The sequence below is a fragment of the Passer montanus genome, unplaced genomic scaffold (assembly GCF_014805655.1).
Source record: "Passer montanus isolate IOZ18808 unplaced genomic scaffold, ASM1480565v1 scaffold50, whole genome shotgun sequence".
NCBI classification, from domain to species: domain Eukaryota; kingdom Metazoa; phylum Chordata; class Aves; order Passeriformes; family Passeridae; genus Passer; species Passer montanus.
The window spans coordinates 128,102-416,459 of NW_024369930.1; the positions used below are offsets into that span (position 1 = coordinate 128,102).

Consider the following 288,358-nt stretch of genomic DNA (forward strand, 5'->3'; position numbering starts at 1 on the left):
GGAGTGGATGTGATCAGCCCCAACACACCTGGCATCACTATTGAGATGAGTACGAAGTTCCACCAAATAATGTTCTCTGCAGAAAGCAATTTAGTCCATGTAATTCCTCCTAACTTAGCTCACACACCAAATCAACACAGGCAGAACGTGTAGATTTTAGCTTTCTGATAGTTTACACTGCATTACTTTTCAGATTCCTAACCTGCCACCCTCAAATGGCATGGCCTCTTTGGACATAACCATGTCACCATGGGTCCCTGAGAGTCCTCTAACAAGGCTTGATTTTGCCTGCAAAGTCAAGAGAATCATCATTACTCAAAACCCTCTTGCTACCCAACAGCAGACAAATAGATTTGCTGGGAGAAGATGCCTGTGGATGAATGGCTGAGAAACCCTAATAAGCAGCAGTAAAAGGCTTTGGATGCTGATCCTGCTGTCTGTCCCCAGTTGTCTTGGGAAGATTTACCCTTGCTATTCCTTTCTACTCAAAATAAACATGATAACTGATTTTAATGCAGTGATCATCTCTTTTTATCCTGTATATGGTAGGGAGGAGAATCAGATGATTTATACACTATAAAACCCAAAATTAATATTTCCCCCTTAGTTTAGAAAGCAAAGAAAGAGCTGTCAAATCATGTGGCTATCTCAAAAGCAGAGAAATTCCTCTCTTACAGCTGAATTTCTTGTGATTCACATTCAAGCAAGGCAGATTATATCTCTTAACCTCTCTTTTCCAGGCCTGTAGATAGAAATGGTACAGAAGTACTTTGGGTCTTTTATGTCTAACCTTTGCACAGCTCATATTAAATTGTATGTATTCAAGGAACTGCTCTAGTGTCGAGCCAAGAGCAAGATTTACAGGAAAATTCAACTAAAGTCACAATAAGAGAAAGGATGAACAAAGAAATCACAAATAGAAGGCTTCAAGAGGTTTAAAGTGGATCCAAAGGATGAAGTTTGCTAGAAAAGCAAAATACAGGCACTCTAAACATCTCTAGGGAGAAGAGGCAAAAATACAGCATTGAGGACCAAAGGAGGGAAAGGGATAAATCCCAAATGTTACATCTAGGAGTGGGAATTATGAAAAGGCAGTACAAGCTGATCTTGGCTTTTCTCTATCCAGGAAGCCTTGTTTCCTTGTTTTTCAGGTGTGGGTTTACATCAGAAGGCTACAACTGTGTGATGAAGCTTCACAATTTCATCACACAGCCCAGCACCCCCTGCACCACGTCGCTTCCCCTGTGCTGGGCTCTGGTTTGGAAGCAGCTGGGGCTGAGGGTAGAGCACAAGCCAGCCAGACATGCACCAGTTAACACACCCCAAAGCTGGAGGGTGTGAACCTTATTTAAAGAGGACACTCTCTAGACAGCAGAAAATTATTTAGGGTGGCTCCATTGCACCATGTATAGGTGTCTATATCAGAACTACCTGTAGAGAAAAGACATTCAACTCCTTCTCAAATAGATGATTAAAGCAATGTCTGAGGAAGGCTACCTTCACTTTCAGCCCTGGATGCTGTCAGGTACCCTTTAAAAAAAGGTTTCTGATGTGTTTATAACTTATATTTTAGGGGAGGGTGAATAGTACTCCCAGAGCCCTACAAGCTGAGGGTGACAAAGTTAAATGAGGTGAATCTCAGCATTGGGTTCTTCCATGGGCTACAGGAGAACCTGAGAGAGATCTCACTGGAAATGCCACCTGTTTTTTACAGTGACTGCTTAGCCATCACATCAGCTTTCTCAGCTGGGTTCTCCAGATTATTCCAGGATGGAGTCACGATGGTCCATGAATGATTTGACAGTACAAGTGATATCTAACTAGGTCAGAGGCCTGGGTATAAACATTCTTTTAGTATTGTTATGTATCTTGAATTTCCAAAGAGCTTGAAAATTTTGGAAGTCCAAAAGTAAGACTGTTTGTAGGAGCAAGTGCATATTTTAAGATTTTCTTGAACCACACTCAGTAAAGCACCAGGATGACACAAGGTCTTGAAAGAGTGTTAAGTTTTGTCCCAGATAAAGTATTCCCTCATGGAAGGTACACAGATGACCAGCTTATATGGGAAAATATATAGTTCACAAGAAAAATAAGTCATCAGAGCAGGACATACTGTGGTAGAGCTCAGAGATGGATGTGTTAGCAAACTAAAAGAATGGTACCTCCTGTGGGAAAGCAGTTACTCTTGTAGAGCAATCACAAAATTTAACCACATGGATAGTCAACAATGTTAGAAAATGAGTTTCAGTGAAGAAACACCATGAAATTGCTTTATGTTGGTTTGCTTTTCCAAAAGTTGCAGTGAAATGTGTGTGCAGGCAAGGTTTTCAAGGCAAATTCACCAGAAACAGGCAGAGCAGAAAAGGGTTAATAGCTTCATTTACTGTGTGATGTATTCTCACGAAAGGCACTGTCAGCCTACAGACCTGACTAATCCCAAGTGTGGTTACTAATTGCTGTCATCCAAACAGAAGCTGGCAGCCATTTAATTTTCCCTTTCACTTGGTGTCATTAACATTAGTGACATGTGGCTCTTTCCCTGCCCCAGCTCAGTGGCTACCAGGGAAACCTATGGCTTGGGCTTTGCAAACATAAAAGTCCATGATTAACTTTCAGCATCTTGATGGTGTCAGGAAGAACTGTTTACAGATCTGGATCCTAAATGCTTGCAAGCTGTTGATTTTTTCCTGGGCACAACTTAGAATAGCAGTATAAAGGTACACTTTTACATCTTTACCTTATACCTGGCTGATGCACAATAAAATGCAGAAAATAGGGGAGATGTAGCTTGAAACACATTACACTATAAATTATTACTTTGTTACTTTGCTTTTTTCCTTTCTTTTTCTTTTGTACTTTAACGTAGTTGAGCTGGGCAATTGTTTATAAGTCAGATTGCATAAATCTTCTGAATTGCTTTTATATCTTTTCACTTGACTCAAAATATTAGGTCAAGATTTCAGATACAGATCTCAAAACTGTTTCGCTCTATGCTATCTGTTTTTACTAGATTTAGAACTCCTTTATCTCTGCTGCCTTATATATAGGTGCTACTCTTTTTTGTATGAAAGTTACACAATATGTCTCAAATCCCACACTGCTTTCCTCTTCTTCATTTGTTCATGTCTATCTAAGCTCATTAATTTTTTAAACAGTATACTTGTTATTTTCTGCTGGCCACATGATTATTATGCTCTTCAGAATTTTTGCCATCCTGCTTTCAGGTAAGATCTTCGGGATTTAGTATCACAGGCATTTCAGATCCTGTTCAAATAGCACAGCAAACATAGTGATAATATTGCTTTTAAAGATTGAGTAATTTCTGTGTCATTTGGAAACATAAGTTAAAAACATAATCTCAGATCCTAGTGATTTTTCTTACTAGGAAGACAGCAAGTCCACAGAGGACAGTAGAAAAGCTTTGGTAACATACAGCAAGTCCTGAAGAAGATCATGTAGCCTTTTATTTGTAAATTGACTTAGTCCTACTCTGAGTTTTAAGGTTAAATAATTTAGTGATGCAAAAGGGTGACAGAGCAGCTGACAAAGCACACTCTGCTACTCCCTTTCCTCACCTGTCCCTGTATGGAAGTTCTGCTCACCTGAACGGACTCTGCTGGCTCTGTTTCCTCCTGGAGGCTCCCTGGGAATCCCTGGCAGCAGTAACCCTCTCGGGTTTCCCTCTGGGGTCAGGATGACCCCGAGAGTCCTTTTTTCCCAGCCTGATGGTTGAAGAAAGAGTCGGGAGTCTTTGGGTCTGATTCACAAGGTTGTTTATTGTCTCTTATCTAAAACATTCTTTTTCTGACCCACAGAGATTTGTCTAGCAGGTCAGTCAAGGGCACACTCTGCCTGCCCTTGGGCTGGTGTCAACATTTTATACTGTGAACTACATGTACTTTATTTACCATTATTTTCCAATAACTATCACCTATGTTAGACTGTCTACTTCCATCCTAAACCAATCCAAATGTGCCACCATCACACAGAACATGGAGGCTAGGAAGAAGAAGGAAGAAGGACAGGACAGCACCCAAATCCCTCCACCTTGCATCCTGGACCCCTGTAGTAAAATCCTCAAAATTCCACATTTCACCCTGTGATTAATCCATTATCATTCTACTTAAACTTTTGTGACTTATAATTCTTTATACAAGGTTGCTAATTTAATCCATGGGTTAGGATTGAAATCCCAAGTGTCTTTGGCTTCCTGCCAGGACTCGAGCCATCCAGGGCACCCAGAGGGATGTCCTGGGTTCTGACATAACCCCACACTCCAGACAGTAATTCTGCCAGCACCCTCAGACCTGCTTTCCCACTCTGCATTCTTCCTGCAGGTCAGCACCTGCAGCAAGTGCACTTTTGTGCAGGCTGACCTTGAGTTGCAGCCACAGCTGAGATGGCCACAATACACAGAGTAACACACACAGTTTGAGAAGGCTTTAAGCACCAGCCCATACAGAGTAACACCACACCACTTCAGAAGGCTTCAAACACCTGCTCTTTATTGCTCTTCAGTCCATTCTTTTATACCCTTCATGTTGCATGCACTGCCCCTGTGTGCCCTCTGTCCCCTTTGGCCAGTGCCCCTGGGCACTCCCTGTCCCAGCACCTTCAGTGCTGCTCACCTGCTTTTCACAGCTGCACCCACTGGGGATGAGGCTGGGCCACAGCCCCACTCCCAGTGACCACAAACTCTGTGCCTGCACCCTTGTACCCATTTTCCTTTCTTGAAAGCCATGCTGTAGCCAACCAATATATTTTTTCCCATATACTTTCAGAGTGAGTCCCTTGCTGCATTCCTGGGAGCGCCTGCAGTTCTGTGTGTTTTATTTTAGCAAAGGTGAAGAGAAATGCTGTTCCAGCTGAAATCAGTGCTCCTCAGACACTGGATTTTATCCTGCAGTTAAGGTGAGCAACAAATCCTTGAGACCAACCTTGTGACCTACCCAGTGCAGAAGCACAAAACATAAAGCAGCAGCAGGGTTTCTATCCTGTTTTCCACTTTTTCTGGAAAGGTAATTTGATTTTTTTCATGTAACTGATTACACAAGGTGCTTTGTTTGGCACCCTGGTGAGCAATGGGGCTTTTGATGGAAGCACCATAACCCACTTTCCTTCCTCCAGCTGGAGCTAAAATCAGAGCAAGGCTCTTTACAAGAACAAAGGGAAATTGCAAACCTGTCTCCGTTAGCAGAGCATCACAGAGCTCCTTTCCTGACTGCTCCAGGAAGGGTCTCAAGTGACATAAAATGAGCAAATTGAACAATTTTTGTGTTAGCATACAGTCACAGCAATGACACCAGCCAGGGGTGGACAGAGGGCTTGCATGATGCAAAGATCTGACTCTGCCCTTACACCTGCATCTCTTTTCATGAGGTGAACAAAAGCTGAGTCAAACCTGAATCACAGTGAGCAGGAACCGCAGTAAAAAATTACCAAAAAAGTCACTCCACGAATTGAAAGAAAATTTAAAAAAAAAAAAAAAAGAAGAAAAAGGGCTATGTATTGTAGTGTAAAAAGTGGATCAATAAGGACAGGAACACCTTGTGCTAGCCATGGGAAGCCTTGTGCTGGGGTTTGCTAGTTAGACAAGAGGAGGCAGAAAGGCAGACCCAGGAGGGAGCAGGAAAGTGAGCAGGGCCAACCCCTGAGATGTCAGGGAGGCAGAGGATGATCGGTGCCTGAGGCAGGCACACACTTAAGAACGAGTAGCACACGATTAGGAACGAGTAGCTGGACATTGCTGGGGAACAGGAGACAAAATTCGGAATGAAAGGCAACCACCGAGGGAGAAATGTGCATAATTCTGGGCGATAAGAATAATTTGGGTCAGGCCCTCACGAATAAGCTGCTTTCCCATCGCACTGAGCAGGTCGCTGCCCTGCTCTGGCCGTGACCTGAGCGGTCCAGGGCACATCCTGCTGGTGGGGCACACGGGGCATCCTTGGCGGTCCGAGGAGCAGGGAGGTGGGTGCGGGCACCCCGCGCTGCCATGGACAGGGACAGGGGTGCCAGCAGTCAGGCTGGGGATGCAGGCCAGCATCCCACGGCAGGGCTGTGGGATGGATGCAGGCATTCCATCCCACATCGCCGCTCCCATCCCGGAGCCCATGGCCAGCAGAGGTTCCAGGCGGGGGCTGCTGCCGCCGTGCTCCCCAGCAGGGCCCGGGCTGCCCCCGCCGCGGGGGTTTTGGGGCTGCTGCGATGCAGCCGGAGGATGCTCCGCGCTCCCTTCGCCACGCCGGGGCTGGACCAGCCTCGGCAGCTGCGCCTGCGCTGCCAGCCTTCCTCCCCCTCCCGCTCCTCCTCCTCCCCGCGCCCCGGCCCCTCCTCCGGGCTCTGGCGGTGCCGGTGCCGCCGGCGGGGCCGAGTGTCCGGAGCGCCGGGGTTATGCCCGGCCGCAGGCGCGGCGCAGGGCCAGGGGCAGCCCGCGGCCGGGGCTCGCAGGTGTCCGGCAGGAGCAGGGGCCGGTGATCCCAGCAGCACCCCCGCCCCCGGGAAGGGGAGAGCGGGCGCTCCGCGGCCGGGGAGGAGGAGGAGGAAGATGATGATGATGATGATGCTGCCGAGGATGCTGAGGATGCGGCGGGCCGGAGCGGAGCGGGGGTGCCCGGGCAGCGCCTGGGTGTGCTGCTGGCTGCTGGGCTGGCAGGCGGCCGCCCTGCAGCTGCCGCCCTGCGAAGAGGTGAGATTTTCCGCGTCCTCTCTGGGTTTTCCCCATCCATAAGGGTATGCACCGGCTCGGGAGGAGGGTGGCATCCCCCGGCTGCCCAGAGCTGTCCGGGGGATGGCAGAGGGGTCAGACCCACGGGGAAGGAGCAGGCGGGGGGCGGCTCTGGGGCCGAGCTCCCCCATCACCAGCAGAGCGGCTCCCTCGGCCGTCGGTCGCGATCCGCAGTCCCCACTCCCCTTGCCCAGGGTGATCGCTGCTCCCTTCGGTGCTTGGAAATAGTAGAGTCCCTCTCCAAACGAAGGGGGCTCGGCCGGCCTCGCTGTTTTTCTAATTACCGTGTTGAATCAGCGCAAAGGTGGAGAGTAAGCGAGGGATGGTGTGCGAAGCTGTCCCGCCCGCCCGGTGTCAGCTCGGTGTGTCCCGGGCTGAGCCGTGCGTGTGGCATGGGGAGAGAAACTTTCTGGCTCTCTGCTGCTGTAGGAACCCGAACCTGGAGGGAGTCGGAGTGTTCGGAGCAGGGATGCTCCGCACGGCTCTGCGGGATGCGGGGCAGGGGCGGCCGGACGGGGATGCGCAGCCCCGGGTGGCCCCTGAGGTTTTCCGGGGAAGGGATCTGGGCTTCATGAAGCTGTTTTCCAGGGTTTCCAGCCTCACTCCTACATACAGGGAAATCCTCTCTGCTGCTGTTAAAGAGCAAGTGGTTCTTTCCTGTGTTTTAAACCAGCAGTAGAGGTGAGGAGGCTGGGTGTCACCATCCCAAACAGGTCTAGGTGGCCGGAGCTCTGCTCAGGCAAGCAGAACCTGTAAGTGCATTAACAACAGTCAGTGCCCTTCCTTCTAACCCACTCCTATCCGAGGATGCTCTGGGACCACAGCTTCCCCACTTGTCCTCTTGCAGTTGCACTGTTTAGCAAGAGTGAATTTGTACCTTCTCCGAGTACAAATGAGAATGTACAAATTCTGGGGTGCAGCCAGATGGGAGCACTCGGCTGGTGAAGGGTCTTGATCCATGCTTGGAGGCTACTGCAGTGTGGGACCTCCTCGACTGGGGGTGCAGAAGTTCATGTCTCCTTCCTGTGATGAAAGAGAGCAACTCTGACCTGGGGAATATTCTCTCTTTGCCTATGAAATTTCCTTGTTGTCTTCCAAGTAGCAGAGCTCAGTGCTAGTCTAGCGTGGGAAATCTTGCAGTAGGGAGAGGTGATGTCTGGCAAATCAGTGTCTGTTTTGAGCATGTTTCTCCTAAATGTTGATCATTCTCAGGGCATGTTTTTCCTGAACGTTAGTCATTCTCAGAGAGAGGAGTTTATGCAGCCACCTGCTTTAAATTACCTATCTCCCTTTTCAGCTAGTGAAGGGAAAGGGGTACTTTTAGAGCTGTTTTCATCCTAAAGTCTTTGCATCAAAAAAAATAAACCTCTGCAGATGGTTAAAGGTGAGAGCTGAACATGTGCAGTGGTACCAAAAATGTAGAGCTGTTATTTTGAGCATCTTGCATTGGTGTGCACATTCTCTCTGGAGCCCCACTCCTGTACACCTGCGGATTATTTTGAGCATCTTGCATTGGGGTTTAGGTGTGCACATTCTCTCTGGAGCCCCACTCCTGTACACCTGCGGATCTGGACCTGTGTGCTTTTGCTATCTCTTCAAAGAGGCTAACAATGTTGTTTTACTTGACTTGAGTGCTCTTTGAAGCAGAGACAGCCCTTGCTCACATGGTTAAAAAGCTGTGTGTTGTTTCTGCTGGGGTGTGTGGAGCCATGAAAGTGTGTGTCCCAGGAAATGTAATTACAAACATGTCTGGATGGAGACAGAGGGGAGAAAAAAAAGGGAGCTTACAAAGAACCAGGATAGCAGATGAACTGCTTTACAGAAGGGAAGAACAGAAGTTAATATTTTTGTCTCCAAACATTGCCATTTGCCCTAATTCAGTCCAATTTGAGTGACCTGGGTGTATTGCCATTGATCTGACGAGATTGAGTCTGACTTGGGCAGACTCATATTTTGAGTCCAATTTGAGTGACCTGGGTGTATTGCCAACAACCTGATGAGATTGAATCTGACTTGGGCAGACTCAGACAGGGATGAAGTTGTGCCATAAGAAAGTACAGCCTGTCAGAGGGTATTGCAGTCCTTGAAAGACTTGGTAAACGTCTTTTGTTTTATACCCAAAAGGTCTGAGAAGCACAAGGCTTAATGTACTGACAGGTAGTTCATTTTCAATCTATAGGGGATCCTTCTTTAGCAGCACTTCCCCCACTCCTTCCTTGACAACTTGTTTTTGGTTCCCACACTCATTACAAATACAGATATCTGCTGGTTTGTGGGATTTCTGTGCTGGCACAACATTTGGAGCAGTGGGATCTCTGGCTGTGCCTGAGGCTCTGTGGTGCTCTGATTACATAGATAGTAAAATAATAATGTCTAGCAATGTCACTTTCCAGAAGCCTTTTTGTCATTGACTTCATTTGTCAGGGACTGTAGTAGTTCAGCACACTGGATTTAGGAGGGGTGTGTTTGTGCTGCAAACCAAAGGTACAAGCAGCTTGAATGAGTGCTCCTGTGAGTTTTTGGAGCAAGCTGATACATCCATTAGCTTCTGGCACGGCAGTGTTCAGTCCAGGCTGTGATGGTCATTCATGGTCATTCACTTCGTGAGCCCTCCCTGAGCTCTCCAATGCCAGCAGCAAATTTAAAGGTGATTTGTGCATCTCCAAGAGATGGAGGCAGGCTCAGCTTGGATTGCTGGTACCTCTGGGGTACAGAACCTGGGGAGACCCATTACTGTACCCTGTGCCTCTGGTGGCTTGGCAGCTTGGATTAGGACAGTGGTAGAAGAATAAGTGCTTGGTGAATTCTTTCTGCTATGCCAGTGATGATCAGGGTACTCAAGCAAATATTTCATGTGTTGCATAAATTATGACTTTGAGTGGAATTGATGACACCCATGCTTTTCCCTGCCATTAAATACACATTAAGCTGTTATGTTGGAAATAATGAGATAGTCACGCCAGTCCCCCTGCTGCTGCAGGGACAATGGTTGTTACATTTTATATTCCAGCATTTTGTACTTTTTCTTTTCTGAACTCAACTGAATGGGTCTTCTTCAGCTTCCCCTTAGAGATTCACCCAAATCTGAGCAGATTTTGCTTTTAGGACATTTGATACTTAGCCTAAATGGGTCTTTTCTCATTTCATCTTTCCCTGTGTTGTTTTTTTGCAATAATAATAAAAAAAAATTGAACTCCCTGAGTGACTCTTCTCTTGATTCCCATTCAGCCAAATTGCTTTCAATGAGAGATACAGAGTATCCTGCTGGCAAAGATGTTTTCTTTCATATTCCTGTTCAACTCTCAGTTATTATGCAGATTGAGATGTGCCTTTGACATTGATAATAAATGTGATTCTGATACATTGCATGGTTTACCTGCTGTTTTAGTAGACAGGTAAATTAAAGGGTAATGCTGAATGCTTTCTTTAAGGGAATGTATTTTTGCAGTAGTCTGCTAGAATCCTTATGGAAAAGACAAAAACAATATAAGAAATGTTCTTGGAAAATGAGAGTCTTATAAAATCACTTGAAGGCGAAGGCATCTTAACAATAACGAGGGAGTGTGAAATTGAACTTAGGTCAAGTAAGGGGCATTGTGTGAAATAATGCAAATTCTCATTGTGAGAAAAGGTTAAAAAATTGAGTATGTCTAAGCTAAGTGTGAAGTATTTTAAGTATATTAGTAGGTTAAACCAGGATACTGGGTACTGAGCTAAGCAGTGTGGGAAGCAAGGTGAAATTCTGTCTTTGCATGTAAAGAGTGGAGAGGAGAGGTGTCAGTCCTGGAAAGGTGTCACATAAGCCAGCACGGCTGTCACTGAGTACACGTGGCAGCAGTAACAGGGATGTCTGCTGGCAGGAACCTGGGTGTCTGAAACACTCCTGTGTTGTGAGTGAGCTGGCCCTGCTTGGGAAGAGGTTTGGAGTCATGGCACAAGGCTCCTAGGTGCAGTGCAGGTGCTGCTGGTGGAACAATTTGGGTGGGTGATTAAAAGGAAAAGAAAAGAATAAAACCTGTCAGAGGGGTTGTGTGCCCCATCATTGGTACTCAAGAACCGTGAAAGCTGTGATTGTTCTACAGCTGGTTAATGACCACACAGCAAAGGGTGGGGCTGTCTAGGTAAGGAGGGAGTAACTTAACAGAGCAAGAACAAGAGCATGCGTTAATGCTTGGGACAGAGAATATTAATGAGATGCGAATCTGTGGGATAATGTAGAAATTAAAACGATTTTTGTGCACTTGAAAGGCTAAATGTTTTTGTTATTAAAAGGTAACATTTTTTATTTTTATGTAACCATAAACAACCTTTGGGTTGATCAAATACAACTATTTGATTTCTGAGATTCATTTAGTCTCTGTTGGCTTTAAAATCTTTGAAGGGATTAGCTCATTTAGAAACGAATTCTCCTTCTAAGTCGGTTTCCTTGCTGCCCCTTATTGGTACCCTTGTCCATTTCTCTGAAGCATCTGCATTTGCTATTTTGGCAACAGAGCAGGTGCTACTTATACCAGCTGCTGGGATGATCCAGTGCTGTATTCCCTAATTTCTAACCACCTTGAGACATATTAGACACTTAATCTATGAATGATTCATAGTCAGCAGACGAGGCTGTGGAAAGATTCCTACACAGACCATTTTATTTCTTTCACGTCTTGCTACACTGATTTTGTCTTTGTGGGGGAAAGAGAAATGTACAGCTTCCATTTTCTGTGGTGATGAAGGGTCATAAAGATGAGGAAAGAGGAGTAAAAAACAGGCTACAAAGCTGCTGGCAGTGAAGTTGATGGCATGGAAACACGTGCACAAAAGGTGAGGAGACAGATGCCAAAACACAGGTACCACAGCAGAAAGCACATGAGCAGACCAAGGTGGGGGGAGCACAGGGATATTGGTGAGGTGTCAGAAATGAAAACTTGGGAAGGAAGACAGATGCTGGCATAAAAACTGGATAGTGAGCCATGGTTGTAATGATTCAAGGGTAAGAGAATTAGTCATAGTGGAAACTGCTGTAACAGACCATAAACTCAAAAGAGTAGCAGCCATTAAACCAACACAAGATTGCATTTCTTCCACCATCAAATATCACTGGAGCATTCAGGGTGAGATTTATCATTTATAAAGAAGGCCATGATTTTATTTTCTCTTTTTCTTCATAGGTTGAGGTTGAGTGAGAATGGGAGCTGTGCTGGTATTCCTTACACATCGTGGAGTCAGGACTACCAGCCAGCCAGGGGCCAGGATAGGTTTTTGCAGGGATTTGGGCTGTCAGCTGCCTCATCCAGGCCATGTTTTCCACAGGGTGTTGGTTGGGAAGGCTTTGGCAGTCCTGTGTGTTGCTTTATGCCAGGTGATGACCTGGGTCAGAAATTGGAATCACTTGAAGGGAACCTTTTCCATGAGCGTGACCCTGTGCTCAGGGGAGGTGTTGGCAGAGCTCCCAGTGACTGCAGCGACCCTGGGGCAGAGCCAGGGGCTCTCAGACCTGCAGGGCTCAGGCTGTGGGCAGCAGGGAGATGCCATCACTGCAGGCTTCCATGTGTCATATGGTAGGTTGCTGTCAACACCTGCTGAAGGAAGTAGTAGGCATCAGCTAAGTAGAAATAAAAATATTAGAGAAGAACAGATAATGGTTGGTAGAAAGAAAAGCAGCCTTGAATGCCTCATGCTTGAGATAGGGAAGAAACTGTGTTTGGGAACCGGTCCCACATGTCTCCCAGATGGTGCCAAGGTTTTTCTAGGGGCTGCTGCTGTGAAGGTCCAGTGTTATTATCCAGCATGGCCATATCTTCCCTAACTCTTACACCTACTTGGAAAAGAGTGTCCTGTTCACTAGCCCTTGTTGATACCTTAGGTCTTACCCTGGACCTGAAAATGTGTTTAGATTTTGATTGCTGGTACTGGGAACATTTTGGTTTTCAGTCTTTTGAAAACAGAAACCTCTGGTTTTGAAGGAGAGAAATGGATAAACCCCCCTTTTTGTTTTCTATTTAACAACCATCTTTCAAAGCAAACAAACAAACAAACCCCTTTCAATTACAAAACATTGTCTAAATCTCATAATGACCTTGTTTCACAAGCATTGTGGTACTCTCTTTGATAAACAGTGCCAGACAGTAATCGCTGTGCACTTGGGACATGGGCTCAGAGCTGATTTAAGATGATCTAGGACGACATGTGCAGCTGAGCTGCTGGCTCTGCTGTGTTGGTGCTGATGATCCTGTCACTGTGCTGAGTCAGAACTAATGCTGATTCGGCTGCAAACTCACCTGCAATAATGAAAAAAAAACCTAAAAGAAGCCAAAAAATTAGGGTGAGGGTTTAGCTGGGAGAGTGTCAGAAATGACTCAGTCAGGGTTTAGGTTCTGGGGTGGTAGAAGTGATACAGGTGGCTTTGGGACCTACTCAATGGCACAAATCTGATCTTTTATTTGTAGAACATAAAGTTTTGGTGGGATAGAGCTAGCCTGGATTTACACTGGGATAATGGCAAGGGGATTGTATTTTGTTATGTAGGAAGAAGATGACAGCTGTATGTTAAAGGTGTGAAAGAACTGGATTGTTGCTCTCTGTTGTGCTTTGACTTAAGAGACACAAGTGCTGTCCCTGCAAGGAAAAGTATTTGTTTGCTGCAAGACATGTTTTCAATGAAAAAAATAATAATTCCAGGTGATGGTGTATTCCCAACTGGAAAATTTCTTTGACATTGACTTTTTACTGCTACAAAGAGAATACAAACCAGTCATCCTATTGCTATGGAATTAACCTCTCTTACCTGTTAGTGTTTTGTGGTCAAGAAATACAACACACGACAGAGGTATTGTATTTATGGTGATACTTGAAGACTATTGGAAAGTACCTACAAAAAGTATAGGAACTGTTATCTGGTGGTGAAAATGCTGGGCAGCTCAATTTTTATTTGGTTAGATTTTGTTCCACCTTAGAGGTACAAATATTTTCCAGGCATAATCCACAGGAAAGTGGCTCAGGGTGTTTGGGATTACTTAAAAGGCTATGGCACCTTGCCAAGAACAGGAGCATCAGGAGAAGATATTCCTGCAAACAAGATGAGCAAGTCCATGAGTGTGGGCAGATCCCTGGCCCTCTTCTAGTTAGCAGGGTTGACCCAGTCAAAAGAGCTATTTTATATATGATAATTACCAATGTGGGTTACTAGTGCTAATCTTGTAATCCAATTTGTTGAAAACCCCCTGCTTTAGGGAGAGGGTGAACTTTCCCTCTGAGGGTGGAACTGACCTGAACATGCTTAGAGGTGTTTTTGATGTAATGAGTATGGTCAGAAAATTCAAATGCATTAGATAACCAAGCTAGAGGGAGGAGAGATGGGGAGTGCAAAACCTGGAGATGCCATTAACATAATTGCTGCTGGCTTGATAAAATACAGGACACATTTAATAGTAGAGAAATGAGTGTCTAAATTGATTGTACTGCCGCAGAAAACAGAAGTGTACCAGGTGGTGACTGCTAGCAGCAAACTGAAGGGTACAGGTGATTTAGACCTGAGCTGGTCACTCTTGAAGTGTTAATTTCCCACGGTGTTTCCTGTGGTGCATGAAATCCTTCTGGTTTTGTACTTGCTCTCTGAAGTTTCTTAAAGGAAGGCCTTCACACAGGCTGGTGGTGTTTTGTACACACAAGGGGTGGTGCTGTGTCTTTTGAGCGATGTACAGCAGAAATGGATGGTGGCTGATTTTTCCCAGGCTTTTATATCCATGGCTCCCTCCTGCTGGCAGGTCAACAGTGCTGATCAAATGCTGCTTGTTTCTGCTTAAGCTGCTTTTTATCTGCAGCTCTGTGGCTCCCTGAAGCAAATGAAGAAAAGAAAGATTTCCCAAGACAGTTCTTTTCTTCTCTATTCTGTTTGTTCTTATTTAATCCAATTTTTAAAAAATTCAGACTTCTCTTGAAAGGAAAGCATGAGGGGCTGTAACCAGACTTCTTTATGGCAGGATTCATGCTTGCATGGAGGGACTACAAGCTGATGTTCATCTCAGGGATGCTGGGGCCAGGCTGCACCAAGGAATTGGAGTGGGAAATGAGTCGGCTTATGATGCTGCACCTTCCTCACAAGCACCTGCCCTGCAGACCTGCTGATGAACAGCTTGTCTTGCCTTGAGATGAATGTCAAGTGTCCTGATTAGGAGAGAGGCTGTGCCCTAGAGCTGCTCAGGTAACAGCTGAACCCAGGCCAACTCTCCTCTTCCAGAAGATCTGACAGGATGAATGTCAAATAATGCCTGGTTTTGATGCTGCATATAGGATACACACAGGCTCTGAATTCCCCCCTTTTTTTTTTTTAGCTAGAAGCTCACTGTTCTCTGTGTTAGCCTCTGCACAGTGAGGCAGTAGATCCAGAGGCATTGCTCTATCCTGCACCAAAAGAGCTCATCCTGTTAGTCAAGCCATCCTTTCGGGGATGCACTGACCAGGTATCACAAATAGTTCAACCCTGAGCCCTGAGCTGCTACTGAAATAGCTGTGATCAATGATCACACTCCCATTCACCCCAGCTAAGAGGAGGCACAGTGCCAAAACCAATCAATTCCTGTATCTTTTTGTTTTGCAGTATTTTTAATGGCACTTAAAGCCAACTCTGCTTAAATGTTTGCTGGCTCCTCTGAAAAGTCACTGCTTTGCAGTTCCAGCTTTTAAATTAAAAAAAAAATCTCAAGCAAACCAGCTGGTTTGCTGCATTGCCTATTGTGATACTGACCTGCAAATCTCTTGAACTGCTTTGCTAAACAAGGGAAAGAGATTTCCTTAAAGCCTTGTCATGTGGTCATGCAGGAATCACAGCTTTCATTGAAAAAGGTGGGAGAAAAGAAAAGTTAAGTTGGCTTCTCAGTATTGAAGAGTTGAAACTGTGAAGTTTGAAAATCTGTAAAGTTAAATGACGTGGAGCTAAGCTGCATAGTTTTTTGAGGTCCTGTGGCACTTAAATAGGTTATATGAATTTGATGGGGTGGAAGCAATGATGCCTGACTCAAGGTTTTGGGAGGCTTTATGTGACTTTTACTGAAAGTACAATTTGATTAACAAACTTTGACATTATTTAAATTTAGCATTTACACTGTAGGTAGTCTGATGGGAAGACCCAGTAGTGCCTCACTGGGCACCACACATGCTGGAAACAGGAATAAATTATTGGGGCAATGACCTGCTCTCTAGGCAGTCTATAGCCTGCTGAACAGGACAGACACAAAGAGCTGTGGTCCCTGGGCTGTGAGTGAGCCCCTGGCATGGATTTGCCCATGGCACAGCATGGGACACTGCATAGGAGCTCTGGATCCACAGGAATCCTGCAGTCAGGCAGTAAAGATGAATAGAGGCAGTTTTGCCATGGGATGATATAACTGGGTACTTGTTAGATGTTAGGAAAGCACATAGCACCCTCATTGTTCTTCAGGACAGCTGAAAATCGGTATGAAGAGACCCTGCTCCAGTGATCCATGCATAGTCCAAGCATGAGATCCTGATGGTGTGCAAGTAACACAGGGCAGAACCAGCATTTCTACCATAAAAAGAGCTTACCTTGCTTTTAATTGTACAAGTTGGGCTCCTAGCTTGACCTAAGTATCTGGCAGAGACAATCACCGCTCAAGATTAATATTTATCACCCTGAAAGTGTTTTTTCTGCTGAATGTGCCCATTTTCTTCCACTGACTACAGAGGGATGCTGGTTTTTGCCAGGTAGATGCTCAGCTTTTAGCTCCCTGAAGTGAAATAAGGACCCATCAGTGGAATCAGTCCCCAGTGTGAGTTGCATTAGCTGTTACACAGGCTACAAGGTCACTTTGCAGCCCTCTGTAAGCTGCAGGGGTGAGGGTGCTTTGATAAGCTGGGACATCACAGCAGTGCAGCTAGGTCTCTGCAGTGACCTGATTATACTGGAGAAGGGATCTAAATCTTTGCCTCTGAACTGCTGAATTAGAAGGGAAACACAGCAGGAACACAGTCCTGGTCCTTGGTTCTGGAGAGCTGTTTGTGAGCCAAGAGTTTTTATTGCTTTGCCTTGTAGCAGCTTCCTACCAAAGGTGCATTATCACACAGCAGAGTCCCTTCCTCTACAGGAAATAATTAACATCAGACTAATGCCAGGGTAAATTTCTGTATTATACATGCAGGATATACCTATCATTGTCTGTCTGTCTATCTATCTATCTATCTATCTACCTATCTATCTATCTATCTGTCTCTAGACACACACATTTAAGCTTGCCTATAACAATCAGATGGGCTTGTAATTTGTCAAATGGGCTAGACCTTGTATCTGTGTTTAATTTCCCACTGCAAAAAAAGGTAGCTGCAGGATTTTTGATGGCTTCCCACATGCATGGTTACAGGCTGGCTGCACTGCCCAGGCAGGTAAACCAGCTATGAATGCATTTCTTTCATTGTGTGTGTCCCAGACTGGCTCAAATCTCGTGGGCACGATCAGCAGCAAGGGACAGCTGAGGAGCTGTGCCTGAGCAAAGCCCTGATCTCTCCCTCCTGCCTTTCCCCCAGTCCATGGGCTGATGAGTCACTGCTGATTGATTTGACTGATGCAGCCCTTCTGCTAACACACTACCCTGCCCCTGGAACAGGGTTTAATGGGGCTGGGGACAAAGCTCTGCCTACTGCTGTCACACCAAGCTCATCCCTCACCAGGCCTTGGTTGGATGCAAGAGGGAATCTTGCACCTCTGAGCACTCTCTAGCTGCTAGAAATGCTAACAAATTTGGATTTATAGCTGTCTAAAGTTCCTTAGCCCTGTGGGATAATCTGGACTTCAGAAAAATAGTGCACTGAGCAAGGCTTGGCTAGACCCTGCTGCTGGAGGTCATTTTAACCAGAGTCAGCAGCACAGACACAGAAAAAACTCCAGAAGCTGAATGTAGCTGATGGCCAAGTTAAATCTAAGATGTGTTTTCTCCACTGTTTACTTAGCTCAGGCAGCCTTGGGCTGCTAGTTGCTCCTTGGTTTTATTTATTTATTTATTCTTGCAGTGGAAATGGACTCTGTGGGCTTGGAGACAGCCCTGGAGGGCAATATTGGATGAGGCTTGCTCATAAGTGTACAGTGTTACATATTTTTCTTTGTCAGGCTGTGATTTAAGATATTGCTTTGTTCAATGAACAGGTTTGTTTCACATAAGGCAGTTAAGTACTCACAAAGGGCTGGTCCTATCCTGGGATGAGTGGTTGCAAGTCAGGCAGAAGTTCCCAAGCTAAACCTCCCGAGCATGATGTCCCTCTAGTGTTACAGGTGTCATCAGTCTCTATTTTGTCTTTTTTTTTCCCCCTCAAAATGGAATATTCATAAAAAGATGTATAATTTCCAAGCTTAAATATTGATAAAGATTCAGCTAAAATTTATAAAGAAAAAATGTCTTATTTGCTATGGGGTTGTTTTTTTTTTTTTTTCCTGTTTGAAAATATTCAGCCATCTGGTCAGCAAACAAGTAAAATGCTGAATGATATTGGGAGTAAAACATCCACTGAAAAACAATGAATGGGAGAAGGAAACAGTTCACAGTAGTCTGATGGGTTTTGGTTTTGCAGTGGTTTTTTCCACAGAGAAGACTCCTGGATAAAATTTGTATTTGTCAAATGCAGAACCTGGTAATAATCTTCATATAAGTAAATGCAGCTTTGGCAAAGCCTAAAGTCAATGAAGTTATTTTTATTTTTACTTCCCCGCAAGGATTAATTAGGTTTGGCAAAAGAAGCACGCCTTTCCTTAATTTTCAAAATGCTTACTTTGTAGTGTTACATGTAAATGCAATATTATATATTTGTGTAATATAAGAAGTAATATTGTATAAAGTGTAACAGTATTGCATTTAAGTAAGAAGTAATAAGAAGTAATATTGTATAAAGTGTAACAAAATCCTGTCTATAAACATGTTTGCTGTCAATGTGACCACTTTGGTTAAAATTGTGTGAGTTTTGAGTGCAAATCACTTGTTTTGACACAAAACTGACCAATACTTGTAGCTCCTCCCTTGGGGATTGTATGTATGGGTAGAGGAGACTTTGGATTAGGCTAACATTCCCTTCCACATTGCAGGTTTATTTCACTGATTCTCTCCCTGGCTGTACCTAAAATTCAGCCCCTGAGGAAGTCAAAGTCTGAAGGGGACAAACTGAGCCCAGAAGGGAGCCAGACTCGTCCATCCCTGTGGAGAGAGAGAGGAGCACACCAGGAGCTCATAGATGTGGGTCACTAGGGATGAGGGAATGAGGGATGGGTTTGTCACACCCTGCCCTGGGCAGGCCAAGCACCTCATAGGCATTTTTTCATATAGCAACTATTGTATTTGCAGGAATTTCCGTGGCAGGGAGGAATGATGCATCTGATTTCATGTTCTCAGAAGGCTAATTTATTATTTTATGATACTATATTTTATTAAAGAATACTATACTAAACTATACTAAAAATACAGAAAGGATACTTACAGAATACTAAAAAGATAATAATGAAAACTTGTGACTCTCTGCAGAGTCCTGACACGGCTTGGCACTGATTGGCCAATGAGTGAAAACAACTCACAGCAGAACCCAATGAAACAATCACCTGTGGGTAAACAATCTCCAAAGATATTCCACATGAACAAAACAGAAAAAAAGCAAATGAAATAAGAATTGTTTTCCTTTTTCTCTGAAGCTTTTCAGCTTCCCAGGAGAAAAATCCTGAACAAAGGGGTTTTTCCAGAGAATGTGAATATCACATAGCAACATCTCTCAGGAGAAAGGGAAGTGTGGAGCAAATGCATTTGGTAGGAAATTGTGGAGGAGGTGACAGGACAAAAAAATGATACAAGATCAGACAAGTGAGCATCATCCAGGGTTCCCTCTAATAACTGTGTTGCTCCTTTTTAATAATTTTCTGGTGCCTGCTATGAAAAATTCTTACACCTAATGGAAAGTGATAACCAACAGCAGAGGGACAGGAGTGGAAGCTTTGCAAAATGCTCGTGCATGTGCCTGCTTTTAAGCACATGAATAATTCCTCTGAAGTTTGAAAATGACTGCCTTATTTAAGATAAAGTTGATGTTAAATACCATCCTGGATTAAAGTCAGGGAATTCTGTGTATCACAGAGTCAGTGCTGTGACATAACTGAGATATATCATTGAATTGAAATCTTTTGCCTCTGCTAAATTGAGTATTTTGCTTTAAGTGCAATGTTGGAAAAAAAGTGTATTGATTGCTGTTAAGAATATTTAAATGTTAAGTCAGTTTGGTGCTCATTTCTTGCTCTTTTGTGGGTTTTCATAGAGATATTTCTTCTGTGTACATTCTGCAGATGTTTTAAGACTAATGATGTCCTCATATGCTTGTTAGAATGGAATTTGTGTAGCAGAATGGATAGGATGATGCTGTGGGGCTGCTGCTGAAGGGGAGCTGCAGTGAAATTGGCTGTGTTTATTCCTCAGATGATTAAATCTGGCCATAGTTCAGGTCCTCACAGGATTAAAGTTGGCAACTTGTTAAATATTGTTACCTTTATCCTCCTCTACATGAACCCCCTGGGAGCCCTGTGAGGATGAGGCAGTTTGGTAGCAGTGAGCTGAATCATCAGAGATGCATTTTCCCTGTGGACACTGTAATTGCAGAAGCTGAACCTGGTTCAGAGCCCTGGCTCAGTGAGGAAGCGTCTATACAGAAGGAGAGGCACAAGCTCTTGGATGCACTTGCACATGCCCAAAAAATATTAATATTGAACTAAACTATTCATTCAGGTTGGAGGAGCCTTGTAGATACATAGGCTGTAGTATTTGCTCCATCTGGTTAATTTTTCTCAAGTACATGGATATAATTTCCCCACTGAAGTTAGCAGCTCAGGTCCTCACCTGAGGTAAGTTATTTTGTCCTACTCAGCTGTTTTATATCTGATGTAGTTCTAGTTTGTGAAGTCTACACATCTCAGGAGCGCCCAAAGGGTGGGTTTTCCTGTGTCCTTTATTCTGAGATTATTAAAAGGGACCCCAATTATTGTATTTGCAGGGTGCCCAGATGAAGGAAGGAATGATGAATCTGACTCCATGTTCTCAGAAGGCTAATTTATTATTTTATGATACTATATTATATTGAATAATACTAAACTATACCAAAGAATACAGAAAGGATACTTACAGAAGGCTAAAAAGATAATAATAAAAACTTGTGACTGTCTCCAGAGTCTTGACACAGCTTGGTACTGATTGGCCAATAAGTAAAAACAATTCACATGAAACCAACAAAGCAACCACCTGTCGAATAAACAATCTCCAAACACATTCCAAAGCAGCAAAACACAGAAAAAGCAAATGAGATAATTATTGTTTTCCTTTTTCTTGGAGGCTTCTCAGCTTGCCAGGAGAAAAATCCTGGGCAAAGACATTTTTCAAAAAATACGAATGCCGCACCCAGTTTATAATCTTGTGTTGCATCTGGTAAAGAAAGGCCATGACAAGGCATGAAAAGAAGTGACTTCATTTGGCTGGTGCTGCAGGAAGCAGTGAAATTTGCTACTGCGTTGGTGTTGGTGTTCGGAAGGAGAACAAGGAACAGAAATAAAAAAGGAAGAGTTGTCTTGGGAGATGGAAAACTCAGTGCCCAAGGGAAACCTGGTGAAAGCTTATGCATCTGTTGAGTGGAGACTGCCTGGGTCTGCTGGCTCACCTTGGAGCAGCTGGCTCATCTGCTTGCTGTCCATCTCACCTCATTCAGGCACTGCGTTGGTGTTGGTGTTCAGAAGGAGAACAAGGAGCAGAAATAAAAAAGGAAAAGTCTTGGGAGATGGAAACTTGGTGAAAGCTTATGCATCTGTTGAGTGGAGACTGCCTGGGTCTGCTGGCTCACCTCGGAGCAGCTGGCTCATCTGCTTGCTGTCCATCTCACCTCATTCAGGGATCACTGAATCACAAAATGATTTGGGTTGGAAGGGACCTTAAAGATCGTCTGGTTCCAGCTCTGCCATGAGCAGGGACGCCTTTCATTAGACCAGGCTGCCCAGAGCCCCCTCCCAGCCTGGCCTTATGGCCTTGAATCCTTCACAAACTTAAAGCTCAGCAATTTTTTGCAGTGGCTTAATTAGAGCCACCTGGGGTACTGCAGGTACCTCAGGTAATTGCTTTTTTGGGATTTGCTTCTGAGCTATTAAACAGTTACACCCTGAACCCTTTCTGTGCAGATTGCCTCTGAATAGGCAACAGTCAGCAACATCCGTACTCATAAAACCAGAAGCTTCTCTTTTAATTTATGAGTCTTAAGCCCTGAATAGCTGGAAATAAAACATCAAGGTTGAAAAGGAGGAGGAATGAATAAAATTCAGCATATTAAAAGTTATAATTAGAACTGTGATCAACTTTGATACTGTCAGGCCTGTTTGACTGTAATAACAGAGTCGCTCTGAATAAAAAGCTTCACCATATTAGTGGTGAAACATGAATCTTGTTCTAGGAGAGCATTCTGGCTGGTTGCACAGTGCCAGGGTGTGTGGATCTGAGATACAGCACGTGGGTGGCTTATCTGGTGTCCATATGCACACAGAGTTTGCATAAGGCCTGCTGTATACTTGGTGTTTGGGAATAATAGGCACTAATATTTACTTTCCTGAAGAGAAAAGCTGGGTTTATGTGTATGGAAGTGACCTTGTGCAAACAGTTCTCTGCCAGCCTGCCTGGGTGCTGCTCTGTTTGTGTGGCAGGGAGCAGGGAGGGACACCCAGGGACTGTCCACCCATCCTGCACAGCAGCACTCAGCCCCAGCACTGTGGGGAACACCACTGGTGCCACATTGTCATTGTCCCCTCTGCAGGGCACTTTGCTTTGTGCTCTGACTGACCAAATGACAAAACTTTAGTGAACTTTCTCCTTTATAGTTTTGTAGGTAGAAATTCATTGCAGAGTATTTGTGGGGGAAAATACTATAAAATTACACCTCTACACCTCTTTTTGCCTTTTTTTTATTGCTATAAAATAGTGTATAAGGGATAGATTTCCAGTAGTTAACAAGGCAGCTACTTAAGCCATGCATAGGATGCCTAAATATTGAGAGTTAAAAGGTGTAGCCCATGAATGCTATTTTGATGGGCCTTCATGAGATTGTGAATATTGGCATTAAAGCTGATAGTTTTTTCTTAAGCCTAACCTTTCTGTTAATGCATGATCTTTCAATCTAGGTGACTTCAATAATTTCAGATTTAAGCCCTGAGAACTTGCTTCAGCAAGGGGTTTTAGGGATTGGTCTTCTGGGGTTGTTGTCAAGGTGTGCCCTGTACCACTGTGACCCTGTTCTCCACCACAAACCTGCACTTGCAGTGACCTGAAAACCTCTTGTCACAAACAAGAACAAGTGAAAAAAGTGTTATTTTTAATTTTTTTTTTTTCTGAGTATTGGAATTCCTGCTTTGGAAGAGGGAACCTCAGGAAAATAATTGAAAAGCCTGGACCTCCTGAAAATGCTGATTCTTGCTGTGTGAAAGCAAAGTGATATAAGGCAATGGGGTGAATATCTGTAGGATTGTGTAAAATCACTATATATAGTGAAAGTATCACTGAAAAAGTTTAGCTATGTAGGAAGTTGTGTGCATTTATTAAACTTAAAATATGATTATGTGTGCATTTAAATGTATGTAATAAAAAGAAAATAAGACCCGCAGAAAACAAACCATGATGTATAAATTTTAAATGGTAAGATTTTCATGTAATGAATATTAAAGAAGAGTGTCATGCATAGGTGATAATAAAAGTCATTCCCAGTTTGACAAACTACATTTATTTGGTTGTAAAAGCCTGAGGAAAAATACAAAAACTCATAGAAAGCTTGTTGCAGTTAATGGAAAAATACTCAGTTTGTGGAACTGGATTAAAGCTGTCCAAATATTACTGCTGAGTGACTAAAAGACTAGATGACTGAATAACATTAGAACAATGAAGATAAACTTATGTTTAGCCTTTATGATCACATTCTTTACTTTGGCTTTCAATTTAGCCTGTTTTTGTTTTAGAAAATTTAGAAGCTCACTGAAAAATTATGATTTTCCAATCAGTCTTGTCTAAAACCTGTTTGGGAACCAATAGAGATTTGCAGATGAATTTGTTAGGTTTCAAGACTGAAGGGTTAAAAACCCCATAACCCAAAACCTGATGGCATAAAAGGCATCTTTGGGATTTTTGCTTTGGTTGTGGACTTAACTCCATCCTGTGTAAATGACACTGAAGAATTCCCTGAGAAGAAAGAGTGGTCAATTGGGATGAAACCTCAGTGTTTATGGGGTAATTAGGGTGTGAAGCAAGCTTTCAAAAGAGTATTTGAAAGAGTCAACCCCTTCTGCCTGTTCACAAAGTAATGGTCAAGTTTTCTGTTCAATAAACCCCCAGTTTGAATTCACAAGTGCAGCAGCATGCTGGGTGGTTTTTATTTTACCGAGTTGGGCTTCTCTCAGTGTGTGAAATTGAGTGGAATTCATCTCTCTGAGTGGTGCTTCTCCAGTGGGCAGCACTGCCCTCTTCAACCTGCACCCCACCCTGTCCTGCCTGCACCAGTCCACGTCCACCTCTGCTTGTTGACCACAAAAAAATTTTGTGTTTCCTTTACTGGTGCAAGGGACTTTCACTGGCACACTCCTAGGGAAGACAATGGAGAAGGAGTTTAGTCACAGTGAATTCATCTTCATAGGGGTTAATTTTCAAGAGGGAAGGCTCTGAACTATCTGTTGGTCTCTTTTGATGACTGTAGAGCTTTGTGAGCATGAAAGGCTGTGAGTGCTCAGTGTTACAGTTCAGAGACTGCAGTGACATGCTGCTACCCTGCAGAAAGCCAATGTGCCTCTGACAAGTCTATTACCAGTGAGGTCTGACTGTGGCTTATTGCATTCGACATCTTTTTACAAAGGGTAATTTTAAACAATTTCGAGGAAGAACTGTGGGAAAATGGTTGCAGCAATTTCTTTTCTCCTCGCCAAAGACAATGCTGGTGTTAAAGCAGCTGACCTCCTCCAAAGCAGCTATTATTTATGGGCAGAAGTGTTAAAATCTGGCCTTATAATGAAGTCCAAGGTGGTATTTAGACTGTAAAACCCTTTGAGCGAGGTTCTCTGGATCAGAAAGAGCATGACCCTGGATGGTTTAAGCATTATAACTGAATGAGTGTGTATCAGAAAAACATAGGGTTGCTGCTGAGAATCCTGAAAGGCAGAACAACACATGGGCTAGCAGAACATTAGTTTATCCCAGGAGTTGGAAAGAACAATTGCTAAATGTGTGGTGAAATACTGACAGGTGAGAACTGTATGACATACCTGGTGTCCTGGCAGGAGCAGGGGCTGTAGAGAAAGAAGAAGTGGGGATGGGTGGTGGGAATGGCTCCCTGTTTGTGGTAGTGGGCTGGACATTGTCTGTGCTGTTTTTTGCACCACAAAATTGCTTTTTTAAAAACAGCAAACTAAACTAGACTCTATAAACTAAACTATATTACAAACTAAACTAGATTACATATAATATGGTCTCCTAACTAGGCAGCTTCTTATGTTTTCCTGCTCCTAAAGTTTCTCTGTGTTAATCCAATAAATGCTGCTGGATTACAAGCACTGGTTATCACAGGAAGGGTCATGACAAGCTTGAAGCTTCAAGCTGCAGCTGTGCTGGTTGGAAAGGGCATCTCCCCCCACCCTGGGTGCTGTGCCAAGGATTTTTCCTGTCCAGAGATGTATTGTGCCTCAGGTATCATCACCTCTGAGCCACAAACAAGTTTTGTGCCAGTCCCCCTCGGTCCCTGAGGTTTGGGCAGCCCATCATTCCTTGGCAGTGGTTAAGCAAAGCATGTGAGGCTTTGTGTGTTTGGGGGCTACTGAAAAACCTCACTTGCATGGGGAGATTATAGAATTACAGAATGGTTTGTGTTGGAAAGGACCTTAATGCTTGTCCAGTCCCAACTTCCATCTTTCACTAGACCAGGTTGCTCCAAGCCCCATCCAACCTGCCTTTGAACACTTCCAGTGAAGGAGCATCCACAGCTTCTCTGGGCAACCAGTTCCAGTATCTCATCACCTTCACAGTAAAGAATTTCTTCTTAATATCTAATCTAAACCTGCCCTCTTTCGTTTAAAACCATTTCCCTTTCATCCTGTCATTATGTGCCCTTATGAAAAGCCCCTCTCCACTTTACCTGCAGATCTCCTTTAGGTGGTGGAAGGTGCTGGAAGGTCTCCTCAGACACTTGGAACATTTACCAGACACTTTTCTTGGAATATTCACCATAAAATAGCCCTCTAAGAGGATAGGTAGTAACTTTGTACCTCATTAGGGGATTAATTAGGTGTGCTTTTCAAGATATATTCACAGTCCTGAGGTCTTTGTCTCTAATTATTATAATCTGTTTTGCCTCAAATGTTCACCTCTAGAATTGGGCAGCATTTTCCTGCCTTTTGGGCAATTTGACTGTCAAGGCTGTTATTTTCACTCAGTGTTATGGCCTGATATAATTCCTTGCTCTAATTCTACAAAAGAGAAAAATTGACATCTCAGTTTCTCAGCCTCCTACGCAGGGTAACACAGTGTTTGCCTTTTATTCCCAGAGTAACAGAGCTAGCAGTGGTAAAATCTGGCCCTGTTCTCTGTTACTGGAGAAGTAATAAAAATAAAATTATAGAGGAAATTGTGTTTTTTGGGTTTTTTTTGTTTGTTGCTATGTTGGCTTGAGGGTTGAATGATGTGCTGTTGAAACTGGAGACTTAATGATGGCTCATTCTCTCTCCATTGCTGGATGTTGCCTTTTGAATTAATCTCTAGGTCTTTGAACTAATTATTTTGAGGACATATGAGGATGTGTAAGTGTTGCCTCCCTTCCCCCCATGCTGGCATGGCCTTTGAGGAGGGAAAGGACTTACACAAAGTCGGATATAAATCCTGGCCCTGTCTGAGTAAATTAAGAAGGAGGTGGAATTACTGATAGCAGCGCTCGGCTCCATAATCCGAACAAGAATGAACATTCAGATGAGAAATGCTTTGGATGCTTAGGTGAATCCATAGTGAAGTTTTAATTATGTCCTTTGTGACTAAGCCTAAATTGCTGCCTTAACAGCTTCCCAATCAGTAAGGCTGGATGAAATGGTGTTAAATAATGTGTTTTGCCACTGACATTTCTTTGCAGCAAGACCACTCTGTTAATTTTCCATGAGAAGCACACTGAGCCATTTTCTGCTCTGCTCCAACTCCCTCTGATGCCATCAGGAAGGTGCTTGCCCACGGGAGTGGGAGCTGATTGTGCAATGGGCAGCTGTGGTGGGCACAAGCTGCTGTCATCATTCCAAGAACAGCAGGGTCAGTTGAGACCATCGGATGTCCAGGGGAACCCCAGGCTCCAGTGCAGTCAGGAAAATTGGGATCTGCATCTGCATTTTTTTAATATCAGTGCATGGTTTAGGTTTTGCAGCTATTTGTATTTTCTGACTGTACAGGGTCAGGGATGAGGATGAGACCTGCTTTGCTGCCTGGAAGTCAAACAGCCCCTAACTGTGCCTTGCTTCTGAGTTTTCCATGTTCCCAGCAGTGAGGCATCACCCAGTGTGCTGCAGCCCTTGACCACAGACATAGAGGGACATTAGCAAGCCTGTGTGTGCATGCATGCTCAGATCTGGGAATACCCATTTCTTCTGGAGAAGGGCTTTATCAGAGCATGCTTTTAAGGTATTAGAGATGCAGAGATTTAAGTGGGTGGCCCAGTGATACTCTCAAAGCCACAGAACAGCTCAAGCTGGTGGCAGAAGGAGGATCAGAAGCTATAAGCCTTATTCCCAGTGTTTGCTCTAAACACTAATGAACACTTTTCTTAATTCAAAGCCATAGCCTAAAGTGTGTGTTGTGAAATATCCAGGAGAGTGAAACTTAGGATGCTTATAAGCCAGTTATCTTCAACCCTCCCAGGCATTTAATGCACAGTTCTGACTCACTCTTCTACACCTTGATTACACATTATGAGCAATCAAGGTGGTAAAATTACCTTAATCTCTGATTACAGTTATTTATAACAGTTACTCAGGTTCAGAAAAAAAACATGCAACTATTGTCTAGCTTAGGGTAACTACTAAAACTACCCAGGGCCCAAAGAGTGACTACATTCATTCTTACATGTACATTTTCACTGTACTTACTCATCACAGTGCTCCTCAAGAAGAAAGAAAAAAACCATATAATTAATTAGATGGGATGTTGGAAAAAAGTGGGTGGAAAATTAGTCAGTGACTGTAGTTGTTGTGGTACCCAGATGTTCATGTTATGGACAGGTCTGGTAGTTTCATTTGGATACATACTCATGAGTAATTCCCTGTTCCCTTCTGCCATGCAGATAAGAGCATCTGCACACTCATTTATTATTTATCTGTGAGCAATGTTTTTCTTTTAATTAGAAATGTCAAAGTAAAATGATCTTTTCTGGGATTAGAAATGGCTCTTATACATAAAGGATAATCTGTGCTTGGAAAATATTAATACATTTCAATTTAGTGAACATCATGTTAAAGCTACTGTACTGCACCAGGCTTTGTAGAAGCAGTGTTTTGGAGAAGATGATGAAATTTGATAAAAAGCCCCATTATTTTTAGTCAACCATTCTTTTATATGGTTAATATCATCCCCATATGTTACAAAGCTTTTTGCTGGTGGATGCACATGAAGTGTAACATGTAGGATAAGAAGCACTGCTGTACCACACTTCTGCTCTGCACTTACCCCATTTCACATTTGGTCACTTCTCAGTCTGCTGCCTTGATTGCTCTCTGTAATTAAATTCTCAGCAGCAAATTCAATTTCTGGGCAGCTGTGGCAGTGAACACGCTCCTCCTGTGTCTTCTTGGGTGGTGCAGGGAAAAGCAAGGCAGCACATGCAAAAGCTGTCAGCTGTCTCTAGCAGGAGGAGTTGAGGAGGGAAGTACAGTGAGGGTAAGGGTTAGTCCTGCCAGTCCAGCATGCCTTAATAAAAACACTCTTGAATTCATGGAGAAGGCATCTGTGTTTTTGGGATGTGGTTTCCATTCCCTTTCTCCAGGCAGTGTGGCTCTGGGAGGGTGGGTGCTGTGCATGTTGTATATTCAGGTCCATGGCAGAAGTGCTGGAGCAGGGCGCTGACAAAGGAGATTCTGTTTTCAGTGTTCAATGACACCTGGGCACCAGATCACTCACTCAGATTAACCTGGGCATGCTCAGTCCCACTGTGCTCTAGACAGACCTTTCCACCTGGCTTCCCATTTTTAAATGTGGCTAAAAGGGGACTTCACAGCCTTCGGGTTGCAAGACTTTGCTAAATAACCCGCCTTCATCAGCACTAAATCTTCTAGCCATTTTTAAAAAGGAGCAGCTGTAGGAAGATTAATGTGTTTGAAAGCATCAGTCTATGACAAATGGTGTTTTTTGGTAACTCTGGCTCACGTGGGCAATTTCTCTGGAGTCAGTGGGATGACTTGCTTGAACAGAAGCCATCAGTCACAGCACCTGCAGCCCTAATGAAGTGTGTGGCACTGAAGGAAGGATGCTGCTTCTCAGAGGAAGGCACAGATCCATCCTTCTGAGCAGATGATGCAGGCAATCATCCCTGCTCTGTAGTTTCATCACTTTAGGAAGCATGACTAAAGAAATAGTATCCTTCAAGAATTCCTAGTATGCTTTGAGTCAGGTTGGGTTAGATGCCATTGGGCCAGCAGGAAGAGAGTCTCCACTAGCCTAGAAGCTGTGTGCATTCTTGCCACAGGTAACAATCCCTGCTGAAATAATTTGTAAGCCAGTGATGAGGGCTTTGATGGGTTTGACAGCCTAACTTGGACGACTTCAGCAGTCATAATTTCTTCATCAGGCTAAAAGAATGCAGATAGACTGGGATATTGTGAAACTGTTACCCAAAGGTGTTTGAAAGGAAAACCCTGACTAAGAAAGCCACCCACTTCAAGTGATATTAATGCTTTTAGGTTTTCCCAGATGGCTCCATGTGAAAGTTCTTCGAGTTGCCATGCATTTTCCATGGTGTATAAATTTCTGCCATTCAATTATAGGGTGGGAATGGCAGAAAAAGTTTGCAGCCTGAGTTGTGCTGGTTTTGTAATTTTGTGGGTTTTTTTCTCTCTGGTGATCTGATTCAGTGAACTTTTGATGTGGGGTGTTGCAACATGCACCTCATAGCATCAAAAAGCTGCTTCCCAATGAGCTAGATATGCAGCAAGACTTGGAAATAATAATAACAATAACAATAACAATAACAATAACAATAACAATAACAATATTATTATTATTATTATTATTATTATTATTATTATTATTATTATTATTATTATTAAAAAAATCAAAACCAAACAAACAAAAAAACAACCAACAACAAAAAATCCCACAGAAAACAAATACAAAACAAAAACCAAACAAAAATACCCCCAAAATCTTGAGCAGATCAAAACTAGAACTGATCCACTAATCACCCTAGTGATGATGGAAGTGGTGGTATTATAAAAACAGTGGGGATAAAGATGCCTGCTCTGAGAAAGTTGAACAACCAGGTGAACAGAAAAAGAGTCATTTTTGTCTAGTACAGGAAAAATAGCAAACAGAAATGAAGAATTATACATATTATATAAAATAGGTGATGTTGGGCTAAAATTTATCAAAGAAATGGAGAGAGATTTTAGACTCTTAGAGAAGAGATAATAATGTTTACACTAACTCCATTACTGATAATATCTTAAGTATTTTATGATGAAAGGATACTGACTCATGAAATATCTTTATGGAAAATAATTAGTAGTAAAGAGCTTGTACAATAACTGGAAGGATGATTGGAATCTAGAGAACAAATATTCAATGAATGTATATGAAGAGTTTGGTATGATAATGAGTAACAAAAAATTCTGACAATTAAAAAAAATAATGCTTAGTGTTTCTCTAAAAAAAGACACCCTTGGCTACCACTGGCCTATAAACCTGATTGAAACAGTGTAACAAGTAACAGGGGAGAGGAAATCATTATCTTGCAAATAAAATATCATGGATTTCACTGGAACAAATAATGCCAGACAAATTTCATTGCATTTTTGCCCTTGCTATCGTATTGCACTGAAGTATCCTCATAAAGGAAATTCAGCCTGTGCTTTGAACCCCATCACATTGATAAGTGACCAGAGAACTAAAAGCAAAGCAGTGGCATGTCCAGACAGAGATTCACAGCAGGTAATTTATCCACAGAGCAAAAAGCACTTTCATTTAGCATTTCCTTTGATAAGGGCATGTTTTAACTGTGTAGATGGTACTAAACTGGCAGGCACGGGAAACACTGAGGAAAAAGGAATAATTCATGCCATGGAGATATTTGGTTGCTACACGTGTAACTTAGTGACAAAGCATCCAATAAATTATTTTTACATCCTCACTGTCAGCTTTATTTTTTCTTCAGTATTTTAAGTATACACAAAAAAAAAAGATGCCATGAAGCTCTCCCTTGTTTCTATGCAAGAGAAAGGGTTGGCCATATGCAGTGAATCCACTCCAGAGCAGATTTGCAGTGCTTTGCTCAGAAGGAGACTGAGCCAAATTTGCCCAAATTTGCAATGGTAATCCAGTTCTGTCTTACATCTCCTTTAAGGGCTGTTCCTGGACCTGTAGGCAGCTTTTTGTCCATGTGCATATTTGTTAATTTTAATTTTAAAAGTTCTATCTCTCCTGTAAATACTGAATACAACACACAGCAGGGAATGCAACTCACAGGAGAGAATAGAGATCCTGGTCTCTGATCTATCAGGACTCTACAGATACATGCTTAGTGCTGAGGTTGGCTGGGTATGAAAATACTCAGTATTTTGGATTTAAATGATGGATCCACATGCTGGAATGCTCTACTGTATAGCTGCAGGTGAAATGCTCTCCCAAATGATTCAGTGTCTGCCTGATAGCTAATATCTAGCAATAATTAAAAAAAAAATTACTTTCTAATGACTCTTTAGAGGAGAATTATATTAACCAGTAAAAATTACTTCCAGTGAATAATTAAATATCTGTAGTAAAAATAATCTAAAAGACGTGATTAGTGGAAAGTAGAAACCTGTAAATAGGAAATTCTAAATAGACACAGGGATAAGGGGTGTCAGCATAACAGATGAAATTCAGCATAATGAGAAAGATCAGTTTGGTGACAAAAAGTGCTAGTCTGTCTTGTGGTAGCTTTCCCTGAAGAAATAATAGAAGATACCAGTGATGAAGGGTGTAAATAAACAGCTTATGGAAAAATTCAATTAAAATTCAAATTTGATTCAAACTAAATTCAAATTAAATTCAAAAGTTCAATTCAAATTCAAATAGATTGTAAGTGGTTGTAATGGGAGGGAAAATGTGGCCTCAGTTTTATTCTCCTGTTTATGGCCCCTCAGCAGCACTGAGTTGAAGCTGAGCTGTCTGGAATACCACCAGGATGAGATGAGGACATCTCACTGCTGGCAGGGTGAATGATTTGGCATGTCTGGGGTTGCTGGGGCTAGCTCCTGGACTCTTGGGTCCATCCCTGCATCCTGTGGTGGCAGCAGTGGAGGCTTTCCAAGGTGCTTCTTTTTCACTGGGGAGCAAAGGTGTGGTATAAAAATATTTTCCTGGGAAACTGGGGTAGATTTAGCCTTTTAAAATCAAATACAGGTATCCTGAGTGACAGCACTGATGGAACTGCTGGCTTTAAAAACCCTTGAAAATGCAGGTGAGATGATTACCAAAATAATCTTGACAGCTTCTGCCCCTTTCCCTGCTGCCTTCTCAGAGCATCTTTGTGATCCATGGTGGATCCCAGGAGGCAGCAGCCTGTCCTGGCTGGGATGAGGTGTGCACCCATTTAGGAACAGCTCTGATGGCACCCCATTGCTGCTGAGGCTGCTTGAGGGCTGGAAGCTTTGTCCCCTCCTGATTTTGTCCCCTCCTGATTTGCAGCTCCCAGCAGTGCCTGGAGCCAGAGGGACTTTAATGAGCCTGCCTCTCACAATAGTGGAGACCGAGGGCCAATTACAGGTGGTGTTTGGGTTTCAGGATCATTAAATTAATCAGGAAAATGCAGCCTAGTTCCTGTGAGGATATTGTGTTTTGTAGCTGATGAGACTGTGTTCTACCTGCTGCCTTTGTCCACTGCCCAGAAACAGTGAGAAAAGCTGGGAAAAAAAAAAAAGGGAAAAAAAAATATCCTGCTGGAAAAAGAACCAGCTTAGTGTTCATTATTGTAAGATGAAAACAGCCCTGAATGTGGGATGTTCTATTGACTTCACGTCTTCACGTAACCATGCTGCAATATTATCTGCATGTTTACCATTTACCTGGTTTAGTCTGTGAATGTATAACGTGATAGCTGATAGAATTCTTTCTCATGTATCCCTCTAGTTCCTATTTGGCATCAATGACCTTGCCTACTGCCTCCATCTTAGTTTTATTTCTTCCTTCTCCTTATAATCCTTTAATTTATGTCCTTTCCCTACTAGGCTTGTGCTTCTTCCCCTACTATAGCACAGGCAGGTTTAGAAATGGTTTTATGACCTGAAATAACAAGAGATAAAAAGCCAGCTCGTGCAAGTCATCTGTACATAAAAGACCAATTAACCTTGAGAATCAATCCTGAAGGAAGCTGGGGAAGATTTCTGCCACTCATGAGCTTATGGTGCTTTTTCTTTTCCTCTTTTCTTTGAAATGTGCCATTGGATCAAGCTGTAAAGAAACTCTATTGACTTCAGTGGTGCAAATGAAATTACATTTTGATACTGAGTTTGTCTCAGTAGTTTCCTTTGAAGAATGCATGTTTTAAGAAAAAAGCACTGGGACAAGTTGTAACTTCAGTAAAGATATAACAGGGTGACTTTGGACCAAAGAAATTTCTTTTAATCAAGAGAGTTGTAGAAATCTTTGCAATTTGCATTTTTCACAGCTTGCACTCTGGAGCACAAATTCAGTTCTGTGAAGTTGGATGTAAATGCACGAGGGGTCATTTTAGTGTAGATAGGAGTTATGAAAATAGAGCAAGTTGTTTGTTTAAAGAAAGAGAGCATAGGCAGCAAAGATAAAGACAAATGTTGGCAACCAATTCTGTTATGCTGAAGGATAAGTTGGTAATAATACAGAGATTTAAATGAAAAGTGGCTTCTAGATGTGGGGTGAGACCTTTACATTTATATTGAAGGTATGAAATACATTGGAATCTCTCATTGCTTTCTTGGAGCTTTTTATTCACAGACTTTATTTATTTTTTTTTAATACACAAATGTGCTATATATAGATACCCTTGATTTCAATTAAAAAATGAGTCTTGGTTTAGAGAACACTTCTCACCACTCTAAATAATATCTCATGTCTGACATGATACAAGTTGGGAATTGTATTGAATTTATGATTTTCCCTCTAACTTTTACAAGACTTTATTAATGTCAAGCTAAAGGAAAGGAATTATCATTTGGTTATTGAATCATACTTTGGACTTAAAAAGAGATCATATTAGGGAAATTCAAGGAAGGAAACTCTTACTACTAACAGGAAACTGATAAGAAACCTCCAGTGAAGCCAAGTTGGCGTAGGAGTCTGGAAATTCATAGATATTTGCAAATTGCAATGTGGCAATCCTGAAAAGCATTGAAGTTGTCCTTGAAGTCGATAAGAGATGAGAAAGCTTCTCTCCTCAGCTGAACTCCAGGACAATTTTTAGCTCTGAAGTAAGTATTGTTGGGTTTTTATTTGAAAAAAGTCTGAAATGCAAATCTCCTGAAGGAGGAAGGATTCAAAGTGTGCTGAAGGCAGGGGAAGTTTTTCCTCTGAATTCAGGGGTTTCTTTAACTGCTCTGTGTCCTTCTCTCCCATCCATTTCTCGCTTAGAGCCTGTGCTCTTGCTTCTGTGTTTTAGCTTCTTCACAATGAAAACACAGAGCTGCTCTTTTTATAGTTGGCTTGGCAACAGTGTCATAGGATGCTGCAAGACTAAAATACATTAAAGATATAAGGATGTATAAGCAGCTCCAGTCTCTATTAAACCTCATCCTCAGTCTGTCCTTGATGTCTAGTCATGCTAAAAACACACGTGGCTAAAGGAGTGAGGTTGGGTGACAGACCTGAAGATTTTTATGATTTGGATAACAAAAATACAGTGACATCAGTGAAGGCCACGTTGTTATTAAACTTTTTCACTGGGCATTTTGGAAATAGTGAATGGCAATGGAGCTTTTTCTCATTCTCTTGCTTCAGTTGGGTGATCCCCCTTGGAGCTCATTCCTGCCCCAGAGGGATTTCTTCTGGGGTGAGGTGGGGACAGGTGTGTCTCAGTGGTCTCTTCTAAAATAGTTTTTTTCTGTGTGGAGGATTTTCCTTTTAAAAGAGGTTTTTCCTTCTCTCATTTAACTTCTTTATCCACACTAGATTTCTTGGTTCAGAGTGAGGGTCCTGTCAGCTTTGCTCTGCTCAGTTTAGCCTACTTGGGACTCCAGAAATGTGGCAAATGCAGTCAGACAGAAAAAAATCAAAGTGTGAGCTGTTTCTCCAGCAAAGCAGGGGACTCTTCCAGCCACTTCAGAAACAAATAACATATGTTTTATCTCACAGTTTTTCTGCTGATATCATATTACTTTTTTTTTTTTCTTACCAATTGATGGGAGTACCAAATCCCCAGTGGCAGGAGGATTTGTGGATCAAATCCTAGGTGTCCTTTCAGAGCTTCATTTCTTTAAAGCCTGCAGCTTTATTATTCTGTAGAAGTGAAGACAGTTTGGTGTATTGCATGGTTTGGTCCTGAGTAAGACTTTTTTTGTTCTCCTGCTTGAAACTAGTTGAAAGATAGTTACTGATTTGGTGGATCTGGATGGTGGCCCTGTTCTGAGTCAGTTAAAAGCTGATCTTCTCTGGAACCAGCTGTTTCTTTGCTCAGCAAAACTCAGAAGCACGCTCCAGTTCAACACAGAAGTGAAGCTTCATTTTTAAAACAAAAAATGAAAAAGAAATCTGAAAAAGACAAGGCTGTTAAGAGTTTGTCTACTTGGAGGTTAAAGTATTCTGTAGCATTTGAGTGAAAAAGGGGATCATCTATATATAAAATGATTAGTGAGAATATGTAAGCCATAAAGATTTTTTACAATGGTTCAGTTTGAAAAGTTTACAATAATGTGGTCACTTCCCACAAAATTTCTCAGGAAACTGATGCTTTTCCAGAGAGCAATTTTTCAACCAAACTCCCAGCCAGTTCCTGTCCATAAGTACTGATCTTACTGAGCCAGAGCCTCTGCCATGGTGTGAGGCCAGATGAGGTCCTCCTGGATGAGAAATGTGCCCTGCTGTGGTCTGAAGTGTTTTGGCAGCAGCAGAAACTTTGGGAGATCCTGAGGCCCTGGGAGAGCATCTTCCAGAGACCTGTCATCATTGCATTCCCTGCTTCAGGAGGGGACAGGAGGGGATCTGTACGTGCTGGATGTATTTATGGGGTAAGAAGATGTTCTTTGGGGGTGATCATTTCTCTGGTAAACACTAATCACCTCCTTTCCTAAGTTTAAAACCGGGGGTTTTTTACCTCTAGATTTCCTCCTGCTCCTATTCCCAGAACAATTTATTTTCTGTCTTTTCATGTGTAGCCTCTTAGCTTTAAGCTTACAAATGTCCTGTGTTTGTGCTGAATATAATCTGTTTAATAGAGAATGATTGCCTGAGGCTACAGATCTTAACCAAGCATTAGGCAGATCTAATTCAGCTGTGGTGCTTATTAGCCTGCAAAAGCCAGTTCGTTTTTTTTTTTTATTTTATTTTATTATTTCTCCTTTCCTGGCTACATAAATCTTCAGAGAATCCTTAGTCATGTGTTAAAGCTTGCTTGGCCTGAGGAGTTAATCCTTTCTAAGACAAGCCTTTTCTCCCTCACATGTGTGGGTATTCATGAAAGCTTGGTGTAAATCCAGGACGGTTTTCTTCAGAAACTCATGGCCTTTGCTAAGGAAAGCACATTATTCACCTAAGGAAGAGACCACCAAAGCTGGACTCTAACATTTTCTCATATATCATAATCTTAATTTAGACTAATCTCTGCCTTAACTTTGGACAAGTAAATTGTTTAATTGCTGGAAATTTGTGTCTTTCTCTAAGACAGGGAGCACAGATTCCCCTGCCCAATCTTCCTGCAGCAGCCCCCCAGGCTGAGCTCCAAGGGTTAAGAACTGTTGTGCATTCTGTGATTTTTAGTAGGGTTTGAGATATAAAACAACAAATCTGTGCCTCCCTTTCTTCCTTTCCTAAATTCTGCTTATGATAAATAGTTTTTTAGCTGTTTGGGCTCACATTCATTTCCATGAAGTCATTCTGGTTTAGGGGGAGCCTGTGACTGAACAAGATCATAAAGGAGCCCTTTTTTTCCCCCCTTAGGATGAAAGTGAAATGGGTCTGTGAACTGCAATATTGCATAATGAGATGATTTTAAAGAAAAGAATTATGTATGAGATTGTCTTAGGTAAAAAGAAAACTTGACTTGCATGCCAGTCCTAAAAACCTTCATGCTTTATGACTACTAAATTATATTAGAAATTTTCCTCTCCAAGCCACCTATCTAGGGTTGTACTAAATCCATGATCTCCAGACACAGGCAATTACACTGCAAACACTCCAGTTGTCCTGAAGAGCCTGTGTAGTCCTGCAGTCCTCTGTGACCCCAGTAAAGCCCTGTGGGCACATCTTTCCTTTCAGCTCTGCATGCAGCCTCACAGGTCACCTTCCCCAGGCAGGGAAGATCAGTTAAGCTTGGCTTTCCTAAGCAAGGTATTCTCTGTTTGTTGGTAATTAGCAGCAGAGATTTAGGTGTTTGGCTGCCAGTTCATATTCTGCACTACATGGGGTATCTTCAGATGATTTACCACTGTGGGACCTCTGTTAATGAAATATTTGTGAGGGGAAATATCCTAAATCACCTGAATGGTCAGCTGTGCCTTGCAGGCTGCAGATTTTTCACCACTAACCAAGAAGTGGGAACTTGTTTGGCAATGAGTTTCTCATGGGCAAAAAAAGTCTCTAAAAAGCGGCTTTCCTGCTTCTGTCTACCATCATCTAACATGATGCAGCATATGGTTTGGGTAGCATGTGGTTGTAGAAGAAAAAGGTAATTAGAACTTGATTATGTGCCTGGTAGCATCATCTGCACCATTTTTCCCTCTTTAAAAGCTACTCTAAAAGCAATGGCCCCATGCAAACAGCTGGTGGTCAGCTACATCATTACTATTCCAAAATACTGAGAATTATTCTCTGTTCATGATGTGAGCATGGTGTTTAATGGTCCAGTTACACTCACTTCTGTCTACAAAATTTAGGTCGTGGCTTTTCAGAGTGTTTCTCTGTTTGGGATCACTTGCAGTGAGAGCTGGTGTGCAGCTCCTGGCAGCTGGGGGGCTGCAGGCAGGACCAGCCACTGGTGCTTATAAATTTCTTCTGGGCAGCAGAAGATGAGGAAGGGAATTGTCTGTGTGTCTGCAGTGTGCTGGGTTTCGCAGTTGCACAGCTGTAGTGAATGGTGGAAAGGAAAAGGTGTCAGGATGTGCTTCATTATCCTCCAGAGTGCATTTATCACTGCTCTCAGGCAATGAACAGCATTTTCTCTGTCCTCTCTGTGAGGGATGAGGACATCTCCCACTCTGTTGCACTGGCAGAAGGTTGTTTTTGGTTGCACCTCTGTGATTTGCCCTGTCAGGTTGTGCCTCTTCACCAGGTACCTTAAAGTGCTTCCTGGCTTAAAATGCAAAGATAATCCTGGGATTACACCTTCCTGCTTCACTCCACAGGGCACCCATCACCCACCTTTGCTATCCCATGGCCCTCTGGTCTCCACGAGGAGGACATGACCCCTGCATCCCTCAGAGATTCTGCTTCCTGCCACGGCTTTCACACCCAGCAGCAGCCCTGTTGCTCTGCCAGCATGGGGAAAACATCTCAGAGCTTCTCCTCTGGCCTGGCTTCTGCTGCTTGCTGATGGCCCTGCCCTTCCTCATTTGTGTTTTCATCTGTAAGGGCCAATTAAATCCCTAAAGCCATCATTTGCCTGCCCACGTGACTCCCAAGCACCTTACATTTTGCTGTGTAATAACACAGAGGCCTTGTTTCTTTGAGGCTGTCTCTGTGAATCACTGTAATGTATTTGCACAGTGAAAGGGATTTGGAATTAATGTAGCCTGACTTGTGGCTATTGATTTAGTTCCCCTTTCAGTTTGGCACTCTGTTTTTAACAAAGAAACGCCGGCCAATCAGTTCATATCGTGCTGAATCATTGTTCAGGGGTGTTTTTTATTTTAATATCCTTGGATGGTGGAGTGGTGATAGTGGTGCTCCAGGGGCAACTCAGCCCCAATGAGATCAGCCACTCCTGGGTTTAATTTTGTCCTGATTTACTGCAGCATCACACAGTAAAAAACAAACCAAAAAAACCACCAAACCCAAAAAACAAAACAAAGAAACAAACAAAACAAAACAAAAAGCAAAGCAAACCCCCAAGCTCGGGCAGATGGCCTGTGCTGGTAATCCTTCATCGCAATGGCTCCTGACAGAGCAGCTGTGGCTCACTGCTTCTCAGGGTTTTCCATCAGAGAGAACAGTTTTCCTTCCTGGGATATGAAACTTGGCTGTAGCAGTTTGCTTCACTCGGGCATCTCTCACAGGAAAGGACAACACAGAAGAAGGAATGAACGGGAAGCAACTTCATTCCTGTTGAAACAACCTGCCAGCATGTGACTTTTTGCTTACCACTTCTGTTTATGTATTTTTAAAAATATCTTTCAGCCTTTAAATTGGAAAGCTTTTGTAGAGGCTGGAGGTAAAAGCCTACAGAAACTGTTTTAAGCAAAACAGCTGAAAATGGTCACAGATCTTCACAATAGACTGACATGGAGGCAGTTGTGAGTTAGGGAGTCTGGAGTTGCTCATTGGGGATTTGATTAAGCAGTTAATTCCTGTTCTTTATGGATTCCATGGATGTAAAGGTAATACTTCTGCAGGAAATCCCCAGGATTCTTCACTGGGGGTTTCCTGCAGAACCCCCCAGGTTATTTTCTTCAGGAAACCCCCAGGTTATTTTCTTCAGGAAACCCCCAGAATGCCTCACTGACTTTGCCATCTCTTGTGTTGGATTTTCCAGTGCTGCTGGAGCTGTCAGGTGGGTAGAAAGGCTGTGACTGAGATTTGCTGCCTCTGGTCCTGTGCCTGTCTGTATGCGTGTGAAATACTCAGCCAGTGGTGGAAGATTCATAATTATTTCTCTGTCTCTGTGCCTGGTGGTGCATAGTTGTGTATTGATTTGCTGTAGTTGAGATGAGCAGACAATTACAATGTTTCCTTATGAACATTGAATTATGGCATTAGGCAGCCAGTTGTTTGGTGTATGACAGGTTGTGAATAGATATTATAGGACATTGCAGGGAGATAGGCACAGGGAAGGTAGTGTGTTGGGAAGGCATGGAGTGGCTTTGTCAGGGCTGCTTCATCCCTGGAGTCTCCCTGAGTGCTGCAGGAGACCCTTAATACACATTGACTGGGGTTATCTCTGCATTGGGTGTTACAATTAATTAGTGTTGAGGTTGTCTCCATCTGATGTGATAAAGCTTTGGCTGGGTTCTGTGGGTTGTGCTGTGGTTGTATTCTGAGTCCTGAAAAAATCTGATATCTGCACTATTTCAAATGAGGGGAAATGTCACTGGGTAGGTTGTGTGCCTTTTTATTTCCTTTTTTTTTTGCCTTAGAAGCAAATGTTATCCTGGTTGGGATTTGCAGTCTTCCACATTGAAGAGAATGTTTTCTAGTGCATTTTGACAAGCTCACTTTTAGCTGGAAAGCAGACTATCTCCTGTTGCATGGGTATTTCAGAATAAAATATCCTTTGCTTTTCAGCTGAGCAAACCCCACAACTCAAACTCTTCTCCCTCCTCCCCTCCTTCCTTCCAGCCTTCAGAGTGAATGACTTTGACATCCTGAGTGGTTTCAGCTTAAAGTCTCTCAGGTGGCAGGGACTCCTCTGGGATGACATGTACCATCCTATGGAGGCCCCACCTCTCTCCTTGGATGGTCAGAAGAGACATTTAGACTCTTTTAAATGATGACAGCAAACTTCCAGACTCCTAATTCAGGGCAGATTTGCTACTGTTGAAATAGGTACAGTTTGTGGAGAAAAATGGAAATGTAATTATGCTGTCGCTGTGCTTAATTCTGATTTTCAAAGCCAATTAAAAATATGTTTGGTTGCCACTTCAAAATACAAGCATGTCATGCACCTATATCATCTCTTAATTTCCACTGCTCTTCTTTCAATGTTGAACCTTGCTTAAAACCTCAGAGCTTACAAAGTACACTGTGGTCAGTGGTGGGAGGAGGCTGTGGGAGCCTGTGCCAGCACTAGCCTGAGAAATGCAGAGCTCACAGTATTTGAAAATTAGGTGATCTATATGCACATTGCCTTTCAGTGTATTATTATTCTTTTTTTCTTCTTTTTTTTTTTTTTTGCACCTTGACTACATTAACCTTGTGCTGGCTGCGTGGGGCTGTCTGACACAAGATGGATGGTGTTGGTGGCCTGGCACAGCAGCCCACACGCCCGTGCCTGCTCAGGGGAAGCCTGCTTGCTCAGTGGAGGCACGTTGAGCAGCGCTGCCTGCCTAATTGGCTGGAGAACCCTGCGCCCCTGACTTTGTGTGATGAGCTTTCCTTGGCAAGAAAACAGATGGATTATCGAGAAAGCTTTGCAGAATTGTAAAAGTGGGGCTAAATGTTCCTATTTTGTTGCTTTTTGAAGCTCTGCAGAAGTGCTGTCTGGAATTGCCATGGCGAGGGCTGCTGCAAGATTTCCTCCCACGGCAAAAGCAACTCCCTTCCAGCAGTCCCTCAGGCAGGATCAACACTACAGATTTAGAAAGCTCTTAACAAAGAGTTTGATCCAGTGTTTTGACCCTCAGGAGATCTGCATTTGATCTTCTTGTGTGCCACTTGCCACAGCACTTGGGACATGATTCCAAGCTGTTGAAGAGCTCAGCTGCTGTTGTAACAAGTGCAAAGCTCTTTTGTACCTTTTACAAATAAAGACCTAAATGTGCTGGCTTTTAGCTCCTGGGCAGAATTACATTTAGGATAAGAACACTTGTTTTCACTGAAAGTGTTCAAGACCAGACGGGATGGGGCTTTAAGCAACCTGGTCTAGTGTTTGGCATCCCTGCCCATGGCAGGGAGGTTGGAAGGACATGATTTTTAAGGTCGTTTCCAATCCAAACAATTTTGTGGTTCTGTGTTGGAAAGATGCTCTGAGGATAAAGTCACCAGGGTGCCCAAGCTGTTCTTCAGTTTTCTGTGTCATAAGGAAGCAGATGTAAGTTAAACACTGAATTATCAGATTTTTTATAGACTCTGATTTCAGATCTTAGATCTAGAGCTGAGAAGAGCACTACAGAGCAGATGTGGACATCAGGGCTGTTCTCACCCATTTCACTGGGTGTCACCACTACCTCAGAATTTCAGATTTTCCAGTTAGGGTAGGAATATGAACCCCTGCAGACAGATCCTGCTTTGGACATGAATTTGCAGCAAGCTTAGTGAAGCTGGTTCAGAGCTCATGTGCTGAACTTGCAGAATGCTGGGAAAACTTTTGCTTAATGGAGACTGACTTGAGTAGGGAGTAGTCTTCCCTCATACACTGGCTCCAGCTTTGGGGAGAGGCATAGGTTAGTTCTATTCGTACAATTTCAAATTTGCTTTGAATTTTGCCTTTGGTGCTTTTGGCTGGTTCTTGTAGATTTTGATGTTAGGGTGTGCAACTCCCTCCCCACTGCATGGCAGGGATGTGGAGCCTGATTGTGGATCTGTCTTGGAGCAGTGCAGCAAGCATGAGCCTTCTGTTCTGCAAATCCCTGATTATTTACTTCATTATGCAATGAAACTGCTGATAAACTCAGAGGGAGTCACATGCAAATCCTGCAGCCCCAGGAGCAAATATGACACCTCTTTCAGCTCTGTGTGCACTCGAGCCCAGCAGCCCTTTCCGTGCTCTGTCGTGGCAGTCAGCACGGTCTTGTTTCTATTTCAAGCCTCAATTGATTGAACTTCTGTTTGGCTCCATTTCTCTACGCTACCTGAAAAGGAACTGAGGGAGCAAACAGCTTTCCTGAGCTATTGTTTCTGCCTGGGGCAGCTCCAAACAGCTTGACCGCACCTCGCAGCCGTCCTGAGGGCTGGCCAAGGGAACTGGGACAAGAGGGGAGTCTGGCATCTGCTCCTTGCTGGAAGGATCAGGCTGAGCTGGCTTGGCAAGGACACAAGGAAAATTCTCATTGGAATCTCTGATGTCACGAGAGAGGGAAGAGGGTTGTCATTGCCCCAGGAAAAGGGCTGTAAATTGTGTTTCCTGCTCCACTTGCTGAAGGGTATTTCCATCCAAATCTTTTGTGACCTTTTCCCGTGGGAGTTTTGCATAGAAATAGGAAATAGAAATAATGAAAGGGGAGAAAGTGATTATGTGAAGCTTGTGGAGAAATATTACTGCAGCTGTTTTAGCTGGAGCTGTAGGTCACAGTCCTTAAAGGAAAGGGAAGAGCCTTTGGTTGTTCCTGGTTTGTCATGTGGGTCTGAATGCCTTCATGCTTTGTCCCAAGTTATGTATTGTTCCTCCTGTATTTCTGGGGCCTCTGTATCTGCTCTTCAAAGACCTGCTCTTGTCTCAGGCCAGGTTAGGGTGGTCTGCTGGCAATTGGTCTGATTCAGAGCGGCATGTGCTTTTCCTGAACTGTGATTTTTATCTTACCAGAGCCACAGATTTGTCTCCGGCCACTGAGGTGAAGCACTGAAGCACTCACGGTGCTACGAATGGGCAGCTGCAAAGCCCCCATGATGTGCTTTCCTCTCAGTGTCCATGGGAATATTTTCTGTCCAGCTCTAGATGCTTGTTTCCTTGCTCCTGACAATCCCTTGTGGCTGGTCTGAACCTGTGCAGAGGTTAATTGGAGTGGAGCTTGTGTATTTGCACGTTTGTTGTGGTGCTGCAGAGACAGAGGCTGCAGGAGAGATCACGAGGCTGGAGTAGCTCTGGGTGAGGAGAATAGATTCGTAATCAACAGGAAGGAACAGATGGCTTTGGTTGTAATGCCTGTATTTATATTTGATGTTAATATTCCTCCCAGAGCACCAGCACTTCAGTGATATGTAACACAACTTAAAAGCATCTGGGGAGGGAGGGGATAAAATAAATAGGTTTTTCAAATCCCGTGAGGAAATCCAGACATGGATTTAGCCACAAGATTTCTGTGGGTGTTAGCAAGCAGAGAAGGCAGAAGTTAGCTGCTGTCTTCCTTCAGAGCACTGTGGACATTGCCTTGACGTGGCCTTGCCACAGACCCCGAGGAGCTGTGGTGGGACCCTGGAAGGGAGCAGCATTTGTGACCAGTGCTCCACCTGCAGCAAGATGTTCTCATGAAATGAGCTCTTTCTCAGAGCAGTTTTTGGTTCAAATGTGGGGAAAGACATCAAGCCCTTGTTCTGTCATCTTTGTTATCTGTGTCCTGGTGAGGTCAATCCCATCCTTATGGCATCTTCTCATGCTTGTCCATTTGCTGGGTTCTTGGGTAAACTGGGTAAATCCCATGCTGGGATTTACTGGTGTACTTAGAATTGCAAACTGATTCATTCTGTGAATGCAATTAGTCACCCCCAGCACACAGGTGGGGGATGAAAGTTAATTCTGCAGCACCTAATTAGCTGTCATTGCTGGAAGGGTTCAAGATGTTTTGGTTCTGGGTGTACATTCAGGGGGTCTCATGGAGCAAGGGTCAGGTACCCCAGACTTCACCCACGACCTGTGTGTTACTTTAACAACCTTTTGTCATTCTGTTAAAAGATAAACAAGAAGCTAGAGTCTCCGTGGGTGTAAATCAGTGTGGCTCTGCAGGCAGCAGAGCTGTACCAAATTTTATCAGCCAAGGGGAGATGGAGCTTGTGGGTTAAATGATGACAGAGTTATCCTTGTGTGAGTTGCTATGTGTGCATACAAAAATGCACAAGCAGGTGTGTACATGCCCACACACTCATTAAAGGTGACTGGTTTTTTTATTTGCTTGTATTTAGTGCACCTTGGAGGCTTTACCTAGACAAGAGTCATAAATGAAATGTCATCAGATTGTTAACACATCCCCGACTTGTTAACAAATAATCGCATGATTTACAGTTGAAAAAGCCAGTTGAAAGACACACTGAGTAATATTCCTTCAGGTCCCCTGGCATGTGCATATATTAGAAATCCATGTGATACAAAGCACAGGACAAAAATGATTGATAGCAGGTTACAGTGCTCTTCATTACAATGAATTAATTGATCACGTCTAGCAGATTTTCCTCCCAGCGGAATCACTGGATATTGGACATGTCTCTCTCATTTCTCTTCTATCCTCTCTGTTGGAAACAAGCCAGACAGTTTTATACCATCATTTAAATTTATTTGTGACCTGAGAAAGTTATGTTGCCCTTGAGACAGTTAACTTTTAAACTTTCAGCTAAAAAGTTTGGTGGCATTTTTTGAGTTTGGAGTGTTTTGGAAATACAGGTATAGATATTATAAAAAGTTTTCTGGTAAGGTGGAACTCCTCAATCCAGTCCTGGCAGCACGTCCCACCTGAGTTGAAGTTTTTCCTGATGCTTGGACTGCTCTAATTTGACTGGCATCCTATTCTAAACCAAACATACTCCAAAGATACTAGCCAGCACTCTTTTCCATAGTCCTGAGCAGTGGAAACCAAAAGCCAATGCTTGCAGGGAGTATCCCTTCAGCCTAGGGATGGGTCTTGTGACAGATGATGACAGGGATGTGATGGTAGGAAACTTGAGTGGGAAACTTCTGCTGCTTTCTGTGCCATACTATTTCACTTCTTATTCCCTCTTCCTGGTAGGTGCTTTTGGTGGTTCTTATATGTGGAATGACCTGCCAGAGACTTGTGATAGATGATGACAGGGATGTAATGGTAGAAAACTTGAGTGGGAAACTTCTGCTGCTTTCTGTGCCATACTATTTCACTTCTTATTCCCTCTTCCTGGTAGGTGCTTTTGGTGGTTCTTATATGTGGAATGACCTGCCAGAGATAGAGAACATATTATTAACCTGCTGTTTTTACAAGCTCTGTCCTTGTGTAGGAGAGAAGTATCCTCTTTGTTGCACTTGTGAGTGGCCTATTACAGAGTCTTAAATGTAAAGAAAATAAGTTCTCCAAGCTTTCCATTTCACAGAAGCCACGCAGACAGTGGAAAAAATACTGTGGAATTGCATTAGTAAATTCAAATATGTTTTGTGGTTTTTACCTTTGCCTGTGAATAAGACAGTTATTATATGTTTAAGGACTCAGCTTCTGGATTTCACTCCTGACCTGTCTCAGTATTTGGCATTAGGTAAGACACTATAAAGTGGTTTGGTTCCCAGAATAATTTGTGGAGAAATGTATCATTTCCAGGGGTGCCAAATGAGATTATACTTGAAAGGCAGGTGAGTGAAGACTTCTCTGAGACTCCAAAAGCAAGCCAGCAGCTGATGAAGTAGTAGGACTTAAGCCTCTGGCCCATGATAACCTTCCTGTGCATTGTAAAGGAGACCCAGCCCTGTTTGCCAAAGGATTTGATGTGTCCTGCCATTTTTACAAGGTGCACTTCGCTACATCCATCTCATGCTGTATCTGAGGTGTGTTACACCCTCACTCCCCCATCTCCAAATCACCCAGGTCAAGCTATGGGGGGGATGATGGAGCAGGGTGTGAGGTTTAACCCCTCCTTTCTCCTTTAGGAAAATAATATTTTAGGTCTTGAGATACAATACAAATGTGTATCATCATGGCAGAATTTCTTCTTGATGGCTTTCCTGCAAGTTGCTTTTTGTAAAGTGGGGATAGGAGGTTTTGAAACAGGAATCAGCATTTCACCAAAGATGCAGTTAAAACACAAAGCTTATTCTCTTAACTCTCAATTTTCTATGGTCTGACTGGCATTAAAAAGTCTCTCTTTGATGAAGATTTGTAAGGCTTTGTTGCTAAGAACCAGAATATGCATTTGGAAATTCTATTGAGTGGCTTTGGAGATGTGTATCCCTAGAGACTGTGTTAATTTCCATATTCATTAAAATGTTCTGTGGTGCCTGAGAGACCCAAACCCTTGAATAATAAAGCTGTGGAAGCTGGGAAAGAAGGCATCAAGATCAAGGAGTAGTTTTGCCACCAATTTAATCCAGTCTAAGTCTGTGTGACCAATAGGTCAGTTCTGTTCCTGACTGAAAATGCTTTTCTTTCTCTATCCATCTTTCTGCCTTGGCCATCCATTGCCACTCCTTTCTGTGTCCACAGCAGTGCTGACACAGTATGCAGGGAGCTGTTCTGCTGAAAACTAGGAGAAAAAATGACTTTATGGTGGATCAGGTTCTTTATAGATGTAGTGCTGACACAAGGGAAAAGGAAAATGTGGTTTGGGGCAGACAAACTGCTCAACACTACTTATTAGCTTATTAAGCCATCACTGGATATGCCTCTGCAAATACAGTTTGTTTGGCTGAAAATAATCTTTCTGAGGGTCATTTTGTGCCATCCTGTAAAATTTTCTGCTTGGTATCTCCTTCCCTGAAATTCAGTGGGATTATTTTAAAAAGGAGAAAGGTTTTTGCCTTCTCTGGAGCTTCATTTGCAAGGATGGCAATGACCATTGCCTGTTATTTAAACAACATCAGGGTGATGAGTGCATGAGCTGGTTAACTATGGCTCATCCTGTTGTCCTTTGAAGTGAATGGATATCTTTTACTGACTTAACTGGGCAATAGATAAGGCCCTGGATGAAAGAGACAGTGTTTTACTAGAGGCTACTTGTTTCTGCAGGTTGCAAAAATAAATAATCCCAGATCCTTTCAAAGATGGCTGGGGTTGGGCTGCACATAGCTTTTTTGGTGGAGTTTTATTTAAAAGAAAAATAAATTTCTCATAGTCAAAAGGCTGCTGCCTGACCTGACCTTTTCAGACTGAAAATGGTCCCTGAAAGGAAAAATAAGATAATGATAATAAAAACTCTCCTAGTGATTACTAGACTGCTGCTGAAAGGGATTTGGCAAAGTCTGAAGAAGTGACAGAGTGAGAAAGCACCATCTCTGCTAGAAGATGACAGTCTCTGACTTGACTGGTGCCCTGTGAGGCTGGAGAAATCTCCACTGACTCCAGCCAGAGGGAGGGTGCCTGACAGCCAAGAGAAGAACTGTTCAGAGCACAGCCCTGCAGTTTCTTGCAGCTGATGTTGTGTTATATGGGAATGCACTGTCCTTAAGAAAGTATCTTCAACAAATCATGTAATAAATATAAATGTATAGCAAAGTAAATGTGATTTCTTGGAGGGTTGCAGCCAGCGTTTGGGGCTAGCCATGCTCTCTGAATCTCTTTATATGCTGAAATGGTATCTTTTGGGCTGCACTTTTCAACAAATAAACCCTTCACCCCTTAGAAATTTCTCCCAGCTCTTCTGCTCAGCTCCCTGGCTGATGATATCTGCTTCATTAGCTGCCTGATGAATGGTCTGAGTGCATTAGCATCGTTTTATCGAGCCAATAACTGTGAGCCTCACCCTGCAGAGCTGTCACTGGGAGGTTTCTAAAAGGTTAGGCAAACTTCTGTCAGGAATGGTTTAGGTGTGGGGGGCAAGAACACGGACTAAATGGTTTCTGAAATGCCCTTCTAACTCTGCAATGTCTTAATTTAAAACCCTGCTGTAGTAACAGCGCATGATTTCTATGATAAGCATCTCTGGGAGTTGAGAGGTGACAGGGGCTGCACCAACACATTCTGAATGTCCAGCAGGTGACAGCTGGCTGCATCCTGCTGTAGTAACAGCACGTGATTTCTATGACAAGCATCTCTGGGAGTTGAGAGGTCAGGGGCTGCACCAACACATTCTGAATGTCCAGCAGGTGACAGCTGGCTGCAGCAGGAAGGAGCAGCAAGGACTTGTCCCATCTAACCTCAGGTACTTGTGTGGAAATGAGTCTGTCCAAACTCTGCAGCTGTGGAGGGAGAAATGGATGCAGTTCCTGTGTCCTACTCTGAACATCTGGGATGTGCTGGAACCACCTCCTGGTTGTCTCTCTGGTGAGCTTCATCCCATGCTGCATCAGGTTCACCAAGAGCAAAGGAAGTCCTTTGACCTGGTTAGTGTGAGAGCTCAATGCCTTTTTCATTTCCAGTGGGACACTATACTCATCCAAACACTTTTTTATCAGTTGTTGTTTGTAAACATTGCTAAGGGCTGTCTCTGTCTTCCTCCTGCTGACTGAGCTGCTCATGGCTCTCTGAACTTCACCCATCATTCTGCAGACATCTGTCCACTGTAGGTCACTCTGCTCACTGGCCTAGGACTGGACATTTATTTTAACACGTTTGGGTTAGAATTCTGGTTTACATTTAAATAGGTGATATAAAAACTTAGTAAAATGTCATTTATTCTGATTCCTTGCAAATATTGATGATACATTTTTGCTGAATTCTGGCTTTCATTCAGTAAACCTCTTCAGTTCATCTCTAATTTGCAGATGGCTTTGGCAGTGTTCCAACCTCAGCTTCTGGTGATTGAAACCTGGTGCATGAATTAGATTCAAGATGCAAATAGCCTGATTTTGAGAAAGTCTGAATATATGCAGCTGCCTTGTGAAGTTCTAAGTAATGCAATTAGGTCTGGGATTCTTACTGCCAAAACAGCCTCAAAGGAATTAGGGGTCCAGAAAAGAGAAATGTGGCGGAACACACATAAATGTCTTTAGGAATTTGGGGATTTAGGAATGATTGAAAACCTGGCTCAAATTTTCAGCTGAAAATCACTGATATAAGCAATTTCAAAGGAGATTAAAGAGGAATGTACTCATGTTGGGGAGGTGTAGAGCTGGGCATTAGGTCTGGAGGAGAGATGTGACAGCTCTTCTGACTCAAGGGTCTGTTGCTTCCTCATGGGCTGGGTGATAGGAGCACAAAGGAGCAGCAGGGATATTTGGGATAGAATTACAAATAATGAGCATGGTAAAAGAGGAGGAAGGGCTAGAAGCTCAAAACTAACAAGAAATGGGAACTAGCTTCTCCTTTTCAAAGCCTGAATTAGGAGTGACTGATAAGCAGCCCTTGAAAGCTCTGGAGCAGTCTCAGAGTGTTGAAAGCATTTCCCCTCAGTGTGCTAATGCTGTGGATGCCAGACTTGGGAAACAGCCATGCAGGGAGAATGCCATGTCTCTGCATCTGCTCTTTTTTTGGGTGACATTTCTTGGTGTAGCAGGGAAGTGAAAATGTTGACTCATTTTCATTGAGATTTGTCTGGGGGGAATCACAGCAGTGCTCAGTGAAGTTGGGATCCCTTCTTATGTCTGCCTGTAGCCATTCTTTCCTTAAAACTGGCTTTTATTTCTGAGGAGAGTTGAGGGGTTTTTTTTTTCATAAATACACAACTAATCCCTATTGTACATGTAAATATAGACAGCACAGAGGTCTTTAAAGATTATGGATGCCCCTTTTGGCAAGCAGTATCTTTTAATAGCATTGTGTGCAGTTAATCGGGTTAAGCAAAAGTATCAGTGGAACAAGTCCATGTTCGGGGAAGGAGTAGCAACCTCTTGAGAGTTTTTGGTTAGTAATATTGGCCAGGTAGCATAGAAGAGTTTTTTACTTATTTTTTTCTTTTATTTTCTGTGTTTTTTTTTTCTTTATTGGTTTGGTTTGGGTTTTTTTGGTTTTTTTTTTTTTTTTGTTGTTGTTTTTTTTTTGTTTTTTTTTTGGAGGGGGTTTTTGTGGATTTTTTTTTGTTTGGTTGGTTTTTATTTGACTCAGTAATGTCTGTGGTTGGAAAACAACAGGAGTAGAGCAAACTGTTAAATTGCAGGAGACTTTTGCTATCGTGTTTCATAGCAGATATGGCAAATGCTCTTTGCTCCTGGGCTTCATCCAGTATTTTCTGCCCAGACTGAGGGTTTCAGTGCATTGGGAACTGGTTGTAAGGGCTTGCGCCTTCTCTGCTCTTTGTTTCTAATTAAGTGGAAGGATTATAAGGCATCTCCCATCTATGTGAAAGGCAGGAATGAAGAAATTGGTGCAGAGAAATAGGAAGGGCATGAAGAGGGTGTTGCTCTTTGTCATGGAGAAAGCTCATTCTTTGTCATGGAGAAAGCTCATTGCTACATGGGTTGTCTGGAAGAAAGCTCTCCAGTCAGTGGAGAAGAAAACAATACTTGTAGAGTTTCAGAAATACCCTGAAATAGGCTTTTATTTTAAGACAGAGGATCTGTTCCCTGGAAATGCCTGTGTCAGTCAACTCTTGTGAGATGTCTAGCTCAGATGTAGAGGTCTGGAGACATCTGACATTACATGCACTGGGCCTGGGGAGCTGGGCACGGAGGGACACTTGGTGCCACTTAAAGTGAAGACAGGAATTGTGTGAGATGGGGGCAGTGGGGCTGCAGGGGACACAGGGTGGGACACACCTTGCTGCAGATTGCTCAGCCAGCTCCTGGTGGGCTGGGAGCTGGGGAAGGGCTGCAGGGCAGGAGGTGTGGGTGCCCCAAGGGAGCCAGGAGATCTCAGCTGCAGCTTGGCACAGGATGAGTGCGAGGGTGCCAGGCCCACACCATCAATCCCATATTGATGGGTTTTGAGCATGGGATGCTGGAAACATTCTGTCGTGTTCTCCTCCCCCTGGCAGAGCTGTGACCAGTGCACCATCTCTTTGACGTCATGTGCATGCACAAGGGCTTCTTTTTTGTGCAGGGTGTCCTTCAAAGGGAGCATGTGTAGGTCAGAGAGTTTCTCATTGCAGCTTTGCATGGTGCTGCTGATGTGATTTCACTAATTCCCCAAGAACAATAAAGCAAAATTCAGCACAGGGTAAAGCAAATGCAGATGCCTATTTTTGGTAGTATTTTTCAGGTTACTATTAACCTTTCATTTGGAATTTAATGCTGAGGACTACACATAGATCCTGAGCAGTTTCTTGGAACAGCATCAATTTTCCATTTAGAAAATTGCATTTTTTCCAAGTTTAACCCTGTTTGGGATGTTGTTAATATTTTCCTGAGAGACGCTTTCCAACAGGAACTTTCTCTTTGGGTCTAATATTCAAACCTGTTTTACCAAACCCTAGGAATTATGATCAATAAAATAAGAAATGCTATAGGAAATTATAGTTGAACTGGAGGAGGGACGTATTTAGAAGATGAACGCCAAGTGCAGAAAAGTAATAAAACAGAGTCAGAATTACAGTTAAAATGAAAACAGGCCTGTGGCCAAATGTAAAGTTACTGTATGAGTGGATGATAGTGGGAAAAAATATTGAAAGCAAAGCCAGAGTAGGAGCTGGCAACAGATAACATCTGGCAATGGATTTGCCATGAAATTCACTTCAGAGAACTGGAGGGTGAAGAAATTTTTCTGTCATGGGGTTGAAAGTATACAATCTTTAATGTTCCTTTCAATATAAGCCATTCTGTAAGGAAATCCCAAAATAATGGCATTTTTCCATGAGAAGCAAAGGTGTTGTAAGTGTCCCATGGTGCTGTGCTGGCTCCATGGTCAGCCTTCTATATTTGGGAGTTCAAATTCCTGAGGCAGATTAGAGGCTCTGAGCCCTGTAAGCAGCATTAATGGGCAATTTCCAGTAAACATTCCTGCAAACTTTGCGTGTGATGGAAGCTGTGGGTGCTGCAGCCAAGCTGTGCTTCCAGCTCACAGGGATGGACCTGAGCTGTGCTGGGGGCTGAGGACATCACCAAGGCTGCTGAAGCAGTTTGAGGTGCTGGATCATGTGGCTGAACCACAGGTTCCTGCAGTTACATTCACCCACCATAAGGAGCCAGGCTGGTGAATTTAAAGCTGAAGTTGTGAGCTGCTGCCATGCCTGTGAGGCAGCACAAATGTATTCTGTAATAATACATTCTGTAATAATTCTAATAATTCTGTGTTCTATTTATGGTAATAAAAGATGGATACAGCTTGGCCCTCAATGTTTGCTTCATAGAATCATTGAATCACAGAATGGTTTGTGTTGGGAGGGCACCTTAAAGATCTCATGCCAAACCCTGTTGCCATGGGCAGGGACATCTTCCACTATCCCAGGCTGCTCAAAGACCCATCCAACCTGGCCTCAAACACTTTTATAGATGAGGTATCTACAGTTTCTCTGGGCAATTTTTTTTTTTGCAGGAAGGTTGGAACTAGATGATTTTAATGTTTCAACCTAGACCATTCTGTGGTTCTCTGATTCTATGAGAGTAGCATTGGTAGCTGGCAGAGATTTTTGGAGCTAGGCATGTGTGCACAACCAAAGGCAAAAGTTAATTTGAAGAGTCCTCAATACAGTCACTTACCAGATAAATGCCATGTCCATATGGGTTTTTCAGACACAAAGCTGAGTTGAAAGTCAGATAGAAAAGAAATGAACAAAAACCCCACCCCAACCACTCATCCACAAGGGAACTGAGCATAGTACAGGGAAAAGTAATGGAAAGAGACCACAGAGAACTCTTGTTCTGCTGTACAAACTTTTGAGTCTTGTGGCTCCTCTGAGGACACAGCTGCACACAGGGATGGAGTGATCAGAGTGACATGTGTTGGGTCCATCTCTCCAGGAACCTCACCTGACAGGTTAAAGCCCGAGAGTTTTCCATGGAGGGAATGAAAACTTGACTCATCTGCCTGAATATGGAAGGAGAGCAGAAGCCTTTTATTCTTTATAATTTTTGTTAGTGTCCTGAATTTTGAATCCCTGTTGTTATCCAGCCATTAGAAGGGATGGTTCTGCACTGCATGATGTGTCCCTCACAGCTGCCCCACTTTTGGGAGCTGCTTTGGCTGCAGAGGGATTGCATTGCTGGCTCAACGTCACTGAAGTGTGCTTTGAGAGGGTGGCTATGAGAGCAGCCTGGATTGTTGACACCAAACTGCTCACTTTTATTTTTTAAAAATCTGATATTAAATAGAAAATGGATCTGAAAGGGAGTCAGAGTCAGTGCACTTGAATATCCTTCTCTTTGCTTCACTCCAGTCTTGCGTATTTAGTTTAATAGATACATTTTTTTCTTATGTCATATGAACTAGGAGATGAATCTACTACATTTGTGTATTCTGGTTGCCTTATGGCAGATTTCATACTGAGATGATTCAGGAATATTTTTTAAAGTATTCCTGAAAGATTGCATAATGAGATGAAAAGGGGAAAATACATATTATAATTGAGTATATTTGTAGAGTTTGCAGTGTGTTATATCATATTTTGTCTGTTGATTTGGGTTTGGTTTTTTTGAGACAAATAGTTTTCCTTTCCACTGTGCTGTGAGTTAGAATTCTAAACCATTGATTGAGATGCAAAGATAATTATTCAGCCATGAAAATATTAATTCCGGAGAAATCAGATTATTATTTGCACCTGGATGCAAAATAGCAAAGGCTTTGATGATGTTTAGGTAGAACTTTATTAACATTTGAATATCTCTGGAGAGCTATGGTAACAGTAGGAGAAGTATTAAACTCAGTATTGTTTGTTTTTCTGCAAGCAAATGAGGAGAATTGCAAGGCTTCTCCATGTGAGTCAGCTGAATATTTGCAGGAATTAACTAATCTATATCAGAGCCAGCATGGATCAACCCTTACCCACTGCTCCCCCTTCTTCTGCTCCATCATGTACAATGTCAGTTGCAAGGAAAGGAACAGGAGAAGATTGCCCCCCAAATAATCCCTGTGTGCATAGAGTATCTCCTCCTAGGGCAGCAGAATAAGGGCCTGATGTCTGCAGCCATGGCAGGGAGGCAGGTTTCTGCTGGGATTTGCTGTAGTGAGAGTGAGCTGCAGCAGCTGAAGAACTCTTGTGCTTGTGCCTTGGGCTGCAGACACAGCCACTGCCTCCCCTCCTTGGTTCTTGGCCAGTCCTGCCTGCAGAAGACAGATAAATAGAAAGGAGCCCGCCAGACTTTATGGATCACCACACCAGGCTGCCCCAAAGCTTCTCAAACATCAAGGCTGTGGCTAAATTTTCCTCGTTACCATGCTTTTTGGTGGTGCTTTCGTGGACCAGGAAGGGATGTGCAGTGTTGGAGGTGGGGTTCCCCTGAGGAAATGGAGAGAACTCTGTCCAAATTAACTGGCTCGTTTTCCTCTGTAGCCAGTGGAGAGAAAGAAGTGTTTCTAGGATGTGTTATCTCCTTGTCCCCTCCTTATCCCCTTGTCCCCAGGTGGGCACATGATCAATGTTTTACCTTGATTAACGCAGAGGGAGCTGGAGGTGGCTTTGGCTTTATGGAACCATCTTATGGAGCTTGCCAGGCCATGTCATTTGAACATGGGTCTCTTCCCTCTGAAGAAGGTAATTCACCAATTCTGCCAGTTTCACCCAAACTGGTTGAAAAATGAGATGTTGCTGAGCTTTATTTTAATCATAAACTTCTGGGCTATGAATTTGAAAGCAGAGCCATAAACACAAAACTAAAAATGTAATTAAATGTGAGTCTAGATTCTATGTGGGATATGAATCAGTACTATTAATAAGACAAATAGCTAATATTCTTTCCTAGCTAATGCTAGGAAGTTTCTTACTATTTTTCACTGAGTCTGCCCAGGGCTTATCTCAGCCCCAGAGACAATGGGACTGATCTCCCTTCACACCACAATTTTGCCTTGAGGTACTCCTCAGAGCTGACCCTGGATGACATATTCAGGTATCCCAGTACTGGGGTTATCTGCCCTAATTTGCCTGGCATTCCTCTGAAACTGACAAAGAGGGAAAGGCACTTGCAGGAGGAATCATTCCATCCATTTTACACATCCATATCATGGGATGACTTGTGCTCAAGTATGGCTTGCTCCAGTGATCAAAGACGAAGCCTCCTTGGCTGCTGTAGATCAGATACTGTGATGGACAGAAATTTTCCATCAATCCTGCTCTAAGAGACTGGGAAAAAAAATTCTAGTGGAATCTGCCTCCTTTCTATCAAGTGCTTTTGCAAATCCCACCTTCTGCCCTAGCATTTGTGCAGCACAGCATCTGACGAGAGCCGCGCTGGCTCTGTGGTGATGCAGGGCAATCATCAAAGCTGCACAGGGTGTTGCATGCCAGCCACTTCCTCTCTGCTTTAATTACAACTGAGCTTGCTAATCCCAGTCCTGATTAATGATCTTAATATGCAAATGTTGTGCTGAAACTGAAACTCTTTGTAATTGCTTGCAGACAGATTACCACTTCGAGTACACGGAGTGCGACAGCAGTGGCTCCAGGTGGAGGGTGGCTGTCCCGAACCCGTCAGTGGAGTGCTCTGGACTACCTGACCCCGTGAGAGGGAAGGAATGCAGTATGTTGTGACTTCTCATTTTACACACAGTTACTGGCTTTTTGTGCTGTTTACATCTGTAGGGCTGTCACTGATGTCCCGAGTTTCCCTGAGTTGTCCTTCCCCTCCAGCCCAGCTTTCTGTCTCCTGGAGATGTGGAGCAGGGATTGTCTTTGCAGTGTATTCATGAAAGTCACTGTCTGCTGCAGGTGCCCTTTCATGCTGATTCACAGACAAGGCACATCCCTGACAGCACCCCCTGAAGAGCTGTGGTTGCTTGTCTTGAGCTGCCCTGCTCTCCAGTTCTGCAGCTTTCCGGACATTTACAGCTGTATTGGCCAAAATAGTGACCACCAGTGGTCAAGCTATATTTGCATAGTGTCCACATTCTCATTATTTCCATATTTTAGCTAATTCATAAGCTGAATGCATAAGGAATGGTAAATGTCTTATTTACCTGAGTTATTTTTATGATGAAGCTCCTACATTTTATTTATTTATGCATTTATTTTTTAACAACTTGGAGCATTTTCATATGACTTGATTCTGCATTTTTTTAAATGTTGAAACACTTCTTTGCATCTGGGGGATATAAACAAACTGCTGTTCTGCAAACACATCCCTCACTGTTTTGTAGCTTCCCTGTCTGAATGTTTTTTCCCATCACACTTCCTTGCTCTAGCAATTCTCTCCACAAAAGATCCTAGCAGTAATTTATACCAGGGGGTATAAATTATTGTATCTGACAAACAGGATGAACAATGGCTATGTCTTTTCAGTTCTGTTGCTGCAGATGTCAGATTTACTCACTTCTGACTCTGCTCCTCTAAGGTTTATTTTCATTTCTCTCTGTTCCAGTGTGAGGTACATAAATGTTTTCTGTAGCAGTGTTCATCACTGGAAGGTTTCTGACTGCTTGCAAGCATCATTTGAGAATGTGTCATTCCTGGTATTTGGATTTAGTTTCCAGGGTTTTAAATGTGGAGTCTCTGTATATCCTTAAAATGTGCTTTTTCAATTACAGAAATAGAGACCTGAGAAGCACCTCAGGTGATCCCATAATTCAGTCTCCAGCCCAAATAGCTGTCATTGAAATGACTGTCATTCATGGCTGATGTTTGGCTGGACTGTTTTCAGGTACCTCTTGTGATGAAGAGCCCAGAAGCTCTCCAGATATTTGCTCATATATTTAGCTCTTTTCATTTTCCCTCCTGTTAAAGATTTTTCTGCTGTTGAATCTTCCTTGTAATACTTCAAGCCTATCACTTTTTGCTGCCTGCACTATAAAGGAGCAGATAGTTTTATTTCTTCTGCTGCACAACCACTTTTGGTGTACCCTAGAGGACATAGGTATAACTATTTTTTTGTGACGTACATTATTTCTTCTGAAATCTTGTGATAAATGGTTTAAGTCCAGCAACATTACACTATCCTCAACTTTCTGCTACAGATTTTGACAAATGGTTCACTTCCCTCTTCGTCTTCTATTGTTTGTGCCTGTTTCTGGTCTTAAATCAATTCCAATGAGAATTCAGCTGGTTTATAACAATAGATGAATCTGGCTTTTCAATATCTGGCCCCTGCTAGACAAGGTGAAAACTTTTCCCAGCAGATGGGCTCTGATATTATACACCAAAATGCAGGATTCGGTTAAATACACTGGAAAACTCATCTCCTTGTAGTGTTGCTGTCAAATCCCATGGCAATTCAGCTGGTTTGAGAAGAATCAGATATTTTACTTTTTTTGCTGAGCCCCTCAGATCCCATCTCCCTGGGCTCTTGGAGTTCTATCTTTTTTTCTGTCTGTAGTAAATTAACTGGCACAGGGACTGTCTGGCTATGTTCTGATGGCAAAAGTAATTTTAGGTTTTCTCCTCTCTTAGTCTTTCACCTTTTGCTTAAAGAACAACCAATCTTTCAGCCTGAAAACATGAATCTGTCAACAGCAGTCGTTCACTGTAGGAATGTGTAGGGAACACCTTTCACATTCAGCTTGGTTAACATAGTGGTTTTTGCTGTAAAATATTTTAACCAGCATAGAGTTTGGCTGACAGTCCATTCTCCAGTGGGATAAACTGGGAGAGGCAGCTTTTGAGAAGTGACTGCCCCACAAATCTCTAGAATTTGCACATGGAGATCTGTTGTTGATGATGAGTTGTGTTGAAGATGCTGACAGATATCTCCTTGCTGTCTTGTATTCTCTAAGCTGGTGGCTTCTGTCTCATCTGACAATACAGCAGCTGTACCAAGGACATCTTACACTAAAAACATGAATTTCTGCAGCCTAAGGAAAACAAAAAGTTCTGTATCTGAGGCTTTTACAAGTTGTGTTCTTTGTGGAATGTGTGCAGAGTGAGATTTCTGCTGCAGGCTTGGCCAGGGTCTGCACACAACTCACAATAATGGCTCCTTGAGATGTCCTCCTTCTCTCTTAGGCTTGGTGCTATTTTATCCCATGGTCTATCAAGAAATGCCAGAACTATGCCATATCCTCTGAGCTGAGTCTTTCTGGACATTCTACAAATTTATTCCGATTCTCTCACATCTTGCAGGTCCTACCCTATGCCAGGACATAGGAACTGGGGCTTGTTTTGGCATTTGGTAGAATCCTGGAGTCCCCTTGGGTTTCTCTGTGGTCCTTCAACCTGCAGAATCAGGGCCTACAGTAAAATCACTGTGGGTAGGACAATTTCCAGCTTCCAGTTTCCTCTTTCCAGAGGTCTGCTATCTTCAGAAATTTTGTTCAGCATCTATTAGTCCTGATATACCCTGTGGCCAACTATGTCTCTACTTTTAAGAGAGGGTTGCACTTGTATAGCAGTTGCAGTTGTGAAGCAGCATGAGCTCTTAGGGCTTTTTTGTTATTGTTTCCTTGAGGTTGGTAGAGCCCTCATTTGACACAATGGTATGAGGGAATCTGTATGAGAAAGTGATTTTTTTTTGAACGCATCTGCCATCACTACTGACTTCACAATGTTTGCAGTTGTTTTCATCTGCTCAGAAATGCTGCTGCTTGAGTATATCTGGCACTGATCTTTACTGCTCCCTGAAAAGAGAAGTGATGTGCAGGCTGTCATTAATTTTGAATCCTGAGAATACTGTGCCAACCTCTCCTTCTTCCAAATGCTCAGCAGTCGCTCTCTTTAAATTGTGCCTGAACTAGAAATTTGAAAGATGGCATAACAATATGTTAAATGTCTCCTGCTTTGTAAATATGTCTAGACTGTGGCCTCCAGTGGAGTGGAAAGACACTTGAGATTGCTAAAATTGGGTTAGCTCAGGTGCTTCCCATATCTGGAGCAATTGAACTGTGGCATCAGTGCTCAGTCAGTGTCCTGAGATGTGCTCATTTTCAGGATGTTGTGTTTTACTGCTTTTCATTTCAATGAAACCATTTAAAATTAGGTTGGATGTCTCTGAGCTCTGCTGCATTTTGAAGCACACAGTGACCTGCAAATCACAGCTGACTGTGTCCTGCTGAGCACAGCCTCAGCATTCCCTGAAACTGCTGTAGGCTCCGAAACCTGCCAGGATTCTACCCTGTTTTTGAGGCTTCAGAAACTTCATCAGCACAGCTTACCTGCAGAGAAGACAGTGTGCTCTGAAAAGCAGTCATGGGGTGCATAGTAGACAGGGCTGTCATATTTTGACTGCCTTATGACCTGGTTACTAGGAGAAGGATTTTTATGTTTTTTTCTTTCGATGAGCACAGAGCAGCACAATGATCCACCTTCCCCTCCTGCACCCCTCCTGCCGCCACATCTCTCCCATGTAGGTGGCAGGTGGGAAGGAAGGAGGAGGCTCACATGAGAGATTTTTGTGGTGCTGTAGGAGGTCCTGCTATGCAGTGACCCAGATATGTGAGGGAAGCTGCAGTAGCAGCTCTGCAGTTGCAGCGTGCCCTGTTCTGTATTTCACTCCCCTCTATTTTTATTCTGTTCTCCTTGCTCTATGGGGCTGCAGTCACCACTTTCATCATCACCACTTTCAGACCCTGCAGCCTGTGTTTTCCCATTCAATGTGGTGTGGTACCTCAGTGGTCACCCTGTGGGGCTGGCCACACCTGTGTCCCCTGTGTCACGGCCACACCAGACTGCTTGGGCACCTCTCTCAGGTTTCTGTTTCTTCAGAGCTGAATCACATTTTTAATGCTGCCACATTATGGTTGCAAGGCTTCCTGTGAAGAGATGGATTGAAAGTCCAGAAAGATTTTGGCCAGGGGAAAGGTAATATTTATTATTCCTAGAGCTATTCTGGCTCTCCTGTGCTTCCCATTTAAGGTATCCCCTCTGGGCATCTTCCCAATACTGTTCTGGAGGTCGGGTGCATACATGAAGGGGGGAGTGGCAGACAGAGAGCCTCCTTCAGCAGAATCCAGATCTCTGAGTCACTCCTGACAGTTGGGAACACGCTTTACTAATTTGATCTCCTTCATTTTTAATTACCACAGATCTCGATCTGATCCCTTCATGAGTCTGATAGCAGGAAGGGAGTTTAGCTGATAAGGATCACTGCCATCAGGGCAGTTGCTTGGCTTTTTAAATGGAAAAATATTGATGGCAGTCCAATAAAGGGAGCAGCTTGTTTAGGGCTAAGCCCTTTCCTGCACCCCCTTATGGCTGGGATCTCTGGGAGCCCTTTGTTTTGGTGTGGGGCTGTAGGCAGTGTTTAATAGGGACTTTTTTGGGATTTGGCAGTGGGAGCAGTACTTGGCATGGTGCTCCTGCTGACACTGCACTGCAGTCTGTTTTTGTGGCCACCATCAGGCTCTTCTGCCAGCCTGACCATATGCTGCATGTTTTACACTCCAGAGTCTGAATTTGGAGCCTTCCTTCCTTCCTTCCTTCCTTCCTTCCTTCCTCCCTCCCTCCCTCCCTCCCTCGCACAGCCCAATTACCTGGTTCAGGGTGTGCCCAGGTGCACTGATATTCTCATCTCAGCAGAATTGTTGCCCAAAAAGAGCTTAAAGTTCACATTTTGACCTAATATTCCTTTAAAATATTAACTCTCTTATTCCACAGAATATTAGTTATTTTTTCCCATCCTAGGCAAGAATAGGTTGTACCTTATCTCATAAATGTCTGCTCATTTTGTACTGCTGTGAGCATAATAAAGAAATTATAGTGAAAATAATAGAGCATTTCTAAAGGAGTTGGATTTGCTGTGTTCAAGACGAAAAAGTGCTGATAGGGTCATTATTATAGTCAGCATCAAAATGCCAGTTGTAATCAGGAAGATTTCTTAAGAAAAGAGACCAAAAAAAAGTTGATAATATAGAAGACCTTGATCATATAATTGGAACAGCATGCCCAGGGAGGTGGTGGAATCACCATCCTTGCAAGTGTTGAAAAACCATGTAGATGTGGCACCTGGGGACATGGTTTATTGGTGGAGTTGGCAGTGTTGGGTTAATGGTTGGACCTGATGCTTTTAGGGGTCTTTTCCAACCTTAATGATTCTGTGGCTCTGCTTAGCAAAGTGTATCTTCACCTGGTGCCACTAAGGTGGGAGCAACTTCTTTGAAATCAGAAACATGCTTCAGTTTTGAAGTGAGTTGTGTGAGCCTGCCTGTACCAAATGAGAAATGTGAAAAGCTCCATCAGCTTCAGAAATTAGACTGTCCTCAGTTACAATGGGCTTTAGTGGAGTCTGAGAGCAGAATTTGATCTGATTTATTCTACTGAGCTGTGTTTGTTGTGTATTCTAAGTTGTGTAATCTGCTCCTAGGATACCACAGGAGGAGATTCAGATCTTCCTGCTAATTGCAGACTCAATTAGGCAAAATGACCTTTTAAGGCTGTACACTTTATAACACTTTAGGGCAATTTAAGTAATCAGCAGGAGTTTTAGCATTTTTCTTTCGTAACAGAAAACCTAAGTGAAGGTTTTGAGTTTGGTGTTCTCTAAGTCTTTGGTAAATTGGATATTCCAAGCAGGTAAGAACTGGGCCTGCTCATAAATCCCCTGAAGTCAGTGGGCATCTGCAAATTTTGTGTGCACACACATATTAGTGCAGGGCTGCCATGGAGCAAAGCTGTTCAGCTAGCAGGGGTGTGCACAGCACAGTTGGAGAGTTGCTATTGAAAGGCTGTGATTTAGCAAAGCACTCGAGCAGGTGTTTATTCCTGTTCCTCTTAGAGCTTCCCTGCTAATTTGTGTTCCTGACTCCAGCCAGGTGTGTGAGTCTTATTGATGCTATTAGGCTTATCATCTGAGCTGAAGCTTGATGTTAGACTTCATGGCATTTCCATGTGAGATACCCCGTTTTTACAAGTATTTTTTCCAGAATCTTTACTCTCTGCATGAGCAAAACTGTCTTTGCAGAATGAGTCACATTGTTGGCTTTTTGAAGCAGAGATTCAAAACAAAATAGGTAAATAGTTAAAAAGCTGAAGAAGTTTGCACTGAACCCTCAGAATTTAATTCTCTTCTCTGGGGAAGAGTTACTGGGAACTGCATGTTGATGTGTGTACTGAGTTTATGAGGGGAAAGGTTGGCCTTAGTGTCTTTTGATGAATTCTTCACATTGGTTGTATACACAATGTAATTAAAAAATTAAAAAGAAATTCCTCTGAGTCACTAATTTCCCTTTCAAGAGGGAAGCAGCTGGCAAGACCTTGAGGTTTGTTGTGGCTTGGTAGAGGGATGAGAGGCAAGGACTCTGTGTGTGTGTGTGCAGAGACCATCAAATGGCACTAGAACCACTTCGGTTGATGATCAAAATATGCATATGCCTGGTGGAGTCAGTAGGGGCTGGAGAGCTGCTCACTCACCTCCAGATCTGTTTCCTGCCATCTCCACTGGGATGGCTGTTGAGACCCTGGTAGCAAAAGTGCTTCCTAACCTCATGGTGATCGCTGCATTCCTGCTCTCTACACCACACTGCTGTGAATTGATTATTTCTATTCCAAACCCACACGTTTCAGTGTCCAAATGATGCAATAAAGTGATAATAAGAGTGTTCTATGTGCCAGGCCAGCTGGGGAAAAGAGGTGAACTGAAAAAAGCTTGGCTGTATTTTATTATTTTTTGGATAAAAGAAAAAATTATGTATTATGAAATGCAAAGGTTTTCACAGAAGGTACTCTTCCCCAAGTTATATGAGGTTTCAGTATGATCACATTTCAAGACTAAACAGCCTAGACAGACTTTTTTTTTTTTAATTAAGATTCAGTCTAGTTCCTGGTAACACATTGGGAAATAATGACTGAAGAAAACGAACATCAATTATTCACAGTCTATTGGAGAAGCCTTGCATAAATTATTCACAGAAGACATTCTGAAGCTGGCAAGATTATAGGAAACATTAATAATAAAGCAATGATTTCTTCTCATCCTTTGTCTTCCTCTTTTTTTTCCCTCCTCATTCTGTATTTTGGCTGGTTCTTGGTCCATGTTGTGTGGACCCCAGTGCCCCAGGGTATCACTGAAAAGCCTCCATGTGCTTGTCCCTGGCCACATCTTCCCCTCCAGGCTTGTGGCATGTGTCTGCTGAAAACAGCAGCTGTTCTGGGACACAGCTGCCTGATGCTGCCAACCTCATATTCCCACCTCTGCCCATGGGAGGCTGAGACAATTCATCCCTGACTGCCTGCAGGAGATGGCAGCATATCACCTGAATCCCAGATCGTGGGGCTTTGGATGAACAACACAGGAATGGAGAGGGGAGAGATGGAAAACCAGTGTTTGACATTATCTTTGCTTTGTATTTTCATTGATTTGTGTAGAATTGCTCAATTTCTATACTCTTCTGATGTTGTACAACCTGATAAATCCAGTCCTGTGTCTTTTTCTTTTTTAAAATTCTAATTATTGAGAGCCGGGGAGACATAGAAGAATACACATGAATGTGCACATGTTCAGTGGCAACAGAATAAACAGAAGACCTGAGATGGCTTTATGTATTGTTAAGTAAGAAATGCCTTGAGGAAAAAGTCTGCTGAGAAGATTGATGGAGGTAGAAGTAATGGTCCAAGTGGTGTGGGATGGGAAGCTGGATGAAGAAAGAGGGAAGACTGAATGGCCAGGGCTGCATAAGGGAGGAAAGAAATTGAATATATTATAGTTTGGTGTTGGAGGATGCAGGGTATTGAGACAACTTTGCTTAATCTTCTGGTGAAATCTCAAATATTTTGATCCCTCTCGCAGTGTGGTAGTATCTGAAAGATACTCGACATGAGAAAACACTCCAGAGGAAAGTTTCAGAGCTCAGGAGAACCTGACTAGCCATTTACATGTGAGGATCTACTCGGTTTGTCAGTCTTTGTTCCTGATAATCCTGCCTGATCCCCACCATCAGAGAGTTAAGCAATGTGAGAATGTTATGGTCAGCTAGTAGAAGAGATATTTGCCAACTAATACTGATCCTAGTCCACCAAAATCACCAGGAGGGCCACTGCAGTACCAAAAGACAGAATGGGACCCTGGAGACTTGCAGTCAAAGGGCAAATGAGACAAGCTTATTTATGGTCTGTTTTGCCCTTTGGGGAGCTATTTCCACATCTGGCAAGTGAGTTTAAAGTGCAATCAGATCTGCCAAGTGATGGACTGCAAGCACTCCTTGTAAGTGTTTACACTGTGGGCAGGGCTCCTGCTTCAGGATGCCCCAGTCCTCATGGTGTGGACTCATGGCAGGGCACCACTGATCTTCACTCAGAGTTTAAGAGTAAGGGGTTTAATTAGATTTGTTGGTTTGACCTCACAGACCATTGAAATACACCCAGCTGGGCTGGTGGTGGGGCTGATAATAGGTATTTGGCATGAGCTTTTCTTCCATATGGTATCCAGTTATGGCATGAAACACTTGATAGACAAAGGGTCCATCACATGCCATGACAGATTGTTCCAGCAATCAGTTGTGCCTCCTATTAAAAATCTGTGCGTTATTTCCAATTTGAGTTTGTTTGGGTTCAGCTTCCAGAAGGTAGCTCTTCTTATGCATTTGTCTGCTTGATTAAAAAGTGCAGCAGGATCTTGTGTTTTCTCCCCCTGGAGATGCTTACATATTAATCAAGTTGACTCTCAATCTTCTTGTGATGAACTACGTAGATTAAGCACTTCAGATCCTTTACTGCAGGACATTACCTCTAATTTTAAAACCATTTGAAGTCCTTTTGTTTTGTACTGACCTCATAAATATGCCAGATCACATCTATATGCAGCATTATAACAATCTTCTTCCCTGTAATACACATTTCATCCTACATATCTCTCCCTGCACCTCTAAATTTATCCAGATCTCACTAGTGACTTTTTTGGATGCCTTGACAGTGGAAGCTCTTGATGAATGGTGGGTCTGCTCTCATCCTCAGCTTGCTGCTCTCTGGGATACATTTCAGCCCTCTGCAGGCAGGGCTGGCACTCCCTGCTCTCAGCAGCTTGTCTTTACCTCTGACTCTGCTGAAGCACACTGAGTGGGCTCGGGCTTGGTAACAGTCTCTCCCCTGCTAATCTTCATACCATTCCTTTTCTTTTTGCCTGAAGATCATTGAGAAAAATGACTCATTGAGATCAATGAGAAAAATCAGCCTCAGTCCGGGGCAGGCAGAGCTGCCCCCTTCCTCCCTGCTCAGGGGTGGTTTGTCATTGACAGCCCCATCTGAGGTTCTCAATCCCTTTAAGGGCAGTTTTCAATCCCTTCAAGGTGTCCCCTGCTGGTGTTGTGCAGCACCACCTTTCTTCATCAGAGTGACATGCAAAACTAAGCCAACTGAATTAGGAACCCTCAGTCTGTGACATCCACTCCATCACCTTTATCAAGTGAGTTGTAATCCTTTTACAGAATGAAATGAGGTCTGTTTGGCAAGACTTTTACAGTGGTGGCTATTAGTACTGAATCTCATGTCAATTTTTTATTAAGTGCATATGCTGTCAGGTTTATTGCATGTGTGTAGGAATGTGTGTGGCTGCCTGTGGCAATATCTAGTTAAACAGTATTTTACAGCATCTTTTTGTGGGAAAGACTAGTCGCCTGTACAAACGACAACATTTTTTTTCCCTTCTGTTGTTATTTGGCAAAGCTATAGCTGTGAATCACCAATAATTGTATCAGCTCCAAAGGCAGCAGTGTGTCTCACACCACAGTGTGTCACACTGTTCCTAACTGCCTCTGAAATATTCTTCCAATTTTAAAAATGCCCCTGGTGGGGCAAGTCATGAAATCTTTTCATGCATTTCACAGTGTTGTTCTCAGAAAGAAAGATCACATTCAGTCTTCGCAATGTGCTTTTCTCTGTGTAAGTTGGTGTGTAGCACCCAAACTGATATTTGAGAGGTGTAATAGTAAAGTTTGCAGTTAGAGAGGGACAGAAAACAGTGATGTCCAGTTATTCAGTGGAGACAGTTTCTCTGAAAATTAAGTATCAAATACCTAAACAAATGGACTCTGGGGTCAGGGGTGTTCACAGAATCTTCCTCTAATGTGGAAGACTAATTTTTCCTCTGGATTCTGAAGAGGGAAAGTTTAGTTGAGGACAAATCAGAGCACACTCCTAAAATGCAGAATTTATGTTCCCAAAACTTTGCATCACTCCTTAACTTCCTAAGTTTTGATGCAGCCCTTCTTGTTGGCAGCATCTCATGTGTGTCACCCTCACAAACATGGTGATGCTGCAATAATTCCAGCTGTTTCTGTGGCTTCTGGGAAGTGCTGCATCTGTGCTCAGCTATGTCTTAGTGATATGGAGCAGCCAGAGGAAGGAGAAGCTCCTGGGATGCCCTGGCATGGATCAGCTGTCTGTGCTCTGTCCCTCCTCAAGTGGCTGATCTCCCTATCTCCAGCTGGGATGAACTCTTGAACTGATGCAATTTAGACTAAAGCCAGTTTGCCCTGGCTTTTGGTCACCCCCCTGATGGAAGACTGAATTGTGGGACTCTAGGAGAGGATTCCATCTTCATGCTCACCACACACTGTATTTCCTCCCCACCCTTCTCCAGCTGGAAGGAGACCAAATGTTGCATCTGTTCCAATGTTGAAAGTGGTTCATGTTGCCATTAGCCACATTCAGCCCCAAATTGAACCTGGCAAGCAGCTGGCATGCTCAGAGCCAGTTTGCTTGAAGGAAGATGTGTTTTGATGGGAAAGGCTGCTGCCCTTTAAATACAATTCTTATAAGGAAAGAAGGTAATTCCCCACCTAAATAAGAGAAAGGCTCACCTCTTTCCTGGAAGGTGAGAGATGGATGATGTGTCCTGCACGGCAGCTGGGCTGATCTCCTGTACTGTTTTATTTCTCTCAAATGATCAGTTTGCAAGGGGTTAAAATATATTAGTTCAGCTAGAGTAAAAATCTCTGCTCAGCCTCACTGTGATGGAAGAGGAGGCTCTGCTGCTCTCAGAATCTTCATTATGGCAGTGAATTGCTCACGGTTCTTGACTCCTTAGTTGAATTTCACAATTCTGGAATGGTTAAGCAGCACTCTCAATTTCTTGCTATTTAGCTTTATTTAAAGAAAAAAAAAAGTTGAAACTGTTAAAGAATTCAAAGATGTCATGAGAGAGCTTACTTTTCTGCTTCCCTTCCTGATAGCTTGCCTCTGCATCCTTCAAAAGGAAAAAATAAAGCAAGATTCATTAATAATGCTAAAGCAGTGAGTCAGGACATCTTTATACATCTAAGGTGAAAAGCTGTACAAAGTGTGGTCACAGTTCAGACACACAGGGATGTGTTCACTGCTTTTGCCCAAATCTCTGGAGAAAGCTGTTTCCCAGCCCAGGTGCAGGGAGATCCTGTGGCTTGAGCTGAGGTCACACAGTCAGTCAGGTGTGGTGTTAGCTCTACCTCGTGTGCCACTGCTTATAGTGAACCACTTGCCCTCACTGAGGGTGGATTTTTTGTCTGTCTGTCAGTCTTTCACAGAAATCCATCATGGAAGGATTTCCTTGTTTTTTCCCACACCCATCTCTCCCTGGATCCTGCCCACTTTCTTTCTTGATCCATCACCAGTGAGCAACAGGGTTAGAAATCTGTTGGTTTTGAAGGCCACTGGTTCAAATTCAGAGGATGCTGATATGACCAAGAAGGAAAAATGACCCTTTGGCAGATCATTCCATCAAAATAGACCTTTAATCTGCTTTCCAGTGGCACACATCAAGGACAATTACAGAAAGAAATCCTGCTGGTACTGGGACAGAAAAGGGAGCCAGAACTGTTAGTTGGGTTCAGATGGAGATTTATGTTATGCAGCCATGAGTTAATCAAAGTGCTTACAATAAAGCAAGTTTTTCTGCAGTTTAGATAAACACTGGCACATCTGTGGAACCACATTTTCTGGGACTTCAGCCGACGTCATTGTTTTGGGCCAGTTTCACCACTTTGGCTGCCAGTCTGGTCTCATCCTGCAGTTTCTCAGGCTAATGAGTTTATGTCTGTCAAAGAAAGTGTATGAAAGATCTGACACTGTGCAATGTGGCATGTGTGAAACAGAAGAAAATCCCATCATTTCTTGGGATGTGAGTTGTGTGCATTGCTCTGGATCCTGCTTTGGCTTGGCTGGCGTAGTTAAAAAAACCTGCAAACATTGTAGGAAGTACTATGGGCTGCAGAAAGTGCTCATTTGTTTTCCATTCAGGATGTTCAGTCTCAAAGAGGACAGGATGCAGCACGGTACTGAGGGAAAGTGGGATGGCCTGCCATTGAGTGTCCAGGCAGGAATTACGATTCCTGACACAGGCATGGGGTTCTGTGGGCACACAGGACTTCAGCTGCTGTCCAGGTTTCTGTTTCATAATGGAAATAATCTTCCCTTAGGAGGCAGAGATATGATCAGGGGGAAAAGCAGCATACACCTGTTTGGAGGAAATAATTTTAGAGACATCAGGAAAAAAAAATCACTTTGTGAATATACCTCCTAATTGTACTTCCCTTAATTACACAGATTTTGAATAATGTCTTTGCTGTGCTGACAACCAGTGGTTATTTTCTCAGCATGTTAATGTCACCCTAATCAAAGATCCTCATCTTCTAGTCACAAACCTGTGGGTGATCTTTTCCAAGACCACATGGTCTATCAGGCAAGATGTTTGAGGCTTTGTAGGTGGTTCACGTGAGGAGAAAGACAGGGAGGCCTTTGGATTAGGTCTGCTACTCTCAGCCAAGGTTTGTAGTGTTATATGACTGCCAGCCTGCTGCTGTGTGCCCTCCTTAGCTTAGGTGAGTGAGAAAAGTCTGTTCTGGCTCTCAAGTACTGGTGGTTTTAATTGAGTTCAAGGTGTAACAGCTGGGTGAGCAAGGGTCAGGAGAACTCTATTATAAATCCTCATTTTCACAAATTGCTTTTGGACACAATAGAGATTTTGTTTCTGAAAATCTTTTTTTGCCAATGGAGGCGAGCTGCAAATCAGGAGCTGTCACTGGGGTTTGGTTTCAGTGCTGCCACGTCAGTGAAAACCCAGGTGAATATCTCAATTTTGCAGCTGTTGTTGGTAGTTCTGCTGTTGTGTTCCTGGGACTGGGACATTCTGTTTGGTTCCCTTTAGTGGCAGTTCAATCTTAATTAATTAAATGGCAGAAAGAAAAAAAAGGAAATTAATAAGGATTGATTAATTAATTCCTATGTTGTAAATTATTGTATCCCCAGCTTTCTCCTGTGCCTCTGGTGAGTACCTGGAGATGAAGAACCAGGTGTGCAGCAAATGTGCAGAGGGGACCTACTCCCTGGGCAGCGGGATCAAGTTTGATGAGTGGGATGAGCTGCCAGCAGGATTCTCCAACGTGGCGACTTTCATGGACACGGCGCTGGGCTCATCCAAGGGTAAAGCCGACAGCTGCAACAAGTGAGGAGCTCTGCTTGCACCTGGCCTGGGCAGCTGTGGGTGAACCTGGGACAGCTCAGCAGCACAAAGCTGCTTAATGACTTATTTGAGCTGTGCAGAGGGTAGCCAGCCCTGCTCGTGGCAGACAGGAGTGGCTGGGAGGTGAAATCTGTAGCCTCATCTCTCTGCTGTCAGCATGGTCTCCCTGGGCTCATCAGCAGCTAGTGAGTTTAAGACCAGTCTGGAGCTGCTCTTATTTGTAGCTGGAAAGCTCCAGGGTCATGGTATAGTGAATGTGGCTAAAAGGTCCTTTTATAGCCTGTTTAGAGACCTGTGGTGCTTGCAAAAGGCTGTTTCTGAGTGTAATTGAAGGTATATTGAACCTGTGGATAATAAACCTTTCTTATATAGGCTGAGTCCTAAATTTTTCATACCATGTCCTTTCCCATGCACAGTTTCAGTGAAAAGTATTATATTTTATATTATTCATGTAACATATAAAAATAGCTATAAAATTATATATATATATAAATATATATTTACTGTGTCTGAAAAATAAATGGAGATCCTGTAATAAATTCAAAAATTCACTGCATGCAGTTAGCCGTTTTGGGATTCTGGGGTCTTTATTATGTAACATGTTGTTGTGTAGTAGTGTACAAAAAGTCTCCTCAGTATCTGTGATCTCAGCTGAGGCTTGTTTTGTTTATGTTCATCAGCTCTTCATGGACGCCTCGAGGGAATTACATAGAGTCAAACAGGGATGACTGTACAGTTTCTCTCATCTATGCTGTGCACCTGAAGAAATCCGGCTCTGTCTTCTTTGAATACCAGTATATTGACAACAACATCTTCTTTGAATTTTTTGTAAGGCCTTTTAAATGGTGAATCCAACCTTATATTGTAAGAATTCACCCCAGATCATTAGCAGCAGCTTTCCCCCTTTAAGTTCCCTGCATGCCCATAGTTTGTTATTGCTGAACAATATAAAAAAGTTCTGCTTCTTTTTCTGTCACTTATACTGTCTTGTGGCATTTATTTAATCTTCAAAACTCAGTCTGAACTGATCCTGTCTGCCATGGACTGGGATTTTGCCATTAGGGGTCATGACTGCCCCATTTCGTCCAGCCTTTTGCAAGACAGGTGTTGGTGGTAGATGCTCTTATTTAGGGGTGTCTGACTGGAGAGGTCTTTGAAGGGATTTGACATTTAAAAAGACTTCTTCCAGGTAGTACTATGTGGAAACCTTTAGTTTCAGGTCAGTTTGTGTCCTAGTAATTTAGTAGTTAAGAGGAAAAGAAAAGCAGGAGAAATTCAGGTGACTTTCAGTAGGAATTAGTCTCTGAGGATGTGCCTGTGCTGCAAAATGGAGGGGCTGGGGATCATTGGGAACAGCCTGGCTGGGATTGCACCATGGTGTGCTCAAATTGCTGAAACTCTCTGGTCAGCAGTGACCAGAATGGGGAAGGCAACCCTTCTCTGCCCCCCTGGATGGACTGGCTGCTGTCCAGTGAGCTGGAGGACTCCCAGCACTAGGATTTGCAGTGGGGTGTAAATGCCCCACATTTCTGAGGTGCTTTGGAAGTTTCCACTGTCCTTGTCATGTTGTACCTGCCATTTGGGACATAAAAAAATGTAATGGGAGGGTGACTCAGAGAGGCAGATGACTGGAAATTTTCAGTCTCCTCTGTTACTGCCCTTTTATCTGTCTGACAAGCTCTGTTTCTCATCAGAAAGACACAGCTCATGGCACCTCACAGGAGTGAGAAGTCTTAGCCAGTGTTGGTTAATATCTATTGAAGTTTGGGAAAAAGTGCAAAGTATCCTTGTCTTTAGTAGAGCCAAAAAGGGAAGACAAAAATTACCTGTTGGAGGTACCTTCATGCTGCTACATCAGTGGGATAGATTGCTACTGCACTTGGGTAACAGTGTTATTTAGCCATTTCTGTTTTGTGTTAGACTACTCTGCCTTCTTCATGGGAAGAAAGCAGCAACAATGCTTTCTGCTGTCAGGTGAGTGTGCCAGGATTATGAATCCCAGCTCCAGTTGCTTGACTGACTGGCAGATCTGCTCCTGCAACAGAGCAAATATATAGTCTCTGAGCACTGGCTTTGAAAATGGCTTCTTGGTTATTGCTTTTATCCATATCCCACTCATTCGCCTTCTGTGAATTTATCATCCCCTTTTCAAGAAGCAATGAGTGCTGCAGCCCTTTATAGAAATGCCCATAAATTCCTAGGCAGCCTCAGTATTTCAGGGAAGCCATATTTAAATCTCCTGTAAAAGTCTTTTTTTTTTTCCTCCAGCATGCCTTTGTGCTTCCATATATTTAATAATGACACATTAGCTCTGGAAAGTGGAATTTCAGTGGCAGGGGCAGGTTACTGAGAAATGGTGAGGTGTTTTATCTGCCCTTTCTTGGCTCTGTTTGCATATTGAAGCCCTTTACACTTGATGAGAAGCGGCTATATATTCCTACCTCCTCTTTGCAGGTGGGAACCAAGACAAAAGGGTGCTGTAGCTCAGGTTGCACAAGATAATTAGGGATCTACCTTCTACACAGGTGCTTCTTCATACCTCTTCTCCTTAATGCAGTTGGTCTAGGTGGGAACTGAGTGTATAGATGCTTTGGAGGATGTGGAGTTGCACAACTTATTTCAGATTTGATTTGGAACAACTTTAAGGAGGATCCTTGACTCCAGGTCAAGTGTCTGGAAGTGTTGAAGTGACCTTTCTTCCTGGTGCAATAAAAGCTCAGTATGTGATCTCGTGCCTCAAAGGCACTTCATACTTTATAGGAAGGTATAGGAAGGTATAGGTATAGGAAGAAAGAAGTGCACCAACCTCAGCTGTAAGGAAATGCTTCTGAGCTGCCCGGGACCTGGGCAAAGATAGCCAACCTGCTGCTTCTGTCAAGACAGACTCTCCCTGGCATGTTGCCTCTGCCTTGATAGCTTTACTCTCCTCCCTAGGTCAGGTGGCAGCAGGCCAAAGGCAAAGCATATATTGGCTGCAGAGAAAACACTTTGTATTCCAGCTCTGGCCCATCCACTCCTGCTTCCCCTGTGACTTGGAAGCCTCTGGATTTTAGAGAATTAGGTCTTGGTAGGCTCAGGAGAAGGAGGAAGCAGCAATGCAATATGCTCAGCATCCTTCTCTGCCCATATAGCATGAGGACAAGCCTGAGATCATCTCATCCTGCTCATTTTTAACCATCTGTGTCAGAGGGGGCTGGTGGAGGCACTGTTAAGCTGCAGCAGATGTTGAAAGTTGGGGGTTTATTTTGCCACAAGTAAGGCAACTGTCTAGGTATGTAGACAAGAGGAACAGAGGTGAATCTTAAAATTCCCAGGAACCATTATGCTGACAGAGAGATGCACCTGATTGTAGTCACTGACCTTGTGTTTTTATTAACAGATACAAAATGACCAGTGTAAAGAAATGGAGTCCACAGCAGACAAATGGGTGAAGCTCACAGACAATGGGGAATGGGGCTCTCATTCTGTAAGTGCGTGAAAAGTTCCTTCATTAAGTTTTTTTTCCATTTATAAATGTCTGTAATTTCCTCTGTCCAGATACCAAAAATGGGCAGCTCCTGTGAATGCATTTGAAGAAGCAGAACTTTCCTAGTACTGAGGGGAAAAGTCATGGAGATCCCTAAGGGGCTGATCCCGAAGGAAATTATATAGATGCAAGACTTTGTATTGATTTCCCTGGGATTTGAATTAAGTGTTTCATGAGGTTAAATAGATTTATGCAAATTGCATGCCACAATCACTCTGCGTGATTGTAATTGGAATCTTGTACAGCAGTTGTTTGCTCATGAGAACACAAGATTATTCTCTGTGTCTTGGCAGAACAGTGGGGTGTGTACGTGGAGACAAGCAGGATGGGCATTTCATTCTCAAGTGTGTGCAGAAGAGCTGGACTGCACCCAACTTCTGCTCCATGGGGGCTTGTGTGAAAACCAGCTGGCAGCACCAGGGTGGCTCCTGCAGCAGGGATATGAGCCTGTCCATGCTGGGGGCAGGAGCCCTGTGGCTGGCCCGTGACCCAGCTGGCTGAGTTTGCCCTGTGAGCATCATGTTCACAGGATCATGTGCAGACCAGCTCACCAGATGAGGCCTGGCTTCCACGACACCATCACACCCTTGTCCCCAGAGCCCTATCAGCAAAGGCCCAGCATAGGGGACATTATGCCAGAAGAAAAAGGCTTTTGTGTGCATAGGCAGCAGCACACTCTCTGTTTTCCATGGTGTGCTTTCCCTCCTAGAGGACAAACTGTATTCCTGAGCCAGCTCTGGTTGGAGTGCCTGTTAGGTCAGGTGCAAGACCAGTGCAGGTTACACTGGGAGGCTGGAATGTTGGCTGAGGAGGGATGAGTGGCATGACTGAGAGGTAAATCCAAGGCCAGGGCATTGACTTGGGTAAGCTGAGGGATGCAGGCAGTCTGCATGGGAGATGGTGCCATCTGAACTTGTCATCTGGGGTGTGCAAGTGTTCTCACTGTCTATGGAAGTTGGGGTGGCTGGCTGAAATGTAGACATAGGAGTTGGTGAGGTGATGATGCTGGCTGTCCTGAAGAGCCTTTTATGCAAATGCTGTCAAGGTGTTTCTGTGAGCACAATTTTCCAGGTGCTGCAGTGTCTGCTCTCAGCAGGTGGGTCCTGCTGCACTGGAGCTGGTGGTGGGTACCTCACCTCACCTCGCACAACCTGATGCCTGTTTCAGTATGGTCCCAGCTCTCCTGTTACACGTGATAGCTCAGCTCTCCTTTGCCCCTATGGGCAGCAGATGTTTGGGTGTGGCAGATACAATATGCTGTAATTCCACTTTCCTAAATTTTTCAACTCCTTATCCTGGGTGAACAAAAACTGTGGTCCTGCAGGCCTGCTGTAAATCACATTATCCTGGACCCTTATGCTGGTAGAGTTTGTCCCTTCTCTTGGGTGAAAATATAGCACTTTCAGGCCATTATCCTGTGTTGGCACTAAGCATCTTATGCTGAGCTAGAAGATATGGAACAGTTTTGCAGGCTAGGCAAGGGCTTGGTGAACCTGCTGCTTTTAGTGATGAGAGTGATACAGTAGTTAGGCAAATGAGTTGAAGGCAGAAGGCACCAAAACTGCTGCTGGAGGAGTTTTCCTGCCTTCCTACTGCCCTTTACCTCAGCCATGATGCCACCAACCCACCACCCTTCCACAGGGGGTGTGCAGTCACTTGCTGCACCACGCCATGAAAACAAGTGGGTCAGGGCAGTGAGAAAACAGGTTGTTTTCTGCATCTCATTTGCTATTTGCAGTCAGAAGTGAGCAGGAGGGATGAGACTGCTGCTGGAGATAGCCAGGGTTTGTGCCTGCCTTACTGGTCACGATACTGTTACATGCAGACAGAGCTTGTTTTTTAAAAGCTATAATCAAAACTTGCTTGTGAACTGGATTTTCAAACTCTGGGTCATGTTGAGTTTCTTTATAAAAAGGTATCTCAAGGCTTTAAAAACAAACTGATTGACTATATCAGAACATAAGGCTGGAGATAAAAGCTTCTGAGTGCCAGGGATAATTGGATAAAGACAGGAACAGCTTTTTCCAAATTCTGCTTACAACAAGGTCAGAAACAGCTCTTGGTGTTTTTCCAACTGGGGTGTTGAGAAACATTTTCATAAAGCACATTTTGGCACTCCTCAGATATGTCTGTACAGCATCTGTCTATTGTTTTACATTACCTCTTGACCCACTAAACAGCACAGTAAAAGCTACTAGGATGCAAGAAATTTGAATGGAAGTAGGAAATAAAACAGTGTCTTGGCAAGGGGATGTTTGCTAACTCACATGTGTTGTTGCAGGTAACTCTAAAATCAGGTAGCAATATATTATACTGGAGAACAACAGGGATTCTCATGGGCGCCAAAGTTGTAAAACCAGTTTTAGTGAAGAACATCACAATTGAAGGTAAGTAGAATTTGTCTTTGAGGTTTTATCTCTTTTATCACAGTGTTTGTCAAGTGCTATTTCTACTGCTGTGCCTACCGCAATGAAGTGGCTTTTTTTAACCCCTTGTCCCCTCTCTCCTCCTCTGAAGAGTAGAAACAGAACAGCAAAAGTTCAGTGAGGAAAGGCTGAAAAATTAGTTTATCTGGAAAATGTTGCCATCTGCTGGAGAAGACTGGATTAGCAAATAGAGAAAAATTAATAACCAGGTTTTCTTTATTATAGAATAGAAAGACTGTGGTTATTGGTAAGCCTCTCAACAGGGATAAATTGATATATGTCATAACAGTGACAGTTGAATTTATATTCAAATGATCTGTTTTATATGTAATTGCTCTTTTGGTCCTGGTCTAAGTGTAATAAAACTGGGAGTGTCATATAAGGTTCTTAGATGGGTCAGACTTTAATTGAGGTATAAACATTAAAGACCTAAAAGTCAGCAAAGCCAGTGTCTTAAGTGAGTGGTGAAACTGAGTGTGGTTTTATACTGTTTTATACAGCTGGTTTGCTCTCAGCCATAAGCCCAGGTAAGCAGCAGTTACAGATGGGTCTCTTTCAGTGCTTTATCCAGAATTTTTCTTACAGGAGTTGCGTACACGTCTGAATGCTTCGCGTGCAAGCCCGGTACCTTCAGCGACAAACCAGGTGCATCTGGCTGCCAGGTGTGCCCACGAGACACTTATTCTGAGAAAGGGGCTAAAGAGTGCACCAAGTGTGAAGAAGAAATGTATTATGCAGGTACATAAACCAAGTGGGACAAGCAGAACCAGGAAGGTCGGAGTATGTGCAGTCAGCAGCTGTTCAGATGTGAGCGCGGCTGCATCCAGCAATGAGAGTCTCCAGCTGATATGTAAAGGGGAAATTATTGACTTCCCAAAGTGTGCAGAGGGCACATAGATACGTAATGGGCCACAGTCAAATGTTGTTAGTGTCATCAGTGTTAACATGAAGGGATGGAGACCTTTATGACCAGGAAGGGGATAGTTCTTCTGAAGGATAGAGCAGTCATGCTGTGCCCTCTCCTGGTAATTTGTGTTATAGGATGGCAATGACACGAATTTTCTTCATCACTGCCTTCAGCCTTAACATGTTTTCAGGAGTGTCCTTTCCAAACGCTCTCTCCTGGCCTGCCCCTGCCTCCTGTGGGGTTGGAGAATGGGGTGATCTAGTTGCAAAACCTAGTCCCAAAGTCCTCTGTGTTTCCAGCTATGGTGAGGTGGTGATCTTCAAATGACATGATCTTAATCTATTCTTCATAGTCAAAAGGTCTTCAGAGTTCTTCCTTGTAGTAGTTTTAGAAAATTCTTGAAGAATCAGTTACTGACCATAGCACCTGCTATTACCCATGATTGTAAATGCTTGGGGACCTGTGCCTCTGATCACAGTGGGAATGGAAATATCGCAAAATTGTCTGGCAAGAGAAAAAATTGTAAGGAACTTTCTACAGGATTAGAGTGGTTTTGTTCCTTATCAAGTGAGAAAATATTTCCATGCTTGCTAAACGTACAAATTTTTGTTTGGTGGAATCATAAAGTGGTTTGGCTTGGAAAGGACCTTAGAAATCATCTTGTTTCACCCCCTGTGCCATGGGCAGGGAATTTTCCACTAGACCAGCTTGCTCAAAGCCCTATCCAACCAGGCCTTAACTGTTTCCAGAGATGGGATATTCACAACTTTTCTGGGTGACCTATTCCAGTGTCTCACCATCCTCAGAGTAAAAAACGTCTTCCTAATAATTGTCCCTGCATATACTGATTCAGGGGAACTGGGACCATACTGAAACATGCATCAGTGAATTTCAGTGTGACAGTATAAGCACAGCTAGTATTTCTCCTGTTCCCCTGCTTCATTTCATGGGAAGGCTCATGCTGACACCATTAAGAGCTTGATCTTTCATTTTTGTTTTATAATTTTCTGCTGACTCATTTTAACCTCCAGATTTCAAGCTTGTTATATTTGTTTCCAGAGACCATTTGATAGTTTAATATCCTGTTTCTCACCTTTTCTTTTAGAGGAGGGATCCAGTGCATGCATAGAGCGACCTCCATGCACAAGCAAAGACTTTTTCCAGATACATACCCCATGTGATAAGGAGGGAAAAGTAAGTAGAAGGCTTGATACTATTTTTAAGCTCACTGACCTTATTGCTATCTCTGCATTTGAAAGCAAGCTAGTTCTTTTTAGGAATCCATTGCCCAATTACTTTCCCAATTTTGCTTCCAGTATAGAATCTGTGGCTTTGGGCTTGTCCTTTGCCTGCCCTCTCTGCAGCCTTTATCCCTCTGTCAGTATCTGACAGGTCTGGGTCTGCCTGAGGGATGTGTTTTGGTGAGATGATAAGCTCCTTGCACTTGTGAAGGGTCTGATGGGTCACTAGGCTGCTTCCATACTTCCACACTGCTTGAACACAGGGTGAATTACTGTCCCAGCATAAGCCCATCTCTCTAGTTTTTAATAATCTTTCTGGCATACTTTAAGCTTGTGATGACTGTCCCTGCAGTGCCCAGGCATAATTCAGGTGATACCATGGCCCGGGAGCATTGGATATGACCATCTCTATTTCAGGTGGAGGAGTGTTTGGTATGAAGTGTGTCATGTCCCTTGGTTTTAGCATCAGGGACAGGTTAAACTCTTGCCTGTGGTCAGGTAAAATAATGGTATATAGATAGTCTAGAGTGTTCATGTGTGTCAGCTTAGCTGGTAATGTGCTTGTCCTATGGGATGCCTCAAATCACCTGGGCTCTCAGGACATTGTTTCACCCAAAGACCTTAGATGTACTTGGTCTCATGGAGGGACCTCCTGGTGGAGCAGCCTGGCTTTGTCCTAGCAGTTAAGTGGAATTTTTGGAGGAATTTGGAGAAGAAACTGCTGTTTACTGCTGTAGGAAGCTCACAGAAGTGGACACATGGTCAGGCCTGTTTCATGTCTTTCCCATCTCTCAGATGTAATTGCAAATAGTCAGATTCCCTAACACCTGTATGTTGCTGGCCTAATATTTGCTGGCAGGATTGAGTATTTTGGAGTCTCCTGAGCGGTGAGTTCTAAAATGCAGCTGAGATATCCTATGCTTTGATCATGAAGCATCAGTAAGTTTAGCCCCAGAGCTGTCAGGCTCTGCAACCTGGTCTTGACTCACTGATTTCAGCTCTGTTAACTGTCTCTAATGACTCAAGAAATTAGCAGCAGTGTTCATGGCTAAACCCCCAGGTACAGCTTTAATTGCAGCTTCCTGTGGATTGTTCTGTCACTGCTCTGTGTGGTCCAAGTCTCCCTGACACTGAACAAGTTCCTGTTATTGACCCTTTTCCACTGACCTTTCCCTTTACTAATGGATATCATTAAAATGCAAAGTGGGTTTTTCTGCAGACAGCCTTCACTGTCCAGTTGCAATGACAGCAGCAGGTGTCACAGGCACACAGATACTGGCTGAGTTTTCAGGGTTGGTTTCATTGCTCTGCATGTCTGGAAATTGGTTCAGGTTTGCTGTATTCCACAGCCATCTCTCCATGTGATGCAGCTCAATGGGAGGCCCTGGCTCTGCAGGCCATCTACAGGAGAACAGTGGCTGTAAAGGACCAGCATATTGATCCATGGTTGCTAAAATAAGCCAGGTTTTCACTGAAAATAGATTGTTGTCTCCCTTCTGCTATCTCACTCCATGTGTAGAAGGGACCTCTGGACACTTTTATGCACTTTACTCTTGACTTGTCATCTACCTGCTGATTTAAAAATCCCAAGTTGAATGCTTCAGCCCCAGTCTGAGAAACCCCTCACCACACAGCCACAGGCACTCTCTGACCCTCCTCTCCCTGCTCACATGCAGTAGGATTCCTGTGGCAGGCAGTGTGGGCTCTGGGCAGCCACACAGGTGCTTTGCCAGCTCCTGACCCTTTTTGTTTTAAACACTGTGCACTCTGATGCTGCTGAAGCATTTCTGGGGTGATTCTCCAGAAAATCCTCCAAGTGTTCAGGAGCAGCAAGGTCAGGCTGATCCATAGGAAGAGATGCCACTCTGGCAGCAGGAGCAGTCCCTCAGTGCTTGAGGACCCCGTGCCAGTGACCAGATTTAACCAAAGTAGCCAGACAAGGCCATGGAGAAAAGGCAGGACCAGTGCCAAACTGGGACATTGTGTCCATGGGTCAGCCAGGGTGTGGGTCAGCCAGGGAACATGACCTGGCACAGGCATGGCTGCAACAAAGCACAGGCAGGGATGGAGAGTGAGAGCCTCAGCATCACGGGAACTCCCAGGAGCCAGGGCCCAAACCTGAACTGAGGCTTCTCCCAGGTTATTCTTTGAAACCTTTTCAAGAGGGATCAATACTTCAGGTGCTCTGTGTTACCAGAGGGCTAACCCTGAGTGCAAGAAGCTCAACACCCAGGGTGCTAGGGGGTCTGGATTAAATTCACAAGGTGAAATATCCCTTACCTGAGCCTCCAGCCTCAAAGGTCCCTGATTGCTGGGACCAAAGGGTGGAAGTACCCAGAGTGGGAGCTGTGGACAGGTTAAACTCTTTCCAGTTGGGTTTCTCAGCTGTAGAACTCAGCTGAGTTTGATTTTGAGAGGTAAAACCCTTTCAGAGAGAGACACAAAGTCAGATGACATTTGAAACACAACTGTGTGGGTGATGCATTCCACCCAATGCTTCTCCTGAAGACAGAAACTTGTATCCTCAAAGGAGGGTGATGATGAAGAGGTCACATCATGGCAACACCATGGACTGACTCAAGTTATTGTTCATAAACTGCTCCTTATTGATGACAAGGGATTGGAGGGGCTTGGGGAGAGCTCCTGCATAGTTTTGGCATTTTCTCAATAGGTGAAAAATGGCAGGAGAGAAATTGAGGACTTCTCAAAAAACAGGCCAGTATGAATTAAAAATGCAGAATGTTAACAGATGCCTTCCCAATAAAGGGCTTTTATACAGCAAAAGTAATATTTTCTGTTACTGTGGATAAAATGCAGAGATTACATATCCAGTTAGAATTGTTTATCTGATGTTCCTCAGAACCACTTGCATGGAGAAACTTAGTAATTAAAGAGAAATTAAATTTACTAATTAAATAGGAAATTTATTAATTAAATAGTAACTGTTTTAAGCTTCACATTTTTGTTTTGTCCTTAAAGCCTTATATTTTGGAATCTCCTGTGAACCCAGTCACTTCTGTTGCCTTACCCGCACTTCCCTTTATTGTCCTGTGTGTTCAAGATCTGTTTTTGGCCTCAAATGATGGGAACATCCTAATTTAGTTTATAAGGGGGACCTTCATTGGTGCATCTAGTCCTAAAACTTCATGGTACATCGTGTGAGCTCAGTGTCTTCTCGTTCCAGACTCAGATCATGTACAAGTGGATTGAACCCAAGATCTGCAGAGAGGATCTCCCTGATGCATTGACCCTACCTCCTTCTGGAGAGAGGCAGGACTGTCCACCCTGCAATCCTGGCTTTTACAACAATGCCTCATCTTCCTGTACTCCTTGCCCACCAGGCACATTTTCAGATGGGACACAGGGTAGGAGTCTGCAAAAAATTCTGTGTGTCTCCAAAAGCAGTCATCTGCTTGCATGTGACTTAGTTTAGTGACACATCATCCTAAACCAGTGTTCATTTTGTGTTAAATACTTGTTAAATAACACTGGAGAGCACAATGTGGATATCTGTTGTCTCTCCTGAGTCCTTTCTTATCAGGAATTGCTGCTCTAAGTTGACCTGCTGTGTTCTGGATGCATTTCTTGGCTGATATAAATATACTGAGAATTTTTTAAGGGATTCTGAGAGGGGAATCAGACTTTTCCAGTCAGCAATTCCTCCTCAACCATTCTCCTATCCATGCCAAATTCTTTCCTGCAAAAACCTCATTTTAAGCCCAGTCAGATGAATACCCTGCCAATATTGTCTAGCCTAAACTCTGGCTTGTTCATTCTGAGATGCATTGGCCCAGTGGTCCCCTACAGCATTTTGTGGGAACTCTTGTTTATCAAACTTGCAGCTGAATCTATTAAAGAGTAAGTGTGACTTGAGGGGGGCAGTTGCAGATTACTTAACACGACGTTATGATCTACACTTTACAAAATGCTGGTCTCACTTTCACTCTCCTGGTCCTGATAAGTCTTTGACTGTTTAACTACAAAGAAATAAATTATTTTATTTGCTTATTACTTTCACCAGAGAGTAAAGTGGTGTCTATGTCCTTCAAAGCACTGTTTGACACGTGCCTTGGCTGTGTGATATCCTTTTCTGTCCTCTCACCCTTAGAGTGCAAAGCCTGCCCTGCTGGGACTGAACCAGCTCTTGGGTTTGAGTACAAGTGGTGGAACATCCTGCCAGGAAACATGAAGACATCTTGCTTTAATGTTGGCAACTCCAAGTGTGATGGGATGAATGGTGAGCCCAACTCCCTGAGTCGTGTCCCTGCCTCCTGCACGGGTGCTGTTGTAATGGAGCACCCATCAAAATGGGTGTGCTCCTGCCTGCATGACTCACAGCACATTTCCTGCCTTTCCTTCAGTTGCACCAGGCTTGAAGTTTCGTGTGGGAAGCAATGTCACAGTATCACAAAGGAATAAAAAAATCTCTTGTATACCAGAGGAGGGCAGGAGCTGCAGCCTGTGTGAAGTTCCCTCAGCAAAGACCTATCCCAAACTGGCTTTAATGCATCTACAGATGCACTCATATCCCCATTGAAAAAAGCATTTTTGTCTTGTCCCTTGTTTATCTAATTTTCTGCTTTGTGATAACTGTGCCCATCGAGGTCATGCATAATTCTTTTGGAAAACTCAATTACAGTCTGTAATTTTATTCCTTTAGTGCTCGGAGCTTTCTCTCTGCACATGTGCTAAAATTGCAGCAGAGAGCAGTCACAGCTCGCTGGTGAAAATGATCCTGTTTGGGACTTCTCCAACCTTCTTTGACAGATTTTCCTCAGTCTGATCCACCCTGTCAGACGGATGTAACTCAAGCTTTGAATTATGTGTGTTGAACAGAGGGGAACTGAAGTATGTGCTTAACATTTAACACACAGATTCCCTGATTCATCTGTTTTAAAGCTGAAAGATATTGGATGGATTATCCCCCTTGAGCTGCACAGCACAGATCAGGGAATGTCAATTGCTTTGCTGATTTGAAAGGTGAAAATTGCCCGTAAAATCAGTGGTTCATACAATTGCTAAAATTCTTCATTCAAATCATCATGATATTGTTCTGTAGTTTATATCTTTAAAATACAGTGACATACTGAATTGTTTAAAAATTATGGTAACACAGATTTCTTTTGCCACCCATTTATTGATTTTTTTTTTTCTTTTTCTGTCCTGTGAAGGTTGGGAGGTGGCTGGTGATCACATCCAGAGTGGGGCAGGAGGCTCTGACAATGACTATCTTATCTTGAGCCTGCACATCCCAGGATTTAAGTAAGGAATGGGATATTTTTTCATCTATTTCTCAGTCATTTCTGTCTCTTATACCTCTTTCACACTATCCCAGGGATGATCTGAGTCTTCCTTTCTGAAGTGGAATAATGCAATGAATAAGAGACAAGAGGAATCTTGAATTTTATTTCCATGTCCCCTGTTTGTTCATTGAGGCAGGCAAGCGTGTGGGACCTTGGTTTTTAGCAGTATTTGCTTCAGTCTAAGATGCAGCCAGTTAACTGTCTGGAAACTGAGAAAAGATATTGCTATCCCTCTGTTTCTAAATGATTCCACAGTAACCAGCTAAACCTGCCATGGGGTGGATACTGGAGCCTGCCCTAAAAGCATTTTAGTGAAAAGCAAGTTACTTTGCCCTGTGGCTCTAGGCAGCCTCCACAGTCTGTGCTTCCTTTGGAGGCAGTGGGGAAATGCAGGCACTGCAGGAGAATGGGAATGCCACCACTCCTGCATGCTCAGACAGGCTGAAATACCTGCTTGAAGTGCTTGTGTCTCTGTCAAAAGAGAGAGCTTAGAGAGCTTAGACTCCTAGCTCAGACCAGGTGCTGAATGTTGAGACCAGCAAGGTGTGGAAGATGAACCTCACCCTCCCTCTGCTGTTTTCCAGCTGAGGCAGATGCAATTACATTGGTGTAAATCACTTGATGTATGTAATGTGTTTTAATAATAAGGCTCCCTACCAATATAGTCAAATTTGGGTGTTCATTATAAGTAGGGGCGTGTACAATTAAGAACTCAGACACTTAAAAAATGACCTTGCTGCACCTGGTAATCAGTGCAGAGGCTCCCACCATTCTGCAAGGACAGGTTTTCTGTCACAGGACTTTGATGGCTTCACTGTACAAAAAGGAATTTGAAGGATTGACTGCTGCCTGTCTGGAGAGCACTGTATAAACATTTTGTTCCTTCTCTGTGAAACAGACCTCCAACATCAGTGACGGGAGCAACTGGGTCAGAACTGGGACGGATTACTTTTATTTTTGAGACCATCTGTTCAGCAGATTGTGTGCTGTACTTTATGGCAGTAAGTGAGACCTCTTGCTCCATGACTGGGGACTGAGCCTGGTATTCCACAAGTCACTTTAATACCTCTGCATAGGTGTGGTTAGTTGCACTTGGTTTATTATGATTAAACACAGCATTAGTTTAGTATCTGCAGTGCCCTTGCAGGATGGATTTAATGAATGACCTAGTGAAATTCCTCCAACACGTGAGTTGTGAACCATTCCTGGCTATCTGTATCTACTTTTATTCTAAAAGTAATGATTGGATACTAAGGAGCCAAATTTTCCTCTGTTAAATTGAGTGATGAAATTGTCAGTGTCTCTTGTTCCATTGAGTTAGTGTCTAGTGCCAGTGACAAATGAAGATCTGGGACAGAGGAATGGGAAGAGGGCAGTTTGGAAATTTAGACTTGATCCTATAAGTGACCTGGAGGATCAGTGGAGCAGCAGACAGATGTTTGTTTGAATATCCACTAGCTGAGGAAGACAAATGGATCTGCAATGGCTCCCTTGCCCCTTCCACTGAAAGGGGAAGCTGGTTCTTTTTGGTATTTAGTGGCTCTTTAAAGGAACCTGCTATTAACTTAAAGAGAATTGAGTGGAGATTTGGTGGCAATTTAGAACAGTCTGAAAATTTGTCAGTCGTGCAAAACAAAATAAGTATGTTTGCTTTATTAAACGTTAAATGCAGTTGTGGAGTCCTTTTTATATGCTAATCTCTAGATCATAAAATATTAGTGCTTAGTGTAGTATGACCACACTTTTTTGTTGTTCCTTTTTTTTTTGTTTTTAATTATGCCCATTTTGTAGGATGTTAATCGAAAAAATACCAATGTGGTGGAATCATGGGAAAAAAGTAAAGAAAGACAATCCTACACTCACATCATCTCCAAAAATGCTTCCTTCACATTCACCTGGGCCTTTCAGAGAATAAATGAGGGCCAAGATGTAAGTACTTCTTTATGTGTGGGGCTTTACAAAACAGCTTTCTTTGGACACTCTCTGGTAGAACTCTAGCCCTCTGTTGAAGCTCACAGGTTTCCCATAAGGGATGAGTGGCTCTCACCACAGAGCAGCCCTGGGAGGCAGCTGTGCATAAACCATCCATGAGGAAGGACAGGGCCGTGGATAAGCTGATCCCTGAATCAGGGATGTGGGCGGTGTCCCAGTGCCACGGTGTGGTGACACCAGGGTGGTTTCCTTGGCTCTCGTTCCAGAGCAGGCAGTTCATCAATGACATGGCCAAGATCTACTCCATCACGGTGACCAACGCAGTGGATGGAGTGGCCTCTTCTTGCCGGGCCTGTGCCCTGGGCTCCCAGCAGTCGGGCTCGTCCTGCGTGCCCTGTCCTCCAGGACACTACATCGAGAAGGAGAGCAGCCTGTGCAAGGAGTGTCCAGCCAACACCTTCCTGTCCATCCACCAGGTGTACGGCACGGAGGCCTGCATCCCATGTGGGCCTGGCAGCAAGAGCACCAAGGTACCGAGCCTGAGCTGTTGTGTTGCACTAAATAGTTTAATTAGTTGTTGCTTTGCACTGCGTGATTAGAAATTTGCACAGAGTAGTCTTTATATTGCACTGATTAGCTTATGTTATATCACGTGTTTGTTATCCCTTTCCCCCATCCCATGGCCTTTCCCTCACCCATCTCAGTACCCCCTGGTAGTCCCTCCTGGGTTACCCCTTCCCTTGCCACTCCTCACTGGTGTCTCATTGGCTGTGGACCTCTCCCTCTGTCCCCATTTCCCAGGGTATAAAAGTCCCCTGCCACCAGGGAACGCCCTCTTTCTCCCATGGGTTTGTCCACCTGGTGTGTCTCTTGGAATAAAGGAGAACATTTCCCATGTAGAGAACAGTGCTTCTCAACCTTTTACTTTTGTCTATGAATTATCGTGTGGGCAAGGGTCCATAGCTAGCTGGAGTGGACCTCAACAGCCTGGCAGAAGCCACATTAATTCAGGTGGTACCCAACGTGGGTCACGTTAATTCACTGAGTGTTTCTGGGAGATGGGCAGACAGGGTTTGCTGGGCTGGAAGCTCTCAGGGAGCTGCTTCTAGTGCTTTCCTACAGGCATGTGCCTTGTGAGCACTGGTGTATGGCTATAACAATACGCCCACCAAAGGTGTCACTAGTCTAACTTCTGTTTGTAAATAATCAGATAAAAGTGACAACTTCAGCTCAAAAAAGGTTCATTTCAAGAAGCTGTACTGTGAACAGTGTACAAACAGGGCAAGTAGCTACGTTACTTCCACCAAGGCTATCCCAATGCCTGCTCTTTTAAACTCAGGGACTCCCTCAGCTGGATGATGTTTCTGGGCCTTTAGAAACCTGTAACAAGTTCCTCTTGGAACTGTAAGCATAAGTAAATATTTATCATATTCAAGGAGCTGCACAGGTACTGGAAAACCAGCTCCAGTTTGTGTGTATTCTGCCTGTCTTCTGCTGTGTTCATATCCTGCCCTTGTTTCTTGAGCTGTTTCTGTGTTTCCTTTACAAAATGCAAATGTAACCAAGGATGTGTTTTGGTCTGTTTACAGGGATTTAAGCTGGAACATTGGGATCCTAAAACTACCCAGAACAAAAGAAAGCAAGAAATTGCATTCTCTTGGCTAATGCAGCAGACAACAGAAAAACCAGGCTTAGGGAACATTTTAGTCCTGATATGTGATTGCAAGGGACTGAAATGGGAATGGGAATTATCCCAAGGGAAAGATCAGTTACAGGAATAGGACAGAGTTCCCCTTCATCCTTAACAAGGAAAGCAGTCCTGTCTGCACCTGTGCTTTAACTCGAAGGTGAATGGTTTGTTGCTGTTCCATAGCTGTTCTTTAATGGATGCCTCTGCCTTGCAGGACCACTCTGCCTGCTTCAGTGATTGCCTGGTGTCCTATGTCAAGGATAACCAGAGCCTGAATTACAATTTTAGCAACCTCAGCCAGGTGGGCTCGTTGATGAGTGGACCTAGCTTCACTTCCCGAGGGACCAAGTTCTTCCACTTCTTTAACATCAGCCTGTGTGGGAACGAGGTGAGCTCAGCTGGGCTTGGGCGTTGGGAGGATGAACCAATTTGTTGCTTGTGTTGATGCTCTGGGGTAACACTGAGACAGGACAAAGACTCTCTGTCAGCTGAGTTGTCACCAATACTGTGCAAACACTTCCCCTTGGATTTGGCTTTGCAGTGCAAGAGGACTTTTGAGCAGCCAAATGATTTTCCAGAGCAGAGATACTGTCTTACAGGCCATAAATAAAGCTCAGAAGAAAATTCCTATCACATCCCTGCTTTTTCTTTCCTTTGCCTTTAAGTCACTTGCATCATGACCCTGACCTTTGTGTGCTGCCACCCAGGAGCTCAAATGAAGAGTTTGAGTCTTTCAGAGGGCAACTGCTTTCCATATGTATCCCTCATTGCTTCACTGGAGATGTTGTATGCAGAGCCTCTGGTCACCCTGATGTCTGCCAGTGGCCAAGATGCCCAGTGCTGACTTTGCAGCCTTGGACAGTGGCAGAAAAATGTGTTTAGTTTGTGAGTTAAACAGGCTCTGTCTGGAGCTTGGACTGAAGCAGAGCATGTTGTCACACACATAAATGGACTTTTAGAGCAGTACCAGTGTTGTGCATTGTCCCATGAAAGCCAACATGTGTAGTTAACAATCATGCTCAGCCCTGTGAAGTTCTGAACTCTTTTTGCCATGTATCAAAGGATTTGCATGAGTTAAGACAAATGAGTAGTCACATTTCTTTACAGCATTTTGCATACTTTTAGGCTTCTTTTTGTGTTTTAACTGCCACCTGGATTAGAGCTGCTGACAGCTAGATCCACAAATGTAGGTATTTTCTCTCCTCTGTGGATCTGGTCTTCACTTTCCCAAACTACTACAATGGTACTACATTACAACCAACCATATGATTAGGTGGTGAGTACTTGACATTTTGTTAGAAAAACTGAGTCTGGTAATTTGCCTTTCTCTGATTCTAGCACTGTGTTTTAATGTTTATGACATTAAAGCAGTCTTGAAGGCTATATATCTGTTTAGGGATTTCATGTATTTGTGCTTTGAAAATATTTTATCTGGATTAAATCCCAAATAAAGAGGTATTCTACAGTATATCATTTAAAGGCAAGGGAAATAGGGTTTTCCTTTGCAAGCCATTTTACTATGCTCTTCAAGTAAACACTGTGCTGTCAAGATAAACAAAGGAGAGTGTTCTACAGTGCAGATTTCTGATAAGGCACCTGCCAGAGGTGACATTGTATTTCTGAGTCTGTACAAGGCTTTAATGGGAGCTTTGACAATGGCACAGTTTGTTGTGGTTTGTCCCTCTTATGACAGAAACATAGAGACATCAACTTGTTATAAGGTAAAGTAATGAATCTCATCCAGTTTGCAATCATCAAGTTTTCAGTCTGTCTCTTCCCAAACTTTTTCACCCCTTATCAACGACCAACAGCTTCTCCCTTTTTTCCTGATTGTCCACAGGGGAAGAAGATGGCAATTTGCACTGACAACATCACAGATGTTACTCTGAAGGACATGGTTGCAGAATCAGAAGATTTTTCCAATTTTGTGGGAGCTTTTGTCTGCCAGTCCACCATCATCCCATCAGACAGCAAGGGCTTCCGAACAGCCCTGGCTCTGCAGTCCAACAGCCTTGCTGACAGGTTCTTAGGTACATGGTTTGTCTTCTCCTTGTTGCTGTTGTGAATGTACTCTCATGTATTCAGGGCTGCAGAGTAAATCCTTCCTTCCTGGCTCAGCAGCTGCATTACTTTGAGGGAAGGGTGAAGACGCAGCCCAAAATCAGTCTGAGATGGTTCCTGGGCTGTGAAGCAGCTCTGCACAGATGCCTTTGTGTTTTGCTGATGTTTCAGTTCAGCTGATGGCTGGAGAGGAAAAGTAAGGGCTGTGCACATTTTTAGTTTTCTCTTTCTGTGTTATTCGCACTTCCTTGTGCTTGGTCGGGTGGGTCTCATGGTGCATAGCATTTCAGCACAAAAATCTGGAGAATGTAATTAAAAAGCACTGGTTTGCTTTTATGTTCTGTACCCACCTCACTCAGGGCAAGACCAATGACTGTGATAGTCACATTAGTCCAAGTGTTTCTGCCTGTGCCAAGATCCCACTTGGCCAATTTTAGAAGAAGAAACTGATGTGGGGACATAATTAGACAAGGAATCAGGAGGCTTAGGGCAGCACGTGGCTGTGCACATCATTAAGTTTTACATTGGTCCAGATCACAAGTTCCCAGAAGCTGGGGCCAGATGAGACAATGAAGTCATTTGGTCTGCTCACCTATCCATTACAGGCACCGAGTGTTTGTACTTTCTCCCTGGCACTGAGCCCAGAAACTTATGTTTGACAAAAGCACATCTTTGGAAGAGCATTCAACCTGGACTTTTAAGACTTCCAGAAATAACAACTTTGCCACAGTCAGTGGTATTTTTTTCCACTGGTCAAACACCATCTCTCTGTTTGTTTTTAAAGCAGGCTTGTATTCTATTTGAATATCCCTGACTTCAGTTTTCAGCTCTTTATTAGTCTTCCTTCACATCACACCAATGTTTTCCTTCTTCAGGAAATACTTTGTATACGGGAATTGTTATACCCTTCTGATAAACTAAGTACACCGAGTTCTTCTAATTGTCTTGCTATCATGTATTTATTTTGAGCACCTAAATAACTTTTGAGGCTCATTCTACACCTGTAACTTTTTATATTTTTTTAAAGTATGAAATGGAATAGTATTCCAGTATTTCATTTGCTATAATGGCAATAAAAATCACTTTTGTATTTGGAATCCCTGCATCCTTCTTTCTCTAAACTTAAGGGATTTCATGATGGCTTCTTGGATCTCATGCCCACTCTGGATGTTTTTTCAAAGTTACAGTTTCTAAGGGAAAATCTCTCTTTCTTATGACTGGCCTTCAATTCCTGCTGCACTTGTATTATATTATATCTATATATCTTATATTGAGTTTGTTTGGGACCATCTTACTAAGTGAATGAAGCAACCAAGTTGCTCTGCATTTTATTTTTAATCCTCTTAATCTTTGTCTCATCTACACACTTTACTGACATGGATTATAGTTACTTGCAGATCCATGATGTTAATCTTGCATTTTCACACTTCAACATCGATGCCTAGAGAAGCCTGGAGACATTCCACGTTTGATGACAATCTCCCACGGCCAGATAATTTTATAATGACTTAGCTAAATAGTTTTTAATGCAGAGTGTGCGCTTAATTGATAGTACACTGCTAACTTTTTAATTAGAACCTCATGTGGTAATTAGTGAAATACTTGATAAATTTACATAACTTTATTTTAGCAACCAAGTTCATCAGCACTCAAGGAATGAGATCAGATTTGTTCAACAAAAGAGGTTCTCCATAAATTCTTGTTGACTTTCTCTCATTGTGCATCTGTCCATGAACTGAAACCCATTTTCCATTACCATTATTTTATCTCATTGTGAGAGACACATTGTAATTCAGGTCACCATATCCACTCTCCATGAGTCTTTTGATAATTCACTGCCATCAAAAGCTCTGTTAAATGTCACTTTTAGGTATGGGTTTCTAGTTCACAAACATTCATGCCAGTAAATGCTAATGTTGTCTCCTGCCACTAGACGAATGAGAGCAGTCTTTGTATTGAAAAACAAGGAGATAGTCCTGACTTTTTCCTTATGCAACAAAAAAGATGTCAGACTCTTCTGGTGCCTTTTTTTATCTCAGTTGCTAAATTTTTAAATGGTTGAAGTTTGCCTTTCCTAACATAGCAAGGATGTGGACCTGCTGAAGTGAGTCCAGAGGAGGCCAAAACATGGTCAGAGGGCTGATCACCTCTCCGGGGTGACAGGCTGAGAGAACTGGGGTTGTTCAGCCTGGAGAAGAGAAGGATTCAAGGAGATTTTAGAGCATCTTAGAGTACCTAAAGGGGCTGCAAAAGAGCTGGAGCGGGATTTTTTACAAGAGTGTGCAGTGACAGAACAAGGGGGAGTGGCTTCAAACTTAAAGAGAGTAGCTTTAGATTAGATCTGAGGAAGAAATTCTTCCCTGGGGGGGTGGTGAGACAATGGCACAGGTTGCTCAGAGAAGCTGTGGCTGCCCTATCCCTGGAAGGATTCAAGAAGAGATTGGACAGGGTTTTGAGCAACCTGGTCTAGTGAAAGGTGTCACTGCCCAGGGCAGGGGGTTTGGAACAAGATGATCTTTAAGGTCACTCCCAACCCAAACCATGATATTAGTCTGTGATTCTATAAACTGTTTCAAGAACAAATGGACAACTAATTTTTTTCAGCCTTTTCACCAGTTTCTGACCACTACCACTTCTTGTTCTGTCAATTTTTAACTCCTGGGAAGTATGCAGCCCCCTTTGTACAACTCCCTCGTCTGAAATGTTGCAGTGGAGCACCGATATTTTCTGTCTTCTTTGGTTTATGGGGTTGGAAAGATCTCTCTCTCTTTGATTACTTGCACTTTTCTTCCTTTTCAGCTTTTGCTCAAAATCCACGTAGCTCATACACCAGCCTGTCATTTGTTCCAAAATGTGCCATCAAGGCTTGCCTATGATTCCATAATCCTTCTGATTCTTGTTATTTCATATCTCAAAGTACTGCAAATTGCTCAGGTCATTACATGGTTTTGATGTGTGAGGGTTGTACACTCAAGGCAAATGCTCTGATGGGTTGCATCAGATACCTTCAGCAGTTCTTTGCCAGCCTAAATTATTTAATGTTTCTTTAATATCCAGTGACTGCTTTAAATTAATATAAAAGAGTAATAAGTATTTACACAGGTGTTTTATTAACTTTTTTTATTTTGCTATGTCTGCATGAGGAAATCAGTCTGTATGAGAAACATATATATCTGCAAAGTTTAGTTAGAAGGTGTGTGTAATGTACAGCAATGCCATTAAATGTTATTAAGTGAGATCCACACCTTTCTGACTGAGAAAATATTACACATGGATCCCTCAAAAATCCATTAATAAGTTCCTTCTTTTTTTTAAATTTTAATTTTTTTTGTTTCTTAAATTTTAGGAGCTACTGTTGAAACAGTGCTGGAAAATATCAGCATCAAGGCAGATGTGTTTCCTTCCTCTCCAAGCAAAATACCAGATGTGCATTTCTTTTACAAGTAGGTAAAAAGTGCTACTTATTGCTATGTCAGATGTCTTCATTTGTTTAGAGGAAAGTAAAACGGGGCGGGGGGGATCTATAACCCACCTTTAGTCTTTGCCAGTTTAATCAGTACCTGCCTAATATTGATTGACATTTTGAAGATCATCATATGAAGTCAGCAAACATTCTTTACTCAAATCTAAATTAGGCTTGATCCATAGGAAGTGATCCCAGAGCTTTGATTCATCCACATGCCACTTTCAATGTCCTGGTACTTTCCATATTTCCTCATATATGACTTGGAAATGTCCACTTCTGCTTGCATATTTTCTTTCACTTTCATTTGTGTTTACTTTGATGCTGGAAAAAAAAAGGACTAATCGAGATTAAAAGTAATTGTTTCAACATGCACAGTTACTAGTATGCTTTTCCCATTCTTCCCTCTTCTCCACAGAAAGAATGCCTGAGTTTGGGGAGGAAGTAGCTCAAAGATCAGCTCAGTTCAGATGTCTACATGCTGGTCTTCATGTCAGCTGTGTTTCTAAGCTGGGACTTAATTGAATATAGGACTTTGGACAATGTCTATCATGCTGGAATAAGATTTTTTTTAATCCCCTTTGCCCTGTGCTATTTCAGGACAGTTTAGTTCTCAGGTTGGGAGTGAGCCATCAGAGCCTCTCCAGCAGAGTAACACACCAACCACAGCACCTGTTATTTTCCTTTTCAATCATTCTGTTCTGTTTTGTCACTCCTTGATGCAGCAGATTCCAAACTAGCTAGAAAACCAGAGCAGTTCCCTGAGTAGCATCTCAGAGCACTTTGAGATTTAAATGAATTGGTGAGGCCTACCCTGATTCTGTTGCCTTTTTTTTTTTCCTCCACCTGGAAAAGTCAAAAGCATTGTGATAAAGGATATTTTGTTAGTATTGCAGCTGCATGAGTGTTTACAGATCTATGAACTAGTAATATCCAGTTTATGTAGTGGAAATATGTTGCTTTTCTTCTCTTGTTTGACATTAGGTCTTCAACAGTGACAACCTCCTGTGAGAATGGCCGTGCAACTGTTGTGACAATGAGATGCAACCCCAACAAACCAGGCCAAGGAGAGCTTTCTGTGCCCAGGTATTTCAGTTTTTGTGTCCTACTGGTACCAAAAAACCTTTGCTCCTCAGGTAATCCTTACAAAACTCATTAGTAATTTTATATTACAATAGCAATGAGGAGTGCTCTCTCCCTCATCAGTCACTTGTTTTTCCTAGGTGTCCATCAGCTTCCAGCAGACCAACTGATCTGTGCTTAGGCTGTGTGGCAGGTTGTTCTGAGCTTAAATGCAAGAGAAAATGCAGTGATGTTTTCTTGTCTTCACTTCTCCTTTATTTCAATTCCTTATTTTAATCTTTGGCCTTCTGATTAAACTGTCTAGTTGAGGCTTTGAGAGGTAGTTTTTCTTCCTTGATCTACAGCACTGGCTAGTGAAGATTGTTTTTTTGAAAAGGCTAACCTATTCTAGGAACTTTGAAAGCTGCTATTGCAATGCTTGTGTGAGCTCTGTCTATTTTATGTTTAGAATATATTTATTTATGTGTTTCATTGCTGTATCCTGGCTGCCTTTTACCAGTTGTGTTTAATTTGCCTGACTTTTTTTCCCTTCAGTCTGATTTGAGGGACTTAAAAAAGCTTCTTTCTTCCAAAATCCTGTTTATGTCTTCATAAACATAATTTAAGGCATAAACATGATTAAAAACCTGCAGAGAAAAAACCCAGTAAAATACTCAATTTTATTACGTTTTAGCAACACACGGTGATTTTTCAGAAGCTTCCTTCAACTCTGATAACCCTCCTCTTTGGTTATCAAGGCTCATTTTAGTCTGTCTGGATGTCACTACAAATCTGCTGATAGCTCTCACTCCTCCTCCTTCCCAAAGCTGAGTCCTCTTCCCACAAGTGAGCAGTGTGAGAAGTGTGGGATCCTTTGGTATCCCTCTCTCTCATGACACACAGACTGTGCTTGCCTGAAAGAAGGCCAAGTAGAGTCTACTTCACAGGTGATGGATGAATGATTGGTATTTGAACACCTTTGGAGATGCTTACCCCAGTTTCTGAGGGACCTGTCCTACTACAAATTATGCTGGGCTGTAAGGCACTATCAGCTTCTGCATGAAGATTCTTCAGTTGTTCTTCCAGTGCCACAGGATAAACATGATGGGAACTGTGAAAAAGCACCAGTAGTGAGGGAGGAGCAGCCTACCTTGCTTTTGAAAGTGTGAGCACAGACAGAAATGGCACACAGCTGACATGTGTACCTTATCCCAGTCCATGTTGGCTTCTCCTTTCCTATCCCCCTTTGACTAGCTCAGCAGTCAGCTGTTTTCACACAGTGAGGTATCAGAAATATGTCAAATCATGTAACTCCTTGATCCTCCTAGCATGGTGTTTAGTATCACATGAATCTGCAGTATAAGATGAAAGCAGTTGAGGAGAAAGGTCTGTCAGTGCTCTTGCCATGTAGGTTGGAAAAATGCTCCATAATTCACAAAGGAATGTACCTGTTGTCAGGTATTTAAATCTGGATAAGCCAGAATGTGCTTCTAGGGCTGGGGATTTTTCAGTGTTTCAGATCAGGATATCAGGTTTCCAGATGATATAGAACAACACAACTTTAAATATATTTTTTCTGCATGAATATATTTCATATTTACATGACCAAACTTCTTGCATGGGTTTTGGCCATTGCTGCTGTTAGACCTGATGTGATTGTCAGTAACAAAATCTGTGTGACTGTCCTGCCACTGCCAGTACAACTTCCTTCTGCAGGCTGAATACAAAATAGGCCATTAGTTTTTCTTGGAGTAAGAGAAGCTGTTATCTCTTCATTAACTGGTGAACATCCTTCTAGTAATTAACCATGACAGGACAAGTCCATTCCATATGGACTAAATCACCCAGACATCATTAGAACAATGGCAGGAACCAGATAGCAGCATTCAGGTGGAACAGCCACCCTTTGCAGGAGAATAATGATGGAGGTGTGTGCTGGGCTGGTGAAACACTGGTGTAGTAACACCCTCTCCTCTCCTCTCCTCTCCTCTCCTCTGCCCCTGCCTTGTCTCTGTTGAAAGCTCAACACCTGTTTTCACATGAGAAAGCACTTTACAAACCAGGAAAAATTCTTCCCCCAGATTCTTCCATCTGCTAACTTGATGGATGTTTACCCATTTCTCATACTTCCCATTCCCAATCTTCAGCAGCAGGTGGATGAGGATGCAAACCCCAGATTGTTTCTTTTATGACTGATAACTGAGTTCTGCTCTCCTTGTAGCTCCTGCCCTGCGGGCACCTGTGATGGATGCACTTTCTACTTCCTATGGGAAAGTGCAGAAGCTTGTCCTCTCTGCACAGAGCAAGACTACCATGAGATTGAGGGAGCCTGCAAAAAAGGATTCCAGGTACAGGACCCAGGTCTCGAAGTCAAATGGACTCATTTGGGTATAACTTAGACTCTTAGAGAGATTTGGTGTGCAGATTGATCTGTGAGTGGGTTGGGAGATTTCAGCCCAGGCTCTGAGCTGGTTGGGGTGCAAGCTGAGGGAGGAGCTGTGTTGAGACTCAGGAATGTTTGTGTCAATGGCAGCGTGGTTCCTGCAAGAGAGCTCGTTTGTGCTGACCAGCTGTGTGAGTAAGGATGTGAACTCTCAATGCATTCAGACTTGCAGGACAGTTATTTTTGAAGGATGGAGTGCCCAAAAAACTTCAGTTGTTTCATAGCCATAAACATCAGAGGCAGGCTAGAAAAGGTTTCTAAATGTCAGTTCATAAATTCATCCTACTTGCTTGCAATGTTTTTGCTGCTGCATTCTCTAGTCAAATATTAGCAAGTTCTTCCACAGGTTCAAACTCTCCTGTTGATCAACAGCTCCTGTACTCCACAACTTATTCCCAATAGCTGTCCAGCCCATATTGTGTCATGTGGAGGCCTGTACAGGGGAAGAAATCCTTTTGCCATGCCTGAACCTGCAGGCACAAGCAAGGGGAGGACTGATTAGACAATATAACTGAAAACCTGAAGTCTGAAAGCCTGAAGGATGTGTTTTGGTTTGCTTTCACTGAAAAGTTATCTGACCTTTCTACCTCAGAACAGCTTGTTTTCTGTAAGTCTAAATAGTTCCCTCCTTTCCTACAAGCAGCTCACTTTTTGGTGTTTTCTGTTTGAAAGGAAACCTTATATGTATGGAATGAGCCAAAGCATTGTATTAAAGGAGTTTCCTTGCCAGAAAAAAGGACCAGCACTTGTGAAACAGTGGATTTTTGGCTTAAAGTTGGAGCTGGTGTTGGTGCTTTCACAGCTGTTCTGCTCATAGCCTTGACTTGCTACTTTTGGAAGAAGAACCAGAAGTAAGTACTGCAAATTGTGTTCCATAGAAAAGTTTGCTAAAAGCTGCATGGAATGACTTTTCCTGCATTTATGACACTCTTGATGAGCAGTACCTTGTGGGATCAATCAATTAATGCACCAATTTGATGTTTCTTCTGTCAACAGTGGCTATAAAAAATTGCAGTGAGGAAAGTGTAGAACATCCACAGTAATTTGCAATGGCAAAATTTCCAAACAGGAACTGTCTTTTTGACCCTTGAGAGTTTGAAGCTGACTTTAATTTCTGAAGCAACATGGCTTTCTTAAGCTCTGGAGACCAAAAGGGTATCTTTAGTCTAATTAGTCCCTTTCAGCTTGGTAAAAATTTAGGTTCTTGACCATATTTCTTAGTTCTGTTTTGGTTGTTGCCCCAGACACCACTTCTTCATGCAGAAAGCACTCTTGACCTTCCCTTGGTCTTGTGGGAAAACATGGTTCTTTTATATGGATGGAGGACTAAGTGGACAGCAAGAGCTCAGTGCATTGTTAATACTATTTTGATTACATATTTTTAATGATTGAAAACTATCTAATTTCCACTACCTCAGAAGTAACTATGTGGGAGGACTGCAGACAATATAAATGACAAACCCCTGAGTATGGGACATTTGAGAAAAAAAAATCTATTCCTGTGTGGCTTTATATCTTCAGGCTGGAGTATAAATATTCCAAATTAGTGATGACAACGAACTCAAAAGAGTGTGAACTGCCAGCTGCTGACAGCTGTGCTATAATGGAAGGAGAAGATAATGAAGAAGAAATAGTATATTCAAATAAGCAGTCACTGCTGGGGAAGCTCAAATCCTTGGCAACAAAGGTGAGTAGTAATTACCAATATTAATACAAAAATAATTATTACCTTTTTTTATTACTGGATGTGATGAGTCTTTGATGCTAATTTCACAGCAGTGCAGCCTCCCATGCACACCCCATCCAGTCCACAGTGATCTGCTGAAATCCACAGTCTGCATAAAATTAAGAACTGTTGTAGGGTTTTTGGGTAAATGCTCTTTCCTCCACAGAGAGATTTCAGTAGCATTTACTCCCATGCACACCCCATCCAGTCCACAGCTGAAATCTACAGTTTGCATAAAATTAAGAATTGTTGTAGGGTTTGGGGTAAATGCTCTTTCCTCCACAGAGAGATTTCAGTAGCATTTTTTATTACATGGATGACACTAGAAAAAAAACAATTAATGGCAGAGAGAACCTTTTTGCCTGGAATCCTCCCAGGCACATCCATTGCTGAGGCAAACACAGCTATTAGAGATATAAAAAATTAACCCTGGCAGCACAGCCACCAGCCAGCTGCTTGCAGCTCACCTGGGCTGGCTTCATGGCTGACTGGAGAACCATAATTTTGAGTAGGAAGCAGTTGAACAGGAAGCATCAGCTTCATCTTGTTGCCCAACACAGCAGCCTCCTTCATTTCAGTGGGAAGCAACACAAAAAAGCATTTTTTACTGCTGTAGATGGGATGTGGATTGTTGCATGTCTGAATTGACAGCACCAAAGTCTTTGGTGTCCTTTGAACATTTCTGAGAGGAGCCACTGAGGACCATCATGGTTGATCCCAAAAGCTCTTTGTTCTTTTTTCCAAATGCTTGAAATCTGTGCTGTGGAAAGGGTAGTGTTGTCTTTAAGGGATTCCAGTGGGGGCATCTGTTATGATCAGGATAAAGCCAAATTATATTTTCCCTTTCAAACAGTTTTGTTGAAGTCAGTTTCTTAGTCTCTTAAAAGATCATAACAAAAATTAATTTAAAAACATTGTATTCCAATTTATTGTCCAAATAATACCTCAGAATGTTGAATTTTGAGATTTATTTTTCCTTGTATCTCTTTTATATCTTTTTTTTTCTTTCTGTGATTGAGTGCAATATAATTAAAGCTTGTGTGCTGCCTTTATTTTCATTATTATTCTCTTCTCTTCATTCTTTTAATTTTTTTGTTTGACTGGTGTCCTCTTGCCACACTGCCTGCTCTTCAGATATCCCTCCTAGGAGAAGTTACCATTGCACAGATAATGTGCAGAACTTTCCCTTGACCCCAGCCTGGCTATTTATCCTGCAAAATCAATATTTTTCCTTGTGGAAAGGGGCAGAAATTCAATATTAATTCTTAATTCAATATTGAGAATATTGAAGATGTAAATAAAATCAAATCAAATAAAATTTTCTGATGATGTTGCAAAAAATATAATTAAGCTTTAGTACTTCAGTATTCAGACAACTTGAAGCCTACTTGGAGTTTTTTAATTTTCCTATATCCACTGTAGCAGGCCTCCTGAGTGTTCTCTCCTTTTTCAACAAGCTTGTCAGATATTTCTGAGCTTGTTCTTTTTTTTTACTGCTAGATAACAATAGCTGGCAAATTCAACTTCCAGTACCTCATTAGCTTTCTCAGCTCTGTGTCCTGTACCCCTGCAGATAACTGAAATTTAATATATATTTATTGAAAACAAATGTTATAGGCATTGCTTTTCATTTATGCAAAAGATGAAGAAATTCATGCCCTGCTACATATGCATGTAAAATACAGGACAAAAATATATGGAGGAAAACAGGGGAGAAAAAGGAGAAATGTAAAATGAGAGAGAATGAAAATCTGCAGTATCCTAACTATATGTTCAAGCTTGAGGCTATGGCATTTCTGCCAGCATGTCACAAAGATATCAGTGGGTTTGAGTACCCAAGGGATTGAGGGCTAGAACTGTAACATAGAAAGGGATGGCTTATTTTTAATGAAAAGATATAAGCCAAATAATTACAAACCTGTTTCAGATTGGGGGCTGTTCTGGTTGTGTCTGTTGTCTCCAGCATGACAGTACCAGGCTCTTCAGAACATATATTTTTCATTAGAGTAGCATAGGACAATTTCTCCCCTTCTTTCTCCTGTGTGCACCAGGCTGTCCTGATCTGTGTGAGAGAGCTTTAAAAATCAGATTATGATGGTAGTTCAAGAGAGTTTGCAGATTATTTGGGTGTGTATAACCACATTTCTCACTCACCCTGATGCCTGCTGGCCAAATGGCCAAGGCTGTCACCCAGCAAATGAAAACAGAGAGAAAACTCAACTCTCTAGTCCTGTTTTTTTAAGAAGGAAACTGATGTTTTGTCATGTGGGTCTCCCAGAGGAGTTGTTGAGATTGGAATCCAGGAGCAAGGAAGTGGTGTTCACACTCACATGCTGTGAATTTTATATATTGCAGGGAACACATTAATAAGTGATAATAACGATAGAGATTATTACCTTGCAATTCCCCAGCTCAGACTACCTGTCCTATTCTGTGAATATGAAATGCAGACTTTTCCTGTACCCTCTAAAATAAGTACCATGAACAATAGCTATGGCATAATTTTACTGGTTTTGCAAATTTTTACAGAATTAGTAATATTATTAAATAATAAAAAGTCAAACTGTGCACTTAATTACCATAGTAAAAATAAAGTGAAGTTTTTGGCAAAGGATATTGAAAGAAGTGGTATTGCTGACTGCTGGAGAGATTTTGAGGAAATCCAGTTGATGGGAACCTGTCTTTCCATTGCAGGAAAAGGAAGATAATTTTGAATCTGTTCAGCTGAAATCTTCAAGATCCCAGAATATATGAAGAATTAATGCTGCCTTCAAAGGAACAAACCTAATTTCTATTTTTACAGGACTATATTTTAAACATATTCTGGCACACATTATAGTGGTGATCTTGGTGAGAAATGCTTGGCCTTTTAGGAAGAAAGAAGACAGAAAGCAAACCAGAAAATTGGATTGCCTTACCATGTGATTGAGTACCTTGCCAAAAAAAGAAAGCAGATTCTTGGATTCCATACTGGGAATGAAATTCAACTCAGGAAGAGATATACATACTGCAAATAACATGAATTTTTTGCATTCACCTGGGCAACACTCAGGCATGCCATATGATTTATAGGTACCTTTCGTTTCCTTCTCATTCCTGTGCATATTCCTAAGAAATTATTTTCAGAGAGGCCTGCAACCTCCTGCAGAGGTTGTGTGTTGTTGTTTACTGGCATAACTGTGAGTCTTTCTGGAAATCAAAATTTTGAATGGTACTCAGAATGAGCCTTGGGTGAGTTTTGAACTTTGGAAAATACTTTTGATTTTAATGCTTTGAAGGTCTGGATGGTCTGTGTTGACCTCTAATGCAAGAGGAATTATGTTGCACCTGCAAATTGAACCCAATCTGGTGCCTAAGTCATGGCCATCAGGGTTGGAGTAAAACCTAGTGCTATTGAATTTAAACTTGGTAACAGCTGTTGTGTGAATTGTAGGTCTGGGCCCATGAGTTTGTAGGCAGTAGCAGGTTCAAACTCTATAAAATGATGTAAAGTGGTACCTGCAGTGCAAGCTGCACTTGACCCTCTCTGTGGAAGCTTTTCCTTTCAAGAGAGGTCTTTGGCAGATTCAGTGTTCTCCCTTGGGCTGTGTAAATGTCACTTTTCCCAGGGCTGGGAACCAGCAAAGCCTGAATTCTGGAGGTACAGCAAAAATCTCTACTTTTGGGAATCAGGGATCAGCTCTGTCAGTTGGGAGGTTTGTTAGAAATACCCAGCCTCCTTTAGTCCTGGGCCCACACAAGGAAGGGGGATGGATGGATGGATGGATGGATGGATGGATGGATGGATGGATGGATGGATGGATGGATAGATGATGGATGCATGGATGGGTGGAAGGGTGGAGGAATGGATAGATACATGGATTCATGGATGGATGGTGGATGGATGAGTGGAGGAATGGATGGATGGATGGATGATGGATGAGTGGAGGAATGGACAGATGGACGGATGGATGGATGCGTGGATGGGTGGATGCATGGATGGGTGGATGGGTGGAAGGGTGGAGGGATGGATAGATGCATGGATTCATGGATGGATGATGGATGGATGAGTGGAGGAATGGACGGATGGATGGATGGATGAATGTCCAGCAGAGCTGAGCATGGGTTATGTACTTGCACAGCATCTAAATGCATCCTGTGTCAGTGCAAGTAGTAGCTATGGAAGAAAGGCACAAAGTGGTGCCATGGAAACTGGAGGCTGGGTGGACTTTTCCGTTCAGTCAGACACATTATAGGCATATGATCTTCATAATATCCACAGTAGTAATTTCCTGAAATTCCCTCCGAGGTTGAACTCAAAGGAATCTGAAACTTAGGCAAAAAATATTTGAGTAAAATTATGTAAGACTTGTACAGAGCCAGAGAAATTGAGTTGCAATTCTTGCACTGACCTCTGGTCAGACTCGTATTTCCATTACAGCAAATTTATGTGAATTGTGGAATGCATCAAAACAAGAAAAGAGACATGGGCAGAAATAGTCTTTTTACTATAAGGAATATAGATTTTTGATTTTATATGACTGAGCTAGGTCTATCAATAAAAGAGGGCCCACTTTTAAGTAAAATTTAAATTAAACTGAATTTTCTGCACTCTAAATATTTTATTATACTCTAGATGTGAACAAAAATTTTATGAAGTTTAGATTTTTTTTCATTAGGGAAAATTCAGCTCCGTTATTTTGTAGTTCCAGTCAAAGAACACACTTTACTCTTTTGATGGGAGATCCTTCAGGCATCTTAACTGAAGTGGTGTACATTTTCTGTTGGTCTTGAAAAGGCACTTCACTTTCCCAAAAAAGATTTTTATGGGGTAATGTTGAATGTATATTAAATACACATTCCTTTTTGTATATTTTGTACCATTGCACACTTATTATTGTACATTGTATTTGTTGTCATGATGTCATTTATATATGGTTGTCAAAGATGATATGCTCACAGAGTAAATGGTTATGGCTTTGGGATTTCACTTCTTGAATCTTTTATGATGAGGGGTTTTATGTTGTTGATTTTTATTCAACTAGTGTGTTGTAGCATCAAAGATATCTATCCGATGGACATTCATAAAATAAAGTAAAAATATATTTGAAATTTTGGACTTGAGATGTTTGGTGGCACTGCAACCTTTCCTGAACACTGCTGGTCATCAGTAATGAGTAGAGCTTTTCACTGCCATCAAGTTGCATTTGTCTACATCTCCTTTAATTTTTCCCCTTCCCTCTCCATATGTTGTCTCAGCCATAATTACAGTTCATGCTCCAGAACACCATTTCTTTTTTTATTACTGGACCCATATCCCTGTAATGCAGAAATGCCTTAATTTTTATGAACTATATTTTATTTGACTTAATACCGCACAGGTTTCATTGGGTTCCCCTCTCTTTCCATTATATGTTCCAAATAAAATGGAATGGCATTTTTTGACAGCTGTCACAGACTTTGCTGTATGACTCTTCTCGGCTCTACTTCCAAATGGTTTGTTATGGTGTTGAACATTCTCCCAGGCAGTCTAATGGTGTATCCGGTGCAGTGCTAACATAGTGGAAGCCAACAAATACTGTAGACTTTATTTACCTTAAAATAAGAAAACTGCATTTTCCAAGAATTAAGCAAGTGTAAACTGAAATATTTGAGCTGACTTCTGCTATTAATTTCTTTCTGTTAAAGATGTAGTAGAGAGGGGAAGTTTCCATTTTCCCATAAGAAACAAATTTTGGAAGCCTTTAACTGTTCACTAAAAAGTCAGCTATGTGTGACCTCTTCTAGTGCTCTGCCAAAATATACTTACAGCAACCTCCCCCTTTTCTTCCACATGGAATCACATTAGAAAACTGTTATTTGATGCCATAAAATAATGTGAATCAGTCTGTTATGTGTTCACTTGATTAAATGGAATACATTTTATTGCTGCATTTGCATGCTTTTCTTTGAAATCTGGAGTCAAGCATCTGAATCTCTTTGAGGATTAAGCACATTTTAGTGGTGTCTGTATAAATTATTGGCAAATTAGCAGAACATCATTGTCTCAGCTTTGACAGTGGTTGCTAGGGGGGAAATGCACAAAGAATCTGTTCTGGCTTGGCTCTGATTGCGTTAGTTGGTGTTTGTAATACAGAACACAATTGATTAAGGTTTGGGGAAAACTATGTCTTAGAGCCACAGAGGGAAATTAATGAGTAGCTTCAATGATCTATAATCTTTGTTCAAAGAAAGGATTTTACTATTTGCTTTTGAAAAATAGGTTCTGGGATTCTTTGATAGTAGAGGGGAAAGTTTGCAGGTTTTGTCCTTCCAGAGTGAGTAGTACCTGTAAAAACAAGGTACTTAATTATAATCAGAGAGCAGCAGGTGTCACCGTTTAGGAGCCTGTGGTTGTTGACTCTTTGCCAGCAGTGACCAACACAGATGCTTCAATGTAAGTGTAGAAGCAGCTACAATTCATCCTGTCACACCAGTGGGGATTTCCTCCTCAGCAAGGAATGCTGCTGGTTGGTCCATATCATGAAGCATGGAGGACTTAAATAGCTATTCTAGATAATATTTGACAACTTCTCTGGGAAGCACATTTCAGTCCCTCACCACCCTCAGCGTGTTTTCTCCTAGCATGTAATCTAAATACCCCTTGTTTTGGTTTAAAACCATTCACTCTTGTTCTGTTGCTGTCTGCCCATATAAAAAGTAACTATTTTATAAGCCCCTCTTAGGTACTGGAAGGCTGCAATGAGGGGTCCCCAGAGCCTTCTCTTCTCAGTGATAACCTCAAGAGAAACTCTTGTGAAGTTCTCCTTATCTTTGGTGGTGTTCTCTGTCAGTCTTTCCTCTTGTGTTCTCCATTCACTGAATTCCTTGTTTTTATTTCTTGTTGAAGTGTTGGGAACTGTGCTGCTTTGGTAAGATGTGAGGGGAGAAGAGTAGAAATAAAAGGAAATCAGCTCATCTAGTGTGCAGTGTGCGTCACAGTGTGCAGTGACATCCCCAATCACCTGGCTGGATGTGCCCACACTGAATTCTTGCAGCAGGAGCAAGGGAGACACAAGAATAGAGGTGATCACAAGCTGCCATTGTGTTTTGTTTGTTCTCTGGATCTGTAGAGTAGAAGCTCATCAGGAAGAATTCTCTAAGGTCCATGTACTGTGAGGCTGCTGCTGTAACAGCACCTAGAAGCCACAGCAGGGTTTTGTGATGTGTATTTGCTACCCCATCCTTTTCCTCTTGCAGAACCAGCCCAGCCTGGTCCTGGCCTTTTCTTCTTGCAGTAAGAAAGCTCAGTTTTGCCTGTGCTTGTGTTGCTGGGAAGCTTTGAGGTGGCTCTGGATGAACAGCTTCTGCCCTTTGTCTTGCAGACTGCAGGCATTAATGATAGGCAATGACACCATGGAGATCAGACTGTATGTGGTGATGAGTTAAGGGTTTGCTTGCTTTCCCTTACTCTAATTGTACTAATTGGGTGAAAGATTGCAGTGGAAGTCTTAAACGGTGCTGAAATTTCTGGGTGTGGTCAGGGTATTTTGGACATATTTTTTCTGATTTCTGGAATTTGTTCCATTCTGGGGAAACATAATATATTTTAAATAGCTTTTGAATTTTCAATTTGAAAAGAAAATTCATTTCTAAATTGGTTTGGCTATGAGTGAAACCATCTGTGTTCAATTAATTAAGGAAAAACAATTGCTTGAAGAAGAAATAAAATATTTTTGTTTTCCACAGTAGACTTTGGCTTTGCTTTCAAAATTCACTGAAGATTTAAAAACCAAACAACTGTTCTAGAAAAACCAAACCACCAAAAACCACACCTAAACCCATGAACAAAGACAAAGAAATCCCTCAAACCTTGTTTATTTTGGATTGGCCTGCAATAAACTTTTTGAGTCTTATTTTTCTATTCTGCTAATAAATAAAAAGTGATCAGTTTTTCACAAACCTTTCTGCGATTGTGATTTTTATCAGAGGGCTGAGGTACTTGGAACCTATGACTTCTGAGTAAAAAACTGAAGTTTTCTTCAGCCTCCAGTTTGGCCTTGTAGATTCTGGGTTAAGCCTTGCTCTCATTCACAGCATTTCCTCTGATTTCTGCATTTTTCTCCTTAGTGTGCAGGGCTCAGAGCAGTGTGATTACTCTCAAGGCTCACAGTCAGGGTGTTTGGGAGGAACTGTGATAGGACCCCTTCTGCTTTGAGGTGAATTGCTCAAATCTTTAAATATGATGGGAAAATAAAGATACTGGGAAAGGTTTGTACTCTAAATTCAAGTTTTACATAAATGGGTACAAAAACTATAAACTGTTATAAATAGAGAAACTAAAGTAGTGATGTGAGACAACAGCAAAGAATAAAAAATTAAAATTCCCTTTTTAAAAGGTTTTCATTCCTGTATGGTGTGGAAAGCCTCTGCTTTGTCATTTTCCTTTTCTGTCCTGCTGTGTTTTGAAACTGGATTACTTCATCAGGCAATAACAAACAATCTACATCTGTGGACATTCAATGGAAAGTAGTAAAAGGCTTTTAAGACAAAGCCAAATAAAGTACAAGATTGTCAGGAACATTCAGTAGGGATGGAAGTCCAGAGCTCTGCAGGTTTTGGTTGTTGGGGTTTTTTGTATGAAACCCCCACATGTAAGTGGCTTTCAAGCCAACTAAGTATTCATAGCAGGTATTCAGACACAGACACTGGGTCATTTTCTTAATAGTGCTATCAAAATGAATGAAAACTCCAGCACAGTGAGATCCTCACCTGCTCTAAATTAACTTCAGTGATGTCAATTTTGATTCAGGGGCTGGAATTCATCTGACACAATGCCTTAATTTTCAGTGCAAACTCTGCGATCTGAGCAAGCTGTGCTTGCCTTTATTTGGAGAGTTTCATCCCTGCCTGAAGTGTCTGCCAGAGAGAAGCCAGGGGAATTATGCCTACTTCCTTCCACTGAGTACAAAGGGAGAGAGGCTGACAATCTCAGCTGTAGCTATTTACTAAGTCCTTGTAAACAGTGTTAGATGAGATGCATTTAACCCTGATTGTGGCTTTCCATAAAAATTGAGAAGAAACTCTCATTGGCCTAGGCATTTTTAAGAGCTCTATAAAGATGAAATGTCAGAATTGTGGTCAGATGTTCTGACTTTTTGTCACATGTGACCAGCCTCTTAGTCTACAAAACAGCACACCAAAGTCAAATGAAGGTAGCTGCCCAACCTGAGGTGCTTTAAAAGGGTCTGGATTGGAAAGGAAGACTCCCAGCCTGTCAAAACTTGACACTGGGCTCTGCATCAAGGTGAGAAACAAGCCTGAAACATCAGGCATGCCAGAGGTTCTGGAGAGGAAGAAGCTGAATGCAGAGCTTTGCAGGTAGGGTGGGCTGATCTGTGCTCATTCTGGGGAAAGTCACAGGGATTCCTGTTCTGGACAGCTCCGTGATGCAGAGGCTGAAATGGCTGCCTCTGTCATGGAAATGTTGACATCAAGTGGTCTTTGCTGGTGGACATGTGGATGTTTAGAAAATACAAGCATCCATCTATAAGTAGGATAGTTATATTTAAGAACCTGCATGTTTAATTTTTGCTTTCCAAATAACATCTACTTCCTTTGCCAGTTCAGCCCTAAAGGACTTGCAGCTTTCCAGAAATGTGTGGAAACATCTGTAAGTGCAGGGGAACTGGGCTCCAGAGAACATGTACATCCCACACTATGTGTCCATGGTGTCTGACTTTCAAGCCTTGCTGGTGTTGCCTTTGAAGTCAATGAGAATTTTGCTATTGACCTCAGCTGGAATGAGATCAATGGGAACAAGTCCTTAGGTAAATATGCTCAGACACATTAATCAAAGGTGTGTTTGTTTCCTTAATGTCTTTTTAGACCTGGCAGAAGAGAGGATTTCAGATTGTTTCAATAGAGTGAGGGCAGCTTTAAGAGTGCAGTTTCAAAAGGCAGACTTTTAAGGTATTTTGCAATTGTCTAAGTAGGTGGTATGTATGTCTTGAAGCATTTGGTTTGAACGCAAAGGTCACCCCAGAGACGTGTGTAAAAGTCTCCTGCATTTCTCTTTTCTGACTTTCTGGTCTCTGTGGTGCTCCAATTACCTTTCACAGCACTATTAATGCAGACAAGCTGAACCAGCTTTGTTTTGGCTGGAGATATTAAACAGTCTTAGCTAATTTTCTGACAGATTTTCTTCCAGCCTAATTTAAATTCTCTTTGTTTTTATATGCTACCAATCTATTCTGTGCATGACAGCATTTGGTCGTGCCAAATGAGTGAACCAGGAGTCAAAAAAATTTTGCTAGTATCTCATTAAGATGAAATTAGACATTTTCACTTTTGAACATTGCCCTCTGTTTTAATAACAGAAAATGAAATTGAGGAGCTTTAGTAATGTGGGAGTTTTTTAAGAAGAGGGAATTTCTATGAGACTTTGAAATTAATCATAAGCATATATATTGTGGCATGGATTTTATAACATAGACACCCACCAACACACAAATACTTGTGTACACATACTCCAGAATTTTTATCCTTTTTACCTAACTTCCTCTCTAGAAAAATGTAATGGCCTTGAGAGAGTAAGAAACAAAAATTAAACCATGCTGAAAAACTTTTATCTTTTTATTATTGGTGCCTTTACATTAATACTGCTGTTTTGTGCTGAGAAAACCAATCTGTTACACGTAAGGTAACTGTAATATACAACATAGAAATGCAGTCTAAGTTAATTACAACAAGGAGCTACAAAAAAAATTCGTAGGAAAGAAGTCACCTAACATTGCAACTGTGCTTGCAACAATCACTCCCTTACTGCAGGACTATGCACATTGTGAACCATGGTTATTTACATGTCCCTTACAACCGTTAACAACAGAAGGGCTAAAATCAGTCTAAAAAGTTCCAGAACGTCACTATATACTGTACAATCCTCAAAAATAATTTATTACACTGTTTCTAAAAAAAGGTACTAATTTTGCTTGGATGTCTTTTGTTTTCTGGTGTTTTCTGGAGTGCACAACATGTGCAAAATTTTGCCTAACAGTCTAAAAACTCAAGAACTGAACCACGAGCCACAATCACAGAGACGAAGTGGTGGAGTCCAGAACTTCCCTCCCGTTGCACACGGTTGGCACGTACATGCTGGCAGATGCTGGAAGAGAAAGAGAGGGGAAAATCAGCTGACTTCAGCACAGCAAAAAGGGGCAACACACAGGATTAGAATTTGTGCTGGTCTGGACCATCTTGCCCCATTTAACCAAGGTGCCTAATGAAAAGTCACTGCCTGTGTCAGCAGCAGAGCTGATGGAGGTGCTGCTTGCACTCTGCTTGGCACCTCAGACCTCAGGCTGAAGCATCCTCTGAAGAAAGCTGATTTCACTTTGCTGTGCACTGTGAGCACAGAGGGTGATTACACTTCTCCAAGAAGTGTCAGGATAAAATGCATGGGGTTTTTTTCCTGCCCGACGATTCTGTGCCACTGGGTCTCACTTTGTAGCACTTTGCAAGGTAGTGTGAATTAATACAGCTATAATGGTATCGAAATACCTCAGTAGAAAAAAGTGAACATTTGGATTTTTTGTGTTTTATTGGCAAGAAATGCTAAGGTCTGATCCTTTGAGCTTTCACATAATTGGAGCGGACATTCATGAAGGAAATATATGTAGTTTTAAATCCTGGAGATAATCTACCATATTAGAATTCTGTGTCAATCACCTTTTAATTAATAGAAATAAGAATTCTAGGAACATACGGGGTGAAGAAATTTTTTAATAACTGAATTTTAAAGCAAGATTATTTCTCACCTAATCCCAGAATGATTTCTAACTATAATACACTTCTAGGAGCTCTGGATCAGGATTCACTATGCATCCAGAGGTGAGGACCAGATTCTGATAAACTTGTTTACATTTTATACATCAGTTTTTCATTGCTTTAATGGTATTAAATGACAATTAAATCTGAGTATAACAATCTGTTTCCAAATGTATTTGTATTTTGAGCAGAGAATAGATTACCTTATTCTGCTTAAGTCTTATGGATTTTAATTTAAAAGCAAATTGTTTTGCCCATCTTTGTTAAAATTATCCATTGGGCATCAGAAATGTGTTTTCAGATACTCTGTGACATCTCTGCTCAGGGCACCATAAAGCTGCTTTTTGAAAGATACATTAGGTTAATGGTAACAGTGACCCAGAGAAATGTGATGCCTTCATCAACGAAAACACATGGCAAGCAGTGACTTAGTAAACTCAATCATCCAGTGTAAAAAGCAATTTATGCAGCTGACAAGGGCATGCTCAATCTTCCACATCTGCTGCTGGCTGCACTCTCAGTTGCACACTGGTTCTGTAAAGATGCTCAGTATAATTTTTAGAAAAAAATATTATTTCTTCAAATCAGCTGGTATTTTCCATTCTTTCATGGACTGAATAAATATTTCATGGAAAACAGAATTCTTTAACAAAAGAAATTTAGAGGCATCTACTAATAACTAATTTAGAGGACTAACCTACTAGTCAGAGTGCAGGACATCTTCCTGAAACAGGAGACCCAAGAACAAGCCCCTCTTCTGGATTAGGTCAATGGAATTTGATCTCTCACAACATGGATGTGTGTTATGAGTCACAGGTGTGGAAGAACTGTTGTATGTGAAAGACCACAGGGCATCATGTCTGTGATTTCTAAAACTTAATTAGTATTTTGTATTCTGATTTCATATTCTGTTTTTAACTGGGTATAACATGGCAGCACAATGACCCAAACTGTTTTTTAATTGCTATTTTTATTTTCTACTTTTTTTGTTAGAAAATAGAAAAATCAGTTTTGCTCAGGAAACCTGATTCAAATCGCTGTTCTACTGCAGTTTGGCTACAGGCAAAAGCATTTTGTTTTCATGAACATCAGTCACTTAACCAGAATTTTTTTAGCTTCAGGCTTTTTTTTTTTTTTTTGAAGTCCAAGACACTGACAAGCATGAATAGCTGAAATACTATGGTAACTGGGTCAGGAGGATATCAAAATTGGACAGAAATATATGGTGGTAGGCGAGAAATGAGTGGCCTTGCCTTTTAAGTTTCCAGGCTTCCTGCACAGCATGTAGCTCTCTTGCAGTGCTGGGATGCAGTTATTAACTCTGCTGGGTGGAGTAAAGTGTTCACACTGAGCATCCAGCTCTCCTGAGACAGAGCAAAAGACCTTGCTTTCCATTACAGACCTCAGCAGTGTTAATCACTGGCCCTGCAGGGTTCTGAGCTACACTCCGTGTCTGATAGCAGCCACCAAGGGCTTTCCTGGAATACTGCTGGATATGCAAGAGACACTTCACCTTCGTTCTGTGCTGAGACCAAGGACAAAAGTGGGACATAGCAGAAGTTGTGATTTGGCTCAAGTTCATGCTTTTGATCTCCCTCTTCCTGGCTGTCCCTCATTTTGCTTAGCTAATCCAAGGAAAAGAACCAGAGGTACAATGCAAGAGCCCAGCACTGCCATGGTGACCTTGAAGCTTTGCCAACACAGCCAAGGATAGGCAGATCTGAATGTGCTGTCTGTATGCCACTTAGAGTCATAGAACCAGAGAATATCCTGTCTTGGAAGGGTCCCACAAGGGTCATTGAGTCCAATTCCCCTCTGTGCACTGGACAACCCCAGGAACCACACCATGTGCCTGAGAGCATTGTCTCCTCTACTTATGCTCACAGCTGGACAACTGTGAGTTAATCTCTGTTAGGTCAGGGCTAGTTTGGAGCCAGGCCAGGGGAAATAAATTCAGATTAGGTCAGGGCTAGGGGAAATAAATTTGGAGGGAAATAAATAATTGGAGCCAGGCCAGGGGAAATAAATTCAGAGGGAAGATAAAAATTGCCAGTCTGGCTATAAACAGGAGGTTCAATTCTCCTTGTGACCCCTGTGCAGGCCACCTGGAGGAGCTCAGCTCTGTGGGCAGCTCCCCAGTATTTAAGTCCCCCCATGTGGACTTAAATAAATGACATGAGGGTGTAAAAGCTTGGTCTGAATAATGAAGATGCTTATGAATTCAGGAAAGTGAGTTTTCTGTGAAGTTTTATGGGTGCCGAAGCCCACAAAAGAGGAAAACGGGAACATCCCAATGGGGATGACACTGCTGGGGGAGCACGCTGCCAAATGGGAATTTTCAGAATCAAAACAATGTGTACAAATATATGCATTTCAAAATATGTCATACACCTAAGCACAATCTTACACTGCCTCTATTTGACTTAAATCTATATTCTTTTTTTTAGATCAGATTTCAGCTATCAAAATGATCAAACCTTGACACTAACACTTAGACTACCCAAAAGCACCATGAGAGTCACCTTTTCTCAGAGTGACCAGTTTTCATGGTTCAGGAGGCTGTGTTAAAAACTGTCTGTGTGTCACTTGCTGCTCAAGAGCCACTATGCTTTTGGCATTCATGATCAATGGAGTGAAGAGGTGGTGGCAGCCCTGAGATGCAATGGAGGTGGGAATCTGTGGAGGTGGGAAAAGCATTGACCTCTAGAGCTCTGATAATGTTTAAGAGATGGCTTTTCAAAGTTACTAGAATGCCCTAGAGATAATTTTGATGAGTTTGATATTAAAAAGTTTTGGAATGATGAAAAATGAGATCAAGACCAAAATAAAAACAAGCTGACAGCCCCAGGAGTGATGAGAGGAATATTTTAGACAAAGATTAAAACCAATTTGGATAGCAACCTTTTTGGAATTTTATAAAGGAATAAACAGTTAAGAATAATAATGAAAATTTATTTTAAATAATTTACAAATTAGTGGAAGAGAGTAAGGGAAGATTTTTCATTTTGAAATATTGTCACTGTGATAGACAGTGTTATTTTCCCAAATAATTGTCCTACATAGAAACTATAGGGCTGTTTCCTTTTTGTGAGATGGACCTTTTAGCCCTGCTTCCATGGTCTAAAAAGCCCAACAAGGTGAGCAGCCCTGATTCAATTAGATGAAAGCAGTAAAAGTAAATAACTGCAGCAACCTTTCTAAACAATGAAGTTTGAGAGATTGTAAGTCTGGATTTTTATGCTGTTCTTAATGTCCTCAAGCTGTTTGCAAGCCTGATAATGCAGGTTTTAATGTGAAGATGTGCACTGAGGATCTCTCAATTGCATGCATGCTTACACACACATATGTTATTCAGCCATTAAAATGAAAGTATCAAACTCCAAAATGCAATCCAGAATCCAGTAGAAAGTATTTATGAATCAAAATTATTTCTGACTAAGCTTATTCCATAGCATGAGAGTGTTAAAAAACTTGGAAAGATCACTTACACAAAATTGATAAAGAATGAAAAGAATCTTAATGGGACTTACCATTTCACCAAGGGACCACACTCCTAAGAGTTTTTGGGAAATGGTTGGTCTTTTGGGAGTGTTCAGCACTTCAGGCACATAGTGCCATCTCATTAAATTTTCCAAAATAGCAATGAGTGTTTGCTCTCTGGTGTCAGGAGCGGATGCAGTCCTGGCTGATGACACTGGGGACCTATAGAGCCAGATGGCTGATCTCTTTTTAGGGGTCCCTGGGAATTCTTGCAGTGTGTTTTGGGATGGCTGAGCCAGGAATGGCTGGGATCCCTTCACTTCCTAATCCTGCTAATGTGATACACAGCAGGGTGCCAAATTGCTTCCACGCTGTCTGAAATCTGAAGTGCCCAAGCTTTTGAGACAATTTTGAAATTTAAGTGGCACTCAAAAACCTCAGACTAGGTTATTGTCAACTTGCTGGAAAAGCCTTGCTCTGTGTCCCCCCTTTCCTCTGTTTCTTATTCCCTTCCTCTTTATAGTTGTGTGCTTTTCAATTAGATTTCCAGGGTGGACATGCTGTCCAGAGAGTTCTGTGAATGGGGTGCTCTGTGCTCCCATCTTTAATGAGTTAAGTTAGTTAAGCTAGACAAAGAAAAAATCCCAAACAAATGTACAGGTCAACAGCCTTAAAACAAAATCACAGCTGTGAACCTGCTTGTGATGAAGAGAGCAAAGATGAAGGAAAGAAGGGAATCAGAGCAAATGAGTTGCCCTTGCAACAGAACACTGATTGCTTCTCCAGGCTGTGGCACTGACAAAGGCCATTGATCATGCTCTGCATACAGATGCAGTTTATGGCATCTCTTGGATGCATTTTCTACAGACTTGGAGCCTTTCCTTATAATGCAGGTGATGAGCCATTGAGAGCACGCTGCGCTGTGGCCCAGATCCTGTCAGCCTGCTGCTCTGACAGGAATTCTCCAAGGCAATCTTCTCCTGTCACACTGCCAGAGTGACAGTGGGACACGGGGTCTGCTTGGTATGATAGTAAAAGATTTTAAAATCATAGAAAATTCGGGGAGTTAGAAAGAAAGTTAGTCTTGGTAGGCCTTGGGAAAATGTTAAAGGTAGGCCCTGGGAAGTGTTAGGCCTTGTGCTTGCTAGATCATGTGAAATTGCACCTGTGTGGTCAGTATATGATAAATTATATAATTGTTAGGTGTGATTAGATATAATTATTGTTTAAAGAATCACGAGAAACAATGTTAGGGGTTTGAGGGGGATCACGAGAAATCCATGCTTGGATGAAATCAATGTATACAATAGAGCAATCTATGTTCAATAACTAATATGTAAGTTATATAACGATAGAATATAAAACATGTTCAGCTCCAAACCATATTGGGTCAGATCTGGGTCTGTATACCCCTGACACCCAGAACTCTTTAATAAAAGCACCTGCATATAATCTTTCCGTGATGATGTGTTCCTGAATACGAACAGGTATGTGCATCAGGCTGGAGCCAGTGCCCACCAAAAACTTCCTGCTGACTTCAGTGAGCTCCAGAGCAGGCTCTGAGCTGACCCCCCACTGCGAGGGGGATGAGTTTTCCCCTCCAGACAGAAAGGAAATTATGCTTTCACAGGGTTACATGGTTGAGCCCACCTTGTCTTTACCCGAACCCACCACACCCCAGAGAAAGGCAGTCTTGTTACTCACACTGGGAGTAAGTGGTCCCGGTCCCACTGACACTGAACCTGTTGAGGTGGAGCCTGTGGGTGACCACGTTCTTCTGGGGCTGGAAAAGGATGATGTGCACTTTGGGTGCAAACAAGCAGCCCAGCACAACAAAGCCACTGAGACTCACAGAGATGCACATGGTGGTGGTTTGCACCTAGGAGAGAGTGGGCACAAAGCACTGGGTTTCAGTATGGAAATGCCAAATATTAGAAACATTACTACACAACAGCATGAAGCACAGTCCTGGGGGTTTGCAATGGTGCAGGCAAGTGTGAACCTCTGTTGCATCCTTACCATCCACAATCCCAGTATCATGGGAATGAGATGCTGGTGGTGCCCTGTGTCTCTGCATGTCTGGGAATTAATGGCATTGATTGTGCTCTCCCTCATTTTAGTACAGAAAGGATATATCTGCTCTTTTTCTCTCCCACCCTTGATCTCTAACTGGATGAGAGAGCCCTCTGTAGTGCTTGTCATGCAATATCTGGGCAATGTCGGCTGCAGTGGGAACCACCTTACACAGTGTACATTATGTGGATTTACATCAGTTGTCTCATGCAAAGCATCTGTCTGAAAGCCAGTTTAGTCTCTAGTTCCAGTCCTAATCAGAGAACTCGAGTTGCAGAAATATAGGTGTGATTTGGAGTAAAGATAATATCTGATGACTGTTTTCAGACTGGGCCTGAAAGGTGTCCTGATTTTGAGACACGATTTTTGGGCTGAGAAGTGAACTGTTTGTAAGGCTGCAAGATTTTAGAATAGTTGCCTTGGGGCATTTGTTAGTGTAGCTTTGCTGGCACTGTCTATCTTTTATCCTTTTTATTCAAGAGTATAACTAGCTGCCAGTTTACTGCCTCATTTTCTGTTTATATTATTTTCTTCCAAGCAGATTCCTTAATTAAGATGTTGAATTAAACTGCTTTAAACTCTGTTGCTTAATTTGAACTATTATACATCTATGGCTCATTTTTCCTTAGTTATACTCCTGCAGTTCTGAGATTAGCCTTCTTTCATGGGAATGCTTCTCATATCTCCTTGTCAGAAATAATTGGTGCAAATTGGAAAACAGAGTAGGGAATGTACATTGTTGTTTTACATATACACTAGCAAAATTGGTGTTTTGTCATCAATGAGGATAATTAATGTGGTCATTTAATAATTGCTCTTTGCACATTGTGGATGTTGCAAGCACCATGGAATGTGCTCAGCTTTCATTGGGTGAGTGAACATGGAAAATTCAACAGAGCCTGGATGATAAAGGAATGGCTTAGCTTCACATTCTCCTTCATCTCTCTGCATTTTCTCCACAGACCTGTGCTGTCAGGTGGATATTGAACTCCACTCTGTATGAAAAGAAAGGAGTTTCTTCTAAAACAAGAGTAAATGAAGCTACCTTTATTTTCTTTAGTTTTATTTTCTTTCACTATCAAAGCCCTCTTTCCCCACCCTGCTTTTCCTAGTGTTTGTGCTGCCTGGAGCAGCTTAGCTGTGCTGGCATAATTATACACTCAATCAATTAAATGATTTGGGTTACAAGTTATGTTTTTTTCACTATCAAAGCCCTCTTTCCCCACCCTGCTTTTCCTAGTGTTTGTGCTGCCTGGAGTAGCTTAGCTGTGCTGGCATAATTATACACTCAATCAATTAAATGATTTCGGTTAAAAATAGCTCCATCCTACAGGGTTCCTTTTAATCCAGGTCACTCCAGTGTGTAACCTGGCCTCACAGACTGGACTGGTGTGCTGGCAGAGTGGAAGAAATCCCACTAGACCATGTGTTATGCTAAGACAGGGTTAAAAATAGCTCCATCCCACAGGGTTCCTTTTAATCCAGGTCATTCCAGTGGTTCAGTGTGTAACCTGGCCTCACAGACTGGACTGGTGTGCTGGCAGAGTGGAAGAAATCCCACTAGACCATGTGTTATGCTAAGACACATGGAGAACAGCTCCACCAAGGGCTACAGATGTCATTTATCCAGAATTCTGTAAAGCCTTTGATGGGTGTCCCCCAGCACCATTCCCTCTAAACTGGAGAGATATGGATTTGATGGGTGGGCTGTTAGATGAATAAGATATTGGTTGGACATCCAGAGAACAATGGCTTGGAGTCCTGATGGGCATCAGTGACAAGTGGTGTCTTTCAGGTGTCCATATTTGGACCAGTTTTATGCAATATCACAATAAATTACATAGATGAAGGGATCAAGCATATCCTCGCCAAATTTGCAGATAACTCCAGTCTGAGTGGGGCTGTTTCTAAGGCTGTTTATTGTGATGCTACCAGACTAAGGCTACATTAGGATGGCACAAGTTGATTCAGAGTCAACATGTGACATGGAAATTAAATGTGTTCTTTTCAAAGGAACCCCAGAAGAGTAGACTTGTCATGAAAGTATCAAAAAGATGTTTAAAAGCATTTTCTGCTCTTTTTGTAGTACTTGAGTTGGTTTATTTGGAACCTTGTATATAAATTCAATGCCTACAAGTGGTTTTGAAAACTCCACTCAAGAGATAAGGCTGTAAAATTCTGCTTGAACAATCAAGTCATGCTCCTCTTGGCCATTACTGTCTGTACTGCCCACTCATGTGACTGTCTGTACTGCTATTTCCCTCCTCCTGTGTCTGTCTTCCTGATTGCTTTGGGTGTCCAGAGCTGTTCCCTAGTGCCTTCCTTAAACTTTTCCTTCATTAGCTTCAATCCATTACTTGCTATTCTAACTTCTCATGAGACTGAATAATCCCTTCCTCTCGTTTTGTTGCCTTGAAATTATTTATGGTCTGTGATCACGTCTCCCTGGGTTTACTCTTGTCTAGACTAAATATATTTAGCTCTTTTACTGTCACTTTGCATGTCTCACTGCGTCATTTGTTACTTATCCTTGTTTTCTAGAGGTTTTCAGTACATTTCAGTACATTTCAGTACATTTCCAGATGAGTAAAATAATACTAAATATATTGTTCCAGGGTGGCCACACTAAAAATATGTTAAGTGACATTATTAACTCCACAGTTTTATATGCTGTTTCATGTACACGCTATTGGCAATAACATCCCCCTAAGGTAATCTACCTTTCTTCTGGGCAGAAAGTTGAACTAATTCACTGCAAACTGCTGCAAGGGCCAACTCCCACAGTCACTTCTCACATCGTAATAACTGTGAGATTTCCAGTGGAGCAGATCTGACTCTTTTTTCTGAGACAATTTCCTTCTGTTCAAAAATATGATTGTATTGAACTTGAAGCTTTGCAACACTATCTGACAATTTAAACTGTTTAGTGTTTCTAAAGTTTGCTAGTGAAAGCTAACCAATATTTGCTTCTCAGTAATGTATGTGTTTTATAAAGTGCAGAAAGAATAAAAAGTTCTGTGCTTAAATAGAATGTTTGTAGAACTTTTTTTTAAACATCCCTGTTTAGGAAATTTTGAAATTTGATCCTTATATTTTTTTAATTGAAGGAAATACCATGTTTTAATAGCAGATTCTTTTGCAGAGGAGACTGGTTAGTACAGATTTTCTTTTAAGCTCAATTTCTGCCAAATAACTCATTGTGACTACTTTTAGGTAATTTACTGGATTTTTCTGTTAGGACTGTGACTTCAGATAGTGATGAACCCAAATGAATACTTAATCCATATGTTATGCCTCTATTGCAACCGGACTAACAGTATTAATCCCTTCTAGCTCTGACTGCACATACTAATCTTGAAAATATAGTATGGTGAGCAAAATCTGATATCATTGAAAGAGAACTTGTTTGCAGGGGACAAAAGAAGTGAAACAAAGCCTTTAGAGAATGCTGACATAGTCCTCTAAAGTGCTGCATATGATTTATGTAAACAGATGTCCAAAGACTTACTCTGTAGTCACTGGATGTCACATAAAATATAGGGAGAAAGGCCAGCCAAATGATGCACGTTGTGTACATTGTGAAACCGATAAACTTGGCTTCGTTGAAGTTCTCTGGACATTTCCTGGTTTTGAAGGCATACACAGTGCATAAAACCACGAGGATGACATCATATGTTAGGGACATTAACATACTGGAATCTTTGACATTGCATTTCAGGATGACAGTCTCTCTCTTCTCGGGTAGCGTGTATCGCCTGGTGCCTGGTGCCTCCAGAATCAGCCACACGGACACCACCACCACCTGTACCAAAATGAGACTCAGGCAGATGAACACCTGAGAGCTGGGGCTGATGAACTTGGGCCTCTGAGCACCGTTCTTCACGCCATCAAATATTCTGGCAATGCAGTTCGTTTTTGTCAGGAGGGCAGAATAGCAGACAGCAAAGGAACTTCCCAGTCCCAAACGGCGGAGGGTGCAGATGGCTGGAGAAGGTTTGGCTATGAAGAAGAAAGTCATGCTGTAAGACAGGAAGACCCCAAAGAGCAAAATGTAGCACAGTTCACGGCCAGAAGCTTTGACCAGGGGTGTGTTGTTGTGCTTGATGAACACTCCAATGACCATGAAAGTGCAAATAAAGCCCAGGCATGCGATGGTAACGGGACCTATTGCCCAAGCATCTTCCCACTTGATGTAGTCTTCTGGTAGGTCATAGCAGCCAGTCAGGTCAGCTGTAGGCCATTTTCCAGGCCCACAGTCTGCACAAGTGAATTCATCAGCCAGGTACTCATAGGTTTCACAGGGAATACAAATCCAACAGCAAACATCTCCTGGCTGCATATTCTTCATCTCATTAGGAGCGCAGGGGTCGCTGCACTGGGAGACAGGGACAGAGCTCCTGGACCAGTGGATAGAGTCTACCTCCAGTGACAGTGTTTCTGCCCACTGACCAACCTTCACGTAGGAGTATCTGTCTCCAGTGAACTGGAAATTGAACACGTTGTATCGTCCTATCCCATCTCCATAGGCATCGAATTTGACCATACTGTCTGCATCATTGGGAGGGTTGAATGGAGCTGTGGGGAAAAACAAAAAAATAAAGAAAGAGTAATGTTATTACCAAAGCTACATACGATATTGTTTCCATCCCTTTGACAAGCACAGGCACCTGACAGCTTGTAGAATACAATTTAGTTGTCAACAGGTAAGTCAAGAGGTTTGTGTCTGTCTCAGTTTTGAACTTGGAAGAAGAGCTCAGATAATGGAACTCTATTTCACTTTACATTTATAAATCTAAGTTGACCAATGTCCTCACTTTATTTTGTCTTGGAAACAAAACAGTTCTCTAATTATTTCTACCAGTATCCGTCACTGCTGTCTCTCACATTCTCCCTTGCAAGAAAGAGGTCTGCTTCTAAGTCTCAGCATTTTTTGGTGAAACTTGGCTGCCATGATATAAGAAAAATTAAATGGTCAGGTCTTTAAACGCCAGTTTTGATGCCAGCAGTCTGGAATGCAGTTGAATAGAGGATTCATTTTAGGAGGATGGAGAAATAACTGTGAAATCTTCAACAATTTCTTACTACGTCTTTTTCTGTTCTCCTTGTGTAGGAAGTTTTGAGTCCTTTCTATCTTTCTTGAGTTTTATCAGTTTCTGATATTTCTTGCATAGTCTGAGCTCCCCAGCCGAAATCTTCAACAATTTCTTACTACGTCCTTTTCTGTTCTCCTTGTGTTGTAGGAAGTTTTGAGTCCTTTCTATCTTGCTTGAGTTTTATCAGTTTCTGATATTTCTTGCATAGTCTGAGCTCCCCAGCACGTGCTGCTTTGGTCATGTATCTTGTTTGGGGAAAAGATGACAAAACCACAAGCTGGATCTGGGACCTTCTGTGAAATCAATATTGTAACACTTCTAACTGGTAAGCTCTGCAGAGTTTTGTTTTTCCTCCAGCTGAGGCTTACCCAGGGAATGAAGAAATATTAAAAATCTGTGAGGAAATTGCATTTACCATGTGATTTATTGGTCATTTGCTGTAGCATCAAAGGTAAAAAGCTTTGCAGGCAGGAAGCAAAAGGACTTTTTTACCATTGATAAACAATAAAGGTGGTTTTATTTCCCAGTGTCTTTGGCCACAGAAGTAGTTCCACTGTCATTGCTGGAATAAATCTCTTTCTCTGCTGTTGTGTCCATAGTGTGCTTGGGCTTGAGCAATATCATATAAGGGTGTAATGCCTTCCTTCACCTCAGTCTCCAGATACTTTGGATTTCTTATGGTAGATTTATTTAGCTTCTTTAAAACACTGAGGCCAACTTCTTTCACCTTTATTTCTGCAGAGCATTACCTTATTTTGCAGTACTCTGGCTAAGGTCAGTAAAAGGGACACTGGGTTTTGGCACAGAAGCCCCAGCTGGAAGGATGAAATTGTGATCTGCACATCCTCAGGTGCTACACTTGGAGGGAATTTTTCCCCAACTTTCTGCTTATTGTAGGGCAAAGTTAGAATTTAATTTAAAGCCACCTATACTCTCTTCTGAGTCAAGACTCTGCTTGTTCTCATCCCTGCCCTCTCCTGCTCCTTCCCATCTTAGCTGTGTCAGCCACAGTGGTGGACAGCCTTGGTTTGCAGGATTACAGAATCATGGAATTATGAATAATTCAGGTAGGAAGGGACCTCCCTCTGATCCAACCCCCTTGCTCAATTGTGGCCATGCCAGAGCACATGGGACAGGATTCATCCAGACAGTTCTGGAATATCTCCAGTGAGGAAGGCTCCATACCTTCTCAGGCAACCTGTGCCAGTGCTTGATCACTGCATATAAAAGAAGTTCCCCTCAAGTTCACTTGTTGCAATTCCTGTCTTTGCCTCTGTCTTATTGCCATGGAGAGGAGCCTGGCTCCCTTCAGACACCCAAACATACTGATGAGGTCCCCTCTCAGCTGTGTCTTCTAAAGGCTGAACAAGCCCAACTCCCTCAGCCTCTCCCCATAAAACAGATGATGCAGTACCCTTATCATCTTTGTACCCCTCTGCTGGACTTGCCCCAGGAGCTCCATGTCTTCCTTGTACTGTACAAATTAGGACTAGGTAGCCTAGGAATCTGTAAGAAGTTTATTTTATCTTTTTTTTTGTCACTTTTGGCATCTAGTTTTTACACTCTGTAGTCCAACAAGACCTCTGAGAGCACAGAAATTAAGAGCAGCATAATCCTCCCCCAGATGGTCAGTCCTGCTGGAAGTGACATGCTCTAAATTAAAAAGGTAGATAAATTCAAAATATAGGTCAACAAGAAGAATATGAAGCAGCTTTCCTCCTCTCCCTCCTCCTCATGCACAGGCATGCAAGCTCCCTCATCCAGGAGCAGCATTAAAACGAAATCATAATGCAGCCCTTAACAGCTCCTCAATAATGTGCTGTCATTGCCAGTGTCTTATTTCATTATTCATAACACTTATACAGATTGTAGAAGCTGTTAACACAGCAGCCCAGCTCTAAAGAGCCAGTTTATTCACTTCAGTGCTATCCAGGCCAGCTCCTGAGGTGGGCTGAGAGCCTGTGACTGCTGCTGGCACCAGGGGAGCTGCAGGTCAGGAAGACAAAGTGCAAACTGCTTCTTTGACATCTCCTGTCAAGTGCATAACTTGAAGGCCACAAGCATCCCAGAGCAAGTAACCTGAGGGTCTGAAACACCAGCACTTTTCAGGAAAGTATTCCCTCTGTATAAGATGTTTAACAACTTCTTATGGAAGTTCTGATATAATGTTTGTCATTTAAATAGAGAAAAGTATTTTCCTTAGATTTTGCAGGTAGGTTCAGAAGGCAAAACAGGTAATCTCACGCAGAGTAAGCTTGAAGCTGAAATATAATTGCCTTCCATAAGGCTGTTCCCACGCTACAAGAAACAAAAGATTTTTGTAGGACAACATGTTCTAAGTTAACCAAAGCTTGCAGCTTGAAACATTCATTTATAGTGGCTGCTGATAGAGGAAATAAATCACCTTCTTTTAGATGGAAAGGATGAAATCATTTAACCAAACAATGATGTATTAAATTATAGTATGGTGAGCCAAAGCCTACAAAAGAGCCCACTGGGTGGCAGCAATTAATATACCCACTGATTACATATAAAATCACTAAGGCATTTTAACGTTTCATTTATCAACATGTTCTGGACCACTTCCAAAAAGTAATGTTTTCACAAAATATGATGTAATAATAATCATAAAATTAAAATGCTTATAGGCAAGAAAGGTGCTTATCACAAGAAGGAAGGATCTTATGTTTTAGAGTAAAAATAACAGTTTCTGCAAATTGGTTTTCCCAGAGATGATGTCAGGCTGTCATAAATCACTCTGCAAATTCTTTTATATATCTCAGTTTTTAGAGGAAACCTACAATTTTTATAGCAGGTATTTCTGGCAGGTCTATTTCAGAGTTGTAGCTCAGCTCTTTTACATTCATCCCTTGGGAGAGGACAGACAAGAGTCCCTGGATCTCATCAGCTGCTAGCTAAGAGGCTGAGTGACGATATGAACTTTGTCCCCTTTGAGTCTTTGAATCTTCTCCTTCCCTTGTACTTCATGAAATGAATTAGTCCTGTGTAAAGCAGTATATAAGAGGAATTTTGTAGAAGTTACCAAGGAAAATAGAGGATAACTAAAAAAGACCTAAAGCAGTGATGCTTTGTATTCCAGCTTGCAGCATTTCAGCAATGAAGATGCAGCAGCAGTGACATTTATGAGAGCAGGAGGGCAGGAGGCAGAAATCTTTGGAAACCCAAAGATGCAGGAAGCTCAACTCTGTCTGTTCCATGGAGAAATCCTACTGGAGGAGAGGATTCCATTGTGAAGGACAAACTCCTTCAGCTTCAGATAAGAGAAGAATAATTGCAGATTTATGACTGTTTTAGTAGTAAATACATAAGATAAGAACATAAAACAACATCATAGCTTTTATGTAGTGAATTATGTCATTTGTTTCCATCTTCCGAAGTGGGATCAATTTTTCCAACAGTCACATAACTTGCAAAAATGTGCTTATCTGCTGTTGGAAGCAGGTGAGTTGCTTTTATTTAGAAATCTTTAATATTTTTTGTGTCAGTGTTGTACAGCTCTTGATGACATGAAAAATTTCAGAAAGAAATTTCTGAAGGGAGATTTATTTTATCTTTGGGCAAAACCTTTATTTGAAGAGGCAGTATGAGAAATATATTTAAATATTTCTAATTCTGCACAATGCCTCGGTTGAGTGAAAAACACTCCAGGATTTTTTAACAAGGAATGAATAGATGAGGAAAACAAAACCGTTTTCATCCTAATTAGGCACTGGAAATCTTTTAAGAGGCTGAGCAGCCTAGGGAAAGATGTGTGTCATCTTAGCTGGCTTGGAGTTAGGCTGGGTTTTGTTTGTCAGCAACATCTTTGGGCCAGGAAGGATATTTTGCACAGAGTCTCTCATGTGTCTGGCACAGATTCGAGTGTGTAGATGTTGTCCTGTAAAAAACATCCTCAGTAACACTTCCTGGTAGGAATGACAACAGATACCCCTACATCTAAGAACATTCTTCATGTCCACTGAAACACGTATTTGTTCTCTGTTTGCAGAGTGCATTCTTTCTAAACAAGGCACAGATTGCAGAGGCACAGCTCCCTAGCTAGGAGGCAATTCATCAACAGCAAGGCTTGATGAAAGCACTGCAGTTTTTCAGTTTGGCAGCTGGGAGATTTCATGTGGTTTGGAAAGAGGTGTAAAAGGGGCTATTGGGTGCACTGAAGGTATCTTCTTCCACAGCTTGTTGGCCCCAAAGACTATGAGGAGATCCTGATTAAATAGAAATGGAACAGTAAAGAGGGAACAGGCTACAGTTTCTGAAAAGTTGAGTAAAACCTCCTTAGTCTCACTAGGTGGTGCTGCAAAAACTCCAAACTCCTGATTTAAGACTGAAAAATAAGAAATCTTTTATGTAACAGAAAAATATATAGTTATTTTTTAATCCCCTCCTACTCTTCCTGTTACATATCCAGGGCAATGCCTTTTAAAAACACTTTAATGGAGAGCCTAGATAATAATATGACAGGATATGTTGTGTTTGTCCAACAGGCTCATCTGCGTGTATGATGCCTTATCTTGAAAAGTATCAGAAAAGACCCTGAGAATGCACATTTCTTTTCATTCTCTTTTATTTTTAGCTTGATATGGCTTGTTGAGGTCAAAGTGACTTATTTCTGCTTGGCTGAACATTTAGACCAAGCAACAGAGACCTGGTGCACCCACTCCTGTTTCAGGTTCAGCACAGCACAGCTGGTTTCATATGTGACTGACAGAAGGCACATTGAAATTTGGCAATTTAGAAGTTAGTATTGGGAAAGATCAGAGTGAAGTGTCACTAGATTGTACCTCTCCACAATTAACAAAACACCAGTTTCCACAGAGACCAGCCCTTTGAACCTCTGCACCACTGTCTCTGGATGTGTTTGGGTCATAGGCAGCATTGCTTCTTCTCATTTAAGAAATGAATGAGATGAGTGAGACAGATTAGTCCCATAAAAATGTTATTTTCCTATCTGTGTCTACAGATTTTCCATTCAGGTCTATAGTTTCTCTCTTAGGCTAGACACTTGCTGTAGGGAGTTTTAAAACTAGTCCTAGACCCCCACCACTTTTGCACTGGTCAGAGACAGAAATATTTTCCTTAGGCCCTGTTGCAAAGATCTATCAAAGGATATATGTGGATGAGTTAATTATCCCAAACTTGTGTCCCACAAAAGAGAATGAGTATTGAGTATTTCTAGGGTTCACTGTAGAGTGGTGTCTAGAACAGCCCAGCCAAACTGTTCTTTTTCTGTTGGCCACCAGGAGTGTGACTATCTGAAATACATCCACTATTTATGCGTCTGAAGTCAAGTGAGATGAATAGCGCCAAAGTCTGGGACAGAAAGGCTCACAGCTGGAGCACCAAGTGGCTGCAGCATGTCCAAGCTCTCTGCAGGGTACCTGAGAGCAGGTGTCTCACAAGCTGCCTGCACAGGCTGCTGTGGGGGCTGTCAGAGAGAACAGCCCGGGAACATTTGCAAAATAAGATAAGAAGGGTCTGAAAAGCTAGAAGAATTCCATCAGCTTGTCATTATCCTCAGCTTGGCTATGCACAGAACTCCCAAGCTACCTTTCCTGTGAATTTCGTGCCTCAAGCTCAATGTTTTACATTTCCAGGTATGTGTTGTCCTCTTGCTTGTGCAGCTCTTGGGCATAGGTGTGGTTTTTAGGACGTGGGGAGAATGAAAAAGATGCTAAGTTACAAACCTTCATTAAGAAAACTATGAAATTGCCCTTACTCCTTTTAAGGAAATTTAAAGGAATTAAAAAAATAATTTCTTCTTTCTTAAAGCATTTGGATTTCAAGACATGGAAGGTAAAACCATGTCAAAATTCTGCACTTATTGTATTTCTCCTTAAAACTACAATCCATCTCCCTTGAAATTAAGACTTTTCTTGCAGTTTTTTCGTTAAGGTTGTATTAATTTAACTTTAATTAAAACAAATACGTATGAAAAATCATCCAAGGTGTTTTTCTTTTTTCTTTTTTTTTTTAAATAAGCCTGCTAGGTTGATAATTAATATGAGCAATTCCTGAGATTCCAACATAGAAATGCCTTTCAATTGATACCATTCTTTTAATTTAAGTTTATCCACTTAAAGAAATGGTTGTCACAAGAGGCAAAATGCATGCAATGTAATTGAAACCAGCAATCAACTTGCAATTACAAAGGAAATTAAACCATGACTTCAAACTGCCTAACTCCCCCCTCAGGCCAACTCCCTGTTTTGTACACAGAAGCAAGGGGAACCCACTCCCATTATGAAGAATTATGGCCACAGTTCAGGGTGACAAAACATCAGCTCAGGAGCTGGAACTGTGAGTTCTGGGCTGGCCTTTGGTAGCATCTGAAATGTTTTGATCCAGGGAAAATTTGAGTTGCCTGGTGAGTTCTCTGTCAGCTGCTGAACATTAGTGTTGCTCTCAGAGAACATGATAGATTTTTTGGTTGTGATTTTCTGCCAGTTCAGGGGTTATGGGTGTCCTGTGTCCAATTTGAACATTTGGCTGAGGGACATTCCCATGTATCCTCAGAGCTGGGAACTGGTGCCACATCTTTTACCCCAAGTACATCCAAGGTGCAGCTGGAAGTTATAGAAGTTGTGTTTTGATTTTGCTAAAATTTACTTTTGGACTAAATCTGGGACATGGTTATATCACAGGGGCAGGGATCTTTCTCTTTTTGGAGGCACTGTTCCATGATGTGCTAATTCCACCCCCAGACTGCATACGTAGCTGTCTAAGGAAGTGTTAAATACCTAATAATATTTTTGCCCTTCTTTGTCAGCCTGAAGGAAATATGAATAGATTTAGTTATTAAGATATTAAAGGAAGTTGGTTAAAACATTCTCTCCTCTGTGGGGACTTAAGGATTAGAGACGTGTTTCCAGACACAGCTCTGAATAATTTAGTTAGATAGTTTGCCCTCAGAGATCAGAAGCAAACGAACCATGAAATAGACCCTCTGGCTGTTATTTCCTAATTGACTTGATATGAAGACACTCCCAAATCAGGTGGACTGACATAGATTTAATTACTTATACTGCAATGCTATTATTTAGTAGTAGTAATATTGTAGCTGTGACAGCCCAAGATACAGGAAATTTCAAGTGTCTAAGAAAGGCAGTATTTCTTATTAGTCTCACAGATGGAAGAAGTGCACAAGCTTTCAGGCCCAAGGTCACTCCATTAGGTCACCAGCACCATTGCTCAATAAATTTGACCTCCATTTATTTAGAAGGAACAACTCTGTTCAGAGTTTAGTATATCAGGTTTTTATTTCCTGCTGGAAACACAATTTCCCTTTGCAAACAGCCTCATTACTAGCCATTTGCAGAGTAATTGCTGAAAGCTTTTTGTTCACTTCTTTAGAAGTATAGAGTTCAGAAACAGAAGGTCTGATCGAGATGCAAGACAAGATATAACAAAGAGATCTTATGCCAAACGCTTCTATTTTTTTTCCCAGATATGTGGGAAGTCTAATAAAGGTATTGCCTCTTCTTATAAATCTTATGACTCTATGCTATTATTTTTGTTAAGGAGCTACTGAAAACTCTCAGCAATCACCCTACAAATTTCTAATAATGAGGTAATTTGCAAAATGAAATTGTATTTGCAGTAGGAAAATAAAACCCTAAGTAGTGAATTCTATGGAGTGCATGTATTGAAATAATTGAAGCTCAAATTTATTGAACATTTTGTGGAAAAAAAAGAGCTGTAGAATGCCTCAGAGCTGGAATAAAGACACAATACCACAGTGAAACACAGGAATCTTTAGGCTCAGACATATTATGCAGCTCAGTTATAGCATTTGGCACATCTGACATATGCTGGTGGCGGACAAATAATTGGAGTATAGCTGGAAAGGTGAATGTTTCACACATCACATGGTGTAAGATTCTGGAGTGGATCTAGGAATATAATACATAAATGAAAAGAAAAATGACCTATATTTCATGAAGAAGTTTAATTAGAGTGTCTATTTTGGGAGTGCAGTTTTCTTACAGATCTGCTATGGAGAGTGCAAGGAGATTGTCACCTCCAAAGGTGAGCTCTGGCTAATGTGAGATACCATCAGGGAGGTGTGTAACTTCCTCCATCAATAGTTCTCCAGTTGTACTACAAAAGTGTGTCAAAGAATTCTTTATTTCTCTACCAATGGAGAAATAAAACTAATGCTTTCAGGAAGGCCCACCACACACATTAAATGTGCTCATCTTCCTTTGCAAAGGTATGAGCCTGGATTTTATTTTTACTCTTTTCCATATGATAAGGCAGTGGCTGGAGACACACATTTACTGAAATTGCAAGTTAATTCAGTATTCACCAGAGTCCATCTCAGCTGACCAAATGCTGAGTCAGCCAGAGAGGGGGAAGTGGGTTTCTCACAACAATGGATTTCAGTTAAAAGAGAGTCAGAAAAAGGATAACTCTTGGCTTTTAAGGTTATTCCTGCATATCACACACAAGCTGCCAAGGTAACACGTCATCTCTCCCAACATCTTCAGTGTTCATTTGCATGTGTTATGCTACAACGCACAACCTGCACGTCCTATTAATACTTGCAAATTCTTCTGTTCTCAGGGATAAAAGATAAAGCTGAGAGCACAGAATCATTTTTGCTAATGCTTTTCTCCACTGAATCAGTTCAGCAACAGCAATCACTGGACCTCAGGGGAAAATGTAAAATGAAAATGTTGATTTATTTGCCTGTTTTATGGTGGAAGCAGAGACACATTGATAGGATTAGACTGATAAAATGTTTCAGAGATCTAGAAAAGACATTAACAGTACTGCCTCAAACCTTCCTCTGACTTGAGATAATTTCTTCTCCAAAGAGCCTTTAAAGATGGGCTTTTTATTCTTTCAGTTACTGGAGCATTAACTAGCCATTAGCTATTTATTCAAATGGATGTGCAAATGTAATAGAGAAGTTTAACAAACTTTTTCAGCACATTTTCATCAGTTCCCAATACCAGTTTCATAGGCTGTTTTTAACCACAGTCTGGTAGACACATATCCTGGTACAGCAGGCCAATCTTTTACACAAACTGATCACTCAGAGCAGTGATCAGCTGCTGCATTCATCAGGGCAATAGAGAAATGTTATGGAAAATTTTATTTTTACAGAAACCACAGGTAAAATTTATTATTTGGGGTACATGGTATATAGTTATTTATGTCAAGGGAAGGAACCATAAGAGCACAACCTTTTGCTGTTACAGGCAATGACATAGTTGCTACTTAGTCTAGGAGAGTCAAGCAACCCCACCCCATACATTTCTGGATATGAACACTCATGTTTTGGTGTTTTGAAGCAAATTTAAGACTTCTTGTTAAAGTTAGAGCTACAGAGAAAGTGTTCCTACAGGAAATGAGCAGGATAGTTCTGTAGCAGAAGCACAGGAAGATGCTTGAGGCTCCAGAGCTGCACACGAACAGTTAGCTGATCACTACACAAATTCAGCCTTGGGAAGAAGGGAAGATGGTTTTTAGGGCATAATTAACAGAAAGAAGAGCATGTTTGCAGCATGTGCAAAACATCCTGTGAATGGTGAATAAACAAATGCAGTAACAAGAAGGTACAAGGCCAGTAACAGCCTCTCCAAGAAAAAGAACTGGGACTGTCCCCTGATTCTGGATGCTGGAACTCACCACTGCTGCTACCTGAACACCAGGAGGTTCTCCCTTCTGTTTGTGTGTAAAGACCATTGATTTTGGATTTGCTGTTCACTTGTTATAAATGCAGTCTCAACAATCATACATCAAGTATTATTTCTTATTACAGAATTGGGTTAAGCAAAGTAAAATTTTTAGGAACAGTGGGTGAATGCTCCTGTGAATGTGCATGTTCATGCCTCTCTGTGTATTTTCCAATTCATACCACAAATGTGGCTAATACTGGCTGACAGAATTATAATGATATCAAATGTAGCCCTTAGGAATCACATTCCACCCTGAAAATCCATGTTCTTTCAGCTGCAGAGTTACATGGGATTTCCATAACATTAAATTCTGTGTGAGGACTTTCTTCAAGCCTGAGCTTCCCTCAGCTTTCTCACACCAGCAGTTTCCCTGTTTCCTCTGAGCACAGTGCTTTCCCCTCCCTGAATAAAACGATGGTGTTTTCTTCCCTGAGCCTCATATTTCGTCTACAGAACTGACAAATATTTGTTATGTACAAAGGAATAGTTGCCTTAGCTTATTCCATCAAATTGTCTGGAATCTGTGTGTAGCATCAAGTAGAAATATGTACTGCATGAAACCTCCATTGAGTTGAGGAGAAATTGCAGATACACATTTAAAAAGTGAATATCTCCCTGCCTTCAGAAATGGTCTTGAATTTCTCCTGTAAGAAATGTGTTAGATGTATATGTGTCACTAGACTAGAAGAGATGGGATGATTCACTTTTTGCCAAGTAGAAAGATGGGCTTGTGCAAGAAAAACAAAACTCTAGGAGATGGAATTCAGATGCAAGACTGAGAGCAGGGACCTTCAGATTGTGAGGTACAATAACCTCTGCTTTCCATCTACTGGGTGTTTGCAGCCACCATTCCCATCCCCACAGCTTCTGGCTCTGAGCTGTTCTTCACATGCACTCAGGAAAGAGTGAGTTTTTGTGTGGAGACCCTACATCCCAAATTACTGATCTTCGTAATCTCTTTACAAAGTACATGCCTTAAGTTGAAGGATTTCCATTTGGAGACATGGTCCTTTCTGACAGTGCTGAACCCCTTTTTATCCCAACAGTGAGCAGGTGAGCTGTCCATGGATGGAGCAAAAAGCAAAAAAGCAAATCAAAAGATTGGTCCTGTAGCCATGCTACAGCTTGGATTTAATGGACATTTCTGTTAGAAATTTCTCTGCCTCTGATATCCCTGTGCATGAATTGTTCCCCTTGCCTTGAAGAATTTTAATATTCTTTGTCTTCACTTGTTACATGCTCAGTCAAATACACTTTCAAGGCAGGAAGAAGGAAACAAAAGGAAATTACTCACCCAGATAACAGCAATGAAATGTATTTCTACTTTATATTCTATATCTGCTAACTAAATAACCATAAATTTTGCAGCAATGCCAAGGCAGATATTCTCTGAGATGCTTTTAGAGGTGTTTAGAAACTTGGCTCTGACAAATGAGGAAATGAAAGTCATACACTTTTGTCTGTCAGGTCCATCCAGTTTGCAGTTGATGGGAGTTGTGTGGAAGGTCAGTTTGTGAAAAGCATGCATATGTAAAAGGAGTTTCTGCTCCATGAAGATGTAGAGATGGTTGCTTTTTGGAAAAATAGGAAGAATTTTGGGAAAAATATGTTAGTGGAAAGTGTAAACAATGGCTGTTTTCAGTTTGGGTTGAGTTTCTTTGTCCCTTTTTGTAGAGAAACAGCCCTGTATCACTGAGTGGTGGGGATTTTTTGCATAAGAATCAGAAATGGAAAAGACAAACTTGAATGGAATAGTTCAGGCTTTGCAGAAAGCTGAAACAGATTCACATGCTCATCTGAGCTGCAGTTTACAAGTAAAAATACAGCAGTTGGCTTGGGACAAGTTTGTCTGCAAACTGCTGTGTGGAATTGATGTAGGATTCAGGCCATGATCCATGTCTGGATAGCAGCACCAGGCTGGGTTGAGTGTCAGTGTCTCACTAATGCAGCTCTCCTGGTCTTGTCACTGTTTCTGTTTAACCACTGTTAACCTGGAAATATTTTTGTATTGTGCTCTACTGGGTGAAGAAAATATCTTTCAGGGATGTTGTGAAATTAAGGTTATTTAAAGGAGAAAATATACTTTTCTATAGAGTATGCTCCACTTCTGCCCTTGTAGTATAATTATTAGCTGCCAGCAAGGATATAGGTTTTGTAAACATATAATATTAAATTATCTTTAGGATTAAATATCTGGATTTGTGACTTTGTGTAGTTTTCTTCATCACCTTTTTGAAAAGATGAGTTTTCTTGGAGACTCACTGGAAGGACAGGGCACACTTGGATTACTCAAAAGAGTAAAATGGAATCACTGTTGTCCTCATCCTCGACATTTCTGTGGTCATGTTCTGAGCACAGCCTCTGCCTTTGTCAGCCCCTATTGCAGTATCTCAGCATGCAAGTGAGACTAATTGATATTAGATGTGGAAGTGACAAAGTGCTCTTTTGTAGCAGGTGGTAGAGAAGAATCTGGTCTTTCCATGGGCTTTTCAGAGCCAAATTAGATGTTAAAATGTAAGGGATAGGAATCCTGAACCAAAGCCTTCTTTCTCACCTGACATCTTCTCCTTCAAGGTCACAGGAAAAAGCAGACCTGACATCTCTTTACTTATGTGTAAACATTTATCCCAGGTAAATCTGCATGAAAAATAAGAATATAATTCCATGGTATGTCCTGGGTTGCCTTTCTACTGTAAAACCCAGTAGGACTGGGAAAGGGAATGTGCATTGTTGGGGGATGAAAAGGTTGTATGAGATTTCCTGCTCCTCTGAAGACTTGTACCAACCCTTGGTGTTAGGGATTCACATATCATTTGCCAGCAAAACAAAAGATATAATAATAACCATTATAAAACAAGCAGTAGGCAAACACAGGAGTCTGTGATTTAGAGAAATTAGGTTACCAAGCCTTCTGTCTCTCAAATATGTGATCTGAAATAAAATCATTGCTGTTTGCCAGTCATGTGTTTCTCCACAAACACAGGGTGTCTAATCTCATCCTCATTTACACATTCCCATGGATGCTGTGAAATCTAGAGATTTATGGCTGCCTAAAGGCTACATTATTAATAGGAGATAAGCAGCTGAGTATAAATTACATACAAGGCATAGACTATATAATTTTATGTTCAGTATTTCATAGCTCAGCTGAAGTGGTGGGTTGTTTAAATATTCAAGTAGAGGAAACTGAGATGGAGATCCAGCTGCAATTTTAGGGATGCCAAAGTACTTTCACCTAAATATGCCATTGTAACAAGTTTGGGGCTGTTGCTGGCCTGTGGTTTCTGCAGGCTTTCCAGGAATGACACCCAGCTGGGTAAAGGCCAAAGGCAACATACTTCAGAGACTTCCTGAGGACTATGAAGAAAAGCTGTTGGTGTTGTTCACCATCCTGCTAATGCTGCATTTCCCATCCTTCTGTCCATGGGAGCTCAGTGCCCACGTCAGGCAGAGACAGTGGCAGCCAGCAGTGGTGGCAGCAGGCAGTGGTAACAGTGGTGGCACCAGGCAAAAGTACCTTGACCCTGAGTTAGAGGGGGAGCAATGGTCCAGCACACCTTGGCCTCAGATGCTGGATCTTATCTCAAGGGGTAAAAACACAATTCAACCTCTGCTCCTGCTCACTCAGGCTAATTACTGTGACTTAGTGACCAAGGAAAGCATGAAACAGCAGCTTTTTATGATGGTCTCTGGCTTGATAGCAGACACCATTAACAGGTAGGTCACTGACCTGCCATCATGGTGAGAGAAGTTTTAATTTGGAAACATGTGCCCTTGAGAAGACAACACCTGTGTCCCTCTGCCAGCCAAGGTATCCAGTTCACAGGGTGCAGTGAGTGGCACACAACACATCCAGGGTGCAGACCAGTTACTCACCATCATGATACCTCAAACCTAAACTAGGTGTTGGAAAGGTTCTATAGTATTTTATTTTCAACCAATTTACATCTATAAAGACCTGAGCAAATTTGTCTGATTGCACAGCTGCCTTACCTTTCAGCAGGAAGTTAGCCTAAAGACCACCCAATCTGCTTTATTCTTTAATTTTATGATTTTATGTATTATGAATCTGTAGTATACCCCATTAAAATCTATATAAATGTGTGCATTTATATAAGGATGTAAATATCTTAATATATACACATACTAAAATTTTCAGGAGGACTACGAAAAGATTGGTTTATTTACTCTTGGAGGGTAAATTTACCCCAAGTAAAGGAACAGCAGATCCCATGATGCCTCTAAAGAGAAGAGCAAGGAGAAAGTAGATGGGGCCATCAGGATTACCAGACAATCAAAATCTTGCTGCAACTCTCTGTGTATTTACACCAATACAGCTCCAATACAGAGAGAATATGGGAAAAATCTCTGTGCAGGTTCTACTGTTCCTCTGCTCTGGAACAGCAAGTCTCAAGTGTGCTTTCAGAGACTGTCCCTTAGCTGCTTGCAAGGTTTTAAACACTATGACACATTTGTGGTCCCTGGAAAAGGCAGTTATTTTTTCCTATAAATCCTAGACATCTTTTTCATGTATATCTTTAATTAGTATCTTGGGGAATTCACTCATTTTCCTTGCTTTTATTAGCTACAAATCCATCATGTATTACATTTTTACAACTTTTATGATTAACAAGGTAGTGGATGCCTTCTGCCCATGTGAGCTTTGCTTTCATCTGAAAGAATGTTCTGGTTTATTCTACAAATAAGCATCACAAGGAGAGCCACGAGGACCTCACTGCTGACTGAGTGCTGAAGGCAAGGAGGATCTGACCCGATGAGAAGGAGCTCCTTGGGTGAGGTGATGGAGTAGCAGGGCCACCTGCTGCAGAGCCTGGGCTTTGAGCTCTGGCTCTAGCCTTCACAGGCACTCCCTGCTGTGAACTCACAGCCAGCCTTTGAAGTTTCTGCAGCTGTAATCTCTTTGTGATAGCGAATGCAGCATTCCATGGTCTGTTCTCCATGCAGCCTGGCTGAGCACTGAGTTCTGAAGTGCACTTCTGACAGGAAATATTTATGGCTAAATCCCAGAGCAGGGACCATGCAATGCTGCTGTGCTCAGAAATAAGGTGACATCTGCTTGTTGCAGACCATGACTTAAGCTCTTTCTTACTTGGTTGGAACAGATGGAAATGGCCTGTGAAATTGTGTTCCCACAACAGAAGTCACCAGTGTTCCAGAATAAATGAGAAGGTGAATTTGTGCTTCTGCTTCATATTATTTCAGTGTTGACTGCGGCAGAGTGAGGAGGAAGAGAAGGGAAAAACTTCTATTCTTACATGAACCACATAGAAATGTAAGACCAGGTAAGAATAGAAGTTTTGTCATAAAGTCCAGCGGGGGAAAGGGGACAAGACAGACCTGACTTACAACCCTTTTCTCATTTAGAGTAGTCATTCTGGTTAGCCAGGGGAGAGGACTTGCCCAGGATAAGCTGTTTTTGATGTTACAGGTTTTGCTGTAGAAGAGATGGATTTCTGAACACAAGACAGTTTGGTCCATAACAATGATTCTGGTAACTCAGGAGAGAGAAAAGGATGGGAAAAGACACTGAGTACTTTATATACGCATTGCCTAAATTTTTGAATGATCTTTTTTCCAAGTCAAGTACTTTAGCCAAATTCCTCCAACCATTAGCTGTGCAGATTCAGAAAACTGAATAAGACATGTGGACATGCGTACATGCCAAAATCCAACCCCCCTCTGCCCATATGCTCCCCCACTAGACTGAGGGCAGGATTAGTCCTGTTACAGCATCAGCCCTGCTAAACGGAGTGGGAAAAGCTGGAGCCCAGCCCTACACTCTTGGTTTATCCTGCACAACACTGGAACTAATGCTGGTCTTCCATTATCATGGCTGCCCTTCCTCACCCTCTATCCTGCACAACCAGATAAGGAACACTGGAACTAATGCTGGTCTTCCATTATCATGGCTGCCCTTCCTCACCCTTCCCTTCCAATCCAATGTCCCGGAGGAGCAGCTACCCCAGACAGCAGCATGTAGGGCACAGCTGTGCAGGACCCTGCCACTGTTTTATCCCAAATGATGGACAACCCTCTCACACTGTCCTGGCACTTGTCAAACTGTCCCTTCCACCCTTGTGAGGGAGCAAGGCTTCTGGATGTGTGGGTTCACTCTGGGTTCACACCCTCCCAGGAGCCCCTCTGTATGCTGCTCTTCACCAGGCAATGGCTGGGTATGGTGAGAAGTTGAGTTTACTCTGTGCTCTCTGCCATGGAGACCTTTATTTTTGTTCAGCACTTCTTTGTTGTTCTGGTAATAGAAGTTAACAGCCTCTTGAACTGGCATCTCTTTATCAGCAGAAAACCATCACGATTTAGAACATCAAGTGCTGCACTTGTGCCCTCAGGAGGGAATGTAGAGGATGGGAAGATCAAGAAGATGAACCAGCCTATATCTCTTTGAAAGGCCAAACAAACACTGAAATTGAGCAAGTGCATTTATCTAGGGGCTGGACTTTGCATTCGCACATCCTGCTGCTGGAAGCTGGAATTAGGCACAGGTATTTCTTTTTTCCTTTATTAGAAAGATTCAGAATATCACGACATTTGTCATATGTGTCTTACTGGCTTGCAAGAAAATTATGTGCTTGGTGTATCTCACAGACAATAAGGAGTGAAATCTCTGTCTTCATCCCACACTGTAGTTCTGTGAAGTTATTTCGATTTAATCAAAAAGGAGAAATAAGTAGGAACCCAGAGATATTAGTGAAATTACCTGTCACACAGCATGTCAGCAGCAGTGGCAGCACAAGGATGCACAAATCCTGCCAATCCCCTACAACCACCCTGCTGTTGCTGGTCCCTGAATATTTCCTTACAAATCACATTATTGCTGTTCCTGGGAGTCTCACTTCAGGCTTTCAGCTAAATGGCAAAGTGAAAATAAACCTTAATCACTCTATGCTCCATCTGTAGTCAGTAGCAAGAGATGTAGGGGCAAATCATACCTCACATGGGCTGGAGCACACTCTGTAAGTGCTGATCCCCTCCATTAACTGTAATCAAAGACTAATCAAAACTAATTTGAGTGTGAAGGGTAAATGTCTCAAATTGCTCCATCCCACACCAGTCATAGGAATGCACCCGATCGTTTACTCAGACTGGTGTGTGTCAAATTCATGTTCCAGCAAACTGGGATGAGATATTCAGGGCCACTTGCTTGGTGCCTTCCACCATTTCTTTGCTTGATTTCTACGCTTGCAGGGCTTATCTATGTGGACCTCTGCCTTTTAGCAGAGCAGGCATTGCTTAAATAGCTGTTCATGTGTCTGCAAATATGGTTATCATTGTTCTGTTTCTTGCCTGCTTCCTTGTGGTGGGTCTGGATGGCTCCCCAGGCTAAAGAAGAGAGAAAATCCACAACCTGACTTGGCTGCAGTGCAGCTGCTGGACTGGTAACTTCCATGCCACTCTCTCTCTGTGCTGGGAAAACATTCTCAGGTTTGGAGGTGGAAATATGAGAGCATCATTGAGGAAATTTACCATGCAATAAGGTCCTCATACTGCATTAACAACACACACAAAGATTTCCTTCAGCTAGGAAAGAGTAAAGAATAATTCTTGGTCCCATAGAAATCAATGACAAGACTTATATGTATTAAAATCTCACATATATATTAATTCTTCACACCCTTCTGAAAGGAGGAAGGGATGGAAGACTTGCCTAATAAGTCACTACAAAAAAATCACTCACTTGCTTAAAAAATAATTATATTAAAACAGGGATTCATATTGTAATGGAAGAACTAATAATAAAGAAAGGAGATGAGCAAATAATGTTGTAAGCTGTTAAAAAATGTATATGGAACAAAGCCATTGGAAAAGAACTTGACAGGTTTCTTAATGTTTTAAATTGGAAATGAAAATTAATGGAATATAAAGCTTTTCAGAGTTTCAAAGATTTCTATGCTGATTTTTAATATAATTAATTTGGTTCAAAAAAGAGCCTTCTGTTTTCAAAACTGAAAAATTACAGGCTTCAATTTTTTTTCCAGCTTGAACAGCTTCAACTCCCAATTCATAAAAAAATAAAAGATATTTCAGTCAAAGTTAAAACTAATTTTTCTGGCTCTAGATAAATAACAATTTTCTGGAGATTTTAGTGAAAGAAAATCAGGGTTATTTTGACTTTATATGTACATGTTGAGTGGGAAAATGCTTGGGTGCTTAAAAATGTCTGCATGTTAGAAAAATTATTAAGAATCCTATATTTGAACAAAGGTTGCTTAGTCTTAAGGCTGGACTCTATTAATAGTATTTTCATTTAAGCTCATAACAATACCTGTACTGTCAGAAAAATCTTCAAAATAATTGAAGTTTAAAAGATTGAAGTGCCTACTCATTTAGGTAGGTCATTACAGTTGTGAAGTATTTCCCTGGCAGGGACAGAAGCACACCACTGCCTTCCCTCCTGATCAGCATGCCAGGAATCAGCTCCCATGAAGTGCTGTCCTCCTAAAACCAATTGATTTAACAATTTAAAGACTTTCAAGTATTTCTGAGGATAAGTGCAGACAACCGAGAAAAGAGCTTCTATGTTGCAAGTGCTGTGAGGAGGGCAAGGAGAAAGGATTATTCTTAATTTCTAGAGGTCTAAACCTCAAAAGTTTGCTTCAATCTGCCTTGAGTACTTGGCTACAGCAGCTGCACCCCACTGGGAGTTAGAGAAGCACCAGGGATGTGGTTGGTAGTATCCAGAAGTAATCTGAGTCAAACGCTGAGAACATCTCTAAAGGAGGGGAAAGTTCAAGCTCCAATTTGACAGTTTTATGTAGTTTTCAGTGTTATTAGCATTGTACAATTACTGAAGATCTCTTGGGACTGAGCATGCTGCGTCCTACACGTGTTTATCCTTCAATTCCTCTTGGAGCTAGCTCTCACTCAAAGCACAGCATGATGTTTCCTTACTATCAACTCAGGCAGTTGAGAGTATCAGTTTCGTAATACATAGAAATTCAAGTTCTACCTAGATGCTTCAGAAGAAACTCAGACATGAAGAAACAAAAACCCAGGGTTCTACACAAAAATACAGGGTTCTACACTTTACTTCTTTCCTCTGTAGATCTATTTAGCTTTGCTAAAGTGCAATATTGTAATGGCATAATATAAAAAAACTAAACTCAGCCTTATGTGGTGGCAAAACCACAGAGGTGCCATGTGCCGTGCAGCCAGTCCCCATGAAGTTTGCTCATATCATTCCAGATTGACCACAGCCCTGCACTTTCTGCACATGTTTAACGTAGCTTTTTTATACTTTGTCATTAAGCCTGTGGTTCTGTAACAGGCAATGGCACTACCCCATATATTTAAATAGTTTATGTACATCTGCTTCTATGACAGGAATTATTACTTTACTATTGCAAGGACATTAGCCATGGTCCAGCTATTATGTAGATTTGTAGCAAAGCGAGGGAGAGAGGGCCAAGTCTTGGCATGGGATTAGCAGGCGGCTGCCTGGTGTAGCAGGTGGTGAAAGGACCATTGGCTTTCAGACGTGCCCAACCTGGCTGTGAATTAAATGGGTGTTGGTGTGTGGGATTTTAGAGGATGGAGTGCAACATTGCCAAGACCAGCTGTTGCCGCCTTCACCTCTTCCTTCTGCTGGAAGAAGGAGGAGCATCACCCTGGCTTTTTTAGGGTTCTCATTAAGAACTTCTTCCTTCTCCTTTCTGTCTTCTTATAGCAGGAGTGACGTTGCCTGTGTACCACCCTGGTCTGAACTGTGTAAATAGTTTCTACGAGAAATTTGGCTGGCTGTTACCATAACTGATGAACATTTCCTTAATTGCTGTGTTTAATTACATTCTGTAGGTACCAAAAGAGGAGGCATTACCTGTAAAGTTTACTTTCAGGAGATAATCTTTGTACAGCTTCCTGCCATCCAGATGCTTCATGGCATCACAGAGTTTGGTGGTGTTAGGGCAGAGAGTCCTCTGCATTTTATGCAAGGCATGAGCCATTGCATACACAGCATTCACAACAAACATGATCTTGGATTCTTGCTCGTAGTTGGAACTGTTGATGGTGAAGTGCTTTTCACAAGCCTTTCTATGCGGTTTCCTGTTCTGCAGGTTGCACTGGAACTTTTGCTCCCAGAAATCCTTGAACCAGGGGTTGCGCCTGTTGTTGTAAGGGCTGAGACTTTGGAAGTACTTGTCAAACTCTTTAACCGGATGGGAAGCCAGCTCCAAGGTTATGGCCCCGGACGCAATGTGCTCGTTGCCCTTGACAATGCTCTCCTGCGCTCCCCACCCGTCGCTGGCAATCCAGGTGAAGGACACGTTGAAGCGGTTGGCGGCCGCGATGAGCTCCCGGGAGTCGTCGCCGCGCATGAAGAGCACCACCACCCTGGCATTGGGCTTCTGCAGCAGCTCCCTGATCACGCCGTCGTAAGACTTCCTGATGTTGGACCGTCCCACTTTCTCGGAGGTGGCGATGCAGATGTTGCGCAGGCGAGCTTCCTGCTCAAAGGCTTCAATTCCAGTCTCCCCGTAGTCTCCTTCGGAAGCCACCGTGGAAACGTAAGTCCAGTTGAAAAACCGCAAGATTTCGGCCATGGCTTTCGCTTGGTAGAAGTCCGGGGGCACTGTCCGTGCGAAATAATCGTAGCGGGATTTGTCGCTCAGCTTGGCGCTGGTGGAGGCGTAGCTTATCTGGGGGATCTGGAAGAGTCTGAGCAAATTTGCCACCTAGAGACAAAGCAGGGTGCACAGATTATTAAAGAGGGGTATTTATAAAATGGAACAGAAACACTTAGGGAAAGGCACTGACAGTGTTTTTTAATGAGAGATGTTCTGACAATCACAGATTGAGGGTGTTGATAGAGGATGTTGACAACAAACCCCAGGGAAAGCATTGCACTGAGCATATGCACAAAACCTGTTCTGATGCCCAGTTAATTCCCTGGGTCCTGCTGGGACTGTAATGGACCTTTGTTTTCATGAAACTCAGCCTGTTTAAACAACAGATAATTAGACACAAATGGACAATATTTTTCAGTTTCAGTCTGTGTTCCTTACTAAAGCCTGGGGATTTACATGCCTTTGCTGTTCATATTAGGATTCATCTTCTCCAGGATTCATTGTATTTGATGACCAAATGCACTAATAAGACATAAATTTCTGTTTTGTGCAAATATCACAAATATACAGGCCTTTTGCAGAACTTTCTAATCTCAGTTGTTCAAGGTGAGTCCCCACCTCTCCTCTTTTTTACTCATTTAAGCTTTTTTTTCTGAGATGTTCCGGGTACAGACCAGCTGAGATGGTACATTTTTTGCATGTTGGTACTCTTCAAGTGTTTCACAATGTCACAGAACCACAGAATCACAGATTCACAGACTCACAGAATCATTGAATGGTCCTAATTGGAAGACAACCTCAAGGATCATCGAATCCAGCTTTTAAGTGAATGGCCCATATGGGAACCAAACCCATAACTTTGTAATTATAAGCACTATGCTCTATCCAGCTGAGCTAATGTCATGCTGACCTACAGTTTTTAATAAAAAATAAATTTTTAAAATAATCTCTATTTGTCCTTCCAGTTTGATTTATGTGGTCCAAAGTCTTGCTTTTTCTCTTTTTTTTTTTTTTTCCATATTTGGCTGTGTCCAGTGCTGAATTATTTCCAAATCTACTCTGCTGCTCTCACAGAAGTGCAACTCTTGATCACATCTGGAAAGAAATGAAGAAAGGTTATAGTAGTTTTTTCCTGTTATAGTTTCTTAAATGGTAAAGAGGTGATTGGTGACTGGAAGTTCTGTCCAGTAAATAAAATTTGAAGCTAATCTTAGAGTACAGACTGATGAAACCATTTAAAAAGCAACAATGTGCTTGAGATTTCTGCAGTAGTGTACTTGAGATTCCCAAGGGAAACGTATCAAAAATTGCCCAATCCTTTTTTTTAATCTTCCCCAGATGTTTCTTTGACCACAGATTGTCTGTAGGAATTCAAAGGCAAAGGACTGTTTTAAAAAATATGTTGTAGAAGAGGCAAATTTTGAAGACTCAGACATTAATAGCAAATTAGACAGTCTGGTAAAAAACAAAACAAAACAAAACAAAACAAAACAAAACAAAACAAAACAAAACAAAACAAAAAAAACCAAAAAGCAAACAGAAGAATTTTATTGCTTTTCAGCAACCTGTATGACTTAGGATTTTATAGATTTAGATTCTGTCTTTTCTGTGATGCAGACACTGAACTAATGCCCTCGTAAACTGGTGTAAACTCATCTGGGCCAGACTGCTGTGAGTCATATACATACATGGACTTTCACAACCTCTGGGCCACATGGAACCAAGGACTTCAGGAAGTTCCTATCCTCCTGTACTTCTGGAACACCAGGAAAGACTAGGTGTGCTGGCACCTCAGCTGTAGATGTTGAGTTGAAGTTTGCCTTCACAAAAAACCCCAAAATATTGGTAGTGGTTTATTTTAGTTTAAGCCAAAATAAAACCTTTCCTACAGTGCTTGGAAGGAGTATCCTGAGCTTTAGCTGACACTGCAGTTTTGCCAGTGGGTACAGGCACAAGGCTGGGAAGTGCTGCAGCTGAACGAGTTCCTGTCCCTCAGAAAGCAGCTGTTGTGTTCTTAACCTCCCTGCTGGATGGTAACAGTCATTAAACCGCCTTATACTGCAAGTGTGGGATTTAATTTGCATCTGGTGATGGAAATGAACAGCTTTAAAGCAACAGGATGGGCAGAGAGGCTTGTTCTGTCACCAAGGTACAATGGATGCTTTGTGCATTGTTAAGTCCCTGTGGCTTTGTAACTTTGATTACATGCCCACATATCCACATGGTTTAGTTCACATGTCCTCTCTCAAGAGCACTCCGATTTGGTAATAAGAATGTACTCCATGTAGCTATTCTGGAACATTTCCTGCAGAACTGTGTGGGCTGGAATTGCTATTCTTGTCTCAGTTTATTCTAGCAGGAATTATTTTATTTGTGCTAAACCATAATGAAGATATGTACACATATTGTTCTGCATCTCCCCCCTCAAACTGCCTAAAGAAGTCCATTTTCAGCAGCTCGGGTAATGCTGGTCAGTGAGTGGCCAAGCCTTCAGCTCACAGAAAGGTGCTCTTAACAAATATAGCAGCTTTATAGTTAGTTTGGTTTCTTTTGCTTTTTTTTCCTGTTTGTGCCTTTTTAAAATTTAAATTTTTTTTTCTTTTAGTCTAAGCAGCAAAAGCATCCAGAGAACTACTCTCCCAGTTTACATGGGGGCCCCCAGCCTTGGAGGCCACTGTCTTCCAGGGTCCCTGCAAACACCTGTAATTCTCATTCCTGTGCTCTGGGAGAAGAAAGTTCTCATGTGTTTACAGATGTTTGCTGTAAAGCTCTTCATTACAAAGCTGTCCAGATGGTAGATTTTTCATGGACTAAAAATTAAAAAAAAAAATTCAAAGAAGTCTGATTAATCATAAAGGATAGTGATCCAATCATCCCTGAGAACTATTACTGCTCATGGAGTTCAGTGAAGTTGTATCTGTTATTAATTCAGATCAGGACACTCTTCTTGAAATTCTCAAGCAGGGATTTTCTGGAATATTGTAAGGTTATGGTATTAGGGACTAATTTTTCAAAAAAGCTCAAGTCTCAGGCACTTAGCTGATACAATTGATTTCAGAACAGTCCTTTTTCCCAGCCATTTTTGTGCTGATCTGAGCGTTTGATCATGAAAATGTTATCCTGGTTAAGAGACTAACAGGATCTAGCAGGTTCTGCAGAGGAGCTGATATCTAAGACTATGTCTTCTCAGGGTAGAGGACAGTGGTATGTAAGCCAGAGTTATGTGCACTGAGATTGAACCACCTGGGACACACCTTCAGTGTAGCTCTGTGCTGCCTTGGCATGTGTGGAACAGCTTCAAAATAGCAGTGCAGATCCAGCTTTAGCTCAGTGAAATAATTTATTCTGGCAAAACTCCAGGGAGCAATTTAATCAAGCCGTAGTGCATGCAATTAGTGCCTGAAATCCATATGTTGGCACTTAAGCAGCAGTAGTAGCCAGGTTTTTTTTGCTGTCAAAACTGGTGGGTTTTGCAGATACCTTTGAAGACAAGTCTGGATGTTCTGCCTCTGCAAACCAAACCAGCCACTTTGCAGAGCTTGCTGTGAATAAAGCATGGCAATAGAGTCTGCATTCAGAGAGATGGGAAACCTTTATTTGCTTATTAGTGCAGCCACTCTCAGGTGCCCACTCCCCAGGCAAACCTGGCTCTCACTCAGCTGCTGGGTGGTGATTTGGTGGGGGATTTGCTGCCCAGCATGAGCATGGCAGTAAGTCCAGTGCCAGCCACAGGGACATACTGGCACCACATAATCCTGCAAATGGAGTGGCTGTGGCACTGCCAGGGGAGACCAGTGTCCCTCTCCCTCTCCACATCTGTCACTTCTGCTTCTCTGAGCTGCAGGGACAGGATAAATGCCTGTGGGATGTTGCCAGTCTTGCTTAAAACACTGAAAATGGCTTCATAACAACCACCTGCAAGGAGCCATGAATTAGATACAGCTATCAAACACATGGACCTGGTTTCTGGGAGTGTTTGTGGCCATCCAAGAATCCTGCTGGTGAATGGGGACAGATAGGTTACACCTCTATGTCTCAGTAACCTTGATCTATCTTATGATCTATTGAATCTCATAGAACACTTTCTTAACCTTCATAAGATTTTTATTTTTGCTGGCAGTAGGATATATTCTAATGTTTTTGTTAAAAATTTCCCTTTCTAATGGCCCTGAGATTATTACGTGGATTTTTTTTTTGAATGTGTATAGGACTGGAAAACACAGGAAACATTTTGGAGAAAAGAAGAAAAGATAAATCTCAGAAGTGCTGGAACAGGTAGAGTGTCTTTACCATAACTCACAAGTGTGTATTGCACATTTGTTGGACAGAGGAGGCCCCTTGTTAGATTACAGTGCTCTCTGCCCTTCTGAAATTTAACCATGAGAGAGTCTCATGGCACTTAACATGGCTTAATGAATCTAATTTCACAGATCTCCTTTGAGACAGGGAAGAGCGACTCTGAACAGACAATAAATTAGGCTGTGGAGCAGAATAAAATTAAGGTAGGAGTTTTTTCTCTACTGAGAAACTGGGTAAATTTCTGTTTCTCTGCGCTGCAATCTGTCCTAATGGAGATTCTTTTGTTGCCTTGAGTCTCCTGAGAAAGTCTTTCTATTTCTGGGAATAAGATGCAAGTCCAGATTCCCACAGCAAGAACCATGGCAAAGCCATGTCCCAAGGTTTTTCTAAATTTCATTGCTATAACACAGGGCCTGAGTCTTGCTTTGAAAGAACATGGACTGCAGCTAGTGTATGTTTTATCCAGTTCCTAAATGATGGTAATCTACTTTGTTGGCTTTTTGTTATTATTTGGGCAGCTGGAAGTCAAACTGCATCTAAAGCATTCATACCAATATATAATACAGAGGGTTTTTTTCCTGATTTAAATATTTATTGTTTCTTTAATCTAAAAATATACCAAAAGTTTGGCAGAAAGGGTTATTTTAGAAAGGCAGGAAAGAAACACTGGTTGTTTTTTCCTGATTTAAATATTTATTTTTTCTTTAATCTAAATATACCAAAAATTTGGCAGAAAGGGTTATTTTAGAAAGGCAGGAAAGAAACACTGGTTCTGGATGGGTTGGGTTGTGGGTGTGTGGGAGGTGGCAGACATACACCTAAGGTAAAGACCAAAGGAGGTCCTTCTCTAGCCAGCAGTCTCCACTGACCTGTGCAGTCTCCCCATGGTCTCAACTCCCGGAATGTACATTTTTTCTCAGGTTACACTCTCCCCTTTTTCAATTTATTAATATTTTCTTCTATCCTCTGGTCCTGCGTCATGTTGATAAAGACATTCACTTTGTGTTCCTGAGAACAAACCTGTAGATACTGAAAAGCTGATATTAGTTTCCCACCAAACCTTCTCCAGGCTAAACATGTGCAGTTCCTTCAATTTCTTCCTGTAGGGTTTGTGCTCCAGATTCTCCTTCCCATTATTATATTTGTATTTATTGAATCTTCTTTTTACCAAGGGACCCAAAGTTAGAGGTAACACTCTAGATGTGGTCCAATGACAATAGAATAAACAGAAATATTTATTCCCATCTCTGTACTGGCTATGTTCTGCAGATACAGCCCAGCAGGCTGTGAGCTTCCAGACTGGCAATAAATATGAGCAATACTGAAAAACTGGGGTGTACCATAATTTTCCTTGTTCCCTTGGGATTTAGTAGGCTCCTACCTGGGGACAGTGTGACTCAGAGTGACTAAGTCTGGACACTTCTGGCATACTCATATAATTTGGAAGTATTTGGGAGGAGGAGAGTTCAGTGATGAACATGCAGCTGCTCACCTTGGACCCAAGAAAATATTTACTCCAAGCTAATTTGTTTTCAAAGAGAAATTAGGACCTTAAGGGTCTCGCTGCTTTCAGAACTGAAAAACCTTTATCAGCCTGGAACATCATCCCTCCTTGGCCCATTTTTAAACTAAGGGTGCCATCTCTGGGATATCATAATAAGCACTAATGAAGGCAGTGACTGCACAGGGGCTGTGTCATGACCTGCAGCAGAAAGCACCAATTTGGCTTCATCAGAACCCCAAGCACTGACACAGAAGATCACTGGGAATGCCAATATCCCAGTTTTTTAAAGCATTAAAGGTCACTTGTAAGGAACTCAACCAGATGCAGTGAGGTTATTTAGGAGTCCCAGCCTGGCTTGTTCTCCTGTGGAATCTTCTGGTGCATTGCAGGACTGAAGCAGTGGTTTCCATCAGATTTCTCCTTTGGTTTTAAGTAGCCTGTTTCCTACTTTGTAGTAATGTTCATTAATATAATTGCTTCCAAAAGGTAACTCAGGAAAAGATAATTTACTACCAAACAAATAAAAAATGCCTGGCATTTTTTGTTAGCGGGAAGAGGGGGAAAAGAAACATTAGTTTTAGCCTTGCTCTTCTCCTGAAAATTTAGGTAATGAAGCTGGGAAAAATACAGCTAAATGTTTGCAGTGGACTCAGTAGCTGCCACACACAGAGAAGCAGTGTTTGAACTGTGGAATAACTTCATCTGCAAAATGAACATCAGAAATAAGGAATACTGTCAGAATAACAGCTAGGATTTCTGCACAGGACCTGGGAATTTCTTTTTATATTTGTGTCTGTCCTGTGCAATAAAAAGTAAACCATGGAGGGCATGCAGAGAAATGTTGTGCTTTGAAGGAATTGTTTGGAAATATTTTTTTTCTTTTTTCCTGCAGGGGATGGCACGGTGAGCTGTCACATATGCACTCTGACTCCATACAGCATTACTGTTGCAGTGAAGTAAGCTGAGAACCAAACCTGCACCCTGAAAAGAGACCTGTGCAGGAGACCTTGCTTTGCATGAGAGTGCAACTCTTCTCTGAGACTTCATAAACCTGACTGTAACTCATGTCCCATGTACACATGACCAGAAAAGGTACTAAAACTGGGGCTGTTGGTTCTAAAGGAACATGGAATTACTTCTGGAGTTCAAGGAGCTATCAGTGATAAATATGGTCATTTGAGACTCGTTAACTGATGAGTAAATTCTAGTCAGAAAGGGTAGAATGAGTGTAGAGTAAGGCCTAGTCAGAAGGGGTAGAATGAGTATAGGTGATATCTAGGTGACCCTAGCTACTTCTTCGTTTTGGCCACTTTCTCTTGTAGTGGCATCCTTTCCTGCTTGGAAGAGTTTATTGCTCTCTGCAACTCCCTGGAAGGAGATTGCAGCCAGGTGAGGGTAGGTCTCTTCTCCCATGTAACAAGTGATAGAAAAAAAGGAAGGGGTCTCAAGTTGAGCAAGGGGAGGTTTTTTCACTGAAAAATTTATTCACTGAATCGGTGGTCAGGCTTTGGAACAGGCTGCCCAGGGATGTGATGGATTCACCAGCTCTGGAAGTATTCACAAAACATGTAGATGTGGCACTTGGGAACATGGTTTAATGGTGGACATGGCAGTGCTGGGTTAAAGGTGCCATTCAATAATCTTAGAGGTCTTTTCCAACCTCAGCAATTCTATGATTCTCTCATTGTATGGTAGAGCTCCTTCCTTCTTACCTGTGATCTCAGTGGTTACTTATCTATCCCTGTAAAGCCTTACAACTTCCTCTTAGCAAAAAGACAAAATGCACACACTTAAGAAATAAAAATTATAGCCTCAAATCAAAATGACTACAAAGTAATTGGTTACTGTGGGATTTTCAGAGAAGCCAGAGGGAGGTATCCATATTCCTTTGAAATCTCTAGGAAATAAATGCTCAGTGTTCTTGGGGCATTTGAAAATCTCAGCCCAGTGGCTTTCAGGTTCTGAATGTGGACTAGAAACAAAGAGAGGAACAAACAGCAAGGGTCTGGCTGAGAGGTGGTGGAAAGAGGGGAAAGAACAGAGATAAAACAGCAAGGATTGGGCTGAGAGGTGGTGAAAAGAGGGGAAAGAACAGAGATAAAAGAGGAAAGAGCTTAAAGGAGACACATGGAAGCTGGCAAGCGCAGTGCATGTGTAGCTTAATGCTGGTGGTAGGTGGTCCATCTCACAGAATGGATTTTTTAATCAGGATCTTGTTTACTTTCACAAGCACAAAATCACCAGAAGCTGTCAGTGCACAGCACAAATGGTAACCCTCTGAAACCCCCTGGTAAACCTCTGAAACCCCCTGCACATGTCTCCTGCCCATATCCCTGTGGGATCAATGCACAGTGGGACATAGAACCGCGTGCTATGTTTTGTTTATTTTTTGGTCCATTTAAGGATTTTACATGATTTTCAGTGGTGATGGAAGTCAGGAGCTATTGTTAAGACTCTGGTTGAAAGATGGTTTATCCTTGGAGGAAGGAAATGAAGGTGATTAGCTTTCAGGCTCCATGAGCCCTTGGCAGACTTTTGTGGCTAAGGAGAAATGACAGCCAGGAAAAGATTGCCAGTAAATGAGTACATATTTTGAATTTCATGCCAGATGGTCACTCACTTTGGAGTGGCTTTAGCTTTTGTGATAGCAGCAATGCACCGTTAAACCTGCTGAAGTGGTTTTGTTACAGTTTACTTGAGACACAGCAAGGAACTGAAGAGAAGACAGCAGGGCACTGGTTTCTGTTCTGTCATTTTTTCTGGATGAGGATCTAAATTGGAAATAACTTTCATGGTCATGATCTGGAGGTCTTGTGGGTTGACAGCCAGGTGACAGTCAATCAACAATCTTTACATCCATGTCAGTATATTATACATAGAAATTAAAAATTCAGCCCACCTAAAGACATGTTTTAATTTTCTAAGAGCTGACTGAAGGGAATGGACTCTAGTCTTCATTTTCAGAAGAATCCAGTTTTCAGAAAGAGGGAAGAACAAATCCAGCACTTGAATAAAGGTATTCCTGCTTCCACATGCTCTTCCTGGAAAGAGCTGACCTAAGTATCTTAAACGTGGAATTGGGATTGGCTATGCAGGCGCTCCTCTACAAATGAATGCTGCCTCTTTTTCTCATAATTTTTACTGTGTCGATCTCTCCAAGGAAAACATGTTTGAAATTTCTGTTGTAAACTAAGAAAGAGTGGATAACCTGGATCAGATGAAAAGCCATGAGCCCAAAAGAAAACTCTCCAAATTTTGAATTCTTCACTTCCTGATGCTAGATGCAACTCAAATCAGAATTTTATTTCATGAAAACAGCTTTTTAATTTTTTTTAAACATGTGACTAAGAATATCCTGGCCCGAGTTTTGAAGAATCAAATGCTGTGCAGATTGGGCTCACTGCTAATTTAAACACAACATCTAAAAACTAATTACCCAGATCATCATTAACGATAATAGCCTAGTCTGACCAGAAAATAATTAAGCATTCTGCATTCTCTTGTTGTTTTTAGTCTCTGTAAAAAGTGCCTATCGCACATACTGACTCAGTGGGGAAGGTGTTCATTGCTGATTTACCAGCAAAATCTTTTATTCCTTAGTGGAAGGGTAATGAAAGAAGTACAAATCTGACAGCAGGAGCATCATGAAGTGATTTGGCAGACAGCTGTCCAGAAAAAAGCAGGAGAGGGAGGGCGAAGGGAGGGGAAGAAAAAATATTGAAATATAAAGACAAATTCACAGGAGGGGGAAAAAAAGGGCAGAAATATTTTTTGTCTGAAGAACTCAGCATGTTTTATTTTAAGGCTAAGAAACTGCACTGTAGATTTATGGTATTTACAGCTCTCAGCAAAAGAAAAATGCTTGCCAGAGCTACATCTGGAAGCATCCAGCATCCTGAATGCTGCTTGAAAACACAGGGCAAGGGGGTGCTGAGCCTTGCACACACACCCCTGGTGAAATATTTCAACTTTCAGCAGTGGTGTGATTCTAGTTGTTACTGGAGCTATTCTGTCCAGGTGACTGGCTCTGAAATTGGTATGGCACCAAAATGCTTGCCTTCAATGCCTGAAAGTCCTTACAATTTCAGGCTTGAGTCTGCCATGTCTATTATTCTTGACAGGGATTTTCTTTTGAAAGAGAACTTGTGACTGACTATCTTAACAGGATGGACAATGGGAGTGAATGACTTAATTATGTATTTTCTAGTGCTTAATTACATCTTTTCTAGATGGTATGAAATCTAGAGGAAAGCTGGTAAAGAGAGACTGAAGGAAGGCCAACACAATCCATGTAAAGAGAAAATAAAAAACAGAATACTTTTTTCTAGAAGAAAAAATGGAAGATGCTTGATGAAAAGTTGAATGATTTGTGAAACTATTTGCTTCTCTGAAGAACTGTGTTAAGACCTTACATTTGAAAAAATATTGACAAGTTTAAGGAAGATCATTGAGTAATACTAACTATAAGTATTGTCCCATCATCCTCCTTAGGTTTTGAAAATTGGATGACCTACAGATTTTCATACAGCAATATTACCATTTTTTACATGTACTGATTGAGAAAATCTCTAAACAGGACGTCAAATTTCCATTGGACAGCTGCTCCAAACTTAAGATTTTGGGATGTGAAACATCTATATACAGTCTATTATGTATATTTGATGTGTGCTGCATCCAATCTACTGCCTCAGATATGCATTTAGTATTAGATCAGTGATCACCAGAAATGGGCTTCAAAGGGATAGGCCGACAGATGTTGTGCAAGAGGCCACAGAGTACTTTAGAAATGTGATCTGTCTCCTCCTGGGTTTCTGGGAGCACCATCTTCTCTGCTGTAACTACTTTTACAGATATGTCTTTTAGGCTACCTTATATCTTCATGTCCTTTAGACACACTTGAACTTAGGGTGGACTGAGAAACACACTGGCCACAAAGGTACAGCAAAAAAACTCCCACTCCTCCACCAGTGGGATAGGGCAGTCCTATGATGCTTCAAAATATTTTACCAGCCTTCAGACAGCTGTAGCTCAGGGAACTGCTGAACCAAAGGAGGCATCTAATGGAATTTCTTTTTTTTGTTTCTAGTCACTTCTGGAACTCATTCAGCTTTTAGCATCCAAACAACCTACTATTTTCAGGTTTCATTTGATGTACTCTTTGTGTGATTGGATGAGACAATGAGAAATGATTTCCTTAACAGTTTGTGCTGCCCAAGGTTCTATAGCTGACATTTTACCCCTTCAGATGTCTCTTTTGCAGCCTGAAACTTACCTGTTCTTTGTGCTCCAAGTGATCAGATCCACATAACTGGTGAAAGATACATTCCTGCTCTGCTAGCTGGTCCACAGAGGGATAAAACCACTTCCACTACAAGAGATGGTTGAGATTCTGCTCTGCAAAAACTGTTCTCCTGGAGTATGGGTAAGGATTTGCCCTTATATTCCCTACTATGAATACACAAATGAGTTGCATACTGGAATACAAAAGAAAATAAAACACAATTTCTTTAAATTCTTCTGTGCTCGTGCATGTCCTATGGGATCTGACCATGCTCCCAACTGATGGGATTTAATGCCTTCACAAGAGCAGCAACCAGCTCCCCAGAGTCATTCTGCTTGAAATGAACATTGGATGAACTCTTGGCCTATTTATGAAACAGGGAAATGAGGTTCTGTGGGCTTTCTGTCACTGCTGGGATAGTCTGCAGTATGCAAGAACTCTTATTGCTGTTGACACTGGTGCAGTGATTAAAGCCTGTGCTCAGTCTGGAAAAAAGTCCCACACTGACTGAAAAAACATCCTGCACTGTCAAGACTTGATGCCTTTGGAAACCTGCATCTGACCATGAAGAAATACCAGATTCAGGGCCTTAGCCTACGTCAGTCTGGGCTTAAGACAGCACCCACTTGTGATTAGGAGTCATGTGAACTGGCTTGTTTTACTTGACCCAAAATAATGTGACCACAGAATCACAGAATCATTTAGGTTGGAAAATATCTCCAAGATCATAGAGTCCAACCTTTGACTGGTCACCACCATGTCAGCCAGACCTTGGCACTGAGTGCCACATCCAGTAATTTCTTTAATATATCCAGGGATGATGACTCCACCACCTCCCTCCCTGGGGAATCTGTTCCAAGGCTTAACAACCCTTTCTGTGAAGAAATTCTTCCTATGTCCAACTTGAACCTCAGTGCAGCTTGAAGCAGTTTTCTCTCTACCTGTCACTGGTTGCTGGGGAGAAGAGGACACCCCTCATCTGGCTACAACTTCCCTTCAGGTGTTTGTAGTTATAAGGTTCCCTCTGAGCCTCCTCTTCTCCAGGCTAAACATCCCCAGCTCCTTCAGGATGAGACTCTTCACCATCTTTCTCTGTAGAACCTCCACCATCTCTGTTGCCTTTCTCTGGACATGCTCCAGCACCTCAGTGTTGCAGTGAGTGGCCCAGAACTGGGCACAGGGTGTGAGGTGTGGCCTCACCAGTCCCCAGTACAGAGGTCCCTGCCCTGCTCCTGCTGGACACACCATTGTTGGTACAAGTCAGGATTCCACTGGTCTCTTGGCCACCTGGGCACACCTGGCTCATGTTCAGCCACTGTCAACCAGCACCCCCAGGTCCTTTCCTGGTGGGACACTTTCCAGCCGCTCTTCTCCCAGCCTGCTGTCCTTCAGGGGGTTGTTGTGACCCAAGTGCAGGACCTGTACTTGGCCTTATTGAACCTCATACCTTGGACCTCAGTCACTGATTCAGTCTGCAGAGAATTCCTACTCTCCAGCAGATCAGCACTCCTGCCCAGCTGAATGTCACCTGCAAACTGACTGAGGATACACTTGATCTCCTCACCCAGGACACTGATAAAGACATTAAACAGGTCTGGCCCCAGTACTGAGCCTTGGGAAACCCCACTATGACTAGAACTAATACAAGGATTTATTTTTAAATTTTAAATATCTGTTGTTAAAATGACAAATGTTATGAACATGCAGCATGGCAGGAACACATGTATTCAGACACACAGGTGGTATCATTTATGATTTATGTGAACATATATCTGCACTTAGAGCTGTAGAAAGTGTCACCAAATGCAAAGTTCAAAATAAATGCTGACTTTTGGAAACTTCAGATGCCTTCAGGATACAACATAATTAGAAGAAGTGGACAGTTGCTGGAGGTGTGAAGTAAGTATTTTAAAGAGTGAATCAAACTAATGTAAATTCCATAAAAATCATATGCTAGCTTGACCCCTAGGGTAAAGTAATCAAGCTAAGACTTGCTTTATTGGCAAACTTACACAAGCAGTGGTTCTCTCACTGGAACTGGAGATAAACAGTTCTCACCTGGTGGGGCTGCTGTGACTCACCTGTATGGAGACGCTGCTGTAGGAACCACCAATGACTCCTGCAATGAGCAGTGGCAAATTCTCTTGGATGGCGTAAGAGCCATCAGGGCACATGTACTCTGTTTCATCCACTTTAGTCAAAGATGCCCTGACGAACTCCAGAGACTGTTCTAAGGCATACGTATCCCTGGAACATGTGTCCAAGATGTGAACTCCAAGCTTAATTCCTGGCAGCAAATAGTTGTCTTTGTTGATTTCATCAATAGCAAACAACATGGCCTCCAAGCGCTGGATGCCTCGGTCTTCATTGATTCTCCCACATTCTTCTATCCCAGTGCCTTTTTCCTTGATTGGGAATAAGCCTCCTAAGACCAGGTCTCCCTCTATCTTAATTTCCTTTCTGACAAAGCTGTGGTCACTTAAGGAAAGGAAAACTCCTTTGGAAAATAAAGCTAGCGCAAGGACTTGGAGTCTGGTGAACATCTTCATTGGTCCTGTTTTAGCAGCTCTAAGAAACATTGGTGGGAGCAAAAATGCTCTTCAGTCCTTCTGATCCATTGCCAGATATGAAGTGCTGTTCCACAGGCCAGTGAAGAACAAGCCAACAGGTCTTTCCACTGGGCCTCTAAAGAAGAGATGGAAAGAATTAGAAAAGGAAAAGGAGACACAGGGATGTGAGGTGCCTTAACCACCCAACAATCCCTCCTTGAGGCAAACAAAACTCTTCCAAGCAAATTAAGGTAAATATATAAATAAGTAAGAGAGACATGAAAGAAGAGAATAAGAGACATGACAAGAAGGGGTCTCGTGTTTGATGCTTGCTCAGGGCATGAAAATGCTTGCGGCTGGACTTTCTCTCTTTAATGTTAATCGCAGCTCAGTGCTCAGATCAAAGGGAGAGCACAGCAGTGATGTGTGTACTTAGGATATGATTTTACTCTCACTAAGGTCAGGACAGTTTGCCAATGACCTGAAAAAGAGAAAGTGAAGATCAAAACGTAACAATTTTGTAAATATATATACATATGCGAAGTCTATTTATGCAGCACAGATTCATGACATGTCCATAGACTCCTTGTCAATATCTCTTCAAATTTATCAAAGTGGATGCCTTGATCTCCCAATCCTGAGATGACTTGTGTGGCAACAGTTAAGCAGAACACTTTAATAATTTATTTCTGTACTTACCTTTTCCTTAACAGAGTATATACTATTAGAGTTGCAGGGTTATTTATAATTTAGAAACACTTAGCACAAAGAAATTGAAATCAGCAACAATTAAGATTTAACACTGAATAATGAATGAGCATGGTTATTGCAGGGCGGTTGTTTATCCTAGTACAATTTCAACATTGCTGTACCAAATTGAGTGAAAGGATAGATTTTTGTTCATATTTATTCCAACATTGTTCTCTCATAAATCAGTAATGGGTCAGATGCACTGTTAAAGGTCTCCCTCTGCCATCTGAACAGTCTGAGCTGCAGACTGTCTCAGCAGAATTTTCCATTCAGAAATGTCAGTGGAAAAAAGGCTTCCTCATCCCTAAATGTTCTTTAAGTAAGCTAGTTTGTTTATCACCTCTGGATTACTAAACAGGTCCAGAAAATATATTTTCTGGTAATTAATTTTTAACAGAAGTAATGATGTTGACTGTATTCAGCAGTACTTTCTGAATCAGACTCTAATGTTCCAAACATTATTCAAGTGTACACAGGATATATAAAATGGTGGTACTATCCCACTGGAAATCATTATCAGACAAAAAGGTGACATTTGTCACATAAATGGTTGTGTGGTTAATAATTCAGTTCCATTGTTTTCACCAGTAATCCACTGTTTAGATAAAAACAGGACTTGGGATTTTTTTAATGCAATATCCATCTTATTTACCTCTGTGGCTTCTGTTGCCACTGTATCTCAGCTAACATTCATACATTTAGCTTTATAACAGTGGCAAAATATTTGTTTTTCCTGTTTTACGCTTGGGAGAAAAAGAGACACAGAGAGATGAATTAAGATTCTCAGAAGATTCTAAATTCAGATTTTGATTTGCTCTGCACTCACAATCACTATCAAAATTTGGAAAGGTCAACTGTGCCCTGAACCCCCTGGTTCCCACTGAGACACTGAGTCTGAAAAACTTCCTAACCAAGTTTTTCCAAGCTTGTTCTTGAGTGCTTTACCTAACATCATCAGCACAGCCAAGATCAAACTTTGATCTTTCCCAGTGCTCCTCTAATACCTTAGCAGTAAACCTCCCTTGTTTCCTACTGCTCCCTCTGGCCTTTATGTGAGTCTCTTATAAGGTCATATTAAACCAATCTGCTTTCAACAGCTCTTCAACACTACCAGGAACAACTGAATTTCCCCAAGAAAAGGCTTTAAAATGGGGCCCTCTAGAAGGTTTTCTAAAACTACCCTGGGACATACCTAGAGCTACAGCAGGGAGGATGCTCTCATTCCCTTGACTCCTTCATAGGTGCTGGTTTCTGTAAATGGCATTGCCTTTCACCTTGCAGCTCCTCCATGTCTCAGGAACGTGTGTGTCTCTGATACATCAACAAGATAGAAATGTACTGAAAATTATTTCAGCATTGCACATGGACAACTGATTTCCTCAACAAAGAATACAAAGGATTTCTGTGTTCTGTCACATATGCTTGTTACAATGGTATTGCTGAGGGAAACTGGAATCAGTGATGGCACAGCAAGGGATCAGTCCCTGCAGAACCCAAGGGGCGATCCAAGTAGGTGAGGATTGGGAATGACCATTTCTCTGATTCTTCCTTGCCCCTTAGCATTGACAGCACTGGTCTGAAGGTGTCCAGGGATGTGAAAGGATGACGTGGTGGGAACTCCATTCAGGTTGGAGAACACAGGTAACTCCCCACAGTTCTGCTCTATCTGGGGACACACTGCTTGGTAAGGGGTGTCATGGGTGGGGCCACCCACCTACACTGATTGTGTTACCCTCCTCAGGGCCTGTGGAATTCTAAGTTTGTCATGGGGGCTTTGAGACTACAGGGTGACACCATAGATGCAGAGTCCTGCTTCCCAGGAAAAATATCCTATTTTATGTGTTCAAATCTTGTCTTTATAAATGGGAGACAGTAAACAAAAACACAGCTTCTGGTATAAAATGTGCTTCTCTCCTGTGCACTGCTGCCTGTGTGGTGGCATTGCAGTGTCCTGCTGGGCGCCAGGGATGCAGAGGCTCAGAATGAAGGTGTTCATGCAAAGGGGAGGTTTCCCCTGTGGGTTGTGAGGAATGGGTGCCTGCAGGGTTCCTCATGGGTGGGACTCCTGAAGGAAGCTGTGAGGCAGATTTGGGTGGTCAGTGAGCAGCATCACTGTGGTGACACTGAACATCTTGGTGGGATGGAGACTATTTTAAAGCAGATCACAGAGATGGGCTTGCAGCTCAGTTCCTCTCCTGTTCTCTCTGGTGTGCGCCTCCCACATGCTTTCTCTGCAGCTTGTGTAACTCAGGACTATATATACAAACATTTGGTACCTATTCCAGGCTGATACAGCCCATATTCCTCCTCTTAAACATGGTGAAGATATCACTGATCATGTCCTTCCTGAAGTGATTTCACTATACTGACCACTCCTACTGGCTTTTGCAGTACTGTCTTCTACTAAAAGCATGTTTCTGGGATATTTCACAAAGAAGTGCTTGCTGGTCAAGTGGAAATTCTTTTATTTTTTGTTTATGTTTAAAGTTTTAATGTCAGCTATAGGCAGGGTTGTGTTGTTCTAGGTGTTCTGTTAGTACTGCATTCCTGCCCTATAGCCTTTGGATCTCTGGTGGAAATAGAAATAGAGTCTGGGTGTAGAAGCAATGTAAATATCAACATGAAAAATAAACAGGCTGAAGGAGAAAAGTTTCCATATCTGCACCAGAGGGTTTCTGCCAGCATTGCTCTATCTGAACTTTAGCCAGAAGCACTCAGCTTGTGAAACATCTTCATTTGGCACTCCAGAGCCCCTTCTCTTTCCACCATAAGAAGCCCACAGGGGGAAGTCACATCTGCCCTTGCGGGACACTCAGCACATCCCTTTCTGAAAGCAACTCACTTGTGTACAATAGCAGCTGTACTTCTCTCACTGAAAATCCACTTGCCTCTAGGTCTGAATCATCAGCTTTGGTGGATTATTTCTCTGTGTGTAAAAAGTTGATCACACAAATTTACTATTTCTTGGTGTAAATTTGCTTATTTACTAAGGATGGGCACATTCTTGTTTCTGTGAAAGCAACTAAAATGAGAAAGAGGTTTGGGGTCTGGGGTTTCTGTGTAGTACCCCACTGAACACAGTACTCCAAAATTAAATCTGTCTTCCAGAGCTATATTCACATGTCAGCTCTGGTCCTGTGCAGGCCTTCTGTCTGCAGCTCACAGAGCAGGTCCACCTGTGCTGTTGGTTCAGAGAAGAATTCTTATCAGACTAAGCATTTTCAGCCTATTTGTCTTGTAGGTGTCAAACTTCAAAGAGAATTGCAGCTGAATCTTTCATTTAGCCAAGTGACTTATAAATCAAACCTTATTGCTCGTACATCAGTGGCAATTTTGTCCATGCCTTCCATCATACCAGCACCAATGCTTGGTACTGGCAATCCAGCACCCAGCAGCCATGCATTTTCCAATCTTCCAGTTAAAAGGGAAGCCTTACAGAGCTGAGGCACTTCAGATTGCCCAGCTATTTTTCAACATCATTAATTAACAAATAGGACAATCTACATGACAGGGCTAAAACTCTGGAGAGGTTTCCTCTCCTCCCTACCATGTGCTAGATCCTAAATTTCCCCACATTTGCTCCCCCTCACAATGTTTTGCAGGGCTCATCTGTTTATGCAGCTTCCTGACAAAGGATGCAACAAGAGCTGACGTGGGTGCTGGAGAAGATTATGTTTAGCTTTATTGTGGGTGGCTCCCCCTTGGCAGCTGAGGATTTATACTGCATTATTCAGAGCTATAATGTGTTATTGTGGTGCCTGGAGCCATATGCCAGCTCGGTGTCACCTGCTGTCCTTCGTAAACTTTCTGTGGAGGAGAACCATGTCCAGTGTAAGGTCACAGAGGAGGTTCCCACCACACCTGTGCTCTTGTGGCATTTTACAAATATTGAAGCTAATAGTTTCATCAATAGATCTTTCTCCAAGGTCACCCATCAGAGAAGCATCTTTCCCTGAGCCTTTGCTGTGCCCTACAAATTTTATCTTAAGGAAGAAAATTTCTAAAACCATTCAAATTTCAGCTCAAAGTTCAAATGTGTCTTTCAAAAGTGACACAAGAAGCTGAATTCCAAGATTTCTTTCTCTCAGAGATCATGGATAACTTGCACAGTAGCATAGATCATCCAACACATTTATCACATATATATGTGCCCTGGCAGAACTTGACCTTAATACCTAATGAGAACTGCACTGAAGTATAATGTCTTTAATCAGAAAAAAGTGACAGACAAGCTTGGGTCTCCTTGCCAATTATGATTAGAGATGTTGTCACCCCTGGAGGAGAAATATTTGTAAAGTGACCCAAAGCTTACAGTGACAGACCTGTGCCAAGCACACAAATTGCTCACACCCTGAATTTGGCTGGCTGAAATCTGGTAGCTTAAATCAGGACATAAAAGAAAACAAAGAAACAAACAAACCAGGGAAAAGTTGCAAACACGTGGTGAGGTGGTAAAAACAAGTAAATTTTTTCTATGGAAATGGAGAAGTTCCTTCATTAAATGTTAATCAGGTGCTGACATATAAATTTGCTAAAAATTAATCAAAGTGCTTTAAATTTCAATTGTTGGCTGTTACACCTCAGATTTTTTTTCCTGCCTTGTGAAAAATGACAAAAATGGCTTTCCAATTAGGTGATTTTGGGAATTTCATTTCATCTTGAAAACCTGTACATGAAAAACATTAATTATTGCAATTAACACCAGCAGCAGCATGAGGCTACAAATCATACAAGTTCATGCCATGTCTAGTATATTGTAAAAGAGTTTGAAAAGCGCTAAAATTTCAGGGGAAATTTCAGTTTAAAGACATATAAAGCAAGAGATAATACCTCAGAGTAGAAGTAAATCATCAGTCTTAAAATAAAAACTTATATTCTGTTGCTTTAGAACAAGAAGAAAAATTCAGAACACTGTGTTACTATTTGTACTGTGTTAGCATCAACATCTGATGCTTTATGTCTTCTACAATGTCAACATACAGCAGATGCCCAGCCCTCTCCTCAGAGATCTATGATATCCTGTATCAGGAAAAAAGGATTTAAAATATTAATCACATGGGAAAACAGATGTCTTTGCTGTGCTACTCTTTAAGTTTCCAGATATTAAATAACTCTATAGATTAGAACTAGAGGTATTAATTTATTCTGGTGAGGAACAAGGAGCCCCTGAAGATTGCCAGACATTAATATGGTGTGGAAATATGAGTTTCTGTTATTTGTTAAAATACATGAGAGCATTTGGCACTGAGTTCTTTCAAAGTGAGTTTGGTCGCAGGAGAAGGAGTTACAATGAGCAGACCACCAGAGGCAGAGATCTGGGTCAGACCATGCAGGCTCCTAAATCCTTGGAGTTTCTCCCTGCTCTGACAATGAGTACAATCAAGTGCACTGAGAAGTCCAGCCGTGAGCCCGAGGCTCCGTGCCATCTGGACAATTTGTGGTGTAATGATCTTGATGTAATGCAGGGTTAGACCTTTGAAAGTCCCACCACCTTCCCTTGTGTCTTCTTTGGAATCAGCTGAACCCTACTGCTTTTTGTCCATCTGCTTATTTCTTCCAGGCTTTGGTGACAGCTGAAAGGCCACCAGCAGTGACTGCAATGAACAGGCAAGTGCTGTGTGCTTATTGATTGTGTGTTAGTTGACTTTAGTCTCAGCCTTCACCTGTGATCCCAGAAAGGCATGGAAAAGGAAAAAATGGAGTATAAAGCCTCTGGGGACAGAGGAGCAGCTGGCTTCTGTGACCTGTGGATGTCACTGCAATTATTCCTCCTGGGTGGTGTGGGAGCACCAGCACCAGGCTGAGGTCAGCAGTGTCAAAGGTTGGGTGAGAGAGGTGATGGCATAAGTGTGGAGCAGTCTTGCCCAGAGTAAACCTGATGTTTTCAGTGTCATGTCCTGGGGATGAAATATTTAGCTAAGAGAAGCTTTAACACTTGTGCTTAATGCAAGTGAGGCTTAACGGAGTGAAGTTAACACCATCCAAAGTATAGCCCCCCAAGGAGTATCTGTGCATTTACTCTTTAGACACGTATTTAACCTTTCCCTCTTAATTGATTCTTAACCATCTATTTTTTCTGCTCACACAGAGATGTTGCTGCTTTGTGCTCCTAATCACTTCTCAGCTTTCTGCAATGCCTTCAGGGTTTTCCTTGAGGCTGGATCTCCCCTGAACCCTTGTTCCAGCTGAGGTGCTCTGCCTGGGCATTCTTGGCTCCCTCCGGAGCGAGCTGCCAGATTTCACTCTTACTATTGTGCCAAGGTGTTTTCCCCACATTTTGGCAATACAGAAAATATGGCTGAGCCTCTGCATAAGTGGAAGGCAGAGAGTCCTTTGCTACTACTGTTTCTGTTGAGGTTTTGGCTGGCAGCCTCAGAGTCACACCAGGCTCACAGAGCAGCAGTGTGCACCCTTTTTCCTCTCTGGCTGCATGTGTGGTAATTTCTGCTGCCACTCAGCCTGCTCTGATGGGACCCAATCCTGGCTTGGACCCCCAAGTAGCAGCACTCTAACCTGGCATGGAACTGTCCACATCACAGCTCAGGATGGGAGAAACTGGAATAGTGGAGGTGATGGCAAGCAGTGGGCAAAGTCCCCTCTGTGGCTTCTTCTCCCTGCCCCAGTCTAGTGATGAGTCAAATAAAAACCTTCCCAGGCTGGTGCTCCCATCCCTGTCTGGTCTGAGCTGTATCTCCCAGTTTGCCACAGCCATACCAAGCACTCAGCTGGAAATTTTCCAGGTTAAGATGGCTCTTCTGATATGATTGAGGCAATATTTCTCCCTCTGACATATTCACCACGAGCACTTAGAGCAGGAGCTGCTGCCTTGCCCATGCCTGTGCAGGGCTGAGCTCTTGTCTCATCACCACTGACCAACCATTCAGTGATGAGACTCCATGTGCTGAACTTGCTCACTGACATATGGCAACATTTTGGGCACTTCTGACCTTCTCCAGGAGAATTGCCTGCTTATTCTAGTTAAGAAACATGCCAGGTGTCTCTGGGACCCCCAAAGACACGGAAATATTTCTAATGAAAAGATGTGCTCCTTCTTTGGGTATTCCCAGCATCTACAATATGAGGTCAAGGCAGGGTTTCACCTACTGGCCACTTGTTTGGTCATGTTCCTGGTAACAACACAAAGCAATAGAAAGGGATCAAAACATGGAAAGAATGTTCGGATTTTTAAGAAAGACCTATTTAGCAGTGGGTTGTAGCTTTTTGATATTTAGTTGTTTTCTTTCCTTCTTTTAAAATATAAAAGGATTAAAAATTTAGCAACCGTAGCCTCTGTTGAAATGATCCTTCCCTCCTCCACCCCACTACACCCTCCCCCCCCAGAGCCCAGACTGGTAACTCTTCCATCACATGAATGTTACCTCCAGGCAGCAGCATTCAGCCGAGTGTGAAATCACAATTAACGGAGCAAGTGTTTTGTAAGTGAGCAGAGACGGCCACAAATTACATCCTGCTATTAGCTGACTTTAGATCAACATTGTTGAACAGCTCCATGATTACTGGGCTGTGGCGTGTATTAAAAAAACATTAATAAAACATAATTGATTGTGAATTGTGCTTACTGCCTTTATAGTTCTAATTACAAAAGTCTCAGAAGTTTTCTAGAAACAAAAGCTGCCCTCAGATATTTGTCGGAACTGGATTGTACTAAAAATTTTACAGAATTTGTTTTGCAGCTGTTGTAAATCAGTAAACTACTGAAGCCTGTGGGGTTTGCTGGCTGATAGATCCTCTTTGCCTTTTTCACTTCCAGATTGCAAAGAGAAGCACAAGAGTGCCTTACCTCCACCAGAAGGTAGCACTGGAAGTGGGAACAATACCTCAGTCTGCCATGCACTAGGCATGTCCTTATGTCACTGACATGGAGCAGGAGCTGGTGGCTGCCATTTACTGAGAAACAGGCAAATACAGAGCTATACTTCAAAAATACTCATATTTATGACTTTCTTTTGGGCCCTGGATTATTTTCAAAGCTTAAATCAGGTATTCTTACAGGAACCTGGAATGTTAATCCTGATTCATGATCCTGTCTGGGCTCATGGAGGGACAAGATATGTCACAAAAGTTTATGGCTACATTATCAAACTTGGATGCCCTGCTATGAATTTATGGACTTTAAAAAGATTGTTTGCAATCAGTCAAATGTGGGACTTCAAATGTGGGACTTGAGGCCCAGACAGTGACACAAATGGACTGCTCTTCTTCATCAGTTAGTGCTTCAGGTGCCTAAATCTCACTCACAGGCTGAGAATTCCCAAAACACTTCAGATCCTGCCGCCACTTGCTGATCAAGGTGATGCTTGACTCCACTTCTAAGCCAAATTTAGTTGGAGGAAGATGGATCTCTGCCAAAGTCCTCAGGGAAGCAGGCTCAGGGATATGAGTGGGATCTTGTCCTAGCAGTTACTATTTAAGACGTTTCCTCACCCAACAGAGAGATGGTATAAAGTGAGGAATAAACCTCACAGGTTCTGAATCTCTCCTGTTGTGACCACTAAAAATGCTAGTGCTAGGAGTGTTGAAAAATCTTAGAAGTGGATCTAAAATTAGGTAATATAATGCCTGCATTATTTATTGACTTTTTTTCAGCTTGTGCCCTGGTAAACAAACTTGTATAAATAGTGGGAGTAGATTGTTAAAAGCATTTCCTGTTAAAGAGCTAGCAGCAAGAGTTATTTTTAATGAAAATAAACCAGAGAAAGCAATTTTTTTCCTGTTTCTGCAAAGATTTATCTCATGAAGGCAGCAACGAACATGCCTTGTCCTGAGCAAGGGAGTGACTTCTACTGCTAAGAAATGAAATGTCAGTCAGTTATCACTCAGGCTCATTTCACTTTAGTACTCAGCTCTTTCCAGGTTCATCCTGGAACAAACAGCTCCAACCTGCACCAAGATTTCCTCTTTCCATGCCACCTGTCCCTCCCTCAGATCTGATGCAAACTCCTTGCTTGGCTCCTTTCATGCATCTCCACAGCAGTGTATGTACATGCAGACTTATATTTTTATGAGAAGAGGCAGAGCCTCACACCCCCAACACACACACTGCATTCTCTTACTCTAAATGGCCATTGCTATGGCAACAACAGCTTAACTCAAAATTTAGAGAGGTATTTAGCACAAATTATGAAAGAAGAGATGAGACACTGGGTAAAGCCGTGCATGGTTTGGTGTCTCACTGTGTCTCCATTCACCGATTGCTTTGGGACACCCTGGGGACCTTGTCACTTGTAGCCTGTCACCTTCTGCCCAGCACTGTGCAGGAAACAGCTTTCTCTAGCATGGGCTTTGTCTTTATTCTTTTCAGTGCTGACAGCAAATGGACTTGCAGCCATCTGATTGCCAACAGAAGTGAATTTGCAGTCTGTCCAGCTTGGTCCTCAATCCCTCTGCTGGAATAATTCATGGCCTGGTAGTGTGATGGGGGAATTCCTTGCTAATGAAGGGAAGGAAAGACACAGGCCCTATTTAGAATATCTGGAACAGTGCTGGTGCTCTGATGAAGGCCCATATGAGTTGTTGGATGAAGCACAGTGCATGTCTGTGACACTTCTCCTTGCAAGGAGTTGTTCTGTGGTGCCAAATCTCCGACATAACGACAAAGCAGAAGAAAGACAAACATGAATAACTTCAACAATTCCTAGTGAATTCATGTTTTTTCTAAAACCTGTGCAAACTTTGTCCTATGTTCTTATATAAGGTCATATCTTATATAAGCCAAGGTTTACAAGGAGAAGGACTTATAGGAGGACATGAGAGAGAGTAGATTTACATTAGATATGGAGAAGAAATTATTTCCTGTGAGAGTGAAGAGGCACTGGAACAGATTGCCCACAGAAGCTGTGGACTCCCCATTGCTAGAAGTGTTCAGTTAGCTGGGACTTACTAGGGAGGTTGAAATTAAATGGTCTTTAAGGTCTCTTCCAACCCAAATCATTCTATGGTTATTCTATGGTGATGATCCTTTGCTTTGGACAAAGCACAAAATTGGCAAAAAATATTCAGAGAAATGTTCATACCTAATTTTAGCCTTTTAAAATGAGGTTCCTTCTTTGGAACCTAAAGCTAAGCAGGATGATCACAGATGTTAACTGTGCTCCTTTCATCCCTCACTAGAGGCAGACAAAGAGTTTTGGTCAAGGAAGAGTTAAAACAGCTTTACATGGATGTTTGGATAGAGGCTTATAATTTCTTGGAAGGCACAGTCCACAGTAAGGATGTACTTCTGCCTCACTCCAGGAGGAGTTAGATCTGATTTATTTTGGGAGGATGAGGACTGGATATTCTTTCTGTGTGGCCTCTATGCCTTGTAATAACAAGCTCGCTTGTTATTACAATTCTCATTGCAATCTAAGATTAATACTTGTATCCCAAATTTCACCGAGGCCAGCATGAATGAATAATAATCCCGTTAAGGAATTCAAGAACTGGCCAAGAGTCACTAGTTGTATTTGTTAACGGAACTGAACCAGAGGTGAGGGTTTCATTGCTTTTCTTGCACTTTCTGGCTTTGACTGGGGAGAAAGTTCATGACTGCCAACATTTCTACTGACCACAGGAAGGCAGAGCCATCCTCATGGCAGCAGGCATGCAATAAAAGCCATTCTGTCATAATTGCCTCAAATTCTCCTGTCAGGCAACGATTGAAAAAGGAGAGCTGAGAAACCACAAGGCCAGGTGCATGAGAAAAAAAGTAGGTTAGGAATTGTACATGCCAGATTGTGAATCAGGCTGCACTCCCCTCAAGGGCATATTCTTCCAGTTCCACAGCTTGTTTCATGGAGAGGAAGATGATGGAGAAGAACCATCTCTGGAGATTGTCTGTTTTTCCCGGGGCTGTGGTGTTACTCCACATGCCAGTGTCATGCCTCTGGGAGGCAAAGGGAGGCAAAGTACATCACACGTGATGAACTGCAGAGGGATCTTCGAGCAAGGAGAAAAATCAGGAAGCAAACAGCAACCCTGGATGTGGCTCTGCTGCAGCAGTAGCTGAGCAGCAGCTCAGGGTGTGCTGAGAGTGGGGACAAGCTCTGGGGGTGTCACTAAAAGTGACTGGGAAGAGGGAAATTGAAGAAGGATAAAAAGCATGGAAAAGTGAAGGAACTTGAGGGGAAATTTTTAAATTTATTTTCTAGGGTAGATATCTTTGACTAAATTCTAGACCTTTAAGGTACACAACAGCTTGCAGAGAGAAAGAAATGTGGTTCCCTATGTTTTAAATTGAATGAACTTATGTGCTTTTTAGGACTATCACACTCAGTTTGTCAGCAGTGAAATACCCTCCCTTCATGGCCCAGGCCCAGCTACCTTTTCTCAGGAAATCAAAACAGCATAGCCAACATCTGACTTTTCCTATTCCACCCAGGAGTGAAAAATACACATGGAAAACAGGGAAGGCCTGTGAAAACAGGTGACAAGATTTAAAATGGGAACTCCTGTGGCATCTCTCCAATATAAAATGAAGACAACACTTGAGTAACAGCCTACTCTTATCACAGGCTGCATGTTTTTGGTACGTCCTAGTAGGTTGTAGAAGTGACATCTGCATTTGCAATAAAGAGGTGTCAAATATGGCTAGTACTCCTGACCAGAGGAGTTCTCACTGGTTTGGATAAGCTACTGGCTGCTTTGACTGTGCCCTCCCTGTAACTTCCCTGCCTAAAACAAGTCTGCAAGGCGTGAAATCAGGCTTTACTGAATTCAGAGCCAAGCTTTCACTGATGTCAGTCAAACACAGGCTATCCCCAGGTGACACTTGTGTTCCAGTTTGAGTGTATTCTTTCTGACATAGAATAAGACCAGGGCATTTTAGTTTTTCCAAGACAGATACATCATCTGGCAGTTTCCAGCTGATGTAAGATAGGTAACAGTGATACAGCCTATCCATGGAAAGCCTCTTTGCCTGTGGTTTCCTGCAGGGGGGTTTTTGCTGTTTGCTGTGTGGCTGAGCTCACTCCTCAGCCTTTCTTTATCAAGGGATTTTAATAATGTTTTTCATTCCTTTATTCAGCCACCTTTCTTTCCCCAAAAAGTAAACCTGTAACAAATTAATGTCTTCAAAGTCTGTATTTTGTATGATTTTGTTGACACTGGCTAGCATTCAAACCTTATTGGAATTGACAGTTAACGTAATTGCATAAGCCCTATTTCCTTAGGAAAACAGCCTTCAAAAGACCAGGACATGCAACAAGAACTCCTCTATCCTTGCAGGGTCTCAGTCTTTAACTTTTTAACCTCCCCCGTTGTTATGTAAGCCAATAGCACAGCTTTGTTCCTGGAATTAGTTAATTACAGAACTTGGTTCATCAAATATATTTTAAACATTGAAATAGGATGAAATAAATTGCGCACTACTGTATCTATTTCTCTCCATGGACAATGAACAGGGTCTGTAGAGCTGGACAAAGGAATTTCCTGGGTGGAGTGGACACTTCAGACTCTCCTTTAGTCAGTGAGGCCAACATGGCCAAAAGTTGTTGGCATGCTATTCATTTCACAGAATCACAGAATCAGCCAGGCTAGAAGGCACCAGTGGGTCACCTGCTCCAAACTCCCTGCTCAAGCAGGGTCATCCCAGAGCACAGGGATGTGTCCAGATGGTTCTCGACTATCTCCAGTGAGGGAGACTCCACAGTCTCTCTGCACAATCTGTTCCAGTGCTTGGTCCCAGGACAGAAATTCTTCCTCATGTTCAGGTGGAACTTCCCAGGCATCAGTTTCTGCCCTTTGCCTCTTTCCTACTGCAAGGCTGAACAGGCTCAACTCCCTCAGCCTGTCCTTGTAGGAGGGATGATTCAGACCCTTAAACATCTTTGTGGCCTCTTCTGGACCCTCTCACTTATACTGAGCAGCCCACAACTGGGCACAGTATGCAGATGTGGCCTCACTAGGGGTGAGTAGAGGGGCAGGATCACCTCCCTTGACCTGCTGACAATGCTTTTCCTGGTGCATCCCAGGATATCATTGTCCTGGGACACATTGTAGCTCATGGACAGCTTGCTGTGCCCCAGAAGCCCCAGGTCCTTTCTATTTTAGGCTGATTCATACCCTGCACTCTATTGACTGTATTGATGAAATCCACATATAGTCACTTGGGTCACATGAGACATCAACAACAAAGATATCTCCGTAAGAAGGACTCCCTTCATTCTCAGATTTTCAGTGTAGCAGAGGTCTGGTCCCTCTGTCACACTATTTGGATGTTATCAGGCCTTGGTAGTTTCAGGCCATGTGCCTTAGCACTAAAAGCTCTCCTCTGTGAGAAGGAGCAATACCATATGAAATAGGGAGAGCTCACATTTTGCAAATCCATTTTTTCTGTGGGCAGTGTTTCAGTTTCATTCTGGGATCATTGATTTGCTGGCTTTGAGCTGTTTTCTTCATCAAGCCCAGAGGATAAGCTTTTTTTGCACTGCATCTTTCTCTCTTCTGTGGCTAATGCTAGTTTATTCTCCATCAAATCTTATGTAAAGCTTTTACAGGAGAATTCATCTGTGCTATGCTCTTCAGTTGTTTTTTGGAAAAAAATATGAATAAACCAGAATAAACTGGAAGATTGTCAGTGTATTTTGCAGATTATCTGTGTTCCAACTCTATTCACAGGAAAATGCAAAGTCGATTAAAACCCACCAAGTGTAATAAATATGTTTTTTGATTCTGTCAGCATGGCTAAAGATAAAAGCTAATGGCAAATCCATAATACAGTCATACAGATCAAATGATCTATCAATCCATAAGCTTGCATTCATGACAGATAAATGCTCTTATTATCTTCACAGCATGCCCCAGTTAGTCCAGCATGAACTTGGTGAGTTAACTTGGCACTCTGCTGTCAGGGTGTTGGTATGCAGGAAGTTTGTTTGTTACAATTTACTTTTCAGCAATTTAACTGCTGAAAGTTCCATTTCTTCAGTCTGTCAACTGTTGCTTTCATTGATTACTGCTCAGCTGAGCCCCTCAGCACGTTGGCATGCAGGAAGTTTGTTTGTTACAATAGCAAGTTAAATGCTGAAAGTTCCATTTCTTCAGTCTGTCAACTGTTGCTTTCATTGATTACTGCTCAGCTGAGCCCCTCAGCAGCTCCCAGGTGTATCCCACTCCTTTTTTTTCCAGTTGTGAACTCCTGTTCCTCTCCATGAACTTTCCCCTCTTCATGCCAGCAGCTTATTTCTCCCAAGTTATTGGTGTACTCAGCCTCAAGGAGAAAACTCTACATTTCCAGTCACCTAGGGCTTGAGACAACCACATGATGGGAAGTATTTGAGGCACCACAGTCAGGGAAAACTTGCACATTTTTCAAGATAAATTCAAGAATTTGTGTCAGTTATCAACATGAGACTTTTGTCTGGTCCACTGGTTCAGTGAGTCAAGGGTACTATAGACTGGAACTACAAATTCTCTTGCATGAACAGACTGTTTTGAGCTAGGACTGTAATCACAAGGAATAAAACACTGCCTAATGCAATGGCCAAATCAAGTACCAATGAAAGAGGGTCCATTTGTGTCAATCATAGTTATCTTGTTGATGGATCTGTCCTACTGTTAATGTTAAAACCCTTTTTGTTCTCTTGTTCCAGATATTCAGAATTATTCATTCATCCTGAATGGATATTTTGTGCTTAAACTGAATCTTAGAAGCTTATTTAGAACCACTTAAGATCTTAAATTAAATATGAGTGTAATGTGGGGAGGCATAGAAATGAAAGATCCATAATTTTTCAAGTGTAAAATTAAATTCCTCCCTCCTTTCCTCTGATTTTATGCATCTAGTACAAAGTATATGGAATTTGAGTAGGTGAACTAAGAAATTCAGAGTGTTTTGATAGATATCTGCATGGGAGAGATACACAACTATTGTAGGTCCACAGAAATACATCAATTGATTAGTTTCTTTTCTGATAAATGTTGCAGATTTTCTCCATTTACATTTAAAGGCCAACAGAACTGACATATGAATTTTTTCCTATTTTATCTGTTGCATCTCAGGACCCACAGGGAAGAAATTAAAAACTCATCATCTGGCCAGCATGGAGGCTCAGAGCTTTGATGGTTTCAGCTGTTAAGCCTGCTGTTCCACAGAACCCATTTTTGACTCCTAGCTCTGCTGCCCAAACCGATGTGCTGATGTTTGGTTGGAAGTGTACAGTTCCAGACAGGGTTAGCAATTTACAAAATTTCCATCAGGCTAAGCATAGCAGTGAGCATACATGTGCATGCATGCATGTGGGTTTTGTTGCTGTTTTCAGCATTCAGGAAACAATTACAGGAGAGCATTAGCTGTGCTTCAGTGCAGACTGTGAGTCTAAAGTAATGGCATGATCTTCACTCAGGGACCGAGAATGTCCCAGATGGATCAGCAAAGCAGCAGGGAAGTAAACCTACAACACAACTAATTTTCTCCAGTTTACTTCTCTGTTTTGAACACCTAACCCTTACACTCAGGATTTTTTTTCCTGGAATTATGAATAGCTCTCTCATTTTCAGCAGCTGAACCAATAAACAAGATTATTTTTCCACAATTACAACTCCCTTTATTACAGGGTATAATGCCATCCCTGTATTTTAGCAATGAGAAGCTGTGGAGAAAACAAAGTATGGCCTGAATCAATGGCATAAAAAGCAAAGATTACTTCTTTCCCAGTGTCAGAATAAAACTCTCAGAAATCACGAATGCCTAAGAACAATGAAGAGAACAAGAAGCTGCAGGCAATGGGGTATTACCTTCAGTACAGCCCAGTCCATACACAAGAAGAGATGGTTCTTGTTGTAAGACTCATAGCTACTAAAAGTAAACACCATTTAGGTTACCAAAACGCTTTCAGGTCTTCATCATCCAAAGCTAATTTTTCCCCTAAAAACATTTATTGAATACCCATTTCTCTTTACCCATACTGCCTCACTTAAACTAGACAGCTATGGCCACAGTGATAGTCCATTACAAAGCTATTTGTCCATAAAGATAATTAATTTCTATGGGGAAATGCATAGCCAGCAGCAGAACCAAGAGAAAAGAGGTCAGATAATAGGTCAGAATAATTTAAAGTGCCCTCAATACTCATTGTGCTGTTGATGAGAAGGAGCAAACCCTGGAATTTTCTATGAAGATGTCCTTCAGCACTTTTTGACCATATGACAATCACCTAATTTAAATACAGACTTCCCCAAATCTCGTAAAAACTCATGTACATCACATATTTTCTACACTCATTAAAGCACATGAGATTACTTTTTTCTGGTGGTTTTGGGGTGACAATGTAATACACAAAATCCCCTTCCAACTGTTGGAAAGTCTTCGGTATAGCAGGTAAACCAGAGCACTCAAATCTGGACAGTCTTTCTCTGTCTTTGGCTCACCTCTTTGTACCTATAGAAAATAGAAGATAGCATTGCTTTGTGACCTTGCAGCTGTGTCCTAAGGATTAATGCTTGGAACGCGCGACACGCTCCTGCAGTGCACGGCAGTCAGGTCAGTGAGTACACTCTGTTCCTCTTTGCATGGAGGTAAATTAGGTGTGCCTCTGATGGCAGCAGAAATTTGGCCCCATTGGATGAATCCCATGATCCTCAGGCTTTAGACAGATTCATCCAGCTGGCACCATGCCTCACAAACTTCAGTGTGGTGACACATCTTGAAAGTAAAGTTATCTTTTGGGTTGTGGGAGAGTAAGTTGATAGGTAAAGCAGGAACTAGGGGCACTCTGGTGAAACTGGAGATACTCTCTGGAGAATTTTATACCTGCTCCCTTCTGAAAGGACTGGTGGAAGAACAATTCAATAGGGCATATGGGGTCATTTCTGCTGCATGCACACAGAGAGAAAATCATAAGCTAGCAGTTTTTCTGGGGTTCCCTCTACTTTCTGGGCACATGAATGTTCCTCAGGAAAATCCCATGGGGTTTTCAGAGAATGTGAGTTTGGCTGCTGCTCCAAAGTGCTTTCTGGAGAGGCTTTCTAAAGGCTGTGGGGAAGAGCAGGGAAGCCAGCTGAAGAACGAGGGTGTCAATAACACCTATTGAGTATGAGTTCCCCTGGCCCAGAGCTGCTGCTTAGACAGACACTGTAGGCAGAGTGCTTGGCAGGCTGACTCTGCTTTCTGAAGCCAGGCTTCATCCTACAGCCACGAGCAGGGTGCTGCTGGGAGCTCCTCACTGCACTGAAAATAGCCAGCCCTGAGCTTGTGCTGCATCCCACCGTGTGCTGGGATCTGGGCAACAAGGGAGCCCTCTCCCCAAGTAACCCTTAGTCCATCATGCCTTGACAAGCACCAGCTAAAATCTCAGCATACACCAGTTGGGCAAGCACCAGTTATTATTTATATTAATTATTCATGTATTTCCATTTTATTAAATAACTGAGCTACAACTATTCATATTTCTGCCTTCTTACTCCAGCACTTACACAGGCTCAAAGGGCAGATGATAAATACATTTAATACTTCCTCAAATGCAAATGTTTTTGTTTGTTTTTCAATGTTTACTTGCTTGACTGGAGCATTTCACTTGAATACCTCATACCCCAGTTAGTTACAGCAGACTGCAAAGTGGGATTCACGCCTGGGTAAAGGTAATTTGCTTGCTTTACAACACCAAGACAAATACTGGTCTGAAGCACCGGCATGAGGTCAGTCAGGTCTGAGATTTTAAATACCAAAAGATTTACAATCCCATCCTGACAGCCCCTCTGCTCCTTCTCATGTTTTCCACAGCAATAAGATTCATTTAAAGCTTTAAATATAGGAAGCAGAAAAGGAGTAATTAATTTTGCTTGCACAACAGCAGTCACAACTTGTAAGGCTTTGATAGCTTCCTTAAACCCAAAGGAATTCAGATAGCTAAGGCAATGAATGCTTACCAGTATTTGTATTGGAAGGACATAGTTTTCAGAACACACATTTTTGTCTTGCAGGAACCTGACAGTGATGAGAGTATGTAGGATGCTTTACTACTAATATATTCACATGATGCTACTTAATTTCCTATTTCATCTTGTTCAGCATATTCCCTTTGTGTTTCTTAAATCAATAGAAACTGCAGTAAGCCAACCGATTTTTTCAATATTTTGTAGGATGCTCTGCCCTTACCACCATACTTAATACCTATTGTTTTTGGTAAGACAAATAAACTCCTAAAATGCTATATTTGCTACTTAGAAGGAAGTTGACTGTGTGTTTTGGGGGATAAGAAATTCAGTTGCAGAAAGCTAAACATATATGCGTGGAGCTGAATGCTTTTGGAAACAAATTCTGTGGGCTTTCATATTTGCATCACTGTCATGATTTTGAATGGAAAATGGAAAACTTATGATGAATGCATAATAGGCTATTGCATTTCCATCTGAGACAGAAGGAACGTGCTCACTTCTTCAGAAGGGAAGACAGATGAAGGCAGGCAAGCTGCAGGATAAAACAAGAATTAAGTGATAGCCTCTTAATGATCATTGTTCTGCTATCTGTCCATTATCTGTCTGGGTGTAGGTAGCAAAAACCACATGAATTTAAACAAAACCCATTACTCACACTCACTTACAGACGTGTTGATAGGAGTTGCTTGACAGGTCTTACACAGGAAACAGGATGTAATTGAGCCCGGTGCTCTGTTGATTCTCCTCCAGCAAATTCTCTACCTGTGCAGGAATATTTTAAGACCTCACTAACTTTGACAGAGTGTTAGGGGTTTTCTTTTGCTTATTTGTGTTTTGTATCATTATTGGGTCTCTAAAATAACAGATGGTGAAATCTCCCGAGTAAGCCAAATGCCAGTGATTTTCCTTACAGGATGTCATGCAAAAACACTAACAGCTCGGCTCCTATTAGTACTAGAAACCGATGGGCCAGCTCCAGCACCTTTTAAAGTTCCTGGGTGTCTTTGGATCAGCTCCATGGCACAGCTGAATGAGGCAAGCAATCTGCTTTAAACACTCCTTTATTATTCCCAGAGTTTCTGCTGAATAGCCTATCAAACAGGCTAAAAATCTCTCTTAAAGAGCACCTTCTTTTTAGAAAACACAGGTTATTTTAGAGGAGAGTAAAATCAGGACAGTTTGCAGGTAAATTGAAAACGCCCATTTGTTTTTCCTTCTTGAATCAGGGACTTGTCACTTCTGAGATAGCCACTGCTGGTGGTTTGGGTTTGCTGGCAGCAAACAGATTGCACTTGGCATAGGTGACAACCAGCTTGGCCAGGCACATCTTTCCTTGGTCCTTTCCCTGTGCCTCTTGCTGTGCCATATTGAAGGAACATTGCTTAATGGCTGTAATGGGATATTTACATCTATTTCATGCTCCTAGAGCTGTCCTAATTGACACTTTTCTCTCATCATGGTTAACTTATCATCTGCTGATCATGAAATCTCAATGGAATTCATAGTTCTCTGTCAGGTGTGACTGTAGGGACATTTTTTTATCCCTGTAAGTCCCATACTCCCCACTGGTTATGTGAAAAATGGAGTCCTTTCACCACATTCATGGGCTTTGAGAGTAAGTTTGGATATATTTACAAAGTCCATAAATTTTGATTTTCTTCTATTTATATCTGACTGCATTTCATGTGAAATTCTTATTTTCAAGTACACATATCTATTTATGACCACTTTTTAAATTAGATTTCCTTTTGAATGAACTGTTGGTGGTCCCCTAACAAAGAGGTGTTTGCTTTGTTGGATCTCTGATCTGAACAGGTCTTGAATTGGGGACCAGGTCTGAGTCTTTTCATTGTACTTAAAGAAAAAAGAGGAGAAGTGCTTCTCCTCTCCTTCCTGGTTCCTCTGAGGAGATAACTGAATGTCTGACAAATATTTTAAGCAGAATGCAAGTGTAAGCAGGGGCCCTAAAGAGATGACATGCTCCCTGCAATAGGCTTCATACACATGCCAAGAGGGAGTCCTTCCCTCTTTATCTCTGGGACTGTCTGCTGGACAACAGCCAGTAATGGACACTGAGTGACACAGTAGCAATAAGGACAAGATGTCTGTCAACTTCATACAACCCTAGTTATGTACAGATATTTGTGGTTTTGGCTTTCATTACTCTAGGCCCCCTTGCTTTTCAGAGAGGTAAGTCCTGAACTTATCCACTTTGGCATTTTCCATGAGAGAGGAGAGAGGTAGCAGAGACAGAGGAAAGAAAGCATTTATTATGAAATGTCTTCAAGGAGAGTTAATTTTTTTTGACTGATGTCTGCGGAGTTTTCATATTTATTCGGAAGGAAATCATGCTCAGCAATTGTCATTACCTCCCAGAGAAGTGTTGCATTTGTTTGAAGGTATATTTGACACATATTGTGTCAAAGCTCATGGTCTCTCAGACATGACGTGTGACAGCTGAAATTATTTGACATGCTCCAGTTAAAGGAATTGAGAACCAAATTCCCAGGGGCTGCGGACAGTTTCTGTACATAAAGCTCTCTTTGAGTATAAAGGAGATTTTTTTCAAAAGCATTCAAATCGGTTTTTCCTGCTCTCATAGAGTTAATTCTGGATTCTTTTGATCACCAAGGTAGTTCTTCAGTATATCCAAGCCAGTTTGGCTGAAATTATCTTAGCAAATAGGATGGGCCATGGACCACTCTGATCTGGATACCATCTGACACAGCTGTGCCATTTCAGAGAAAATCTCTGGAGCTCCAGAACTGGAAGTCCCATTCCACAGATCTGATGTGAATACTGCTGGGGCTAAGATGGTCTCCAGCCTTTCCCCAGGAGCTGTGTTGGGAGAGTTATATTGGTCAAATCTCTGTGGCTGGAGACTGTTTTAGCCATTAAATGATATGATGATATTCTGCTGGCTGTTGCTGTTTAAGAGCTGTAGCTGCAATCTTTGAGCTCCTCTGCCATCAGTACAGATGATCAGAACTGTGCACAGTCCTTGACATGAGGAGCTGCACCCTCATGTGTATAGCTATGTCTGGTCTCATAAATTAAACCCCCGTGGGACCATCCTGAGGCAATGAGATCATTAGGCCACAGTAGTGGGCACTCATCCCAGCCTCTGAAAAAGGGGGCCCATGCTGTGAATATATCTGGTGAATGGTCCCCACTACGTGCTAAGTCCACACACATGTCAATGAATTATTCAGAACAATGCCACATCCCAAAAGAACTCCAGGGATCACTCAAGCAATTTCCCAGTATGGGCAATCAGGATTATATTGTCAATGTCTTTTCACTGGCACTGTTTAGCTCATTAGTAATACAAAAAGTCCTCAGCACTTCTGCTAGAGAAATCTTCCCTGATGCATCCTAGCACTCAATTTGCTTTGCTAATAGCTGCATCAAGATTGTCCCTGGGCACCATCCCCCAGTTGAGAAAACTCATGTGCCTCTTCCTATACTGGAAGTCCCATTCCACAGATCTGATGTGAATACTGCTGGGGCTAAGATGGTCTCCAGCCTTTCCCCAGGAGCTGTGTTGGGAGAGTTATATTGGTCAAATCTCTGTGGCTGGAGACTGTTTTAGCCATTAAATGATATGATGATATTCTGCTGGCTGTTGCTGTTTAAGAGCTGTAGCTGCAATCTTTGAGCTCCTCTGCCATCAGTACAGATGATCAGAACTGTGCACAGTCCTTGACATGAGGAGCTGCACCCTCATGTGTATAGCTATGTCTGGTCTCATAAATTAAACCCCCATGGGACCATCCTGAGGCAACGAGATCATTAGGCCACAGTAGTGGGCACTCATCCCAGCCTCTGAAAAAGGGGGCCCATGCTGTGAATATATCTGGTGAATGGTCCCCACTACGTGCTAAGTCCACACACATGTCAATGAATTATTCAGAACAATGCCACATCCCAAAAGAACTCCAGGGATCACTCAAGCAATTTCCCAGTATGGGCAATCAGGATTATATTGTCAATGTCTTTTCACTGGCACTGTTTAGCTCATTAGTAATACAAAAAGTCCTCACCACTCCTGCTAGAGAAATCTTCCCTGATGCATCCTAGCATGCTTTGCTAATAGCTGCATCAAGATTGTCCCTGAGCACCATCCCCCAGTTGAGAAAACTCATGTGCCTCTTCCTACGAGGTCTCAAGTATAAACTTCCAGGTGCTAACTGAAATTCTTCATGCTTTCCTAAAGTTGAAAGCTCCCCAGTCAGTGAATACAACTTCCAGAGTACGGACAGAAAGGGTATTTTCTGCAGGTGCAAGATGGTGTTGCTGCCATTGTACAGGATATGATTTGAGACTCGTATATAATCTGTTTATTATTGTGAAAATAATAATTGAAGTAGGTATAGGTATAGAGCTACAAAACACAGGGACTGATGAGGCTGTTTAAGGGGAGAACAAATGTGGCTTCACATGTTTAGCTTAGTGAAAGGAAAACTGAAGTTTTTGACAGCTATCCATGGACACCTCAGGGGTCTGAGTACTCAAAAGGGAGGAGAGTAAAAGACATTTCTGGAATTAGAACAAATGACTGTAACCTGGTCCTGAATAAACAGACAATGGAAATTATAAAGAAGTTTCTAAACAGCAGAGGAATGAAGTTCTGGAAAAGCTTTCTGACTGCAGGAATAACAGTCAAAAAAAAATTTAAGAGGGAGTTGAAGAATTCCAAAGAATGGATAATATGACCTGATGGTTCATGGCAGCAAGAACTGAACTCGGTGACCAAAGCCATCCCTTCAGGTCCTATCTCTGACAATCTGAAAAGTATTTAAGAAGACCATGTCCCATTGATCTGCAAGGACAGAGAAGGTGGAGACTGAGTCTCAATCTCTCCAGATCTAAATGCAGTATGATACCCTCAAGCAAAAGTCCTGCCATTCCATTTAATAGCAAAAGAGCCCAGGAATAGCTTCTGTGGTGACACTAACTTGATTTACCACAGTTGTGAAAGAATGGACTGAAAGAGTTATTTTTACTAAGCAGGAGTATCTTTTTCCCTGGATATGCTATAAACATGAAAAATAAATTGGCAGATATCTAGATACAAATTTTAAATCAATGAGATCTGAAATGCAAGAGCTTCTGTATCCAAATGGCTGTTTCATGCCCTAAATTCTCTGAGTTGTGCTTAATTCTTGCAGCACATAAGGCATGTAAAAACCACCCACTCACTACTTCAGAGCCATTTTTCTTCATCTAAATGAAATTTCTTTAGTTCCATTCATCTTTACAGCTCATTCAACAGGTCCCTCTGCAGCAGTGAAGGGAAGCATGTTTCAATGTGCTAATCCAGCTCGGAGATGGATTAATTGACTCACATGCCCCTCTGATCACTAGCCAGATGTCTCTCCCCAGCTGGCAAGCCTTACTAATTTTCTTGTTGTTGTTGCTGTTGTTAATTCTGGGTTTCCAGCCAGCGGGGGCTCAATCAAGGGCAACATGCCCTCTGCCGACATTTTGTATTCTTTGGTCTGCTTTCCCCTGGGCAAAGACATTCAGCTGTGAACCTCCTTCCCTGGCTCTTTGTCATCTGGCCTGTGGCCCCTGGACAGGGCTCTGCTGGTGCAGTTGCACTTGTGTATCCGGCACATTGGGCCACACAGGGCTGTGCTGTGAATATTCAAGGTAGGCGAAGGAGGCACATGGGGCTCGGAGGGCCAGTTCCAAGAAATGACCCAAAATTTCAGGTCGGTGCATTGAAATTTTTTTGGGAAAAAAAAAGAATAATAATAATAAGAGTTAGAAATATTTCCTATGTCAGGCTATGAAAGGAAATTTCTGTGAAATTGTGTGAGAGAAGAGTCAAGAATGCTTAACTTTGCTCATGTTGTGCATGACCAGACCAGCAGGGACACTGAACTGGGAAGCAATGTAACACAAAGAGTGGTTTGAAGATGGGATGTATGTGTGCTCCAGGCTCTACTCCTTATTCTGTCATTGCCCTGATGTCTTGGGCAAGGCACTTCACTACTCTGGTACTTTCCAATGCCTATGAGAGTCTGGGGTATTTTTAAGGTACTTGCTAAAGAGCAAGGCAGTGTGAAAATTAAATATAATTCACATCACTGAACGTACAGCCATGTATTTTCAGTGTGAAAAATTCTGCCGTGACTTGCAGTGATTTGGCTAAAACCACAATGTTACCACATGGAAAGGTGTCAATTTTGGCCAGACTGTAGAACATTGTTTCCTCTTATCCCATTGCTTGTCTTGGATCATCACTGTGACCACATTGAGTAGAAACTTAATGTACATGAATTTGACTGAATGGTACAACTTTTATTCACCTCAGCAGTGAGGAAATCACTCACAAACTCACACACATGTTGTTGGAAGTGGTCACTGAAGGAGGGCAGCTGACAGCAGAGGCAGCAGTAGGAATATTTGAAGATTTGTACTATTTAACACTTTAACACCAAGACCCTGAAATTCAGCTACGCACACAGCTAGAGCATTCTGTGAATTATAAAAGTGGAACACTGGTTTTCTAATTTCTCACTAGTGGGGGTTATTTATCCCAAGTTGTAAAAAAAGCAATTCCTGGATTATATGAATATTTGCCTTTTCTTTCCCATTTATTTTTCTTTTTTTTCCCATTTTCCATTCCCAAAATTAGTTCAACAGGACAAAAAAGAACAGAAAACACTTCTCCTTTTTTTTTTCATTGGAAAAGAAGTCGCAAAATATTGTTTCATGACAAGATCAGAGAAGCACAGCTTGAGAAGAGAGAAGTTTGTCTAAGGTGTGAACATCAAGAATTCAACTGCATTTCTATGGACCCAGCACTTACTACTCCAACTAAAAATGTGGATGAGCTCATTTCTTCAGCATCTGAGCAGTTGCTCACAATTCATAGGTTTGTAAATAAGAAGAAAATCTCACTCCTGTAATTTAGTATCCTTGGTCTTTTTTACTTTAGGTACGTGCCTTGCATAAATCTCTTTCCAAAACCACAAATTTCTTCCCACATCAGGCATAGCCCCAGGGAAGTTGTTTTACAGGGAAATAAAGACTTCGACCTTTGATCACTGTAACCTGGCTTCTCACAATCCTGAAAACAAGTTTCTAAAAAATTGAAATGTGAACAACACACACCATCAATATCAATTACTGCATTGTTAGGTGGTAAATTTTCCCCACAGGGGGTGAGCAATTCACTTGATGTTCTTGGCAAAGGGTTTGATTCTCCTCCCCACTGGCAGCGGTGTGGTGCTGACAATCTCTCTGTTCTTTGATGGGGCAGAGTAAGGGAGAGCAGAGTCAGACTCAAAGCTCTGCGAGTGCAGAGAAAAGCCAGCTCTGTCAAGAGAGGATTTATGCAGTCTGAGCAGTGAGCTGCAATCTTTGAAGAAAAGACTTCAAAGAGAAAAGGAGAAAAGAAACAATGTCTAATCTTCATACAAATGTGCTCGGGGGTCTCTGAAATTCAGAAACTTCTAAAATCTAAGAATTAATTATCACTTGCCAGAGGGAAGCTTTATTCACAGGTAACAGTTTCAGCAACCCAAGTCCTCTAGGTGTAAAATTCATGCAGTTATATTGAACTAAAGCTCAGTAAATCACCCTCCTTCCTTTTGGTGTACTTGCACACTTTCCAAGTGTTTGATGTTATGCTTCACATTGTTTGTGTGTGACACATGACAGCAGCTCCTGAAATTTTTGTCTTTGAAAGGAGACGTACTTGGAAATATTTTGGTACAAGAACTGTGACTCAGAGGTTCACATTAAAACATGCAACAAAGCGATGCAGCTCCTCGGTTCCTGTAGAGCTGTGCAGCCCTCTTGGCTTCTGTTTACTGCAGCAAAACACAGGACTCTTAAGACATTTTTCAGCTCCACAGCTGCATAAATAACAAGGAGCACTGGGGGCGACTGAAAGCAAAGCACTGCTGCTCCGATTCCACTTAGCAGAATGGGGTGTTTAAAGTGACCCTTAGGCCAGGTATCCAGAATATCTCAGCACCTCACAGATTCTCATTTTTGTTTTAATAGTACCCTTTTGTGTAAGCACTCCTCATATTCATCTGACACTTGAAGTCTGAAAGCTAAGGAGGTGATTAGACCCATGGTTGCAGGGCAAGTTAGTGGTGAAAGGAAGAATTAAGCATTTAAATATCTGGAAAACTCAGTTACATGATGGTGTTATTGTGCTCAAGAAATTGAACGATTTATTGTGGCTGTCTGACCAGAGTCATACTCAGGCCATGGTAATGTGTAGTTTAAATCCTGAATTTTCTGAAGCTGAGAGTGTGAACCCAGCTGGCTGGTGTGGCTCAGCTGCTGCACAGAAACACATTAAACTGCAATAACTTGATTGTGAATCCCAGTCCTCTCTTTTTAAAAGCTCTGTCTGTCTTTCATCTTTAAGACTTCAATGAAAACAGCAGTTGCAGAAGCTCAAGAGAGAGCTGCACCACAGCAGGGAAACAGCTCCCTGACATGAGCAAAAGGGTCTTCAGACCCAGAGCAGCTATATCTGGTATAAAAATAAAAACTCGCCTCTCTTAAAATATGAGTAAGCCAAGGCACCTGTACTATCAGGAAAGGAAATGGAAGACAGAGACCATGTCCAATGCAGCTACTTTGAAATAACAAAACCCTCTGGCAGGACTGGAATTGCTTCATTTTATGTTTACATCCACATGGTTTTTGAGGTTAAGTAGAACTTGTCCTGATATTTGCCCACCAGCAGTCAGGAGGTGTCTGTGACTGTTGTCTCCCTTTGCAATGAATACTTTACATCCTAATAATAAGCAGACCCAATCATTGTGCACCACCAGCATTGCCAGAGGTGGTCAAAACCTGAGTAGACGTGTCTGTTTGTGATATGGTTTAGTGAGTGTGATGGTGTTCAGTCAAAGGTTGGACTCGATGCTCTTGGAGATCTTTTCCAACCTTAGGGATCCTACGATTCTATGGTCTGCTGCTGCTTTGGAGTCACTGGCCATCCCAGAAGATCTGAGTAACACAGAGGCCTTGCATTATCCAAAGTTAGCATCCAGAAGGATGCAAAAGGACAGAGTTTGACCCTGGTGTTGCATTACAGGCAGGGCTGTGGGTGTTTGTTTTCAAAGGAAATTTTCTTCTGCGAACAATCAGAAAAATCCCAGGCAGTCTCCTCTCTCTGGCTGTGGCAGCTGCCAAGACAACAAAACCAAAGGTAATCGGTGCTGCCTCTCCCTCCAGTGTTGATATTTCAAGTATTTGTGTAACTGTGGATAGTTGACACAGCTTGTGAGAAATTATTCCAGGAGGAAAGGAAACCTCCCAAACTCCTCCACTTCCTTTGTCCCCGGCTCCTCCGGCTCCTGCTGGGGGCTCTGGATCACCCCTCCAGGAATGTCCCTCCCTGGAGGCTGGAGTTCTGGAGCCGGGATCCAGGGCTGTGCAGGGGCCGAGCTGTGACACCCCGGCCCTGACCAGGCAATCTGGTACTCAGCTAGTTTTGCCCAGTGGGGGATATTTTTGCTGTGTTTGTTGGAAGATTTTTGGTGTCACTTATCACACGCTCGTTGTAATGCATTGCCTGAGGCATAATTAAATTCAAAGGGCATGTCTGTGTTGAAAGGGAGGGTTGCAATTTGTTGCTGTTAGGATTTTTCATTAAAAACCAAGCAGTTTTTCTGACTGGCAGGAACAATGGTTGCAGAACAAAAATGCTATTAAATAAGGAGAAGGCAAAGGCTTTTCTTTTTTCTTTCTTTCCTTTTATTTTTTTAATAACTACCTGCCTGACATCTCCACACTGACTTTAAATAAAATACAGCATTTAAAAATAGTGGGACTGTAAAAGGAAGACAACGCAGAGAAAAGAGGAGCCTTGACATTAAGAAAGGTCTGGCAGGTGACAGGTATATTATATATACCAGATTATATGTGTATATCTATCAATACACAGAAGTATCTGTATCTATCTGTGTGTGTGCATGTGTTTTATCTCCAGAGGAGAATTTTGCCTTTGCTGCTGAAATTTTCCTGAAAGCTCAGTTAATTAGTTCTCATAATACCCATAGAGGCAGACATTAGTATCATCCTTATCCACAGATGAGGAGATAGGAAAGAGCAGAGAGAGAAGGATGCACAGAGAGATTAAGGGATTTCTGCTACACTGAATTCAGTGTAGAGCTGGGAATTCAGTCCAGCAGGCAAAATCCTAACCCTATTAAAAGCAATGGGAGACTAACTTATGAGAAGCCTGGATTTGGCAATTTTTGCTTGCTTTGTTCAAACCTCTCTGATCTATTCACAGCTACATGTGTTATGATGATGCTTTCAGAACAAAACTACACCTGTGACTGTGTACAGCTCCTGGTCAAATCTCAGCTGAGTCCCTCAGTCTCAGATCTTCAAAATGGGGGCTGACTGTTGCTTTGAGGAACTCTGTACCATACATTTACATATATCTTAAAAATAGTCTGGAGTGATAAGTGAAGTAATTTAAGATCTTCCTAAATAGAATACTATATTCTCCCAGGCCACCAGGGTCACAGAACTGAAATTTTACATCCATAGTTGCTATATCCCACCTCACAATGCTCTCAAAAAAATGACTGAAGGGTTTCAGCTGAACAGATGAGTTACTTCTAAATTAGATTGGGTAGAGCAAGCTCATTAAAGAAAAAAAATAATAATGTCCTCATTTTATAATGGCTTTGTTGCCTTCTTGCTTATATACTTGTTCCAGGGCAATATTTTCATGTTATTAGGGTGTTTTCAGCTCTTATTTTTAAGCTCACTTCATTAATGTTGGTAGAACACTTTGAAGTAGAAAATGTGCTAAGTGGTACCACTGACACACTTTCAAGGCAATGCTTTTGCCTTCCCAGAGGTCATCGAAGCAAATTTGTCACACCTGCAAATGTGCACAAATTGGTGCTGGCAGTAGAGGGACAAATTTCCCTCAAAAGTGCTGCAGCAGCTGTAAGCTGGCTGCAAGTGCCTGGAGGAGGATTCCTCTTTCCAGCAGGAAGCTGGGGTCTGCCAGCCTTGCTGTGAGGAGTCTGGCAGTGAAGCAGCTGTGGAGCAGAGCTCCACTGTCTGACACTCATGTGATGGATAAAAATTCCCTAAACTCATCTGGAAGTCTCCCAATGGCTCCTCCAGTGCTGGGCACAAAATGTCACATTTCTTTTTCCTCAAAAGCACTGTAATGGAATGAGGAGTGCTGGGAGGAGCACAGGGTTTATGTGGGAAAGGCTGCTGTGGTGGGCAGAAGATGGACCTGCTGCAGCATCTTTGAACATGGGGACAGCTTCATAGAACCATAGAAAGACTTTGGTTGAAATGAACTATAAAGCTCATCTGGTTCCCATGCCCTGCCAAGGACAAGGGTACCTTTCAGTAGACCAGGCTGCTCAGAGCCTCATCCAACCTTGCCTTGGACACTTCCAGGGATGAGGTGTCCACAGATTCTCTCGGCAACCCTCAAGTAAAGAATTCCTCCCTAACATCTAACATCTATATCCTGGGGCTTGTCCACTGACCAGAGGTTTGCCAGTGGAGCAGTGCTGTTGCACACCAGGATTTACTGCTCTCCTCCCTCCAGCCTGGAGCATCCCAGGGCAGAAGACAGGTTTCTAACCTGAGGCAAGGGCTTACCTGTGAATAGTGGAATCTAAAGAGTCCTATGGTGTGATTGAGAAGTCTGTGGCATCAAGGTTAATTTTGAAAATCACCGAAACCATGGCCTGGCTACCTGTATCCCTTTCCCACCCCCTTCTGGAGTGTGGAATCACAGGAAGGGTCCTGTTGGCCTTGGGGTATGGTTTGGACAGGCACAGTGCTGCTGGCAGTGTGAGATGGGGAGCTGTCCTGGCACTGTATGGCAGCCTTCCCTCTAACTGCAACAGCACAGCTGCTTGCTTGCTTGTGGCTCTGATTTATTACCTTGTCATATTTCAAAAGCTAAAGCAGGTTGAGCTTGGTCAATGTTTAGATGGAAAGGTCTCCAAGGAAAACACAAGAGCTAGAGAAAATGTTCCCTGAGTCAGAGTCAGGGCAATAATCCAGTGTGGTGTTAAGGATGTTGCTTTTGGCCTGATTGCAAAATCAATGTATGGGCCACTAGTGGTCTGTGGGGAGGGACTGTAATACCCAACATGACTGGGCAATAACTGACTGAGCTTTCTTTTCCTACAGGGGTCAACTCTACAGTGGGTGTAAATTGGATGAAATGAAGATGATGAATCTGGCTGATTGCTTTCTCTGTTTTGTCTCATTACTTGGATTTAGAGGTTTGGTTGTTTTCCTTTGTCATTGTCCTTTATATGTTTCATAATTCCTTAAATGGCATGGAATGACACACAATACAAACATTTAGTAATTTTTTTCCTAATAAATTTCCCAGCTTCCAGAAATCTGTAACTTAAGGGTCCTCTTAAAGATTTGGGCTTTTTTTCTGCCTAAAACTACTGTCATGTGGGTTTGAATTTTCCCTCATCACTCCTACAGAATTGTCTGAAATCTCAGGCTGTTTACCACTGTCTGCAAGGTTGGATCCATTATCTACCAGTTTCTTATAAGAGCATCACCTCTGTGCCTGGCTCTCAAAGAAAACCAGCCACATCTCTTACTATTACCCCTGTACAGGTTGTGTTTCAGACACTGGACTCTGCCAGTGTCCTGGGATAGTGCATTTTCCACATTCATCACATAGCTTTTCTGGAATGGCATCCATCATGGAACATTGACATTTTTTTTCCTGTGAAGCAAGGTGCTTGTAATAGAAGTCACAATCCCTTTTGTAATAGTAAAAACTATATTAAAAGAGCACTGATCTGAATTTGGGACATAATGAAAATGAACTATTTCATCCATGCACCAGTCTGGCCTCTCATGTTTTTAAACAAATACCTGTTCTTCATCTGTCCTCCCCTTCTAGCACAAAAAGAAATATTTTCCCATGACATGATGGAATTCAGATTCAAAAGCTCTGTTTTCATCTCCTAATGCTTTTTTTCTGGTTTAACAAACTGCAAATTTGAAGTATGAAAGGTGCTAAATGATCTCATACTAAAAACTGCAAAGCAAACAGAGCATCTCAACCCATACTGTTATTTTAGGTGGTCATTTCAAGAATGAACAGACCAGACAGTTTTGAGGATGGCAAGGTGTTTTAAAACCCATTATGGAAAGACTCTGTGACTGTACTAATGAGCTGTGGCCCTCCACTGGGAAAACAGAGCCTTGATAAGCACACTACAAAACTCCTGTCAGGAGTACAAGTGCTTTGAAGAGAGTATTGAAAGGAATTTTGCTTCAGAATATAAGAAAGTATGTAATGTGAGATTTCTCAAAGGAGAAGATTATGTTTTATTTGGGCTTTTCTCTACAGATTGAGGAACAGAATGTGAGAAAACTTCAAAACTTCTTTAGGAACATAGATATTTTCAGGCTGGACTGCACCCAAGTCCAATCTAGCCCAGCATCTTGTGTCAGAGAGAGGCCAGCAGCAGATGCTGCAGGAGAAGGTACAAGAGCATCTGAACAGGTCATGTTTCCACAAGTAGGGAAAACATCTGCCTAATTTCCACTTATTGCTGCTGTTATTATGTGTAGATTTATTTCCTTTCTACAGCAAAAACATTAAACAGAGGTGTCTATTTCAGACTTTGGAGATCATTGCCTAAAACATTAATTGCTTCCTCCCAGTCATACACTGAATGACTATAGTGAAGCCAAAAAACTTGACTCCCACCCCTGCATTCAGCAGTTCCAGAGTATGTCTCCAGAAGGGATCCCCACAATCTGGGATGTGGCATGGAAATGGCCACTCTCCTTTGTCCCCACAGCAGTCGAGGCAAATGGGAATCTACCCTGTGGTTTTGAGGTGCAGGACTTTTTCATCAGATCAACACTAGCCCCACCCAGCCCTCACAGAGGGGACACAGATGAGGTGTGGGCCAGGCTGGGATCCTGTTGGTGGGGTTCTTATTGGTCCTGGCTGCCTTACAGACCCTGTACTGACTGATACTGGGCAAGCTGTTTCTCATCTCTGTGCTGTCTCTACAGAGCAGAGATACTGACATTTCCCTTCTTTGAAAAGCAGTGTGATTGACAGCTGTGGCTAAAAAATAACTGTGGAATGTAACAGAAGAGATTGTTTCTTAGAACTATCAGCTCCACCAGTGAAACTTCTTAAAACCACCCACAAAACTCTTCTGCAGACTGAGAAAAACACATTCACCTCCATGCAAAGCTGTTCCTTCTGTTCCTCTTTCAGAATTAAGCTGAGCCTTTGACTTTTAATTCTAGCTTTGGCTTTTTTGTTGTCATTATTATTATTTTGAAAACACACAACGTAAACTTAACTGTGGTCAGATCCCTCATCGAGCTGCAGTGGAGGAAGGGCATTTGTACTGGAAATTAATATGGTTGGCATGTCTGCCTTGTTTTGAGGATAGTGTTTTCATGTTCCTTTCCTTTCTTCCCCAGCTTTCTTCTCTTTTGTATCTGCCTGCCTCTTTCCCGTTTCTTTCACAGCCTCTATTTTTGCTCCAAGCAAAGAACTCAGTCATGCTCTCACTCTCTCATGGGCTCTGTGTACACTTGAGGTCAGGCTAGCAAAGCTTACTGGAGCCAAGCTTTGCACCCTTCCCTTGCCCTTTCCATACCCTCTGCCTCGTCACAGCTTTCTGTGCCCTGGGTTTTGCCTGTGCTCCGAGGGCAGCAGTCCCTCTCTGCTGGCACACCTGGCTGGGCTTTGCTGGGTGCTCCTGAGCTCCTGCTGGACACTGGGCCAGGCACTCATCTCTCCTCTGGCATATTTTATCTGTTTCAACCACATGATTTTCAGGGAAAGGGACAGTCTGCTACTCTTTGTCATTACCCACTGTAGCACAACACAACTCCCCTGAGGTTCGAGGCACCATATGCTTCTTTAAGAGACACAATCTCTTTGATGTGCCCACACATTCCTCTGAATTCACTTCACTCTCATGTCCTTTCTTCTTCTCTCTACTATTCTTTTAATGTCTTCCTTTTCGGCCCTGTCACCCTTCTTCCTTTTCCCCACCCTCCCCTTGCCCTCCTCCAGGGCTGTGCTGCCAAGCCTGGGGCAGCTGTCCTGGGTTGGAGATGGGGCTGGGACCAGGGAACACCCAGGATCTGCAGGAAGAGTCAAGCCACTCTGTCTCCTCTCCCTTATGAAGGAACAGGGATTTCTGTGCCTGAACTCAGTGGGCAGGGACCTAAACAGATGAGGCAGAGCTCATCAGAGGTGGCATGGCTGGTAGAAAAGGCTGTGTGTGCAATGGGGAGCCAGCCTGGCTGGGAGGAGTGTTTAATGTCTGATTTTCAGACCCTCATTCCTTGGAGGCAGTAATTTTGTCCACTTTCACTGCCTTCCATTTTCTCATATCTGCCCTAATCTGTGTTTCCCTGTATATGGTTTTGTATTCAACCTTCTTCCTACCATTCCCATCAGTGTGGCCTATGGGCTGCTTCATTCCAAGCAGCGCTCCTAAAGTTCCTTGGGAGGGGTGCTCCAGTCAGGCAACAATTAATTCCTGTATCTGTAATTTGTTTATCTTTTTCTATAGAGTCTTACTACAAGCCTCAGGAGAGGGATATAAATGATGAATGCAGGTTAATAACACGGGAGTCTGCGGAAAATTGCATTAAAATGGCACAGCAATAACGGATATAAAAACAACTGGAGCATGTGGTAAAGTCCCTACTATATAAAAATATTTCCACTGGTAATATACATTATAGTTTGTGCTAAAAAAATCTGAAATTTTAAAGTGATAAAAAATTAATACTCCCAAACTTCTAGTGAGAAGAAAAAAGTTTAGGTAATTCAGTAATTCCAGCATATTTTTACCATAGGTGAAAAAAACAAACAAAATGGGTGAACTTAATCCTATTTAATTTTAATAATTCAAAGGCCTGGAGTCTAGCCATGTGTATCAACAGAGCTCCCTCTGTCACCAGTGCAGAGAGGCAGAGACCTCAGGGGAGACAGGTTCATCCTCAACCCAGAAAAAATGCTTAAAAAGCAGGGACACTGCTCTCCCAGAACTGGAGGAGATTAGTTAATCTGGTTTTTCATAGACAGAATGTCTAACCCTTCCAACAGCTACACTTGGGAACTTCCTCCTTCCCAAAGCCATTTTTAAAAAATGATCTCAGGTCACTACAGCCAGCCTAAGATTAGCAGGATTATTTGTAGTTTCTGGTATTCCAAAAAGGAGGTAAGAACATTTCTATTGGCTTAATACCACAGAAGCAGCTCATGGATTTCACTAGTTGCACTGGAAACTCTCTGCCAGATGTGAGGTGTTGGAAGCTGAGCTACACACTCATCAGGATGCTCAACAGCCCATATATCATCTTTGTGAGCATTTTGTGTGCCTGCATGAGCTGAGGGGAAGCTACCTGTGTGAGCTGACATCACAGAGGGGTTTCAGGAGACCTGCCACAAATCTTCAATCAGGCAAACAAACTGGTGGAGTTTTACCCTCTCATGACAGCTCATCATTCTGCTTTAACAGGTTGAAAAAAGCTGCCAAGAAGTGGTGTGGGAAGCCATCACACTAACATGGAAAGGGAAATCAGCTTCATTTTTTTCCCAGTAATAAACAGAATGAGGACTGAACACAGTCTTGGGGGCACCAGCTGGACAAATGTGTAGTACATCCCACCCAGCAGACTGTGGTCTGTGTCAGGACACAGGCACTGTGGAGATGTAGCTGCCAGGATCATGGGAAAAGGATGGCAGCTACCTGCTGAACTAAGAACACAGGTAGGGTGTGAAATCATAGTGAGATATGTTTCTACTAATACACTTCACCATAAATAATGCTGATGCTGTTTTTTGAAATGATAAGGAGGCATTGGGTAAAATCCTTTGGCTGGAGGTGCATTCCTAGGGAGCCAAGAGTGCAAAATCCCACTTCAACAGGATAATGTAGAAGAAAGTACTGCAGGAAAGCATTTAGGTGAAGAAAAACTTAATCCATATAGTTGTCTGTTCTTCCAAAGCATTAGCCAGAAATCCCTATGAAATGCTGTTTTTCAGTGTATGTTCTGATAGCTCAAACCTTTACTGTAAGGTAAAGGTTTCCTTTTTTTTTTTTTAATGCTGTTCCCCAATAACAGTAAAATTTCAGTTTTCAGCCTATCGGCTGTGATTTTTCATGGGTCCATGATTAACTTCCTGATATCTATGCTTTTCTACTTTTTTGAGAAACGCAATCCTAATGATAATATATTTTCAGCAGACTCTGCATCCACAGGGAAAATTAGGAAAGTTTTAGCAATATAGAGTGAAAACCACTGGCACAAAAGGGTTGTTTTTGAACTCAACACGAGAATATGGATAAAGTTTCCTCTAGGCATTTATTTTTTTACATGACAACCCCTTGATTAATGGAATATCACCTACCCTTGTACAAGGAAAGATTGAAATGCAGAGAAGGTAGATGTTGATAATCATTGATATTGTCAACAATGACACTGTCATTGTCCAGAGAAATTATTGAGGAAAGTGCTGAACTGGAGTCAGAGTGCCATTTTTATTGCAGAAAATATAAATGTAGCATTGAACTCTACAAGTTCCCAGCAGGCTGTTCTTAGATAATCATGGCATCTATTTTAGTAAAATGCAGATTTTGAGGGTACCTTATTATACAGCAGTATGGCGGGTCTATAGAAGAAATGCTGCTGAATTTGCCACAGCAATCTGCAAGACACAGCATCACCATCCAAGTGGTAAAAATATGAGCACATTAAAGATATTGAGGATTCCAACTGATCCAAGATGAGCCTGCAAAGTGCATTTTCTTTTGCCTATCTTGAGTTTACACAGTGGAATAACAGTCTGTGGGGTAAAAATAGTCCACAAAAAGAGAAAATGCTTTCTCCTTAGTGTTGTCTCTGTTCCTCACTTCCTACATGTTGAGATGTAGTTTGCTTCTGTGACAAGTTTATGCTGAATATCCAATGGAGAATTAGCAGGTGGAACAGAGTTCAAAGTCCTATCCTACTTAATACCTGAAGCACTTTTCAGCTCTCAGAACCAAACCAAAACACAGAAAAGATCTTCCAGGAAATGGAGTGATAGAAAAAAAACCCACAATCAACAGGAACAATGAGGCAAAATCCATTTATGATTAAATCATGTAGAGGGTCATTCACAGAGCTCAGATGTGTGATACAAGCTACAGATAAAACTTTATGAAATTACAGTCTTTGCTGTCATCTTAATAATCTTTAGCTGCTTCTTCATCTGTAGTTGTGGAAAACATAGCCTTAGCTCTTTTAATTCCTTATGGTAGTCTCTTTTTAAAATGATAGTAGCATCTTTAATATTCTCCTAGGGCTGTTTTGTTTGACAATGACATATTTATTTGTCAAAGACAGATGTCCAGAATTATGAAATGTCTAGCTTAATTCACAATTTTTTAACACAATGTGACGTTAGGATCTGAATAATTTTAGATGTGAATTGTGTACCTCTAGTCATCCACTGACAGTTGGGATTTATTTTAAAAAATGTTAACTCTGGGCTGGAGCAGTTTAAGAACAGTTTGGACCTAGTAATATATGAGTCATAAAGAGAGTGGTTTCCTGGTTCTGTAAGTACTTTTGGACTGATTTAAGCAGTAAATATGAAGTAAATATGAGACATAAACAAAGGTATATCTATAAAAACAGCCCCCTTAGTCTACTTAACTACAGCTAGGATCACAAGAGAGTTAGTACTAGTGGATTTGTGAATTCAAATGGTACAAAAGAATAACTTGGTCTGCTTCCCTGATATTTATGGTGGTGTAACTCAAAAGTTATTCAGTGGAGATCCTTCAATTTCATGTGTGAGATACATTTTCAGCTGTAAAGGCAGGGAAAAATGACATTCCTGGGGCACAGTGGGAAAATGTAATTAAATTTTCGTTTGGAAAAACCAAATCATCAAAAACACTAATGCAACAGCAACATCCTGGTGGGTCAGTCCTGGGGACAAAATGTCAGGATCAAGGCCATGAGCAGTCCCTGTGTAGGTGCAGTGGCTGCCTGTACTGTAATTAGTCCTCTGCCACATTAACAGATATTGGGCAAAAGTGGGTGATTATAGACTCTTGGTACAAGGAGACAACATAAAGGTGAGAGATTTTCCCAAATCCCTGAACCCTGAAGTTAAATACGCCCAGGCTGTAAGACTTGAACAATGCAGATGTTGTGTTCTTCTGAGTTTCAGCAGGGGAATGTACTTGTAATTGTTGCCATTACCTGGTTCAGCCACACAAAGGTAGAGGAACATGTTGAACTAATAAGTAGGATGACTTTAATATGTAAAGGAATGGACTATTTTAACCAAAATCGCATCCATTGAACAGAAGATGGATGTTATAAAGGCCTTGTCCTGATCCCGTTAGTATTCTTGTCTTTTGGGGCTAAAAGTTAGCTGACTTAGTGAACAAATAGAAAATCCAGCAGGTGGGGAAATCTCTGCAAGATTACGGTACACGGAAATCTCCAGGAAGCTTTGAGAGCACTTTTGAGTTCCCTTAGCTCTAACTGAGCCAGCTCCAGCATGAGAGACACTGCAAATTGCACCAGAAGAAGAGCAATAAAAGGTAGCTTTGAGAAGGAAAAAGGAGTACACGAGGGAAATCATGAGAATCCACTTCTGGGGGCTATAGGACTCAGATTCCTGCTGTTTTATGCAGAAAAGGCAAAGTCTAGCCTTTAATCTGAGACCTTCAAATGCACGACAGCTTTTAACAGAAGGCAGCAAAGGCTAAAGAAAGAAAAGAAAGAACTCAACCCACCAGGAACCAAATTTAAACTTAACTAAACTCTGGTGAACCCTGTCAGGGAATCTGTGCTCAAAAAGGAAATTTGGGAACCCGAGGTCTCAGGGACTCTTGATGTGAGAAGAACAGGTATTTATGATACTGCAAACGCCTCTACATGAAAACTGAAGTCTAGCAGAAGTGACTTTCTGACAGCACCACTTGGAAGGAAATGTATTTGCTTTAATTTGTGCAGTGCAACCTCCTCCACACTCAAACCACAGAAGCTCTGAGCCCAAATCAACTTTATGAACAGGAAACAGTGTTTTAGTTTAAGAATGTTAAATTTTTTGGCTTAGGAAATTGTTGCTTCAGTCTTTATTATAACCAAGATGAAGGTTATCGCATATGCACAGTATGTAAACTGAGAAGAGTTTGCATATATGAGTACCTTAATATTGGACCAATGTGTTGACACTATGAGATGATTGAAAGAATAACTTAATGTTTTATGAAAGGTCTGGAATGCAAATCTTTCAAACCAACAAGATCAAGATGAGCAGTGAGCTTAGACTTGAATGCTTGCTAGGTCTTCTAATATATTTCTTTCTCACTTTGACATGGTTTTAATTTGGCATCCCTGAAGATTCTGGATGGCTAATTCACATATCTACTGACTTTAAAGGCACATGGACCACAACTGACTCTCCAACCTGGCCTCTTGTACAATGCAAGAAAAAGACCTCCCTGCATTAATTCCCACTTCAAGACTAACAGTTTAGCACTAATAACTTAGGAAGCTTTGCACTGGGTTAAAACAAAGGCTCCTGTAGCCCATGTCTGTCATTTATTCAGTCTCTGACAGAGGTCATCTGTGTACACTTAAGGAAGCATAGTTATAACACCGCAAGAGATCCCCCTTAGCAAAAGTAAGTTGCTTTCATGGGTGGTTAAAAAGTCAAACCTTAATGGAAAGGCAAACTCCGAATTCTGGGAGAGCAAATTCATTTTGCAAAGCAAACTCATCTCCAAATAATAAAGATGGCATTGTGGGATCTCAGACACATTTTGCTTTCCTCCTATGCGTTGCAGAGAGAAAACTGTGTCTTTTTGGAACAGACACAGAGCAGACTCTTGTGGAAATAAATGAGGGAGGACAGCTTGGCAAGGACCAGAGAAAAAGCCAGCAGCACCATGTTTTCCTCTCTCGCTGACATTGCACCTTGCTTGAGTTCAGTTACAGAGCAGGCTATGAATAAAATTATGACTAAAATTCCAGTTCTGTGAGAAACATGGATAAAACAGCCTGAACTGCTGGAGTCCCACCCTAGACATTTAGGTGAGATTCTTTCAATGAAACAGTCAGATTATATGGTTGTGCATGCTATTTGCTTATTTAAAGGCCCTTTTATACTCACTTTATTTAAATTTTAAAAAAGCCCCACAACAATTTTTGAACATTATTTCTCTCTTCCTAGATGTTTTAGATGTCTAAAACAGGTCAATTAAATCCCCCCTTAAAAATGTAATTCTTCCTTTTTTATAATGAAATATGAGTTTTCAAAGATGTAGACCTTTACACTGTGGCTGCAGGTTATGTCTGCTAAGGTAAATCCCATCCTCAAATGCTTTTTTCCCCTTGATTTGTATGGAGAAAAATAAGACTGTGGAATGAAATGGCCAAAAGAAGCACCAGTTCCTTGGTAGTCACAGAAATGGTGAAAAGTACAAGAAGTCACTACAAATATTTCTCTCTCCCTCTGTTCCCTAAAGTTCACAAGCTTTTTCTGAAAAAGCAAGATTATCTCGTAGAAGGGGCAATGCTTGTTCTTCCAGACATCTGAGTGGGAGTCAAGACAGTTTTGGTCTTTCAGAGGGACATAAGGCAAATTAAATGTTATTTTCACTGTTGGTATTAATCACAAGCAAAAGGCTCCAACAGAAATCCATTCATTTGACTTGACATGGAAAGAATTACTTGCCTGCTTAGGAAAGATTTTTATGTGGCGTAAGTCTGAAGTGTCTGAGATGAACTGCAAGTATTCGGTTAACTGTGGGGAGTTCTCAGGAAAACTAAATTATACGAGAGACCCAGAGGCAAAATAATTAACATAGTTGTGTAACCAGCTGAGCCTTTGCAGTTGCTCTCCACTTGGTTGGAGAAACACATGACCTCAAGGTCTTGGGGCACAAGGTTCTCAGCCTGCAGACAGCAGGAGGTTTGTGGGCAAGAGTGAGGAGATCACTGCCTACGTGCCAGGCACCAATCCAGATCCTCTCTACAGGCCCAAAGGTCCTCTGAGACATTGCAATTTTACCCCAGAAGAATGTGCTTGGGCTGAGAAAATAATCCTGTTTTGTAATTTCAGGTATTCTTGCCTGCTGCCACTCTGAAAAAGTCAGCAAGGGTCTTAGAAGCTCAAGAGGACCATCCCCTAAAGATGCAGGAGGCAAAAAGGAGCTTGCTAGGGAATCTGTCCATATTCTGAAGGGTCTTGGAAAATTTCAGGGAGGTAAGTGGCTTAGAAACGTCAGAAGGATGTCATTAAACTGTGTTCCTGGGTTCTGCAGTGGAATGGGAGGATTAAACAAGCAGAGGAAGAGCTGCAGGCCCTAAAGCATGACTGATAGCAATGAGGACAAGAGCTTTGGAAAAGTCTACACATATCTCTGACCACCAGACAATGCCAAGCTCCTTCCCTCGATCTCAGCAGAAGGGAAGTGAACTCACCCTGGTACCAAGTGAGGCTGAGCAGGGGCCAGGAAAATGCCACAGTGAATCTCCTCATTGTGGAAATGCCCCCCAGCCTGAGGCTTAGCCAAGGCTGCTGTCTCCAGTTGCTTTGCTAAAGACCAAGCCCTAGTGAAGAGCAATGAACAGGGAGGATAAAGTGTTATCAGTAACTGTTTACTCAGGAAAGGCTGTGAACCAATTTGTTTCTGTTGCAGTAATCAGCTTGGGAAGAACTGTGACCCTTGAAGGGGTTTTTATTGATCATAGCAGAATAGGCCATTAATAGAGAAAAAATGATCAGAGAAAAAGACATTTCTGCCATTCTCAATAATGTTTCTATCAAAGACCTTTTCACCAGCAATAGCTCTTTCTTTTACTTATACTCAATTTTATTTTCAAACCAATGCTATTTTCTTCATCTAACACTAAGTCCTTTACTTTGATAGAAACTAAACATTTCCTTTAATGAGCATAAGAGATAATAATGTTAAGCATTAGTTGGAACCATAATGCAACAAAAACTCCATGCCATTTAAAACCACTTAATGCGCAGGCTGACGTTTGTCATCTCACTAAAGAGCACAAGATTAGAGGTGCTACAACTTAGAAAGAAAGCATTATCCCACTGATGATATAGTACTTTCCTTTGTACTAATCACACAGCCTAAAACATGTCTTTGTATCTATTTGTTATGTTAAAAACCCTAACAGAATGTTCCTGTAATAGGTGACAAAGAAAAAAAAAAACAATGCTAGGACTCTGTTTTTTTCAGGAGCATTACTTTGACTTTTTCCAGAGGCAATGAATGTTTCATGGCTTGATGGCCAATTCAGCAGACTGGAAGATCTCTCAGACTGAGAAGTGTGCCAGTTTCAGACCTCTAGAGAAGCATACACCAGACTGAGACTCACAGTTTTCCAAATCCAATCAGCAATCTCAGGTTCATCACAGTTGTGGCCAGACGAGATTGTAAGCAAAGCTGCATCAAGATCAGGGTGTGAGAAATTAATTGGGATGAAAGAACTTTGGTGTCAGTCATTAGCTACAGCAGAAATGAACTTAAATGATAAAAATAAATATTTAGGCTAGACTCTAGGGGAAAATGTTCTTGTCATAAAGGTACTGAAGGACAGGGACATGTTGTCTGGGAGAGTTGTGGAATCTTTACCATCACAAGATTTCAAGAAAAAGTAACCTTTTTTCCAGAAGTGACACAATAATACTGACTCTGCTTTGGGGCAGGAGATTGAATTGTCTCTTCTGGCTTTATTTATGTTGCACAACCCCTATATTTCCTGTATTTACAAGCTATCTCTGTCCTTGGAGCTTGTAACAGTGCAGTTACATTGATTTACACCAGTTGAGGGACTGGGAGATGTTCATGACTCATGTTCTCATGCCATCAGCTCCTCAGCAGCTTCTACTGGTGATGGCCAAGCTCAGAGTGAGAGGGGCAAGTGAGATGTTTTATTACAGTGCAAAGACTTTGCTACAAAGTCCTCTCTATTTCTTGAGTAAGAGTGGGGGAAGGAAGAAGCTGACTTTGAAAACCCAAAACTGCAGATGTTATTATCTCTTGAAGCTATTAAATGATGGAAGTGCAGCACCGCTGACAAATTGAACAGCACTGCCAGTTGCTGCAACATAGACTAGCTCCACTGTTTGTTGCTAATTTATCACAATCTAGTATTTGACCCACTGAATCCTGAATTAAATTTTTATACATTCGAGAACTATTTATACTGTATGAAAAATCAATATCTTTTTATTGTTCACCTGATTTAGGACAGATAAAAGGAATATTTCAGTATTCTCCAGGGTCAATGCAGAGAGGCCTTGAATGATGAAAGGTGTGGTATCTTTTGAATGGAAGGTAAACTTCAGGATAGAAAAGAAAGACTGTAATGTATGTGACATATCCTTCCTATCTATGATATGAATATTTTTTCACAAACTCACGACAAAACATAATGTCCTTTTAGAAGACAACATCTAATTTTTTATCCCTCTTTAAGAAAGAATTATTAATTTGGAAAAAAAATTCTTTCTGAATTTCTTTTGCATTTTGTATGAGCTATAAAACCTCAAAGGAACTATTTGAATTTCAATAACATCTCACACTTTTATTAAAATATACTATAACCCTGCTTCAGTAATTAAAATGAAGATAGGACTCTTAGTCTAAAAAATGAAATCTGTTATTTCAGATTTTCCCTAAGTATGCTTTTGATTAAATAATTACTGAACAGCAGTGTTAACAATTTGTCTATGATAGAGGGCATGTCACAAATTTCCTACTCATGTTCCTGCAGTTTATGCTTTTGCTGATGTGTTTTATGAGTATTTATTAGAGATGACGCCTTGAGTTAATAACATAAACTACCTACTAGTTTCATAATCATCACTGCAGTGCAGAAAGCTTTAGAGTTACGGTAGTTCTGCATTGACGACGTCAACAGATTTACTGCATTCATTTCCTTATGCAAATATTCCAAAAACATACATAAGTTTATAACCTTCTATAGCGTGCTGCCTACACATGAGGGTATCAAAGCCTGTGAACACACAGAGTAGACTTTAAAGTTGACAGCACAAGTCATGCTGCTCCTTCCTTTCTTGTTTCTCTGTTGTCCTAATATTAGAACTCATTTAATGCTTGGTTCTGCAGACACATAGGGAGTTCTGCACAGCCCCTACAGTAAGAGGGGAGACTGCTCGTGGTCTTTACATGATGTGTCTGTCTTTGCTGAAGTCACTCACAGGAGTCTGCATGTGAATTAAGCAGAGACTTGTGATCCCTTCTTGCCCTGTACATACACTTGATTTGCCCCTGCATGGCAGAGCTTGCCTCTCTCTTGCAGGACAGCCTTGTTTGCTCCTGCAATTTGTCCATTTCCCCCTCTCTTCCCCAAGAGGAGCATGATGCTCTCTGCTCTGGCTGCCTCTGCTGCACCTCACCATGAGAGGTTTGCAAAACACAGACCCTGGGACAGGAACCCTCAATTATGTTCAAGTCACTGAGAGATGAAGAGGGTTAGAAGGGACCTGAAAGTCTTGATTTTGATCTTCCTTCGTTATTATCCAAATCAAGATCAATTTTATTTATGTCTAATGTAACTCACATCTTGGGTAACTTTTTTCTAGACACTTTGGTGACAGGAACTTCCTCAATTTCCCAGTAGTTTATTCTGTGTTTCTCATTCCTTACAATTTAAAAGCTTTTCCTGAGGTCTAGTCTTCTGTGTGACAGTTTAAGTCTTTTTACTTACCTGTGACAAATCTATTTGTTCCACACAATTCTCCAAGTTGATATTCTGTGCACTCCAAGAGATTTATGGTCTTAAAACATTATTCTCAAAACTGGGCACCATACTCCAAAAATGGCCCTACTAGAGTTGAGTAGAGATTAATGTTTACATTCTGTGTCTTGAAGACAATATTCCTGTTAATTAATCCTAGTAGAATATTTCCTTTTTCCACAGCAATATGATACCATGGTGTTGAGTCATGCTCTGCTTCTGAGCTTCCACAGCCTTAAACCTATTTCTGTTGCACTGCTACCTGGCCTGTGGCTCATTTCCCATATTTGTGGTAACATTGTGAATAATTTTATGATAAGTCTGTTTTCCTCTAAGGATTATTTTGGAAGCCAGAATCTGACAATATTAATGTGTAACTGAGCCAAAAAAAAAATTACTTTTTGGAACTTAGAAGACATGATGATCAAGTTAGCTATCAATAACTCTCTGTCTACATATCTGGCAAACAGATAATCAATTACACATCAAAATAATGTAAAAACTAATGCATAATAATAGCCAGTAATCAGCAATAAATTTTAGATCAATTTTTTTGGTCAGGTACACTCTGGATCACTTTCATTGAACACTGCATAGAACTATGCATAATTTTGCATAAAATATGTCTTAATTAAACATGGAGAGTATCTGGAATCGATACAGATGGAGAATGCACTCACATTAATCTTATTGAAAGAATTTACATTTTATTTTAGGAGAAGAGCAGTACAGAGGGTTCCAGTCACATCTTGAACTCCTTCTGCTACTGCTATCATGGAAGTTTGGCTTGAGAAAAGACTATAGATGCAAGACCTGCATTTCAAGTGAGTTTTTCTTATTAATAAATAAACATAGGTGAATTAATACATGCAAAGTAATTTTGACATGGATAATAATGGAAACAGCTAGAAAAAATATTGAATGGATTAGCACACTTAATTGGTCTTATGTTGCCTAATGAACAATTAGCCTTGTGTTTAATCCCTCTCAATCCATTTGTGTTTGCTGCTCTTAGTCTCTAAAGATAAACATGGATCATTCCAAATGTGCTTTTATTTTTGAAAACTACTTATATTAGTATTTAATTATAATCATTGGCATGGAAACCATCTCATAAATGAGAATGGGCAAAAATGGGACCTGCTAGAGGACCTATTACCTGGTGCTTTAAAAAATGTGTTGCAAAAAAATTGCAGCCCTCTAAAATACTAGTGAGATAAGTCCTGTCAATTAAATAGAGATGAATCTACCTTGAAACTGTTTTTTAGGGCCTTGGGTAGACACTGTAGGCCATTCAATAAGTGCCACTGCAATGCCAGGCCCTGCTGACCATGATCAGACAGTGTACCTTAGGATTTTGATTTATTTAGTATGATCTAGGTTCAAGAGCCAACATATCAGATGAGTGTTTGGGGTTCCCTATACTACAAGTGGAAAGAAAAAACCCCATCAAGATGCATCCATGGGTTGCCTAAATATGCCTCTCTGTATCTCCTTACCCCAGACTGTAAAACATTTCTCTCTCACATGGACACCAATCTTCCCTTCCACCCAGTGCATCCAAGGAGTGATTATTTAGCTGTCCAATGTGACCAAGTTAGGCAGAGAAAAGTGACTTCTCTCCTACATAATGGTGGCTTGTGCTATGGTGGGGTCAGGCCAGTTAAATCTTCAAAGCAGCTGCTTACCTGTTCAGGGGGAATTCAAGGCTTGGAAGTTAATGGTAAGGAAAAAGTGAGCTGGACTGGATGTGTTTTAATGCACTGAGGTATATTAAAACAACATGTTGATTAATTGAAGGCTACAGGGAACATTCTTTTTTGCAATATTAAGGTGGTCCATGAATTACTACAGATACATGAGCTTTTTATTTTTTTCTTCCTGAGTTTTTTATTTTTTTCATGAATTACTACAGATACAGATACTACAGATGAGCCTTTTATTTTTTTCTTCCTGAGTTTTTTATTTTTTTGTTTAGTTTTTATTTTGTTTGTTTGTTTTTTGTTTTTTAGCAGTAACTAATACTCTCTTATGCATGAACCTAACAGATGTAAAGGGTTCTCTAAGGAGCCTTTGGGGCAAGTACCTGTGGCAGCTTCATTAGAACCTCTCTGACATTATCCATGTCCTGGACATTTTGGGAAATATTCTAGATTGGCCAGGGAAAAGTTTGAATCTTAATAAAAGAAGAGAAATTAAAAAAGTGAGGCACAAAGTGTGTCTAGGGGTCATGAAGATCTGGATTCTTGCCTAATGCCACATTCATCAGGCTTAATGTAGATGAACTCTGTGTGTGTTTGCCAGCAGCAAGGTTGAATGTCTCATTTGAGACCTCCTGGATCTGTGATTATGAGCCTGAGAGCTGAGCAGCTTCTGCCTTTCCAGGGGCCTGAAGCTGGAATACCCAAAGGAGTACCCACCACACATCTGTATCCATCACTCTGCAATATTAATCAGTGTATTTTATGCCTGGAACTGGTCTGGAGGCCTCCCCTCCTGCACATGGCACATGGTAGACAATGGAGCAGCCAGGCATCCTCTCTCTTTACCAGTGACTGAGCCAAGAGAAGCCATGGCCCACACACACCCTTCTGGCAAAGACAAAGCAACAGGTTGTTCAAACTGCCTTAAAATATTTTCTTCTGAAATATTCATGTGGATGTGAGGGCTGACAGTTACGTGGTTGGAGGTGGATGTGGTTGCAAACTAGGAATGACCACAAGCAGTTGAGAAAAAATATACCAAATTTTTTTTGGACAAGGGCATCACTATGGCTCTGTAGAGCTCCGGAGGGTTCCTTGGGCAAAATGCTGGCTGGAAGGAGGCTTGGAGAGCAGAAGAAATAAATGGTACAAAAGATTTCTTTGAGAAATGTTGTATTCAAGGCAAGGAAAGTCAAGGTCTTCATTGTCTGTGCTCATCTTTTGGGTATGGGTCCAGAGGAGCTACCAGAGAAGGCAAAAAGGAAAACAGCAAGAAGAACAAGCTACTTAAAAAAGCAAATGTCAAAAGAAAACCAGTTATTTCACTGAGTCAGGAGAAGATGACTGAGGGGAACATTACCTAAATGAACATTAAACAGCCAAAATCTAATCCCTTTGCAATATAAAAGGCTGGAATGGAAAAGAAAATACTGAATTGCTTCAAATTTCCATAGTAGAGAGGATAAGAGTGATAGACTTGGTTGCAAAAAGTGAGATTCAGTTAAACTTTTGGAGACCTTCTGTCCATAAGAGCAGTGATACACTTAAGATATATGCTTCTGCAAGAGGCTGTGAAATGTCTGTTAGTGCAGATTTTAAGGAAATCATTCAACAAGTATCAGTTAATAAAGATTTAAAGACAGTTTATGCCACCTTTGGAGGGGGAGATGGATCAGATGAGGTCCTTACTGGTGTCATTATCTGTGGAACTATAAATGCTGTGTTCAGGCAAAGGGAACATTGTGTACAATCTTTGAAAATTAAGAATCTTACATAAAAAAGGCTTCTTTCCATCCATTTCTGCCCTAATGGACACTGCACTCTCTCAGGATAAGTTCTAATTGGAACCTTGTGCCCTCGCCAGGAAATCACAGGACTCAGAAACCCTATTACTCTGCAGCTGCTCCCTGGACATTGATTTAAAGTAGTTAGGTCTAAGTGGAACTATTTGTCTGCCTCCTTCCTTAAAAAAAAAAAAGTGAAATAGACAGGCAAAAAAGTAGAAGTAATGTAAGCCTTGACTTCATCTTACCTACTGGCCAAAATACCTACATTTTAGGGAGTGGAAGCATCTCTCAGAGACAAGCATCCAACAGGGCACATTTCTCCTTGCTACTGCAAACTTCATTTTACATTCCACCCTTTGGCCAAAAGCCTGATATATTAATTAAATCTCAGCTTCCAGGACCTGGTGTTACTTCCAGACTAAACTCATCCTTTCTCCATGCTGAATGATGCCACTAGGACTATGTTTATCTGAGCTGGATACTCAAGGTATTAGCATTAATCACTAAGCTTTGTCCTGGATATCTGCTTCTGGGGATAAAAAAAATCTTGTTTAGATGACTGATATTATTGAGAATTTCATAATCCTTAGAAATCTCAAAAATGTCAATGACACAGTAAAACTAAAGCATCAAACCTCATTCATCAGAACCTTCTAATGCTGTTGAAGTTTCTGATATTTCTTTCTGTCTCTGAAACTGTTAAAATAGAAACACCTTTCCCACATTTTCCTTCTCTGCCTTTAACAAATGATGGTTCTTTTAACCTCCTTCTCCCCTCTTTGTTTGCTCAGAGGATCAAAGCCTTTTTATTTATTTCTTTTTCCTCCCAAGCAGTTTCTGGAGTGTTGAAAAAGCACCACCAGTATACTGAGTTTACATTACAAACAAGTTAAAATTCCCAGTCTGTCAGAGCTTTTCTCCTAGGATACCAAGGAAAGCAAAGTTCAGCTAAACTGCACAATTATTCGGAGATCACTTCTGAGTGAAGAAGCAAAGATTGCTTTAAGCAGAGCTATTCTCTTCTTAGAGAATTAAAGTCCACTTCAGAAAGGAAAGTTATTATCCTCTGAAAGTTATCTGATTTTATTTGTATTCCTGGAGTGACTCCATTAAGTCATGTTCCCTTTTCACCCATAAAATCATCTTAATGAATCAGCTGTGGGATTTGCCATATGTAAATGCACCTTATGACAGCCACAATGACAAGTGAATGGATGAAAAAGGCATGGGCTGCATGTTGCTTTTGTTGGAACAGCAGTGGGCTTTGTTCTGCTTTTAAGACCTGAGGTAGTTTATTTCTTTTCTTGGTTATGAAGCAAATGCCTTTCTTTTTTTAAGGTACATGCATTTTGTAATAATGGTGTGAAAGAAGCTTGAGCAGTATGGTTTAGGAGTATTTGGCTAAAACAGACTTGAATGTTGGTCTATGATTTCCACACAATTGTTTTCCTTTTCCTCAACTTCTGAGAGCAAAGACTTGCCTGATAACTCAACCTCATCATCAGTCAGTGTAGGATGAGCTTGCACCTGTTTAATAAAGCACATTGTCTGCTGATCTCTGGTATTGTCAGGGCTCTTCTGAAGCCAGGGTGGCTGCAAGGAACAAAATGAGCAGCACAATTAAGAGATCCTGAGGGAATACAATTAAACTCTTGCAAGATGGATTTAACAAGTATACTTTAGTGTGTTCTTACAGGGCTTAGAAAATATCTTAGAAGATTCCTATAAGCTTTCTAATTTTTCTAGAAAAATATTATTTTATGAACCAGTATTTCATGATAAGGAAAACAAGAAACTTAATAGTCTCTATGCAAACAATGCACTGTAATGTCTATTAGGTGTTGTAGGTTTCCTTTTCACACCATTTTGCCAAAGTTTAATCCAATATTACTACATTGATGCCCTGTGTGTGTGGTTTTCTCCCCTGCTTTTTGCAAGGCAGAGTCAAATACTGGTAAAATACATCTGTAACAAGGTAAAATCAAGACAATTTGTGGTATTACAGAAACGTCTAAAAGTTTTACAAAGGAACCAAATGCAGTTTCAGTTGACATACAGTGAAGATGTCTTTCTGACTGACTAAAGATTTATAAAAATGCCATTAGAAATCTATGATAAAAAGCAAAGAATTCCATAGTCATATTCTTGACTGGTGACACTGAACAATCAAATACACACATAATCTCACAAAAAATTTTAAGGATTTTTTGAAAACTTTTTGATTTGTTATGACAAGACCAATTATATTTTTTGCATAAAAATACAAATTTTTAAGTGGTCTTGTAGAGAAATATAATTTTGGCAGTTCTTAGCCACATGAGCTGATCCATGTATGTTCTTTTAATACCTCAGCACTGAACCCTACATGTGTTACTGCACAATATTTTAATCTTTCTTTTTTCCTCCATCCTTTTGTCTATTTATCTGCTTTCTCTTGTCATGAAAGAACAGATAAATAAAAGGGAAAAATTAATCATTCTATGAGTTATGGAAACCTCCCCAAAATTTGCTTCTTGACTTTTATCACATTTCTTGCTATGTGAGTCTAACAGTAGGGCAGCCAATTTCTGCTAAGCATTACAAATGTAATATTTTTAAACACTAGCAGAACATGTCTTCTCATGCTTTCCTGACAATTTCTTCACTAGATGATGCAATCAATGTGAATTAAATTAGTAATAACAATATAATACATAATGATTATAAAGCAATACAGAATTTTCAAGGCAGTAAGTACTGGATCCAAAAATACCTCAGCCAAAAATCTCTTGCAAAACACACAGGTAGAAATGCTCCCTCAAGCACAGCAGCAGGTGCCCCATTGTGGAGGCTGGGCACACACAAGCTGGGGACCCTTTGGGATCTAAGGAGACTTAATCACAGCTTTGTTATAGAAAATAACCATCCTGATGTGGTGAGCTGTGCTTCTAACAGCTCGAGGTCAAAAAGGTCAGTACTGGTCTAGGAGCCTCTCAGAGAACCCAGACTGGCTTCCCACAGGCTTCTTTCCTCACCAGGGAGGAGGAGCATTTAACCTGCATTCCTATAACAGAGAGCATTTCTGTAGCCCTGCTATTACATGTCTGTAGAGGAGGGAGTCACACCACTGAACAATGGAACAATGTTTAGGAACTTTTAGGGCTGAAAAAATTTAGGAATATATTTGGGTATAAATTTTAGGAATTTAGGTGTGAAACAATATTTTGTAAGATTTTCAAACCCTTTTCAACTTGAGTCCCATCCTACACCTCACCGTCGGATTCACTACACAGTGTTCAAAGCCTGTTGCAAGCCATTAATGTCCCTTTAGTGTTAGATTTGGCATCTGACACATTAATTTTGCTGGAAGCGGTTTAGAACCTCTCGATATAATCAGACAGCTCCTTGTTGCCCACTTATTTCAGCCAGTTTCTCTGCAGGGCTCATTCCAGAGGAGAATCCTGCTGCTGGAATCCCAAACTGGTGAGCTGCCTGCAGCATCATCCTCCACAGAGCACAAGGCAGATCTCTGTCAGCTCAGCAATGTGTCCTTTGGAGGACCAGCACCACAACCCACAGGGGCTGAGTCTCATGCAGTTATGTAGTCATGTGTCCCTTCTCCAGATGCAGCATTCAGGTAGCACAAAAATTGTCCCTGGTTTGTGTCTGGGCTTGTTAGTGGAGTTTTTTGAGGGAGTGGAAGCTAATGTGTAAGTTTTAGCCTCAGCTGAGGGTGTTGTCAGTCTCTGCATTCTGCACATTTTCTCTTCTCCCTGTCTTCCACCAGCATGTCATGTTCTAGACAAAGGTTTTTCCCAGTTTTCAGGTTCCCTTCAGCTCTTTCCTCCTGGCAAGCCCAGGCTCCATCTCCTCCTCTGTACCAGTAGGAGATGACTTTCTGTACCTCCCACACCTTTTGATACTATTTTATTTTCTTTCCCTTTTTTTTTTTTGTCAATCCCTTCTTCCAGCCTTTGTCAGTGCTTTTCCTCTGATGTCATGCCAGTCCAAATCCTTTCATTTTACTTCCCTATTTTATTCTTCCCTTTGTTCTCTCCTCAAACACATCTCATTTTCTCAAGAGCATTCTTGTTTCTTCTCACTGGCATATTCTACCTCACCTATTCTTTCAGGTACCCTGTTCCTTAAAGGGAGCTCTAAACTAACATGTTCATCCTTCTTCACAATTATCCCATGACTTCTCCTAATATAGTTCTGTCCTATGAATTTGCTGGCTTTGTGGTCTCCCAATCAGCTTTTGACTTAATTTTCTCTTGTGCAGACTTGCTTGATTTTCCTCTGGAATCTGACAATGTCTCCATTGACTTCACCACCTTCATCTGCCTTAAAATCTCTTCTTCCCACAACTGGCTTATCATTTAATTTGCTTCTCTTCCAGATTGAACAGTCATTTGAGTATCTCTACTGATAATTTTCCCCTTTTCTATCAAGCAATTCCCTTCTTTTTATTTTTCCCATTTTGTCTTGTACAGAGATATTTTCCTCAATCTTTTTTTTTCTGTTTTCACAACTTTTTTCCCCTCCTCTATTCACTTTTCTAATGGAGAATTTCAAGGTCTGACAGCATCCACCAAAAGTCCAAGTTCCCATTTCATCCATGAAAGGTTTATCAGTGATTCCCTCTCTACACACCTTGCTTGATGCACATTTGATCTAGTTCATATACTTGGTGATCATGCTGTATCCCTGTGGATGCCCTGGGAAAGTGACTTTGAGGTCAGGGTCATCAGTACTATCAAGTTCAAGCCACATGCCAGACTTTAAAATGTTCTGAAGAAAGGCTGCCTCAGCAGCTGGGGTTAAGGCCATGCTTTTCCATGTGGATATGTTGGGTCTTAGTCTGGAAAAGCTGCTAACCTGACTCTTACATTTTTGGGAAAGACTGTTGATTAACATGAGGAGCCCATAAGTTCCTACACAAGCAGTATCATTGCTGACTATGCAAATACTCCCATAATCTCAGCATAGCTATGAAAACTTGCATGATAATTGTTGCAACTGCATAATTTTATATATAAGAGGACTAATATCAGATAAAAACAATACAGTTCTACAGCCCATTTTTTGTATAATTTGCTGTAGTTCTTGTAATTCTTTTTGACTTTGATAGGTTCACAGTGATTTACGCCCCATGAAAATTTGCTGCATTACTCTCAAAAGGTAGCTGGAAACAAGAAAGTACATTTCTTGCAGTATTTTTGTAAGTCCGCACATCCCTGAAATTAATGTCTGAAAACCTCTTAAGACAATAGATAAACCAGCAAATCCATTGAGATCACATACGGCATTCTGGGCTTACCTGAAGAAAGAGACCTGAAGAAATTGCACTAATCTGCAATAGCTGAAGCACTCCTAACAATGAACTGTGGTTTTGTCCCAGTGGAAACACCTGACAATTGCATTGAGGCTATTCCCAGGCAGCATTGTGCCTTGGAGGAATTTTTTTTTTTTTGTCATTTTACTCTTACTGCTAAATTAAACTCGGGATTTTCAGTCAATCTTTATTTTCATAAAATGAAATGTGTTACAAGTGCTTTTTGGTTTTTTTCCTGCCAGTTTAGGGCTGGATTATCAGCTAGAATTCATAGCGAGAAACAGTCACAGGCAGAGACTTAGGAGGATGATGCCACTGAAGGATACTACCCTCCTTTCCTGCCACCTTTGGACCCAGGTCCACCAGGGTTTTGCTCTGGACATTCAGGGCTGGCTGCAGGGGCAGGGTGGCTGATTTTCCCTCTGGTCACCCCATGTTTTTTTGGCTTTGGTTTACCCACATTTCAAATGCAACCCACTCAGGAATTAAAGCAGAGACTTATTCTCCACACTAGGAGAGCAAGAGGACAATTTTCTCTTTAACTCTCTAACCTGGACTCAGTTTTTGATTAAGCTTTAAATCAGCTCTCAGTTTTATACCAATAAGCAGAAAAATCAACAGTCAATATTACACCACCTTCACAACAGCTTATGTAGCTTGCCATAGTTATACACATTCCCACATAGACAGTAATGCTGTCTGATCCTGGAGAGCATCAAACATCTTGGTGGTGTTCTGTGACATCCTGAGAGTGACTTTACCAATGACAGAAATTCATACTAACTGATTAATAACTATAGTACAACAAGGTGGAGGAAACAAGGTGCAACAATCCCGATAAAATTTTGTAGGACTTTGGAGACAGCTTTCAAAACTGATTAGAGAATGAAGTCCATTCAGTAGGATGTTGTTGGCAAATTTAAAACCTCATATACAGGATCTCACACCCTGTGAAGTCTTGAGGCTGGATTCTCAAATTGCACTGCTAAACCAGACTTTTGGTGGGTGCACACCTCATGTGCACACCTGAATTCTTGTAGGCAAGCAGAGAATTTAGCCCACTGGCTTTAAAGGTAAAATTGTAATTTGACCCCAGCATAAGAAACATTAGAACCAGGTCTTTCATGTCTTATGGTATTCTATATAGGACTCTGTGAGCCACAGGACAATTTATGTTCTGTAGGACACTGCCATGGGCAAGTTGTGTTCACACAAAGCATCCAAATTGTTCTTTCTTTAATGCCACTACATGTCCCAACACTGCCTTCATTTCCAAATTCAGCTCCACTTATGTAACACAGACCACTGAACTGAATGATAGCATTGTTTGTAATGTATTTCTTTTATTTTGGCTTTCCAGTCTGATTTAGTACTTTGCATTGTCACATTTATTTAACTGTAAAAACATTATGTGAATCCAGAAAGATACTTTATCCCTGCATCTTCCTTTAGATCCAGTCTTTCAATGATAAAATTAGAATCTTACTCCTAGACGAGGTGTCAAGGTTTGCCTAAAAACTTTATTCCTTTATTTGTAGAAGCTTATAAGTAGGTCATCAACACAAGTAACCCAGGCAAACATCAACAGTGATTAGAAAAGCATCTTGGCTCCAGGATGAAAGTCTGGTTTTAATGTACTTGATACCAATGCCATTTTACTTGTCTTCAAGTTATGGAGGAGTAAAGTAACTAATATATTTTCTATTTTAGAGTGTGTTGTATATTTTATATATAACGGAAGGCTCTAGAGGTATCAAGAGTATGAAGAACATCATTATTAAAACAAACTACAAACAAACAAACCCCAAACAAACAAACAAACAAGAAAAAACTCACTGAAATTAAAGTATGAAATATTCTAGTAGGGGAAAATTAGCTTGCATTGCTCTTCAAATAATCAGTTCATTAAGAAGGATTTGCATGAACTGTTAGATTTCACTCAAAGGATGAACATTACGGAAGTACAATTTTTCTATTACCTTAACTATGAATAAAATTGGCTTAATGTGTAATTTTTCCCAATATATCTGGAGAAGTTACCTTTTCTTATAATCAACATAAATAACAGCAGAAGAATTCATCATGATTTAGGTGCATTTCAAGATAATGAAAAACATAATTTTTCTAAAATATGTATTTGATCAGGTGTGTTGTGTGATTTTCAAATTGTTTTCATGAATATTTAATCAACATGAGACATATACTTATGCAAGCTGAAATAAGTACCAGTCTGTGTCCCAGGCTGTTCTGTTTCACAGTCTTCCAACTGAATATTTTTAAAATCTGGTTTAACTAATTAAAAAACCAACAACAACAACAACAAAAAGAACTAAAATAATCTTCAGCAGGTGGCATAAACTGAGAAGCCAAAGAACTCACAAACTACCAGCAAATCCTTAGTTCACTTCAATGCAGTACTGGTGAGATGCCTGCCTAGTTTTTCATCAATTGCTTGAGTTTTATCAAGATTGCTGAAATACGCAGATATGTACGTAAAATGATCCACTGAATCTCTGTGATAACATAAAGCCCCCAAAATCCAGCTCTCTCCCCAAAATCCTACCTACACTGGCATAGAGATCCACTTTCTCACACCCACATGTGTGTCCCAGTGTGGCTGGCACACACACAGATGGAAGGTACGTACCCACACACCTCTAGGTCTACAGAGGGTTAGATAAACACTGTCTGGGAATAAAAAACACATTCCTATGAATCTGTACATAGAAAACATCCACACGAATCCCAGCAAACACATAAGCACAGATAGACACACCTGCACACCCAGAGACACAGGGACATGGGCAAGGCACATCCACAGGCAGAGACAGCTCCAGAAGAACACACACCCCTGCACAGCTGGCTGTGTACTCACATGGACACACAGATTATGTATGTGAGGAAGAGTTACAATGGCTATATCATCCCTGCTAGTCTCTCCTTCCTTTTTGAAATAATCCAATTTTAGGATCCTGGAGCAAGCCAGGTCCCTGCAGAGGAGATATTCCCAGAGAAGCAAAGCACTTCCAATTTCTTTAAGGTTCCCCACCTCTCTCCCACTCTCTCCCAGCAGCAGATCCAGGGAGAAGAGCTGGGCACTCAGCACGGTTTTCCCAGCTGCTGGCTTGGCACTTTTCACCCCACTATAAGGAAGGGCATAGGACGGCAAGCTTAAGATCTCATCCCTTTACCCCCAAAGCCCGTGGGAGCAGGAACCTCTGGACAACACCTGGACACAGCTCCTTTCTGCACACTGCCCCGACCCCCCCAGCTGTCGACCACAGGGGTGCCCCTCAACCCTACCCTTCCTCTGCAAGTGTAAAAGCCCTTGTTCTCCTCCTGCTCCCTCCCTTCCCCGTTTACCCTGCCCCCCGAATCCCGTCAGGAAACCTCTTTGCATTTCGCCGCTCTAAACTTTTTCCTGGCTGCACAACCCGCAACCCCCGGGGCAGCGGCTGCGCCTGGTCCAGAGGCAGAATGGGGCGGGGGTGGGCTGCAGGGACCCGGGATGCAGGGATCCAGGCTGCAGGGTGTGAGATGCAAGGAGTGGGATGCGAGGATTGAGATGCGGGATACGGGGATGTGAGGACCGGGATGCGCGAATTCGAGACGCAGGATGCAGAGACGGGGATGTGGGATGCAGGGACCAGGACGCGGGATGGCAGAGCCCAGCTTCTTACCGTGCAATGAGGATGGGTCCTGGTGAGGGTCTCCAGTTGCCCCCGGGCATCGCGGGCCTCCCGATGTGCTCGTTAAACATCCAGCGGGGAGTCTCACCCCCCAAACTTGTGTGAGCCGCTTCCTCTGGGAACAATCACCCTTTCTCCCCCCCACCTTGGATCGGATCCCGATGGAAACTCATCAAGGCCTCCTAAGTGGTCAGAGGTAAGCTGAGAGGGAAGGAGAAGAGGGGGACAACGGGACGGAGAGGTCGTGATCACCAAGCGATGATCCCCCTCCTTTCCCCTCTCCCCTGGAGCACCCGCTTCCCGCTCCTCTGACCAACTTTGGCTCTGCTCAGCCAGGCAGCGCCTGGGACCGGCGCTGTGAATTGGGGTCCCTTTTCGCAGCCTGGCATCTTTCTAGATTTCCTCTCCTTTCCGGGCAAAGGGGATTGGTGCAAAGCTTTAAATTAGGAGGCGACCTAGAGTTGCAAAGACAGGGAGTGGGAGCTGGCTGGCGTTCGCAGACCGCCTCCCCCGGCGCTCGGCGCTGCGCGGAGGGGCCGGCTGAGCCCTATCCCTAGCATTTATTCATTGACCGCCTTCCTAGTTCTCACTCCGGAGCTGGCTATCGCTCCTGGCACGGCCGGGAGCGGGGCTGTGGCTGGCAAGGAGGCGAGCCCCATGCTGCGGGGCTCCCCGCGGCTGTTTAACTGCGCCGGCAGCGCGGGCAGCGCGCAGCCCGGTCCCGGGGGGAGCACAGGGCTTGGGGGGGGGGGACACGGGGACGCTGCTGTCGCCTGGCAACCCTGCATCCCTGCCCCGAGCATCCCTCCCCCAGCGCCCTGATTGGACGGGGCCGGGGCGGGGGGAGCGCACACGCTCCTCCGAGGATGCTGCGCCCCGGCACTGCGACTTGTCGCATCCTCAAAGAGCCGGGAGCGGGCAGGGTGAGCACGGAGCAGCCGGGAGAGCCGAGGCAGTTCAGGGCGTTGTATCACCCTCCTCCTGCCTTCTCGCTGCCAGCTGGCTTGATCGATTTGCTTCTGCTCCACATCTCCTAGAAAAACAATGTATTTGTGTATGTATGTATGTATGTATGTATGTATGTTTGTGGATTGATAGATAGATAGATAGATAGATAGACAGACATATAGATAGATACAAAGAAATTATACCAATATATGTACACAAATATATGTATATAACATATGAATCGTTATATTCAGATACATGTATATGTATTATCCACAGTCTTTATATTATCTCTCTATATTTTAACTGGGAAGAGAGAAGAAAAATAGTTACTGTGGAAAGATCACTTCAGAGTGCAGCAAAGCTGGATACAAAGGGAGAAAGAAAGCTACTTTTTGGCTTGTATGTATTTGAAAACCATGGGTTTATAGCAGCTGGAATTTTAACAGAAGGTTGTGGTCCTAAAGAAAGAATTAAACCCAGTGAGGTGAGTGAACTGTAAGAGTCAGTGAGGATGGATGCATTGGCTTCAGAGAGGGTGAGTTTAAGCCATGCTGCATGGGGCATTGCTGGTGTTATGTGTGGCTTCATTGCTTATTCTCTGCTGTGGGGGACAGTGAGCAGCTGCTTCCTGCTGGTTGGGTGTAGTATGGAGAGGATGTCTGCAAAATCCCAATACCTCCCTTTCCATACAGCTCCAGTGAGAATTTCTTATTCTTTAGCAGGGAAAAGCCCATTGTCCACTTCTCCCTGGATGTTTTCCCCCACCTTTGGACATAACCCCACCAGTGCTCAGCTGAAGCAAGGAAAGAGACACTGCAGTCAGGAGCTGCAATCCAGCAGCTCACATGGGGCCACTATTGTTTCGGCAGCCACAGTTTCAGTAAGGAGTTAAAACAAAGTAAAAGGAAATGAAAGAAAATAATCTGCTTCTGCTTTGGAATATTTTATGTTTAGTTATTTAACACCTGTTTACTTTTGTGATCTACCATTATATTTGAGCTACCTGGCTAATTCTATGATTTTTTTCTTTCTTGGAAGCCAAGGACATTTGCAGAGATGTGCCTGTTAAAACTGTTTCATTAAGGACTTAAGCAGAGAGCAGAATGAAAGACAGCAGTTTCTCTCAGGTTTACCCTACTTTAGATGAGATCAAAATGTACATGAGACGTTGCTGTAACATAAGGGTAAACTGGAATGAATAGGAAATCAGTCTCATGTCTTTTGAATCACACCACCATTTGACAAATAGGTTCAGAATACAATTTTTTCACAGTCCTGCAGGCTGATTGCCAGGAAAGGTGAGGGAAAAGAATAATCTGATTCTGCATTGCTCTGTACATAGCAATCATGCCTCAAAGTGAGTATGAAAGTAACTTTTTCATTGGGTAGGATGTAAAACCCACTGTGTATGAAATTGGCCACCACAGGCACCAAGTGGCATTAGGCTGAGATGTGTTGTCTGATTTGCAGCAGGTCACTTAGAGCAGGGGAGGTGACCCAGTCATTTGTTCTGTGCTTCAAAAACATCAGTGGTACCAATGGTTTACTCCCTTTCCATGTCTTGCTGCTGTGCAATGTCTGTGCAATGTCTATGCAATAGGATATCAGTCCCTAATGTTGCTACTACTTGCATTTACACATGATTCATGGTTACTGAGAAACAGGAAAATAAACCTCAACAAGCAAAAAAGATGTAGGCAAAGGCAGAAGGGTTTCATTTCCACTTCCAGGGTTCTTTCTCAGCCAGTTTTCCTGGCACAACAGGGTCTCATTTTAGCCATAAGACAACCTACCTCTGTCTTTCTCAAGCAGGATTCTGGAGACCTCATTTCAGCTTATGACCCTAGAAAACCATGAGTATTTTTGTAGGGAACACAACTGTGCCTCAATTCTCTTTTGGGATAGCACGTGATGCATCCATGAGGGTGTTCTGAAGATGCAACTGTGTACTGAGCATGGCTTTTAGTCTGTCAGAGGTTCAGGCTTACAGGTACACACAGTGGGACAGTGCAAGGCAATACAAAGATCTCAGTGAAGCTCTGGGATAAGCTGTGTTTGGGTGCTACTGGCAGATCATTCATTTCAGGCTAAACTGAGCACCTCGTGCTACACTTAATTGTAGATACACCCACGGTTAGACACAGAAATGAGGCTGTGTAACTTCTGCCAGGGGACAGCTTGGAGAAAACAATCAACAGCCCTCAATGTCTGTGGCCTGGATCCAAAGAATGGGTTTTAATATGAAATGTGTTTATTTCCTTCCTGCCTGTGAAACAAAGATGGTAAAGCAGCATTAAATTTTGTGAAATAGGAATATCTTGGCTTTGTGAATTATCTATTAGTGAAATAGTAGTTACATCCAGTTAAAAGATCTATTTCTTTCAAATTCAGATCTCACATAACACCAAATTGAGTTCATAGAAAGCTTTGATGAGCTGAAGAATTTGTTTTTATAAAATTTGTGAATATGATTAACAGGCTTATGAACAGATGCGTGTCTTTTCCTTACATAGAATTTTAGCATGTGATTAACAGGCTTATGAACAAATGAACAGATGCGTGTCTTTTCCTTACATAGAATTTTAGCAAGAACTTCAAGACTGTACGCATGGGAACTTTCCAATTTTACATTTGATAGGAAGATACTGTTCCAGCAAAACACTTTGTAGGGTTCCCCAACTTGCTATAAGCATCTGTTTTGGGACACACTCAAGTTATTTGCTGATTAAAGACTAAAGCAAAGCTTTGAAAAAATTGCAAATGTGCTTGTACAGCCAGTGAGTGACCTATGGATTGGGCCTGGCCTACCTGAATAATTAATGAGGCTTATGGTCTTTCCTCCTTTCCTGGGGGCCTTACAGAAATGGGCAGGAATGGGCCATAGATCAATGAGGCTTTTTCTAGCAAATTGCTCCCTGCCACCTGATTTCCAAGAGCTCTGCCTCTGTTTCCTGTGTGGAAGTGACATGTGAGTGGGCAGGATCCCGTTCTGTGGCTCTGCCTGAGCTAACAGCTGTGCTCATCACCCCAGAGCCAATCCTGGCTTACCTCTGTGGTTTGGGGCACACATCAGAGGCACCTAGAGATGATACCCTGTTCTCCTGGGAGTCTGCCAGTCTCAGGGTACAAAACCCTGTTTGGATGGGAGCAGTGACAGGAGTCTAGACATGTCTCCACAAACCCAAAGCCATGCCAGTCTCTGCCTCCTGAGACAGAAAGGCAAAAAGTTCATAAAGGTTGATGCAGGGATCTACAAAACCCCACACTCTCTGACTCATCCCTATCGGCCAATTGTCAGGGACATGGACATACTCCAAAGGAACAACCCAGTTGCACTTGGCTTTCAGAGGAATATGGGATCACTAGGGAAGATCCACTGCAATGAAGAGGGTAACCGGTGTAGCTCTGTCATACTCCAGGACCTCATGGATTGCTGTGGAAAATTATGCACTGCTGTGGTTGCTGGCTGCCCAACAAAGCCCCTCTGCTTCCTCAGCTGGGCAGGGTGTAGAAAATATGACAAAAATAGACTTTCTTTTCTCTTAACAAACAACACTGATGGTCTTCATCATGAAGCTCATCATCAAAATGGAATGTCTTCCTTTCTCATTGTTAAGTGGCTTTGAAGAGAGTTTAGGTCAACACACATGGTGCAGAAAGTCCTCATGTACATGCAGTGCTGCTCCTCTTATGGCTGATTCATGTGGCACCTCTCGGGCCTTCAGTGGAATTGTTATTCCCTGTCAGATGTCCTGTGATGTCTTTCTTAGCTGGCTGAAGGGACACTGGCCTTGTGCCAACAGGAAGAATATGCCATTACATACTCGGGCTTTTTTGGGACATTCTGAGCCTTTCTCATGCCCAAGGACAGTGGTAACTCTAACGCTCAACACAATAAAAAAACTGTGTTTCATGTGTTAAGGTCTGGCACATGGAAGAAAGACTGCACTCCACACTGTCTGTGCACATATAGCAGCATCCTCCCTTCTGCCTCCATCTCCCATGACCATCAATGTCTTTATCTGTCTCTTCTCCTCACCTTTCTTCCAGTGATTTTTCCCATTTCCTTCAGTCTTCCTCTGCCTTTTTCACCTCCTTCTCTTTTACTCTTTAGACCTGCTCATGCCTATTACCCATGTCTCCAGTTAACTCCAAGATCTCCTTGCCCCTTCTCCACAAAGAAACCTCTTTCCATGGAAAAAACCCAGCAGCTGTTGTTCATCTTCATCAGCTACAAGAGGCGAAAAGGTCTGGCTTCACTGTGGGAACCAGCTGCCCTCTTTCCACCTCTGCTTCCTTCTCAGAAATCAGGTTTCCCAACATACTGCTGGAGACACACGTGACATCCAGATGTTGTCCAAATGGGGCTCCTTCATAAAAATACATGAGCAGCAAGGGTCCCTCCAGGTCCCTGCACGATATACAAGTATACACACTCCACTTGCACCCTCCAGCCCTTCCCTAGCCAAAATCCTGCTGCAGTTTGTGCAGGTGCAGGGATGAACATAGCACAGGATCTGCCTGACACATACAGGACACTTTAAATCTCTGCCAGCTTGTGTCTATCTAGGTCCACCACCCTTCTGCACTTTCTCACTCCATCCTGCAATGTCTCTGATATAGGAGGTGTTATTTGTCTTCTTATTTGTCTTTTTTGTCTTCTGAGAGGAGGCTCTAGCCCTCCCCTGGAGGCACAGGGGACAGGGCATGGCACAGTAGCACATTCTCTGCCATATTTAAAGTAATATGAACAGATGACCCCATTCTACAAAATACTCTTATGTCTTTTGCCATATGAATAATTGGGTACTAGATACGAGAATTTCCTACATATTTTGCTTTTAAGTCACCTTTATGTTTCTGTGCATTATTATTCTTTTTATTAGTGTCTGAGCTGCTAGCAGTCTGGCTTCTTCAAACTACTTCTTCCTCCCCCCTGAAAATCCCCTAACATTTCTTCTCTTTGAAACACTTTCCCTTCACCCATAGCTCTTCTCTGTTGGAATTACTGCATTTACATATTTTGTTTAAGGTGCTTAGGAATTATTGACAGTTTTGCCTTGCCCCTGGGGGGTGATGTGACACAGTCGAGCTGTGAACCACTTAAAGCATTGACTGGCTCATAGGAGGGATTACTTGTGACTCTGAATTAGGGCACAGGCCAAGAAATGTAGCACAGAGCTGTCAGGGGCTGTGGCACACAGATCCATTTCCTTTATAATCCCATCATATCTACGACCTGCCACATACAGAGCAACGTAAGAGATCTACATTTTCCCATTAGCACAGGATACAGGCTTCCTGTGAAATAAATTTACTCACAGTCCCTACACTACTGCTTTGCAAGCCTGGAAACCCTGTTTTTATTATGTCAGTGAGTTTATTTCTGAATTCTTTCACACTGAGAATCCATCTGGATATACTACTTTCGAAGTGTCCTGCTGAGATTCTGCTTTGCCACTAGTTAAAAATGAATGGATAAATTTATAAACAGGAAGTTTATTGTATTTTTCAGCTGAAAGACATTCTGGAGTTTATCTTGGCTTAGATTTTTGTTAGTGGCATCTTAGTTTTTATTGTGTTGTTTTTTTTCTTTTTCCCAACCATTTAATTTTGCTAGCACCCCTGGAAGGAACAGTGAGTCCAGAATTAGAAAGCTGAAATAAAAGGAATGAAGTTCCTGGAAATGAGACTGGAACAAAAAAACCAAGAAATCTAAATCAGTCACAAGCTAAGGATTTTGACTTTCCCTTAACAAAGACAAACCATTTTCCAACAGGAAAGACATACCTGGCCTTGGAAAACTGCAAGTAGCATAAAATATAATTGAGCAGATGGTAACAAAAATAGCACTTGAGCTGTTTAAAAGCCTTTTATTGAATGCCTCTTCTTTTTTTCTTTCCCCTCCAGAATGCTGTTGTCCTCACTAATTAAAAAAAAAAAAAAAAAGAAATGCAGGCAAATCGTGAGATCTGTATGTTTTTATTCAGCTTGTTCTATTTAAATTGCACACCATTAAATGTGGTTAAGAGAATAACTTAAAGCTGAACAGCAATAAGAACAAACATTGATAGTGGAATTTTAATTCAGCTCCCTCGTGCATGTGGATACACTCTTCAATTGGTTTAACACTGTCCTTTTTTTCTCTTTCAGAAAATCCTGACACATTCAGCACCCTAAAGAAATAGGGTTTTGTCAATAATTTGATTTCCCTGCACTGCTCAGTGTCTCTGCCTTGCCTTTGTATACTGTGCACTCATCTTCCTCTGCATCACATGGAGAATGGTCCTTTCCTTTTCAGAAAAACATTCAAGTGTTTTGAAACTCTTTTTGTTTCATTTAGTTTTTACTCCACTCTTGAGGTAGGGCTGGTAAACTGGTTTTCTGTTTAAGACATATGCATTACATTTCTGTCATAAGACATATGCATTAAAACCCAAGAGCATTAGTGACTTCTTAGGACCTGATTTTTCACACTTAGGAGCTCTACACTTTCAGAATAGCTTACAGGATACCTTGAAGCCATGGCTGTTGCTCACCTTATATTAAGTTGTGCTCCCAGCTGCTGTTTTTTTTCTGGTCCTAAAGTTTGACTAGGAGAACATTATGGTTTTCTTAGACTCATTCTCATAAGTGACTAAATCTTTTTGTATGAAATTATACAGAGAGGAAGAGAATCAACATTGGAAAGTCCATCTCAACAACAAAATTTTGTTAAGGGTGTGAACTGTTGTAAACAGAGCTTCATCATGTGAAATGCTCAGTAATTAGACCACAGCTTGGTATTAATCCTGTAGTCCTAACAGAGAGAAGAGAAGAGAAGAGAAGAGAAGAGAAGAGAAGAGAAGAGAAGAGAAGAGAAGAGAAGAGAAGAGAAGAGAAGAGAAGAGAAGAGAAGAGAGAGAAAAAAAAACCACAAAGAAAAAAAAGAGAAAAATAGAAGATACCTAAAGTATTTATTACAGGTGGATTTTGGCCTGGTAGTTCTCTTATGGTGTAGAAGGAGCACCTCATGTGGTGACAGCTATCAGATCCTGGCCATGGAACAGAAGCAGCTTCCTAAGCACAGTGTTTTGTGATCACACCAAATGTCCATCAAGGAGAGTATTTTCTGTCTAATCCTGGTCAGTAGGATGTACTTAGAAAAACTTGAGGACTAGACAAAATAGAACATTTTTCTCTTGATATACCACTTATGGCTTCCAGCAACCTATGCTTTAGGGACTTTAATCTTCTTTTGATCCCATTATTCTGTTTGCCTTTACAAAACCCTGCTATGGGGATTTCCCTCACCAAAATAGTCAGTGTGTGAAAAGCACTTCTATTTTTTTTTTACATTTTAAAGTTCCTGCCTCAGCAAGAACCCTGATCTACTGTGTTCTGGGAAACCACAAATACTTTTTCCTTCTTCATTCTCTTCAATCTATTCATGGCTTTAGACATTTTTCGTACACTTCCCCTGCATAAAAGATGAAAAATCCCAGGCTATTCAGTTTTCCTTTCTCGTGATTTGCTTCTGTCCAGATTTTTGCCCTTCTCTATTCTTTTTGAACTTTACATTCCCTTTTTCTGAGATCCGCACATCACTATTTGGAGACCTCCAGGTGTGGGAGAAATACCTATTATTACAGTCTCATAATGATGATATTGGTTTTCTTTTTTCCTTTTTTTTTCTTTTCCTTCCTAAAAACTTCTAACATTTTCTTTGTCATTTTAACAAAGGAAAGCTGAGCTGGCATTTTTCAGAGAAACTGTCATAAGGAGTAGTAGTTAATTTAGAGGCCATTGTATCACATGCAGAGCTAGAGTTATTTTTTGTCTCATCTGCAGTTTTTCACATTCACTGACAGTGATTTGCATCTGCCATTTTATTGTCCAGTCAGTCAATATTGTGATATCTTTTTGTGCCTTGTAGCTGCTAGTTTGGCTTTTTACTATTCTGAATATCTCTTTATATAAGTACATCTTGTGTCTCATTAGTCAACCACTTTCCAGATCTTTCCAGACTATGTTAATGAACAGACAGCTGGGGAACTCACTGGGGAGGGAGGTTTTCCTTCATAATGAAAATGGAACATGAATCCCTTCCCTTTGCTCCCTCCTTTTTCAGGCACCTCCTACCTGCCTTTGTCTTTGCTAAGTTTCCTTGAGACTCTTTTATGAGGATATTTGTCAGAAATGTTGCAAAGATCCAACTACAAGTCACCTGTACCTTATAGGACCCAAAGTGCTCCTGCAGCCATGTGCAGCACAGCTTTCCCCATATGGAGAACCTATTCCCAACTGATTTTTCCACACATTACTAAAGGCCATTCCTTGCTAGTTTTCTTAGCAATTTTCTGACAGACAGACTTATTAATCTCTTTTTCTCCAGACCACCCCCAAAATACTATTAAACAACAGCTGACTTATTCTACTCCTCTGGTAAGAAGGCTGAATTAAGAAAGAGGCTACAGATCACAGATCAGCAGTTTCAAACCTGAATCCCTTTATCGCTTGGGACTCAAAGTTTTTATTGTTCATTTTATCACTTTTTTATATATTCTTGCTCTTGACAGCTAGATTTGAGATAGATCACCTCTAAAGAAAAGCTATGGTGAACACTGATGCAAAAAAATAATTTGTGTTTTCTGTTATAGCCTTAACATCCTTCAGTGCTTCTTCTATACCTGGGCTATTTATTGCTCCTCCAACTCTGCCAGCTTTCTTCTGAGGTAGTAAAAAAAAAAAAAAAAAAAAAAAAGAAGCCATTGATAGTTGTGCTTTTTTCCACATATTTCACCTGAAAACTCCTTCCTGTTTAATGTTTGACACTCAAGCTTTTATAGATCATAAAGCAATTGCCTAAATCCTATCTCTAAGACCAATAGGCAATTGACTGCAGAAGAGGGAATAATGTAAATGAGCTATACTGAAGATGAGCTTTCCAGCTGTTTGTGAAGACATGAATATTTGTGGCCATTTGGATGGCATCTGAAGTGACTTGTATAAGTGTGAGGGAGATACCAGGACTCATAAGTTCAGTTTAGTGGAATATCAAAGTACCCTGGCAGCCACCTCTTCCATCAGCCCAGCCACACAGGTTTTACTTCATCAATTCTTACGTGGCTGTCAAGACTTGCTGTGGAAAGTCTTGTGGAGAAGTAAATGGGAAATACTTTGCTGACACTGCTCAAAAGAACTCTCATTTCTTGGACTGGAAATTTAATTTCTGACTTCCTCACCTTTCTGGTCATACTTCTAAACATTAAAAGAGTCAGAGATATTACCCTAGCAATAAAACCCCCTTTTTTTCTTCTCTCTCTGTTTCATATTTCCTGAATTGCTTTTATGGGAGCAAAACAGTATAATGGGTAAATGTCTAACCTATTACACCTGACTGATCAATATATGTCTTTTTTTGCACTACAGTACAAAGATGAAGTTGGCTTAGATGGTTTCTCAGCTTACAACTAACTTTCTTTACTTCAGTCTAGGCAGACCCAAAGGAAACCTGTGCATACTAAAGTGTAAAAAGGCTTGAGGACATCTGCAGAGGAAAGACACTTCCCTCTGGTTTCAACTCAATGGGACTTGCTGACATATTTCAACTAGAGAAAGAAGAAAACTGACACCAAGTTCTTGCAAAAGGCCTGGCAGATTTATTACAAACACCAGCTACCTGTATCCAGCCTGTAAACACATATTGCTAAGTACTTGAGACAACCCCACGCTCAGAGGGTGGCTGTCAGAATAACTTTAACTTCCTGAATTTGCTAGTCTAGATAAACACCTGCTACCGATGAAGCAGATGAGACAGGCAAAGGAAAGATTTGACTTGCTGTAGATTATGATCCAAGCAACTGAGACAGAATGAAAAAGGTCTGAAAACCAGTTGACACATCAGCTGTGAGTTGTGGCACAAAAAATAAGACCTCAAGAGTGTGAAATATCTATGGCATAAATAGGTAAAGTGGATTGGCCTCTTTCAGATCACTGGCTATACTCAATGGAGAGAAGTGATATTTTTTTTCCTCTTTGTTTTAATTTAAGAATTATAATTGCTCTTACCCATTTTTGACAACTCTTTTTATATGTAGGGTGTTAAATGACTCACATCCTTAAACTGCCTGTCTCCCTGTGCTAATTGTGAAATGAGTCTTGGTTGCACCCCAGACATTTGGCCAGATGAACACCTCTGTAGATGTAATTGATGATGTCTGTCTGAGCCCTAGAAGTGTCTGAGTCCCAAATGCACCTGGTGAAGGGGTCAGAGAGCTCCCTGTGGCAATGCCCATCCTTCCTTCATTCCACCTCAGCAGCCCCATGGTTCTCAGCCCTGCAGCTCCCACAGCACAGCCACTGAACCTTCCTTTCCTCTGCAGTGCTGCCAGCACTGTCAGTCACTGAAACTGAGAGGATTAGGAAAGAATAAAGAAAATCCCTACTGCTTTTTTGCCTCGGGGCAGCAGAGGACTGCAGGAATGGACACGCCAGGATCACCTTGATTTATAGAGTGGCATCCTAGTTGTTCTCATGTATTTAATCTCTTTGTGCCAGCTGGAAGTTGAAAAGTCTGCACTGTAAAGTTGAATTGTATACTTATAAGTCTAATTTTAAAAAAAGGAGATGCAAAAAAAAAGTCTGGTTAAGTTTTGTAAAATCTAAAATCTATTTCAATGTGACTGCAGATATTCCTATAGGAACTGTGAAAAATAACAGTGAAATGGGAAATAAAAGCTACAGGTAGAATGGTTTTTTGAGTTTTTTTTCTTTTTGTTTTATTAGTGTTAGAGAAATAGCAGAAAATATTTTTGTACACTGTTTTGCTCTGACACACACATGTTCAAATTTTAATGTTGCTAACAGCCGTTCTCTCAGCAAAAACATATTTCTGTGAATAAATTCTGTTTATGTTATTTCTTACAGTGCTAAAACTCTGTCAAATAATTATGTTAAATACATATCTGTGATAAAAGACGAGTGGGATAAGATGCAGGTGACTGCATGGAAAATGAACTTGCAGCCTTTCATTTGCACTGTTTCTTAATAAGTCTCTCTCAGACACCAGTACTGTAAACATCTGAGATGCTCTTTATACAGCAAACACAGCAAAATAAAACTGAACTCATCTCAGAAATAAGTGACTTTCTATTTAATAAGCATTCTTCACTTTTTTGTCTGCCCCCAGAATTACACTTTTCTCAAACATAAAAAGCGAGATCCAGCACAACCCTATTTTACCCTATTTCTGTTTATTTACACATGCTCCCCTACACAAATCCTTCCCGTTTCATACTTACAGTCTGTTTTTAATGTGGAAGTTGCTACCATGGGAAACACAGTAAAATGGTATGATGTGATAAAATTTACTATTCCATAGAATTGTTTAGGTTGAAAAAGCCCTCTAAGATCATAAAGTCCAACCATTAACCCAGCAATGCCAAGTCCTCCACTAAGCCATGTCCCCAAATGCCACATCTGCACATCTTTTAAATGCCTCCAGGGTTGGTGACTGCATCACTGGTCTGGGCAGCCTGTTATTTTAGTGTTAGAACTTCTAAGTATTTAAGTTTTTAAGGCCTTGACTTATTCAAATGAAATTAATTTTGTGTGTTTTGGGGATTTGGGGATGAGATTTGCAAGCAGATATTAAAGCTTTGAAGATATACAAATGTTATCTAATGCAAATTCCTCTGGTATTCATAAAATCTCATCTCACTGCACCTCATTTTGGATGTGTGTGGAACCTGCTGCTGCACAGCGTGGAATAAGCCAGCCTCCACCTCCTGGGGAAGCACCAATGAAATAATTATCTTCTTGCTAAACATTTCCTGCCTTAGCTGTGAAGCCTCATACAAATCTGCTTTGCCTGTGACCTTTCACAAATCCATTTCTCCGGGGCTTTTTACACCTGATGGATGCTACAGGGAGCTTGTGGAATGTTCACTCTGCACCTGCAAATCCTGCAGACACAGGGATGGCAGCTCCCACACCACTGAGAGGGGCAAAGCCTGATTTCTCTTGGGTCCCTGGGTTTTGAGCCTCTGCTTGAGGACACTGTGAGAATAGGCAAGATTAATCTGATTAAAGACAGATATTTGTAATGGAGGCATATTTGTGAGCTGCTCACCTGAATTTTCCTTTCTGTTTGTCTACCAAAAGATGAGGTGAAGAGGCTTCTGAAGGTGCTTTTTCCTCTCCACTTCTTCCAAAGGCAGCTTCAGGCAATCAGTTCCTGTGAAAATGTCTGTCCTGCAGGACTGGGAGAGGTGGACCCCATCTCTTCTCCTGTGTATGGGTCACTCTGTGGGGCTGCATTGCCCAGGGAAGCTGTGGAAGCCCCAAGGCTGGAACTGTTCAAGGCCAGGCTGGATGAGGCTCTGAGGAACCTGTCCCTGTGAAAGGTGTCCCTGCTCACAGCCAGGGCTTGGAACCAGAGGATCTTTAAGGCCCCTTCCAGCGCAAACCACTCCAGGATTCCATCTGGTATTTCCAATTTCTTCAGTATCACCCTCCTTACTCTGAGAACAGCACAGAAATTTTAGCCACCCAGAGCAGCTGCTGAATTTTCAGATGCCACTATATTTCAGTGCCTCATTAGATGTCTTGGACCTTCATGTCCTCTTTCCTTCCTTGTCTGTCCCAAGATGATCCAATTTGACCTAGAATTTCCAGGCTTGCCTTCAAGGTCTGGAACTTTAAACTTAAACCTTGAATGCTTGTTGTTCAAATCCCCTTGGATTGCCTGAAAACACAGCTTTTCGGGCTTCCCTGTAAGGAGCACAAAAAGGTGAAAGAACTCTAAAAAAATGGCTCTTTTATATAAACTAGTGGATCACACAGAGCAATGGATACATCAAAGTATTTGCATGCCTGATTTCTATTCCTCTCAGAGGGAATGCAAGCAGGTAAACATTTTGCTAGATCTGGCCCAGAGGCTAAACAGACTTTCAAAGGATATATAACATTTAGGTACTTTGTAAGTAAACAGTCTTTATGTGCTACAGCACTGAAGCAGCCTGTTTTTAGTTTTCACATGCAAGAAAATTTCAACTCATCAACACAGTCACAACTGTGTGTGGTGGTAAGTTGGACAAGATGGCATCCCAAGGAGGCTAAATTAGCCAAATATTTCTAGTATGAAAGGCAAGTGGAAATACCGCCTTGAAACATCCTGCAGACAATAAGCTCCAAAGTGATATCAGAAGTTTTTTTGTTCCTATTTCTGCCTGCAGACAGCAACTATTGTGTTTAAATCAAATCAAATCAAGTCAATTTAATAATGATATCTAATCAACAAAGAAGATAAGGAGGAGACTACTGGACTCCTTCACCTTAAGACCTTTTTTTTGATCCTACTGCTGGAATGGAGAGGCCACACCAACTTGACTCAGTCTGGGATTGCAAACTCTGTTAGTTCAAATTGCAACATATTTCTACTTTGTCCTTTCCCCTGCTTCATTTATGGTTAATGGCAGCTGTTCCTCATGAGCCTCAACAGAAAAACAACTGTGTTCAAAAACCAGCACACCACTTAATCTGCAAAATTATTTCTTGACACTTTTGACTTTAAAGTTTTTTGTGTGAATAATCCCCTATTCTGTACAAGGGGTTTCATAGGAAGTGTCTGAAAAAGTGCCTAAACCCTTATTTCCTGAGTTTTATTCCAAAGCCTGAAGTGTCATTTTTCTAAGCACTCATCAGAGTGAACCTGCATCAGTCCTTCACTCTTGAGATGAACTGAACTACCAGAGGCTGTTTTTGTTGTACTTGCAGTCAGCAGCATCCCAGGCTGAAAGAGAGGGAGCTTTCAGTGCTTCCAGCAAGGATGGCTACACCTGAGTGTGCAGCTTGTTTATAGGGAGGAGATGAGCTCCTAAGTGGTGTTTTTCTGACCATTTGCAGAACTCAGTGAGGGGAGGACTCATTTCCTTAGACTTTATGAGCTATTTTGATTTGACATCCTTTGATTGGGAGGGGAGATTAGATAAATGTTCTGGATGTAGGCACCTGGGGTGTCAGTCACCTAAATGCAGGCATGGAGTGACCTTTCACCCCAGAGCATTTGAACCACCTGCCTATCTGCAATACCTAGAAATTATCAGAGGCCCACAGCTCCCTGGAGCTGCAGCTAGAAGCCAGTAAGAATACTACAGAATTTTTTGTTCAGACAGTTGATTTTCACCTCATCCTGCAGATATGACTCACCTTGAGCGCTATCAAGAGGAATCCTTGTGCACCTCTCTACAAGTTCGAGTCATTATATAAATACAAAAATCAACTTCTGTTGTTCTCTTAGTGATGGAATGAGTAGATGCTTTTTCTTTGATTTTGGGATGTTGTTAAAAAAAAATCTCAGGCAAGCAAAGGAGAAAAGATCTTACCTATCTCTATCTAAGGCCTAACCCTTAGCTTCATCCTCAGCTATGTAAACTGTTATGCCTTTGGTCAAAATCAATGAAGTCATGCCAGTTGTCTTGATGGGGATATGCCCAAAGCTTAACTAGATCATTTAATTCAAGTATAACAAGAAGACAAGGGCTGCATCTGTATCTTTCAACCTTAAGTTCCCCAAGCACTAAATTAAATCATGCAGTGACTAAGAATAGTTGTGCCATTAAAAAATGTTCAGAGACAGTTAAAAGCCCAACTGCTACCCATGACCCAAATTCAAAATGGCCTTCAAATTTATTTTAGGATGCAATATGATGCTTTTGATTCCCTCTTCCCTTGATCTGTTGTGTAAGTTAGACCTGTGGTGGAGGAGCAGTGGAGATTTTGGTGGCAGATGATGTTCCCAGAGAAGTCTCTGGGGTGAATTTCCCTCCAGCTTCTAATGGTGTGACGTCAGAAGTAACCTTAGCCAATTAATTGAATTACACAAGTAAGTTACATTTCTGTGGGAGTATACCCTCGGCGAAATTACTTCTGAAATTGCACCTGGACAGCAGTGTTAATGAGGGCAAAAGAAATTTGTGGTACTAACACGGGAGAAACTTGATTAATAACTCATCTATAAAATGTGCATGATATGAATGATAGTGAATTCCTTACAGAATTAAAACACAAACAAAAATCCCTCTCTCTGTCCTCAGGGGTGAGACCCATGACATTTAATCTATGTAATTGTCAATCTACCATGTAAACATTCTTTTAAAAGTCTTTAAATTTGAATTTAATTGCTACCAGCTCTTGATTACATACAGACTACATAATCTATCATTGAATCAAATAATTATTATTGCTGCTGGGAAATAGGGAATTATGCTAGAGCCTAAAGGAGAACTGCATGGCAGGTGAGAAACAAACAAATGGGGGGGGGGAAGTAATCAATCTCTGTACCATAAAATGCTAATGTTGTCCTAATAAATATGAATTTTCTTCTGAAGCTTGATATGTTTCCTACCAAGCATGTCACTTAGCCTGTGGCATGCTTTAGTTTAGTTTAAAGTGGTATTACTTTTAACACTTTAGCAAAATTATAACAGCTTCCTTTCATTTTCATAAAAGTAATTAAACTTATCAGTTTTCTTGTTATGCAACAAGCCAACCAATAAATGGACAAAAGAAGTTCAATATGTGGTATTTTTGAATTAGCACCCTATGCAGCAGGGATTATTCAGATATGGGATTCTAAATTCACGATTTTTAAAAAACAAATTAAAAAAAGAGGAAATAAGAATGATATTGGAAGAGAAGCATTCCTGTCAGTTTCTGCATTAACAAAATTATATTAACTACAGGATAGCTACTAATACTTCATTGCAAGCTCACAATTTTTTCAGAAAAAGCTAATCTGGTGACTCCAAAAGGAGACAGAAATTAAAATTGCATTTAAATAAACAAATACCTTACCATGGGGAGAAGTTAATGGTGTGCTTGGACAGACTGGACTTTTCAAGGTACACTGAACCCAGAGGATGCACTGAATGGAAGGATGCATTCTTCTCATGGAATGTAAATTAAAGAACTCTGAAAAGAGCTGTGCTGTGAAATCTGTTAAGAGATAAAGGAATGAGTTGAGAGAGGAAATAATATTCTTGGAGATTTTGTAATTTACATTGGCCAGATTTCACCCCCTTCATGAATAAAAATGCTTAATATGTTTTAAAACCAGTCTAATATATTATTCAGAGACAAGTGTAGAAGCCTGAATTTGATTTATGACAACAAAGAATGAAAAGACAGAAAGATAGGCAGCCCCCAAGGCTATTTTGTCCACATGATACCTTCACTAATCTGACTTGTAGTGCTCCATGGGATGAAATTCCCTACTCCTTGAAGGTCAGTTATGCTGGAACAAAAGTCCAGCAGGGACGTTCTTCCATATGCTGGCCTGCCAGCTCAGCTGCCTCACTCTATAACCAGGAGAAGAAAAATAGAGAGATGTGTGTTCAATTCAGTTGATTTCAGCTCATTACACCATGCTGCCAGAAGGGCTGGTTGCTCGGATGTTTTGTTCCTGTCCCTCTGCTGGCAGATTAGGGACAGGGACAAGGAAGCTGAGAGGTGGAAACCTACCAGAGTACTTCTGATCCCAAGCTTCTGAGAGCTAGGAAAGCTCATGTGAATGCTGCCAAGTTTTTGGAATATATTCTTTAAGACTTTTTGACTCAGGAAAGTGATCAGTGAGGATTTTCATTGTAGCAAGAATTTATTTTTCCCATTTGTCCATGACACTTTCACAATACCCTATAACAAAATATTATGCTTGATAATTCTGTGGGAAAGATGCTTGATGTGATATGGATGACGCAATCTTTGTTCTGTCACAAACCTGGTCTTGGACCAGATCTTCATTAGCCTGTGGGTAAGATGCTTGATGTGATATGGTGATGCAATCTTTGTTCTGTCACAAACCTGGTCTTGGACCAGATCTTCATTAGGTTTAAACCCCTAAGTGCAAGTGCCACCAAAATTTTCAAGTCTTCTAGATTGAAGTACTTTTACGTCCTTGATTTTATTAAGGCTTATGTACTTTAGGCATCCATATATAAGCACAATTGAACATCTCACAAGGTGTCTATCTTTATCAGCCTGCTTTGCCCTCATTTTCTCAGTATAACAGCTGTTTTTAGCTGATCTTAGTCTTTAGAAAATGAGCAGGATAGAAATTATCTTTCTCTTTTTATACACATATGCAGGCGCACAGCATGAGCAGACAACAGGACTTCTGTTTTAACAGTGAACACAGTTCTTACACTTAATTGGATGATCATAAGATTTGAAAGCAAGAAGATTCTCCCCAATCAATACAATTTCTAAGCAAGTATTTTCAACTGCACTTTCAGAATTCATGCATTGGAAATGAAGAGACCCCTCTCCTTTGGGGATCTGTGACCTCAGTGAATACTGAAACAAATGCACACCAGACACTTAAAAAACTTTTAAAAGCATTTATGCAGTAGGGCTTTGTTTTCAGTCTCTGGCCACATCTGACGGCAAATTGCATTTTTATTAATTTATGTTCTTTAATATTGTGGGCAGGAAGACAAATAACTGTCTCAGTATATAAACACTTCCCTGGAAATGAACAGATGAACAGATTTCAAACCCAGTTTTCTTCATGCTCATCTAATTAGCTTTCTTATATGAGAGGTTGTGGTATTTCAACAAGTAAAAGATGCTGATTTTCAAGTGAAAGTTTGCAGCTAACTCTTAAATAAATCTGTTATCTGGTTTTGGAGACATATGGAAAAAACTTTAGATTCACTCAAATTCCTTTAATTCCTCAATATATTTAAGCCATATAGTCATTTATGTTGTAAAAGACATACATTTTTAGTCTTAAGTAGCTGGACCTGTGTGACTCATGCAAAGTAACACATGAAGACAGGAATAAAATCTGGATTTTGGAATCCTAGTATAGTGTTCTCAATAGCAGGAATCTTGACTTCTCTTCAAGCTAACACCTGGGTTTTTCTGCAAGCCTCTAACTCCTCCCAGACCAGCAGGAGAGTATCAACTACTGCCTGTGCACTAAACTGAAGTGACAGAGAACACAATCAAAACAGCACATTTGTCAAAGAAATATTTGAACATTTTACAATATTTTAAGAGAGTACATGAATCTGTTTTCCCACAGCTGAAATGATTACTCACCCCACCACAAGTTTTGATGTCTGTTTTAGTGATAATCTCTGTTGCTTTGAAATACACAAAATAATGAACAGCTGTTCTGGCTGATGAAATGCAGAAGCAAAGTTGAGGTACTAATCTCTCATATAAAAAATAGTTTATTGCCTCTGGAATAAAAAGGCAATAAGGGATTATTGTTGATGCAGAACAAACCATAACAGATAAGAGCAAAGTAATTGTATTTATCCCCCTCCTTCCTGAAATCTTACTTTGCTACCTTTGTAACACACATTTGGATGGTGTGCACATCCACATGGATCTTGGGAGGGTTGAACTGCTTCCCTTTCCAGTGCTGTGTTTTGATGCAGTGCCCTTATCTGTCCTGGTTTCGTCTGGAGAACAGTTAATTTTTTTCTTAGTAGCTGGTCCAGGGCAGTGTTTTGGATGTAGTGTGAAAATGATGGTGATCACACACTGATGTTTTAGTTGTTGCTCAGTTGTGCTAAACCCAGGGCTTTTCATTTTTCCATGCCCTGCCAGTGAGCAGATGTATAAAAAACAGGAGAGGAGCATGGCCAGGGCACAATACTGGAACTGGCCAGAGGGATGCTCCTTACCAAACACCATGCTCAGTACAGAAACTGGGGGGTTGGCCAGGGAATGACAATTTCTGCTCCTGGGTGGGCTGAGCATTGATTGGATCATGGTAAGTAATTGTAGAGTGGATCACTTCTTCCTTCCATTACAAGTGTCATCATCATTATTATAACTACTGGATTTGACTTTATTTCAATTTTTAAATATTTTTTATCTCAACTCATTAACTTTACCCTTTTTTTTAAAAATTTTCCTCCCCATCCCACTGGGGAGCTAGTGGAGAACAGGGTGAGTGGCTGCATGGTACTTGTAATTAGCGTTAAACCACAACTCTGTGCTTAATTACCTATTGGTTATATTTTTGAACTACAAGCGAACTATGCCTGGGGTTTTTTTTAATATCCATTAATTATTGTTATTCTAGCCAAAGCTTGCAAACTGTTATGCAGACGAGCGCAAAGAATCTACAAGGAAATCAAAGAAGAAAGAAAGAGAAGCAAAGGACTGTGAAAATAACCTGACTGATCTAAGCCACTCCTCATAAAGATTCCCTTTCCAGCCCTTCACCATCTTGGTGCACTCCTTTGGGCACTCCCTAATAGCTCAGTGTATTTTTTATGTTGTGGTACCCAAAACTGCACACTGGCCTTGAGGTGAGGCCACTGCAGGGCAGAGCAGAGTGGGGACATTCCCCTCCCTTGCCCTGCTGAGTCCCCAGTCTGTGCATACAGCCAGGGTTTCCCTGTCCCAGGTGAAAAATCCAGCACTAACCCTTGTTAAACTTCATGTGGTTTTAAGGGGACTGACATCCCTTGTGGAACAGGTTGCTGCCCAGAGGGCAGAGGTTACAACAAGCAAGAGTGCTGAAGTGAACACACTGACTCATAAAGCTCTGCAGAGATTTCCTTGCTCAAATGCAGGGGCCCAGATGGATTTGGATTCTTGCTGATCTACAAGGAATTCTCACATCATGGCCAGTTTTCTGGCATAGATACACAGGTTCTTCCTGCCCTCACAATCTGCTGGGAGAGGTGGTGGTAAGAGATGGGCACAATGCAGGTCTTTGCCATAGTTTTAGCTGGTTTAAGAGTCTGTTGGTGTTAGTTCATGCTGAGCAATCAGTTCAGGCAGAGGGCTGTGACTCCTCTCTTTTTCTGCACTGAGCAGGAGCTGAGTACAGGGAAGAATCTGTCTTGAGATACAGGGCAGTGGAAGTGAATTGCAAAGGATGACTACTTTATTTGAGAATTTGATTTATAATCCTTTTTGTTAATTGTTTTTAAGAAGATAGTTCACATATAGTTCACATATAAATCTTTATAAAGTCATGAATGTCCTATAAATCATCTGTGTACATGTTGGGTTCTGCAGAGAAACAGATGCTTTAAGACTAATGTGAATGTTTCATTTAGGAAAGCTCTGTGTGCATATTTTATACACTCATACCTACTGATTTATATGACAACAATTGAAATAATGTAAGAAAGAGAAAAAATAACATCAGTGTTTTTTAGAACAAGCACTGAATATAAAAGTTCAAGCAAACATTGTTGCACTTGATATTTTGTCCAGGGTTTCAAACTCATCAGGATTTAACATTTATTAGGGTTTAATAGAAGGATGAGGTGAAACATGATGGTGATTCAACCAGAAGCAGGGCAATTGCTAGAGGATGCTCTCTGTGCACATGTGTAGCATGTCACCTCCTAGAAGGAATCAATCAAAAGTGAAGGTCATGGAAAAACAATCCCAAATAGCACGGACCTAACTGCAGCAGAGCTGGGACAGAACCATAGGTGGTGCAAATTTGCAAAGCTCAGTGATTTGCTGAGTTACAAAAACAGGGGAACTACCTATTTGCAGTTTATTTTTTAATATGTATTTGCAAATGACAAGTGTTAAGTTCAGTGTGCCTGAGTTTCTTCTCACTTATGTCAGTGTCAATCAGGGATATCTTCACTGAATTTACTTAGCACACTTCTTTCTGCCCTCTGGCTTCCCTGTAGCTAGTCCTAATTTAAACTGTGCAACGAGTTGGCTGGGTAAGTCATTCCTTTAAAAAATAAGATTAAAGAAATATTAAAAAATCTTAGATTGAAAAAAGGAACTGAGATGTCATTTTGTGCCAAAGAGGTCTTGGCTTGCAACTGAGAATATGTTTATCTAAATAGCAAAGACTCAAATGACTTTCAGGCTTGAGTGGTGTAAGCAGAGATTCAGAGAGGTCCTATCTGTGCTCTAAGTCACGTAAGAAGGAATTTGGATGTAAACCTCCCAGACAAGGCATACACCTCCAGTATCTGAGGTGCATGCAAAAACTGGGAAAACCTGCTTTGGGTTTTTTAATGGCATCTATGTCTTCACATGTTGCCTCCCAGAAAATAATGTGTTCTTGTGGAAATGTCAAAACAAAATATTTCAGTGATCTAAAAAGTTTTTTGTTTCTGTTTGTTTGGGTTTTTGCCATACAGAAACATTGTAACAGTGATGTTTTTTTTCCCTGAAAACCTCTTTCGTGTAGGACAAATAAGTAATTTGCTAGGATTGTGGGTTCCCCCCCCTTCTTTTTTTTTTTTCCCCTTGAGTAATAGTAATTTGCATCTGTGTAAAGCAGAAAAAAAAAAGTCAGAGCAATGAGATTATGCTGACAAGTGCCTGATACAGGCAGGAGGAGAATGGGAGCTGACTGACTGATGGAACTAGACAGTACCTCTCAGCTCAAGTAAGTAAAGGTCCATTATTCCTGGGCTGCTGCATCAGCAAAGCAATTAAATTAAGGAATTCTACAGACTTCCCACATAGTTAAAAGGAACTAAACCAGATTGAATGTAGAGCTTTACACACTGGGGGAGGAGAATAAGAAGGGTGGGGTTAGAAAATGAAAATCCTAGGGTACAAAACAAAAAGAAGTAAAATGCTCAGCCAAGGAAATTATTATTATGATAGTGAAAAAGAAATGCTATTATTGCTTGGAGGATTTAAATTCAGTTTTATGAACCCTGGTTTGTATTTATTGCCTTCTGAGATCCTGAGATAACTGTGCTTAATTCTCCATGCACCATGAAGTGTTTTCTTAGACCATTGGTGCCTATATGGGTCTAATCTGTTAGTTGTAAGGGTGGGGGTACAGAAATATCTGGCTGTTCCATAAATAAATACTGTACACCCTCTTTGTGGGGACTGACCAATATCAGCGTTTCTCTCTTAGCTGTGAAGCTGCAAGCATCCGCCTTCAAGCTGCATGCCTCCTTCTGGGACTTCTCTGAATCCAAGTAATCTCCTTGAGCAATGGATTCATTTGATGGTTAACAGTATTGCTGCCAAGAAGAGATTTGTCATATCTTTAGGCTAAGAGGAGGAATTCTGCAGTACTAGCTAACTCCTCTCCACAGGGGAAATCAGCATATTCTTTTGGATATGCTGCAGTCCTATGATCAATATATTTGTTCACGTTTAATGCTACATATGAAAACCAGCATGCTCATTTTGAAAACAGCTGCAAGCAAACAGTGACCCATATATAGGATTTGTCTTCCTTCCAGCTTTATTCTTAACAGAAGTCATGTGGAATTAATTGTAAATATCTGGATTTGAAGGTGTTTTGGTTTTTTTTGGAGGAAAGTTGGCATTTAAATCTTATTCTGCCTAGCTAGTCAATAACAATGTTCTTAGCTTCTGAAACTTGGACAGATTTATAGCTTCAGAAAACTTTCACATTGCCATTTTTAAATACACATCATATATTTCACAGATCTTCTCAGCAAAATTTTTAGACATGCCAACGCGATTTAGAAGTCTAGAGTATATTTAAATATGACTGAAGCATTTGGGAAAACAAACTCCCAAGACTTCCAGTGAGATTCAGACCATCCACAAATTAATTTCCAAAATGTCACATGTGCCTGGATGTAAAACTATCCAGTGCTCTGATACATATGATGAAGATATTAATCTTAAGAGCCCATGTTCTTAAAGTAGTAGATGATTGAAGACATTGATAACTCAACTTCCTACTGCAAGAGCCTGTCAAGTCCATATATCTGTGGTATTCAGTGTATGAAAAACCAGTGAAACACTGACAGTGCTGGGAAGATCCTTGAATCTCGTGGCTGCACATCACCTGGGGTAGCAAGCAGAGCACAGGTGTCTAACCCAGCCCAGTGCAGCAGCAGCTCTCACATACCCACATATAAGGATAAGGAGCCAGAAAAGAGTGTTTCAGAGTTCGCAATAATTTGATTGTGTTCAGATGAGGTACAAAGTCTGTTCAGGCTCAAATGCCCCCATTTGCTGAGAGAGATGACCTTAGAGCTGTCATGTGTGAGGAATTTTCAGTGCCATCAGAAAAGGGATCTCTGAACTCCTCCTTCTGAGGGTTGTTCACAGCACATGGGAGCACTAAGAGATGACTGAGACGGAAAAAAAAAAAGCTGGGAGAAGCCTTTATCTCAGGTAGCTAAAGCAGAACTCAACAGAACCATTATCCCAAAGCTTGCCTTGGGGATGGGTATCAATGTCTAATCACAATGAAATGGACCTTGTTTTGAGGTATCTCTCCTATCTCCATTGGTGGTTTCCAGGCTGCTGGGTTAAAGACCACCTTCATTGGGTTCCAGAACACAGTAAGTGCTGCAGCCAGGGAAATTCTCCTTTAGAAGTAACTTCTTTCCTTCTTTCACTGTTTTTTTCTTTCCTGTTTAGGACTTAGCTTGATGCAGGTTGAGACTAAGCCTGCAAGCTGTCTGCTGGATGTTTTTGTCAGTTCCACAGCTGCAGTAAGAGCTGTAAAATGATCAAACACATCCAATTTCTCACAGTGTCCGCAAAGACTACTGAAACTCACAGCTCTTGAAAAGGCTTTCAAGGACCCTGGAAGCCCTGAAGATACTTGAATGGAGCTAGGCTTTTAGACTGAACTGCAGAAAGCCTCAGTTGCTGCAAACCCACTGAAACCTGAAGTGCCTTTTTTGCTGACTGCTCCAGACTCTCAGATGCTGGGAGCCTGTCTCATGGCTTCATGCCACAACTAAAAAGCATAATCCACCTGGATGTTTTAAAACTGGCTGTTTAGAAAGTCACAAGGCCTAGGAAGACTGTCACATTCAGCTCTGGAGGTTCCCTCCTTACAACAGGATATTTGGGCAAAATTTCTGAAGCTCAATAAGTACTAAAAACCTATTTAAACACCAGGCCCAACATTTTATGGTAAAACTGGACTGCAGCTAACTAAGTTGCAGCCACCTTTGTAATGCTGCCTGATGTCTTTCATTGTGAAACATTGCATGTTTTCACAGCATTTATTCCAATGGAAAAAAAGTTGAAATACTTACAATGGGATGAAAATATTGTAAACATTAAGTTGACCTATCCCATTTCAGTTACCTTTGCAACTTATGCTTAGTGCTAATTAGCTCCAAAAATTCCCATATTTTTAGCTGCAGGATGTTTTGGAATTGCCTTTTCCTGTAGATGTTTGAATTGGATGACTGCTCAAATACATAGCATGTACATCTCTGAACTGTTATGAATTAATGGGAATGCGGACAGAACCATGCATGTACGTTTTTGCTCCAAGTTAATTTGCCAAGCTTTTATCTTCCTGAGATCTTTGAATTTAGGTTTTTAGGATCACAGCTAGTCCTGGAAATAATTTCCAAGAACAGTGAAGATGACAAAATCATTGGGAGTAGTCAGCAAGGCATCACTGAGTGGAAGTCATGCTTGCCCAACATCTGTGGTGAAGTGACCAACCTCTTGGATGAGAGGAAGGCAGAGGGTATTGTCTGGCTGGGCTTCAGGGAGACCTTTGATGATGTCTCCCACTAGACCCTCACAGAGAAACTTCTGATGCACAGACTGGGGGAGCAGACAGTGAGGTGGGTTGAAAACTGGCTGAATTTCTGGGTCTAAGGGGTGGTGACCCACAAATCTACCTGGAGACAGTGGCTAACAGAGTTCCTCAGTGACCACAACTGGGTCCAGGCCTGTTAAGCCTCTGGATGATGGAGCAGTGTAGCCTCAGCTGGTTTGCTGGTGACACCAAACTGGGAGCAGTGGCTGTTACACAAGAGAGTCATGCTGCCATCCATGAGGATGACCTCAGCAGGCTGGAAAAATGGGTTAACAGGAATGTCATGAAGTTCAGCTAAGGGAATTGTGAAGTCCTGCCCCTAGGGAGGAGCACCCACATCACCAGTGTATGATGGTGACCTCTTCAGTGTAAAGAAGCTTGGCAGAAAAGGACCTGGAAGTCCTGGTGGACACCAGGTTCAACATGAATCTCTCAGTATCAAAGTAAATTTATGTATATATTCCATTTAGAGATCTATTATAAATCCCACATTTTTTATTAGGCAGGTGTAAATTGACCTGAGGGCCATCACTCAGCCTCCAAACCTAGTTAATACTGTCCTGCACCTTGGTTTTCATATCCAGCTCTTCTGAATTTGCTGTTAATTCCTCCTACAAGTTTTCAGAAGAAAAAGCCTTTTCTTAATAACAAAATACTGATCTGAAAATGTTTCATAATATTTTTTAGGGTAGGATAACTTCACCTGGGCATGTTCCAAGGAAACTTTTCTTGGATGAGTTTCACTTTTTAAAATGAAGAATCACTGTGCAAATCTGTTTCATCATCTAAAATTTAAAGACCATTTACATAAGGATAATCGGGGAAAGGACAGAGTGATCAGGATTGCAAGTGTCTGAAAATAAAGATAAGACCAGATCTAGATCTACTGGTAAGAGCTTTCTGTGTGGTGCATCTCAGATGATGGAAAGCAGCTGTAAAGTGGTACAGCCAGCATTTGTGATTCACTGCGTCAGTGGAGCAATGCCAGAGAGTTCTGGTGTATCAACAAATCCAGGGCAAGTGGCAGCTGCATCCTTCTAGACAGATAAAGCTTCTTCTGCTGCAAGTAGTGTGAAGGAAACATTTGCATGCACACAGCAGGGTATTTGTTTGCATGTGTACGTGCATGGGTGTTTACACGTACGCACGCACAATTCTGTGAGTGTGGTGGGCCCGGTGGCACCAGCTGGTGTTAAATTCACCCATCATCTCTGCTGATAAGAGCAGTTGCCTACAGTCTTGCTGAATGTTAGTCAGAAAGCTGAAGTCCTCCGCATCATCAATAATCCTTTTTGGACTCAGGCAGAATAAAGGAGGAAAATTACAAACAAAACAAAACAAAATCCAGATGCACATATGAGGTAAAAAATTCTGGTGTGTCTGGGCATGTGGAGGAGAGACTGGAACAGATTGTCTCTAAGTGGATGCTGGGACTGGGAGGTTGTGTAAAATGAGCAATGTACCATGAAGGGATGGAGGTTCAGGGTTTGGAGGTTGCACAGTTTGGAAAACTGTTGCAAGTACATTTGCAAGTACATGGAGTTAGCATGAGAATCTGGAATCTGGAATATGTATAGATAGGATGGTTTAGGGCAGCAGATAAAATGGAAGAAGATCTAACATAAAAGCACAAAAAAGAAATATCTTAGGGCAGTAGGGAAAAAGACAATCATAGCAGGGGTTCAGGAAAAAAGATTGGCCCAAAAGACCAGGAAGGGGAAGGAAGTGTGGGGGTAGGTCAGTACTGGATGGGTCTATGGTCCAATAACAGCCTTCAGTTGGGTTCAGATATGTGACAATGTAAAAAAAAAGGGAAGTCTCAAGGAAGAGTAAAGACTAAAGTGATTGGCCAAAGAGATAGGAAGTGTTTGGGTCATACTTGTTTGCTGTGTGGGAAATGATGGGTGAGACCTGAAGCACAAATTGCTGGGACTGAAGTATGCTCAGGAGAGAGTGATACTGCTAATTTCAGTATCTAGGCTCAGAATAATCTCTTTTAATCATCCATGAACTGTTGTTTTTTTTCCCTGAGATTTGTAATTTGCTTGTCTCCTTGTAGATTTTCTTATATACACTAAGTAGAAGAAACCAAATTTCAAAATCCCCCAAAAATATTCTCAAACTCTCTAATCTTTCTTAAAAATAGGTTCTTCATGTTTTGGTGTGTGGTTTTTGGTTTATTTTCCCTTTTTTTTTTTTTTTTTTTTTTTTTTTTTTTTTCCCCTCATATTGAACAAGAGTATTCTCAGTATAGGGTTAGCTGTTTTGATTTAAACAAATTAGTTCTGACTCTGCCTGGATAGCCCTAGCAGGGAAAAACCCTTATCAAGATGTTTTAGCAAAGTTATGAGACACTAATAAAAGATCCTGAAAGAGGGAGTATCAAGCATCACTAATTACAGGAAATGCTGGAATATTTATAGACACATACAGAGATATTTGTAGAACAACCTCTAGGCTTTAAACTTTCCTGGCCTAATCTCAGTGGAGAGACCCTTTCAAGTGATAACCTAAATATTTTGGTTCAGCATGTTTATAAGCAACCCATGGATTTCCTTGAAAAAATGAATGGAGTCTGGCACATGTTTGGAGTTGTGTCTGACTGTACATGTTATTCATTAGGGAGTATATTTTGCTATAAATACTTTCTGTATTTGTTTAGAAGCAACTGCATTTTGACTTTGATTTTTTGAAAGATAAAGCTGAAGCAATCATTTACAGACATGTTTTGTTATCTGCTGGAGCTTCAATTAGTGCCTAATCCAATGATTGCTGAGAACATTTTTGATTCAGAAGCAATTTATTTTCTCATATTATCAACAATGTGACACTTTGGGGAGTTCTTTGCAGCAGAACTCAGAGAAGTTGCACTGGAAGAAAGTTTGTTATGATTTAGGTTTTTGAGCATTAGAACCCTTCATACTGACATAACAATTATCCAGGGTAATTCAAAAGATATTCAAAATGGCTGTAATTTCACATTCAGCCCTACAAGCTGCATTTAGGTTTGGTGTATGGTATGGAAACACAAATCACCAGCTATGGAAAGCCAGTGATACTGTGGTGATAACCAGGTGTGTAATAAAACAGTCGTTTACAAGCAGAACTCTTATTCACAGAAATTACATTCATTTTCCAATTATATAAGAGCTGGAAACCTGTTGTTTTAAACGTTAAATCTTAATATAGATTACTGTGGATTACAGAAAAAAGAGCCTGCTTTCCCTCTACACTCAGTTTACCTTCTGGTAGGAAAGGAATGCTGTTATTCACAAAAATTTAAGCCATAATTATGATGCCTGTGGATCTGTAAACTCTTGTTCAAACCCAGGCAGCAGGAAGGGGGCTGTGTTGGTTGATCTGGCTGCAGGTAAGGGCTGTATTCCCTGTTACAAACACCCTGCTTGTTGCACACCAACCTGTGCCCCAGGAACAAACACTGCAGCTGAGGCACAGCCTCAGTCAAATACTCCAGAGTATGACATTTTCTAAGGTGTTACCAAGAAATGACCTCTTAGGGCATGAAACCTAAGGATGGAAAAAAATGCCCAATATTAAAATGTTGGCTTCTTAGACAGCCTTAACCATTCCACTGAATTTTGTGACCATGTCCCTTGCAAATACTCCAGAGTATGACATTTGCTAAGGTGTTACCAAGAAATGACGTCTTAGGACATGAAACCTAAGGATGGAAAAAAAATGCCCAATATTAAAATGTTGGCTTCTTAGACAGCCTTAACCATTCCACTGAACTTTGTGATCATGTCCCTTTACACCACCTGAAATCTTGGACCATGGTCTTTTAGGATAGGCATCAGTTTCTCTAAATTGTTTGCCAGGAGGAAGCACAGCACTAGATTTGCTGCTACTCAGCCAGGTATTTATCATGATACTCTACTTCAACTGTGTCCTGCTGCTGTTAGGCATTGTCTTAATACTTCTTTTTACCTAAGATAAATAAATCGGTGTCATCTTGAAGATTTTGCAACTGCAGTTTATAGGTAAAAAAAGTTATACCTTGCAAGCAAGTTTCTTAAAGCAAACAAAACCTCCAAACATCTATAACATTACCAAATTATAAACCTCAGGAGAAATTAATTAGAAGTGGTAACAAATAGCAGTAGTGAAAATATTACATCTTAAAAATATTAGAGGTCCCCTACTATACTTTAAGTGAAGCAAATATAGAAAAAAACAGGCATTGGTGTTTCTTTTACTGCTTATATGAGCCATAAAATAAAATGCTTGGAAAATACCCATATTAAATGACAAATGAGGTAATTTAGAGCACAAATAATACTTTATTTATCAGAAGTGAAATAATATAAATCAACATAAATCAACTTCTGTATCAATCTGCTCTTTGGAGTAAATAGAAAAATAAAATATTTCCTTAAAAACACTCAGATGATTTGTTCCAGGACTCATAAACATCTTTTATGAACAGCAGTTTAGTAATACCTAATGTTAAGTAATACCAATGGTGCTGTAACTAATCTAGACTATGCATGCCAAAGAAATAATGTTTAGAGAGTTTTATTAGACTGATCTAATTGAAAAATGAGATCTGCTGTGGGACACAGAAACCTTGTGAAGCTTGTCTACTTTTTTCCAAACTGATGTGATGCTGTTGTTGCATATATTGCTTTGAAAGGCACAAAAATGCTGAGGGCAAGCAAAATGTCCCTGGGCTTTTTGAGGCTGGGTCTTACCTTGAGCTCATGTGTGCACCCAGAGGATGGCCAGAGGATTTGCAGGTTTGCATCCATTCCCAGGTGTGCTGGGCAGCCTGGCCACCTTCTCCTTGTACAGTACAGCTGCACACTGGATGAAGTCTCCTTCCATGGCACATGCCAGAAAAAATGATTGGGGTTTCTCCTTTCATGTTTGTGCTCTCAGAGATCTGAGGGAGCAGAGTGGGTAGGTTGAACCCCTTCATGCTTGGAAGAGTGCAGTGTTTGAATATCTGCAATGTCATTTTCTGATCCTTCTTAAAACCACATTCTGTCATGATGCACACGTAGGCTGGCAGTAGTTACACTTCTTATGTGCTGTGATAAAATTCCATCATTAATTAACAGAATCCCTTGCTACTCTGCATTCTCTTATCCATCTACTGATTCCTGCCCTACATTTTATCCTGTATGCTTGTAAGCACCTATATACAGCACTTATCATGCTGAAATCAGGGTCCATGACTATGTTTCCTACCCCAATGACTTAGGAAACAGACCTAACACTGTTTTTAAAGGCACTGTGGTGGTTTCAATGACTTTGCTGGAAAGTCTGAAGCAGAAAAGTAGCCATGCGACCCAAGATTGGTAGACTGTTTATGCTGGGAGTAGGATTCAACTAATTCTAAGACAGATTTGTAGTAAGAAAGAGGAATCACACCCAAAACCTTTTTTTTCTCTTCTCTTCTGAGTATGAAAAAGACGTTTAACATGTGCCTTACCTAGATGCCACTGATATCTGATGTGTCTTTTTGTAATTTATTACATACAGAGCAACATATGTCAGCTCCAGCAAACAAGAGATTTATTTATCAAATAAATGAATAAATGTATCCATCACTATTCTTTGAAAAATACTGGGACATTTAAGTCAGGCACTTGAAAGCAACATTATAGTAACAGAAACTGTAAGTGATAGCAATAATGCTGGAGAGCTTTTATCAAATTAAGTGAAGGGTTTGGATCAGCTCCCAGCAGCTACAGCTTCATTTCTCAGAAACCAGCAGCTGGTTACCTGCAGCACCTTTGCTGGCTGTTCCAGCAGAGCCCTCATGTCCTGGATGGATGCTGGGAATTGCTCCCAGACTCTGATCAGTCCTATAGATTAAGACAGTCTCACACAGCTGGGCATGGGTATGGATTAATCCTTTCACTGAAACACTGGGATTTGAAATAGGAGTTGTTAATTTTCATTGGCAGGATCTTGGCAGAGAGGAGACAGGCAGATCCTTTCTCCTCCATTAGTTCTTGTTTCTCCTGTTTTATTAAAACAGCTCATCATATTTGTAAGCTTCAATGAACAATTCCTCTTAACACACTCCCACACAAGGATCCATTGAACAACTTGCATTGTCTCAGCTATTTTAAGGATAAACATTTCTTCAGGAGTGCTCATGAAACCTGCAATTGTGAAGTTTTAAAACCAATAAATATCACCTTCTTCAGTCCATTGCAGGGGGTAATTTCTTTGCTACTTGTTCAGATACAAATTAGGAGGAATATCTTAAAAACAATGTCAGAAAACTAAGGTAGCACAGTGGGACCTTGGCTCAGGAGCATGTTAAAAACCATGTTCATTCCTGAAAGGAATGTTAGATGAAAAAATATTAATCAGTTAGTAATGATACAAGTAACCTTTAAAATGAAGGAATCACATTTCTCTGGATTTCTTATGGGTTCTTTTTTTCACACTACTTAAGCACAAACAATATTTATCTAAATCAGACAAGATGTTAAAAGAATTATAACGGATAATACAGTGAAAATTTAGTAAATAGAGATTATGTAGAGACCAATTTCCTGAAGTGCCTTGCTCCCTTAAGCTTATTCCTGCTTTAAAATAGAATTCAGGTTTGACTTAGGCTTTTGGAAGCTTGCATCTCTAATAATTTGTGGGAGTAAGGCTCCTCCATCTCTGAAAGTGTATTGCATTCCAGCTGCCTTAGGTAGCTCTAATGTAATTTGCTTGGATGCAAAAAGCAGTATAGTAGGCTTGCATGGCAGTTTGCCCGGACTAATATAGCAACTTCTAGATGTTAATTAGTCACAGTGGAGCTCCACAATACAGCTTGTTTGTTCAGCACTTGCTCAGGTATCTTCATGCTGCACAGCTTTATGGCACATAGGTATAAACCTGGGTGCTTCTAAGATTGTAATTTCTTGCCTGAGAGAAAATTGATGTACAAATACTCATGCAGATTCCATGTTTTGTAGCTGCCTGCTGATTTCCAGATCAGGGACTCTCAGTCAGGACCAAACCTTCCCTGCAACACCTCGCTCCATCAGCAGGGAACTTTTGACAGGACTAGGTGTGAGATAAAACACTTTTTAGCTCTTGCCATGCCATGCTGTTAGAATGGGAGTCATAAACCCCAACTCTGTCCTACATTGCTCTGTTGATGTTGCAGAACTAACTTAAATGAAGCATAATTTAAACATATTTAGAGAAAAGGCTGCCTTGAGTAAATGATTCCCAGCAGAAGCTGTAGGAAGAACCCTCCATAAATCCTTTCTATCTTATAGCTTGAGGAATACCTGTAGGCTTCCTGCAGGGCTGTACTCAGCATCCAATTTGGTAGCAGAGCTGCAGATAGAGTGGGAAGCTGTAGAGATCAGGCTGCATCCAGTTTTACTCCAGTTGAGCTCTGTTTGGGATGGTTCAGCTTCTCCACTGGAGTTATGGTTAGATACAAACTCAGAGAAGCAATAAGTGACCCACATTTTTCACTCCTTTTTCCAGCTTTCAAAAGCCTCATCTGTTGCCTTTCCTTGTTCATTAAGCTAGGAATAATAACAGCTTAAAAAGACAATATTTTGAGAAAGAGAGGGCAATTTCTATTTGACCCTTTGTCTTGTGTAATTCCACATTTCTCTTCTCTGTGTTCGTAGCACTGGTGAAAGGTGCCAGACTGACATGCTTGGGGAATGAATAACTCTTTTTATGCACAGTTGGTGTCTGAGTACATCAGAGGTTTTGGGTTAGCAAATCTCCTTAATCCTAAGAAGTAAATCGCTAAAAGATGTTGTTGGTAAATATTAATTATTTTCCCTGAGATGGAACTCAAAATCAGAGAGGAAGGAGATAAAGAAATATGGACATGCCTGATAATTCTGGGCATATCACCAGGAAAGGCCTCTCTGCCAGGCTGATAAGGCAGTGCCCTGATCTCTCATCTTGTTTTGAATATGCTTACCAATTTCCTATCAAATGTCACAGCCTGCAACCACTCTGCAGCTAACCCAGGCAGTGGAAACACAAAACTGCAGAAACAGTCTTTAGCTCCTTGGTGGTGCATTTCCTTTGAAGACAAAACAACTGTGACAGTTTTTCTTAAAATGTGAATTTTCTACTCATGAAAAACAGCAGTTCAGATTTCTAAAAATAACAGTCATCTTTGCATGCCGGAGCTGAGAGGTCCAAAGGAATGCGCCAATTAATTGACTAGGGAACTTAAAAATGGAAACCTGTCAGATGGATGTGTCTGGACCATAGATCAGGAGGAAAGGAAGGTGGAGAGCAATGTGTGTGCTGGCATTTCTAACCAATCATGCAGCTTGGGGTAGGCACTCTGAGCCAGGTGATACTAATGGGGAAGGAGTTATTGCTCCCCATCCTCTCTCCTTTGCCAGTCTTAACTGACTCATTGCTTTGGAAATTCTTGGCTAACATATTCATTCATTTCTCACAGAAACTAAGTGTTGCAGCTAGAAATAAACCAGAAGATGGCTAGTAGCGACATATCTATGGAGAATTCATAATGCATGATTTCACGTCTCAGAAACTTCAGAAAAGTTATAATTTATTCCTTTTCCTGCTTTGCAATATGTCTAATACTTCTGGTATAAAAAACTGCATGATCCAACTGCTTATGTTAACAGCCCTATTGAGGAATGTTTAGTGATGATGAGCCCTTCAGCCCAGCACAATGCCCAGGGCATTGGGACCAGCTGCACACCTGATAGAGGAAGAATGGGCCACCCTCAGTACAGCAGGGAGTATGAAGACTGATTTGTTTGGTGTCTGTGCCCTTGACATTCTCCCTGTGCAGCTCACACAGCTTCTAGCTCCATTCTGATTCCTCTACAGGTTTTCTGGGTGAATAGGAGGCCACGTGCTGGCTTTTCAAAACTATGAATTGTTGAATAATGGAGCAGTATCTGTATTAAGTGGCTCTGGCTTCCCTCTCTCCCAGGGCCTTAGAAGCTGAGTCTTACTATGGTGGTGGATCTCCTTTGAATCTCTTACCTATCTCTACCAACATTTTTTATAAAATGCTTGTAAATCTATCCTTGGACTAGAATACCACCTGTACTCCAGTAGAATTAAGCAGCTTTTTAGCAGACTAATTTTGCATCTCATGTATTAGATTCATGTTATTCTGAGCATGATTTTTTTCATGTCAAACACTTGGACAGCTTAAGACTACCTTTGGTGACAATTCATTGTCTTTCAGCCCAGAAAACCCCCAGGACAACTTTTTCTCCTTGCAAAACTAACTTTTTAAGAGAAGCTTTTTACAATACATGTCTACTCCAAATAAGTAACTTTGATATCACCTCCAAAACAAATTCCCCATCAACCCCAAAAATTTTGAATGTAAAAATTCTTTATGGCAGTTGTGACTGATGATGTCTGGATGCAGGTACCGTTCTTCTATATGTCTTTATATTCCGATGACTGCATTGCTGACCTCAGCTCCCATGATGCACAGTCCTCAAGGGAATGGGTTTATGATCCCTCACAGGAATCAGTTTGCTCTAAAGAGATTTTTTGCAGAGCAGAAATGTACCAAGAGGAATGATGGAGTCACTTCCCAAAAGGCACTGCTGGAATATTTCTGACAAAACCTTTTTTCTTTTCACTTGAGGAAAATAGTTTGAATTTTGGGGGTAGACCCATTTCTGATACCTAGCCAGCATATTTGTGGATGTTTTTCTTATTAATTATTCAGTTTTCCTGGGCATCCTTCTTGCCAACAAAACTCTTAGGCTGGAGACAGATATCTGAATGCTTTGCAAGGACAGTCTGCACTGACAGCATAGAGAGCATGATGGAGTCAGCCAACTCAACCAGCTGCCATAGTGCTGAGCTGTCCACAAACACAGAAGCATTCCAGAGATGGAGTTATGACTGCAAGAGTCTCACAGTCAGCGCATTAATGTGGTTTAGAGGAGTAATGTGTCTGATGCCATATGGTGGAGATAATCTTGTTTATCACTGCTTCGCTGCCCCATCCATTTGGATTGTAGTGGGAAGTCTCACAGAAATAGCTACTGCTGAGACCTTCTGCAGAGACAGAGGCAGGTGTGAGTGGTCTGGGGAGGTCTCAGGAGAGTGCAGTTGGAGGCTAAATAGAGAGAAGAAAGCTCATCCTTTCTGAATTACACCAAAACACCCAGCATGAGCTAGATAAATAGCTCAAAACTGAGAGAGATTTCTAGTGGACCTAGTAAACTGGTTTTTCATTTCACCTCCAGATTTATAGATTTTAATCAGAATATTTGCTTAATTATTGAAGCTTTGTCTGTAACTAATTTTTTTTTACAAATTCCTGTCTACTGATGCATATTGAGTCCAGTCAAATTCCTTAATGATTGCAGGTTTCCTATTCATGCCTGTCAGGTTAATTCACAATGCAGTCATTATGTTGCTTCATCTCACCAATGACCTGCCTTTGCAGTAGTTAATGTTAATTTCACTGCCCACCTTGGGCATCTCTGCTGAATTTGATGCTCACCTCAGTTATCAGCAGGAGAAGATTAGCCACTGACCACAGACATTGCCTGTTACAGGTCCATGCCTTAATGTATTGCTTGGCAAAATAAATGCTAGACTGAGTGTGGAAACAAAAAACCTTTTTGTGGGACTTGACAACTCTTTGAACACACTCAAAAGGGCCAAATGGCTTTTTGATGCAGTCTTGAGTTGGCAGCAGAGTTTCACCCTCTACAATTTTGCTGTCACCTTTTTATTCTCGTGTATTTCAAGAGGGGCAGGATAACTCCCAGTGTCAGGTTTGCCTCTGACTCCACTGAGAGCAGGCACTTACCCTCTGTGGTTCAGCAGCTACTGGAAGAGCATGTCAGGGTACCTGCTAGCAGAGGGATGTCAGCTCCTTAGTTCCATCAGGAACTGATGTGTGCAGCAGCTAATTTACTGCTTGAACACCTTGATTCTAATGGGTGAACCTGTATAAAACCTTTCTTTTCACACTCCACTGTGAGTCATGTTAGGAAGATGCAGGGTGCCAGCTTTCTAGTGTCTGTGAGAAGCAGAGCAGTGTTCACACTTCCCAAAGCATTAGTCATTCAAATCCACCCTCAGTCTTTCTCATGTCATACATTTATTTGTGCGTGAGCAGGTAAGCTCAGAATAAGTTAGAATCTCTTCTTGGGAAGAAGGAGACATGTAAGACAAGTCTGCACAAGGTTTAAAATAAAAATCCTGCAACTCCACTGTTGTGTGTTTCACTTCTACCTGTGGCACCTGTAAAGCTATCAGGTTGGAAAAACCAGCAAAAGCTGTTTGCATGCTTTTGAGAAGTTTTCCTTCTCATTCTTCTATTATAAGGAAGAGATCATCCTAATATTTGAGAGACAAAAGGTTAAAGTTCAACCACGCAAACCCATCCTCCTCTTTTTGGCCTTCTTGACACCCACTTGGATTTCACTCCTGAAGCTTAGTTACAGGCTGTGTAATCACTGCACACAACACAGCAGCTGGAAAGAGAGCCTGGATTGCTGCTTCTGTCCTGTGCCAGGACAGGGTGAGGGTGAGGAATAAGAAACCCAAGAAAAACAAAGTTGGATGAGGAGGACATTTTTTCTCACCCCTACAAACAGTGGCTCGCTCATGTCAAATCCCAGAGAGTGAAAACACAGCAACAAGTTTAGGTCTGTGGTGCAGCCCAAGAATGAGCAATGCCATCAAGTCTGACTACTTTTGGGTCTGAGGTTTTACACATGTGTAAATATACGTGTGCATTTGTATATGTATATTACCTGAAGACAGTCAATATTGTAAGAGATGTGCAAAGTCATGAAGGGATATATCTCATTCCACATTGTTTGGAATTAGACTGTTAAGGAACAATCCCAGCACCAGGTTAAGCAGTAGCAGAAATCTTTTCTCTATCAGCACAGAAATGCACAGAAAATTAAAGAACTGGCAGTACCCTGCCAGAACAAGTGCTTTGTTGCTCAGACTAGTTTTTGGAAGAAAACAAATTCTAGAAAAAGGATATTGATTTCCTCCAAAATTATCTCTTCTTTACATATACACACTGACAAGCAGTATCCTGTGAACAGTATATTCTAAACACAACACTAAAATGAGGAACAGAAGAGCTACACCCATTATTTGGAAACAGCAAAAGGTGAAGGAGAAATTGTATCTTCAGCAATCGCAAATCCCTCTCCAAGTGTGAGGAGGGCAAACAAGAAAACAACTCCTCTGCAATTTCTTCCCTCTCTCTCTTTGCAGCACTGGCATCACAGAAAGCAAGAAGCTGTGATGTATCCTAGACCCAAAAATATATTGTGCTCTAAATCTCCTCCTTCCCACCTCTGGAAACTTTTTTGTTCTGGCTGCACCCATTCTCACACTGACTGTTTTCCCTGAGACATCAGTGTCTATGAATTTGAAATAATTAATGAAATTTTGCTCTCATTTTCTCAGACACACGCATTTGAGAGATTTTTATTGGACAAAGGAGTAGGCAGGACCCAAAAGATGCAGCACCAGCCCATCATCCTTCCCCAGCTGACTGCTACAGAGTGCTCTGGTGATGGGAAGAAGTGGCTCCCAGCAGCCCACAGCCCTGCAGTCCATGCTGACTGCCAGTTTTTCCTGCTCTTTACCCATTACCCTCCCAGCTCCAGCCTGCACACCAGCTGTCGCTCACCAGAAAGGAACTATTTTCCTTGACCTCAGTGACCCACTTCCGTGATGAACAAAAATGCCATATTGCTTTTTTTGTTTTCCAAGTAACACAAAAGAAATGTGACATGGTGGCTTAAAACTTTGTCCAAAATCTTGTTTTCTGTGGTTAAACTTGAGTGCAGAGGCTCACTGTAATTTCAAGAAAATTTAAGCTTATTTAGCTTTACCAACCACAGCTCTTTTATGACGAAAAGCACCATCAGGAAGTTTCTCCTTAAAACTGTTTCCCACTGAGGACTATGGACAGAGAAGTTATTTGATAGTTGTCAAAGATAGTTTTTGTGGTGCAGTTTTCAGATGCTATATAGGTCATTGTCTAAGCCATATCTCCAAGCTTTTGATTACCTCTTGGCTAATAAGGATTTCCTTACAGAAATAAGCTAAAGAGTATTGAGTTAAAAAAAAAAAAGCTGAAATAATGAGCTAAAAGAAATGCATGGAAATGGTGTAGATCTTCTATTGTGAGACCTATTTTTTTTTTCTAGAACACATAAACAAAGGAGAAAAATAGTTCTGGCTAAAATAATTGTGAAAAGCTCACTCCTACAAGTCCCACTGAAAGAAAACAGTCATCTCTAGATTCAACCTCCATTATCTGACAGATAATGGAACTACCTGCAGGAAATGAAACTCCTGACAAAGATTAAACATGGGATTCACCTAATCTAACTTCATCTCCTTGGAATTCAGGTGACTAAAGTAAAGCCGTCCTCTTGGCTCTCTATATTGAGTACAGAGTGGGAGAAATACCTCCACAGATAAATTAATATTCTATCTTCTAGTCATCCGTTTTACACAGGTATGAGTTGCCTTCAAGAGGGGTGTCCATCTCTGCTGACTAATGAAAAAATCCTGACAGGCTTGGTAGAAAAGTCTTGACTATGAAAGGCCAAGTAGGCTCAGTCCCATGGGTCAGAGAGTGACTTGGTCATGCCCAGGGAGAGTGGAAGGCAGTGGTTTGTTTTGACTTGGAGAATAGCCTAGGACAGGGCCCAGCACTGATATGAAAACATCAGGTGCAAAACACAAACAAATTTATATCCTTTCTCTGCTACTGTCATAAAATTTGGCATTTTTTCTATTAAAAATGCAGTGGTATTGTCTTGAAAAATAGTTGCCTTTATGAAAACATAAAGAGAAGTTCTGAATGCAAATACATAGGGGTTTTCTTCCCCCTTAACTCCCTGACTTCATTTTTTACTGTGAGTGGCAAAGCAAAACCCCTCTGTAGAAACATTCACTCCTACAATGTGTTATGGATTTCCAGTGGTGAACTATTAGGTGTTTTGCAATTAACACAGCATGAAAGAACTATCACTTCTATGGATCTCTGAGTTCACACTTTTCTCTAATGAGAGCCAAGATAAATTGTTCCAGCTTCAGTGTATTGGTTACCAAATTGACCTGATCCATAGCTCACTTCAAGCATTGGTAATTCCAATAATCTTGCAGTAAGTTTGGATACACCAATTGAAAATGTCTAAAATTCACTCATGGTACTCTAGAAGTTAAAGCCAGAATAAAACCACATATATTCTGTTCAGGTTTAATTTTTTTCCTTCTCTTTCTGTGAAATATAACACCACTTCCACATCCATTTACATTGGTATTTTTCCCAGAGATGAAATGCTACAGAACCTGACCTAGTGCCTTAGGGCAATTCCTTAGTGATGGAATTATCTTTATTAACAGATGACATAATTTCTCTTCTCAGAGTGCAAAATGCAGAGTAAAGAGAGGTGAAGGGACAGAGACAACTCTCTTCAAGCCCTCACCATATTTAACAAGCATTGTCCATAGAGGAGTCTAACAGTGCACTTTCTATTCTGGGTCCATTTGTATATATTCTTCAGAAGAGGCAGCACATGAATTATGCTGCTGATTGCTGCTGTCAGCATTCAAGGTGGATGTTAAAAAAGAAAGGATACTTCTCTGCACATCAGCACTTCCCCAAACTCACCTCAGTGACTGCACACTGTAAAATGATTGTGCTCGTGCTGGGTATGTAGCACAATGTGTGGAATTCCTGGGTCAGAAATCTTCCTTTATAGTTGTGGGATGGGGCACTGAGAAATTTTGAGGGTGTGGGTCATGAATTTCATGGTCCCACAGGTCCTACAGAGCAGCTGGTTACAGCTAGGTCCTGAAATAGTGTCTATGAATAAAAACCCAAAAGATGAATCTACCTGAGTTCCTAATCCTGGTGAGCAGGTATGAACTGAGTGCCACCCACATGGCAGGAGCTGTGAGTAATGATTGATATAATGGTCTGTTTGTGCTCTCCCAACTGTCCTAGGAGCAATTCCATATGAGATCCATAGCACTGGTGAGGTGCTGAAGGGCAGTTTGTACCTGAGCCCTGTCCTGTGTGAATGGTATGGAAGCGCTACACCAGTGGGGTTTGGTCACATCAGAGAAAGAGTCACCAAAATACTGGAGGATGGGAATGGCAGATCAGTCCATTACTGGTCTCCAGTATCTGATGCTTGATATATTTCCTTCTAGAGCCACATTCCAGGTGCTCAGAGCACCCTTGCTCCTCCTGGAGGTCATGCCTGGCTGCCAAGGCTCAGGGAGTCCCTCATGCTCCAAGGTGATCAGGAAAAGCCTATGTCAGGCTTTGGGGAGGTTACCATGAGCAGGACCCATCCCATTTCAGGGCACTTCTCTTTCAGCTCCCACCTGTGTCACAGACCTAGCCACATGACAGTAAAATATTGGGCTGTAACAGGAAACCATTAGTGAAAAGCTGTCAGAGGAGATGTATAACAGACAGAGAGTTTTTTAAATTTTAAAATTACATAGCTAACCTTTTTTTTTTGTAGAGTCACATTCTTCCATATTCTTGCCAGCCTGAGGCATTTTTATAGGAACTTTACCCAAACCAGGACTGCGTCAGAAAGTGAAATTTGAAAATGTCAGTCTTGCTTGAGACACACCCCTCCTCCTATCCCCCCTCTCCCAAGTTTATGCTATGTATTTTCCTTTGTCTTGCTGTTTTAAGGTTACATTGTTTGGGTCTTGAGATGCTCATGTATTCTCTGCCTGGGGTGTACACATGGAGCAAAGGGGCTCAAGACAAGAGCCTGATTTGGGATCAGGAATCCCATTCTCCTCTTCAGCCTCCATCTTCTACTCAAGGGAAATGAGATCATTGTGGCAATAACCTGATTTCCAACCAGAGCAGCAGAAATCACTTGCTTCTCTCATCTCTGTGAACTGCAATATCCTGCAATATCTTCCCACATATTCAGGCATCACTGTTGGATGGCACAAAGCAGGATTCCTTTGCAGGATGAACTTAATGGGTAGGAAAAATACTGCCTTAGTTTGTAGCTTCCTGTTGATTTACAGTGGTATCTGACTTCTCTCAGGGTGTTTTGTATCTGAGGCAATTTGAAAAATCTCTGTTCATGATAATTTTGATATCTACTTTATGTTCTAACACACCAAGCAGGGTTTGTCATTTGTTTTACTGGGAGCTGGCCAACAGCTGGCAACTTTGCACAATTGACCTCCAACAGAAAGGAAGCCAAATCCAGCTGAAGTTTGAGTAACACTTCTTGGAGCATAAGAAGTAAGTTAATTTTTTTCTTCAACTATAAGCAATAGATGCTTGTTTAATGAAAAAAGAAATTAGTTAAGGGTGGCAATTTTTCATACACGTCTTTAGAAAAAGGGTATATATATCAGAGCCCATGATCTCATGTATCATAAATCTTCTAAAAGTACATCTGGGAAGGATTTTAATTAGCCTCCTAATCCTACACCCTGCTCTGAAAAAGGCAAGTAATATGTACTGAGGCCACCTCTAACAGATATTTGATTTGTAATCTCAGAGAAAACCAATTCTGCAGCACGTCTAGGCAACTTGTTGTACTGCTTCCTTATACTTAGTTAGGAATCTTTCCCTAGTATCTAACCTAAATCTTTGTTTCTGAAAATTAAGAAAATTACTTCTTGTTTGACCACTATTGAACTGTCTGAACAATTGATTATTCTTCTGTGGTGTTACTATAAAAAAACCCCAAAAACTACTGGAAGATTAGAGTCATATCTTTGTTTAATCTTTTCTAGATTAAATAAATCCAGTTTTTTTAGTATGGGCTCCTAAACCTCTTATTGTTTTCCAGTCACCTTTGGACTTTCTTTATATTATCTATTATCTCAATCTTTGTCACACTCCTACAGATTAAATGCCCCCATGTTTATTTTATAGTCAAGTCTTTAATAACATGTCACATAGCAATATGCCTTTTTAAAAATAATATAAGATTTTCCTCCTTAATATGTATCTGATTTGATGTATATATGTGTATATATACTTTCCTCCTCAATATGTATCAGATATTACAATAGTTTATAGTTGAAGCTTTTTTTAATTCATTGCTAGATTTCCTTCTTTCAAATGCTTTTGTTAAGTTTAATTTGTTGATTTCAAACCAAACCTCCAGTCTACTCAGATCACTCTGTATTTTGTCATCTGAAGGTACTATTTCACAGATGAAATGCCTTCACATACTGCTGTGAAGCACCACTGACCTGGATAAGTCTTCATTTCAAGGGCTTTTTTATTGAGATTCTGGATGTGGTCCAGGTATGAAGTCATTACATGGTCAATTATTTGCCAGTCTGCCACAGCAGTGTTTCAAGCACAGGTACTGGTACTTTATATATGTGGGAAATAGTATGAAGAGGAAGAACTTTAAAATACCAAAACTGACATTTCTGCTTCCCCATAATAATTTAGAAGAATTTTTATATTTCCATTTTTATTTATATATATATAAATGAATGTGTGCAACTAACATTGATTTGTCCACACACTGTCCTGTTTAGGTTTTTGAGTGTTTCTGACATTACACCATCGTTCTACTTTTTGGTTTTCTTAGGCTGCCTCAGGGGTCTCTTGCACATAAATAATATTTTTTCATATGGTCTTTTTTCTTCTCCCTGCAATTATCTCTTTAGACTAATGAGTACTCGAAAGTGAATTGTATTTGAAACCAATGGAGGTCAATAGGGGTGACTCAGTATTATGCTAATTTAGTTCTTGGGTCCTATTATATATTGTCCAGTTCCATTCATGTTTAAGAGTGAAGAACAGAAGCTTTTGTGTTTCAATGTTTACATGAGTTTTCCCCTTTTGCTGAAGTGTAATGGTTGGTATTTGCATTTAATTAAGGTTTAACTGGAAATGATACTGGAGTTGGCTTCATTAGGCTTGAAAGATATCCTTGAAGCGAATAAATATTAGCATCCTGGCTAGGGGAGAAACTATAGAAAATAACAGTGATGAATTAAAAAATACCCCAAAAAAACAAAAAAGAGAAAAGAGAGAAATCTCTTTCACACATCACAGGGTTTTCTCCAGATTTATCACAAAAATGAAAAGCACTTTGAAGATGGGAAATTGCAAATGCAGAAACTGTGTCTTCGTATCTCCAATACGTGTAGCCACATGCTTCAAATGAATGTGACTGATAGAAGTGTTACCAGAAAACTGCAGCCAAGAATCAAAAAGGGACTGCTGGATTTTAAAATGTGTGATTCATTTTCATGTCATTAAACGAGAAATGTGTTTTCTTTTTCCTTTTCTCTCTCTGGCTTTTGAACCTCTCCTTTTCCTCCTTTCTCTGGAGGCACATTTAACCTTTGGTGTGTTTCATTGTGCTCAAGCATCTGACCAGGAGAGGAAAACAATGTGTTTTATTTCTTTAAATGCCAAAATGCCATAAATTCCCACCTCCATGTAATATCTCTGCTTCTGAAGATGTTAGGAGAAGTTTCCTTCTGAATGTTTTTCTAGAAGATCTGTGCAAAAATGATTGATTTAAAAGCAGAAAGACATACTTACTCTGGTAATGGAAGACAGACAGTTTTTAGAATTTTGAAATTTGGAAGTTTGGCAGACAGTTTTGCCTTCTAAAAGATCCTGACTTTCAGAAAATTCTATATTACAGTAAATAAATCCATTTCCAGGCAGCTCATATTAAACATCAAAACTGAAGCATGTAAAATCTGAAGCTGCATTCACAGTCCTTACTTAGATACAAGATTTCAGTCATAATCCATCTTGGTTGCCAAGGTCTTAAGACCAGTAGTACATCTGATCAAATTTTCTGTTCATGGGACAAATTTCCTTTGATGCTGTTATTGGTTTCCTATCAGCTGAACCATTTTTCCAAGGAATTAATCAACTGGATGACATTCAGAATAAGCTTCTTGGCAGCCTGGAATGAGAGGAATAAGTGTCAAATTGGAACTACATAAAAATTTGTATTTAATTTGATTGAGATTAATAAAATAATACAAAATATTTTATCACTATAATTTGTATTATTTATTTTACTATATTTCTTATTTTTTATCATTATTACTTTATGTATAATTTTAATTATGTTTTTATTTATTCATAATTGTTTGATGCTAGCAACAGATCCCAAGTTTGTATCAGAGTGAGTACCCAATACTTAGAAGTCCTTAGAGAGGAAATATAATAACAACAATTGACAAATTTCTTTGCTATGAAGTAGAAGACATTACATAATCTTTACTGGACTTTAAAAAGATAGTCTTGGCTCTTGTAAGCAGCCTGAGCAATCAAAGGATGAAATGCAAAAGTTCTGAGTGGAAAGCTGCCGTCACTACTCAGCAATGCAAAGTAGAATGACACATGCAAATTAAAGTGCACACGGTATTTTTCAGGCTCTAAATCAAATTTGTTGGGATAAAAATGGTGAGAAAAAAACTTCAGACATGCTCAAATCCCATTTTCTGAATTGATTTGAGAATCACAAGGCTTGAATCTCATTTTAGGTCATTGAAACTTAAGAAACTGAAGGTCAAAATCCAAATGCCATCACCTGTACTTCCTAACACCTAGGAATGGGAAATCCAGGCTTATCTGTGATGTTTCACAATGACTCAGATCACCTTTACTGCTTCCACGGATTCTTTCATGTCACTGCAGAGAGCCTGCACCCTTGGTGAGGGTCTTTATTAAGGAGACTGTTGATGAATGTGAATGGAAAGATGCTGAAACAAACCAGCAGCATCCAGCTGGAATTCATCACACCCTGATCTGAGTGGGCACCTGGAATGCGCGTGGTAGTAGCAGATTAGATTATCAATTAAAATAATTGTGACCTGGTCCTAAACTGTCAAAATGTTTGTTGTGGTCTCTTCAGTTATGAAGTTATCAAATGACTTTGACTCATATTTCGTTCAATGGTCTGTCCAGTATTGATTTGATGAATGAATAATAATTAACCATGGTTAAACATAATCACAAAATACTCTGAGTTGGAAGGCACCCATGAGGATCATCAAGTCCAACTCTTAAGTGAACTGCCCATATGGGGATTGAATCCATGAGTGGTGTTTTTATCACCATGCTCTCACCAACTGAGTTAATCTCAGGGTCATGGAATTGACTTTCTCTTGAGTTATTCCTAGTTTCTTGTTCTAGTTTCCAGATGATATTTGTCTCAGTCACTAATGAAACCAAAATTTGCTTAGCCAAAGAACTACTGTATTTTTTAAAAGGCATTTTAAAGAAGGCAGTTGTAGACATTTCTGCTTACCCTGAGGTTTCCTTAGCCTGGCCTAAGCATTGAGGGTATTAATGACCTTTATTTTAAACCACTTTCACATCAATCAGATTTCCAATGCTTATTAACGCTGATGTTTCCCCTGAGCAAGAAAAACACACAAAATTTAGTTTGTATTCTCTAATGTTTTTATGGTGCCCATTTAGAATTATTTTGATATACCAGTCCTGGAGGCAGAACTACTCATGATTGCATGCACAGAATTTTATACTTCTTCTACAGTGAAGCAGCCTGATTTCTAATGGTACTATGGGATTTTTTGTGTGTTTCCCTGACCTAGGTAAGGCTGGTGTTGTTTTGCTACTCATTAAATGAGGAGAGAGTTTTCACACTTCTGGATGGTGCAGAAACAGTGCTGGAACTTGAAGGTTTGAAGTACTTATTTTTCAGTGGATATTGACTGAATTTCCATGAATGTTAAAACTCTTCTTTGAACCTCCAGAATCTTGAAGAAGATTTTCCATTGAGCACATGACTGTGTTTCTGTCTTATTTTAAGAACGTGGCAGTTGAGGGGATTGAGTAAAGTGAAGAAGTAAAGACAAGCAAGGAACAAATCACAGCAGGTCGGAGGAGTGTCTGAGAAAAAGTTTAATCCACAAAGTGGCAGCATTAATGCATCAAGAGTGGAAAGGAACCTGAGACAAATACCTTGGGTGGTGGGAGGTGTCTGGAAGCCCTTGTGAATGATGGTAGACAGCATATGGTGTGTGGGTGTCCACTGTGATCTGTTTCCCCCCAGCAGCACATGAACGGTACCCAGTCTCAAAGTCATATTTCCTCTTAGTTGTAGATCTACATGTTCTTCATTTTTATCCTTCATGCCCTCCTGAAATGATACATTTGAAATGGTTTCTGGTCTGTTCTAAGCATTTAATTCCTAGAAAGATATCAACATACCAGAGACTTTTAAGAGGAGTGAGAAAGAAAAGCTGTGGAGGTGATTCATAGTGTAAAAAAGCTATTCACAATAGGTAGCAATGGTAATTGTGATACCAGTGATTTCTATCCATTACCCAGCAACAATTTCAACATATATCTTCACCAGATACCTTCACAGTATCTATTTTTAAGGGGACATTCTTTATTGCATAACAGTATGTTTGTGTATTTATCAAGATATAGAAAGGAGAAAGGGGAATGGCTCTGGGTCCCGATAGAGCTTAGAAAAGGGAGAGAGGAGGGGAGGAGAAAATGCTTTAAATGCATGCGTTCAAGAATTAAAAAAAAAGTGGAAGAAATAACAATAATATTAATATTAATACTATTTATGAAATCCCCTCAATTTTGAATGTGGAAATGGTGGATGAAAAATTACAGCCAGATTAATGAAAGTCAGCTGGCTAAAATAAACCCTGAACTCCAATTCTGCAACAGCAGAAGTTTCAGGTCTTGCTCTCTCACTCTTACATCCTTCAGGACAAAATATCTGACAGACATTTATCCTGGTGTCACTGAGATCACATTTTGAGAACAATGGTAGAATTGAAAGGGAGATTAGGTCACAGTTTGGCTAACACAACATCTGTTGTCACTGGTGTTGAGTCAGAAAGAAAGACCCCCTGTCAGAAACCAAAGTGGCACTGAGTGAGTGACTGTGAGGGAAAGCTTGTTTTCCATTTGTATGATGAGAAAATCAAACCTGACAGTGAGAGAAGCATAATAAGTAGAGGAGAGCAAATAAAACCCCTCATTTTTTGGTAGATTCACTGTTTACAGTGGGTACTAAAATCCTGCTATTAAGATTTATAATTGTTCAAGGTTTTATTGTTTAGATACTTAGAAGTCATCCACTAACTCGTATGTTTTAATTTCAGAGTAATCAAATAGCAACCAAGAAATCTTCATAAACTAAGGAGCATCTAAACTCAGAACATTAAATCATGGCAAGATATTTTGATTTGAGCATTCACATCTTGAACTAGTCATAAAACTTTTAAGAGATCTGATGATGTGGGCTTTACTCTTACCCAAGAGAAGATTCACATAGTTATCTTTGTTTTGTTTGTAAGGGTTATTATATAAAGGGTTATTGTTATGGATGAGTGTGTGCTATATTGTAAACCATAATTAACTAACAGAGATTTAGGGGGAAAATAATGAATTTTGATGGATTAATTATTGCTTCAGGTGATATAACTAGCATAGAAATATAGCAAGGAATTGATTCTATGCTTCTGAATTCATACCTGAAATTGTCACTAGTTTACTGCAAACACTTAAGTTGTGCTTGCAACCACCAAAAGTAGCAGACAGCATGTTTGCTCTACTGATGTTCCCAAACTGTGCCTTTATCATCACTTGTTTTCTAAGCCTTTCCTTTAGTATTTGTTCAAATCTTGAGATCAACTTCCATCAGTGCCTATCAAAACAGGAATGACATTTCTGGGCAAAACTTATTGAAGCAGTCATATAGCACTGTCATCATATATTAGAGAGTAAACTCTAATTTGTCAGGTAGCAAACCTTCATAGAAACACAACAGCGCTTTGGGTATGAAAAACAATTTAATCTAAATTATGCACCTAAACTCATGACTATGCATTGTGCTAGCAATGTGTGCTTTGTGCCTCTATAGAGTTTTGACTCCAAAAGATGCAGCCTGTGTCTTGGCAGGGTGTGTGTATCAATGTGTGGAACACTTGATGTGAAAAACAATCAGTTGTGACAATCAGCCAGTCAGCAATCTTGAACACTTTCCATCTCTGCTCCATTTATGGGCATCAGTAAATAAAGCTCTGTTCTTAAAGCTGTGCTTTCATTTATTTTTTTCTGCCAGCTAGTGCCAGGCAACTTAGTGGAGCCTTCCAACATTGCCTCCGTATGGAAATAAATTGAATCAACATTGTATTTCTTCCCCCAGCATAAAATGTTCCCTCTCTCTTTCACACTCCTTTTGCTTCATGAGAAAACAGCTTCAAAATAAACAGTTAGAGGGTCTTTATAAACTTTGCTATCAGTTTCTTAGATTTTTTTTGTGTTTCTTTTTTAATAGTTACACTTAAAGAGCACAAGAGGGAGAAAATCTAGTTCTACAGCTGCTGGTCCTCAGTTCATTCTCAGAAGAAAACTAATGGTCTCCAGATAAATATTACAGCTGTTGACCCTTTGAGGAGAGATGTGCTTCAGTCTGATCCTTGCAACTTGAATTTGGATTTTAAAACGGTCTTTTTTTTTTTTTTTCTAATGTAAATGAATACTTGTTTTTTCTGTGCAATTTCTTCTTGGATTACAGCTGGGTTCAAAAAATCCAGTGGATGATTTTGCCCCTGTGACATCCCCTTCGTATTTTCTTTCCATTTCTTTCACAAAGAATGACATTTTTTGTCCATAAGGATGAATATTTTCAAAGAATCTCAACATCTGTAACAAAAACAAACAAAACCCCCAAAATGACAAGAGCAACAACAAGAACAAAACAAACAATCAGACAACAAACCCCCCCCCCCCCCACAAAGGACCTTGTGGAAAACATTCTGGGCTGAGGGAGAGAAATCTTATAGTTCATGTCCTGCCTTTCAAATGCACTTTCACATGTGACTTCAGACGAATTACTTGATCTCTCTCCAGCTCTGTATGTACATGAGCTCAGAAATGTTTTTTACTATATGGATACACAGGAGCTAACAGTCTTATCACTGCTGCTCCATTCTGTTTACAGTTTAGATAAAACTATCTTTATAAAGTTTAATAGTGTTTAAGACAAAATGGATTTTATACACAAGTTACATGTGTTGCAAGAAAACAAAGTAAGAAGAAAATATCTATGAATTTTGAGCTTATCTGGACAAAGACTTTTATGAGCTGTTTCCTCGGTAACTTTTTTGCAAGAAACCTTTAAAGATAACTTTGCTTTTGGGAGTAGAGAATCTTGAAATATGACAAAGGCTACTGAGAAGTCTTAATATAAAGGCACAATGTATCCCAAGGAAGCTTTCATGATATCACCTCTACAGCTGAATCTCTGAGGAAAAAAAATACTCTGCAAAGAAAAGCACAGCAAGAGAGCAAAGATGATCAGATGTATTAACACCCAGAGTTAGAAACATCAAAACAGGTCCTTGTTTGGATTTGTTGGATGTTCTTTGGGATTTTTTATGAGACCCTGCACTAAGCTCAATAGCACTTTTCCAGATGGAAGACTCAAGAGGAAGAGGGAACATTTTCCTTACTCCACAGCAGCGTTTCTGAGGTAGATTGGACGTGCCATGAGAGATGATGCAGGGCAATTTGTAGAACGAGATGATACAGTTAACTATCACAAATAGAAAACAGAAGCAGCCAATAAATATTTCTATTTCATAACTGTAAACAGGCAAGAATAATGTACTTGCCCAACACAATGATAAAGTACCTTTCAGTTCACACATCATCCGCTGAGGATAAGCAATGAAGAATTTGTGTAACCTGGATGACTTGCACATCACAGCCCAAACTGGTGATGAACATTTTGACAAATTGTGAGGAGAACTCAGAAGAAGCTCAGAAGAATTGCAACAATCTATAACAAGTATTCAAAAGGGACATGTCATGAAAATAATTCGCATGTTTCTAGGCCAAAGGAAAAGAATGCAATTTGATTACTGAAAATTAAAAGCTTCAAATTTAAGTAATGCCAGCGTACTTTATGGTTGCTCAAAAAAAAAAAGGGAAATATTTTTGATGAAATTAATTTTTGGGTGCCAAAAGTACCTGAAATATTCAGGTAATTATTAGTCATTACATTAATAACTTAGAGCTATTAATGTAATTATTAATTATTACATTAATTACTTAAAATTTTATAAGTATTTAGAACCTTGTGACATTCTAATTGAAAATATTGCACTGTGAATTACCAAGGATGAGCTGATGAATGGTATAATTGACAAATTAAGGATAACAAATAAGAAGATTTTATTAATGGAGAATTTTCATTATAGGCTTTCCGAGTGGGAAAAATCGCCTTGGAAATCTGGAAATGTTTTTGCCAATGATTTCATAGTAAATATATCAACACTGTCAATAAACTATGTGACTGGCACAAAGAATAGATGAATGATAGATGAATGGTGAAAAATGATGAAGTAGAGCAGTCAGACACAATGATCAAGACTATCTGGTGAACTGATGTATTCAATCAAGATACTTTTTCAGTTGAGGTAAATGAAAAAATGTATCAATGTATAGGGAATACAGATCATTTCCTACAGCAGAAGAATTGGAACTACAGAAGATATTTAAAATATGTAGGGATAATAGCAGAAAAAGAATCAGTGGGTTCTGCAGTGGTTTTCTGCATCAAAAATACTCATTCCAAGTCTTGTATGTGGGAGCAGTTAAAATAAGCATCTTCTTACATCATACTGAAGAGATGATTATTATCATACTAACAGTTCTAGAGCCTACAATTTCTAGGAACTATTAGAAAATTGGAAAAGAAATCTATTCTAGTTATTCAAGATATGGGGAATATACATTCCAGTGAATCCTACTGGGGTTTTCAGCCTTTTTTGTCTAGCAGGGAAAGCCCACATGGATGTCTGGACACTAAATGTCATTCAGTTGGGTCAGACAGTTTAAATACAGTGGTTTAATAATTAAATGCAAATGTACTTGAGAAATCATTAAAATTGTGCTGGATTCTTCTCTCCTCATTTATTCATACCAGAGGGTGTATTTTGGCCACAGACCGTTGCCTCTATAAAGGAATAATGTGGTGAATCATCAATATTTGAGATAGGAAGAAGTTTGGATGAGATGAAGATATATTGCTGCCTAGCACAGAAAGAGATGGTTTTGGGAAGGGGAAGCCTGGCACTGGTGCCAGCCCAGCATCTTTGCATCAGCTTTTGGCAGTGTCACCTTTCAACCCAGTTTGAGCAGTTTAGGATTGCAGCAAGATTTAAGTCTGAGTAGCAGGGCAATAATTCCCAGTGGCCTACCATCAACATTAATGTGATTTCCATATCAACAGGAGTAATATCATAGAGATAATAGAAGTTACATTTATAGAAGGCGCATATTACAAATTCCTCCCTCTCTACTCATTCCATCAGGAGGAGAGCTGTTCGTAGCAGAGCTTTATAGCTATAACAACTGATATTTTCTCTGTAGAGGTACTAAGTTAAATCCCAGCAATATCACCCAGCAGAGCAGCTATCACATCAGCTCCTATCCTGGCAACCAGAAAATTTTCTTTATAGCAGTCCTGAGTGTATATTTTATGTACTACAGCTAAAAACATCAATTTTATTCCTTCTTTAGTAACCTCTTCCAGAGATCATGCATCAACTTACATATCATATTTCATAAATAATTATCCTACAAGGAAATTTAACTTGGTGTAAAAATAAAATGTCAATCCCATTTTTCTTCAACAGAAATGTCCTCATGCCAAGACAAGAAGAAACCTTCACCATATGCTCATAAATGAAAGAGAAAATATGTTATCTAATGGTTCTATGTTAGCAAACTATTCTAATTGATAAATTTTTCTTAATAATTGCACTGCTAGAAGATATCTGTGTTTAAGCTGCCACCAGCTCTGTCTAACATTTCCTATTTTAAACACTGGGCAATGAATGCAAAGAATTTATCATATCGTCACAGATAATGAATTGGGGCTTTATATTTCTAATACTGTCTAAAATGATTGCACTTTAAAAAAATTTCTAAATTCTAAAAAAAGTAAGTGTTTGTTTGAGATTGGTTATTAACCCAAAAGACTGGGTTAATAAAGAAAGAGACAAAATACTTTCTTTTTTTGTCTTCTTTCTGGTTTTATGAACATATACAAAGAAGTTTCATATTGCAGATACTCATATTATTCTTGTTTCAAAATGATTTTTTGGGCTGACATTTCCTAAAACAAGGGATTGAAAATCAGATTATAGCAGCAAAACTTGAAATAAAAGAGAAAAAAGGAGGGAGATAACAGTGAAACCACTAAGCAAAAGGTTTTGCTTTCCAATCACCAGGACAAAACTTATGAGATAGGTGGCCTCCAACATTTTTCCTATAGCTTGTCTTATTCAAGTGTTCTATAGAAAAGCAGAGAGGAAAATCTGTACATTTTCACGTGAGCAACCATTGTTTGTAAAGTCACAGACACTGCTTTTTAAAACACCAAATGAAATATTAAGAGACTTAATCAGAGCAAATATTAAATCTGAATATAACAGTGAAGTTTTGTGGTGCCCTGAAAGTTAAGTTTAAAATTATCGGAAGTCAGACAATATTCTGTTCCTGGTACTTTCATGCTTGTGGAGGATACAGTGTGGAATGTTACCACCTCATCATCTCCTCCCAGTCCTACAGTCTGCTGCAAAAGTGTCTTCATGATCATGGTCTTCAGTGAAGCTGCCCACTGAGCTGGAAGGATTGTTACTCAACAGTGTCAACATTCAGGGAATGGCCCACCTTCATTATAAAACAGCTCTCAAGAAATGTGTTCTAAATGCGGATTATGGCAAAAATTATCTTTTTCCTGAGCACAGCCATGATCCAATACCTACTGCAGTTACTAAAATTCTCCCTGGATTTTAATCAGGCACTTAAACCCTTGTCAATTTTTCTTACAGCTGGATTATATTGGCCTTATTTCCCATATGTGAACATTACTTATTTGAAAGTTAGAAAAATCTTTTCATGGATTCCTGCTGGAAAGGTCAAGCCATATATCCCCATGTAACTTTTATTGACCAAGTTTTATATAGTGAAAATGGATGGGGAATCACCTGTTGGAAAAAGTTACTTGATAATAATGGCTGGAAAACCTACAGCCCCATTAACAATGAATCTCCTTCCCTGGTGATACCAGACAGCTGTGTAACATGACAACACTGTCACCTGTCATTCAAGGTGCATAATTCATTATTCAAAGAAACCTGGTTTAGGCATCTAGGTTTTGCTGTTGATAAAGCAACAGCAGGAAAATGATAATTTGAAGAATACATTGAAGTTAGCCATGAAAGTAGCTGCAGGAAGAGTCTAACAAAAAGAGCAGAGAACGTCAGTTAATCAGGTGCTGGTTGTGAATTGTCAGTATTTAGCTTCCTTGAAGCACTCCAGTTAGGAAGGATCTCTGGCAGATTTGTAGTCCAATGCTCAAGCAGAGCGAATTGCAAAGTTAGATCAGGTTGTTCAGATGCTTGCCCAGCTGAGCTGGCACAGTGCCCCACCATAGTCCCTACAGGATATCCCTTGGATGGAGCTGGGATGGGGCTCTGAGGAACCTTGTGTAGTGGCTGCTATCCCTGCCTATGGCTGGGTGTTGGAACCAGATGCCTTTAAGGTTCTTTCCAGCTAGAGAAGGGACTCAGGTGGATTAAATCTAACTGATCTTAGTAAATCACAGGTAGAAATTAAGAATTTGTCTTTCATGTACCTTCCACAAATCATGCTTTCTTTTAATGCACTAATACTGGACTTTGTTCATTCTCTTGTTTTATTCTTTCAAATTTCTATTCAAGTCCATAATTGACAAAACCATAACGAGAATAACATATTAAACAGAATGAACTAATAAGCACTTCTCATTAACTTGGAGTTTGAATTGATTATGTCTCAAACAAGTACATGAAAATCGGGAATCTAGCTTTAAACGTGTTTAAAATATTTTGAAGTCTTCTGTAATTTTTTTGTCTCTTGAACATGAAGAATTAAATAGTCCTTTCCATTTCCATTTTTCCAAGACTTGCCAAGATATCATAACAATTGAGATTTTTAGTCCACATTTTTCAGACTGAGATATCAAAATTTTAGCACCTTGATCCAATGTCACTATTCAGAAAACAATTTGATTTTAAGATGTTTGGCCATTCACTTCTGAAAACGTCTTTAATTTGCCTGTGTCTCAGTCAGTTAATTTCCCTGACTTGGTAGGAAGCAGACTGAAACTAAGTGTGATTTTCAAACAGCTTTCTGAACAGCCAGCAGACAGGAGATACATCTTTGCTCTGTGAACAATCTAGGCCAGATATTTTATGTGTAGCTTAGCAGTGAATGGCTCCATATTTCATTAGCAATCTCCAGAAAAATTCTGTTCTCCTTGTGCCTTTAGCAAAATGCAAGAAATTACAAGGATGACATGAAGTGCAGGAGAGAGGAACATTATAAAACAAACTACTTAGAAAGTGAGAAGTGGCAGTGCTCACTTGCTTAATATTTGTAGAAAAAGCTCTTGAAGATGAGAGGAATAGCAGCATTCTATTTGTGGTTTTGGGTTTTTTTTTTAATGCATTGGTGTGTTGCACATCCTAATTGAAACTTGTGGAGCAGAAAGCTGATCTTGCAGTAATGTTTGTGGATACAATTATGGAAATCCTTTGAGTGTGATTAAATTATACAGTGCCTGGATATTGAAGTAGCTTCAATACTTACGTCTGTGTTAGAGCCCGTGGCAAAGTATGAGGTGACACCTCCCTGATCAATCTGCTTAGGAAGGACTTAATGTGCAGCAGTTTTCCAATTAGCAAGTTTTTTCCAGCAGCAAACAACATCCATAAAAGAGTCAGTTATTCGTGGTCTATTGGACAAATTTGAACACAAATGATGTGAGGACATCCTTGAAAGACCACTAAGAAGATATGATCAATATAAAATGGTCATGTAACAGAAGAAAAGACATGTTTTAATATTAATTGGAGTAAGAAAAGTTTTAGTTTATTATTCATTGCTAAATCTAGGTCTTTTAGTGCCTTTTACAAATCTAGGTTATGAAACTTGGTTCAGTTATGTGTTTCAGATACAGTAATTTATCCACCACCACAGAAATAGAGATTGATTTAGTTCTTGTTGTTCATCTCAAAGAGGTGGTTGATTTCTTCTCATAGGTAAAAAAATGTTTTAATTTATTATCTGTCTTCTCATAGGTAAAAAAATGTTTTAATTTATTATCTGTTGTGAATACCTGGGCAAGAGTCCAAAGATTCAGGATTTGTTGTTAATAAACAAGACTTGAGAATAGAGGAAGAAATGTTTTGCACAGGAAAAAAAATGGAATCACTGTCTAACACAAGCATATACTTTAAAAACAATGTTTCCTGAGAAGAAATATGGTCCATCCAGAATATTGCAATTCAAACGCTTAACAGTTGTGTTTTTATGAAAAATCACTTAACTCCAGAACAGTGTAGGTTTTCTACAATACTCAGGCTCTTAAAATTCACCAAAAAATAATCAGACTGAAGTCAGGCATCCCAAAGCACAAATTTCCTTTAGCTTCTTCTTCACTTCTAGAGAAATTAATTTTTAAGGCTATTATCAATTTGATCATCTTCATAACTCAAGGCTAGATTTTACCCAGGAGGTGTTTTAATCACCCAGATAAGTTTCAGTTCATTGCAAACTCACTTGATTCTCATTTTGGGTGACAATCACCTGTTGTCTAAAGGCTGTGGAGGAAGACATACATGCTATGTCTATTAGTAAATGGTTCAAATGGTTAAGTGTGTTTCTGATAAAAAATTGCATCTCATTTCCAGTTTGAAGGTTTGGCTCTCAGCCACTGGGTCTTGTTATCATAGATGAAAGAGCCCTCTGATATCAGGCACTGCTCCCTGCGTAGGTGGAATGTTCCCCATGTTGTCCATATTAATCTGATTCATTGCTGCTACTACATTATCTTTCATCATTTTTTCTAACTGTCAATTTTCAAAATAGTGCTGGTTTTGATATGCTGCTTGTTTTTGCAGCTGAGAAGCCATGAAATAGCTGCAGAGGACTTAAAAGAGATCTTCATTTGGATGAATTATTACTGATAGGAAAAAAAAATCTACCTCTTTGAAGGATGTCTTACACTTCGAACTACAATTCTCTAGCAACTTTCACTTCAGAGTCTTTCACCTTGCTTTAATAAATGACTGAAGTGCCTAGACATTTATTTTTCTATGTCTGGTTCCCAAAATGGAAGCTGGAACTCCCATGGTAGGCACCTTAGCTCAAGTTTTTCTGGCCTAATTTCCAGCAACATCCTCATGACTCCTACTAGCTATGTGCCCTGGCAGTGCACATCTGGCCAAGAAGAAACACAAGGCAGGTGGATTTACATTGAATTTAGGAAAGGTCCCAGTGCCTGGAAAGTTTTAGCCACTGCAGAGTGATCCATGCAGTGTAGCAGATAGCCCTGAGAGCTGACTGTAAAGCTGCTTAATATAGTGGAGTGTCTGAAATTCTTCCTCTCCTCTGCAGCTTAGACATATGGCTTAGGGCTCATGGAAAAGAGATGGATTCCAGGATCCAAAAGTCTGTTGTGAAGAAGTCTACAGAAACGCTTCCCAAGAACTCAGAAGAATTGCAAAAGAGACATTATTTTCTCTTTTCCCTCAAACCTCCCAAGGGTTTCATGCATTGGCCCAGCAAGTGAGAAAAGAGGCTGCTTTCATCAGATTCTCATGGGCCAGCTCCAGAAGATTCTGTGAGCACAGGAATGAGGCCTTTTGTCAAAGGTGTACAACAGCATCCAGAAATATCACTTACACATCTCTCAGGTTCCAATTCATCCCTCTTTCCAGGAAATTGCACAGTCACATTTACTACATTTACTTTCTTTTCCTTTGATTTCTTTTTTAAGTGACTAACTGAGCCATAACAGTATTCTTTTTCCAAAATTCAAGAAAACTTTGTTTATTCAGAAGTATTTACTAACAACTCAAAAATCAATAAAACCCACAATACTGTTGTCATACTTGTATTCAAACACATCCAATACACATTACACCCTCATTTTTGTAGCAAGCCTTTCTCCTTTGTGAAAAGCTTGTTTTAGAAAGTAATGGAAAGAAGGGTGAAAAGAGTGACTTGTCAGAAGCTGTGCTTCCAATCTGTTTGGAAAGGCGAGAAAGTTTTGGCTGGTTGCTTGCCTTGAAATTTTTCAAGATGTTTTTTGCTCAGATGAAATCACAAGTAAAAGCTCAAGATGGATGTACTGCTGGTTGGTTGAACTTATATTGACTATTACAAATAAAAAAAAACTACCCAGAGGCCATAGTGTGGCTTCATTTCCATCTCAGAATATAAGAAAAATTGTTGTTTACTCTTGAAAGATGATATTGAAGGATTAAATAGTGCCTCATTATCTCACCTACTTCCACTTCTACTGAGATTCTTTTATTGTCCTTATCCCTGTAACTGACCACACTGAATACCCTTCTAACTGAGAGAGAATTAAATGTGAAAGGAGGCTCAAATAATGTGTGCCTCATCTAGAGCTGGGGGGTGACAAGACTACAAATGAGATTAAAGTCTGGGGTTTTACCTCCATAGAGACTTCAGTGAAATGCAGAGAGAAAAAAACCAAAATTCACTAACTTTGAATGCCCTCCAACATTTGACAGTTTGATTATTTTATTCACATTTCTGTTTATAGACTTTGAAAATACTTACTGAGGTAGTCAGAAACAAAAAATTTAGAAGGTAAATAACTGAAAGAGAGTGAAAGAAGTGACCCTCTTTGGCTGACAGGATTCTAGGGCTCTTAAAAAAATAAAAGGGTCCTCTGAGTAATCTTGAAAACACATGAGAATGACCATGGAGTTTAGTTCCTCTTTAGGGATCAGAATGAGCAGCAACTTTATCAGGATATTACAGCATTCAGAGCCTGGCCTTGGACAGTATAATGTGAACTGACAGCCTTTCCGAGGAATTTTGAGGGTTTGGGTCTATCTACAGCAGCTTCACATTTCCAAACTTGGCTCTGAACACTGATAAGAGTCATTTAGCAGAACCAAATATTGGATCCAATTATCTGAATTAAAGTCCATAAGAACATCCTTCTTCCTAGACTGGGACATTTTGCTAATAAAGGACACACAGAAGACATCCCTGATACCTTTTCTCAGTCTGCATCTATTATACTCTTGTCATGAAGGAGGGAAGCAAAATGTCAGAGCAAAATAAAGAAAAATGATCAGTTGATAAAAGAAAAAATATCAAACTTCCTTGCTAAAATAAACAGATGGACAAGGAAAATTATTACAGAATCCTTATTTTCTAGCAAAGCTGCTGAGAGAAATAGAAGGAATATAAGCAAGTAAATACACACAGCATTCCTGGAGGAGAAATAAATAGGGAACCTATTATACTGCTGCTTATGCACAGCTTGGAAACTTCACTATAAAAGCTGCAGGAAATAGAAATAAAATGTATGCAAGCAGAACATCCTTGGACTGGTTATGACACTACATGTATACCATACCCCGAGGTTCCTATAAAATACTTACTATTTGCCAGTTCAAGCTGTTTGGCTTAGCTGTGATTTGGGAAATCTTTTTTTCCACTGGAAGAAGTGCTGTGCTGCTGGTATAGGCTGGAGTGCTACAGCAGCACATCCTCATCTTTCTCAGATTGCTCATAAATATGGAGGCCACAGTTATCAACCACAGATATTCTAAACTGCAAGTGCTTCTGCCTGTGGATCCATAGAGCAGGGAATAGATACCAAAATTTCAAGTTCATTTGTTCCTCCATTTGCATGGCTGTGTATTTCTTATCACAGATTTAATATGCATTCATTTACCTGAACTTTGATATACATGCAGAAGTCCAAGGAGATCTCTGTTAATTTCAGGGCAAAATATAACACTGAGTAAACTCACAGGCTTTTACTATGCAAACCCAAGTTTTTTTTTGTTTTGTTTGGAAGGATTTTCAACTACTTCAATCAAAAAAAAAATTGTATAAGTACAGAGAAGGAGAGGAGAAACAATGACAAAACTTGAACTCTTTGACAGAGAACAAGAAAGCTTTTGATTAGGGGGAAGACAATTTGAGAAAACTTTCCTTTCCTGAGGCTGCCCTACAATCAAAGGAGGATATCAACTATTGCAAAACCCTGAGTATCAAAACAAAGGAGTTTATGGCGAGTGGAAGATGGGAGAAATTCCTTGGGGTATATCTGTAAAAGCTTCAAGGACACAGAGTCTGGAGTGAGAAGGGCATACAGAGAAGCTCACTCCCAAGGATAATTCCACCTGTGTGAGGCTGGAAAGGAGCACTGGGAGATCTACTGCAGTGTGTGTTAAACCTCTCCTGTTAAACCATGCTCTACACTGCTTTGTCCAGTCACATTTCTATTACAGGGCTGACTTCTGTGCCACTGGCACCCTGGACCAGGCTTGGGCACACACAGACCCCACTGCAGGGCTCATGGGCCGTGGACAGCCTGAAGGCTCTGTCACAGGAGGGGTGGGTTGGGGACTCTCACCTCAGAGTGGCCAAGCCATGAGCTTTTCACCTTTAAGGGATTCAATATCTTAACTGCCCGTGGGAGAAGAACTCAAGGGGAATTTTGCTCCAAAGAAGTTCTCTCTTTTTCTTGTAATATTAAATATTCTCTCAGAGTAAACTATTTGATAATTTTCCACTGACTGATACTTAGCTCTGGGAAAGGACAAGCTCATTTTGCCAAAATTGCCTCTGGATCAGGGTGTTGCATACCCCATTGCTAGGGACATGGCCTACTGCAGAAAACATTACCATTTAATTATATTGGTGAATGCAATATTATTTGTGAAATAAAATTGCCTTTTCCTGATATTTAGCTTTCTTGGATCTTTAGAGAATCATTAAACAAAGTAATTCCCTATTACCTCAGTGAAAAGGAATTAATGAAAGAGCAAAGTTACAAGAAAGGTCTGAAAACAAATGATTATGAGTTAATAATGTTTCAGGAATTTAAATGTAAAACTCTGCTAATAATCAGAAGAAATAGCTATGCGGGATCAAACTATCATGCAGAGCCTCCCACAATGATTTATTCATTAAAGAAAAGGAAAATTATTTTCCATTACTCCAAAGACAAACCTCACAGTGAAAAATAAATTGGCATTTATAGTACTTAATCTCTAGAAGTGAATAGAGAAGATATTTGTGACTTGCAAATAAAAGATTTATTTCTGTTAAAAAAAAAAAGAAAAAAAAGAGTAGTTCAATTCACCTTCCTGGATACCCTTTTTTAACATTTTCATACATTATCCATCTGTGTGATGGAAGAATTAAAATCTAATCATTTAGGACCATATTCTAATTGAAAGCCTTGGAATTATTTCAGTGTTTTGAATGGTCGTTCTCAGCTGCATGCAAATGTTCCTCTCCTATGTGACTAAAAGATACTGGTAAATAAGTTTGGGTTTAAACTTCCTAATGTTTCTCTTATTCTTGAGAATTCTTGGAAAAATCACTTTTACAGGCCGATGTCTGCATATGGGAAGCCTGTGAGTCTAATAAAGAACTAATATGTGATAGACTGTCAAAGATGGAATAATACAGAACTCCCTTCAACTAGTATGAAGAAAGATACCAAATGAATCACTTTGGGTATTCTACATCATCTGATTTCAGTTACCTATACTTAGGCTGTTACTGTCCTTTGAGATATCCTAGATCATTCAGGCTTCTACAAGAAACAGGCAAATGCTCCATCAGACTTAAATAATACCAGAACTCTTCCATTTTTATAAGCAACTATTTGGGGCAATTAATTTTGGGTCATGGAATTCCACCCCTACATTTCTAGGTGTGGTGTGTCTGAGCTTCTGTCATAGATGGACAAGCTCTAACCAGGACAGTCCATGGGGCAGCAGAATTTTTTGGCTGACCTCTTACCAGGTGTTCTTGAGAACATGGTTTTCCCACAGTTCCTATGTTGTGTGGGCCAGCTGAATGGGAGCAAGGTTCAGATGGGTTATCAATAAAATTTTCCTCTCTAATCAGGACAGCCAACAGTGAGACAAGTTACTGGCAGGTGGCGTAGTCTCCATTTGTGGAGTTTTTCAAAACTCAGTGAGAAAAATAACCCAGAGAAACCTAAAAGCTGCCCACCCTGTAGATGACTCTATGGCCTCATAGATAAAGAGAAAGTTGGAACAGAGACCTCTTGAGGTCTGATTTATCCCATGATCTCTCAGTCCTTGTATACTGTAGAACACTTCAAACAATACTAACACCAAGTGTTGACCTGGCAACTGCACTGAACTCTTGAGCAGCTCTGGCAATAGCTGGAGTTTATACACTCAGACCACATGTTGAATTTATATATTGCCTACTGAATTTGGATCCTAGTCATGAGATGATGAATCCTGCTTCTCACATGATGGTTTAGCATATGTGAAAAAAGGCAGGGTTCATCAGATATATATTTTTTTCCATTTAATTCACAGTGTGTTTATCCATGTGTGAATGTGAGACACATCATGCAGAGATACTAGAAAATACTATGCCTGGTTTTCTCTGTCTTTTGGAAAAAGAGTTTGGTTGTCTTCTGTGCAATCACTTTTCTGCTATTTAAGCCTAAGAATAGACTAGAACATAAGTGTTCCTCTTTTATTTAAAAACAGAGTGAATAAACTGTTTTGGTTAAAACAGCATCAAGGGGTGCTTTATGGTGAGGATTTAAAGCATTCAAGTTCTGAAGCTCATTGAAGAGAAGACGTAAAAATTCCAAATAATCTATTCCCAAGTAATTTACTCTAATTATCAAGGAAAAGGGGAACAATCTCTCCTTCTAAAAAGGTTTCCTTCAGAAAAGCTGTGATTCTTCTTCACATCAAGTTTTTAATTTGGAAAATGAGGAATAGAGGTGATTTTAGAAGCTTTCATGTTGAATCAGTTCTCAAGTACTTACTGAAAAAAATCAGAGTGTTTTTCAAGTAACTTATCAGATTCACAAATCCAAGAGCTGTGAATGTCAGTGTTGATATTGAACTCTCCATAATAGTCCCCTTGCAGAACTTACTGCAACTTAAGGCAAATCTAGAAACTACATAGACTGTGCAGCCATATCTCCTTTCCTTTGGTTGATCAGCTCTGTGGCTGGGCTACTCATAAATAGTACTGATTTCTGTGTACAGAACTCTGCCAACTTTGAGAGATATAAAGGAAGCATAAGAGGGGAAATACATTTTAGTAACTGTCTTCACAACACTCCTGTATGTAAGCCAAAATTTTTTCCCAACTGTACAGATGAAAACAAAAAGTACATAGGTTCTCTCTTCTGAGCTAGTCATCTAGGGCTTCACTCATATATCTGAAAAGAGGAATACAGTGTCAGTTGAAGAGCCCTCACAAATCCATGCTAGCTGCCAGTCCAAAAAAACAAACTCTCCTGAAGATTTGGTGTCATATATTGGTCCCTCACAGACATCTTGGATTCTCCAGAATTCCTACCATGTCACTAGACACATTTGTGCAGTTAACTGAATAACTGACTATTTAATCCCTCCTTGCAGTCAAAAGACAGTAGTAAATAACTCCAAGATGCAGCTCATGACCTTGTTCAGACATTTAAACTGATGTGATTCATTAAAAATGTAATTCAGCATGTATTTCATAAAGCTATGAAAGACTGAATAATATTCCATTTATATGCAGCTACAGTTATATTTATATTATAACAGATGCTGAATTTAAACCATAAGTGTGGTACAACATAAGTGTGGTCATATTGAGGAATTCTTCCTATAACACATGCACCACAATGCTGCAGTTTTTTCCACAGGCACATGAAGCTGCCGAGTGTGATCAGATGCTGGCAGTCAGACAAAACACCAGCACAGAGAAGCATTTGGACTTCTCCAAATGTTCTGAAATCTTTCCCAAAAGAGTATTTTAAATTGTAGAGAAGTGCCACAGAAGTCTTCCTGGGATACTTCTTCCTGAAAAGAGGTTGTTGTGAGTTGGAGGTAGGTCTCTTCCAGTAACTAACAAGTAATAGGACAAGGGGATATGACCTCAAGTTGCATTAGGGGAGATTTAGTTTGAAAATTAGGAAAAAAGTTATTCGCCACAAGGATCATCAGGAACTGGATCAGAATGCCCAGGGAAGTTACAGAACCCTCTTCCCTGGAGCTGTTTAAAAGATGCATAGATGTGGCACTTGAGGACATTGTTAAGTATACAGCTGGACTTGATGATCTGGAAGTTTTTTCCATATTAAATTATTTTTTTCTGTCATCTTTTTAAGGAGCTCAAGACACCCACACAATCAGAAAACCTCTGTGTTTCTGAAGGCTCCCATTTTGCCAATCGCAGGGAATGCTGAGAGCTGGCATTGAATGAACCTGCTACAAAGCACAGACATTTACCCATAATTGCATGCATCTGTGGTATCTGCTGGAGTGAAATACAAATCTTTCCAATTCTCTGCCTTTATCATGTATTCACATAAATAATGGAGATTTTTTTTCCATTTTGACCTTATCAAAGTCAAAAATCTCTCTCCATCATTACCAGCTGTTTCTAGATTAACACAATTTTCCTTTAAAATGAAACACACTGAAGTTTTATTGATTATTTTCCCAATACAGAAAATTTCAATGGTAGATTATCACATCAAATATTCCTAACACTAATGAAAAAAACTACTAATGGATAACATGTTCTTTATTATCATGAGAGCAGTGTCACCTTAAGTAGATTCATTTTATTATTTAAATTCTGTGAACTGCAGGACAGCTCATCTAGAATCTGATATGGATGAAATTAAGAGAGGTTTTGCAAAAAACACCCACTAATTTTAATTTTAATGCTTACTAGTGAAACTAAAAATGACATATAGCCATTTAGTTTCATCAAAAACAAAGGTTATTTTGTTCTATGATGAAGCATAACCTTTAAGAAAAGGCAAACAAATGGACATTTTAAAATACACTTTTGAATTAAAATCACCATTTTGAAAAGAAGGGATTATTTAGTCTACTGATTCAGTTTTTCTCTATTTTCAGTATAAAAAAACCTCAGAAATGTGAGAAATTCACAGTTTTGGTGCCATTAAATCAGCACTTCCCAAATACTGACATAAACCTTTAGACAGAAAGGATCACTGAGTTTAACTTTGATGACTTCTAGCTCTCAAAAAACACCCATCAACAGACTGTGATTGCAGTTTCTTGAGCTTATCACTGACTTTTTTAGTTGCTCACTTTCCAGAAGGTCTTTGTTTCAACCTTCCAGATCTTATCTTTACAGGAAGCTCTATTTAATTGAATAGGCTGAGTTCTTCTGCAACACTGTTTGGTATGAATCCCTGAAATTCACCTGGTACCTCTAGAGTTGTCACTTTTATGTACATAAAAGCATCTCAGGTGCATTAGCAATTGCTTCTCTGGGGCTGTCTTTAATAGGTGTGTAAGCTATCATATAACTGCACAGATTCATGCACTGTGGATCAAAAATAACACTCACTAGTGCATGTCACTGTCCTCTTTCATGTTCTGGACAAGAGTGTGGCTGTACACTCCTCCGATCCAGATCATGGTGGTTTTGAACATACAGCAATGCAAAAGACTTGTGGATATTTCCTACTGAAGTTTTGCAGGAACAGGTAGGAGCTGCAGTTTCAGGACTGGCACAACAATAACAAGTCAAATCTTACCAGTGCAGCTGGTCAGTTCAGCAAAGACTTTCAGATATGGTTCACCATAAAGCGCCAGAATTCTGCTCTGAGGCAGTGTCATCCTGGGTGCATTTGAGAGCCTTGGAGAGTTTATACCTTGGAACCAGTTTGAGAATGTTTTGGAAAACTATTCCCTATGAGGAAAATTAGAAGAATCATCAATATTAAAATTCAGTTCTATTTGTAAGACATATATTTAGCTTCATATATAATAGATGTATTGTCCAGGAACAGGACAACACCAAATCAACTTGGTCTTAATGACAAAGATAATTCAAATTTAAAAAAAAGATTCTGGAAAGCATATGATAGATGCAAAACAGAATATCTATGTCTGGCAGAAGAGAGAGCTCCAATGACTGAATACACAGCACCGAGTCCCCTACACAGTTTCATGTTTTGAGAACTATCACCACCAGAATATGACACACATAGAGTTTTCATTAAAAAGCCTCACCACAATTAGAATTTATGTTGTTAATTTCTGCTTTTGAAAATACACAAAAAATTCCCTTTTTGGCAAGCTCAGAGAAATGAGTGACCTTTTCAAGCCACTGCCCAAGCAACTAGAGAAGGAATTGGCAGCAAAAAAAATCCCAACCTCTGTATATACCCTTACTACTGTGCTTTTTCTACAGTGTAATTTTTTAAAGTAGCTGTTATGATTGTCATTATAGAAAAGCACGTATTGCCATTTAGGCATATCTTTTCATTTTGCTACCATGCATAGTAAATATTATAATCAATAGTTGACTACCACAATCATAGCAATTACTATGCAGCTTTAATAGTGAGTCACTGCCAAGAATATTTTTCAATATCAAGACTGTCCTACTCTTCTCTCTGTAAACATATCAGTATGTTCCTCTCCAAACACTGCAGACAGGGACAACCTTTGTCCAACTGCTCTCCCATGGGATTCAGCAATTTAGGTCAAATCCTAAACAGGCATAATGATAAAAATAAGAGAATGCTGGTAAATACTAAAGCCTTTACAGACTGAAGTTACAAAGAAATGCCAGGACAAACCAAGAGATGAAGAATATAAATTGTATTATTTAGTTTGTATTAAAATACATTCTAGTAAAAATATAAACTTGCAGGAATGCACACATACATACATATATACTTATACAACCATTCACACATGTGCAGCCATACCCACAATCAAGCAAAAATATATGCATGTATGGACAGAGACAAAACGTTTTTGCATTATAGAAAATTTAAACTTTCCATTTCAAGATATTAACCTGAATGAAAAAATAGCAGAATAAATTCTTGTTTCTGCATGTTTCTCAGTAACTGTATCTTTTCACTGTAGGACTCCCCTCTCAAATTGTTTTGACAGAGATAGGATTACTGCAAAATTGGTCATGAAAGAAACTAATCTTTTTTCCCTACCCCAACTGTTAGTATATTCTTATCTGCATTGGCAGTGTTAAATCTGTAGGTAAATATGAATTTGCTGGCTACAGTATAGCTTCAAAAGAACAGCATCCTGACCGGAAAACCAATATAGCCTTGATGCTAATCTTTATTTCTACAGACAGTTGCTAAGTATAAATACACTCTATCAGCTATGCAATTCTAATCTAAAGCTGTTTATTTCCACAACAAAATAAGAAGTGGAGTAGAAAGAGTTTGAAAGCAAACCTAAACTTCAGAGGATATGTCAATGATTGATGACATTTTCTTGTCAGTTGTTATTTGTATGAACAGATAGCACTACTATTTTGGAAAAGAAAATCTTTAAAAATGCATAGGGGTATTTGAAAGAGGAGCATTTGTGCATCCCAGGGTCATATGTGGTAAAAGAGGTGGGATAAAGAGATGATATTTTGTCCAGAAACAGAATGTCAAGACTCAATAGAGAAGTAGGAAGAGTTCAGTATAACTCTGCCTTCAAAGACTGGTGGCTGCAGGGGTTGGCTCAGGTAAAAGTGTCCCAGGATGACTTTTGTAAGACCAGGGTACAATTTAAACCACTTTTTAAGAAAATGTTTCAAAACATTTGGAGAAGTTCTAATGCTGCTTTAGGCTGTTGTTTTGTCCCACCACCAGCATCAGATCACATTTGGCAGATTGATGTTGCCATGGCAAAAAAGCTGGGGTGTTGCAGCATGTGCATTACAGGAAGGATCCCTTAACAAAAGGTGTTCTGTGATTCTGTGGTGAGCTGGAGCACCACACCTATATGTCCTGACTTTAGATTCAGGATTTGATTTAATGTATGAAATAACTGCAGCTGAATATAAATGAAAAATTAATCAATCTTTTTGAATTTATTGAAGACATGTCAGCTAGCCTTATTAAGTTCTATGGAAACATTTTGAAGCCATGAAAAGAAACAATGTATTCCTCTTTCTTCTTTCACAATGTTATGCAGACTGGACCTTATCTCATTCAGCCATGAGATCTGGATATGCTACAGAGCTGGGCAATAAAGAGCTGCATGAAATTTAACATGAGTAAGTGTTGGATTGTCCACCTGGGATGGGACAATCCTGGTTATACACACAACTGGGGTATGAAAGTCTGAAAAGCAGCACCATGGAAAGGAAGATGAAGATTTGGGCAGATGGCAAATTGACTAACAAATGACTAATAAAAAGGGCCAACCTTATCCTGCAGTATCACATGCACATTTTCTGAAAAATTCCTTCACCCAGGATTTTTCTCCTGGAAAGCTGAGAAGCCTCAGAGAAAAAGGAAAACAATCTTATCTCATTTGCTTCTCCTATGTTGTGCTCACATGTGGAATGTGTTTGGAGATTGTTTATCCACATGATTGTTTCATTGGGTTTTGGTGTGAGTTGTTTTCACACATTGGCCAATCAATTCCAACCTGTGTCGGGACTCTGGAGACAGCCATGAATTTTCATTATTATCTTTTTAACATTCTGTAAGTATCCTTTCTGTATTCTTTAGTATAGTATAGTTTAGTATTCTTTAATAAAATATAATATCATAAAATAATAAATTAGCTTTCTGAGAACATGGAGTTCAATTTATCATTCCTTCCTGCCATGAGGGTCCCCACAAATACAATACTGGGGTTCATCCAGCACAGCATCCACCACTGGCTGGTTAATGGAGATGATTGTGCCCCTCTACTCTGCACTAATGTGACCACGACTTGAGTGCTGTGTGCAGGTTTGGTAAGAAGGATGTTAAGGAGAGCTTCTAAAGGAGGGGAATCAACACGGTGAAAAGCCTGGAGGGCATTTGAGTGCTGTGTGCAGGTTTGGGTGCCTTGGTGTAAGAAGGATGTTAAGGAGAGCTTCTAAAGGAGGGGAATCAACACGGTGAAAAGCCTGGAGGGCAAGAATTTAAGGAGAATCTGAGGTACCTTGCTTTGTTCAGCTTGGAAAAGAGAAGGCTGCACCATTCCTCGAGGGCTGATCTCCTCCCTCTGGTGACCAGTGCCAGGACATGATGAAATGAAATCAGATGCATCAGAGGAAGTTCAGATGGGACATGGGGAAAAGCTTCTGCATGGAGAGGTGGTCATTCCTTGGAAGAAGCTGCCCAGGGAAGTGGTCATACATCAGCCTGGTCAGAGCTCTAGGAGGGTCTGGACAACACTTATCATACGGTTTATTTTTAAGTAGTTTTGCAAGGAACAGGGAGTTGTAGTCAGTGATCCTTAAGGGTTCCCTCCAACTTGAGATATTCTGTGACTCTATGATTTTAAATCACATATTACAATCACTACATATTTGCTGAGGTCTTTCACTGCCACTCTGCAGAGCTTCATTTTCACTTATACACTCAGCCTGGTTGTGCTCAGCCTCTGCTGCAGAGGAAGACAAAATTTCTTTCAACTTTAGGGGTAAAAGGCCTTTGGGGCACTGGGGAAGATTCAGCTTCAAAACTGCTTGGTCTCTTTCAGTACTTGGCTCCCTAAATCCTCACAAGATGAATGCTTGCATGCATGCTAAGTTTCTCATAGAAAATGATCTTGGTCTCAGAGATCATGTTTCACATTTTCTTCCTTACTATTTATGTTCTGCTCTGAAAGTAAATGAATACTAAATTGAATCAGCAATTCAGGCTTGCTACATTTCATTGATCTATGACAGATCAGAGCTTGATGCTGAGCTAATGTGGCCCCAAGCATCAACCTTTACCACTAATATGGTTTTAAAATTCTCTGCTCAAGTCTATTTATTATGAATGTAATCTGTTTTAGAAAAGCACCTAAATCTCTACTAATGATTCATTCAGTTGCATGCACTGTCCTCATTTAAAATGTCCAGGTTAACCCCGCTTTTCCTGATTATTTTAATAGTGCACATTGTTCTATATTACCTGGTTTGCTTCCACTCTCACTCCTTTTGAGATATTTTTTGCCTGACTCCCACAGATGACAGACTGGGATGATTTATTTCCTTATGCAACATCCTTTGTATTCTATAGATATTTTTTGCCACAGTAACACTTTATTACATTCCTCTTCCAGCAGCTCAGTCTCTGAGCCACAAGTAAAATTTAGGGAAGTTTTCTGAAATTTCTTATGATCTGCCAGCCAACATTTTATCTGGGATACTATACCCCAGATTCTTAACTCAAAAAAAATTATTTCTGGACCTCAGTGCTTCTCCAGTGATTGTCATCCATCAATATTAACAGGAAAGTGAGTGAATTCAGCCTCCTGATGTCAGCAGATAGAGTTCAAAAACATTTACATTTGTCATCTGGCTTGTCACCTTTGATAAGTCCCTTCTTTACTCCTTCTACTTTGCTTATTTGAACCATGGCATCCCCTTCAATTTCTCCTTACTTTCCTCACATATGATTATTCCTTCCAAGCATAAAGAAGGGGAATGCATGTTTCTCACTATTTACTAAAAGGAAAAATAAAACCTTGTGTTCAACTGGAATAGTAACATTTTGGTTCTTCATCTAAAAGGGCTAAAAACAAAAGGCAAAAAAATCCCTAATATATTTTTGGTCTTAACACTACTTGTCAATCTATTGTACATGGTATATTTTGGGGTACATTTTATTTTATTTTATTTTATTTTATTTTATTTTATTTTATTTTATTTTATTTTATTTTTATTATTTTATTTTATTTTATTTTTAAAATTATTTTATTTTGGTTTGGTTTTTTTGTTTGTTTGGTTTTTTTCCCTTAAAGAGTAGGCAATTTGTCAAACAAAATGCCAAAACTACAAAACCTAAAAGAACTTTTCCTTTTTAAATCCTTATATAATATATTTCAATATTTTAAAATGGAATCCTTTGTTGAAAAATATTGGCCATAATTGGGCCTAAACTGTTTATCAGTACAACTTGAGTTCACAAAAATATGAATTTTTTCAGTGAATTTGTCCATAGAAAATTTGTGGCCATGTCTGCATACAAACAATGAGTAACAAGATACTGTTAGTCCTATTAATGTTGTATGCTCTGGCTTAAAATTTACACTGTCTTGTTAAAATAATTTCAAAATATGTTCTGATTTCAATAAATGCCCCTAGTGCTTCTGATGAACAGTGCATTGTCTGCAATCAACTTTGAAATTTGAAGGCTTTGGATTTAATAGGGACATTCCAATTAATTCAATGTTAGATATATCTATCGCTCTAGTGGAAATACCTTCCATCTCTTGAAATGTCTAATATAAAGGCTAAAAATAACAAAGTAGCTAATCTTGCAAGATGTCTGCCCTATTGAATAGGAGAAATATTTCCAGGCTGCTTGCTCTCTTGAGGGTTTGTTTCATGGGAGATTTCAGGCTCAGCTCAAATTTGCCCTTGAACATAAATGCTGTTCACCATTTGACTGTACACCTTGGTTTTATTTATATGAGTTCTGGTAGGGCAGCTCATTGTTTCAGAGGAGTTAAAAAACCACCTGAAAAGTCATGTGCATCTCAGTTGTGCATTTCTTCTGGTTGTCAAGGAAACCACCCCAGGATTCCTGGCAACAGACTTGATCTCAATCGGTAATGGAAACACCACAGGTATTAGCCAGTCAGTCACCTCCCACCAGGTGCTATTTTGGGAACAAGTCAGTGGATCAGATTCTCCTCTTCCAGCAGCTCTGAAGCTCTGTGAGGGTTTGTCATGTGCCTTTGTCTCCATGGGGCTCGGCTCTCTGGCAGTTTCTCTGGGCAGAGAGCCATCCTAGAGGTGAGGCTGTTAAACACTGCTCTCAAGGTACAAAAACCCTTCAAAGCACTATGGTAAACCTGTCTCTAACTTTCCTAAAGTCTGGAGTGAAGGCTAAAGATTATCAGGGGGAAGAGGGTGGTAGCCTTTGCTTCAGATGGATGCTGTTTCTCTTCAGGTACCAAAACTGTAAAAAAAGGGTTTACATTTACAGCCTTTAAAAAAACCCAAAAACGTATCACTAATGGATACCTATTTAGTCATTAAATGTTCTGAAGATGTTGCCTGAGATCTCTTGTCCTGGGAATGGCAGAACACTGTGATTATGGTTCTGGGGTCACCTGTGAGTGCTACAGGCAGTCACACAGACTGAGAGTCAAAGTGCCCCTGCTACGAGCCTGTTCCCTAACTGAGCTTGTCCAGAGAGCATCCAGAAGGGTAAAGTATTTTATTTCCATGAGGGGAAAAAAGTAAAGCTTTAGGTGTGATTCGAGATATTCATAGGAAATGACAGAGCAAGCTGGAAGGAGGTTACTTGAATGCTATGGGGAGAAAACAAGACAGGATAATGGGGAAGACATGGCAGGAAAAAAAGTAAAACTGTGATGCATGTCTGAAATAGATATGCAAAACAGGGATTGGAAACCTGTCGGGTGAGAATGAAAGAATGATAAGAAATGTCACCTTGGGGAGAAATAGTTGTGGACAATTGAAAATTCAAAACCAGGGAATTTATGGTAAAAAATGGATGGACCTGTGCCGTTACAGGACTGCAAGGTGTTTGTTTGCGAGGGGAAAATCTGAGGTAATCTCTATGCAATTAAGCATTTTGGAAGGAAAATCTGAGGTAATCTGTAGGGACCAGAATGAGCACTGAGGGAGAAGTGGGTTCCCCAAGTGATGCTGAGGGCATAACAGGTCACTGGGGCCTGAATGTGCTGCTGTCCATTGGCAGCAGCTGTGGGACAGAGAGGCAAGAGGGACCAAGAAGAGGAGCAGCTTGGAGCTGAGGAGGGGACATGAGAGGCCCTCTGGGCAAGAGGCATTCCTGGCATACCTAGGGCACCTTCTCAATGCCAGGGCTGGCTTTGAGCTGGGTGACCTCCCTGTGTGCAGGGCTGGGTCTTTGCTTTGTTGGCCTTTTGCCATTGTGCTCCTTTAGCTGCCCAGAGAGAGGAACAACCCGAAAAGGAAGGTGAGAGCCCCTGTCCCCACACATGAGGGAGGAAATGGCCCCCAGCCTACCTTGTAAGCAGGCCAGAGCTTTTCCCCAGCCATGGCAGCTTTCTGCCTGCTGCTGGCCTCTGGCCAGCGTGACCCCTGTACTTGGGTGTGTCACAGCTGCTGTCCCTGTGCCACCCCTGAAGTCCCTCAGAGTGTCCAGGCCCCTGTACTCTTCCCACAGTGCAGGGTCAGGTCTGGGGCTTTCCTCTCCCACTCAGCAGCACTGATGGCTCCCCAGCACACTGACAGCACAGACCTTGGCCCTCTTCTGGGACTGCGTTCCCCTCCCATCTTCCCCTCAGCTGGTGTGAGCGAGCAAGTGAGATTGTGCTTTAGTCCCCATTTAGAAATAGAGCAGTGTAGCTTAGACTTCTCAGGAGGGAAAGAGAAGCTCTGTGCAGCCACAGAGGGGTCCCCAAAAACACACAGGTGGAGAAACTGTCTGGCCTTGCCCCTGCTTTCTGAGGACAGAGCGAAACCACTTAGTGGGAGTGTGGGCACCATGACCCTCCTGTAGCCAGGCCCTGGGTCTCTGCCTATGCGGCATAGCTGCCAGTCCTGCTGGTGACCTGCCAGCGTGCTGGGCCTGCCCTTGGGGCATGTGTCATGACCTTGTGGAGCCCTTAGTCCCTGGGAGCTGCCCTCTTGATTGGAGGGAGGGGAAATAAATAAAAAGAGAAAGAAAATATTCCCTGGGATGGGAGTATTACCATTAAGAGAAATCTAGGCTTAGAGTTTGGAGAATCATCTCTTAGCTTCCAATGCTGACCTAATGGAAAAGCCTGTGCCAGAGGTAAATGCTCCCAGCCTAGATGATCTCAGGTAGGCTGCTGGAAGTACTAGAGTTTCTTTTTGGCTGAAGAGGAATCAATTCATTAAAAGCCCTTCTTTCCTCTGCAGTAGCATAGTAGAAGTCTCTGTAGACACATCTAGATTAGTGTCCAGTCATATTGATGATGTGTTCTTTGTTCATTCTTTGTGCTTTCTGCTCTCCATGTGGGAAAAGAAAAAAGTATGGTAGTGTTGAAGTACTCCGATAAACAGTGATTATAAAAGGAAACAGAGTAATCATGGCACTACTTGCAAATCTTTGCAAGAAGCTTTCAACCTGTTGAGTTCAAAGTTTATGGAAATCAGTTCCTGGAAGGAAAAGTTAAACAAATAATCACATTCACCTGAAAGTCATCAACAGAATAACAGCCATCAACTAAATATGCATAAATAATACCAAATTAAACCTAATTTTGTCTGGTTTAGAGTAAGAAGATGTATGGATAATGTCCTACATTACATACCTCAGCTTCAAGAGCAAACTATTTGACAGTCTTCCACAGTAATTAATAAAAAATAGAGGAAGGAAAAATATAAGAAAGTAATTTAGTGCATAGCATAGGGAAACATGCTTTGAAAATTATGTGTAATGATGCAGTGTTGAAACTGAAGGATGAATTTAATGTTGTCCCTTAAGGACCAGTTTTGAGTTGGTTCCTGTTCAGTACTGTCATTAATGAGCTATCATGATCTTTGCAATTTTGCAGGTGGCATTGATTGGAGACTGTCTGAAGAACTGGAGAGCAGGAATCCAGGTGATGCTATGGAACTGGAAGTGAGAATTGACAAAATTGACAAAAATGCTGATACTTCATGACTGGGATACAGATAGTGTTCTGAGGCAAAAACAGTCAAGTCTCCTAATGCAGGCTAGTAAAGAAATAGTTTGGTTGCAGGTTTATAGAAAAAGATATTTTTATTACTCACAAACAACCATGGAACACAATGACAGGTTGTAGGGTTGTAGGAAAAACCTCACAAATTTTAAAAAAATCAGTATAAGCAGGAGTAAGCCTCATAACACAATCCTTCTCTCCATTCAGAACTTGAGGAGACTTGAGCTGGAAATCTGGATCAAGTTTTCTTGGGCAGCCAGGAATACACTGAACCAACAATCAAACTGGCAGAAGCAAAATGTTGCTCCAACTCAAATTTATGATACCACAGATATATTTGACAAGGTAAAAACAATGAAACAAAAGAGGAGAAAAATGACCTATGCAAAGAGTAATGCAGCAAAGGAAGAACTGAAAATTGTAACTGTTGAGATTTGTTACAATAGTCACACAACAACCTAGTCAATGCTTCAACTGAAAAAATTGAAATTAGATGGGAGTTTCTATTTGAGGAGGATAAAATTGTTGTTATAAGAGAGAAAGACACAATTTCTATTAGGACTTTTTTTTTAATCCTCAGAAACTCAGTGATATATGATCTTGAATGTTGATTATTCTGTTTTCTAACAAACTGAGGAGGAAACATATTTCAAAGACACAAAGCTAAATTTGTTTGCAAGATGGCATCTAAACTGCAGGAAACCAGTCTGGGAGGTACATAGACAATGGATAATGTGTATGTTTGTACTATCTCTGAAGAAAAATTGTATGGAAGCCTTTTAATTTTTTGTCACAAAATTGGCAGGGCTCACATAAAGGAAAAATCTTTTGTATTGAATACATGTAAGTTGCCTTCATGATTGGCCCTCCCTGCAAAGCAGTGAGCATGACATAGTTGTATATGCTATGCCAACTTTAAAGTTTAACCTTGCTAAAAGGCTGGCTAAAAAAACCCTTCAAAAATATTGTTTGAAGTAATAATTGATAGCAACAAGGAAAAATTTACAGTTAACGTAGTGAAAGAAAACCAGAAAAATTTTAAAAGCTTAGTAGAAGAATGAAAGCAGCTTGCTACACTCTTATAATAAGAGTCCCTTCTGGTCAAAAAGAATAACAATTATGTAATTACTGTTAACTGCACTAGATGAAAGCATCAGAAGATCATGAATAGAGAAACCAGTTCTGTGTTAATGAAGTTGGAAAGAAACTTTACTCTTATACACTGTCTATTCCCCTGTAGTTTTAAGAATTCCATATGTATAATTTTCTTTTATCAACCAAAGAAATAGATGTATGCCTGTTTAAATTTATCTCTCCATCAACTGCTAATTGACTTTTGAAAACTTAAATAACCTCACAGTTTGCTTGTGTTCCCCTGCAGATCGGCGTTCAGACCCTCATTTTGTACTCCCCTCATTATTGTTCTCTCCATCCTTATCTTCCTACATGTCACCCTCCTAAGGAGAAAGTTATGGGAATTTTTTCCAACAGTGGGTTTTATACTCAGAGTTGGAGATTTGTTCTTTTAAAGGCTAAAGAGAATTTCATGGTTATTAACATGCTGGTTTTTTCAATGCAACTTCTCTATGTGCTTATTCTAGGCAGGGCTGCAGGCATCAGCTTTTATTAAGCTTATTCAAAACTTTCCATTGTAGCACCCAGTTTGCAAGTAGACTTGAGAAAGCTTTGGTTATTTCAACCCAAATTTGCCATGTGCAGTTTGAAACTGTGATTTTATATCTTTCTAGACTTGAAATACTCCATTAGATTTTGCACAGATATAGGAAATATGAGCAAAAGAATAGCACACAGAGAAAATGGTTTCACATCTATGACCTTCATCTGTGTAGACCAAGAAGGGAAAAAAAAAAAAAAAAGTGGCCTGAATTTTTTGTAGAGTAAAAGAATTTTTTTTAACCCTTAAAAGAGCAGGGAAATGACTCACCACTCCTACTCGAGTACTTAGGCACAAAGGGTCCTAAGTCTTTTGAGGCTGGATATCCTTTGAGAGGCTGGAGGAGAACAGTCTTGGGTTAATCTCACTCAGCACTTGTCAGGGTTCCCAGGACACCTCCAGGAGTCCCTCTCACTATAACACTGGAGACACATGTGTTTCTCTAACACAGAGCTTCAGGACCATAGGGAAAGAATTTAAATTTAATTTTCCATAATTCATTTTTAAGACAATCAATAGATAGGAGGAAGCAATATCAGGAAACAAAAATGCTATGGAGGGTGAAGAAGACACATGTTGTAAATCCTAATACAGTGTTATTCAGAAGTTTATAGATATTTATATCTTTAGCTACAGATGAACACTGATTTATAGGAAAGTTGAAAACTCCTGGCAACTTAAAACTCAATGAATTGAAAAAGAAGAATAGGCTAGATGCTGTCAGAATGATCCCAATGATAAAACAGAGCATAGCAGGAGTGTATTAGTTCAGGTTAATGCATGGTAACAATGACAAATAAGATCATAGAGTCAAGCCATGAACCCAGCACTGCTAAGATCACTACATCCCCAAGTGCCACAACTGCATATCTTTTAATTCCCTCCAGAGATGGTGACTCCGCTGCTGCTCTGGGTAGCCTGTTCCAGTGCTTGACAACCCTTGCAGTGAAGAAATGTTTCCTAGTATCCAGCTAAACCTTTTTGGCCCTATTTAAGGTAAATTGAGCACATTGCTGTTTTATGTTCAGTCACTGTCAATGAACACCCTTAGGGTCCTTTTCTACCAGGAAGTTTGCCAGCCAGTGTAGCTCTGCATGGGGCTGGATGTGTTTGTTTGCCTTATTGCACCTCATAAAAATTGCCTTTGTCCTTTATGCCAGCCTTTCCAGATCCATCTTCCTACCCACCAGCAGGTCAAAACTCCCACCTAACTTTTCATGTACAAACTCATTGAGGGAGCACTCAATCCCCACATCCAGATAATTGATGAAGATATAAAACAGGCCTGGCCCCAACCCTTTTTTCCTACCCAGCAAACAGTGCACCCATCCACATCATGGGAAGCCAGTTTCTCCAGGAGAATGTTGTAGGAAATGGAGTGCAAGGCTTTACTAAAGCCTACGTAAATGACATCCATTGTCTTCCCTCCTTCTCCAAGTGGATCACCCTGTCATAGAAGGAGATCAGATTAGTCAAGCAGCACCTGCTTTTCAGAAGTCCATGCTGGTTGTCCCATATGATGATCAGCTCCATGACCTTCTGCTGTACCAAGGTCATACTGCAATGAGTTAGATGGCATAAAGGCCTAATGGAACTTCCATATGAAGTTAGAAAATCCAATCTAATCTGATGTGCCCAGCATGGACAGCATCAGTGATATGAGAGGT

At 41.2% G+C, this 288,358-nt stretch overlaps 2 protein-coding genes across 7 annotated transcripts; one reads left to right on the plus strand and one right to left on the minus strand.

The window, feature by feature from the left end:
• Positions 1-6,341: 6,341 nt before the first annotated feature.
• ELAPOR2 (endosome-lysosome associated apoptosis and autophagy regulator family member 2) lies at positions 6,342-101,390 on the plus strand. The gene is made up of 22 exons (XM_039723793.1): positions 6,342-6,688; positions 55,930-56,050; positions 69,607-69,802; positions 70,501-70,648; positions 73,200-73,286; positions 75,628-75,733; positions 76,358-76,510; positions 77,785-77,873; positions 81,105-81,285; positions 82,029-82,157; positions 83,092-83,182; positions 84,122-84,224; positions 85,015-85,152; positions 85,422-85,685; positions 87,060-87,233; positions 88,686-88,875; positions 92,253-92,349; positions 93,354-93,455; positions 95,653-95,779; positions 96,547-96,725; positions 97,396-97,561; positions 100,295-101,390. The coding sequence occupies exons 1-22, from the start codon at positions 6,548-6,550 to the stop codon at positions 100,352-100,354; spliced, it is 3,042 nt and encodes a 1,013-aa protein (XP_039579727.1). The 5' UTR covers positions 6,342-6,547; the 3' UTR covers positions 100,355-101,390.
• A 6,782-nt stretch (positions 101,391-108,172) lies between these two features.
• GRM3 (glutamate metabotropic receptor 3) lies at positions 108,173-211,565 on the minus strand. Of its 6 annotated transcripts, XM_039723775.1 has the most exons (8): positions 210,877-211,565; positions 173,248-173,354; positions 155,911-156,029; positions 153,501-154,104; positions 139,588-140,443; positions 118,446-119,512; positions 114,569-114,743; positions 108,173-108,722 (listed from the first exon to the last, which is right to left on the minus strand). In XM_039723775.1, exons 4-8 carry the CDS (start codon positions 153,996-153,998, stop codon positions 108,649-108,651), a joined length of 2,670 nt encoding a protein of 889 aa, XP_039579709.1. In that variant the 5' UTR covers positions 153,999-154,104; positions 155,911-156,029; positions 173,248-173,354; positions 210,877-211,565; the 3' UTR covers positions 108,173-108,648. The 6 variants fall into 6 exon arrangements, with proteins under 6 accessions (XP_039579709.1, XP_039579708.1, XP_039579710.1 ...); XM_039723774.1 differs by lacking the exon at positions 155,911-156,029 and having other exon boundaries at positions 173,258-173,354; XM_039723776.1 differs by lacking the exon at positions 155,911-156,029 and having other exon boundaries at positions 173,254-173,354.
• Between the last annotated feature and the right edge of the window lie 76,793 nt (positions 211,566-288,358).

Excerpts from the sequence above, each read along its gene's own strand:
- ELAPOR2 (XM_039723793.1), top strand. The coding sequence starts at position 6,548 with ATGATGATGATGATGATGCTGCCGAGGATGCTGAGGATGCGGCGGGCC. Across the intron at positions 70,649-73,199 it reads ACATCTTCTTTGAATTTTTT|ATACAAAATGACCAGTGTAA; the intron begins GTAAGGCCTTTT and ends TTTTATTAACAG. Across the intron at positions 95,780-96,546 it reads CCTGCAAAAAAGGATTCCAG|GAAACCTTATATGTATGGAA; the intron begins GTACAGGACCCA and ends TCTGTTTGAAAG.
- GRM3 (XM_039723772.1), bottom strand. The coding sequence starts at position 153,998 with ATGTTTCTTAGAGCTGCTAAAACAGGACCAATGAAGATGTTCACCAGA. Across the intron at positions 119,513-139,587 it reads CCTGAAAGTAAACTTTACAG|CTCCATTCAACCCTCCCAAT; the intron begins GTAATGCCTCCT and ends TTTTCCCCACAG. Across the intron at positions 114,744-118,445 it reads TGACATCCAGTGACTACAGA|GTGCAAACCACCACCATGTG; the intron begins GTAAGTCTTTGG and ends ACTCTCTCCTAG.